General features: G+C 46.7%; 4 protein-coding genes across 5 annotated transcripts in view; 1 reads left to right on the forward strand and 3 right to left on the reverse strand.

Moving 5' to 3' along the window:
* Positions 1-21081: 21081 nt before the first annotated feature.
* Positions 21082-22431, reverse strand: LOC115407193 (glycoprotein hormone beta-5). The gene is given in 4 exon segments (XM_075410468.1): positions 21082-21179; positions 21182-21275; positions 21368-21529; positions 22405-22431. Coding segments are annotated over 4 exon segments (381 nt in total).
* Positions 22432-30764: 8333 nt separating this feature from the next.
* Positions 30765-151045, forward strand: syne2b (spectrin repeat containing, nuclear envelope 2b). The gene is given in 158 exon segments (XM_030117541.1): positions 30765-30835; positions 32882-32950; positions 34829-34917; positions 35191-35268; positions 35423-35515; positions 36229-36431; positions 37538-37737; positions 39699-39805; positions 40958-41041; positions 41377-41490; positions 42054-42191; positions 42315-42479; positions 42553-42665; positions 43073-43241; positions 44338-44434; positions 44504-44703; positions 45423-45585; positions 46568-46686; positions 46765-46866; positions 46943-47084; positions 47087-47142; positions 47208-47313; positions 47316-47350; positions 47648-47884; positions 47962-48222; positions 48224-48298; positions 48375-48559; positions 49060-49483; positions 49549-49764; positions 49811-49994; positions 50542-50654; positions 50656-50886; positions 50997-51131; positions 52247-52369; positions 52371-52429; positions 53319-53376; positions 53503-53579; positions 56793-56913; positions 56996-57271; positions 58077-58470; positions 58473-58564; positions 58703-58815; positions 59572-59727; positions 59803-59953; positions 60048-60206; positions 60872-61039; positions 61167-61268; positions 61420-61620; positions 61709-61849; positions 61851-61917; positions 62678-62790; positions 62881-63083; positions 64128-64235; positions 64423-64684; positions 64760-65089; positions 65174-65239; positions 65305-65466; positions 65539-65766; positions 66054-66170; positions 66411-66737; positions 66828-67172; positions 67432-67827; positions 68522-68620; positions 68690-68854; positions 69042-69389; positions 69562-69698; positions 69976-70105; positions 70884-71057; positions 71145-71283; positions 71344-71418; positions 71659-71865; positions 73297-73506; positions 79611-87031; positions 87867-88049; positions 89249-89404; positions 89480-89721; positions 90838-92902; positions 92982-93316; positions 93846-93990; positions 94065-94265; positions 94591-94850; positions 94990-95149; positions 95231-95383; positions 95668-95808; positions 95900-96076; positions 96711-96848; positions 96998-97183; positions 97262-97375; positions 97802-97954; positions 98077-98181; positions 98802-99281; positions 100398-100496; positions 100933-100995; positions 102710-102880; positions 105979-106028; positions 106116-106179; positions 106292-106441; positions 110038-110367; positions 110708-110830; positions 110984-111108; positions 111408-111516; positions 111711-111833; positions 112785-112928; positions 113073-113267; positions 117443-117664; positions 117735-117908; positions 118082-118198; positions 118895-119079; positions 119174-119294; positions 119387-119587; positions 120484-120636; positions 120740-120916; positions 121022-121177; positions 121261-121371; positions 121464-121634; positions 122586-122719; positions 122816-123038; positions 123593-123775; positions 123846-123947; positions 124979-125136; positions 127128-127207; positions 127210-127253; positions 127255-127272; positions 127350-127444; positions 128309-128540; positions 129850-130044; positions 131383-131508; positions 132169-132324; positions 134911-134950; positions 134953-135068; positions 135235-135300; positions 135302-135337; positions 135339-135403; positions 137981-138000; positions 140722-140876; positions 142439-142578; positions 142580-142601; positions 142603-142625; positions 142709-142725; positions 142728-142858; positions 143887-143944; positions 143947-144066; positions 144740-144879; positions 145009-145095; positions 145097-145144; positions 145146-145202; positions 145288-145505; positions 145507-145595; positions 146079-146146; positions 146251-146380; positions 146574-146785; positions 146919-146961; positions 146964-147136; positions 147218-147349; positions 147457-147678; positions 148004-148053; positions 148528-148562; positions 150163-151045. Coding segments are annotated over 158 exon segments (32577 nt in total). The 5' UTR covers positions 30765-30780; the 3' UTR covers positions 150375-151045.
* A 1555-nt stretch (positions 151046-152600) lies between these two features.
* Positions 152601-194668, reverse strand: esr2b (estrogen receptor 2b). The gene is made up of 10 exons (XM_030117542.1): positions 194619-194668; positions 175947-176463; positions 174401-174603; positions 172816-172932; positions 171285-171650; positions 169786-169924; positions 165041-165174; positions 160576-160759; positions 158247-158551; positions 152601-152719 (listed from the first exon to the last, which is right to left on the reverse strand). Exons 2-10 carry the CDS (start codon positions 176372-176374, stop codon positions 152601-152603), a joined length of 1995 nt encoding a protein of 664 aa, XP_029973402.1. The 5' UTR covers positions 176375-176463; positions 194619-194668.
* A 74128-nt stretch (positions 194669-268796) lies between these two features.
* The window catches only part of LOC115406830 (protein jagged-2-like), a 53799-nt gene continuing 35146 nt past the window's right edge, over positions 268797-287449 (reverse strand). Inside the window, exons 8-26 of one of the 2 annotated variants that reach the window (XM_030117065.1) lie at positions 287331-287444; positions 286571-286684; positions 285062-285175; positions 284203-284249; positions 283276-283449; positions 283028-283178; positions 282755-282919; positions 281451-281564; positions 281259-281372; positions 281032-281145; positions 280818-280934; positions 280709-280736; positions 279292-279377; positions 278422-278535; positions 278099-278214; positions 277766-278026; positions 275002-275133; positions 272528-272687; positions 268797-271725 (exon numbers count right to left, since the gene is read on the reverse strand). In XM_030117065.1, coding sequence (XP_029972925.1) covers positions 271262-271725; positions 272528-272687; positions 275002-275133; positions 277766-278026; positions 278099-278214; positions 278422-278535; positions 279292-279377; positions 280709-280736; positions 280818-280934; positions 281032-281145; positions 281259-281372; positions 281451-281564; positions 282755-282919; positions 283028-283178; positions 283276-283449; positions 284203-284249; positions 285062-285175; positions 286571-286684; positions 287331-287444 — 2699 coding nt within the window. In that variant the 3' untranslated portion in view covers positions 268797-271261. The remainder of the gene's footprint in view (positions 271726-272527; positions 272688-275001; positions 275134-277765; positions 278027-278098; positions 278215-278421; positions 278536-279291; positions 279378-280708; positions 280737-280817; positions 280935-281031; positions 281146-281258; positions 281373-281450; positions 281565-282754; positions 282920-283027; positions 283179-283275; positions 283450-284202; positions 284250-285061; positions 285176-286570; positions 286685-287330; positions 287445-287449) is intronic. The other variant, XM_030117066.1, reaches the window with a different exon arrangement.

Here is a 287449-nt window from a genome sequence, read left to right on the forward strand (position 1 = left end):
CACACACCACAGTTAATAAGGCTGTAATAGTAACAACAGGCACACGGATGTGTGGTGGCCGTCCTGAAAGCGTCACGTCTGAACCAGCAGGAGGCTGCGGTGAGAAGACCAGGACGTCTCCTGATGCTTTCTGACTCCAAACATCAAACGTGACGACGTCACTGAGCAGGAGGACAAACGTCCAGCACATCTAAAGGTCTGATAGGAAAGAGTTAGGTAATTCCACTTTGGTGCCCTAGCTGGCAGAACTGAGTCTCTCAGAAACATCAGCACTCCAAATGTTTTTTTTTTGTTTTTTTTTTTTTACTTTTTTATAGTATTTTTCCTTTTATAGTATTTCTCCTTCGTTCGTATTCATGGCGAGATTAGTAGTGGAGTCACTCACTGCTCCATCACACCATCAAGTGGCACATGGTGGTATTACAACAGTAACTAGTTTAAATACTTATGTAAATTTAGGTTTTTATTTCAAAGATTTGCTCAAAATAAAAGTTAAAAACGGACTGAAATAACATATTTCATTGACCTAACCAAAAATCATCAGTTAATGTCATCACATCTTCCTGTGTCCTAAAATGTCATAGTAAAATGTTGCAATTTTACCAAATTCATGCATTTTCACACTAAATGCATTGAAAACAAGAGACATTTGGAATCCAACACATATAAATGACAATTAACCACATATTCTCCAGAGACACGGGGAGATATATTTAGCGGTTTAGGAATTTGATGAAAGATGAACTTGAAATAAACGGCAATCTGGAGTTTTCAAAGCTGAACTTTTTCCTTTCAAGTTTTGTTTTCTCCTTTTCGCTACACCTTTCATGATTTGGAGAAATTGGAGCTCCACCACCCTAATTGGCAGAGAAACACTGTCAGATTTTGTCACCAGATGCTAATCGGGGGATTTTATTGTGGAGAAAACTGTTTTGTTTTGTTTCCTCCCACTCGGACTCCGCTGAGCACATCCTCTGCCACAGACAGGGGCAAGTGCCTTGCTCAGGGGACACCCGGCGGCGCTTTGAGATGCAGAATGTGATCTTTGAGGACGGCTACCAACGCCACTCCCACAGAGCAGCACATGCCTGAACGCTTCATATCACCTCTTACTGAGATTGTCGCATGTTTGGAATATCATGCAAAGCTATGCAACAAGAGGACTGCACAGCAGGAACGCAGGAATCATCGCCGATGTATCCACCGACCTACAGATAGCAGCCAGTCACGCTGTTAGCAGTCAGATGACATGAAAATATTAAATCACAATTCTAAAACATGAGGAAATGTTGTGAAACGATTAATTTGAATTGCGGTTAATCACATTTTGAATAGCATGTTTAAAATTCTGTGGTTTTGTGTTTCAATGTAGTTTTAAGCCCATAAAGAATTATCTTACTAGAAAGTCTTAATTAGGAAACAATGGACGAATTTCCTTTCTGACTTTTCTGGATTTTCTTTCAAAATAAAATGCCGTGTAGATCAACTTAAAACAATGTCTATTTCAAGTACAGTTTTCAAATAAAAAAAAAAATAAAGAAAAAGCCCTTACCCTACCTCTGTGAATAACCACAATTAAAACAATGGTTTCACGGCCCCACTTTAAATACTAGCGTTAAATGCGATAACTATGACGACTCTAGTTAATCCCAATCTTTTTTTCTTTTAAGAAAATGCTCCAAAGATTTTAATTTGTTACAAACACATTAATGAAAAATTAACCTAATGGGGATGATTCAAACCTATTTAAAATTTTATTTTAGAAACTAATTGATTCTTTGGATTTTGAGTAAACAGAAAAGAATCAGAATGTTTGGAATGAAATAGATTACAGTTATTTTGTAACAAATCTGTTGACATAGGTTGAAAAAAAGTTTTTTTTTGCAAAAGTTGGACTCAAGGCCAACAGTAATTTGAAGTATTTCTCTGAATTATTCAATTATGTTCTTGTTATCAACCTCCAGATCAGCGTCAGTTTTCAGCTTCGTAACTTCGTTTCTTCTCCTCAAAAAACTGAAAAACTTCAAGATGATGCAATAAAACAGCTTTAAATGAACCCAGACTCCATCTGAAGCCATTCTACAAGTCAGCCACAGTTTTCTAAGGGAATAAAAGTTCCATTGGAGCAGCAGGACCGTTTGAGGGCAGCGTTGAAGAGGGGTCGGGGGTCAGGATGGCGCCTCGTCCGTCTGCTCCTTTATTTTATGAGGGAAAAAAATCAGGTTGAAAATATAAAATGTGGATGAAAATATATATATTACTGCTGAATTTATTAAAAGTGATTAAAACTAAGAATGCAAAACAGGCTTGAAAGCAATAACGAAGCGGGGCGGAGCTTATTTTGGGTGGAGGGCATTCACCCATACATTAAACCTCCTGTATTAAAGATCCTTTTAACATATCTGATGATAAAAAGCTTATTTTTTACTGCTGAACCCCTCCGGGAGACGGTGGCGTAGCTCTGACGCCACGCTAGCTACGATTAGCTTAGAGAAAAAAGACTCAGATGTTTAGATTTTCAATGTTGCCACTTTATTCTAATATAAAACTAAAAAAGACAAGAAATAGAAGTGAAGACTTTATTCAAGCCTCTACTGTCGGCGAAGTAGAGCCACGGACAGCAGCTAGCTCGCCACCGTTAGCTTGACGAGAGTGAAGGGCGAGTCCTCCTGTCATCTGAGCACACACACACACACACACTCTTACTCACTAGTGTTGAAGTTAAGACCACCTAACCTGAGATCCAGTCAAGACTGAGACCGAATCAAGACCAAGATCTTGAAAAATGATGATCTCAAGAATGGCATTACCCTGCAACACAAGTCTGAAACACACACACACACACAACAACAGGATTTTTCGCCTTCGTCACTTGAATGTATAACCCCCCTCCCATTGACCGTACTTCTCCCTGCAGTTTTTTTTTTTTTTTTAACTAACAGTGTGTTCAAGTTTCTTCGGAGAATGACATCACATCTTGCGAGGTCCCAAAACAACATGGCCGCCTCCAGTTCCACTGTCCTCATGCTAGCTCTACACCTCAGTGTTAGCATCAGCGCTAGCATGCCTTGTTTTTTTTGTCACTTGTCATATAATAATGAGAAATAGGAGTACGTTCTACCTTCAGATTCTCCACAAGTTCACAAGAAGGGGTTTTCAGATTAATGTTACTGTTTCTATCAACACTGAAAATCTGATGTTAAATTTATAAACTGTCAATAAGCTAATGCGACATTTTTACGTTTTTACTTACTGAATGACTTTAGGCACGCTGTATGGGCAAAGCTATGCTAATCTGCATGTGTCTGATCACTTAATTACTGCTAGCATACTTGATCTGGATAAATTATGCTAACACTACATATTACCGGAAAAATTCTGCGAGTGTGGACTTTTCACTGGCTAAACCACAGCGAGCATGCTGTTGCTGAATTCTGCTAAATGACGCTTATCCTTCATGTTTGAAAACAGAACATTTTTGTTGTGTTTTCGAGGTCCGTTTAGACGACGACGATGCTCAGAACCATTGGAATGCAGCTTTTTGAATGCAGCTCCCTAGATGGAACTTTAAAAGAAAAAAAAAAGAAGCTCTAGTTCCATCTCCATAGAAATGGGAATAAAAGGGGGGGGGGCCTGCATCACAGAGATTTAAAATGGTCTTGTTTAGTTACTAACACACTGGGCGCAGCCATGTTGAAAACTCAGGGTCCTCGTAGTTCCCCGAACGTCACCCCAGAAGGGGGCGGGGCTTTTAATGCTTCTAGCCCGCCATGCCTTAAATAAGCTCAAATTTCTGAATTCTGAGGCAACTTGAACACAGCATGAATCCTTCACTCCCACTTTCTCAGCAGCTCCTCTGCTCTCTCCCCCCTCCTCTAACTCCACAGCGCCCCCCTCAGGCTGGCTGGTGACTGGTCTGAGCGGCGGGCAGGCCTCATTTATTAAAATCATCCTCTGGCGTGATTCGATTGTGCATATTGCACCAAGTCGAAGAGAAATGGAAGTGGTTTCCTGGATAGTGGAGTGAGCCTTTTTTTTTTTTTTTCATCATTCTCCGCTTGGATTCAATCGTGAAACTTTGGAGGGTTTTAATAAATGTGGCCCTTTCTTCTTTCTTTCTTCTGGAATGTGATGAATTTGTGCTGTAACGTCGGGGCAGCACTAAAATCCCACACTGACTCATGTATTGTTTTACAGTTGCACACCTTAAACTGTAGTGTCAGATTAATAAACATCCGTCTGGGATACTCTCGCTGAGCCTTCTCTGTCTCTTTTCTCTGTTTCCCTCTCTCAAAGACACCATGGAAGTGATGGATTAGCTTTAATGATCTGTGTCAACACCTCGCAGGAGGTCCAGCTTCTCTCATTCGTCCTATTGAACCGCTTTGCCTCGTGGCCCAAAACTAAACACTGAAAGTTCTATTTTCACACAGGAAGTTAATAATTTTCACCAAATGTCCTTTTTTTTTGTCTGGAAGAGCAAGTCAGCAACTAAACATCTGAAAATCCTTCTAATGCAGAACATGAGGTGTTCTTCTTTCCTTAACAAGAATAACTTAGCGCTCAACACTGCCCCCTGATGGACAGTAGAGGCTATACTGAGGTCATGACTGCAGACTGGATGTAGTCAGACTTTAGTCATGTTTAGCATGTAGCATCGGTGGTGTGTGAGTGCCGACGCTCTCTCGCATGTGGCATGAGTTACATACATGGTTCTAACTGATTAAGTCGCTGGTATTTTACCAACTATATTTCTCCTCCAGATGTTTTAGGAGAAACAAATTTACTTCCTGTCTTACTTTCCTCATTCTCATTCATAATGAAGAATCTCCAGATCCTGGACGTTACTTGCCCTCTCCTGCCTTCCTGCTAATGCAGGACGTCATGTTGCACTGTGGGAAATATTACCGAGTACGAGTTCTGGTATTAGTAAAGGCACTTTCCAGGTTTTAACCGTTTAAAACACAAACATATTTTCTTGTTGAACTTCTTGGTAAGATTTGGAGTGAACCTGTCACAGCTCTGCTCTTCCTTCAACATGTCGCCTCTTCACTCAAACTCTTTAAGCCGTCATTATCTTCCTCAAGCGTTCTCGGTTTCCCCTCGTCAAGCTCTTTTTTTTTTTTTTTGCTTTCTGTCCCTGTGACCAGACTCATTGGAAAGGCTCCAGCTCTGAAGAGTCTTATGAAATAATCTTTAATCCAAGTTTAAACCCGGAAATTCTCATTAAGGTGCTCCGAGACGAGGCAAGTGCAACCATTAAATGTGGTTTTTAAAAAAATATGGACTGTTATTTTCAAGCCTTTCTCTCCATTTCCCCGGATGTGTCCGAAGCAGCGGCAGGTTCTGGATCTCTGCAGCCAATTACCTGCAGACAGCAGAATTCTCACGCTCAGCTTCCCGCTGACGAGGAGGAATTAGCCTGTCAGAACTCTTGGTGGAGCTTCAGCTGGATGTTTATCCCATTATCATCCTCCTCGGCGCTCCGTCTTCTCCGGACGGACACCGTCAACATTCTGCTGGAAACACCTTAATTGTGTGAGAGATGTCTCTTCCCAGTGTTCAGTCTGCAGCTTGAGGCTGATGTGTTTGAAGCTCATTACTCCAGAAGATCTGCCTCTTTAGTGTCCGTCAACAGCAGTTACCTCAGTATTGTTACTTCTTCATTGAAACAGCCTGAGAAAGTCTCCTTCGAAGGTTTAGAGATTTGTTCAAAGATGGAAAAAAAAATAAAAAAGTAACAGGATCAGATCAGAAGTTTCACATGTTTTTAAATCAAATTTACTTTTTTTTTTAATTTATTTTCATTCCAAAAGATAATACAAAATAGTATACAAAAAAAGAGAAAATAATATGATGAATGAAAAGGAGCAGAAAGAAGAATAACTTATAGTGTCTGCCCTTCTTTCAATCATATCATGTTTTCCAGCCTTTACAACCACCATCTTTTTCACCTGATTTTACTCAGTTACACACACCTTATAATTTTTTTTTCTTTTTTTTTTCCCCCCTTTTCCCCTCTATCTACCTCTCCATTTTCCAGCCACTTATACTCCGTCTACAATTTCATTCATTATCTGTCTTTGAAATTGCCTGAGACCAACTCCATTATGTCAGAATAGAATCTTGCAGTGTTGGACCATATCTCATGTGTCCAACACTGCATAACTCCTCAGTAATGTAGTTTTGAAATTTCTTTTAAATGCTGCGATTGTTTGCAGTCCTTTTACTTCTTCTGAAGTGCATCCACAGATTGGTCCCTAAACAGTCACAGTGCGTTCCATTATTTTGTTCTGAATCTGGGTTTTTTAAAACTATCTTCCCTTTAGATTATAACAGCTTCCCCTTTTTCTGAATCTTTCTTGAATTTTTTCAGGTAACATGTTACTATTAGCTTAATATAATATCTGTAGTATTTTATTGTCAACTATATCATCACATTTTAAAGTATATACTAAAGAATAATGGGTTGATGGGTCTGTCTTCTATTATCATTTATAATTTTCAGAGCCTTTTTTGTAAAATGAACAGAGGTTGTGTATAAGTTTTACAGGTTGTCCCCAAATTTACCACACAATAAGTTAATCAACAAACATCCTGCAAGGATTCAACCTATTAAAATAATAATCATTATAACATTCCCGTTCCAATTTATGGGAACAATATATAAGGTATATGTATAATCGAAGTGAACTACTTGTTCACTCGTGATACTTTCCATCTATTGCTGGATGGTTTTACAGTCGCTGAACCCCAGAACACTGTGACGTGGTTCCTTCTATAAAACGTATCATTAACGTGACCCCACCTCAGTCTGGAGCATCGGTGAGTGGATTTACTCACTTTCATATCTTTTACTGGAACACATTTCACGTCAACAGAAGTCACTGAACAGTCTCAGCAGCTGATCTCACACACCACACACACCCCACACACACACACACACACACACAAGGAAGGTGAAGGTGAACCTGAAACTACTGAATTTTGCCCTCCTGTACTTCTGTGTTGCTTTAGTGTTTCTCTTCACTCATGCATATTTTGAGTGATCTATATGAACATTCAGCCCGAGCTCTACACCTCCTCCTCCCCCTCAGACGACTGGCTTACCGCTGGTCACGGTCAGGCGGTGGAAACCAATCATAAAGCACCAAATACGCCTTCGCAGCATCGTAGCGTACTTCAGGAGAACCTCTTACCTCCATAGACTTTCATGCACTGCTGCTTCACTGACAACGTCCACAAGATGGCAGCCAGTCCGGCACCATGGATACACACATAGACTTGGTCCTGGACCTGCATGGACCAGAGTTGGTTCTGCTGGATCTGCAGTGCTGCAATTTGTTACGTCGACCCCACTGTTCTTTGAACCGGTTGAAAGCACCTCGGTCTCTCCGGTGCTGTTCACAGGTGGATTCCGTCCTCCCTCCCAGACAGGACATTCATGGTAGGCCTGGATACTGGCTCCTCCGGGCCACAGGGTCTCATGTGGTGTTCCTCAGGGTTCCATCTTGGGTTCCGTGCTTTTTGACCTTTAAATGCTCCGTCTTGACGAACGCATCAGGAGACACAGGGTGTCGCTTCTTCACAGCAGTGCTGATGATACACAGCTGTACATCTCTGTGTCGGCGAGGCGTCTCCTCGTGGCACTTTATATGTATGGTTGCTGCTGTTGTGAGCAGTCAGCGGTTCGTTGTGTTGTTGTTCTCTTCAGTTTCAGTTTACAAGATACACACGCATACACACACACACATTTTGTTTTGTATTGTGAATTGCATTCAAGCTCTCTGTGTGTCAGCCATATGATGCTATTGTAGTTATTTATTTAACTTAAATTTCTGTGTGTAATAATATAATATAATAATATAATATCGTGACTGGATTAAATAGAATTACATTTCTAATAAGAGAGTAGAATACAGTTTTTGTATTATAGACTTAAAGAAAGACTTGAAGAAAGAAAAAAGTAATGAGTTATTTTGCTAAAATAGGACTAAAATGCTCAGACATTCAGTCGGCTTAAACTTGACAATACAGCTAAACTACTAAAACTAAAATGGCAGTTCGAAGCAATGACTAGACTAAAACTAAAATCAAATCAGGCTGCCTAAATCCTCTTCGATCACCACCACAAGATGGCGGCGCTGAGGCACGTTCCTCCGCCGTTAGTGCAGCGTCTGTTATGTCTGCAACTGTCGCGACCGCCAGATTCTCCCAGTCCGTCCCTTGAGGTGTCCAGACGGCGTGCGTGACTCTCCGTTCCACAGGCAGCAGTTTTGTTCCTGGCCTTCAGCTGTTATGAAAAATAATGAATTTTGAAGATTTATGAATTGGAATTTAATCCTTAGTGGTGGCGTCACTTCCAAACACTGCACGGCTGTACGGCCGACAGACTGGCATCGGGAGCAGTGAGAGAAGCAGCCAGCTGGCCCTTAAATACACGGGGCCTTCTGGAAGCTTCTCGGGTCGATGGCCGGACGGTAAAACCTCCACATATAAACTCCACTTTGATTCCAGACAGTTTCCCTTCAGAGCTTCGATCCGGACCGCCAGCCGCTGCCACGAGACCCGGTCTTCCCTCGGCTGCCGTCAATATGAGGGCAGTGTAGCAGAGCCCGATGTGATGTAATAACCTTTAATTATCTCCTGGAAGTTGGGCTGGATATTGAAGCTGTTGTGTGAAATTGGAAAATCAGACTGCTCTTAATAGAAAACTGTCTTCCCTGGGCTCCGCTCACATTCACAACACAATCGATTCGGGCAACTTCATAAAGGCACGGCTCTGATGAGACCAGCTGACAGCGCAGGGGTAAATAATCCAATCGGTTAGATTCAGTGAGTAATCGGCAACAGTCCTCCCACTTTGTTCTTTCATGCAACAGTTTGTTCAATCCAAGAAATGAGTTTAAATTTTCCAATATCATTAAAACATTTTTTTCAGCAAACTTGGAGAGGATTCAACAGGTACTGCAAAGAGGTAGATGCTCTATAATCTGGATGTTGGCTCTTCTCCACAGGGATGAAGCCCCGACGTGGATCCAGTACCTGCTGAGACTCCATGGGAGCGTTTGAGTCCTTCAAGAAGAGTTGGAGGAAGAGTAAAATACTTCTGAGCTTCTTTCTCTCCATCTTTACCACATGTGGAGGAATGAAGATGAGACAGAGGAGACGGAGGAAGTAGGTAAATCATGAGGCTCAGATGAGACGGGAGGCCAGAAACTCAGGAGGACCAACGGGAATCGAAACATGGAACCTGTCGGACAAGAAGCTGAAACCAGATGAGACGATACAGAATGGACAAGAAGAGGAAGCTCCATCCAAAACAGCTTCTCCTTCAAAACTATGGCGTGAAGGCTTCAGACCAGCGTGTGCGTGTGTGTGTGTGTGTGTGTGTGTGTGTGTGTGTGTGTGTTCTATTTCTGGATGTTGAGTGCGTGTGAGGACATTTGATTTCAGACGGTTACATCAGGAGCGGGAGGCAGACGCAGAGCGACAGATCTCCGCCATCAGTTTCCTCTCTGACGACTGATTTCACACATTCACACTGATCGTCTCCTCGATATTGAAGCCATCAAAGACAAATCTGCTCGTGAAAGATTCAGATACATGTGCTCAGAAGAGATTATCTGGCTTGGAAAAAGCACCAATATTACTTGTGAAATGTGTTTAAAGAAAAAAAATGAAACACTGTTTTCCTATTCAGTTTGGTTTTTTCATTTTCTATTTATTTGTATGTCTGCATGTCTCTTATCTGACTGACTGCCTCCTGTCTCCTTCTCTCACGTCAATCATAACCAGGTCGAAGATGCTTTTCCACACATCAGCCATATCATTATAGCCACCTGCCCACTGCACTCTGTAGGTGTGTCCTCCTTTTTCAGTCACTGATCCGTCTCCCAAAATGTTGCACCACAACCTCGAAGTGGTGAGATTTGTGGGGTATTTTGTCCCAAATGAAACAAATGTTTCATTGATTGATGATTTGGAGGCTTTAGAGTCCAAGACGCAGATTCTGTGTTAACACGTCAAAGGGTTTATTCATTTTTCAAACCTTCTACATTAGGGCCAGTCTCAAATGCATGTAAAACTAGAAAAAAGCATGCAAACTCCTAACTCTATTAAAAATTGTCCAAAACTAATTTGAAATGATTAAATTAACCTGAATTATGAAGTCACACCGCGATGCATCTTGGGATTTACGGGAAACGGCAGTGTGTTTAACGGCGGACTGATGTCATTCTCCCCTGGGCACTTTATCCCTCTGCTAACTACTGAAACATGTTTCTAGCGCGCTGTGTTGTAAATGCAGCGGCCGTTCTCATGACGCTCCGGAAAAAAACAAACATGGCTACGATTCATAGCATTTCCAGGTGGAATAGGGGAAAAAGGAGCTTCGGGTGTCTGAGCTAAATAAGCTCGCTGGATGTTGTGGATAGCTGCAGTCCGCCGCTCTGTCGACACAAGGCGGTGTGTTTCCGACACTTTCAAACCGGTAAGTTCAAATTTATGTTTTCCTCTAATCCAAATAAGAGTCGAAGCCTGTGTTTGCTGTCACGCAGTGGGCTGCTAGCATTAGCTAAGCTAGCTGACGGCAGTGAGCTTTTCTTGCGTTAATTTTAGAGAGACCTGCTTATGAAGTGAATGAGTCCGTCCAGACTCCCACCCTCACTGCATCTCCGACACACGGAGGTGAAAGCGGCTGTTCTGGACAGATATCCGGTGGAGGGGGGTTAACGGGAGAGTGTAGCATCAGGTTAGCGCATCCAGCCCGCTACACCTGAACCTTGCCCGCACCAGAACGTGCTTGAACATTTCCCCCCCCCCCCCCTACAGCGTCAACATCCCGTGAGCATCCTGGTTATCTGCAGGTGAGGAGCTTTCTTCTTCATTGACCAGATAGTTACTGTCTGCTGTGCTTTAAACACCAGCATGTTCTCCAAAGTACTGTCAAAGAGCAAACAGGTCCTGTCAATACCAGAGTGGATGGACACAAAGTGTTGAGCTGAACGTCGCAACACATCTGTTATCACAGTGGAGTAGGGCGGGGGCCGATTAATGGTAAAAAAAATGATGCAACACGATTTTGTTTTTTCATAATCATTCAATCTCGATTATAAGCACGATATGCGATAGTGGTATTTTAAACCAGTTTTAAAGCACTGCACTGAAAACTAGAAACTATAGAGAATAGTTTAACATTTTATTAACAAACCCAAGTAAATAGCAATGCAAATTAAATAACATAAACATAGAAAAATATAAGAACAATCGAGTAAATGGCAAAAAAAAAAATCCAGCACCAAGATAATAAAATCTTGCGATGCACCGTTTTTTTCAGTAAAGAGAAGAACTGAACAATCGTTAGTTACAGTGTGACAGTTTACAGCCCTGAGGATTTTTGTTGCTATAAAAGATTAAAAAACTGAAGAAACCGCCTGGGGATAATGAAGGTGCTTTAGAATGGAAACATTATTTTGAAGTTCTGATGCTAAATATGCTGCTGCCATCATTAATGCTGCATCAAATGGACAAAATTTAAATAATCTAGATTGGACAGATAGATTTAAAATGTAACAGTACAAAACTACAATAGTACAAAAAAACAGACAAAATTAATCATTTTTCTCATCTCAGAATGGTTGCTCGTATGGTGCAGTGGCCTAAAAGACGACACCGGCTGCGTTTACGTGCAGTCAATATCGTGTTAAGATAAACTATTCTGGTTTTTGAAACATATTGGAATAACCCCAGGGAGATCCTCATTCAGACACCACAGCCACAGGCGACGCCATGACCTGCATTTGCACTTCATGCCACTAGGTGTGCTGTTTGCATAGTTCAACCTTATTTTACACAGACACCACAGAAGAAGAACGGCGCTGCTGTGCTGCAGGCTCTCGTGACTGCATGTTGTTAGAAGAAGAGCGTTAGCGGCAAGAAAGTGGTAAATGTTCAATGATGCGATGCATCGTTTTTTTTCAGTAAAAGAGAAGAACTGAACGATCGTGAGTTAAACTTTATCACCAGTATTTCCTGTACTCAAAAGACCAGATTCTTTGCGGATCGTGCTGTGCTAGCAGCGGTGCAGGTGGAGCAGCCTGTCCTGTCAGCAGCAGCCTCATCTTCAGAGGATAACGCCGAGGACATGGCTGACTTCATCTGCTTCGCTGCCCCTCGGCCTCCACGTTCAGCTCCATCTCTGTTGACTTCTCAGACAACTTGCAGGCGGAAGTTGACCAGGAAAAAGTCTACTGTGTCACGCACATTTCTGCGTGTACTGATCGAGGTAAATGTGCTCACAGCTGATCACGTGATCGACGGGAAATTATCGCGATCACCAATCACGATCATATTACTCGCCCAGGCCTACAATGGAGTGTAATTTATCTCACATTTGCTGCTTTGTTGTCTTATTTTTTGTTATCAGTGTCAGTTTGTTTTAATAAAGAGTCATGATGTTAAATCTTCCTCTGCTGTTTTTTTTTTTTTTTTTTAATTTATTCTAACATTCAGAGATAGTTCAGTCGCTGCATATCTGTTTTCTCACACAAAGTCTGACCACTTCTTGATTTCTTCTGTTTATAAGGAAGTGTTTTGTGTTTTACTGTGGATGATACTGTACCTCTTTCAGTGACCGTGCAAAATGTGCCCAACAGATACTACTGACAATATGACTTCAGTGCAAAATATCTGCAGATGAAAACTGCAAACAAGGTATGAAAGGAGCCTTGAAAGTATTCTGCATTCATCAATTCCTTGCCAGTATAAAAAACTAACACTGTTAACTGAACAACAGGAGGAGCATCAGCTCTCGAGAGAGTGGAGGTAAGTCTTTTAAGTCTGTGGTCCAGTGAAGGTGTTCATGTGGCTCTGTCCCTGCCAAACGCACTCATTTTCTCCAGATACCAGAGCCTTGGGAAACTAGGCATTCAGATTTGTCTCACTTACAGTCTTTGACTTTGTCCTTGGTGTTATGGTCCATTTTCTTGTAAGTTGTCTCTCACGCTGAAGCTAGCGCTGTAAACACTGCAAGCCGCTGGAATGGCTGCCGCGGCCCCCGTTGCACTGCAGCGTGTGATGTCGCCCTGTCCTGCCAGCCACATCCCCACACGGATCAGACTGAAGGAAGATTGGCCGCTTCTGGACAACAGCTGGAGAAACAGTGGTGTAAGTTGTATTTCACAGTCATGTCATGTTTAGTTTTAGAATTATCTGATATGAATGAATGAGTCAAAGGAGTAATGGTTGGATGTTTTTGATGGCAGTCTAACTTTTCTTTTTGTCTTTTCCAGGTTCCAGTTTCAGCATCGTCGTCAGTGTAAGTAGTGTTCCGCTTCTTTCACCTTCAGAATACAGTTTTGTGAACACTTTGTACTTCTTTTAGCCACTTTTTTGTTTTAAAACAATCAAGTCATTATATAAATCAAACCCTCCATGAGATAAATCTTTTCAATAGTCTGGGACCATTGTTCCTTAGTTGGGGCATCTGCTTGGTACCACTTTATTGTTTTTTTTTTTTTTTTTTTTTTTCAAGCCACTATTAAGATTTTCAGCAAATATTTGTCTTTACAGTGAACTTGTTCAACAGGAAAGTTGTACAGGTGCAGTAAAGTGACATTCGACATTATATTCTACCCCCAAACTTTTATTTCTGCATTTGTTTTTCTAGTGACTTATTTTCGGGCATTTCCAGAGTAGATGACGGTGATTAACATTTACTGATCTAGAATTTCCCCAACATGGAAGAAGTGGATTTGATTATTTACTTTTAACACCAGGGGTGATTCAAAAAGCCAATCAGGTTCTTCCATGAAAGCTTCCTTCATTTTTCAGATCCAGTGGTGTTTGGTGGTTCTTCCACATATTTTGCCAAGTTAATACTTGTGATTTCAATATTAAGTCTGCGATACTCAAGTGTGTTCTGTCTTCGAAATCTGCAGTGAGGTCTGCAGTAGTTTTATTCACATACTGCATTTAAATTCAGTGTCACCGTCCCGCCCAGACATTTTATTGTTTTGCAGTTCCCGTGAGTTATATTTGTCCTGCATGTTTTTTAGTGTAAATAGTTTATTTCCAGTTTTCTGTGTATTTATTTTGTATCTGAAAATGTCCGTAGGTCTCCATGAGTTTCATCAGTGCAGGAATGAGTGTTTAGGTTGGTGGAAAAAGAAGATAAGTCGTCCACAAAAAGTCCTATTTTATGATATGTTTTCAGTTCTGTGTATGCAGGCAAAACATGCAGGAGATCAGCAGCAGCCCTTGTCTAGCTGATCTCTCTAAAGTGAATTTGAAAGATGACCGTTATTGGATTCTTGCACCGGAGTAGGTGGTACAATGTCTTTATACAGTCTACTGACTTTGCCTAAAATCTTAAAATTTAGCACTGGTGTAGAAAGTTCCAGTTTAACGCCATCGAAGGCTCTCTCTGCATCAATGTTTTTTTTTTTAATACTGTGCTTCTTTTTTGCCGTTGTGTTTCTCTACGACACGCAGAGTTCTCCTAAAGTTCTCATGTGTTTGTCGCCCCGTTATAAACCCTGTTCGGTCCTCGTCTACTGGATCAGCCGGAAAATTATTCAGCCTTTTTTTTGACATAATCGATGGTTATTTTGTAGTCTACACTCAAATAATAATAGGTAATAATAATACTGTTTTAATAATAATAATAATAAATATAAATTTGATTGTATTTGTTTACAAGTGTATTTGTATTTGTGCCACAACCTCAAACGCGCGGTCACCTTTAGTTTTCAGTCTCGAACGAGGAACTACCAGCAGGCCCTGGTCGGAGGACCTCAGGGACTGCTGGTAACATAAGGCTGTAACAGATCTCTGATGTAAGCTGGTGCCAGGCCATGCAGAGCTCTGTCAGTGACACAAGGATTTTTATGTTGCATTCAGGAAACTTAATGGTGAGCCAGTGAAGAGCAAATAAGATTGGAGTCACGACGGTTATTATTACTCCAGCTTCCCATCTTTTCATTTGTGCCAACTGAAGGTAAATTCAACTCTTTTAGGAAAACTTCTCTTTCTTCTTCTTCTTCGTTACTCGTTAATAATCAGGGACCGCTGGTATAAATGGGCTAGCAGGGCTAAGCCCTCCCAGCACAGGAAGACAGCTAACACAAAAAGATGAGAAAATGATTTTTTAATAACTTACAACAGATTGTTTTAAGTTAGGTGAAACCAAAGGCAGCAACAGCACCATCAGTCAAAAGACAAAACATAGAATATCCTAAATGGGCTGATTTTTTACAGCCCCAGCAGATACATTCATTTCATTCTTGTAGTGATTGACAGGTGTCATGTCCCGCCCCCCGTGGTTTACTGAGCTTTTGGGCTAGCTTCAGTTAGCCCACAGGCCTGACTTTAAACCAACAGCAGCGAATTAACGCAACGGGGCTGCTGTTGGTGCCAGAGTTGGGAAGGAGGGAGAAAAGTTCAGCTATGGCGGCGTCAGCATGAACCAGGTGGATGATTTGCTTCGATTGAACACACTTGCCACGCTGTCTATCGAGACGGACTTCATCCAAAAGTTACCCGACTTCAACGACATGGTGATTAATCTGTTTGCGTCCCAGAAAGGTGTCAATGTGAGCTTCTTTTCAAATAAGGTAGGCCCATGTCACCTGTTAAAGGACTGTGACGCCTTGTTTTTGCTGAGTGAAGGCGTGTTTGGCTCAGATTGTATATAAATGGACAGACCTTTCATGACGTCACCCATAGAGTTCCCAACCGCCGTTCTGAAGACTTCAGTGAGTCCAGCAGGACGTCTCCACATTGAATATTTGAAACCGGATGTAAATGTGATTGGTCCCGCCCGTCACGTGACCGCATCACGTGGACAGAGGAGGCGCTGTGATAGGGCCATTTATGCGAAACTTTAACTCGTAATATAAAATCAACACATGATTTATGTGAAAATCAGAGTCTGGTGAAGCAGCAGGTTATAGAAGCTAGTGATAGAGACCAAAATATGTCCTGAAACTGGCGCTTTATATGTTTATTTGCACTCTGAAAATCGGCATTTTTGAATGGGTTCCAATGACCGGCCTCTTTTTGAAACCAGCATCATCGCCCCCTGCTGGAATCTCTCCGGAATTACAGCTTTTTTGCACTTCCTCGTTATCTTCATGTTTTATGAGCAGCGGTTGGCGCCTGGTTTGACTGCACGTCACCAAACAGCTGTAATAAGACAGTTGCAGCAGGCTATCTGTGGGCAGTCGTTGAGGTTGGATTAGAACATGTTTGCAGTGCGTAAATGTGTATGTGTGTGCGTGAGAGAGAGAGAGAGAGCGAGAGACCGCACTAAAGTATAATGTACCTGTAATGGATGTAACTGTGTATCATAGGTGATGTTCCTTTGGCAGCTTTAACTATTTAATCCGTATTATGCAAGCATATGTTAGCCCCCACAACAAATTTCACCACCAGCCGCCACTGGTTAGAATGCTCTATTTCCTCTGTTTAAAATCTCCTTATTTGGGGTCTGTACCGGAAATATTGTTTGTTCGGTTTGCTGTTTTCGTGTTCGCCTTACGAGACGTTTCGTATCCCTCGGTCCTATTTCGCAGTATTTTTGTGTCTGAAAAAATCTTTTTCTTGTTTTCCTCTTCCAGTAATACTTCATTTCTTCTGATGTATTTATGACAGCCTCAAGCAGTTTGGAGTCATTTGTAGCCTGATGCTTCCCTCTCCAATTATTTCAATTTATCAATTTGTATTTATATTCTCTGTTTCCTCTTTTTAATCACTGAAATGTACAATATCAATTACCTCAACACTGATTACATCGCATCCCTGGGTTTACCTCTCTGTTATCATTTTCTTCTAGATATTTCTACTTCATGTTTAATCTAATCAGTTGTTTCTTCGCTGTTTAATATTCCTTTGTTTAGTCTCCGCAGCGTGACGGTCAAGTGAAGAGTTATGATCAGATCCTTCTGCCGTGCCAGTTCTGCACTCCCTTATTCTGTGTATGACTTGTATGTTCATGAAGAAATGGTCTGTCTGTGATTGCATTTTTTGTCTTGTTGAATAGAATGAATTCTTTTTCGTTGGATGTTTCGGGGATGCTCGTATATTATCCAATGTAAATATTTTGCTTCAGTTTTTTTCTTTCATATATACCTGCCTTTATTGTCCCCTGTTTCACTCGTCAGTTCAAATGTGATAGTTTTTTGCGTCGGTATGAGAGCACCGCTCATCTTTCTGTTAGCATAGGAATGATAATAAGCACTCGTACAACCAGATTTCTTTAGTTTTTCATGTTCTATTCTGTCTGATTGGGTTTCTTGTAAGAATACCACTTGAGCTTCTCTTTCTTTATTCTTCTCATGACCTTTTTCCCTTTTAACTGGTGAATTAAGACCATTCTCATTTTTGAGTGGCGTCTGGAAGCAGATGCCGTTTTCATTTGACTTCTTTTTTGTCTTGTATGATTTCCTCTTCAGGACAGTTTTGGAGGGGCAATCATGATCAAACCAGATCCGTTTTTCACTGACAAACACCTTCTTTTGCCAGGCTGTTTTAATGATCCGTTCTTTTATGTCAGACTGTGGATCTGGGAGGGGGTTTTCTCCCAGTGGCTCAGTATGCTTTTGTATCTGTAGCGGAGCGCCCTCTGGCAGATGAAGCTCACTTTTTAAGAGGTTGTCGATGTAATTAATCATTTCGGTGTCTTCGGGCAGACTGAAGATTCGTATATTGTTTCTTCGGGACTTCACTTCTAAATCAGCAACTTTCTCACCCAGTGTTTGGGAGAGTTTCCAGCAGCGCGCCTCCAGCTTCAGCTCCCCACTCCTCCAGCTCTGCGGTCCGAGCCCGGGCCTCTGCTCCGGCCTTCTCCTGTGTCTGAATCTCTGATTTAGTTGAATCGAGTTTTTTTTATCCATTTGGTGTTTACTGCTAGCTCTTATTTGACTGGCTGAAGTTCTCCTGGAAATCCTGCTGTAGGGTTTGTATGTCGCTGCGGATGTTAGCTAGCGCTGCTGGCGTCGCTTCTTCGTGCTGTGTGGTTTTCTCCGGTCCCTCTTCGTCATGCTCTTCTTCCATCGTGTTGTGTCTGACGGCTGGTTCCTTTTCCCTTCCATTGTTTCTGCACCTCTCATTTAAACGGCTTAGAGGGCTCTTTTATGCGTCTGGCTGCGTCGCCATCTTATCGGAAGTCCCCACTTTGCACACTCTTGAAAACAGTCGGCCCTCTTTCACGCCTCGTTATGATGACTCGGGTGCTGAGCTGAGCCTTTCCTGACGACGGACAGTTCGTGTTAGCCTGTCATCATGCAGAATCATTTTAATCGTTTGGCTCCAGTTCGATCGTTGGGGTTAACAGGTTGTCGAGCTTGCTGTCTCTCAGTCCACTGTTTCTGTCGTCCAATTGCTGACACCTCCTGTTGACTCGAGAAGAATCCAGTTAGTCCTGTGACGCTGCTGTCTCAAATAATCTGGTGCTGTTTAGCGCTAGCCAAATGGTCAGCAGTTTTTAAATTAATGGTAGCGGGAGGAGTGACTTCATCCATCCAAATTGTAGAGCATCTTCCCCCCCTCTAACATCCAGATCACAGACGGTCTTCGCCTCACGAGCATCTGGGGGATGTTGTTTATTTTTTTGGAAGGACCTGAGCCACTCTTGTGGATTTTACATGTTATTACCTGTATATCCTGACGGACGGTTCTCTCAGTTTCTGTGTTCCGGGCAGAGAAAGCTCCAGCACTGATAGGGTTTGACTTTCTCCTTCCTTCAAATCTAAAAACACAGCGAGTCTTTGTCTCTGTTAAGCTGCAGTTTGGGATTTCTGGCAGCTAAGTGGGTTTTTGCAGCCAAGCCTTCAGGGGCAGCCTCAGTGCTAACAGGCTGGACAGCTACCTGCCGGGCTCTGAATGAAGCAGCAGCTCCAGCGGGGATGGAGGGGGGGCTGGGTGGTGGGGGGGGTTAGCTCTCGCTCCGGCTGCTCTGCTCTTTATTGCCACTGAGGTGTTATAAGAAGTAGGCGGTGTGGATGAAGGCTGATTGATGAACTTGCTTTTTTTGCAGGCGAGAGGTACTCAGAAGATGTGAAAACCAGTCACGGCGAGCAAAAACTCCTCAGACACTGATGGCAAACAGGAGTCAACGACAGAATAGAGATTAAGATGCTCTATAATCTGGATGTTAGTGGGAGGAAGATGCTCTAACCTGGATTTCGTTGTGTCTTTGAAGAAACCGTCTACCTCCAGTTTTTCTCTTCACTAAGAGATGGAGGATGAGGAAGAAGCTCCTCTGCGCCTCCCCAGGCCCACCAGCCGGAGGAGGAAGTGGGAAGTCAGGCCTGATTAGAACAGCGGGGTCTCCTGTCAGGCCTGTGGAGGTCTCTGGAGAGCATGAAGCTCAACTAACGGCTCCGCTTTCCTCCGCACCACTCCTCCGTTCTCCTCCACCTTTCCTCCCCTCTCCTCCATTTGCTCTTTCTCGCTCTCATTAGCGACACTCCAGAGTTGATGTGTCGTCCTCCAGAGAGAAAATCCTTCCAGACTGAAGGCTGCAGTGAATCACCTGTAGCTCACCTCTCCGGCAGCTGTTAGCTCGATAATTCAATCTACAGTCTGATCCGTTTGCGATGATCAGTCGTGAGGAGGTCGTGGCACCACACACAGCATTTGAGCCTTTAAAAAAATGCTACAGCATGATGCATCTAAGTAATAACATAAAACAATCTAGTTATTGAAGATGACTAAGAGACTGTATAATAGAAAGCAAGAAAACCACCAGAAATAAATGCAGGAAAAATTTCCATGACGGGACAAATAGCTCACATTTAATGCAAATTAGATTTTTAAGATGAATCCATGTTGGTGAGAAAGAAATGATACGAATACATAAAAGCTCATGATGTTTATAAAGAATTTCAGAGTTTTATTAAGAGCAAACTGAGATTACGGAACTCAAATTGAATTTAAAAAAAAACACCATAACATGAGTAAATGACAATATGAAGACTCGACGAGTGATAAAACATTTTTAAAATAAAGTAAAATGAGATACAGTGGAACAGATGTCAAAGTGAGAGAAACATGTTACAAAAAGACAAAGAAGTAGAAATGGATGAAAATGACCACAAACATTAAGTAAAATTATTTAACTGAATGCAGATGGTCTCAAAGAAATTAACAAAGCAATGAAATTAGACCAAGTCAAAGAAAAGAAGCAGATAAACGATCAAATGAGGGCAACGTAACCACACAGTTAATGTGTGTAATCAAAGACAAACTAGCAATAAAGATGAATAAATGTGCGAACAAGGCGCAGCTGAAGACTTTTTTTTTTTTTTTTTTATCAAGTCAAGCCTGCCGTGGACTAGCTTTGATTCCTGGTGCACATTAACTATGTATAACAGCTCTAAGTCGAACGCCAAGTCGATTGATGTTAACGATTATTTCTGCACTAATTGATGAGTTGTCTGTGACTGCAAAGGTTCGCAGGTTTGATCTCTCAGCTGTTAGTCAGCATCTCATAATGAACAGAAGGTTAAAAGCATCATTTAAAGACAGAACACACTGAGAGGGACTTATTAAAGGTAAAGCAGTCATTTCAGGCTCAAAGACAGAATCCAGCGATGAGCAGCGTTTCCAAATGTGGGGCCTTTTAAAGGGAAAATGACAAAATGTTGTCATAGCAACTGTGTCTGTTTCAAAGGCAATATTAATGTTCCCTGACATTCAGAGAAGTGAAGTAGTGGTCTGAAGACAGAGCCCTGGGGAACACCATCATTCCGTTCATCCATAGAAAATGAAAATTCTGGTGCTATGAGGTAATGTGGTTGTTAATCATTTAATAAGTGGCCTGTGGTGGAATTATTTCAGACATTTTTAAATGTATCAATCAAAATCGCTGAACCAATATTGAAAATATTTCACCAATAATCGAGGCACAGTTTTAGAAAATGTATAAGATGTTTTCATTTGAAAACGTTGTCATGTAAACAGACCCTCATGGAAAAGCCTTAAAATATATTGAGAGTAATAATGCAGTATATCAGAAGGCAGGACGACATTCATTAGATTTTTTTTCAACTTTTTTTCATGCGACGGTCCCTCCGTCAGTCACACCGAGGTGATACACTCGGTGGTGCTGGTCACACACACTCCGCAGTCGCACCTCAGGGCCACGGGGTAGGTGTAGGTGGGGTCCACGTTGGCTGGCAGTTGGGCAGTTTGACGGTGACCAGGCGGCTCTTGTTGTACGTACAGGACCCGCTGGTAGGACTCGATGAAGGGGGGGCTACCAGGACCGGCTTCTGAAACACAAGCACTTTGAGTTCAGCCTGGATTTTTACTCTTTTAGATGATTTTAAAGGATTACAGATGGGTTCTTCTTGACACCCCCCACCTCCCAGGTATCGCAGCGCCCCCAGCAGGCGTCCGTGGTGATGTGCAGGCCCCCGCACCCGGGTTTCCGGGCCTGGAAGCTGAAACTCTCGGATTGTCCGCGCAGCCCACGAAGCGCAGCAAGGTTCACGGCCGTCACGCCGGGGCCGGGGCCGGAGCTGAGCTGGGGCGGTCACGGCACGGAGGAGACCACCAGGAGCAGCCGGCACAGCTGCAGTCCAGCGGCCCTGCGGGGAAATCCAGGTCACATGTTACACACACCTGAACGGACTTTGTCCCACATGGAGAAAAAATGCAGCCTCACATGTAAAATAATGTTATCAGCTTCCTGATGCCTTCATCACTCCACTCCTTAAATACATTCAGACTGATCAAGACCGAGACCTGGAGGGGCTGAGGCCAACTCAGAGCCAGTACCAGACCAGATCTGGTCTCAAGACCACGACCTCTCTCGAGTACTGCTTGATGATAAAAACAATTATTAAAATCCTTTTTTTTGATTAGAACCCTTATCCTAACTGAAAATTTTACAGGAAATAATTTAATTGAGACACATAGATCTGATTGACACAAGTTTGGAAGCAAAGTGGAAATGCCTCTGAAAAAGATGAAATAAAATACAGTGTCAGAAAGACATTTTAAACATTTTCTCAGGGTTTCTATTTGATGTAAAGTTCTAAATTGTCTTCAAGTTGCCTGAATGAATTACAAAAAACAAATTAAGAAATTGAAATAAAACCTTCATAATTTCAACCAGTTTAGGTTTACTTCCCTCAAAAAAAGAAGAAAAAAAATTGTGAAGTGTATTTTCAGGAAACACTTGATGATAACTGATGGAACAAAAGAATGAAATCAACAAATTTAAAAAAAAAAAGGTGCTTAGAAAACAACGTTCTGACCTCATTCTAACAAGTCTTAGTTCTTATCAATAAATAAAATAAATATGTTCCAGATTTTTTAAAATCTAGACTTCCACGTAGTTATAACTCATTAAAGCAGTGGAGTCATGAGTGGAGATTGGAAGTTGTCTTCACTCACCACTGTGGTCTTCCTCTGGAGATCCATCTCGGCTTCACAGCTCAAACCTCAATAAAACACTGAAGTTGACCTCTGATGTGGCGTTGAAAGGCAGCAGAGATGAACTGTCTGCTCAGAGACCTCACAGGGGTTTTTATCGTCTGTCCGCCCCCCTCCCTCCATTCCACCTCCACCCCCGGGGGGCTCGTCACACCTGTCACTGCCATCGGATCAGCCACCAGCGCCTGTTCCCACTCCATTAGCTCGATGAGGAGCAGAGCGCGTCCTTTTGTTCGGAGTCGATCACGTGGAAGAAGGGGAACGCCGCCGTGGCCGTTTTCTCCTGCCTGAGTCTCAATTAACTGAATCCACCAGCAGAGTGGAGTCCTGTTCTCACACCGTCCACGTCTTCACATCCTCCCACACTTTGTCTCCTTCACTCCTCACTCTTTCTGTTTGCTTCTGTTTGATGACTAAGACCAGGACCCGGATGAGACGGAAACAGTTCAACCACTCTCATGAACACTTCACTGAATCCAGAGGAAAAACATGAGAAACAGAAACTCCACCATACAAGGATACTGGGTGTGGTTTCATGACAGGTGGACTAAAGACAAGCAGGACTCTGGAAGACGCTTCTGAAGAACTCTGGGCTGTTCAGAAATTCCCCGTGGATTTCACCTCCAGCAGCGGGCGGCCCGATTGCCTCCACCTGTTCATCACCCTGTACAACCTGGCCGGAGACGGCAGTCGCCACTGAACCATTCTACATCACATGACCGCTCCGTTCAGCCAAACGGACCAACCAGCTGCTTCTGGAGGTTTTTCACCAGACGTCAAGATGGATCTCGGTTGATCCGAGCACACATGCATTTTTCACTCAAACCACTTTCCAATGTGTCATCAGTCGCTCAGGCGAGGTTCCCCGTTCGGACAACCACCGCAGCTCCAAACGCTTCGTGATCTTCATAAACACCTTCCCGTCCAGTACTGTACCAGCTGCCCGAGCCTCAGGTCTGCCCCGACTGCCATTCAGCAGTGATGTTGGGTCTTGTGTGGTGGTGATGGTTGACCACCCAGACCGTGAATGTGGATACAGTGCGACAGTGAGTGGTTAGCGCCGCGGTGGGCGGAAGGGTCGATGGCGCGGAATCTGCAGTCTACCCAGGGTAGCTGTGGCTACGGATATAGCTTACCACCACTGAGTATGGAGTGAATGAATGTTGTAAAGTGACAAAAGTCAGGTCAGAAGAAATGCTCTGCAGCTGGAGCAGAATCACAACGAACCGCTGTGAAGTTCAGGATGACTCAGATCAGAAAAAAGAAAACACTACGACCTCTGAACTGTCTCTAATCACAGCAACACACCAGGAGTGATTCCAGCTCTGAAAACACAGGAAGGGAAGCAAACCAACTCCCAGTGGAACATTTCTGCCGGTTCAATTAACAGGAGTGCAGTGAGTGTTTACAGAAGAGATTTAAGGTGCTTTAAGATAATTACAGGTTCGTCACGGAGCAGTTCTTAAAGAAACGAGACCAAATGGCGAGCAGCTTCAAACCAGGGATCAGAACAGGCTGCGGGACAACGGTGCAGATCACACTGCTCCACAGATCGAGTCATTTCAGTCTAAAAATAATCACATTTTCACCGACTCTTCAGACTGTCACATAGAACATGAGTCCGACAGCGTCTTATTGTCTCAATTCTCAGGAAATCAGAAGTCTGCTAAGTCTTCCTTTACGGACTTTAAGGTGGAAAACAAAGGGAAAAAAATCACAGAACAGGAGGAAATGTTTGGCTGAACTTCTTTCGATGTCGATTTTCAGGGGTTATCAAACCTACCTAGTTTTCTCAGAACAGAAGATTTTAAGAACAAAGTTCCTGATTTATAGCCTGGCACGCCAGACTGTCTCTCCATGCTCAGGGATACATGGGGAAATGTCTTTATATGTGTGACACATAAATAAAGTCAGTTCTGGGGTGCCAGGCTACCCGATTTGTTTTCAACTCAAAAATTTTCTTAAAAAAAAACATCTCATGATATGAAAATGAATGAAATCATGAAACGGTGAATATTTCTGGTTTTTGCATTTCTTTATGACGTTGTGGTTGTTTCTGCATTGTCTTCTTCTCATATTGAATTTGAATATCAAGATTATTTTATGATCTTTTCCAGAAGCCGAGTGAGACTCCCTTTCAGAAACAATTACTGGATGTAGAAGCAGAAGTTTGTCTTGTTTTGACAGTTTAGCCTCCATAATTGACTCAAAGTGCCGTTTATAGGAGTGAATCCAGAAAGTCACACACATTAAAGTATTGACTCTTCTTTTAGAGACCTGACTGAGTCGAAGTAGAGGATTCCTGTGTTGAACTGTAAAGTGATGCTGTGCTGACCTCTGCTGGTCTGCTGCGGTACTGCAGCTCCAAACTGAAACATCTTCTGTTTTATTCTTGTTTGTTTTAGGTTAATCTATTTCAGTCTTATTCCCCTATGTTCTATTTGTTCTTCTAATCTATATTTTTTTAATCTCGGCCTCTTCTAGTTTTATGTAATTTAGTTCATTTTGTGTGTAGTTCTTATCTTTTTTTCTATATATTATTTTAGATTTATTTTAGATGTTCAATGTTTTCTATTCTACTGGAATTCCTTTTGTTGTAGTCTGGTCCTTAACCTTTTTACTCCAGCTGAGTTGTTCTATTCAGATATGTCTCTGTATCTCTCCTCCATCGCATTCTCATCTGTTAACGCTGCTCTTCATTTATAAACTGTTATCAGAAAGTTTGCAATTTTTGCAAATATTTTGTTAAGTTCTGTTCTAATGTACTGCTGTTGATGAATGACATGAGTGAAGGCCGTGATGCGTTCAGGGTCTCAGGCGCCATCAGAAACATCACATTTAAGCCTGTGTGCACTTATGTTGCTGGACCTTTAACCTGTGTATGTGTGTGTGAGAGTGTGTGACTGGTCCTCTATATATAGTGAGTTTCCTGGCCCCCCCCGTCGGTGTGTGTGTTATGGCCGCTGCCTCTCCGGTGACGGAGGTGCGGTCGGTCCTGGGAGCTCTCCACGCTCCAGCTGTGTCAAGCTGCCCCTCAGGTTTCATCTGCGCCGACTGCGACACCACAGCGACTACCGCAGCTCCACCAGCAGCGCCAGCTGTCCCCCGACAGCGCCGTCCTGCCCGGATCTGCTCACACACCCCGAAACTCAGCCCTGAGCTGCACGTGAGTACCCACAACTCTCGACGTGTGTGTGTGTGTGTGTGGTGTGTGTGTGTGTGTGTGTGTGTGTGTGTGTGTGTGTGTGTGTGGATGTAGATGTGGATGTGTGTTTGAGTTGCAGCTGATCACAGGTGATCAGAGGAGTCGAAGTTTGATCCACACGGAAAGTCCTCTGGTCAAGGACTTGTAGCATGAACTGATCCCACACACACACACACACACACACACGTGTGTGTTCCCTGCTGCTATTTCTGGGCCCTGACAGCTTCATAACAGCAGAGACGATGTGAGATTCCTGCAGCTCACTGTCAGCCGGTCAGAGTCTCTTTCCCCGTATTCATGCTCTGATTTCGAAGCTCGCCTGTTTCTCCTGCTGCTTTCTGTTTTCCTCTCATGTGAAGCTCAGAGTCGTTTGCTCATGTTCAGGAGAAACTCTCCATTAATCCACTGCAGGTGACACAGATTTCACTTTACACACTGCACTGCCTGCTCGGTTTGTGATCCAGGTTTTGACCTTTTGTTCTTGAATGAAGCCCAGATTGAATGTTTTTGTAATGGACCTGAAAGCTCCAGCGACAGACTGATGAGCTGCTTCTTTCTCCTGTCGTCATCGTTCTGGACACCGGAGGGCGTGTTTGCTTTACTCTCTGAGCTGTTTTCCACCTTTAAAAGTCGCTCCGCAGCTTGACACAGTGAGAATCTGCTCCTTGACTTGAAATCAAAGCAGGTTTCTCCTCGCCGCTCCCTGAACCTGCAGCCCTGCAGGGCGTGTCTGAACAATGACTGCTGATTTATGACTCCTCGAAGCTGCTGCCAGGCGGTTCATCCCAGTAAATCAGCTGAGCGGCTTTTCTCACGTCACTCTGGTCGTTCGTTAGTGGAGAAGAATCGCCGCCGTCCTGCAGAATGTCAGCCTGCGCTGAGAGGCCGCCGCCGCTGTTTTTATCACTTTACACCAGATAAAACACGTTTGAACATCACAGGTCACACGGTGACCAGTTATTCATGTATCATGTATTCATTCAGAGCAGTTTTAACCTTTTATGTGAATTTAACTGATTCAGCTCAGTTGTTTTGACCTTTGACCCTTTTTTTTCCTTACGTTTGCCATTTTAGCCTTTTGTGCATTTTTTGCAATGCTCCTTCTAAGACTTTCTTTAGTTAGAAGCTTTTTTAACGCAGTTGTAGTCTTTTTAGCTATTTCATCCAGCATAATCTCTTAAACAATGAATCAGGTATGCAAATAAAATTAAAACAGAAGTAATCTCAAGATGAAAATGGTTTTAATACAATTTCCAGGAAGCTTCATAGAGCCAACGCAGACACTAAAGAGCCTCCTGTGGCTGTTTTGCACAATATCGACTAATTCCTCCTGTAAATGAGGAAAGTAAATTCAGAAGAATCTCTCCCACCTCTTTTTCACGTCTCGGTTCATTCATGGTAGAAAGAGCAGAAACGAGAATCCAGGGAGGTCAGAACGTCTTCAGGTCGACCGAGAGACGGCCCACCCCACCCACTGATCCACCCAGCCAGTCATCGAGCTTGATTGCTGGGCTAATCTAGGAATGAGGAACACCACCGCTGGTTACCACGATTACTGAAGTAGATCGCCATCCTGATATGATACCGATGGCCTCCGATGTGATCACTTGACTCGGGTTATCGTTTGTGAACCGCATGCGTGTGTGACCGTCTCTCCAGGCTTTTGGTGGTAAAAGTCAAGAGGAAATGTGTTCCACGCGACGGCCGTTTGAAGTGTTGTGTGTGTTGGTGTGTCCCTCCCTCCGCTGTGTTGCCTCGCTGCTACAATTAGAGCTGACCGCGTCGACTCGTGACTTTGACTCGGGGAAACGTTCGTCTCTGCTGCTCTCGGTCTTCTTCTCTCTGTTTCTCCCTGCAGACTAACTTTCAGTGTTTCTTCTTCTTCGTCTGCAAAAACAGGAGAATTTCTCACCGTTCCAGACGTGGAATTGATCCCTTTATGTGAACGAAGTGATCAGATCGATGAGCAGCAGGAATACAGTCTGTGGATCAATCCCATCATGCTTTGCTGTTGGTCAGATCTGTGTTGTTTGTTCAGATTTTGTCCAGATGTGGCATCTTGCAGGATTCATTCAGTCCTGGAGAATCTGGGAAAGTGTTGGAAACATGGAATACAACTTCAAGGCCCTGGAGAAGTTTTGTGTTGAAAGTTTTGTAAATTTAAATGTAGATGCTGTAATTGATATGTAGGTGTTAGTATTATTTATGTGATGATGTGTTCAGCTGAAAATGAACAATTATCTGGTGTTTTATTTTTGTGAAAAATTAGCAGATGAACTGCAAATATTTTAATTGTGAATACAGTGAATGTCGTCGTGTTGAGAAGCACCTCATGTTTGAATACTGGACTAAAATCATTTCAGTGAAGAGTGAAGCTGTGTTTCGGTCCTGGAAGTCATTGGTGAAAAGGTGAATGAACCCTGATCTCCAGCTGCTTCTTTCTGAGTCTGGAGGCTTCAGGATGGTGCCTTGTGCTGGAAACTGTCAGATCTGGCAACCCTGCTGAACACAGATACCTCCGATTCAACAGGACTCCTGATTCAAGTGAGACGCCTCAACTGAGACAGATTTAACTTCCTCATCCGACAGAAATGTTTACGTGACCTGGTTTTAATGGGATCGGTCCATGTAGCATGACTGCTAGCTGTTAGCAGCATTAGCAATGCGTTAGCAATGTAAAAGATCAATATCTGAAGTCTTCAGTATGAATGTCAGTCTCACGTCTCCAATCGGAGGAGGAGGAAGTCGCACCTTCTCAATCTTTTCTTTGCTCCTTCCTCATTCCCTTAAATTACAGTGTACTCCTGTTGCACAGACTCTTCAAAACGGATCGATACATGCTGATTGGTGTAGCCTCTCTCTGGCCACCGCCCCCCCATGATGATTTTCACATCCTAAATTTTTTTGCTGCTCTCGTTCCATCCGTTGGCAGCTGATCTGAAGCTTTCAGAACATTCAGATACCTCCGTGGCCCACTACCAACACCACACACACACACCACTCCTCGTTCTCACTCGTCGTCACTCTCACGGTAGCGTTTTATCGTTCTGCAGCTGCGTCGTAATTTTTAGAAAACAATGCGAAACCTTGGTTGTGTACGTGCAATGCATCATGGGAGTGACCTTGAATCAGTTCAGAATGAAGCGTGCGGACTCCTGATTGAAAAGCAAGGGGGCCAACGTACGGCGCACAGGCCCCAAAACCGGCCCGGCTCCACCAGCGAGGGTCCGAGCCGGTCAGGGGAGGGAGCCGGCCAGAGGAAGGAAATGACGGTTTTTCCATTTTGTTTATATAAAAGTATGACCCACTTTTAGCAACATGCTATTTTGTTTTACATATGGTATGGTATGGTATGCATTATTTGTCAGGACAGTGCACAACAAAACATTAACCAAAAGAGGAGAGATGCTGGTGCCAGGTCATAGCAGAATGCTCATTTCCAGCAGTAATCCCTGGGCAGGTTGGTGGTTTAACAGAGAAACATTTTGAGTTTGATACAAAGGACCAAGAAAAAAAAAAAACTGTTAAATTAAAACACATGTTTTTGAGCAATCTTCTTGCACCACCCCACGTATACTCAACCACTCTCTCATTCACTCTCTTTCAGATCACCAGTCTCTGTCATTCAAAACACTAAAGCACTCATGTCGACATATTGTTTTGCCAGCAGCCATTTCTTTGTCAGACGTGCAAAAGTGGGAAATTCTGTGCAAGTCAAGTACTCTATGGTAGTTTATTCCAATGTTTCGTCTCTGCCGCTTCCATGGAAACAGACATTGTTTTCGAAAATATGGAACTTACTGACGCAGAAAATGTGAAAAACTTTTTTTAAGTAAAACATCCCAGTGACGACAAACATGAGGAACAAGCAGGAACCTTCAACATAAAAGCATTCCCCACTCAGTTTGAGGTTCCAGAAAGTGTCTTAAATTTAGTTTTCTTAGATTTGTGTGAATGTTAGTCAGAATAGACGATGCCTCAGCCACACCTGTGATCTGTAGGAGGTCCTCTGAGTGGGTCCCAGACCTCAGGCTGGAAACCACAACTTCAGGTTTTTATTCTGCTTTTCTTTTGCTGTGGGAGGTCTGATCGAGAGTGGTGATGATAATGCTTTAAGTGAGATGACGATGATGAAGTGGGACATTGAGCCCCCCCCCCCTCCACGACACACACACACACACACACACACACACACACACACACACACTCCCCCCTTAAAATACTGGAGCTGCTGCTATATGACGACCTGACGTGACATTTGCTCCCACATACATGTGCCGCCGCCTTATTTTGGGCGTGTCACCTGTCCGTCCTCCTGACCGTCACGTCAGCCGTGCTGGTGGGCGAATCAAACACACACTCACAGGATTTTTTTTTTTTTTGTGTGTGTCACACATTTCTTTCTGTTTTGTTTCAAAGCATAACCCAGCTCCTTCTACAAACCCCCCCAGATCTTTTTTATGACACTTTTCTGCTGCTTTGTTTTTCAGACTACGTCAAAGATTCATACGCTGAATTAGTCTGGAGGTGTCAAACATTCGGCCCGGGGCCAGAACTGGCTGCTAAGGTCCACTGTTGCCTGAGGGATGACTCTGCTAAGTTAAAAAACTGCAAAGACAATCATTTTGTCTTTTGAAGTTACTTCCTCCTCATCTCCAAGTACATAAAACATTAAGAACACAGATTAGCAGAAAACGTTGGCCACAGTAGTGCTCGTGAAATAGCATTAGCATCAAAGCCGCTGTGTGATTGTTAATGAAAAAACACAGAGCAGTTGAAGGCTTTTATCAACATCAGCTAAAGATTGTATTGCTTCGTTCAACTGAGAGTAGCATTAGCCTGTATTCAAATATCTATGGTTAGCATTAACCTGTATCCCAAAAGCTGTGGCTAGCATTAGCCTGTATTTGAATTGTTGTGGCTAGCATTAGCCAGAATCCCAATAGCTGTGGTTAGCATTAGCCTGTCTAAATTTTGCTCTGCCTCCGATCCTCGGTGCTGTCTTCATGTTCTTCATGTTGTTGTTAGCTCGTACCTTGTGTAACTTGTGTGTCCTTCAGAGCGGTGCCATGCTGCCGGCAGTCTGTGGATGAGACAGAATGTGGTCCGACGCCCCCTGCAGAGATGAGCCCATGGAGCGGGGGTCCGTCCCCCTGGACATCGACAACATCCACATCCTGCTACAAGGTTGACCCCCCCCCCACACACACAAATACACACAGCACCCCCAATAGCGCTGGCCCAAAGTTAGCTGCTCTGCTGGGAAAATGCTAAAGTCCTGTAATTTTGTGTAACTCTTCACGACATGACAAGCCAGCCTCATCTGACAGTTATCGCGCAAGCTTGCTAGCTGTCAGTTACTATGCGTGTTAGCATGTTTGCTAACAATAAAATGTTAAACGGTCTGACATAAAAATTGACACCTCCTTTAGCTAATCAACACGAAGATGGTTCAGACCTGCTAACTATCAGTTATGACATGTTAGCACGTTTGCTAACAGCATGCTAACCTTTGGTTACACTGCTGTAGACTTTTGGTGGTACTTTGACAAGTTCACATTACCGAAGTACAAAACGCTGAAGGATCTGCTCTGTGATTGGATGACTCTGGTTCTGAGCCTTCTGGGAGTTTTCCATCAGTCACAGTGAGGAGAGGTGTGGTGCCCAGTCCTGTCAGAGAAATCTGAGCGTGTGTGTGTGTGTGTGTGTGTGTGTGTGTGTGTGTGTGTGTGTGTGTGTGTGTGTGTGTGTGTGTGTGTGTGTGTGTGTGTGTGTGTGTTGCACAGAGCACCTCTCTGGTTTCAGTCGCCTCTCCGAGCCGCCGTTGGCTGGATGTGTGCAGACTGCACAGAGTTAATGACTCCGTCACACTTCTGAAGCGTCGCTGACATTTACAGTGTGAACAACAAAGTGAAACGCCGTGAAATCCCAGCTCCTCTCAACCACAGCGGAGTTCCCCAGGACAGTTCTTCAGTTTCAAACTGATTACAGAAAGAAAAACTGACGCCCTTCTCTCTGTCTGTCTGGCGTTTTTACACTGAAAAGCATGGGGAGATGTCAGAAACAGGAAGTGATGAGATGTTAGAGGTTAGCATGGGCGCTGGATGCTGCGGGTGGTGTGCGGGTCGTGTCAGAGCAGGTCTGCAGCCTCAGTGAGAAGGGGGCGGAGCCTGTGAGGACTCACCTGGCTCCCTGCAGGCTGCTGTGGCTCATCCAGATCAGAGCTCGGTGCTAACGGAGGAGGCGCCGCCGTTAGCGTGGGAACAGTGTGACGATCCGCTAACGTCCAGCTGCTGAGTCAGCATGAGCTCCTCCAGCTCAGGTCAGTGCTTCTGCCTCACTCCTGTCAGGTTCAAGTTCACTACTCACAACAGGTTCAGGATGTTTGACTTCTGGGTGAACTTTATGGAAAAACTAAAAAGTTCATGTTCCAGTGATTTTATATCATGAAAGTAGAAACCTCAGTGGTGGATTCCTCATCTGAAGCAGTTTATTGAAACTGAAACCACCGACAGTGGAGGGTAGACCACAGCAAGGACTGTCAGTGTCTCAGTAGGTCCAGTTCCAGCTTGACGTGGTCTCCTGCTGTTCTCCATGGACTGATGAGCTCTGAAGGACGTTCTCCAGCTCGCTGAGGTTCTGCTGCCGAGTCACCGGCCCATCCACAGCTTTCCTGTGACATTCTGGAGAAAGTGCAGTTCTCTCCAGTAGAGGTTCTCCAGCCTGCAGCAGCCGTTCACTCATGATGATGCCTCCTCCATGCCGCTGCAGCATTGTGGTTTATGATGATGCCTCCTCCATGCTGATGGAGCACTGTGGTCCATGATGAAATGAGGCCTGTGTTGTTCATACAGACGCTCAGTGACTGAATGATGATGTTGTTCAGGCAGCACAGGCGTCTCACTGTACCTTCAAAAAGTGTACAGTAGTTCTATACGAACCAGATCACGAGATTATAACATTACCTTAAAAAATCTTATAATTTTTTTTCATATTACTAAAATAAAGTTGTGCGAATGTTCATAATTATATATACCCAAACGGCTCAGAGCTAATTAGCTAAGTGGCCAACTGTTACTAGCAGGGTGGCATGCTTAAGAAGAAGTAGCCAAAGTGCGAATTGTTCAGCTTTTGACTGTGAGGTTATATTTCTCATGACGGCTCCTGACAAACTGACGCAGTGAGTGATGGGAATCGAACCGTGTCTGATTTACTGTTTGTCTTCGTCCGCAGTGGAGCAGGAGCAGATCCAGAAGAGGACGTTCACCAACTGGGTCAACGCTCAGCTAGCAAAGGTGAGACTCACGGCGCGGCGCTGCGCTCCGGTTCGACTTCCGTCCACAGCTCTGAAAAAATTCTGCTCGGCATCAAACCATCTTCTGATCAGAGACTTCAGAAACAAACAGTCCTTTATATGACGCTCATGCTAGCTGTGTGCCGTCAATCGCATGGTTGTGGAGATAGTTCCATCATCAATCACTTGTACTGAAAGTGGGAAACAAGCAGACAAATTTGACAGGCGTCGTCTGTCTTGTGTTGTGATCCCCTGAGGCAGACATTTTGAATCTTGTCTGTTGACGTCTTCAGTTGAGTCTTTAACTCGTCGTCATCAGGGTCCCACGTTAAATCATTGAGTTCCCGCAGGACACAGATGACACAACGTGACTGTGAAGAATTTCCTCTCAGAGCTGAAGAACCGCTGCAGAGACTCACATGAACCCCCTGTCACAGACAGCAGTGGGATGCCCCGCCCCCTGCAGGCCGTCGGCCGTACGCCTGCACAGCCTGATGCTTTTATGTGACCTGTTCAGGTGGAAACACGAAGAACACGCAGCATCCTGTCAGTAAAGCTTTTCACTGAAACTCAAACACTCCGTTTGGCCTCGGCTGGATTCCAGTCACTCTGATTAGTTCCTGCTTCACGGTCAATCAGAGGAATCAGCTGCGCAGTGGGTTCTGTACAGGGCTTCTGTTTTTCTGTACAATGGACACAGGCTGTGAGGAAAACTCATAAAAGTGTGTTTCCTACACAGAAATACGAGCTAAACATGCCAACCATCAGCTTGAAAGGTCCTTAGAAATCAGCTGCTTTTATCCTGATTTGTAAAAACTCAAAAAACAGTAACAAGGGGTTTTCCCCATTTTTCTGTTTTGCTAGCTTGTAGCTTAGTTTGCTAGCCCGTTCCAAACTGAATTTTTCATTCTGATAGCTTGTTTAGTTCTTTATAAGCATGATGGTGGCTTTATTTGTCTGGCTTTAGTTTGCAAATTAGCTCCAACCATTGGTTTGTGGCTTTGATTGTTGGCTGGTTCCAAACCTTGGTTTAGATCCTCGCTTCAGCACATAGCGTCACTTTGTTCTGAATTAGCCAGAAGAGCTTCAGGAGAACCGAACACTTTCAGACCTCTGAAAGTTTAGAAGACTTTCAGGAGAACCGAAGACCTTCAAGAGCACTGAACACCTTCAGACCTGAAAGTTTAGAAGAGCTTCAGGAGAACCGAACACCTTCAGACCTCAGAGAGTTCCTGACCTTGTCCTCGATCATGAGTCAGCAGCAGACTCTCTTTCTGCTGCCTGGTGGAGGTTAGCTCTGAGCGCTAGCAGGCCGTGTGTTTAAATTTAGCGTGAAGGAGCAAAGTTCACAGCTCCCAGACAGACAGCGACAGACGGACCTCCACCTCCAGCCCCCACCCCGTACGGCCCTGCTGCTGCTGCTGCTGCTGCTGCCACTGCTGCTGCGCACAACTGTCTGGGCAGCTAGCAAACAATGCAAACAGCTACAAGCTAATCTCTGGAATTAGCTGGTAAACAGAGCTACAAGGCATTGACTTTATTAGCGAGCTAAAAATACCACTGGCCGTAAAACAGGCTATTTTTAGAGTTTGTGCTCTGAAATAACTCTTTCTTTATGTTACGATGTTTCAGTGGTCTGTGGAGTCTTTGATAAAATGGAAATGTGTTAGCATGTGAGTCAATACAGAGGAAGTATGTCTGTTTATTTCTGGAGAAAAAAACAGGAAGCATTTCCTTAACAAAAATATTTAAATGTATATTTCTATCATTTGCTGCTTTTTTTTAACTTCTGTGTGTGTGTGTGTGTGTGTGTGTGTGTGTGTGTGTGTGTGTGTGTGTGTGTGTGTGTGTGTGTGTGTGTGTGTGTGTGTGTGTTCCAGAGGAGACCCCCTCTCTGGTCACTGATCTGTTCAATGATCTCCGTGATGGCTCTAAACTGTTGGACCTTCTGGAGGTGATGAGCGGACAAATCATTGTGAGTTTCTGTTTCGACAGGCAAACAACAGGCAGCTAAAAACTCAACAAATGAACTGAATGAATGACCGACCAGACAATGACCAGCTAAATGAACGAGTGACGGACCAGATAAATGATCGACCAGATGAATAGCAGCTTAATTTCTTGAATAATCAATGAATTACTTAAAAAACTTACTGAAACAATTTTTAAAAAGTGTGTGTGTGTGTGGTGTGTGTGTGTGTGTGTGTGTGTGTGTGTGTGTGTGTGTGTGTGTGTGTGTGTGTTCCAGGTGCGGGAGCGAGGTCAGGGAATGTTCCAGCACAGGAGTAACATTGAGAAAGCTCTGGCCTTCCTCAAGAAGAAATCGGTAAATTCCAAATCCAATGCCAAATAATCATTACAATCACTCCCTGGAGCGGTAATTTAACACCAGCATCAGTCGTGGGAGGGGCTAAGACATGTGAGGTTTAATTAAAATGTGTGATTACCAAAGCTGTGAAGAGATTTGTGTTTCTCACCAGATCAAACTGGTCAACATCAACATTCCCGACATCACCAGCGGAAAGCCGTCCATCATCCTGGGCCTCGTCTGGACCATCATCCTCCAGTACCACGTACGTTACTCACCTACAAGTTGATCACATACGTTACTCCACCTGCAAGATCACCACGTACGTTACGCCACCTTAGAAGTTCACATACTACAGAGGTATTTTGATGGAAAAGGTTTGAGCACTTGTACAAGTACAATTTGTAGTTGTGTTTGTATATTTGTGAAAGCTTGAGAAATGGAATTCATACAGTATTTGCATACAGTGAGTTGTGTACGACAATACACTAAAACTTGAAGATTAACAAATCCTTAATACAGGTGCAAATTTTATTTTACAAGTCATGAATTGAAAAACTTAGTCATTTTTTCTACTATTGTGCAGTAAATTTGGTGAAAAACACATTTGTGCTGCTGTATCTACATGAAGTTTTTATCAGGGTCACAGATTGTTTTTTCTTCAACTTAATATCAGACATTGCGAAGCTGTGCTGACAGATTTGGTGAAAAACGATCTGATCGTTCAGTCGATGGAGAAAAAGGCGTTGCTGTTTTGACTTCACTTAGAGTATTACTAAATATGTGCTTATTTCACGTATAGAGCTGAAGCTACAGCACTGTGCTGATGCTGCTGAAGCCAACACAAATCTTAAAGTTAAATATAAATATACAAATTATGAAGATTAACTAAGATGTTGTTAGCGCTGCAGTTTGAGTTCATTGAAGTAGACAGAGTCAGACGTTCCTCTCACAGCTGGAGTGTTTCTGCGTCCTCAGATCGAGGAGCTGGCCAGCGGCCTGTCCTTCGACTCCCGTCAGTCGTCCATGGAGTCTCTGTCCAGCCTGGACACGCGCTCGTCGTTGTCCAGCCGCTCAGCCGGCAGCAGCCCGCTGCCCCCCCGGGGCTCGCCGCTACACACCCGCTTCCGGGTGTCCGCCAAGAAGGCCCTGCTGCTGTGGGTTCGGGAGCAGTGCCACAAGTACGCTAACGGCACCGACATGACCCACTGTGGTCGCAGCTACCTGTGCTGTGTTTCTGTTAACTATACCTTGCTAACTGTTCTGTTGGCTGCTGACTGTACACTGCTAACTGTACGCTGCTAGCCATACTGTTAGCTACTGACTCTACAATTAGCTGCTAACTGTGCACTGCTAATGTCTCAACTCTCGAATTTTCACCTTTTACAATTCCGACTATAATCTGAAAAGTGTAGAATTCTCCAAATCAAAATTCTACAACTCTATTGAAAAAGAGACCGAATATCAATGAAGTCCAAATTCTAAAATCCTGACATTAACCTCAGAAAATAAAGCTTAAACAAGTCATAATGGTAAATTTTGAAGTGAAATTTAGAATTTGATCAATTCTAATCCTCAAAATTCAAATTCTGAGAACTTAAGAATTTGAAACTGATGGAGTCAAAATTTGAGAATTCCATTTCTTTTTCGTTCTGATTTTAGATTTTGAATTTGAAAAGTCAGAATTTTTTTGTAGAATTAAAAAAAAAAAAAATCTGACTTTAAAAGTCGAGAGTTATAAATTTTAGAAAAATATGCATTTGTGATTAAATGTTCAAATTCTCTGAAGTCAGATTTCATGACGTTTTATTGTAATCTATGAATTTTGACCTTTGAAATTTAAACATTCTGACTTTGGAATTTTAGAATTCTGACTTTAGATTTTAGAATCTTAAAACCAAAACTTATATTTTCTAAGAAATTAAACATTGTAGAACTTAATTTTTAGACTTTTTTTTTTTAACATTTTGATTTTCTGTTAAAAAAAAAAAAAAAATCATAATTTTTGTAGAGGACTCAAAGGTTTAATTTAAAAAAAGCTCAGATAATGTGGTTAAAGTTCAACTTCAGGAAGTTGAACTTTAAAAAGATTCAAGATTTTCTTTAGAATTCTGAGGTTTGAGTCACAAAATTCAGATTTCTAAATGTTGGAAGTCTGAATTCAAAGAATTCTATTTTTTATATAATTGTAGTGATTTTTTCAGAACTGTGACTTTGAGATTGTAATGAAAGCATTAGGTGTCATGCTAACGTCTTTATGCCCCCCGCCCCCCACTGCCCCGTCCAGAGCCGGATGCACGGTGAACGTGAGGGACTTTAAGTCCAGCTGGCGAAGCGGCGTGGTCTTCCTGGCCGTCCTGTACGCTCTGCGGCCCGACCTGGTGGATCTGTCCAAGGCCAGGACCAGGAGCAACCGGCAGAACCTGGAGGAGGCGTTCCGCATCGCCGAGAGGGAGCTGAGGATCCCCCGGCTGCTGGAGCCCGACGGTCAGCGGAAACTTAAATCTCAGATCAAATCTCAGACTGATAGTTCAGCCTCCGCTCCTCTGGGGGGCGCTGCAGGGAGGAGCTGGGGGGCCACAGCGTTTCAAAAAATACACAAAACGGAGGTTAAAATGATGTTTCACATCAACTCTCATGGCAATTATACTGTATTTTAATGTAAAAATGGCAGGAAGTCTGTCGTTTCAGCAATGAATTAGCTGCTTACAGTTAGCTGTTAAATGTTAATAACACGCTTCGCTGCTACCGGTTAACTGAGAAACTCCTGAAATGTCTATTTAAAACCATCCAGGCTGCGTTTAGCGAGTGAAAAGGAGCTGCAGCATCAGCACGTCACTCTGAAACGATTCATCCTGAGAAAAATAGGAGAACAAAGAGACTTGTGATCTGATTTCAACAACAGAAAAACAGTAATTCCTCATCATCACCCTTTGTTTTATGAAGTCTTTATGCTCCAATACTTTTCCACATGTTTTCTGTTTCTTCTCAGGACAAAGTTTAAACAGTAAATAGTTGAGAATTATAGAGAAAGAAAAGTATTTCCTGACGTATACTGGAGTTTATTTTCCTCTCTGAGGTGTTTGTGAAGAGTTAAGAGCTTTGTAGGAACCTGTTTGGGTTGGGCGCATCTCGCTGACACACTTTTAAAATCAGTTTGCAGCACTCAAAACCGACCCGGGGCAGATCCAGGCGGACCGGGGCAGTTCCTCCAGCCTGCCTCCTCACTCCTCCTGCTCTCATTTATTACCAAACCAAACTGAGAGTTTCTTTTTAAATGTCATCAACTCCTCAAAGCAGCTTATAAAAGGTTTTCCTGGTGATTCCTGTGTTTCCATCAGTCCTAAGTCTCTTCACTGACCACGTCATCCGATTTATTGTCAAATCTTTCAAGTAAATAAAAACTTTATTTTACCATTTTTGATATTATTTTTAAAGTTGAAGACTTTAGTAGTTACTGCTTTTTCAGGCCTTTTGGTTTAAACCCAGAGAATGAAGCAAAGTGTCTTCAGAACGGGGCGTGACTCCTGGTTTACCTCTTATCCCACATTTTTGGATTATTCTTGACCTGGTTGAAACATTTGGGGTTTTGCAGCTGAAGTTTGCACAGGCACTTTTTGATGGATGAGTATGAAGAGTGAGTGTGAGTGTGTGTGTGTCTGTGTGTGTGTGGTTCTCAGCCACTCACTAGTTATGGCCGATCACCGTCTCCCCAGAGGTTTCTTGTGGGAACTTCTTCAGGATTCCAGATTAATGGACCCGTGTTGTGCAACAGTGTGTTTTGTCTGTTCATGTGGGTTTTTTGTCGCGTTTGTATTTGTGTGTTTGTGTTTGTTTTTGAGTGTGTGTGTGTGTGTGTGCACATTCATTTTTTGTGTTTGATCATCCTCATGGGTTTTTTTTTGTGTGTTTGTATTTGTGAGTGGTTTTTTGTGTGTCTGTGTGTTTTTGAGTGTGTGGGTGTGTCTGTGTGTGCAGTGTCTTCATATCGGGTGTTGATACAATGTTTTGTTGGTGCGTTGGATCAGTGGTGTGAACGCTGAGCCTCGGGCTCTGTGCATGTTTGTGGGTGTGTCTGTGTGTGTGTGTATGCAGTGTGTGCCGTTTGTGTGTTGATGCAGCAGAGTGTGTTGGAGTGTTGATTCAGCAGTGTGTGTTGGCGTGTGTGGGTGTGCGGTTCGAGCCCCGGGGCAGTGTGCATGACGCTGTGACCGACCAGCTGACTCTCCGGCTGCTTGTTTACTCCTCCTGATATCAAACGCTGCTCTGTCCTCCCGGCTCTGCCTCTTCTCTTTCTCCACCTCCATTCTTCACATTCCTGATAGGAACTCCACCTGCTGCTCCGCTCGCTCATATATATCTGCGTGCGCGTGTGTGTGTGTGTGTGTGTGTGTGTCAGAGAGAGTGTGTGTGAGACGCTTTAATCATGGCTGCTGATGTTGATTCAGATGTGGATGTTCGAGACCCGGATGAGAAATCCATCATGACCTACGTGGCCCAGTTCCTGCAGTACTCCAGAGACCTGCCGATGAGCGAGGACGAGCCGCAGGTCAGTGTAGCCTCGAACTCTGAAGATCAGTGCAGCCTCAAACACTCTGAAGATCAGTGTAGCCTCCAACACTCTGAAGATCAGCACAGCCTCAAATGCTCTGAAGATCAGTGTAGCCTCAAACACTGAAGAGTTCAGAGTAGCCCCAAACACTCTGAGATGAACAGTGTAGCCTCAAACGCTCTGAAGATCAGTGTCGCCTCAAACCACGCTGAGGATGAGTGAGAGCCTCAAACACTCGGAGAAGATTAATGTAGCCTCAGATACTCTGAGAAGGTTATTCAGGTCAACATGACTCTGGAAAAAATCATTGTTTATAGATTATATATGTATGTGTAAGATTTTTTTTAATTGGTACAATGATGATAATTTTAATTGACATCTTCATGTCGTGTCCTCGTTTGATCCTTCGTCTTTTTTCATAATAATTTTTAAATGAACATGTAAGACACATTTTTCTTCAGCTCCTTTCTTCTCTCGTTGTAAAGTTTCCCTGAAAGCTGCTCCCCATCTGATTTTCCTCCCTGAATCACTCTGTGGTGTTTTGGACTGATGATTCGGTTCAGCTGCCAAAATGCTGGAAAATCAAACATTCCTCGCACGAGTTGAAACAGGAGCGTGTTAATGAAGGAGCGCTTCATTTGTTTACTTGCAAACCTCAAAGCTCAACAACTTTTTCACCACAGTTATTATTATTCTGCACAATATTAAACAAACCTTCGAACTGAACCACAAACCAACAGAAAGCTGCTGGATTTAGTTTGAAATCTTACATTCAGAATGAACTAGTGTGGAAACAAACTCACAAAATACAGATTTATTCACTTTTTGTGTGTTTTACTTGATTGTTCATTTTTTTTTAATATTTCAGTCCCATAAATACAAATGGAAGTAACATTTTTTGCTATAATTAATTTAATTTGTAAGATTTCAACTTAAATTAAATTGGATTATTTATTTTGTTCTTGTAAATGCAGGTCAACCTTAATAATATGATTAAATGCATTAAATTTACATTTTGAATAATTACATTGAATTATTCTATGAAGTTAAAACTACAGCTCTGAAACAAGCCTTTCTCTATGTGTGTGTGTGTGTGTGTGTGTGTGTGTGTGTGTGTGTGTGTCTTTTTTCCTCCTTGCTGTTTCTTCCTCTCAGACTCTGAGTCCTTCTATAACTCCTTCTCCTGTCAACCTGCCCGTCCACTACACACCTGCTATCTCTGCTTCGCCTCTCCGACAGGTACACGTGCACAAGCGCACACACACACACCACACACACACCACACCCCTGTCCACTCCTCTTCTCTGCTCCATTTTTTTCTGCTGTCCTACTTTGAGTTAAATCAATTTAACCCTCCGACATCCTCGGGACATTTTTCACTCATTAAACCAGCAAATCTCTGCTGGTGAAGAAATAAAGATATAAGGTCATCATCGGCGTAGAGACGATTCTGTCATGTGAGTTATAACTGTATCACACGACAGAAGAAGAGTGACAACGTGAGTTCAGAATTCTCTTGTGTTGAAGAAGAAAGGAGGATTAAAAGTGTGTGTGTGTGTGTGTGTGTGTTGCAGGTGACTCCGGACCGTAAAGCCCAGGAAGTGACCTGCTGGCTGCTTCATGCCTACCAGGAGCTGCTGGAGGGCTGGGACTCCACGCAGGGAGAGAGTTACTCTGAGAGATACCACGTACGCCACATCACCAATACCTCCCTTAATATTGTCATTATTGACTGATGCACACGTTACAGTTAGCGCTTCAGAGATGTTCACTAACTTGTGCACTATGACTGAATTTTGCAGATTTTTATATTGCATGATAACATTTGTTTAGGAAGCAGATTTTTAAATCGGTCTTAATGAAACTCTTTAAAGGATTGACCCAGTAAATTCACACAACAGTTTAATATGCTTAAAGTAAGAAAGTGTGCAAATAAACTCAGAATTTGTTTCAGTGTCATGTTATAAAACTTTTACATTAAAATGTACCTGTTCTACACAGATGAAGGATTATCAACCTCGAAATGTCATTTTTCTTTCATGCAACTTCATAATTTTAAGAACTTAATGGATTTAATTACTTTTTCTACATTTTTATTAAATATTTTCTTTCAACTAAAAAAAATCTTGACATGTTTTCCAATGAAATTATATTCCACAAAATTGTCTAGAAAGAACAGATGCTTTGAAAAAGTTTTTGATATTTACAATTAGAAAAAAAAAAGTTATTTTTGTTGTTCTTTCCTTTAAAGGTGTTTCAGACCTTCCTGGTGTCCTTTAACGAGCAGCGCCGTCCCATCATGCCTCTGCTCACCGCCATGAGACGAACGGCCAAGCTGAGCGAGGAGCAGCGAGCGCTGCGGGAGGCCTGGGACAACCTCACCGAGAAGGTACGGCGCTTCACGCCGCTTAGCGTAGCGTAGCATCACATGGCATGCAGGATGACAAATGTTAGCATATCATAACATCACGGTGTGTGTGTGTGTGTGTCGTTGTGTGTGGTGTGTGTGCAGCTGCGTGAGTACAGAGTAGAGCTGGATGTGAGTCTGCCGCCCCCCCTGAACACGGTGGCCCGCTGGCTGATGAAGACCGAGGGGGCTCTGTCAGAGGAGGAGGGGGATCCTGAAGACCACGGAAGAGCCGCAGACCAGGCCAGAGAGAAGCAGGAGCTGCTCCGAGTAAGAGAGTGTGTGTGTGTGTGTGTGCATGCGTGTGTATGTGTGTGTCCCTGACACCGTACTGTGCTTGCAGGTCTGTCTGGAACAGATGCCGCAGCATCTGAAGACGTTCCAGAGCTTCCAGAACCAGGACGAGTACGGGAACATGCTGGTTCCCTCCGAGAAGATGGACGAGCTGAAGAGGAGGTGACACACACACTTAGGAGCCGAGGGGACTGAAGGGGGACCAGAACTTCAGCAGAACCAAACCAGAGTCCGATAAAACCCAACCACAGCCAAGCCTGAATCCAACAGAACACAAAATGAACCACCCCAATCTCAAATCAACCAGAACCTACACAATGTCACACTGTCTTCCACTGATATAGAAGTTGCAGTTGCTTCTTCCAGATACTAGTTCCAGTACCAGTTCTAGCTCTAGTTGTAGTTCCAGACTAGTTTTAGTACAAGATACTAGTTCCAGTTCTAGTTCCAGTGCTAGTTCCAGGTGCACAGTATGCAGGGTTGCTCTGATTCTCGCTGAGTCATGGTTCATGTTCTGATTTGCGGCGGACCCCAGGCCCAGTAGTGAAGCTTTTCCCCTTCTTGAGCAGATTCACAAGTGTGAGAGTGACGGCCAAGTACCACGGCATCAAACTGGAGTACCGGGAGCACCGCCACAGCGTGCTGGATGTGTTGGGGCAGATCCGGACCAAGCTCCGTGTTTGGAAGCGGCCTTACCTCTCTCCAGAGGCTGTCAGGGTGTTGCTGCATGAGTGGCAGGTGAGTAATCCTGCCCTGATTTGGCATTTTGAAAGAGCTCCCGGTCCTGGGAGCGGCTCGGAGGCGTGTTGGCTGGACGCCAGGCGCATTAACAGGGTTTGACCTGACAGTAACAGTCTGCCGTTGTTTGGCTTGTGATCACTGTGTGCCAGTGAAAACACTCATTATCTGAGAGAGTCAATCAAAGTGTTTTGTTATTGTCCTGTGGTGCTAACGTGCTAACTTTCTCTTTTTAAAGCATAGCTCACGTTAGGAAAGAGGTTAGCTTCTTCCTTCTGTTTATTCAAGTTCACAGGCTGTCGGCGAGCTCCAATATGCTCTGCTCGCATGCAGGTTTGCATGCTGATTTGCAGTAATGCTAAAAGTTATTTCAGTGCTAAATGAAATGTTAGCATTGTCATTAAATCATATGAAAGTGGTGAGTATCAGTGTGCTTGCTAATATCAAATGCTAGCATATTTCATGCTAACACTCTACATGAGTATGGTCTATTTAAATTTGTGGTAACCTTTCTAACGATCCTAATTCAATGTGCTAAATTATTTGTCGCCATGCGTGCATAATTGCATGTTTGCAGAATTATTAGCTCAAGTATAAAGCTAATACTAGCATGCTCAGTGGCTACTGTTGTAATTGTGCATGTTTGCTTCCGAGCGGCACACACTACAGTTTTGGTACACTACTAGATGATGCTCACATGTTATATTAGATTTATTTTTGCATGGCTGTACGTCACAGGCTAACAGATTAGCTGCACCACTAAAATCAGTGCTGGCATACTCAGTTCTGTTTCAAAAACTTCAGATTTGAAAGCAGTATACACCGAGGCTGAATGCCCAGATTTGTTTTGGTGATAAAACTACTGCTAACACGCATCTTGCATATTTTGAATCTGAATGTTAGAATGTGGCTTGATGAATATCTTCATTTCAAAAGCAGCCGACAGTAATTAAGCCTGAGGAAATAATACTTCAGCAGAGGAGATGTTTGGAATCAAGCAGCCACTCCTTCTCAACACAAACACCCTTGTTTTTCTCAGCCTTCGGTCCACGTGTCGATTCTCCAGAGATTTGAACTGTTCTTCCTGTGAACACAGGAGCTGGTGAACCGACAGGAGCTGCCCACTCTGCTGGAAGCCGCGCTCCGCAAGTTGAAGCAGATCTCTGAGAAGTACTCCAGTAAATCGGCGCTGGGTGAGTGTGACGGCCTGAAGGAAGCCGAGTGCCTCTGCAGCGGCGGCTAACTCCCGTCTGGACTTTCAGCTGGAGATTACCACCAGGTGAGCGAGCAGGTGAAGCAGCTGGAGGAGGACAGCGCCGCCGCTCTGGAGGAGGTGACGGAGGTGAAGGGCACCATGGGAAGGGTCCTGTCCGCCTGGGACTCGTACACAGACTGCCTGAGCTCCCTGCAGGCCTGGCTCGCTCAGGGTGCTGCAGCGCTGAGCCACGAGCGACGGGCAGAGGTACGATAGCACGGATTCAAGAAGCTCTGGGTCGCAGCCTCAGTCCAACACTGCTGTCATTTTGCATCCACTGCAGAGTAAAAAAAAATAATAAAGGAATGAAAGAGGTGGCTTTGCTTTAGTTTTCAAGATGGTGGCATGTGATTCCAAAAGGTCTCTTTCACCCCGCCCCAGCCCATGAGCTCCTGGTGCTTCGATGTGGCTCAGCAAAGAGTTGGTCCTCGCTAAGCAGCAGATTTGAAAGTAGGAAACACAAACAGCTGCTGGTTCTGAATCTAGAACTGGACCAGGAACCAGCTTTGTGGAAACGGAGCCTGATCCTGGTTCACGAAACATGATGGAGCACAGCTCTGATCACCCAGAACAGGTCCGATGGAACAGGGGAAATGTCCGTCTCCATGGAAACAAGGGAAAATGCAGCTTTTTGAAAATTCTCAACTCTGGAAGCACAGAAAATATTACGTTATAAAAATGATCTGGCTTGTCTCGTGGAAACGGGGAAAGAGAACTTTTCTTCATGGTGGCTACACGTGCGCACGGCGGTCGTGTCACGTTCTGCTCGTGCACAACAAGCGCTGATTCATTTATAACAGTGAGCACAGTGTCTGATGTTCACTCTGGAATTTATCAGCACTTCTTTAATAAAGATTCCATTAATACCGCTCAGTCAAACCTCCAGGAGACCGTTTCATGGAGCGTTCTCCTCTGTCTGGGTTCAGGTTTCGTCAGAGTCCATGTCCGAGTGGGGCTCCCGCCGGGACCACCTCAACGAGACGGGCCGCTTCCTGATGGAGGTCACCGACCCTCAGACCGCCCACGGCCTGGCCGAGGAGCTGCGCAGAGTCAACCTGCAGTGGGCGGAGTTCGTCCAGAGGAACGTAAGTGGGAGAACCGGGAGAACTGGAGGGTGAGAAAGAGGACTCTGGTGTATGGGGTTGTGTGTGTGTGTGTGTGAGGCCGGATCCCGGGCAGAGAGTGAATCACACACAGGCCAGGGAGTGTCTGGAGCTGTGAAAAGAACTGAGCTGCTTTATTCTCAGATTATTAAAAAGCTTTGTGCTCGGAAAAAAACAGCTGATCCGGTTCTGTGAACAGACGACACAAACGTGAGAAGCTCGGAGTCAACGGAAAGCACCGGGTTAAAGCCGGGGCTTTCAACCAGTCATCCAACCATTCATCCACCGATTTAACTATTCATCTTCCATTCATCCATCCATTCAACTAGCCATCCAAATAGTCATCCAGACACTCAACTCATCATCCAGCTTTTCAACTATTCATCCATCCATTCATCATCCATTCCACTAGCCATCCAACTCTTCATCCAACTATTTAACTAGTCATCCAAAATGTATCCATCCGTTCAACTAGTCATCTGTCCATTCAATTATTCATCCATCCATCCATCCATTCAATGATTAATCCATCTATTCAAATATTCATCCATCCATACAACCTTCCATTCAACGATTCATCCATCCATCTAACCCTACATCAATCCATTAATCCATTCATCTAATTATCTGTGGATCTTTGCATCTGTCCCCTATTAATTCTTCTGTTCATTTTTTTATCCATCCATTTTCATCCATGCATTCATCTTCTATCCATCCATCTGTCAACACATTAATGCATCCATCCATCTATCCCTCCATCTGTTCAGCTCTTATCTGGTCACAAATCCCTTTGTTCATCCATCCATCCATCCATCATCATTTTAAACAACTCATTTTTAAACCCTTGGATTCTGACTTTCCCTTGAATGATGTCTGAAGTTTGTCTCCTGCTGTCTTCTTCTCTGTCCTGTTCTCTCCGTTCTGTCTCTGTTCAGGAGAAACTTCCTGATCCCGGCTCGGACCTGCAGCCCCAGCTCAGGACCTGCAGGCTCTGATCCGAGAGGCCACTCTGCTCCTCAAAGAGCCGGTGGAGACCGTGGCAGCTCCTCTGCGCGCCTACAGGAAGAGATTACAGGGGGGTGGAATCGTCCGGGCTTCGCTCTCTCTCTTGTTTCGCTCTGAGTTTCTCTCCGTGAGACGTGACGGCTTGTTCTCGCCCTTTCAGTTCATCATGATGAGGATCAGAGAGGTGGATCTGGAGGCTCTGGCTCCTTCTCCAGACTGCACTGCAGACCAGCTGCAGAAACTGAAGCTGGCAATACCTGAAGTAAGGAGCGTTTCTTCTCTTTCTGAAACCTTGGCAGAGGACTCGATGCTCATATCTCCATCGTGTGTCGCTCCAGGTGATGCAGACCCTGTTCGAGTCGGAGCAGGTGTGTGCAGAGCTGCAGCACAGCGTGTCGGGCCTGGACAGCCGGCTGGCTGAGCTGCTGCACTGGGAGTCCGAGGCCCGGGAGCTGTACCAGCTGCTGAGGGCCTCAGACCGCCAAAACACAAGGGCCAGGACCCCCGAGCCCGGGTAAGACCGTCCTCCGAGCACCGGGTCCGTCGGCTAAACCCTTGAACACTCCTGACCGTCAGACTGTTCCTGCAGGCCATCATCTCCAGGGTCTCCAGCTGGAGGGCCAGGTGGTCACAGAGGAGCAGGACCTCCAGGTGACGGTCATGACCAGTCAGAAGAATTCCCCGCTCCAGTACCTCCAGGCCTCCGCCATGCAGACCGGGTCCGAGCTGCCGTGGCCCAGTCACAGGCCAGTTTAATCCCTTTTATTATAGAGCTAAATTAACTAAAGTACAGTAAGTCTGAGCTTCTGATCTGTTTTTTCCAAGATAACTTTAGGGTCTGTCAGCTCTTCTGTACACTTGTGAATCTTCTCTGTAACTTAGCGATCATCCTACAGCAGTATCTGTTATGACGAATATATCAACAGAAAGTTCTGGTTCTCCGGTTCTCAGAACTGTCAGCAGTGACAGGATATGGACACCAGGACCTGATCTCAACTCATTATGAAATAAAAATGTCTCTTTTTATGTGATTGAAATTACAGGAAGTAGTGGGTTTGCTGAGCCTGGGAGCCAGAAGAGATCGAAGCAGAAGTCCCCCAGAGGCAAGTCCTCCGTCAAAGGTCTTCATCCAGGAGAAAGAAAATCCTGGACAGAAGAAACCAGAGATGTTTGTGCCAAGAATAGTAGTGCAGGACGAGAGAGGAGAGAAGACGAGCTCCCCGGTGTCTCCTCAGATGCCGTACAGCTACGGCAGAAGCAGTGACTCACATGAGGACGAAGTCCCCTCCTGAAGTCCCACTCAGATTTTGGTCTTCATCTTCAGAACAGACACAGGAACAGGAGCCTCTGAAACCAGGACCGATACTGGAGCAGCAGGTACTGCAACAAGGGCCAAGCATGGAGGTGGAAACAGAGCCAAGACAACAACAACAGCAAGAAGGTCAAACAGGAACGGCAACTACAAGAATCACAGCAACCAGAGTCCACGCCAACACAGCAACAATCGACCCGGCTGGAGCAGGAACAACACAAGGTGGAGCAGCAGCCCGCAGAGAAGAAAACACCTCTGAGTTCACAGGAGCTGCAAAGCAGGAAGACTCAGGCCATGAAGAATCGTCCCCTGGCTTCAGAAAGCAGGACAACAACAAACACAACCCTGCAGGTCCAGCTCAGACTGCACAGACACAAGGGCCGTCAAGAGAAACAGAATCAGCTCCTCTCGTCTCACAGGAGACACCAAAGGAGGAACCTGCAAAGGTTTCCAAGCAGCAGCAGCAAAGAGACACAAGAAAACCTCAGAAGTCAACAAAGCAGCAGCAAGAACAACAACAAGAACGTCCACAGCAACAACAGAAGCAACAAGAACAACAACAAGAACGTCCACTGCAACAGCAGAAGCAACAAGAACAAGAAACACGTACACAGAAACAACAGAAGCAACAACAACGTCCCCAGCAACAACAGAAGCAACAAGAACAACAACAACGTCCACAGCAACAACAGAAGCAACAACAACAACAACAACGTCCACAGCAACAGCAGAAGCGACAAGAACAGAAACCACAACAAGCAGTAATGGATTCAGACTCAGACAAGAATAAAGCTCAGCCTCACCCTTCAACAAAGACTCAGACCCAGCCTCAAAGTGTGGTACCGTCTAAGCTTCAGTCAAAGGGTCCAGTGAAGACCACCAGTGGACCCCCCCATGACTGCAGAGACCCAGAAACCTCTAAAGACAAAGCAACAAGTCAAAGTACAAGAAGGTCCAACACAAGTTCCTCTCAGCCTCCTGGACCGATGAACCAACCACAGACCCAGACTCAGCCCCCAACACGTCTCCCCACAGGGCCACAGTCCACTGTGGAGCCGCAGGGTCTTCCTGGAGCGCTGCTCATGGCCCAGCTTTAGTTCAGGTACAGACATGGGCTCAGTCAGGCCCGCATCTCCAATGCAGCCTCCACTTCCGGGTCAAATGCAGCCTCTCGGTACCGTCCCATGTTCAGCTGCGCACTCATCCACAGTCTTGGTCTCCGGTTAGACCTCCATCCCCGAAGCCACCAACACAAACCCAGACCCAAACCCATGCACCGGCAGGAGTTTATCCTCAAACCCCCAACCAATCAGGGGCCCAGGGTCAACCTCAGCCGAAGACCTACCCTCAAAACTCCAGCTCAGCCAATGACCAGGCCAGCTCAGACCCAACCTCTGATCCGCATCAAGCACCACCCACAGTCCAACATCAGGGGCAGCCCATGGCTCAGTATCCTCCCCATGCTCAGGCTCCCGTCCAGCAGCAAGGCCTCGGCCCCCCGGGACAAATGCAGGCTTGGACTAAAGTGAGAGGCTCATCCCCGCTGCCTCCAGTCCAGAATCCACAGGCGACAGCACCTCCTCAGCCCTACCCCCAGGGTTCCCCCAAACTCACCCCAAAACTCACCCCCAGGCTCACCCCCAGGCTTACCCCCAGGGGTTCCCCCAAACCACCCCCAAACCCACCCCCAGGCTCACCCCCAGACTCACCCCCAAACCCACCCCCAGGCTCACCCCCAAACTCACCCCCAAGCTTACCCCCAAACCCACCCCCAGGCTCACCCGCAAACTCGCCCCCAAGCTCACCCCCAAACTCACCCCCAGGCTCACCCGCAAACTCACCCCCAGGGTTACTCCCGACTCACCCCCAGGCCTACCCCCAAACTCACCCCCAGACTACCCTCAAGCTCTGTCCCCGTCACAACAGTGGACAGAAAACCAACCTCTTCCTCAGCAGAGACGTCCTGGCCCCCAACCATATCCTCAACAAATGGCTCCAGCTCCACAAGGCCCACCTTATCCAACAGTCCAGGCTGCACCACAGTGGACCCAGCCGGGTTCCCAGATGGGTCCCCATGGGTACCCACACATGGGGCCATCATATACTCAGCCTCAAACACAAACTCAACCCTGGGCTCAAACCCAAATGAGGCCCCAGAGTCCCATGCAACAACCCCAGATGAGACCATACAACATGGCTTCACCACAACAGGCCAGGTTCCTCCTCAGACCTGGGTTCAGCCTCCACGGCAGCCACAGCCGTATCAGCCTCAGGCGGCGCAGTATTTACCATCTCAGCTGCATCCTCAGCCTGCGATGCAGAGTCAGATCCCACATCAGTCACAGCTGCCACGTCTTCCTGCACAGGCTCAACCTCAGCCGCAACAGGGTCAACCTCCCGTCCACATGCAGGCCCAGCTCCACGCTAAACCTCAGCCTCCTCCGTCAACCCGTCATCCCCAGTCTGCAGTCCAAACAGTACCACAGGCTCTGGTTCAACCAGCATCCCAACACATGCCACAACCTGGACCCCAGCCATCACCACAAACGAGGCCTCAGGCTCAAACCCCAGCAAAAGTCCAGTCGCCAACCCCACCTAAGGTCCCGTCAGCACCCCAACCCAAAGCACAGTCACCACCTCCTCTCAAGTCTGAGCCCACGCCCCTGTCCAAGGCCGGGAATCAAGCCCAACCAAACCTCCCAGGCCAGACTCGTCAGCCCCAGGACCGTCCAGATGCCTCAGATCAGCGTGTTGTCTGAGGTCCAGGATGAGTCCCCCGAGCTCTGCATCAAGCCTCTGACTCTGGCTCAGGCCCCTCCCCAGACGTACACCGAGGCCTACGCCAAGGCTCAGGCTCTGGCCAGGAACGGCTTCGAGGAGGCCAAACACTGCCTTCAGGCGCACATCCTGGAAGCCATCAGCGTCCTCAAAGACAAGTCTGTGTTCTCCGACCAAGCCTCGCTGAAAGAGGTAAACGTTAATGTGCCACGTTAGCGGTTCATCCACATGCTTTGACGATTAAATTTAGTTTGTAAACACAAGAAGCAGTTCTTCAGGTGTGTCTGTGCTTCCCGTCTCAGGAGACTTTGAGGACTCTGGATCCAGAGCTGCTGGAGGAGTTCTTGCGAGCAGCCAAAGGCATGGAGGCCTTCTGTACCCCCTCCCAGCTCAGAGACATGGAGTTCTTCACCCAGTCTGTCAGGGCGCAGTGGGAGGTAAGAGCTTCAGGGCTTTCAAATTGTAATGTAAACATTAAATACCAACACACAGATTTGCCCAGCAGCACCTCCTGTACCCAAGTAGAGTCCGATTTTTGATATGCTTCATGGAATGAGCTGAACTGCATGGTCATTGAAACAGATTGTGCTTTCAGTTGATCTTCTGATGTCCTGATAGTCGATCAACTTCGTGCATGTTTGTCTCAGTGTGAAGTTTGGCCTTTTTCAGAGCTGATGAATCTTCAGCCTTCATGTTCAAGACAGATTTTTTTCTTCCCTCAAAGCAAGAAAAAGTTATCCACAGCTGCATGGTTGATGAAGAACATGAGAGCTGCTACTCAAACACATTACCGATGATATTGTGTCTGTGTGTGTTGGGTGTTTCCAGGCAGTGAATGCGAGATTTCAGGCTTTTTGAAACAGAAAAGTTTGACAGAACGAGGACATGTTTTAACGCTGCGGCTCAACAGTGTGAGACTCATTTAAGCCCGTGGCTTAGCAAACCAGGCTCAGGTACATAAACCATCAAGTCCCACTGTGGGCGGCTGGGAGCGGGGCTCCTCCCACTTTACCTGCTCTGATGGTGCAGCTTTTTCCACCTCACCTGCTCTGATGGTTTGCTCCTCCTTTTTACTTCTTGTGTAGCTCCTCCTGCTTTACCTTATGCAGCTCTTTTCACATTTTTTCCTGCTCTGACAGTGAAGTTCACCTACTTTACCTTTTCACGTAGCCCCTCCTACTTTACCTGCCCTGACCATTTAGCTCGTCCTACTTCATTTTTCACGAAGTTCCCTCCACTTTACATGGCCTCACTGTTTAGGGCCTCCCACGTAGTCTGCTCTAAAGGTGTAGTTCCTCCCACTTTACCATTTCTTGCAGCTCCTCCCCCTTTACCTGCTCTGAATGTGTAGCTCCTCCCACTTTCCCTGCTGGGTTTCAGGTTGCAGCATTGACTTGGTGTTGATTGCAGCCCTTCTGTTGGTTGCCGCCAGCTGGTTGCTGCTTTGCGTGCCGCTCTGAGATGTTTGGTGATGGAAAATCATCTCAATTTGCGGGGATAGTAAACGCCTCGTGCAACACTCACCTGCTCCCCCCCCCCCCCCCCGCTCCAGGCCTGCTTCTCCAGGGACTTCTCGGAGGCCGAGCAGCACCTGGAGGCCTTGAAGGAGCTGTGCGACACCCTGAGCCCCGAAGACGCTCACCGCCTGGCCCAGACGCAGCTGCGCGAGTGCGAAGAAGAGGCTGGCTGCCATCCAGAGGCAGTTCAGCGGAGACCAGGAGGCCGCCGAGTCCAGGTGAGACCCCCAGAGAGCACGGAGGAAAACCACTTCAAACCAGCCGGGGGAAGACCTATGAGCCTATTCGTATGTCACAAAAAAAACGGCAAAATAAATTCAGAAATGTTAGCCAACTGCAACATGCTACTGGGCGAGAACTTCTTCCCGGTTGTACAATTTTATTGGACAAAGGAGAAGTTTTGGTTAGCCTTGAGTAAAGCTAATGCTAACATTAGGCTTTTTAAGACAGAGCCAGAGGCACTTTTTCTTAGGCAAATAGAACAAATCCAATAAGAACAATTCAGTAACTGCGCCTGAAGAAGTGGTATGACAGGAAGACTTCACTCGATTTTTGTAAAGATTTAGACTTTTTATCTCAGGCTGCTAATGCTAATCATGGACTAATGCTATTTACAGTGTTAGCTAATGAGGACTGAGTGAGTTCAGTATCAACAACTAATCGTGGAAAACGGGTTTCAACCAATGCTGAAGTAAATGTAATTAGAACTTTAGTAATTAATCAGTTACTAAGTGTTTTTTAACCCAGTACTTGATGTTTTAATTTAATGTAAATATGTTAATAATTTCTCAATGTTAACAGTGAAAGTAGTTTCCAAAGTGTTGCTTGTGTGACAGGCTAATGCTAATGCTACATACAGTGTTTGATGTGCTGTCAGGAGTTGCTCCGGGTGTAACGTGAAAGTGATCATAAACTTTTGGGAGGAACCCATTGCTTGTTTTCTTTTACACCTATCTGCTGTTCTTGTATTTAAATGACAAATTAGACCCTTTTCTGCTCATTTGAAGAAGTTTCTTTTAACCCTTTCTGTCTTTTCTGCTCGTTTTGGAGCACATTTCTTCAGAAATTCCACCTGATTGTGAAAGTATTGCTGTGATTTGTTTGTAGGATTTCTCTGGCCTTTGGTGAAGACGCTTCCAAACCGAAGGAGCCAATAAAAGCCGAGGTGTGTTAAATAATTACAGCTTTTTCAAGCTTTTCTCAGCTGTGAGGAGGTTGTCAGACCGACCTTTCCTGCTCGTGAGCATTTGCTTTCTACGGATTGAGCTGACCTGCTGCCTGCCGTCTCCAGGTTTCTGTGAGGACGTCGACTGTGGAACAACAACCTCCTGCAGACGAAGAAACCTCCAAGAAAGACTCTTTAGAAAAGTAAGAACACTTGAATTTCTTGGTTTAACAGTCCAGATGCTCAGAATCACTTCTGTGTACTGGATTTAAATGTTGGGACAGAGTGAAATATGCCAGATGAAACCAGATAAACCAACGTTTAAAACAGTCAGAGCAGCTGAGTGAATGTTAGCGAGTTAGCTTGTTAGTATTCCAAGCTGGACAAAAGGTCGAGTTAGTTTATGTACCCGATTAGTTTGTTTGCTATCAGCTTTATTCCTAGTTAGCTGTCCAGCAGTCCGTGAAGCTGGGGCGTTAATCTTCACTCACAGCGGTTGGGCAAAATCCAAAAAAAAGGTTAAATTAAATTATAATGTGCTATGAACTCTTGATTTCACTATCTCGCTGTCGATGCAGCAGGACATCAAGCTAGTTACCTGGCTTTGTTTTTGTTTTCAACCTGTGACACTTGGATACACAATTTTATTTGTTTATTTTTCTCCCTTTTATCCTGTATTTTTCTTTTCCATTCACATTTTTTCCTATTTTTTCTCTCTTAGTAAGGATCAGTCTTGGTCTCCTGTTAGCTACATAGCTGTCTAAATTGCTAACAATCTAGCTTTGTGTAGTTACCTAGTTACTAGCTTAACCCCGGCCGGTAATGATATTAAAAAAGTGTATTTATCATTTAGTCTGCATTCTATTTGCAATCGAACTGTTGGTGTTGCTAATTCATTAATTAGCTTTTACTTTTATTAGCCTTTTCTTATGTTTTTAGTTCGCAAACTAAATATTATTAGTTGGGTAATTCTACAATTCTCCAATTCTCCAATTTCATTTAGCAGACGCTTTTGTCCAAAGCGACGTACAACACAAGCAAGAATATAGACATAAGAAAGAAAGAAACCATTAGTAAATGCATCAATTGCTTCAAGTGCGATTGGTCAAGGGAGTTGCCATCAAGTTGCAGAAGAGGAGCCACTACTCCCCCCCCCCCCCCCCCCCCCCTTTTTTTTTTTTTTTTTTTTTTTTTTTTTTTTTGTGTGTGTGTGTCAACTTAGTCAGTGGTACATAAGTGCTGGGTTTTAGAACACCTGATCTATTATTCCCCGAACATGGGGTCGGATTAAGTCCCTAGGTGTTCTCTGAACAATTGAGTCTTCAATTGTCTCTTGAAAGTAAAAAGAGACTCGGCGGAACGCACCGAGTTAGGTAGTTCGTTCCACCATTTGGGAACAGCAGAGGAGAAGAGTCTGGCAAGAGATTTAGAGCCGTGCTGGGCTGGAAGCACCAGACGTCTCTCACATGCAGAGCGAAGAGGGCATGAAGGAGCGTAGACCTGGATCAGGGAGTCCAGGTAGGCCGGAGCCGTTCTTGTAAGCGTTTTGTAAGCCAGGAGGAGAGATTTGAATTTGATCCTGGCTGCAACTGGAAGCCAATGAAGGGAGATGAACAGAGGAGTGACATGAGCTCTTTTGGGCTGGTTGAAGACCAGTCGTGCTGCTGCATTCTGGATCATCTGTAAAGCTTTGACTGTGCACGCAGGGAGACCCGCCAGAAGAGAGTTGCAGTAGTCAATGCGTGATATCACGAGAGCCTGAACCAGAAGCTGTGCGGCCTGTTGGGTCAGGAAGGGTCTGATCTTCCTGATGTTGTAGAGGGCATAACGACAAGACCGAGAAACTGAGGCCACATGAACCTTAAAGGTCAGCTGGTCATCAATCATGACACCCAGGTTTCTGACTGAGTTTGTGGGCACAAGTAGGCTCGAGTGAAGTTGGACACTGATCTGAGGCTGGACAGATGGACAAGCTGGAAAGACCATGAGTTCAGTCTTAGACAGATTTAGCTGAAGGTGGCGTTCCTTCATCCAGGTGGAGGATCAGCCAGACATGCTGATATTCGAGCTGAGACTGTCGTGTCGTCAGGTGGAAAAGGGAGGAAGAACTGAGTGTCGTCAGCATAACAGTGGTTAGGAGAAGCCATGGGAGCGAATCACTGCACCAAGTGAAGTGGTGTACAGAGAGAAGAGTAAGGGGCCAAGCACCGACCCCTGAGGGACCCCTGTCGATAGGCCATGTGACCTTGACACCTCCCCTCGCCATGAAACTCTGAAAGATCTGCCTGTGAGGTAGGACTTGAACCACGACAGGACGGATCCTGAGATGCCAAGGTCAGAGAGTGAGGAGAGGAGGATTTGATGGTTCACGGTGTCAAAGGCAGCAGACAAGTCCAGCAGCAGGAGGACAGAGGACTGACCAGCAGCAGGAGGACAGAGGACTGACCAGCAGCTCTTGCCAGCCGCAGAGATTCTGTGACTGAAAGGAGTGCAGTCTCGGTGGAGTGGTCGCATCTGAAGCCTGACTGAAATGGGTCAAGTAGGTTGTTGTTCCGCAGGTGTTCAGAGACTTGGTTACATACTGAGCGCTCCAGTATTTTCGACAGGAATGGTAGAAGTGAGACTGGCCTGTAGTTTTCAACTGGGCTGGGTTGAGATGAGGCTTTTTTAGTAGTGGGGTGACGCGGGCTTGTTTAAAAGTAACAGGAAAATGCCGGTTTCCAGGGAGGAATTGACAATGTGCGTGACTGCAGGTTTGATTATGGGCAAGATGGTCTGCAGAATGCTGGTGGGTATTGGATCGAGAGGACATGTTGTCGGTTTTGAGCTCAGAAGAAGTCTGGAGACCTCATCCTCACTCAGAGGAGCAAACGAGCAGAGAGAAGGCGCAGTAGTGGGTTTGAGCTGACTGGGCTGGTCAGGCTCAGAGAACTGGTTGCTGATTGCAGCCACCTTTTCAGTGAAAAGGAGGCAAACATATCAGGAGTCAGCTCAGTGGACGGCTGAGCAGCTGGAGGAGAAAGCAGGGAGTTGAACGCCATAAACAGTTTTCTGGAATCAGAAGCTGCACAGATCTTGTTCTGATAAAAAGCTTTCTTTGCGGACTGCAAGCGGGAGGTAAGGAAGCAAGTTTCTGTTTGTATGAGGACAAGTCAGCGGGCTCGTGGATTACGCCACTTTCTTTCTTGCTGCTGCCCTGGGTAATCAATCAGTCAATAATTTGAAATTGGACATTTTATTTCATTGCTGTTAGTTTAATCAGGGTAAATGTATTGTCTTTAGAACGTTATGATTTGCATTGAGACATTAAAAGAGATGCTGATCAGATGCTCTCCTGACTGTATTGATTACCTCAATGGTTTGAATCAGTCCGCTCTTCTGATCCGAGCTGTTTGTTCTTCATATAAAATTTTCAGATATGAGACCTGGAAGCGGAACCTGCAGGCTCAGCTGCTGAAGAACGAGCAGAGCATCTCCGAGGTGCCGTCTGACTCGGTGTCTCTGAAGGGCCTGCACAGCCGGCTGCAGGAGATCCAGGTACGGGTGTGACCTGGAACCCGGGTCCTGGTCCAGGACTACATCCCTCAGCGGTGACCTCCGTCGGTGTCTGTGTTTCCAGAGTCTAAGGCAGGAGACCGAGTCCCTGTGGTCGGACTTCGCCCTGCTCGGCGCCCCGCCCGCGGACCCGGAGAGGGCGGAGCTTCGGGAGCGGTGGCGGCAGCAGCAGTCCAGCCTGCAGAGGCGGGGCGGCTCGCTGGGCGCCGCCCTGCGCCAGATCGACTCCACCGAGAACCACATGGTGGACTTCAGCGAGCGGCTGGACCGCTACCTGAGACAGCCCAAGGACGTGACGGCCTTCGCCCTGGCCAACAGCAACATCCTCCGAGACATCAAGGTCTGCAGCCGCCGACTGTATCTACTGTGATCTACTGTAGTCCACTGTAATCTACTGCAATCTACCATAAACCACTGCAATCCAGTGTGATCCACTGCAATTTCCTGCAATCTACTGTGATCCACTGTAATCTACTATAACCCACAGCAGTCTACAGCAATCCACTGTGATCACCTGTAATCAACTATTAACTACTGCAATCCACTGTGATCTACTATGAAACCACTGCAATCCACTGTGATATATTGTGATCTACTGCAATCCACTGTGAAGCACTGTGATCTACTGTGAACCACTGCAATCCACTTTAATCTACTATGAACCACCACAATCCAGTGTGATCCACTGCAATTTCCTGCAATCTACTGTGATCCACTGTAATCTACTATGACCCACAGCAGTCTACAGCAATTCACTGTGATCACCTGTAATCAACTATTAACTACTGTCTGCAATCCACTGTTACCTACTCCGAACCACTGCAATCTACTATGAACCCCTGCAATCCACTGTGATCTGTTGTGATCCACTGTGATCTATTGTGATCCACTGTGATCTACTGCAATCCACTATAGTCTATATTAATCTACTGTAATCCTACAACAATTCACATTGCGTTATCTTGGGCTGAAGGCCACACTCAGCTGACACCCTGTTTTGCTGTTTCATTGTTTTTATTTTTGTGTTATGTTGTGCTGTTGTTGTTGTTTTCTGTTGTGTTTTTGTGATGTTGTTAATTTTGTTTTTTGTTGTTGTGTTGTAAATTTTGCCCTGTGTTGTTGTTGTTGTTGTGTTGTTCGTACAGGAGCTGGATGATGACATCCAGAGCGAGCTGGACCAGCTGTCCCGGTTGGACCCGGAGTCCAGCGATCTGGACCCCCGGGAGTGTCTCCCCCTGCGGAGGGAGGTCCAGAGCCACCGGGCCAGCCTGGACCAGCTGGGCCAGCAGGTCCGGAAGAGCGAGGCGGCGGCCCGGGCCCTGGACCGCTTCTCATGTCGCTGCGCACCCTGGACGAGAATCTCGGCCACGCAGGGCGACGAGCCCGCCGCGCCCCTGGACCGCCGCTCCAAGATGGCCGCCATCAGGCAGAGCGTGGACAGCCTGAAGGAGAAGGCCCCCCAGCTGGACCTGCTTCTGCAGGGGGCCCGGCTCACCGTCACCCGGGACGGGGCTCCGGCGTCCTGCCTGGACATGGTGACGCCCTGCTGAGGAGGCTGGACGAGGCCGACGGGGGTCCGGCCGGGGACAGGAGCAGACCTCCTGGTTCGAAGAAGCTGGAGGAGGCAGAGACAGTCCTGACCGGGGGTCCGTCTGGGGGCCCAGCTGCTGGTCTGACCGGGGATCCGCCCACAGACAGGAGCAGACCTCCTGGTCCCAAGAAGCTGGAGGAGACAGAGACGGTCCTGACCGGGGGTCCGCCCGGGGACAAGAGCAGAACTCCTGGTCTGAGGAGCAGAGCCACCCTGATGGAGCTCCGGAAGCTGCAGAGCAGCATCGAGGGGCGGAGCCTCCAGGAGCCGTCCATCCCCGCCGTGCAGCACAGGTGATCACAGGTTGAAGCGAAGGACTGATCTCACTGCTGGAGACGAAGCGGAGACCGAATCAGGAGCCTCAGGAGACCAAGAGCTGTCTCCTGCTCTCACGAGGCATGAGGAGAGTCCAGCAGCGTCTCAGACCTGCTGACTGAGAGAGTCTCCCAAAAAAATCAGACATGTTTGAGTCTCCAGGGCAGAGAGATCGGTCCTGCTGTCAGCAGAGCTTCAGATCATTTGACTTTCTTTCTTAGTTTTTTTCTTTTCTTGACTTTTCTTCCAGTTCTTTCTTAGTTTCTTTTTTTTTCTGCTGTTTCTCTTGTTTATTTCTTCATTCTCTCTCACTCTTTATTTTCCATTACTTTTAATCTCAACTTTTTCCTTTTTGCTTAATTTTTCATTATTTTTTTTTCTGTTTTTGTTTTTTCAGTTTTCTTTGTCTGATTTTTTCTTTTCTTTTTCTTTCTTACCTGATTTTATCCATCTTTCTCTTCCTGTGCTTCTGCTTGTTTCTTTTTTCATTTGTCTTTCTTTCATATTTCCTTGTTCTTGCCTTTATTTTTATATCTTTCTTTTGTGTTTCTGTCATTTCTCTTTGTTTCTTTCATTTCATTCTTCTATTTTTTCTTTTAATAGAGTCACAGTGAAGTGTTCAGTGAAGTTCAACGGTTTGACTGATGACAGATTTTTGAAGTGTCTCCTTCCTCCTCCTCCTCCTCCTCCTCCTCCTCCTCCTCCTCCTCCTCCTCCTCCTCTTCTGCTTCCAGACTGCGAGATCTGGCCGATCTGGAGCTGCAGCTGCAGGCGCAGCACTCGGAGATCCAGAAGCTGCGAGAGCTCCGGGAGGGAGACGGCTCGGAGGACGGCGTCTGGGAGGAGGTGGAGAGCGAGTGGAAGAAGACCCAGAAGATGTTCTTCCACAGGTCGGTAACCACGGAACGAGCCAACCTCCAGTAAATAAGACACGGCGTGAAGACGCGTCTGCTCCTCCTCTGCAGGAAGAATCAGTGCAACACTCTGCTGGAGCTGCTCAAGAAGTTCCAGACGTGCCGCTCGCAGCTCAGCAACTCCATCCAGAAGGCGGAGAGCACCGTCAGCCAGCAGGCGTCCTACATGGGGAGGGACAACCTGCAGCGCACCATCAGCAAGGTAGAGACCCGCTGCCTGCAGCCGGAACAAGACACACGGCAGGACGGACAGAACACACACCCCGGGCTCTGTGTGTGTGTGTGTGTGTGTCCAGGCTGCAGACATCAGGCAGGAGCTGTCGGGCCTCGGGCCTCAGATGGAGGAGTTGAGGAGCGTCAGCCGGCAGCTGCAGTCGGAACTGAAGGATCTGAGCGACTGCAGCAGCTCGTCCTTCGAGGGAGAAACGGACAGTCTGATGGACGGATGGCTGGACGTGAGGACAACTACTCTCTCTCTCTCCTTTCTCTGCTTTTTTGTTTGTTTTTCCAGCACTTCTTTCTCACTTTGTTTCTTTTTTCCTCTTTTCTCTTTTTCTTTTGTTCTTTCTTTCTCTACATTTGTTTCTCTAAATCTTTTTCCTCTTTTCCTTTATCTTAGTTTTCCTTCACTATTCTCTCCTTTCTTATTTCCTTTCCTTTTTTCTAGACTATATCTCTTTTTTCCTTATGTTCTTTCTTTCTTTCTTTCTCTTTCTTTCTTTCCTTTTCTTTTCTTTCCCATTCTTTCTTTTTGTATGATCTAGACTTTCTATCCCTTTCTTCCTTTTTCTATTTTTGTTCTTTCTTTCTGTGCTTTTCTTTTTTCTTTCTTTCTCTCTATTCTTTCCTTTCTTTGTTTTTTTAATTTCCTCTTTTCTTTTATTTTTGGTGGATCATACGCCGCTGCTTCTTTCCCATTCTTTGATCTCGGATGCACGAGTCCATTCGTGTGAAATGTACAGTTGAATAATGTTTTTGTTGTGCGTACGTGTTGGATCTTTAAGCCCACTACCAGGAACTAAAAAAAACTTAGCTGAAAAAAATCCCACTGAACCCCCCCAACCACTGAGGTGAAACCTGAAAGCCTTGTGAATTAAAGTGACTTGTTCTTTTTATTCAGGTGACTGAGAAGACGGACACGTACATGGACAACCTGCGGGTGGCGCTGGAGCTGTGGGACAAGCAGCTGATGCTGGGCGCAGAGGTGGAGGCCTGGGCCGCGCTCAAACTCACTCAGTTCGCCGAAGGGAATCCTTTCCACGACCAGCAGCAGGTTCTGGACATGAGGGTGAGCGGGCGCGGCCGGCTGGAGCGTTAGCATCTGCTAGCTGTAGCGTTAGCATCTCTGTTAGCTGTGAGCTCACGCTAACCTGCTGACTGAGCAGCCTGTGACCAGTGGATGTGTTGTCGTTCAGGATGAGATCAACGCGAACCAGGAGAACGTGGCTCATTTCCACAGGAAGTCTGAGGAGATCCAGAAGATGCTGCAGAGTCAGGAGGCTCCCCTGGAGCTGCAGGTGAGCAGGGGGAGGAAGAGGGGGAGCGGCACCACCTCCTCTCTCTGTCCTCCATCAGGCTCTGTTTCCTCACTCTCTTCTGACAGTTTGATATCGTTCAGATTGTTTTAGTTCCACATCCTTCCTTCCTAACCCCCCCACCCCCCACCAGGTGATGGAGAGCCAGCTGCGGAAGCGTCTGGACCAGGTGGAGGAGCTTTTCTCCGACTGCACCGACGTGTTCGAGGAGCTCCTGGCCGTGAAGAAACACATTTCCGAGCAGATGGAGGAGTGTCGCACGGCCACGGAGAGCCTGCAGAGCGGCATCGCCGCCGTGGACGCCGCCGGGCCCGGGTTCGAATCCCTCATCCAGGTACGTCAGAGCGCGGCCGGACCCTCCACTGCTCCACGGTGCCCCTCCCTCACCCGGCCCCTCCCCCCCTCCCCCCTCCCCCCTCCAGGAGCTGAGCGAGGACCTGCAGGCCCAGGAGCAGCAGGCGCAGGCCGTGCTGAAGGAGGTGTCCCTGGTGTCCCGGGTGGCCAGCCCGCCGCTGCAGCAGGCGCTGGAGGCCGACTGCAGCCGGCTGAAGGACGCCCTCCCACCGCACCCGAGACCTGCTCCACCTGAAGAGGGAGGAGAGGGACAAGGGCCTGCTCAAGGTCGTCCAAGGTCAGCACACACACACACACACACACACACACACACAAACACACGCAGTCATTTTACACTCAGACTCCACTGAGCCCATCTTCCTGACTTCTCTCTAAATAAAAGCCAAAAAACAGGTTAATTATTTGAAATGAGGAAAAATACAAATTGAAAACCGCAGAGGTTGCTTTCATGAAGATACAATTTTGATGTATTTTATTATATTTTAAATGTTGTGATTTTATAGTTTTCCTGTTTTTTTATTGGATTTTTGGCTTTTTGAGCTGCTTCACAGATTTATAGCTGCTTTATGTTTCTTGGTTTTTCGAGCACTTTTAGAGATATTAGCAACTTTTTTTTTTGTTTTTCAACTAATTTTCTTCATTTTTCCCATTTTTTGAATTTTTTCTCTTCTTTCCTTTCTTTAGTTTTTCCTTTCGTGTCTTTTTCCCTTTTTTCCTCTTCCCTTTTTCTTTGTTCCTATTTTCGCCTCTTTATTTTATCCTTTTTCTGAAAAAAATCAGAGCCAGCAGTTCAAATTATTTTGTCTTGTGTTGTATGATTGCTTCAGTTCAGTCATTTTAGTGTTTTATCCATTTTTAGCTGTTTTATCTTTGAGATTTGACCGTTGTTGAAGCCATGTGTGAATGTTCTTAGTTTAGGTTATGTCAGTGGTGCGATGTGCTCCCTCTAACTGATCCATTTAGAGACTGAAGCTAAGGAATCATCTGCACTTCCTCTCAGGTGATTCACTCCCCGGGTTCTCTCTCCTCTTCCTCAGACGAGAAGCAGTCCTTTGAAAAATGGTTCCAGGACCTGCAGCTCTCCGTCAACGAGTGCTTCGAGAACCCCGAGAGCAGGAGCGACGTGGAAGCGTCGGTACAGCGGCTGACTGTGAGTGGAGACACAGCAGAGCCAGGAAACCTTTTGAGCTGAACCATCTCCGCGGTCCAGAAGTGACAACGTTCTCCCCTCTGCCTGCAGAGCTTCCTGAAGTCGGAGGAGGCGGAGCGCCGCCTGCAGCAGCTCAGAGACCAGCTGCAGAGAGGCGGGGGGCAGCTTCCCCCCCAGCAGGCCTCCGAGCTGAGAGACTGGCTGCAGGAGCAGCAGCGGGAGGTGGAGACCTTCAGAACGCACTGCAGGAGCAGGCAGCAGCAGGCGGAGGAGCTGCTCCGAGACCTGGACAGGTGAGGAACTGGTCCACAGCTGCACAGGAGAGGACAGGGATGAACGTTCTCCCTCATTTGGGAGATCTTTTGGCCGATGTGTCGTAAATCGAAGATGGGAACCACTGGACAATTGTAACTTCAGAAAAAACGCCAGACATTCTGTATATGAAGCTTTTGTTTTCAGTACGAAAAAGAAAAAGGAGTAAAAATATCATAGACACATTTCCTTAACAAATGCAGTTTGTTTCCACAGTTACTGAGCCGTTGGTGTTCCTTCATGTTCAACAGCTTTATGGAACTGCTAAATAAAAGAAATCAATTTTTTACTTCAGATTTTCTTTAAATGCTTTGTACCAACAAGGTTCTAGTATCAGTGTTTTTGCCTGTTCTAGAGCATTGTTCCCCTTTATATTCACCAGAAAGTGCAAAATTTGACTTAAAAATGTATTTTACTTTGAGTGTCTCTGGAGAAACAGCTGATTTTATTCATTGTCTCCACACTTTACTGCCTCCCACACTGGATAAATGTAACCATGAATGTAAAAGAATAACTTCACTATCTTCACTTGGTGCTGTATTATATCTGAACAGCAGACACAAAAATATATTCAATACACAATAGGAACAATAATCTAAACATTTTTAGGCGCAAGTGACTCATTTTTGACAACAAAAAAGGCATCAGTCAAAAACATTTTTTTATCATTTAAAATCCACCAGAATGCAGGAAATCACATCTAAATTCATGACATTTTTCTTTTTTCCTCGAAACAGGATTTTTTCCTGTTTTCACTGTTTTTCAAAGCTAAAATGTTAATGAAACGTGCAAAAGAAGCCTGAACATATACTGTACGTGTAATCCATGACTCCAGTGCATCGAAATGGATATCGCTGGTGAATTCAACAGGAAAACAATTTCAGTCAAATGAAAATTTCTTGCTATAACCCCTGAGTAAGGAACTGGTCCAGACCAGGACAGGAGAGGAACTGACAGTCACAGCATCAGAGCTGAAGCAGCGAGACGAAGCGCTGAGTTGAGCTCACTGTGTGTTTTGTTTCCAGCCTGCAGAAGCATCACGACCGCTTCAGCGAATGGCTTCAGAAGAAAGAGAAACAGTCTGCAGGAGGCCGGGACGTGACCGGACTTCTGAAGGAGCTTCAGGAGGAGAGGTGAGATCTAATGAGGGGAGGAAGGAAGCATGAGCACAAGAAGGAAGTACAGGAGAGTGACAGTCGTCTGGTGGTTCTAATGTCATCCAAAAACTTCCTTCTTTCTGTTACTGTTTTAAATTGAAATGTTCTGTTTTAAAGAAACAGTTTCTCGGTATTGAACCCGTTTCCCTCTCCGGTGCGTCAGCGGCACAGCGGACGAGCTCGGCCAGCTGCTGGCGTCGGTGCGCCGGCGAGGCGTCCGAGGAGAAAGCCTCCTGAAGGACGGAGACAACCTGATCCAGCGCTACAGGAACCTGCAGAGCCAGGCCCGGGCCCAGAGCGCCCTGCAGGGGCAGTGCAGCGACTTCCAGAGCCAGGCCCAGACCACCAGGACCTGGATCAGCCAGCGGGGGGGCGCCCTGCTGGACCCCCAGACCAGCACCCGGGACAGGAAGGAGCCAGCCCAGGTCAGAGCAGGGGAGACGCTGGACTTCCTCCCCCCTCCTCCCCTTCAGAGTTCCTCAGCGTCTCCTTGTCTCCAGGCGGTTCTGGACTCCAGACCGGAGGCGGAGCTTCAGCTGCAGGATCTCCGGCAGCGAGCCGAGCGTCTGTGCGAGCAGGAGGATCTGAACCGGGACCAGAGAGAGGAGGTGGAGGAGACGCTCCGGGAGCTGGACGCTCAGTGGAAGCAGGTTCTGCGGGCCGCGGAGGAGGCTCGGGTTCAGGCCGAGGCTGAGGCCGACGGCCAGGAGAAGCTGGAGCAGCTCCGGAGGCGGAGCGAAGACCTGCAGCAGTGGATCAGGCAGCAGAGGCAACAGCTGCTGGATCCTCACAGTCAGAGCTCTCTGGAGGAGCAGCTGCAGGGGGTCCAGGTGGGTCCAGGTCCAGGTCTAGAACCCGTCCATCACAGGACGACTTGACTCCACGGCTCATCCCTGTCTCTCTCTCCCTCGCAGGCCGTCCTGTCCTGTAAACCCGAGGCGGACTCGAAGCTGCAGCGCCTGCAGGACCAGGGTCAGGACGTGTCGTCGGGCCTGGAGCCTGGCGGCCGGCGGAGGCGGAGCGGCTGGTGGAGGCTCCTCGGCAGCAGTGGAGAGCGGCGCTCCAGGCGGCCGGCCAGGCCGAGCTCCGGGCCCTGTGGGACGACTTCCAGGCCCAGAGCCAGGACAGCGAGGCCTGGATCGGCGAGCGGCGGCGGCGGCTGCAGGGCGCCGGAGACGCCCCGGAGCAGCGCAGCGGCGCAGCTCAGGTCAGTCAGGCTCCGCCCACCACCGGAGGAATGCCGGGAATCCCGCCTCACGCCTCCCGCTTCCTCCCGCAGGCCGTCCTCGGCTCCAGGCCCGACGGAGACCGAAGGGTCAACAACCTGAGGAGGCGGGGCCAGACCGTCTGCGACCTCCCGGACCTGGACGCCGACCGGAGGGCCCGGATCCAGCAGACGGTGCGGGACACGGAGGACAGGTGGAAGACGCTGCTGCAGGACGCCAAACTCTGCGAGGACGAGGCCCGGGCGCAGCTGGACCAGCAGGCCAGCAGCAGGGCGGCTCAGGTCAGATCCGGTCCTCTGCAGCAGCACAGGGGTCAACAAGGTCATAAGGAAGGCAGTGTTAGGAGGAGAGCAGTTAAAGAACCCAAAGTGAGAACTTCCTGATCTCAACCACATGAACTGACAACGTTTCAGTCCCGTTTGTCCAGAAATGTGTTTTCAGAATCCGCAGTTGATGCCTTTTCAATTTAAAAGTCCTTCTTTAGAGTCTGGATGCTGGATAAAGCTGAGCTGAGTGACTCGGGGTGATATTCAGTTTCTCTGAACTCCGTCCTGACGCTTTCTTCCAGCTGAGAGAGTTTGACGCCCATCATCAGGACACCGACCGCTGGCTGAGCGACCTCCGACAGCAGCTGGACTCGCTGAGCGACCGAACCGGAGCCGAGGAGCGGCTGAGAGCGGCTCAGGTGAGTCCGGACGGATCAGAACGAGGAGTCACAGCCTGTACCCAGAAGCTCTGGACTGAGATCAGCCGTTTCCTTTTTCCTTTTTCCACTGAGCGTCAAAACGATCCGCTGTCTTCAGCGGTTTATGGGTAAACACTGACCGTTTCTCGAGATTTGTTAGAAACATGATCCGTGACGCGGTGAGTCTGGCATCGGGTGGCTTCAGGTGAACCGGATTCTCTGTGTTTCCTTCACCATCAGAACGTTCTGAGCTCCAAACCTGAAGGAGACTCCAGAGTCCAGAGGCTGAAGAGCCAGAGCCAGAGCCTGAGCTCTGAGGACCTGGAGGAGAGCAAGAGGAAGGAGCTGGAGCGGAAGGTGGCGGAGGCCGAGGAGCGCTGGAGCAAAGCGCTGCAGGACGGCAGGGCAGCGCTGGAACGTGCACAGCGACAGAGGGCCGTGCACGAGCAGCAGGAGGAGTTCCAGGCCCAGAGGGAGAGCAGCAGAGCCTGGCTGCAGGAGAAGCTGCAGAGTCTGCAGGAGGTGGAGAGCAGCTCGGACCCTCAGAGGAGCATCAGGACCGCCCAGGTCTCACACACACACACACACACATGCATACGCACATGCACACACACACACACACTCCAAGCGGCAGACAGTGACAGTGTGTGTCCTCAGGCCGTCCTCAGCTGCAGACCGGACGCAGACTGCAGGCTGAGCGAGCTGCGCAGACTCGGGAACAGTCTGTGTGAGCAGCCGGAGGTGCAGGAGGAGGTCCGGCAGGAGGTCCAGCAGCAGGTCCAGGACTGGGAGGAGCAGTGGGAGTCCGTCCGGAAGGCCGCCGAGGACGCCATGAAGAAGGCCGAGCTGCAGTATTCTCTCCAGAGGGAGCTGGAGGCCTTCGACACGCACAACGAGAACACCAGAACCTGGATCCAGGACCTGCAGAACCAGGCCCAGACCCTGGAGGGGGGCAGCAGGGGCAGCAAGGCTCAGATCGAGGCCAGACTGAATACTGCTCAGGTAGCGCTCAGCTCAAGCTCTGCAGAAAGTCCCAAAAGACTCCAGTATTCCAACAAATCAAACCTCAAATAACTGTGAAAAACATAATTTTTGTGTTTTGACTTAAAATGTTTTTTTTAAAGAATATTGCTAATGTAAAGACAAAGTTAAATAAGAGTAAACTTTGAAAGTGAAGCCTTTGTTTTTCCAGTGATAAAGTAGCTTATCGTCTGCGTACGCTCGGATTCCTTCACTTCAGTGACGAGAACTCTTTGCTCAGGACATTCTGGACTCGACGTCGCTCACCGAGTCTCGTCTGGCGGAGCTTGCGAGTCGAGCTCAGAGTCTGTGTGAGAACGAGGAGCTGCAGGCGGAGCGGCGGGAGGAGGTGCGGAGCGCTGCGAGCCGCTCGGAGTGGCGCTGGAAGGAGATCCGGCGGGCCGCCGAGGAGGCGCACGGCGCGCTGCGGCCCGTCCTGGACCGCCTGGAGTCCTGCCGGCGGGACCGGGATCGAACCGGGGAGCGTCTCTCGGAGCTGCAGAAGGAGGCGTCGGAGCTGCCGCTCCTCTTCCCCTGGCCCGGCCTCGGGGAGCGCCGGCAGGCCGTGGAGCGGGCCCGGACCCTGCAGGACCAGATCACCGCCATGGCCCCCGTCCTCAAAGGCCTGAACGCTCAGGTGAGGCGTCAGCCACAACATTAAGACCGGCTGGCAGAGACCAGGGACAGGTTCAGACGGACTTGGTTCATATTTATGACTCGTCTCAGACTGTTCTCGATAGATTTGAGTCTATCTTTTCACATTTCTTTTCGATCCATTTGCAACAGGTTTTGGAGGAGTTTTAAGAACATTTGATGTTCCCTTTTTATTTGATGTGTCACTGTTTATTGGGGGGTTTCTTTTGGAAAAGTCCCAGACTAATTTTTACTGAGCTTTGGGCTGATGTGCCTTCAGTTTTCAACAGTTTTTGGATGTTTTGAACAAGTTCTGGTTTTATTTTTATTTGGCACCATTTATTGAAATGTGGTGACGCAATTTCTTCTACTTTTGAGAAAAGGTTCAGACTGGTTTGGACTGGTTTTTGGAGAGTTTTGAACAGGTTTCGAACTGGCTTGGACCGGTTCTTGGAGGGTTTTGGATCGTATTGGACTCTTGTTTGGAGACTCATCATAGAACCAAAATGCTTAAAGAAACACAACAACCAGCTGAGTTTTTAAATGATCCTCCAGAACTCAACATGTCAGCCTGCCGGGGTTCTGTTCCATGTGCTGGATGAATCCCCTCAGCGCTCGGTTCAGACGCCTGAAGGTGTAGAGGAGTCTTTCGAAGGTCTGATCAGTGTTTCTCAGACTTGGCTCTTCTGCTCCGTCAGGCTGCCGAGCTTTTCGAGCTGACCCAGGACCAGAGCTGGTTGGATCCGTCCTGGTCCCAGAAGGAGGAGGAGATCCCGGCTCTGCTCGGCCAGCTGACGGTGAGTCCTCGCCGTGAGGTCTGAGCCACCGGGCGGCGGCGTGGCTGAACCGCGGTGTTCTGCTCCCAGGGTGTGGTGGGCGAGCTGGAGCGGGGCATCCAGGCGGAACGGCAGTGCACTCAGCTGGTGGAGCAGCACGAGGCGGCTCAGGACTGGCTGAGGGACCAGGTCAAAGGGCTCGGACCGCCTCCGGAAGACCAGCAGGGTCTGCACAACGCTGCCAACACCCTGAAGGTCAGCCGGGGCCCTTTGGTCTTCACCGATGAAACTCTATTATTAGCATTAGCATTTTGTTCATTGCCTTTGCTTTTATTGAGTCAGTAACCAATTTCTATCATAAAACCACCCTGCTCCTCCTCGTCGTCGTCCTCCTCCTCCTCCTCCTCCTCCTGCTCTTCCTCCTCCTGCTCTTCCTCCTCAGGCCCTGCTGCAGACGGTGGACCGGGAGCAGAGGGAGATGAAGGATCTGGACGCCTCCAGAGACCTCCTGCTGAGCCTCTGCACTCCGGGCGGCCGTGACGCTCTGACGCTGGAGGTGGGCCAGCTGCACCACCTGTGCGCCTCCTCTGAGCAGGAGGTGAAGGAGCGCCTGGCGGCCTGCGAGGCCCGGCTGGCCGAGCTGGACGAGCGCGCCGGGCGGCGTGCCGAGGCGGCCAGGGAGCGCGGGGCAGCGCTGCAGTGGGAGCTGCGCTCTCTGGACCAGGCACTCAGCTACAGCGAGCCTCGAGACAACGTGGACCAGCTGCAGCAGCACTGGAACAGCCTGCAGGTCCAGATCGCATCTAAACACCAAAACCAGCCCATCAGATCCACCTCACACTGTCAACACATCAGTTCAGCTGTTTAGACAAATTCCAAGCTTTAATTTGTTGGAAAAACCACTTAATTAGGTTGTAGTTGATGAGTGATCTGTCCTGTGCTGTCGTCCCGTCTCCCTGCAGAAGTGTGAGAAGTCTCTGGAAGATTTGGGCAGGAAGGTTTCCGACCTGCAGCAGGACGTCACGTCCAGGCCGGCGGCCGAGGAGCTCCCCGCAGACGTGCTGAACACGGTGGAGTCTCTGAGCCAGCAGCACGCCAGGTAAACCAGATCCAGCCTAAAGAAACGCGTTCAGGCCTCGAGAAACACGCACCACGCCCGCAGTGGAAAGTAGTTCTGCACATACTCAGTAGACATACTCAGTTTTCCTCCAGTGTCAGGACTCCCAGTCCAGATTCAGTCAGCTTGACAGAGTTCCATTTCTCACAAGCAGCTCTGTTCTGATATTCTGTGATGCGGAAAAAACATAAAAATCCGGTTTTCCTGGCTCTCTGTGTGTTGATGTTGTGAGTTGTTGACAGCAGGTGTGTTTTTGCAGCCTGACGTCCAGACTGAGAGACCACCAGAGCACCTGCTCCAGAAACACAGCCAGCTGCCTGAACGACAGTCTGGAGGCCCTGCAGAGGTGGAACCGCGGAGAACCGGCCCAGTCCACTGCTTCTGCTCAGGTCCGCCTTTAACCACCTTTCATACATGTGCAGCTTAATATTCATGAGTGATCCCGACTTATCTGTTGATCACAGCTCTTAATCTGCTTTCACTGCTTTGGTCATATATGTATATATATATATATATATATATATATATATATATATATATATATATATATATATATATATATATATGAACAACTTTGGATTGTATGGAAACCACTCTATAAATAACATTTATCATCGGTATTTAAACTGCCCAATTTAATTTTATTGTACTTACCTTTCTGAAAAAACTAAATACTATTTTTGGGTTAAAAATGTTCCTTTTGTGTTTTTTTTTTTAATGGAGAAAAAAAACCAAATAATTTTCAAGGTCTTAATGGTCCAAGACTTGGAAAAAAGCATATCTGAATATTTCATTCATATTTTTTTATATAGAAAGTGAAATACATTGATAAGAGTTAACAAAAAAAATGTTGATGTATAAATATAGAATTTTTTTTTTTTTATCAGTATTCACATTTAGCCGATTTTGCTCACCTTATGTTACATTTCAAACTGAAATTTAAAGACTGAAACTTTGACATTTATTAGCTTTTTTTGTCCTTTTAGTATATGTCATGAACTCTGACACCATCATAATGTTTTGTAAAATCAAATGTTTCACTCCAAGCCATAATTTAGCATTTGAAGTTTACCTTTGGTCTTAACTTCTCCAATGACATATATTCTTTTTCCGATGTTTCTGTGTTGTGTGCTTGCAGTTGTGTTTTACAGTTTTTTTTATTGGTAGGTGAAATTGGAGGAAGGTGAGAAATTGCGGTCCAGCCTGCAGGAGGCGCTGTCCCACCAGCAGTTCCTTAAAGACTGTCTGTCTCCGGAGCTGTTGGAGAAGCTGCTGAAGGACGGTTCAGAGACACTCAAAGAAACGGAGACGCAGAAAGCTTCTATAAATCAGAGCCTGAAGGTATTTGTGGCTCACAGCTACTTTAAAAACCTGTGGCCATTTTCTTGTGGGATCATAATTAATGCCTTTATCATTTTTCCATTCGAGGATCTCGACCAGAGGAGTAAACGGAAGCTGCCGGACACTGAGTCCGCTGATGTTATTCCCGGAAAACTGGAGGTGACAAAGAGCTCCATGGTGGCTCCACCGAGAAAAAGCAGGCGCTCACCTGAGAAGAAGCCTCAAGGTAAAGAAGAACAGCAAAACATTTCGTCAACACAGAAGTCCGGTGACCCCTCATCTTCAGTCCAGACAGAAACCGAGACCAAAGCTCAGAAAGCTGCTGTGAAGGACACAAAGAGTGCTGTGGAGAAACCCGGAGGTGAACCAACAAGAACAATATCTCAGACTGCAGGAGGTGGTGGAAAACCACAGCCTGTGAGTGTAGGAACCACACCTGTGCCATCCCGGAGAAAGTCCAAATCTCCACCAACTGGAGCAGAGACTAAGGTGGTGTCTGAACCTGAAACAAGTCTAACAACAGACATTAGACCAGATGTTCCAGAATCATCGAGTACAGCTGCAGACTCCACTGGCTCAGTCACCGTGCAACCATCTAAAGCCAGACCGAGCAAACCAGGAGAGGTTCAACCACCTAAACGGAAGGCACCGAGTCCGAACCTTCCTCTCAAGCTTGCTGATGGCCAAAAAGAACAAACGAAGAAAGAACCTGAAAGTTCAGCTGTGGTAGAAACAACCGTTGTTCCAGCAAGAAGAAAGTCGAGAACTGCAGAGCCTACCACACCTTCACAAGAAACTATTGGTAGACGTACCAATGTGAAACCTAAAGACAGTAAGGTAGAACCTTCTCCTGCTCCACAGACGGAAACAACCTCAGCTGAGGCTGCTCCCGTGAAGGGAAACACACCTTCCCCAACCAAAAGAAGACCAAAAGATAAGAATCTGTTGCCCGAAAGTTCCACCAAGGAAGTAACAGGAAGCAAACAAAGGCCTTCAATGAGTGCTGAGGAGCCAGCAAAAATCAACAAATCTAAAGTTACACCACCCATGAGGAAGTCAAGAAGTCTGGATGTGTCTGTAGAGTCAGTGTCTCTTTCTGACAGAGTTTCTGCTGTTTGGCCAATGGAGACCAAGCAGGAACCTGAGAAATACTCCTCAACTCTGGAGGTGGTTCAAGAACCACCAGAAGCTGCGGGATTAGACAAAGGAACAATGGTAGCACCCAAAAGAAAGTCAAAGCAGACAGATCTTGACCACAAAGATACTGAGGCACCTCAAGCAAGGGATGATCCTGGAAGCCAAATAACTTCCTCAGATTTGAGTCAGCAGAAAAAGAGTCCAGAAGAAACAAAAGTCGCACCAACCAGAAGAAAATCAAAAGGAGATGAGAAAGAACCTGCTGGGGACAAGCCTGCACCACCAAGTGAGGCCACAGGATCAACTCAATGTGCTACTGTGGATAAAGACAAGCTTTCACCAACCAAAAGACAACCAAAGACCACGAAAACCACCTCAGAACCTTCCCAAGAGGCCGTGACTGTAAAAGAACCTGGCAAACAGAAGTCTTTAGAAGGACCTGAAGTTATCGACAAACCAAAGATCACACCTACCATGACAAAGTCACAAGGTTTGGATGTTCCTTCAGTTGTAGAGCCAAAGTCTGTTACCACTTTGGAGTCCAAGAAAGCTGAGAAAGAAGTTGAAAGAGGTTCCTCAGCTGCAGCTCCTGTGGAAGGAGGCAAGACCTTGCCAATGACAAAGCTAGAGAGAAGTCTGAAAGTTCCTGTAGAAGTCCAGGACACACAGAACCAGAAAACACCTCAGACTACGGAAACTGCTGTTGCAGAGGATCCACTGAGTAAAGCTAGCAGGAGAAAGTCAAACGAAGGCCCTGAAAGTCAGAAAGTGCCATCAGCCTATCAGGCGGGAACAGGATCAGCTGTGGAAAAAGGAAAAAGTTTACCAACAAAAGGAAAGCCAAAGGATTCTAAATCTGCCCCAGAAAGTCCTGTCATGCAGATCACAAAGACTGTGAAGGACAATCAGGAGTCACGTTCAACCACTGACGTGGTCAAAGAACCAAATAAAGGTGCCGCTGTTGAAAAAGGAAAGATTACCCCACCAGAAAGAAGGACTAAAGATCTTAAACCATCCAGAGAGCCTTCTAAAATGGAACCAACAAAAGCCAAAAAGGTTCCTGACAACCAGAAACCACCTCCTCCTGCTGAGGTGTCCACAGGAGCCACCGAACCCAATGTTGTGGTCAAAGGGAACCTTTCACCTACTAAAAGAAAGTCAAAAGTGGTTAAATGTGTCCCAGAATCTTCTGCAGTAGAAGTCACAAAGTCCAAGGGAGAGCCTAAAGATCTAAAACCATCTCCAACTACCGAAATATCTCCAGAAGCAACTGAAAAAGGAAGCCTTTCACCAACCAAGAGAAAGCCAAAGGGTCCTACACCTTCACTAGACTGTTCTACAGTAGGAATAGCAAAGCCCAAGGAAGACTCTGACAGTCAAAAGCCATCTGCAACTCCTGATGTGGTCACAGGAGCCACTGAGACTACTGCTGTAGGACAGACGCAGCCGTCACCAACTGAGAAACCGTCAAAGGCATTGGAACCTTCAGCAGAGCTCCCCACAGTGGAGACCAAGAAACAAGAGACGAAGAAGGACGTAGAAGGATCTTCAGCTCTTAAGGGTGCCATGGAGAAAGTTGGAACTACTGTTGTCAAAAAACAAAAGACTCCACCAACCAAAGCAAAGTCGGAGATTCCTAAACCTTCTCAGGTTTTGCCTGCAGAACTGAAAAGTTCAGTGAAAGAACCTGAGAGCAAAAAGTCATCTGCAACTTCAGAGGTAGTCACAGACAAACCTGAGAGCACTGGTGTAGAGAAAGGAAAAACTTCACCCACTAAGCGAAAGATGAAGGGTCCCCGAGACATCTCTACAACTGAGACGACAAAGACCAGAGAAGACGACGCATCAAGAAAAGCTCCAGCACTGGCAGTTGGACAAATAATGGAAAAAACCAGTGAAACACCAGAAGTGTGCGTTATACAACTGGATATGCCTACCGGTTCGGAAGAGACTCAGAGAGACTTGACCAGAACAGTTGACAGGCCCAAGAGCCAGGAGGCAAGAGTAGAGGCAAAAGTCAGCACGGAAAGGAAAGATGAAGTAGATCAGAGTGTCTCCACTCAACCTGCATCAGCTGCTTTTACAGCCGAGCCACCAAGTACAGCAGAGGTATCAGTGTCAGAGATAAACATGCCTGAGAAGGATGTGATCAAACCAGTGGCAATGATCACCTTAGAAAACATAGGACGTGCTGAGGGTTCCCCTAAAGAGGCAAAAGATTCCTCCAGAGACGTGCTGGACGGTGCACCTCAAAGTCTGGATAAGGAATGTGTCACAATTGAGGAAATCCATAAAGAAGCTGAAGAATGTGTTCCAGTTGCAGAAATAATCGTCCCTGAGAAAGATGGTGCAAACCCACAAGCAATAATTACTCTGGAACGGCTCACACCTCAAGAGACTAGAGACAAAACAAGCCTGAAAGATGAAGTATCCTCAACTTCAGCAGAGACAGGCATTGTAGAAATAACCTTATCAGAAAAAGACATTTCAAAACCAACAGCAGTGATCACAGTAGAACACTCAAAGCCCACTGAGGGTAGATCCAAAGAAGCCAAAGACTCTGGCCTGAGGACAAACATTAAAATCCCAGCAACAGATGTGCTCGATAGTGAAACCCGACGCCGGAATGAGGGATCTGTCACAGTGGAGGAAGGTCCTAAGCCATCAGAAGTTCGCATTATTCAACTGGATATGCCGACCAGTCCAGAAGAGACTCGAAAAGATGATGTGTCCAAGAGCCAACAGCCAAAAGTGGAAGTAGAAATTTCACTTGAAATCAGAGATAAGCTACATCGCAGTGACACTCAGCCTGTCTCCAGTGTATCTGAAGCAGGACAGCCAAGTGAAAGAAGACCAGTGATTCCAGGAATAAGCGTATCCGAGGAAGACCCGATGAAAACTGTAGCAGTCATAGCCACTGAAGATATGAAAAGTGCTGAAGCTTTACCAAAAGAAACCAAATATTCCAGCCTGTCAGAAGATGCCAATGCCCCCACAATGGATGTGCACGATGGTGCACCTCAACCACGTGCACTAATCACTGTAGAAGACATGAAAACAAATGAGGTGGCAGGAAAAGAGGTGAATGACCTGCATTTAAGTATGGAGGAAATACCCAAGGTAGCTGAAGAACACGGTCAGGTGGATCCAGCAATTGGAGGAATTAATCTTTCAGAAAGAGACACTGGAAAACCAGAAACTGCGATTACAGTAGAACACAAGATTTATACAGAGGCTCGACCTAAAGTTGAAAAAGATGCCAAAAAGTCAGTAGATGTGCAGGGTGGTGCACCTGAGCGCCTGGCTGGAAGATCTGCAGAGACAATCCCAAAAGCACCAGGGGTACGTGTGATCCAGCTGGATATGCCCATGACTCCTGGAGATGCTCAAAGAGACTCTTTAGATGAGAGCGATGCATTCAAGAGCCGAGAACCAAGAGTGGAGGCACACATTAGCATTGAAAGGAAAGATGAAGTTCCTCAGAGCGACTTCTCTCAAATTGGAGGTGTAATAGTGACACCACATGAAGCAGAGGCAGTCACCAGCTCGAACTTATCTGGGGAACCAATGGCAGTCATCACCCTGGAGCCCACAAAAAGTGTGAAAGAAGATGGATCCAGAAGAGATGTGCCTGATGGTGTGTCTGAAAGTCTGAGTGAAAAGCTTGTCGCAATGGACAAAATGCCCAGAACAGCACAAAGGCATGTTCTAGATGACACAACGATTGCGGAAATACATGTGTCTGAGAAAGATGATGCAGAACCAGAAGCAGTGATAAGCATAGAGCAGATAGAAGCTAAAGGACTGAGAGAACCCAGCCGGCAAGGCGATGCTGAAGTTTCTGGACGGGATGTGCTTGAAGGACACTCTGCAGCAGAGCCAGCAACTGCAGGAAGCAGCTCGCATGAGAAAGACACCACGAAGTCGGTAGCAGTCATTACAGTAGAAAGCATCAAACTCACTGAGGTTCAACCTGAGGAGATGAAAGACTTCATTCTCATTGAGGCAGCAAAGGTGTTAACTACAGAAATCATTGATGGTGCAGTCAAGCAACTGGAGGACAACTCTAATGCAACTGAAAAGATCCCCAAAAAAAGTGAAGGAGTTACAGACGCTGTGGTTAGAGTGGAGCGTCCTCGGGTTCAGCCTAAAGAGGAAAAAGATTTATCTGTCAAAGAAACAGCAAAGGCATTAACTACAGAAATCATTGATGGTGCAATCAAGCAGCCGGAAAAAAACTCTGATGCAACTGAGAAGATCCCCAAAACACCTGAAGGAGATGCAGAAGCTGTGGTTAAAGGTGAGCGTGTGGAACATCCTCTGGTTCAGCCTGAAGAGGCAAAAGTTTCCAATGTCTCCACAAAAGGTGAGCCTGAAATTGCACCACTCCTCAAAAAGTCTGTCACAGGAGAGAAAACCTCCAAGACGCCTGAAGCAGAAATCAGCTCATCTGAGAAAGACTCTTCAAGACGAGAGACGGTAATTACAAAAGAGGACATGAAACCTCCAGAGGCCAAAGCTGTTGTCAAGAAAGAAAAGGTTTCATCAAGTAAGAGAAAGCCAAAAGGTCCCAAAGGTTCTCCAAAACCTTCTACAAGTGATCTGACAAAGACCAGTGAGGAAGATGTATCTGACAAGATCTCAGAACCAATCAGTGCTGAAACTTTGGGTGAAAAGGTTGCGACAACTGAGAGAGTTCCCAAGACTCCAAAGGCAAAAGGAAAAACAGTCATTGCTGTTGAACACATTAAACATCCTGCAGCTCCTCCTGAAGAGCTCAAAGAGTCCACCTTGAAAGAAGGTACAGAAGTCCCAACAGCAGATGTGCTTGATAGTTCAGCCAACGAAAAGTTTGTCACCGAGAAGAAAATCCCCAAAGCACCAGAAGTACGTATCATCCAGCTGGACATGCCAAGCACTGCAGAAGAGACTGGTGGAGACTTGATGAGAGTGATCAATGTGCCTCAGACGAGTGATACTGGAGTGGAAGCGCACATCAGCATTGAAAGCAAAGACGAAGCATGTTTGAGTGAATCCGCTCAACCGGTGTCAACTGTCTTTGCAGAAGGGCAGCCAGGTAATGCAGAGACAGGGACTGCAGAGGATTGGATGTGGAAACCAGCAGCAGTTATTAGCCTGGAAACCATGAACAGTACTAATGCTACACCTGGAGAGGTGCAAAACCTTGACATGGATGTGTTAGATGGGGCACCTCGGAGACTGGATGAAAGGCATGTCAGAGCTGAATCCTACATTCCAGCAGAGACGACAGTGACAGAGATAAGTGTGTTTGAGAATGACAGTGATCAACCAGAGGCAATCGTTATTCTGGAAGATGTGGGAACCAGAGAGGATGGAGAGAAAATCAGCCTGAAAGAAGATTCCAATGTCTCCTCCGAAGTTAAGCTTGATGCTTCACCTGAACGTCAGACTGAGAAGTTTGTCACGAAGGAGAAAATCTCCAAGAAAGCTGAAGTACAAATTCCAGAAAAGGGTACAGCTGCCAAAAAGAGTTTGTCTGAGAAAGAGGCTATAAAACCAGAAGCAGTAATTATGGTGGAATCTGTGGAACCTGAAGAAAAGATACCAGCAGAGTCCAAAATTTCAGATTTAAGTCTTTCAAAAAAAGAGTCTGATAAACCAGAAGCAGTAATTAGTGTTGAGTCTGCAAGACAGTATGAAGCCAAGCCAAAGGAAGGTGTCAGAGTCTCCAGTGAAGATGTTCTACAAGGTGCCCGTCAAAGTTCAGACACAACAGTTGCAGAAATTAGTGTTTCTGTAAAAACTACAGTGAACCCAGTCATCATATTAGAATCAACTGGAGGCACCGAGGCCAGACCGAAAAAGGCCACAGACATCAGGATAAAAGAAGACCCCAAAGTTTCTTCAAAGGATGAGGCTGATACTTCCCCTCAAAGCCGAGACAAAAAGTATGTCACAAAGGAGAAAATGTCCAGGAAGGCTGAAGGACAACTTCCAGAAAAGATGACAGCTGCAGAAAAGAAAGAGGCTGTCAAGCCAGAAGCAGCAATTATGATGGAATCTATGGGAACCAGAGAGACCAGACCTGAAGGGTCCAAAGATTCCCGCCGAAAAGAACTTGCTAAAGCCTCCACCATAGATATGATTGATGGTGCAAAGTTGTCTGAAGAAAAGATACCAGCATTGTCAGGAAGTGCAGGTGTAAGTCCATCAAAGAAAGGTTCACACAAACCACAAGCAGTAGTTAGTGTTGAGTCTGCAAAAGAAGCCAAACCAAAAGAAGGTGTCAGAGTCTCCAATGAAGCTGTTCTTAAAGGCACCCCTCAAAGTTCAGAGACAACAACTGCAGAAATAAGTGTGTCTGGAAAACCTCAAGTAAAGCCAGTCACAGTCATCGCATCAGAATCAACTGGAAGGACCAAGGCTAGACCTAAAGTGGCCAAAGAGAGCAGGATAACAGAAAAACCTAAAGTTTCTTCAAAGGAAGAGTCCGGTACATCATCTCAATACCAAGATCCCAAAGAGAAAAAAGATTTAACTGTCACAGAAACAGCAAAGGTGTTAACTACAGAAATCATTGATGGTGCAATCAAGCAACTGGAGGAAAACTCTGATACAACTGAGAAGATCCCCAAAACACCTGAAGGAGATGCAGAAGCTGTGGTTAAAGGTGAGCGTGTGGAACGTCCTCTGGTTCAGCCTGAAGAGGCAAAAGTTTCCAAAGTCTCCACAAAAGGTGAGCCTGAAATCACACCACTCCTCGAAAAGTCTGTTGCAGTTGAGAAAAGCTCCAAGACGCCTGAAGCAGAAATCAGCTCATCTGAGAAAGACTCTTCAAGACCAGAGACGGTAATTAAACAAGAGGACATGAAACCTCCAGAGGCCGAAGCTGTTGTCAAGAAAGAAAAGATTTCATCAAGTAAGAGAAAGCCACAAGGTCCCAAAGGTTCTCCAAAACCCTCGACAAGTGATCTGACAACGACCAGTGAGGAAGATGTATCTGACAAGGTCTCAGAACCAATCAATGCTGAAACTTTGGGTGAAAAGGTTGTGACAACTGAGAGAGTTCCCAAGACTCCTAAAGCAAAAGGAAAAACAGTCATTGCTGTTGAACACATTAAACATCCTGCAGCTCCTCCTGAAGAGCTCAAGAGTCCACCTTGAAAGAAGGTACAGAAGTCCCAACAGCAGATGTGCTTGATAGTTCAGCCAACGAAAAGTTTGTCACCGAGAAGAAAATCCCCAAAGCACCAGAAGTACGTATCATCCAGCTGGACATGCCGAGCACTGCAGAAGAGACTGGTGGAGACTTGATGAGAGTGATCAATGTGCCTCAGACGAGTGATACTGGAGTGGAAGCGCACATCAGCATTGAAAGCAAAGACGAAGCCTGTTTGAGTGAATCCGCTCAACCGTTGTCAACTGTCTTTGCAGAAGGGCAGCCAGGTAATGCAGAGACAGGGACTGCAGAGGATTGGATGTGGAAACCAGCAGCAGTGATTAGCCTGGAAACCATGAACAGTACTAATGCTACACCTGGAGAGGTGCAAAACCTTGACATGGATGTGTTAGATGGGGCACCTCGGAGACTGGATGAAAGGCATGTCAGACCTGAATCCTACATTCCAGCAGAGACGACAGTGACAGAGATAAGTGTGTTTGAGAATGACAGTGATCAACCAGAGGCAATCATTATTCTGGAAGATGTGGGAACCAGAGAGGATGGAGAGAAAATCAGCCTGAAAGAAGAGTCCAATGTCTCCTCTGAAGTCAAGCTTGATGCTTCACCTGAAAGTCAGACTGAAAAGTTTGTCACGAAGGAGAAAATCTCCAAGAAAGCTGAAGTACAAATTCCAGAAAAGGGTACAGCTGCCAAAAAGAGTTTGTCTGAGAAAGAGACTATAAAACCAGAAGCAGTAATTATGGTAGAATCTGTGGAACCTGAAGAAAAGATACCAGCAGAGTCCAAAATTTCAGATGTAAGTCTGTCAAAAAAAGAGTCTGATAAACCTGAAGCGGTAATTAGTGTTGAGTCTGCAAGACAGTGTGAAGCCAAGCCAAAAGAAGGTGTCAAAGTCTCCAGTGAAGATGTTCTACAAGGTGCCCCTCAAAGTTCAGACACAACAGTTGCAGAAATTAGTGTTTCTGGAAAAACCACAGTGAATCCAGTCATCATATTAGAATCAACTGGAGGCACCGAGGCCAGACCGAAAAAGGCCACAGACATCAGGATAAAAGAAGACCCCAAAATTTCTTCAAAGGATGAGGCTGATACTTCCCCTCAAAGCCGAGACAAAAAGTATGTCACAAAGGAGAAAATGTCCAGGAAGGCTGAAGGACAACTTCCAGAAAAGATGACAGCTGCAGAAAAGAAAGAGGCTGTCAAGCCAGAAGCAGCAATTATGATGGAATCTATGGGAACCAGAGAGACCAGACCTGAAGGATCCAAAGATTCCAGCCCAAAAGAACTTGCTAAAGCCTCCATCAAAGATGTAATTGATGGTGCAAAGGCACCTGAAGTAAAGATATCAGCATTGTCAGGAAGTGCAGGTGTAAGTCCATCAAAGAAAGGTTCTGATAAACCAGGAGCAGTAGTTAGTGTTGAGTCTGCAACAGAAGCCAAACCAAAAGAAGGTGTCAAAGTCTCCAATGAAGCTGTTCTTAAAGGCACCCCTCAAAGTTCAGAGACAACAACTGCAGAAATAAGTGTGTCTGGAAAACCTCAAGTAAAGCCAGTCACAGTCATCGCATCAGAATCAACTGGGCGGACCGAAGCTAGACCTAAAGTGGCCAAAGAGAGCAGGATAACAAAAAAACCTAAAGTTTCTTCAACGGAAGAGTCCGGTACATCATCTCAATACCAAGATCCCAAAGAGAAAAAAGATTTAACTGTCACAGAAACAGCAAAGGTGTTAACTACAGAAATCATTGATGGTGCAATCAAGCAACTGGAGGAAAACTCTGATACAACTGAGAAGATCCCCAAATCACCTGAAGGAGATGCCGAAGCTGTGGTTAAAGGTGAGCGTGTGAAACGTCCTCTGGTTCAGCCTGAAGAGGCAAAAGTTTCCAAAGTCTCCACAAAAGGTGAGCCTGAAATCGCACCACTCCTTGAAAAGTCTGTTGCAGTTGAGAAAAGCTCCAAGAAGCCTGAAGCAGAAATCAGCTCATCTGAGAAAGACTCTTCAAGACCAGAGACGGTAATTACACAAGAGGACTTGAAACCTCCAGAGGCCGAAGCTGTTGTCAAGAAAGAAAAGGTTTCATCAAGTAAGAGAAAGCCACAAGGTCCCAAAGGTTCTCCAAAACCTTCTACAAGTGATCTGGCAAAGACCAGTGAGGAAGATGTATCTGACAAGATCTCAGAACCAATCAGTGCTGAAAGTTTGGGTGAAAAGATTGTGACAACTGAGAGAGTTCCCAAGACTTCAAAGGCAAAAGAAAAAACTGTTGAATACATTAAACATCCTGCAGCTCCTCCCGAAGAGCTCAAAGAGTTCACCTTGAAAGAAGGTACAGAAGTCCCAACAGCAGATGTGCTTGATAGTTCAGCCAACGAAAAGTTTGTCACTGAGAAGAAAATCCCCAAAGCACCAGAAGTACGTATCATCCAGCTGGACATGCCGAGCACTGCAGAAGAGACTGGTGGAGACTTGATGAGAGTGATCAATGTGCCTCAGACGAGTGATACTGGAGTGGAAGCGCACATCAGCATTGAAAGCAAAGACGAAGCATGTTTGAGTGAATCCGCTCAACCGGTGTCAACTTTCTTTGCAGAAGGGCAGCCAGGTAATACAGAGACAGGGACTGCAGAGGATTGGATGTGGAAACCAGCAGCAGTGATTAGCCTGGAAATCATGAACAGTACTAATGCTACACCTGGAGAGGTGCAAAACCTTGACATGGATGTGTTAGATGGGGCACCTCGGAGACTGGATGAAAGGCATGTCAGAGCTGAATCCTACATTCCAGCAGAGACGACAGTGACAGAGATAAGTGTGTTTGAGAATGACAGTGATCAACCAGAGGCAATCATTATTCTGGAAGATGTGGGAACCAGAGAGGATGGAGAGAAAATCAGCCTGAAAGAAGATTCCAATGTCTCCTCTGAAGTCAAGCTTGATGCTTCATCTGAAAGTCAGACTGAAAAGTTTGTCACGAAGGAGAAAATCTCCAAGAAAGCTGAAGTACAAATTCCAGAAAAGGGTACAGCTGCCAAAAAGAGTTTGTCTGAGAAAGAGACTATAAAACCAGAAGCAGTAATTATGGTAGAATCTGTGGAACCTGAAGAAAAGATACCAGCAGAGTCCAAAATTTCAGATGTAAGTCTGTCAAAAAAAGAGTCTGATAAACCTGAAGCGGTAATTAGTGTTGAGTCTGCAAGACAGTGTGAAGCCAAGCCAAAAGAAGGTGTCAAAGTCTCCAGTGAAGATGTTCTACAAGGTGCCCCTCAAAGTTCAGACACAACAGTTGCAGAAATTAGTGTTTCTGGAAAAACCACAGTGAATCCAGTCATCATATTAGAATCAACTGGAGGCACCGAGGCCAGACCGAAAAAGGCCACAGACATCAGGATAAAAGGAGACCCCAAAATTTCTTCAAAGGATGAGGCTGATACTTCCCCTCAAAGCCGAGACAAAAAGTATGTCACAAAGGAGAAAATGTCCAGGAAGGCTGAAGGACAAATTCCAGAAAAGATGACAGCTGCAGAAAAGAAAGAGGCTGTCAAGCCAGAAGCAGCAATTATGATGGAATCTATGGGAACCAGAGAGACCAGACCTGAAGAATCCAAAGATTCCAGCCCAAAAGAACTTGCTAAAGCCTCCATCAAAGATGTAATTGATGGTGCAAAGGCACCTGAAGTAAAGATATCAGCATTGTCAGGAAGTGCAGGTGTAAGTCCATCAAAGAAAGGTTCTGATAAACCAGGAGCAGTAGTTAGTGTTGAGTCTGCAACAGAAGCCAAACCAAAAGAAGGTGTCAAAGTCTCCAATGAAGCTGTTCTTAAAGGCACCCCTCAAAGTTCAGAGACAACAACTGCAGAAATAAGTGTGTCTGGAAAACCTCAAGTAAAGCCAGTCACAGTCATCGCATCAGAATCAACTGGGCGGACCGAAGCTAGACCTAAAGTGGCCAAAGAGAGCAGGATAACAAAAAAACCTAAAGTTTCTTCAACGGAAGAGTCCGGTACATCATCTCAATACCAAGATCCCAAAGAGAAAAAAGATTTAACTGTCACAGAAACAGCAAAGGTGTTAACTACAGAAATCATTGATGGTGCAATCAAGCAACTGGAGGAAAACTCTGATACAACTGAGAAGATCCCCAAATCACCTGAAGGAGATGCCGAAGCTGTGGTTAAAGGTGAGCGTGTGAAACGTCCTCTGGTTCAGCCTGAAGAGGCAAAAGTTTCCAAAGTCTCCACAAAAGGTGAGCCTGAAATCGCACCACTCCTTGAAAAGTCTGTTGCAGTTGAGAAAAGCTCCAAGAAGCCTGAAGCAGAAATCAGCTCATCTGAGAAAGACTCTTCAAGACCAGAGACGGTAATTACACAAGAGGACTTGAAACCTCCAGAGGCCGAAGCTGTTGTCAAGAAAGAAAAGGTTTCATCAAGTAAGAGAAAGCCACAAGGTCCCAAAGGTTCTCCAAAACCTTCTACAAGTGATCTGGCAAAGACCAGTGAGGAAGATGTATATGACAAGATCTCAGAACCAATCAGTGCTGAAAGTTTGGGTGAAAAGATTGTGACAACTGAGAGAGTTCCCAAGACTTCAAAGGCAAAAGAAAAAACTGTTGAATACATTAAACATCCTGCAGCTCCTCCCGAAGAGCTCAAAGAGTTCACCTTGAAAGAAGGTACAGAAGTCCCAACAGCAGATGTGCTTGATAGTTCAGCCAACGAAAAGTTTGTCACTGAGAAGAAAATCCCCAAAGCACCAGAAGTACGTATCATCCAGCTGGACATGCCGAGCACTGCAGAAGAGACTGGTGGAGACTTGATGAGAGTGATCAATGTGCCTCAGACGAGTGATACTGGAGTGGAAGCGCACATCAGCATTGAAAGCAAAGACGAAGCATGTTTGAGTGAATCCGCTCAACCGGTGTCAACTTTCTTTGCAGAAGGGCAGCCAGGTAATACAGAGACAGGGACTGCAGAGGATTGGATGTGGAAACCAGCAGCAGTGATTAGCCTGGAAATCATGAACAGTACTAATGCTACACCTGGAGAGGTGCAAAACCTTGACATGGATGTGTTAGATGGGGCACCTCGGAGACTGGATGAAAGGCATGTCAGAGCTGAATCCTACATTCCAGCAGAGACGACAGTGACAGAGATAAGTGTGTTTGAGAATGACAGTGATCAACCAGAGGCAATCATTATTCTGGAAGATGTGGGAACCAGAGAGGATGGAGAGAAAATCAGCCTGAAACAAGATTCCAAAGTCTCCTCTGAAGTCAAGCTTGATGCTTCACCTGAAAGTCAGACTGAAAAGTTTGCCATTAAAGAGAAAATCCCCCGAATGGCTGGACCTCTTCCGGAAAGGACAACAACTGTAGAAAAGAAAGAGGCTGTGAAACCACAAGCAACAATTATGGTGGAATCTATTGAAACCAGAGAGACTAAACCTGATGGATCCAAAGATTCCAGCTCACAAGAGCATGCCAAAGCCTCCCCCAAAGATGTAGTTTTTGGTGCAACGACATCTGAAGAAAAAATAACAGCATTGTCAGGAAGTGCAGGTGTAAGTCCATCAAAGAAAGCTTATGATCAACCAGAAGCCGTAATTACTGTTGATTCTGCAAAACAACCTGAAGCCAAACCAAAAGATGCCAAAGTCTTCAGCGAAGACCCCAAGGTTTCTTCAAGAGATGAGTCTGATACTTCACCTCAAAGCCGAGACGAAACATTTGTCTCAAAGGATAAGATCTCCAAGAGGCCTGAAGGACAACTTCCAGAAAAGGCGACAGCCGCAGAAAAGAAAGTGGCTGTCAAACCAGAGTCAACAATTATGGCAGAATCTTTGGGAACCAGAGAGACCAGACCTGAAGGATCCAAAGATTCCAGCCCAGAAGTAGGTGCCAAAGCCTTCACTAAAGATGTAATTGATGGCGCAAAGGCTCCCGAAGAAAAGATACCAGCATTGTCAGGAGGTGCAGGTTTAAGTCCATCAAAGAAAGGTTCTGCTAAACCAGAAGGGGTAGTTAGTGTTGAGTCTGCAAAAGAAGCCAAACCAAAAGAAGGTGTCAACGTCTCCAGTGAAACTGTTCTTAAAGGTGCCCCTCAAAGTTCAGAGACAAAAACTGCAGAACTGAGTGTGTCTGGAAAACCTTCAGTAAACCCAGTCACAGTCATCACATTAGAATCAACTGAAAGCCTCGATGCTAGACCTAAAAAGACTGAAGTAATCAGGCCTAAAGAAGACCCCAAAGTATCTTCAAAAGATGAGTCTGATACTTCACTTGAAAGCCGAGGCGAAATGTTGGTCACAAAGGAGAAAATGTCCAAGAAGACTGAAGGTCGACTTCCAGAAAAGGTGACAGCTGCTGAAAAGAAACAGACTGTCAAACCAGTTGCAACAATTATGGCGGAGTCTGTGGGAACCAAACCTGAAGGGTCCAAAGATTCCAGCCCAAAAGAGGTTGCCAGAGTCTCCACCAAAGATGTAACTGATGGTGCAAAAGTAAAGATACCCGCAGGGTCAGGAACTGCAGGTGTAAGTCCTTCAAAGAAAGGTTCTGATAAGCCAGAAGCAGCAATTAGTGTTGAGTCTGCAAAAGAGTATGATGACAAAGTCCCCATTGAAGGGATTCTTGGCCAGGTAGAGAGTTCAGAGACAAAAACTGCAGAACTGAGTGTGTCTGGAAAACCTTCAGTAAACCCAGTCACAGTCATCACATTAGAATCAACTGAAAGCCTCGATGCCAGACCTAAAAAGACTGAAGTAATCAGGCCTAAAGAAGACCCCAAAGTATCTTCAAAAGATGAGTCTGATACTTTACTTGAAAGCCGAGGTGAAATGTTTGTCACAAAGGAGAAAATGTCCAAGAAGACTGAAGGTCGACTTCCAGAAAAGGTGACAGCTGCTGAAAAGAAACAGACTGTCAAACCAGATGCAACAATTATGGCGGAGTCTGTGGGAACCAAACCTGAAGGGTCCAAAGATTCCAGCCCAAAAGAGGTTGCCAGAGTCTCCACCAAAGATGTAACTGATGGTGCAAAAGTAAAGATACCCGCAGGGTCAGGAACTGCAGGTGTAAGTCCTTCAAAGAAAGGTTCTGATAAGCCAGAAGCAGCAATTAGTGTTGAGTCTGCAAAAGAGTATGATGACAAAGTCCCCATTGAAGGGATTCTTGGCCAGGTAGAGAGTTCAGAGACAAAAACTGCAGAACTGAGTGTGTCTGGAAAACCTTCAATTCCCAAGGTGCGTCAGGGAAACATTCTCGAAAAGACGGTAATTACAGAAATTAAGTTATCTGAAAAAGATCCAGTTAAACCAGAATCTGGAGTTCCAGTAGACCAGTTGAGCACCACAGAGGAAAGACCGAAGGAGGCCAAAGAGTCCATCTCAACGGCTGAAAGCAAGTCCATCGTGACGAAGAAAGTCCACAAGACACCTGAAGTGTCTGTCCCTGAACCAAGCGAGAAACAAGCTGGAAAACCAGGAACTGTCATTTCACCACAACAGGTGGAAACTTCTGGGGTGAAAGACTCCAGTCGGGCAGGAGGTGCAACAGTCCCAAAGGTGAAGGATGGAGCAGAAACTTCAAGAAAGAAAGGAGCTGAAGGAGACGCCAGAGCTGGTCAACCGTCCCAGCCGACGATGTCAGCCTCCACCGGTCAGCCAAAGCCACAGGTATGACTAAAGACCCAGCGATCTGTCTTCACATTAAGTGATTCATGTGTTTATTTTTTTTTCTTGGATAAATAGATCAATCAGGTGCTCTAACAAGGAAAGGGAGACATTTTGTTAAAACAAAGTGACCAAACACAACAGTTTTGTAACTTTTCTTAGTTTCCTTGAGGTTACACATAGGGATGCACCCATAACACTTTTTTCAAGGAAGAGTATGTCACTCATTGCTCCTACTCCATGTAAGAAAAAAGACACAGTACAAGCATGAAACCTGTTTTAAAAAGTAAATCATGCACACTTTTTCATGTTGTTGTATATGTATATATATATGTAATTTTAGTACCTTGCAACACTGAATATGTGTCAGACTTTTTTCTTTATTGCCAAGACGAATGCTTTTCCCACAACATGCTGTCTCTTCAGTGAAATACATATTTCCATAATTAGAGAGGATGCCAGTTCCCCTGCCTCAGGGAAGTCATGTGATCACCTGTGATCATGTTTAATCTGCTTGTACCTGCAGGTACATGCACTGACACATTTTTTAGAGGTAAACACACCAACGACGGATTTTCTGTTCTCATTTGTGAGAAATCCAACAGATTTCATTCCGTACTGACTCGGTACTGCCTGTGTCATATGCCTGGTGCTCATACGGGACTGGAGACAGGAGACGCTCATGTATTTTCTCACCAAAGTAACATAAGCTGCCTGGAGGTAGAAATATGAGCCAGAACAGGCATCAAACCAGGGACTTTCACAGGGAGTCACGATATCAGAGAGATTAACTGTCACTTCTGTTCATGTTTACTGTTTCAAACTCCCGTCACCACAGGGGATTCACGGTTCATCAGCTGAAGTGATCTCAAGCAGAGTACCAATATACCGGGAGGGTCCGTCCTCTCAGGGAGCAGGAGGAGGCGCGAGCAGCGAGGAACCAGACGGAGCCGCCATGAGGAGTGTCTTCACCGAGATCCAGCAGCTGACGGGTTCAGGACCCGACAGTCAACTGTTGGAGGTATTTGGGACTGCCGTCTGAACTACTTTCAGTGACGCTGTCGTGTTTTGGTGTTGATCTCGTACAGTGAATACAGCCTAAAGCAGTTCACACACAGGTCAGGTTTGACTCCACCAGTTCAAATGAGCTGAATAACGTCATTATAACCTACAAATACCTGAAAAAACGGAACATCTTCACATTCAATGCTCTTCTTCCAAATTCTCCGATCTGAAATCCTGCCTGCGATATCGGCAGCGTTTCCTGCTTCTTTTCTGCATCTTTCAGCCTCGATTCTTCTTCAAAAATGCAACATGTTGTCACTTTAATGCTAATTTACTAGCACTAGCATAGGCCTTCTGCAGGTCAGTTCTCTGTGTTTTCCTCCACTGTTTGGAAACTTTACGACACATTTGTCAGTGGACACATTTGGAATTGCAGTGATTTTGGCCCGTGTCCAAGATGGAGCCTGTGACCGGTTCTCTGGTTCAGGTCCCTTTTTGGACAGTTTTGATCAATCAGACTTTCTGGACGTGAGTCCAATCTAAAACTTATCTAATACGCAGATGACACGATGCTCTGTGACCGTCTTGAAAGGAGCAGCTTTAATGAAATCTACTCAGAGAACCTTCCCTTCTGCACATCTTAAAGTAGCGTCATTATCCGTTTCTTTATATTGAGGTCAGTTCCCGAAGCCTCCTGGAGCCCTAAACTCTAAAGTCCCAACTCTGCCTGAAGTATGGAACTGATATGAATTTAGTTTCAATGAAATATTTGTTCTAGAAACACAATAAATCAGTGTGAAACGAATGAAAATGAACTCATGAACATCTCATTAAACAATCTGCATTTTGTTTATTTCATCGCCACTGATTTTTATTGATAAGAGAAACAATACATCTATTGTGTAAAGCACTTTTCAGGATACTTAATAAGGTGAAAGATAAAGACAGACACAAACAGATTGATTAGGAAGGAGGTATAAAAGCAACTAAACATTCAAGCAGATCTTGAACAGAGAAATTTTGAAAAAAATCTAACAAGAAAATTCAGAAAGGATTTATCCATGAAAGTTCACAGCTTGTCCTCCACATTTATGAAACACTTATTGAAGCCACACAAGGCAGAAATGAGGTTCACTTTCACTGTGATGCTGTTAAAACTTGTTCTGGCTCATTAAAAGGCTGTGTGTGGCATGTGGTGTGTGTGTGTGTTTTCAGGGTGAAGCAGAGCAGGACGATCCGGCGGCTCTCATTGCTGCCAGCAGTGATTCCGATGCTCCCCTGAGTCGACTCGTATCTAAACTCCTGAGCTGCAGGAGCCGCCCGGCGGAGCGGAGCCCAGCGGCCATGGCCCGGCAGGTGGAGGAGGTTAAGGTGAGACGACGGGCCGATTCCTGACAGGCGGCAGCTTCAGAATTGCGCCTGATACGAGTGTGAACGCTCCCGCAGGAGTGCCGAGAGGCCGCCCTGGCCCAGGTGTCCCTGCTGTCCCAGGTGAGCGGCGCCGACGCCGACCAGCGAGCCGCTCTGGACCACGCCGAGGATCGGTGGAGCGTCGCTGCTCACGATGCCGCCGCCGTGCTCCAGAGCAAAGAGGCCGAGCTGCGCCTGGTCAGAGATTACTGCAAACAGGTGGAGGCAGTCAGGACGGCTCTGCAGACGCACAGCGCAGGACTGGAGCCAAGCCCGACGTCAGTTCACCTCTTCTTACTCTTAGAGTTGTTTTTTTTAGATATTTAGCAAACCATAAATCCGTTTCTTTCTAATGTGTTACCACTGACAGGATTTGACATGCATCCATTCTCCTCATAATAATATGGAGATAATTTTGTTTCTTTATTATTCAATCAATCGAAAGGTTTTGCAACCAAAAAAGAGAGTTGAGACCAAAAAACATAAAGTTGCAGTCAAAATATAAAAGTTCAATCAAATAGAATAGATCTGAGAACAAAATAATTTAAGTGACAGCCCCACCAAAATTTTTTTGAGATCAACACACCGCACACCACAGGAAGATCGGACCTGAACTCATTTGCATACTCCCGACAATCAGACCTTTGCCGGTTTCAGTCGGAAGGAGAAAGCCAGGGCAAAATTTGGCCCCATTAATAACGGGCAATTATCCTGTAATGTGTACTGGCCTTTACCGAGTGTGGAAGCAGCCAGCAACAGCACAGAGACGGGCGACCAATAGGAGTTCTTCTCTCTTCCACCAGTGTTGACCCCGCCCATTGGGTTCAGTCAGATTCGCAAGCAAAACTTTAGAATTCAAAACCAAAGCTTTTTTCTGTTTCGATCTCAAAAAATTTTTGGTGGGGTTGCCTCTTAAATTATTTTGTTCTCAGATCGATTCTATTTGATGAACTTTTATTTTTTAATTGCAACTTTATGTTTTTTGGTTTCAACTCTCTTTTATGGTTGCAAAACCTTTTTGATTTATTGAATCGTCTGACCTTCCACCCCAATGAGAAGAAACTCAGTGTTTGACAAAGCAGCATTCATGCTGTAATTTTGCATCACAAAAAACCTCCATCAGGAGACAGAGGTGGAGCGTGTGTCTGGACTGGTTGGGGAGAGGTGATAATTCAGATTTTAAAACTAAAATTAGCCAAAAACTAAAAAATAATGGTTATTATCAACAAATGGAAGAACAAATACAAAGGTGTCAGATGACAGACCATAGAAGAAGAGACACAGAGTAGCTCCACGCTTTGAGTCTAAACATATAACATTCAGATAGAAGTAAAGATGCTTTGATCCTTCTAATTTATCGGAATTGAACCCACTTCCTGGTTTTTCTTCTGCAGGTCTCCGCCGGAGAGCAGCTCCGAGCAGGCGGAGCGTCTCAGCTCCTTACAGAAAGACATGGACCAGAGCAAAGCAGCCCTGAGCGAGCTGCTGGCGACTCACACCCGGCTGTGTCCGCTGCTCAGCCAGTCTGACCGGGCCAACGCTCACACCGAGCACGGCGACCTGCAGGAACAGTGGAGAGCCCTGGAAAGAGCCGTGGAGAGCGCCCTACATCACGCCAACGCCCGCTCTCGGGCGACGAGCGACCTCCTCACGGAGCTGTCGGCTCTGCAGAAACGATTGGAAACCGTCGGCGAAGGCCTGGGAGACGAGGCTCCTTTAGGAACTCAGTGGGATTGCAAGAAGGCGCAGCAGCTGATGGAGGCCAACGCCGAGGTCAAAGCGGCGCAGCAGCAGTTCGCTCACCTCCAGCAGCAGGCCGACTCACTGCTCCTCGGCTCGCAGTCAGAGACGGAAACAAAGCAGATCCAGGAGGAGCTCCAGAGGGTCAAGGACAAACTCAGCCGCACGGAGGAGCTTGTTTCCTCCCAGACGGTGAACAGCAGCAACCCCATCATGGAGAAGATGATGGCGGTGATGAGGGACGGCCTCGCCTGGGCCAAGCAGACAGAGAGCGACATCGAGGGCCGGAGGAAGAAGGTGGCTCTCCTCCCCGAGGAGGTCCATCGGCAGCTCAGAGATCTGAAGAAGCTGCAGTCGGAGGTGATGGCCAAACAGGGCCAGCTGGAGTCCCTGGTGGAGGAGGCGGCGGAGCTGCTGCCACAGCTGGACCAGGCGGAGGAAGTGCCCATGGTGCAGGCTTCTCTCCGAAGTCTGGAAGAACTCTCAAAGTCCACCGCCGAGAAGCTCTCCAAGGCTGTGAAAGAGACGGAGTCGGGACTGCAGACCAGAGAAATGCTGTCCCAGCAGATGGCCGACATGGACTGCTGGGTGGGGGCTTATCTGAACCGGGAAGCCTCCAGAATTCCCGACAGCGAGTTCCGAAGTCCCACCGAGCTGGAACGCAGAACTAGCCAGATTCAGGAAACGCTGTCCGAGGCCGAGAAGCAGGCGGCGGCATGCAGTGCTCTTCTGTCAACGAGTAAAGACATCGCCTCTGAACTCAGCGACAGAGAGACCCGGCAGCTCTTTGACAAGCTGTCCAACCTGCAGGAGGACATCCAGGACATCACCGAGTGCGAGAAGGCCAACCAGAAGGAGCTGGAGGAGCTCATCCAGACGGTCGAAACTAGCAAGCAAAGCCTGGACAGTCTGGAGGCCGGCCTGAGGCAGATGCTAGTAGATCTGAGCAAACACAGGTTCCCCGTCACAACAGAGTCCGTTCAGGCCTTGGAGCCTCTCAAAGACACGATCATGGAGAGCAAGAACCAGGTTGACCTGCTGCCACCCTGGACTCCCCAGGAGAAGAAAAGAGAACTGTACTCAATCATTTCCGAAATTCACAGCAAAATTTCCACCCTGGAAATGACAGCAAAAGACCAGGAGAGATACCTGAACATGAGGCAGAGGGTGGAGGACCTCAGAGACAGCATCCAGGAACAGGTTCTCCAGACCAAAGACGAGAGCCGGGGCGTGGAGGAGAGGTTCAAGATGTGCCAGTCTCTGTTTGTCCAGGTTCCTCTGGTGAAGGAGCTGTGTGAGGAGGCTGGTTCCAACCTGCAGGTGATCTCTGCAGACCTCTACCCTTCACAGCTCAACATGGAGCAGCAGAGGCTGAAACAGAACAAGGAGAGCCTCGACGCCCTGGAGCTGACGCTCACCGACAACTTCAAGACCATGGAGCCGAAGCTCCTGCAGGAAGTGGACCTGGAGTCGGAGAAGAAGGCCACTCGGGCCTTCCTCCACCGGGCCCAGCAGGAGCTTCAGACGCTCCCCGTGCTGGATCCAAGTGAGGCGGCCATCTGCAAAGAACACCGCAGAAGGATGTCTCTGAAGAAGATGGTTGAGACACGAATCAAGGCTCTGGAGGTTCTGCAGCAGAAGGGAGACCAAGAAGAACCAGAACACGAGCCTCTAACAGATCTGAAGGATGAGATTCTCAAAGAATGTGACACTCAAATGGCAAGTTGAATCATTTCTCATGGTTTCTAAAAGGGTGTGGACTGTTGGCTTATTCCCTTCTGCATGGTTGGTATTCCAGGAGAACATCTCCCAGGCCAGGGAGTCCCTGAGGAGCTACACCGCTGTGGTTAAAGACGCGGCCCAGTTCCTGAAAGGGGTGGAAGCCTCTCTGCTGCCCCCTCATGGCTCCTCTGGACCCTGCAGTGAGAGCGTGGAGAGGACCCAGCAGGCTCTGTCTGCCCTGCAGCAGCAGTTCCAGACCCACGTGGAGAAGCTCCAGAACCAGGGCGCCCTGCATCCGTACCTATCCCCACAGAAGGTGGAGCAGCTGCAGGAGAACATCCTGAGCCAGCTCCTGGTCCGGATGTCCACTCTTCAGGCGAAGGGACACGTCCAGCTGGAGGCTCTCAACAGGTACAGGTCACTCGGTAGTGGGTTTCCACTGGCTGTGGCTCCGGATGTCTAGCTGCTCCGGTTCGAGTTTCTGGCTCTCAATCTAAACATATGCTGTTAGCTTGATTACACAAATGGAGTGAAAGTCTGTCTTTGTGTTGGCCTTTTGATGGGCTGGTGAACGTTCCGTTGACTCAGATATAGCGGGTTTATTTGGGTCTAATAGGCACGTTTGCCTCACAGTGTTGAATTCCCATGTGGAGTTTTTAAAGTTCTCTGAGGCCTGGTGTTGGTTTTCTCTGAATACGTCTTCCTAAGGCAGCCGAGTTCATGGAGGCGGTGACTCTAATCAGCCTGTTGGAGTGTCTGTCTGACCTGTGATGGTCTGGTGAACTGTCCACTGCACACCCTGCACCTACTGTTAGCTAGAAAAGGTTTCAGCATCGAGAAAACTGGATCTAGAAGCTGCTCACTCAGTCAGTCCTGCCGGGCCCACCGGTCATAATCGTTTTGTTTTACGAGACATTAAACTGTCGACGTTTCTCTGTAGATATGCAGAACTGCAGAAGAAATACACCAAGAGCCAGGATGAACTCATCCACGGAGTGAAGGTCGCCGAGAAGAAGCTCGTCCAGCTCATCTCTCAGAAAGTCAGCAGTCTGGGTGACTGTGTTGACCAGGAGGCCAAGCTGAAGGTACGTACGTCTCAAATCTCTCCTCACTCTGAAACCGAACAAACGGGACTGACAGGGATCCGACTGTGGTTCAGGCTCTGTGTGAGGAGGTGGACTCCCTGCTGGGCCGTCTGGAGGAGCTGAAGGAGTGGCGCCCGGAGCCCAGCTGTCGAGGGGAGAGGGAGGCCGCCGTGACGGCCATCCACAGGCGGATATCCAGATTACCCCAACTGACGCAAAAGCTGATGGCACGCAGCAAACAGAGGGTCGCGGAATGGAAAGACATCTCCACCAGTGTAAGGGAGTCACCCAGACAGGAGCTGTACTCCGAGCTTATTTAGTGTTTTCCTCGCATCAAACACTCCCAGTCCTCATGTTTCAGCTTCATGTGTCAGAAATTCTGTTCCTCAAGGATCTGGACTTGGACCACTGTTTAGAACCAGAATTTAGAATCATGCTTAGCTGATGATGTGATTTTGTGATGGCTGACTTTTAACAATCTGTGAAATTTTAAAAACTTCCTCATTTTGTGAGCCGAGATCAGGAGACAGCAGTTCATGGAACATCGCTCCTGTAGATCTCAGACCAGCTGTTCACATGTCGGCGTGTGGTTTCTGTCAGGTGGAGCAGGCCTCCGCCCTCCTGGACCAGGTGGAGGCGGAGCTCCCGGACAGCTCCAAGGTGAAGGGCCCCACCGACGAGCTGCAGGACCTGCTGCAGTCCTGGGAACAGTACCAGGACCGGCTGGACTGCGAGCACCGAGCCCTGTCTGCTCTGGAGCTGCGAGCCGCCCGGGTGCTGGGAGTCCCCGCCCACCTGGAGAAGGCTCCGCCCACTCCGCTGTGCCAGCAGCTGCAGGTGATGCAGGACCGCTACGGCAGGTGAGGCCAAGTCAACAAATCCAAACCTACAGAAACATACCAGCTCCTACCACTAGAGGTCACTGTGTGGCCACAGGAACCATCGTCTGGAAAGTCTGCTTTAAAGAGTTTTTAAATCGTGTGTGTCTGTGTGTGTCAGTGTGACTCAGAGGAGCAGGGAGGGTCTGCAGGAGGCCCGGGTGGAGGTGGAGGACCGGGAGCGTGTCCGCGAGGAGCTGCAGGGGGTCCAGACGTGGCTGCAGGATGCAGGAGTCCGTCTGTCCAGGATGAAGGAGAGCAGCAGCTCCCAGGATCTGCAGGTGGAACATCCTCCACAGTCCTCACACTCCAACCCGCCTCACAGCTCCGAGTCACCGTGTGCTCGCTGTGTTCCTCAGGAGCTCTACAGCCAGCTGTGTACCCACAAGGCCTTGCTGCAGCGCATCGCCGAGCGCCTCAGCAAGAAGTACTCGGACATGAAGACCAAGCTGCCGCCGGAGGTCCAGGCTCAGGTGCAGGAAGCCACCAAGATGCTGATGGACGTGGAAGCAAAGGTGCAGAAAACCTGAACTGCCCTCTAACGGAAAAGTCTGGAAATGCAATAAATTCACACAAATTCTGCCAGTAACTAATTTAACAGATGTCATTTTCCAATTATTTTGCAATATATTACTATATATTTACCAACATATTTCAAGTACTATAGTTGTAAATATAAACAAGCACTCTCCTGGATTAATGTGTAAATGTGAGACTTTTCTGAAATGAAACTGAATCGTGGTGGTGTGCGCGTGGCTGTAGTCTGACTGTGAAGCCTGTCTTCCTGACGGGGGTTTAGGTGGGGGTGGTGGTGGAGGACAGCGGCCCGGTCCACAAACTGGGGGCGAAGCTGTCCGAGATCCAGGCTGGTCTGGGATCGGTTCAGAAGAGGCTGGAACAGAGGAGCCCCAACATGATCGAAGCCAAGGTCACTCAGAAGGTCAGTCAGGCCGCCGCCCGGGTCCTCATGGCTTCTCTCCCGGACCTGGACCGTGTGGTCGCAGTCTCATGTGGGCCTGGTGGTCTTTCAGCGGGTCTGGGACGAGCTGGATCAGTGGCACTCCCAGCTGGCGGCCCTGGAGGTGAAGCTGCAGGACCTGGACCGGCCCGAGGAGGCGCTGTCGCTCACGGAGAGGCTGGTGGAGGTGCAGGCGCTGCACTCGGTGCTGTCCAAGCAGGCGGAGCAGAGGACCACCCTCATCAGCAAGGTGACTGTTTCAGCAGACTCCTGTTTACTGTGTGAGGCACCGAGCACCCCGGCTCCTTCAGCAACATGAAATACGCCCCACTGTGAGGAGCATTAGCATGCCCACATCACAGCTAGCTTAACTCAACTTCCAGCAATATTAGCAATTAGCTACAGGAAGTATTTCCCATTGTATTTGTGTAGAGTTTCTCCACAGCTAATGTTGTTGTCAAGACCAAGACCAGAGCATCTGGAGACCAAGACCAAAGCACACCAAGACAAGAACATCCTGAAGCAAGTCCAGAACCAGAGTATTCCCAGACCAAGACCAGGACCAGGACCTTGACAAAAGTGCTCTGGAGACTATTCTGAAGTAGTGCAGTACTACAACAGTAGTTCCAGCATCAGCCTGTATCCACAGCAGCAGTGATTAGAATTGTCGCCCTTAAATCATTGTTAGCTTAAATTTCGCTGCAGCATTAGCAATTAGCAACATCAAAGAAGTAGTATTAGCATGTTGGCCTAGCTTAAGCAGCAGTGTTGAAGTTTTGTTGAATGTGTGTGTGTGTGTGTGTGTGTGTGTGTGTGTGTGTGTGTGTGTGTGTGTGTGTGTGTGTGTGTGTGTGTGTGTGTGTGTGTGTGTGTGTCCCCCTCAGGTCCACTCGTGGCTGCAGCAGCACCAGGAGATGATCAGCAGCTCTCAGAGTTGGATGAAGGAGGCTCAGTCGTGGCTGGCCTCGCCCTGCGTCTACACCACGGCCAAGTGTCTGAGCAGCCACGTGCAGGCGCTGCAGGTCAGTCCACTGCTCCACCGTGCAAATCCCATCTTTTTTTATAGACTTAATCCACCGTATTCTGATTTAGCTGCGTTGTAGATAGTGAAACATAGAAAACAGCATCATGCTGTGATGAGGGAGTGAATGTTCTCCCGGCTCCGCCGCAGACGGTGCTGGACGACTCGGCTCAGATCCGCGGCACGCTGCAGGGCTTCGGCTCCGTCCTGACGGAGATGTCCCAGCTGTGCGACGTGACGGCGCTGCAGGAGGCGCTGCTGGAGGCCGACGGCGAGGTTTCCAGGGTGCAGCAGAGCTTCACGGCTCCTCTGTCGCAGCTGGAGCACGCCGCCGCCGTGAGTCTCGGCGCCGCCGCCGCCGCCACCGTCCAGGGCGGAGAGCAGGGTCTTCTCACGGTGTGTTTGGACCTTCAGGAGGTGGAGGCCATCGAGACCGAGGTGAGGCGGATGGAGAGCGACGTGGACGACATCAGGACGCTACTGTCGTCTCCCGAGACGCTGCCCAGTCCGAAGGAGGAGCGGCTGAAGGTGACGAGACGGAGACGTGAAAACATCTCAGTCGCTGACAAGATCATTCATTCATTCATTCATTCATTCATCTATTTATTTTGTTTGTTAATCACATTCATTTTGTTATTCATTGTTTTTATTATATATGATATAGTGATTCAAATTATATCTATGTCATATAGAACTTTATTTGATGAAGTTATTTTTTCTTCTTCATTTATTTGTTTATTGAGGAACATAAGAAGATAATTGTTTTGGATTAGTTTAGTATTTCACGTTAACCTTTTTGTGTTGTGTAACAAAAAGTTTTAACATTTTTAATTTATGTGATCGTGACTTTTGTCCCATTTCATTTCTTAATATTTTAATTTATTTTTTATTTTTTTAACAATACGTCTGTTTGTGCGTGCGTGTGTGTGCGTGTGTGTGTGTGTGCTCGTGCAGGAGATCGAGCAGAGGATCCAGTCCATGAGGAGGACGGTGGCTGAGATCCAGAAGTGTAAACCTGGCCTGGACCTCCCGGAGCGAGCCGAGGAGACGCTGAGTGTTTTCTGTGTGGTGGATCAGCTGCAGACTCTGCTGCTGGAGCTGGAGAAGGTGGGGGCAGCAGCAGCGTTTATTCTGCGTGAAGTCAGGAGAGCTCTCCTGTTTCTGAACTCACCTTGACTCTCCTCTGATTTGACCTCCTCCATGACCTTGACTCTCTCTGCTCTTCACAGAAGATTCCAGCTTTCTTCATCCAGCAGCCTCCGACTCCGGTTCAGGAGAAAGCGGTTTCCCTCAAACAGGCTGTGGCGAGTCCTGACACACACACCCAGGAGGAGGTGAGGGGGGAGGAGGTGAAGGGGGAGGAGGGGGGGGGAGGAGGAGGAGGTGAGGTAGTAGAACACCAGATGAGTTCTAGATAACATGGAACCTCTGTATCCATCAGTAACATTCTAATGAGTCTGAAACATGAGCACACTGAATGGAAAGCTGAGTGATGAATGAGTGTGTGTGTGTGTGTGTGTGTGTGTGTGTGTGTGTGTGTGTGTGTGTGTGTGTGTTCTCGTATTTCTATCCTTGTTGGGGCCAAATGTCCCCACAAGGATAGCAAAACGTGGAACGACGTGCCTTGTGGGGACCTTTTTCCGGTCCTAAGTAGGAGAAACAGTGTTTTCTTGACCATGTTGTTGTTACTGAAAAAAGTAAAAGTGCAAAAACATTTCTTTAGGGTTAGGCTTTATTGTGGTGTGGGTTAGGGTAAGGGTCAGGGTTAGGGGCTAGACATGAATGGGAGTCAATGGAAGGTCCCCACAAGGATAGAAATACAAGACTGTGCATGTGTGTGTGTGTGTGTGTGTGTGTGTGTGTGTGTGTGTGTGTGTGTGTGTGTGTGTGTGTGTGTGTGTGTGTGTGAGAGAGATGAACAGTTCAGTAAGATGTGACTGTGTGTGTGTGTCAGACGGAGGATCCGGGTCATATCAGGATCGTCCACGTGGAACAAGACGTCCTGAAGAGGTCTGGAGCCGCCCTGCGCACCGTGGAGCACTCGTCCCCCGAGCAGAGACGGACCGGGACCCAGAGTGGCTCCCAGACCGGCTCCCAGAGCGGGGCCCGAACCGATTCCCAGACCGGCTCCCAGAGCGGGGCCCGAACCGATTCCCAGACCGGCCCCCAGACCGGCTCCCGAACGGGCTCCCAGACCAGCTCCCGAACGGGCCCCCAGACCGGCTCCCGAACGGGCTCCCAGACCGGCTCCCGAACCGGCTCCCAGACCGGCTCCCGAACCGGCTCCCAGAGCGGGGCCCGAACCGATTCCCAGACCGGCCCCCAGACCGGCCCCCAGACCGGCCCCCAGACCGGCCCCCAGATCGGCCCGCAGACCGGCCCCCAGGGCAGTTCCCAGACCAGGACCCAGACCAGGACCCCTGCAGACCCTCAGGTGAGCTGCAGCCGACCGGACCACGCTGTGTGTCCGTCGTTCCTCCGGCAGAGATGAGAAGAACACATCGGTCCTCGAGACCCAAGCAGCTGGTTCAACTTCAGATTCAACAACGTCAGATTTTAGTCACTTTATGGTTTTTATACGTTACTTTTATTTTGAATACAAACTGATTGAATCATGAACAAAAATCAGAGGAGCACAAAGAGTCGGGTCATTTTAGTGAACCGATCCGGAAGAACCGACTCTGCAGCTTGTTCCTGATTGGAGGAGGTGGTTCTAAAGCTTGTTCCTGATTGGAGGAGGTGGTTCTAAAGCTTGTTCCTGATTGGAGGAGTTGGTTCTAAAGCTTGTTCCTGATTGGAGGAGTTGGTTCTAAAGATTGTTCCTGATTGGAGGAGTTGGTTCTAAAGCTTGTTCCTGATTGGAGGAGTTGGTTCTAAAGCTTGTTCCTGATTGGAGGAGTTGGTTCTAAAGCTTGTTCCTGATTGGAGGAGGTGGTTCTAAAGCTTGTTCCTGATTGGAGGAGTTGGTTCTAAAGCTTGTTCCTGATTGGAGGAGTTGGTTCTAAAGATTGTTCCTGATTGGAGGAGTTGGTTCTAAAGCTTGTTCCTGATTGGAGGAGTTGGTTCTAAAGCTTGTTCCTGATTGGAGGAGTTGGTTCTAAAGCTTGTTCCTGATTGGAGGAGGTAGTTCTCCAGCTTGTTCCTGATTGGAGGAGTTGGTTCTAAAGCTTGTTCCTGATTGGAGGAGGTGGTTCTTAGGCTTGTTCCTGATTGGAGGAGGTAGTTCTCCAGCTTGTTCCTCATTGGAGGAGTCAGTTCCTGCGTTCTGTTCTCCTTCACCTCTAAAGAACCTGTCCTTGCTTACCAGAACGTCACGATGTGTTTTTCCTTCTCCGAGCTTCGGCGCTGCTAAACGAACCGTCTGGAACCGTCTGCTCGGCCGGTTCTCTCAGAAGTTCAGTTTGCGGGACGCTGAGCTGCAATCAGACTTATTTGATTGACCAGAGGATGAAAATTGATCAGCTGGGCGTCCCGGCTGTTCTCCTGATGGACCCTCCCCCCCTTCCCCCTCTCCCTCCCCCCTCTGTGTGACTGTGTGCCTCCATGTCAGCAGAGGGAGCGTCAGGGCGGGCTGCAGGCCGAGGAGGCCGCGGGAGGAGGAGGTGTGTTGTGGTGGCTCTGGGATGCTTTCCTTGGCGCCTCGCCAGAGGTAAACAGACCGAAAGCTGCAGTGGACCCCCCCCCCCCCACCCCACCGCCCCACCATCCCGTCTGTCCCCCTCCGTCTCTGTCCTGTCGCTTCCTTTCCATCCAGTGCTGCGGCTTCTGGAAGCTTCTCTGATTTCCAGGTTTTTGGAAGCAGATCTAAACTCCGCCTGCCTCCTGGCCGTGGCGCTCTGTGCATGGGGGGCTTCAGGGGTCTAACAGGTCATGGCAAGAACACTTCGGACTTAAACCCTCCTCGACCCCCCCCCCCCCCCCCCCCCCCAGCTGAACCCCTCTTGCCCCGCTACCCCCGCCCCCCTCCCGCTGCAGTGCCTGTGTTTCTCCACCAGAGGGCGGCATGCTGCAGTGTTTGCCCAATCGAAGTGAACTCATGAAGAGTTCTGGAGGTTCTGAAGGTTCTCTGTCCTTCCTCATATCAGGTGCAGCTGGATCCTTCATCTGAGAACGAACCGAGACCCCAACAACCTGCGGAAGGAACCAAGGTAACTAACTGTGGGGGTGGGGGAGATGATGGGGGGGGGGGGGGGGGGGGGGCACATTGTCAAGAGAACCCCTTGTTTTGACAGTCATGATTAGTCCTTTATCAAGTTTCTTATTTAAAAAATAAAAACCCTGAAGTGCTGCTGAATAGTTTAGTTCTCACTTCTGGGATGAAACAAGGAAACATTCGAACATGAAGTTCAGATATTAATCATGTAGGATGTTACAACTAGACAGGAAATAAATACAGATAAATAAATTAATCATCTGCATAAAGGTTTATTAAATAATCGTAAAATGTTCAAACTGACTAAAAACACATTTTATGCTCTGAAATTTGAAACATTCTCTCATTTCAATAATGTCTACATTCCTGTTGGTACATTCCAGAAACATTTGCTTTTTCTGTCCTGCATCGTCTTGTGCTGTTGTGTTCTAGAATGTCCACAAAGTTCTAGAATATCTTGAAAAGGTCTGGAGTGTCTGTAGCTTTCAAGGACGTGTCAGAGTGATAGAATGTCCTCAGAGTTCTGGAATGTCCTTGAATGTAGAGAATGTGACAGTTGTAGACTGTTTGAGGTTGTGAGATCTGGAGGAGTCCAGAACGTCCTGAAAGTTCCAGGATGAACATTTTGAATTTTGAGGCGTTTCAGTGACTTCCTGGCGGAGTTTGAATCTTTCTTGACCTTTGTTATTTTGGATAACATCCCAATCAAATAAAAACCTTACGAAACGGTCCCTCGCCCAGTAACAGATCAAAGTCCTTCAGTTTTATTGGTTCCTCTTTGGCCTTTGTGCTCTGGACGATCATAAAGAGACAGAGTGAAAGTTAGAGTGAATTGATCCAAGGAAACGAAACTGAAAGAAATGTTCGAAACTTTGGTGACGAACTCAAAGCACTCCATCAAATCCCTGCTTGAAGTCCGAGGCCTCGATCACACCTCAGCGTTTTCAGGTGAAAATCGGAGGCGTTCTCTCTGTTCTGGGAGTTTTTTGTTTCCATGACAACGGCACTCCGAGCCAATGAAAACACTCCGATTCCGTGGAAATCACAACTTTTCTGAAACGTTGCTGCCAAACATGCTCAGTAGACGGACAGGAAGAGCCATGTTTTCCTCCAGAGGGTCAGGAATCCCAGTCCAGATCCTCCTGGTCCTGGTCCTGGTCCAGATCCTCCTAGTCCAGATCCTCCTGGTCCTGGTCTAGATCCTCCTGGAGTTGGTGGTTTTACATTTGACAGTCACTGTAACAACAGTCTAACTGTGTTCTGGATGTGCGTGTTCTCTCAGTGTTAATGTTCTAGTGTATTGTTCTGTGTGGTTTCATTATAAAACAAACAGCACCAACTAGTGGAGCTACATGCTAACTACCTTGTTTTCAGTTTTTCTGCCATTTCCATGAAAACAGACATCATTTTCAAAACGTTGCCATGCTAAATGTAAAACTTTCTGAACAGAAAAGGCAAAAATGATTTTCACTTGAAACGTGTGAACATGATGTAGGTTAGTGGTTCCCAGCCTGTGGCACCGGATCCTTTTCATGACCCAAAAATGAATTTAAATCACACTCGGCAAAGAAAACCAGAATAAACGCCTGTTGTGAAGGTTTTGGGTGGAGTGGGCGTGGCCTCCAGCGCAGGCGGTTTTGAATAATCCGTTAACAGACTGTGTGACTGTTTGACTGACTGATCTTCTAACCCTGCTCATGTTTCTTCAGGATGTTGAGGGCTCCAGCACAGACCCCCAACCAGCTGCAGAGTCGGCCGGAGCGTTTTCTAGACCTCCAGACTCGGCCTCGGGCACCGCTCAGTCCCAGCTCGGGAGCGTGGCAAACACGGCCTCCGTCAAAGGCTCCAAACCCGACTCGGCCTCCCAGCAGAAATGTGTAGTGTGCTAGACCTTCTAGAACCTTCTCCTCCGGCTCTGTGCAGAATCTGAGCCGCCGCTTCCTGTAGAATAATCCTCTGATCTCTGTCTTCTCTGGAGAGTCTTGAGTCCACATTCAACTTCCAGCAGATCCTCTAGAACTGGACTTAAAGTTCTGTTAACGCCACCAAACCTACGTCACATCTAGAAAAGCAAGCAGATTTTTCCTAGAGCTTCTAGGAAATCCTTCCGAGTTCTGTTTTCCAGGTTCCTGCTTGGTTGTTTTCAGGTTCCTAGACATTATCCTGAATGTTGCAATTAAAAAAATGACATCTAGATTCCCTTCCTGCTTCCAGACACCATACCGAGTACAGCTGCTTAGTCCTGAATCGTCCTGAGGCTGATCCAGAACCCGATCGCCACCTTTTTAAGATCCGAACATAAAAGTTCCACCTAAACAAATGTCGCCCCTGAAAGTGCTTTGCTTTCCAAACTGACTCTAGAATCCATCCTCAGATATGTTTGTTCAGGGTCTCATTTTGGATTGGGGGATCAGGGGAGTCCCTGTTCTTACAAAGTCTATAGGAAACGTTCAAGAACTTCCAGAATGCGTCTAGATCCAGGAGGAGTTCATCGTAAAGTTTCTACTTTCTTCAAATGTTGTGGCAAAAACAAATCTTACTCTAAATTCTTGAAAATGCAAAAATATATATTTAGATTCAAGAATTGACCTCTGACCTCTCGGTACATGTCAGATCTTCTGATCGAGGGATCTTGATAAACTCAGATGTTCTCCAGGACGTACTGCTTTGAGTTGAACATCCTGTTCTTCATCTGTTCTGATCTGGACTCATCCGGGTCGATCAGACTGATAGAGAAGATGATTCTAGAGACAGAACTGGAACACCGACACGTCTCTGAGATTAAATTCCAAAGTTTTGTTGTTGCTTTTTTCACGTACAGTCTTCATTAATCTTGAGTGCTTTTTTTTTTTTCTTTTTCTCGGAGTTCTGGAGGTTCTTGTAAAGAGAACCGAGTTCTTCTGGAAAAGGCTTCATTTACATGGTTGAGGTGGAGGTTCTGTTCGGGTTTGGATCTTCCAGAGCGAGCTGCGGATGTTTTGTTTACATTTTAAAAAGTTCTGAAATCAAATATGTTCCAAAGATTTTTGTTTTTCTTATTTGCTTCCGAGTTCTGCGTTTACACAAGAGAGGGAGGTCTTCCTGTCCTGCGACTGTTCCACGCCACCGAGTCAGCGTTATCGTGGTTAACGTGTCAGGATGTACTCAGCATGTGGACGTCTGTTTTTTAGCGTCTTGTATTAAAGTTGTGCATGGAAATTATATTGTGGGGAACCTTTTCTAAACATGTATCAAATCCAGATTTGTTCTATTTTTCCTTGGACTATCCGGGCCGATTCGGCGGTTTCTGTTCCAGCCTGCTCTCAACATACTTGTGTTGTGTGAACGTTGTTTAACCGATCCACCTGCTGGAGAACGTTCTCCGGTCTGATCTGATTAACGAGCTGCTGCTGGCAGGTGAAAGCTGCTCCGCGGAATCCAGGATTTCACCTGAAAGCGACAGATTGATCCGGCATGTTCTGTAACTCCACTGTCTCTTCCTGTCTGCTGGTCTCAAGCTGAAATAAACCCCCAAGATACAGCCAAACACTGACGTCTCTGTTTTCTGTTTCCAGAGGCCCGGGGGGAGGAGGAGGATGGCAGAGGGGGAAGGAGGAGGGTGCAGGAGGGATGAGTGTAGAGGAGATTGGAGCATCGTCAGTCAATGGGTTGGAGGGAAGAGGGTGGAGGGAGTGGAGGAGGTTAGAGAGTGACCGAGGAGGAATGAGGGTGGAGGGGGAAAAGGGGCTGCACCGAATATACAACTTATTTACGTTCATGTAAATTTGCTCTTTTATCCCAGAGATGGATGATTGTTGGGAAGGATAAATTAAAGTGTTAAGAATCATTTCCAGATTTCAGTCTGATCACAGCAGCTTCGATTCACTCACAGATGTGTAATAATGTCTTTTAATCCTCTATGCAGAACTCTGCATGTTAAAATAATGTGATTTTATCTTCTAACTTACTGACTCCAGTCTTCTACATAAACCACACTGAGATTTGTTGTGATCTGATGTGTAACGTTTAACAAGTGAGAATTTAATGTTCAAACTAATAAATATTCTAATAGAGTCAAATGCAATAAAGATAAGAGCAATCTATGGATTTTTGGACTGTTGGCATGAGAACGATCTGCTGGAGGAGGAGTTTCCCATCAGTGATCGGCCAGAGCTCCAGTCTCCACAGTGAGGAACAACACAAGAAATCTCTCCTCAGAATCCAGATTAATCACTTTGTGCTTAGGTTAGCGAAGGATCTAGGATTCTCATAAATTCTGGAATTCTCTGAAATACCAGATTGACCATTAGCACTTTGAGCTACTTGTTAACCTCACCTGGAGCCCAGGTTGTATCCAAAGAAGAGAAGTCTGTTTCTGTTCTACTGAACTTAAGACATGGACGATTCACCGCTGTAAGTAATGTCAGCGTTAGCCTTAATCCCAGGTAGCTGTGATTAGCATTAGCATGCTGAACGAGCTGCAGCATTGAAGGATTACAGCATTAAGTACCATGAAACATGTTGCACTGCAGATAGCATTAGCATTAGCCTATAGCTGTGATTAGCATGATCAGCATGCTTAAATAGCAGTTAGCTTCTCTCAGAGCTTTCTGTATGTTGGTAGTTTGCTTTGTTATTGCCCCTGTTATTGGTCTACACCTTAGTCCACTGACATCCAGGTTACAGAGCATCTTCCTCCCATTAGTGTAAATAATGCTAATGCTACAGCAACATCTTTTTGTGCACCATTTGCAGTGAGTTCTAAAATATTTGTGCAAACACACTTTTTAAACATCAACTTACTTAAATTAAAAAAGTAACTTGAATCTATGAACACTGCATCAATCGAATACATCAATCAATACTGTTGGCATTAAACAGGACCTGCAGAGGATCAACATGGGTCACTTCATCCTCTTCCTCAGTGAAGTGATGGAGTTAACTTTTTAAAGAAGTAACCGATGGAGTGTGACTGTCGGTGTGTGAGCGGACGGTGCAGCGGGTGCAGCGGGAGGTGGAGCTGCCAGCTGCTCTTCACACGGGAAACTGGTTTGTTGAGTTTGGAGTTTTTGTGCTGAGTCGTGAAGAGATCACAACAGTCCGGTCATGTTGAGCAGGCTCAGATTAAACCCTCAGGCTGTGTGAACCAGGTCACACACACCTGCCCAGGTGGACTCTGCCTCCCCCCATTACATCAGAGGTGGGCGGAGCTTAGAGGGGCAGACAGTTATACCAGGTCGGATTACAGGTGACCCGCTCAATGAACTCCCTCCCCCCTCAGACGCCTGCGGTGTGTTGTGTTTGTGTTCCAGGACTCGCCGGCCCTCTGGTCGGACCCCCGGCCCATGGACATGGTCCACAGACTGGAGCAGGAGCTGCAGGCCGCCCGGCGGAGCCTGGAGACTGCTCGAGGAATGGCAGACATGCAGCGCCAGGTGGAGCAGCAGCTGCTCTCCTGTCAGGTAAGCCCCGCCCACCAGGAAGCTCACAAACTACTGATGCTAATTCCACTGCTGGAACCCTGAAGGTTAGCTTTAGCATGCTGGTCTCTCTCTGCCCTGCTCATAAAGCTAACCGCCAGCATTAGCATTATCTAGAACTGTCTCCAGGGATGAGCGGCTTTGTTACGATTTCACTAAACTCCTGACATGATGCGTGTAGCATCATTATTAAAGAAATCTGTCTTCTTTTTTGAAATGTCTTTATTAACTTGCTCATGCAAGCGCGCACACACACACACACACAGACACACACACACACACACACACACACACACACAAGTTGTCACACTCCAGCTGAAACACTGGTTTCCAGACTGGGGTGTGGGACCCCTGACAGGGTCACCAGAGGTCGCAGTGAGGCCGTCAAAGTGAGATTTATTCACATCATCTGTCATGTTTTCACTGTTAAGCTTAAGTAATTTAATGAAATTATGTTCTTTCTTTGTTTTATCACTTTACTGATAAGATTAACTGACAGAACAATCAGCGACTAAACAAATCAAGAGCTGCAGCCCGAGGCTGAACTCGAGCAATAAATGAACCTTCCAGGATGGACCTGAAACATAAAATGTTCAACTATCTCCTTATTGTTTATGCAAAATTAACTAAATTGTATGTTTGATTGGAGTGAATGTATTCAATGTATGTTTGACTGGCTGTGGGAGGTGGGAGGAGGGGGTGGGCAGGGCTGGGGGGGCTGGTAGGGGGTCAGGAAGGTGGTGGGGGGCTTTAGGGAGGAGGGGGGTGAGGGCCGGTTCGGGGGTAGTGATACCCTGGGTCTAGGGGTTTGTGGCTGGAGCGCTGGGGGGGGCACTGGCCTGGGGCTGGCAGCCGCCCATGTGGGCCGGCTCTCCTGGGTATGGTCATGGCCCTCTGCCTGAGTGGGGGGTGGGTGGAGTTGGCTTTTGGGCTCTGCCTCCTCTGGGCGTCTGGTGGGGCGCCTGTTGGTCTTGGATCCCTGGGGCCCCGTGGCTGCAGGGGTCATATATGCATGATCACTCTCACATTTGCATGATCACGCTGATCCTTAATCGCTCTTTGTGTTCTACATGGGAACTCGGTTGCCTTCTTTTCTTATGGTGGTAAAAAATAAAAAAAAGATGTTAAGAGGAGCTCTATACTTATAAGCTCCTCTTGGAAGAGCAAATCTGTCGGGCACATAGCAGCCAGACTTCCATTCTGCTGCTTCCATGATGGACAGGACAGGTTAAAAGAAAAAGAAGTAAAGTTTACTTGTTAGCATTTGAATTTAGGAGACTAGAGTTCACTGTGGAGCAGGAACATTTCCTCGTCACTGGAGCAAAGATTCTGATTCAGGCAGGTTGGCTTTTTTTTTTTTTTTTTAAACCGCTGAAATAGGCAGATACAGTAGTATGAAAAAGGTTGGGTTTCAAGATTTTCCTTTATCAATCATTGGTTGTTCGGATCAGCAATGTCAGTTAAATACATCATACAGCAGACAAACAGTGATGTTTGAGACATGAAATGAAGTTTATAGGATTAACAGAAAGTGTGCAATCATTACTTCAACAACAGCAGGCAGGTGCATACATTTGGGCACCACAACAGAAAAATGTCATCAATATTTAGTAGATCCTCCTTTTGCAGAAATAGCAGCCTCTAAAAGCTTCCTATAGCTTCCAGTGAGGGTCTGGATTCTGATTGAAGGCATTTTTGACCGTTCTTTACAGAACATCTCCAGTTCAGTCAGGTTTGATGGTTTCCGAGCAGGACAGCCCGCTTCAAATCACACCACAGATTTTCAGTAATGTTCAGGTCTGGGGACGGAGACGGCCGTTCCAGGACGTTGCAGTTGTTCCTCTGCTTGAACGCCTCAGTAGCAGTGTTTCAGGTCGTTGTCGTGTTGAAGTATCCAGCCCCGGCGCAACTTCAACTTTGTCACTGAATCTTGATCATTGTTTGCAAGAATTTGCCGATACTGACTGGAATCCACGCGACCTTCAACTTTAACCAGATGGCCAGTCGCTGCACTGGCCACACAGCCCCACAGCATGATGGGACCGCCGCCTCATGTTACTGTGGGGAGCAATTGTTTGTCTTGGAATGCTGAGTTCTTCTTCCGCCATGCATATCGCCCCTTGTTATGTCCAAATAACTCAATTTTACATTCATCGGTCCACAGCACCTTGTTCCAAAGTGAAGCTAGCTTGTCCAAATGTGCTTCAGCAGCAAGCGACTCGGTTTGTGGCACGTGTTTAGAAAAGGCTTCCGCCGCTTTAATCTCCCAGACAGCATCTCCTTGTGCAAAATGTGTTGAATAGCTGAACGATGCACAGTGGCTCAAATCTGCAGGAAGACCATGGTGTCGGTCTCTGGAGCCGGTCTGTGGGTCGAGTTTGACCGTTCTCACCATCCTTCGCCTCTGCTTATCAGAGATTTTTCTTGGCCTGCCACTCCGGGCCTTAACTACAGCTGTGCCTGTGCTCTTCCATTTCCTCACTATGTTCCTCACAGTGGAAACTGACAGCTTAAATCTCCGAGCTAGCTTCCTGTATCCTTCCCCTAAACCATGATGTTGAACAGTCTTTGGTTTCAGCTCATTGAGAGTTGTTTTGAGGCTGCCATGTTGTTACTCTTCAGAGGAGATGCAAAAAGGAGAACAACTTCCAACTGGCCACCTGAAATACCCTTTCTCATGATTGCCTTCACCTGTGTATGTAGGTCAAGGGTCAGTGAGCTTACCAAACAAACTTTGTGTTCCAATAATTAGTGCTAAAGGTTCTCAAATCAATAAAACAACAAGGGTGCCCAAATTTATGCCCCTGTCTGCTTTTGTTGAAGTAATGATTGCACACTTTCTGTTAATTCTATAAACTTCATTTCACGTCTCAAACATCACTGTTTGTCTGCTGTATGATGTGTTTAACTGACATTGCTGATCCGAACAACCAGTGATTTATAAAGGAAAATCTTGAAAATGATCAGAGGTGCCCAAACATTTTCATACCACTGTAGATAGATAGATAGATAGATAGATAGATAGATAGATAGATAGATAGCTCTCTCAGGCTCTCCTCTTTTGTCTCTTCTTCTGTCGCTAAACTCAGTCAGAAACTGGAGCCTCCATGAACGTTCCGGCGCTTCGGCGTTCACTCGCTGCTCTTCAGTGGAGCTTTGTGAGCAAACGGCCGCTGATCACCTCCTGATCGCCGCCTCCTCCTCTCAGACGGGTTGAACGGCCTCGTTCACACAGGCGATTCTCCCTCTGAGTGTTCCACCAGGGTCAGGTTATCATCAGCGACCTCTGACCTCGGTCCGCTAGAGCAGAGACAGGAAGTGAGAACAGACCGAGTCCACTGGTGAAAGACTGAGAAGAGAAGGAATCAGAGCATCAGATACACAGATGAAGGGAACAGTTCCGACGCGGAACTGAAGTCTAAACTGGGGAGTTTCCAGTTAGACCGCGTTCCGATGAGTTTTTTCTGGGTTGGGATCGTTCCACTTCTCCGTTTTACAGGAATGAACCATCGTTCAGTGGTTTGAACTCCCAAACATTCATTTCATACAACACGACTGTTTCTGTGTCGGACTTTCAGGAGATGTTTGTGGAGCTCGACAAGAAGGTGACCGGCCTGACGGCACCTCGGGCCACGGAGCAGCAGCAGGAGGGAGTCGAACCGGGCGCCGAGGCACACCAGCAGCAGGACGGGGTCGAACCGGGCGCCGTGGCACACCAGCAGCAGGACGGGGTCGAACCGGGCGCCATGGCACAGCGGCAGCAGCAGGACGGGGTCGAACCGGGCGCCGTGGCACAGCGGCAGCGGCAGGAGGAGGCTGAACATCTGGCCTCCAGACTGAAGCTCCTGAGGGCGGAGCTGGTGTCGCTCCAGCAGCTGCTGCAGGACGGACAGGAGGAGCAGCAGCAGGTCGGAGCTCCTCTCAGCACACCTCACGGTTTGATTCTCACCAAATCGTCACCTTCAGGTGTTCGAACGATGAATATCCATGAAGCTCTGCATATGATTTGAATTGTTCGATCCTCACCTCCACTTAATCATTAACAGTTCTGTTAATAACTCATTCCAGTTCCTCCAGCAGCTCCTTCAGGGCCTCACAGCTTTTTAGAATCATCATGTCGCTTTTAGACTCATTCTGAAGACTTTACTTTCGAACTAAGTCAATGTTGATGCCTTCAGTTGCATGACTTCGGTTATAATTCTGATTGTAAACGTCATGAAGCTCATTGTTTTCGTTGTTCTCCCCCAGACGTCAGTGCCACAGGCAGAGCGCCCCCTGGAGTCCAGTCTGCGGCGCAGCAGCAGCGTCCAGGAGCTCTTCTCCTCTCCCAGAAACAAACTGCTCAGACAGAGCAGCCTGAAGCAGCAGAAGGTACGACGACTGTTTAGAGTGGGGGGAAGATGCTCTATAATCTGGATGGACGACTGGACGGTGTTTGGGTGCAGCAGTTGGCCGGTGGGCGGAGTCAGCTGTGGGCGGAGTCAGCTGTGGGCGGAGTCAGCTGTGGTTTCTCTGGTCTCTCAGGAGTTGGAGCTGCAGCTGACGGAGCAGAGGGTTTTGACTCAGGCCATCGCCCGACACGGCGGCCGAGCTCGACACGTCAGCCGCGAGGAGCCGGACGACCCTGGCCCGCCGCCGCCGTCACCAAGGCAACGAAACCGCCTCATTACTAACACACCGTCACGCGTAAACCGGGGAGGGGTCAAAGGTCACAGAGCCGTTTACACCGTCAGCATTACTGACAACATGTGAGCGTTTTACAGACCGGAGATGTAAAGCGACTCTCGCTCCTCCGGGTCTGTTGAAAATGCCGATTTGAAAAATGGCGCCGGAGACGCTGGCTTCTCAGAAAGTGTAACTCGGCGGCTGCAGATCTTTCTGGGGTCTCGCTGTTGAGCTGTGAGGATGAGGAGCTGAAGTGGTAATTTCCCGCCTCTCCTCGCCGCAGGCTTCCCGCTGAGGCTGATGCGCGGGACGGCGCCGCTCCGGAGAAGTGGGCCGGCCTCCACAGCCGGCTGCTGGATCTGGAGGAGCGCTGGCTGCTTCCCGCCTCCCAGGTGAGGCCTGATTATCACGTCTCAGATGGGGAAGAAGAAAAGGAGAAAGGCTCTTCTGGCAGAGCCTGATTATCACCTAGTGGGAGCCGGAGCCACTCTGTCGTCCGGGTGGCGTTATGGGAACTCCCGCCGGGCCTGATTACCGCCGAGCGACGCTCCCTCTCATGTTTTCCTCCCTCGCTCTCCTTGTGAAGGTGACAGACTCATCTGCGAGGCGCAGTGATGGAACAGCGGGACGCCCCATTGTGGCAGAAATCCTGAGCGAGCTGCAGAGCTGCACGAGCCGTCTGAGGGAGCTGGGAGAGCGCCGGGTGATGGTGAGGGTCCAGGGCCGGGGCCAGAACCGGAACCGGGACCCGGTCCGCTCTGCGCTCCTCGGGCTGAAGCTTGGCGTCGTTCTTCCTTTCTCACATCACACCTGAGTCGATCTCCAGACGGGAGGAGGGAGGCGGCGTCTGCCTCCTGCCGCTTCACCGACTCCACCAAAACAAACCCGCACTCAGCCAAACTCCAGCTGCAGCTTCCACAACAACTCCAGTCTGTCACATTCAGCGCCGCTCGCTCAACAGTCGCAGTGGATTTCCAAAAGTTCCACTCTGTTTTCAAAAAGTTGTGTTTTCAGCCACTCTGTGCTCCGTTGTTGTGTGAACGGACTCTCAAAACACAACGAAATGTTCCAGTTTTCATCTGAAAACGTTCAGTAGGCAGAAGCAGTGGGTTTACTGCTGCAGTTCAGATTTTCACCACTAGATGGTGTTTTGAGTCTCAGGAACATGAAGGAATCCATAAGATCAGCTGTTTCTTCGGGGTTTCAGCCAGTCACCGCTTCTCCACAGTAAAATGTTTCCAGAGCGAACAGCTTCAGCTCTGAATGAGGCCCAGCAGGCTCAGCGCTGCCCCCAGTGGACGGCAGCGGCTTCACTGAACTGAGTCAGAAAAGTTCAGTCCAAACTTCCGACAGTGTTTCTAATCATTTCTTTTTTTTAATAGAAAGATTGAAGCTTGTAACACTTTGAACAAATATCCACTGAAGCATTTTGAAGAATTTAAGAATAAAAATGTGTAATTTTCAACAGATTGAATCATATAGAAATTTCACACCAGGGTGTTTTCATGAACAGTTTCTATCTATGATTTAACGTCTTTATTTACTTCTCTGTCTCTGTGAATCGTTTAGTTTTGAATCGTGTTGGTTTGTGCCTGTTTGTTGGATCATCTGAATGAATCCTCATCCCTCTGTCCTGCTGGTTCTTTCTCTGTAATTCCAGCCGTGTCCAGCAGAGGGCGACCTCCAGCCTTCAGAGGAGACTCTGTTTCACGTCCTGTCTGGAGCGTCTCTGTCTCTGTCCTCCATGTCTGACCTGCTGCTCTCACCGCTGAGTGAAGAAGACCTGCAGCTGGGACTGATGCAGGTTGGACCAGCAGACCGCTGTAGACCACAACCAGAACCACGCAGAACCGCACAGACCGTCACAGACCACAGTAGACCACCAGACCACAGACCTTTCTCAGCCTCCATCAGCTGGACCGGGTGTCTCCTCCCGGATGTCTTTCAGAGTCTGTCAGCGGAGCTGGACTTTCTGGGCTCGGAGCTGTCCTCTCAGGGGTCAAAGGTCGGCGGCGAACTGAGCAGTGTGTGTGTGCAGCAGTGTGTTGAGCACCTGAGCAGGGTGGTGACTGCGGTGAAGACCACCCTGACCAGCAGAGGGAGCAAGACCCAGAACCTGCAGGAGGCTTCTTCACACGCACAGGTCTGACACACACACACACACACACACACACACACACACACACACACACACACACACACACACACACACACACACACACACACACACACACACACACACAAACCCTCTAACTGCTGTCATTACAGTCACTGCACATTTTAAGTTGTCACACTCCAGCTGAAACACTGGTTTCCAGACTGGGGTGTGGGACCCCTGACAGGGTCACCAGAGGTCGCAGTGAGGCCGTCAAAGTGAGATTTACTCACATCATCTGTCATGTTTTCACTGTTAAGCTTAAGTAGTTTAATGAAATTATGTTCTTTCTTTTTTTTATCACTTTACTGATAAGATTAACTGACAGAACAATCAACGACTAAATAAATCGAGACACACACACACACACACACACACACACACACACACACACAAGCACTCTTTCACTCTCTGCTCCACTTTTTGATGAACAAACTCCAGAAACTACTTTTTTATTAACAACTCAAACTTTTTCAAGACGTTTTCAGTTTTATCACAATTTGGGTTTTTTTCAGTTTCATTTTAAAACTCGGATCATTTTTACTTTAATCCTCCATAGAAAAATAGGGAAAAATAGCAAAATTGCCAAGAAGTTTTGATTTCATTGTGGCTTTTCTTTTAAGATTTTTTTTTTTTTTCAGCGCTTCCGTGCTGTTAGTCACAGTGACATTTTAGTAGACATTTTACTTGATTTAATTGAAACTGAAGAAAGAATCTCCAGAACAGATTTGATCATTCTTGTAGGGACGTAATAGGATTATTCTTAGATTTTATAAACCACAGCAGATTGATGGCATCGTGTTTCTTAAACCTGATTCATCCTGACTTCGTGTTGGTCTTGATAAATGTGTCGAACTGGCTGCTTTTATTCTATTTCCCGGTTCCCGGTTTTCCTGGACGACGAGTCTCGCTTGTCTGCTGTTGTTTGGCTGCTCGTGAAGTTTTTTTTAATACAGACAAAACTGAAAATAATTTATTTCATCAAGTTTTACCCCGATTACATGAGTTTCCAGCTGGAACGGAGTGCTATTTATTGTCATTGCAACAAGTTACACCAAAATCACTGGGGTTTAAAGATGCCCAGGTAGCCATGATATAAATTTAGAGACTTTTATTATTTATTGATATCTTATTACCTTTTGAGATTTTAAATTTAAAGTTATTAACTATGAAGAACATTTAGAAATAAAAAAAAACCCTTTATATTCACTGTCCACAAAAACTGGCAGAATTTGACCCATGAAAAAGTAAACATTTTTCCAGTTTTTCTACCAGAACGCGAATAATGTAAAAAGACAAATTGAGATGCTGCCAAGAATGATAATAATAAACTGCAAAATTGCAGAGGACATCTTAGTTTGCGCTTGCCAGCCGCAACGGACACACAGTTACATAAGTAATGGATAAATGTGTGCGTGTGTGCGTGTGTGTGTGTGTGTGTGTGTGTGTGTGTGTGTGTGTGTGTGTGTGTGTGTGCATGTGTGTGTGTGTCACTGTGAGCTCTGAGATAAGATCAGCCATGACAGTGAGTCGGCAGATTTTCATCCAGTTTGTTTGGGTGAATAAATGCTGCTTCTTGAGAACTGAGAGGCGAAATTGAATTTTTTCTTTTCACCGTGAGCGTCAAAAGCCTTTCATGGATTTATCCTGAAATGTTCACGTCTGTAGGATCATCCATGTAGCCACAGCGAGTTTGTGAAAGTGTGTGAACTTTTGGGTTTGAGGGAGAAAATGCATTGGAGCGGATGAGAGAAAACTCTGCACTCTGCTCAAACAAATGCATCTGGAGAGAGAACCGTTTGAGACGGAGATGAAATGAAAGCATTGTGAGAATCAGAAGGAAAATATCTACGTTTTGATATATAATTTATGAAGATTGAGGCAGAAATGTGGCCTTGGTGATGAGAGAAATCCTTGTTTTTTGGTTTAAATGGACCCTCTCCCTTCCGCTCCCATTATAAACTCAAACAGCTGAAATCCTTCAGACTTGTTTCAATGCTTTTTGTGGTTCTGATCCAAACGGAGCGGGACGAGTTTTACTGCAAAGTTCTCACCTCAGAAGAGTTTGTTTAAAATGCCGACCTGGACGAGGCGCGGCTGGGATAGTGATGTTTGGCCTTGCCAGCGGCAGGAACAAAGAACGATATAGAACTATTATGAATGTGTCGTGTGTTAAATGTTCAGTTTATTTATACAACTGATGAAAAACCTCTTTCAGCAAGGCTTCAGAAGCCAATCCTCTCTACTGACAGATATCGATAATGACTGATAAAATGAATCGTGAAGTTCTGTGGACAGTGCCGATGTTGAAGCAAAGTTTTAAACTATTATTTTATATTTTGAAGACAAATGCATCCATTTGGTATTTTACCTGGGAACAGGAGAATCTTTACTGAAGCAGAAAGAATAAAGATTGATATTTATGCTGATTTAGGAAATGTGTGCACAAAAAAATCACGATCATGAAGAATTTCTTTGTAACGTAGATGAGCAAGAAAGTTTTATGTGATAATGAAACGTGATCACAGTTTATGGATGAAATGAAATAAATGACATTCTGCAGTCTTTGATTTCCTTCACACTGCAGCAGCATTGTTGAATAATGCAATTCTATAAGTACTTAATAGCACAATTGCCTTTAGTTAATCACGATTAATCACACTTTTCTGTATTTTTATGTCCAACATGCTGTCCTGTTGAATGTTGACAATGACGTCCGTCCGATGTCGACTCTAGAATTAGGATTCCAGCTCTTAATTCCAGCCGAGGTGCAAACGCAGCAGCTTCCTCCTGCTTCTATGGAGTCAGTGTTTAAAAAGCTGATTTTCAGAAACGTCGTGTAAACAGGTTCTAAATGTCGCTTTTCAACACGTCTCAAACTTCCCAAAAATCCTCAGTCAGGTTCTTATTTTGTGGCAGTTCCACAGTCAGATGGATCCAGTCTGACGAGTGTTCATGCTAAAATTGGTGAAGTATGTCCAGTTTAAAGGTGTAATACAAGATGTTCCACCGGTGTGTGAATGTGTGTGTGAATGGGTGAATGTGATATTGCAGTGTAAAGCTCTTTGGTCTCTGCTAATGCAGATGAAAAAGTGCTATGTAAGTGTAGTCCATTTATTTGCTTTGAGTGGATCATCAAAGTGGTGGGTCTGTTTGTCAGTCATTCTGACGAGCTGCTTGCTCCCAATCACGTTCTACGTATTGCGCATTCAGAGTGTTTATGTAGCCGGTGAGCTTCGGTTTCAGCCGGTACTTACCGATGGCGAGTCTGACATAATGAAACTCTAACTGTTTTGGAAAACAAGCTTTATGAGCGAGGCCGATCGCGGAAACTGTAAACAGAGCCGTGCACGCCCTGAGAAGACGAGGACGCGCTCGCACGCTTCCGTCATTGATAGGCGTTTCCTGGGAGAAGCAGGAGAGCCGGGCGGATGGTCTGGCGCATGCGCGTTTTTCAAAAAGCGAGTAACAGACGTTTGGCTCCGTCTTTTTGAGAAAAGCCTGTATTACACCTTTAATGAATTTAAACAGCCTTTTTTTTTTTTAGATAAATGCCAAATACAGGCAGCGATTTTATTTATTTTGTTTGGTGATTGTTTTGTGTTCTGTCATTTTCCCTTTTTCTGTCCTAAAACCCCAGAAAAACAGCAGAAAGTCTCCCCTCGGTCTGGTTCTCAGTGGTATTTCACTGATGCCTTTATGCTTTTCACAACTTTTCAGGTTTTTCTCGACTTCAGCTTTTTACAGTTTTTTCAACTATTTTAACTTTTAAAGATTTTTCGAGCTTTTATTTCAACTTTTAGAATGTTTTTCAACTTTTTAGGGTTTTTTCAGGGTTTTTTTCAACTGTGTAATCTTTTGTTCAACTTCCAGAATAGAACAGAACAGACTTTAATATCTCTCCACGGAGAAATTCACAGCTACAGAGGCTCGTAGGACACAGGGATGTGCAAAAGGTAGTGAACGGTGCAAAGAACAGGTAACAACACAGAATTAAAAAACAGTAAATGAGCTGTAATTTCACTGATCGTCATATTAACAGTAAAACACCGTTTATGAGAAAACATCATAATCCTGCTGAAATTCTGCCGTAAATTTACAGAAGTTATTTACAGTGTGTGACTCAGAGGAGGACTTGAGCCATGTTTCCTCTCGGTGTGCAGGACGAGCTGGACTCTCAGCCAGCGGGGCTCCCGTCTCACATTGAGGGCCCGAGGCCCAGTTTGAACCTGGAGCAGCTCCACCAGCGTCTGCTGGGCAGCCTGGCGGATCTGATCCGTCTGGGCTGGGAGCGCCTCCAGCGGGAGGAGCCGGTCCGGGAGGAGCCGGTCCGGGAGGAGCCGGTCCAGAAGGCCGGGCTCCAGAAGAGCCTGCAGAGCCACACGGTCAGAGTCCGGCCGGTCCTTCCATCAGAGAGCTCCTCCTGTTCGCTGACTCCTGCTGGTTCCTCTGCAGAGCTTCTTCCAGCGGCTGGACCGTCACTTCAGCGGCCTGCAGTACCTGGCCCTCAGAGCCCCGGGCGGCGCCTCCCGCTGGGTGGAGGCTGCACTGACGGAGCAGCAGGAGGAGCTGGAGCGTCTGCAGGAGGGAGCGCTGGACCGAGGAGCCCACATGCTGGAAACGCTGCAGGTAGAAGCAGCAGCTTTAGTTCTTCAAAATGTCTTTTTTCCCCTAAAATGTTAAATTTGTACCTCAAAATCAGTTTTCCTCTCTTAAATAACGACTGACTGCGTCAGTTTTATTTGACCTTGTTTGAACTGGAGAGGCTCTGTAAACACTGTGAGGTTTGATGTCTGTCTCAGTCGTGGACTCGGTGGGAGGAGGACAGCGCTCGCTCCGACGCCCTGCTGAGACAGGCGGAGGCGTCGTTCCCTGCGGCGCCGCCAGAGGGCGACTCCGAGCGGCTCTCCGTCTGCCAGGTGACACGCTCCGTCTCGCCGCCCGGCCCCCCGGCGGCCGCTCACGGCGCTTTTATCAGCGTTCCCTCCTCCTCGTTTGGACCGCATGCTGCACTCAAACCTAATGGCTCCAATTAAATCCGTCCCGGCGGGTTTTCAGTCGGGGAACGTCGTGTTCTCCGCTCAGAGCGGCTCGTTCACCCAGAGGGACCCTCAGCTCCACTTCATGTTTACTGTTCTGCTGGAAACGTCTGACTGGTTTCAATGGGGGGACATGGGGGACTGGGAAGGACATGGAGGGTCCGGAGAGACCTGGGGGACTGGAGGGATATTGTGAGACTGGATAGACATGGAGACACGGGTAATCAGATGGACATGGAGGGTCTGGATGGACATGGTGGGATGGGGAACTGGAGGGACATGGAGGATCTGGAGGGACTGGAGGGACATAGGGGAATCAGAGTGACATGGAGGGACATGGGGAGACTGGACAGACATGGAGAGACATGGAGGGACTGGGGGGGTTGGAAGGACATGGGGAGACTGGGTAGACATGGGAGATCAGAGGGACATGGAGAGACTGGAGAGACTCGAAGGACATGGGGGGATTGGGGGGACATGGAGGGACAGGACAGACATGGGGGGACTGGAGGGACATGTAGGGACATGGACATGTCTGGAAGTTGGTCTTGAACTCTTCCTCCCTCCTTGTTCCAGGGTCTGCTGGAGGACAACCGGGCTGCTTTCAGTCTCCTGCTGGAGGCGGGACGCCGGCTGGAGGAGGCGGGCTGTGGAGCGGTGGGCGTGGCCACCGCCAAGCTGGACGCTCGCTGGACGGCTGTGACCAAGAGGCTGGAGCTGGAACGCACCACCACGGAGAGGACGAGGACACTGAGGGACAGGTCAGACTGGCAGGTTGATTCCTGGGGTTGAGTCCTGTTGCGTTACTGGTCGGCTGTGATGCTTCGTGGTTCTGACCGAGTTCTACTCGTCCAGGTTTGTTCGGGACTCTGCTGCTCTGACTGACTGGATGCTGAGAGCCAGAGAGTCCATCAACACCTGGAGAGAGTTCAAAGGTCAGACGGACGGGCAGAGGGAGGCCTACCTGCAGGCTGTGGTCAGTCCGAACACACGGCTTCACTCAGAGAACCCAGGACCGAAGGGAACGGGGCTCCACATGGTTCTACGGTTCTAACGGTTCTGTTTCAGGCCTTGTCCGCCGAGCTGGAGGAGAAATCTGAGCTGAAGGTTTCAGTGATGAGTTCTGCCGCTCAGCTGGAGCAGCTGAGGACGGCGGGACGAGACGCAGGAGGACAGACAGAGGACGAGTCCAGCCGCCTCCGGCAGCTGGAGCTGGATTTCTCCGGGCTGCAGGCCGAGCTGCCCGCCGTCCGGCAGACGCTGCAGGAGGTGAGCTCCGGAAAGCCCACCGTCACATTCACCCATTCACACACACACGTTCACACACCGGGGGGGGCGGCTGCCGTGCAAGGCGCTCAGTCCGTCCACCGGGAGAAGTTCTGCCCAAGGAAACCTCAGCATGTGGAAGGGGGGAATCAAACTCACAACCTCCCGATTGTCAGACAACTTCTTCATAAAGCGAATCACAGCCGCCCAGCGGATGAATGAATGACTGCTGAGCGCTGCTACGGCACAGAAACACCTCCGCCAGCGCCGGGTGTTCATCCATCTGTCCATCATCCGTCTGTCCATCATCAGTTCCATAATACATCATCCATCCATCTGTCCATAAACCCATCCTGCCATCCACCCACACATTCATTCATCTTTATATCCATCATCCATTCATCCGTCCGTCCATCCGTCCATCCATCCAACAGTCTGTCCGTCCTTCATCCATTCATCAATTCATCCCTCATCAATTCATCTATGTCATCCATCCATTTTTCTATCCACCCACACATTCATCTATCTATCTATCTATCTATCTATCTATCGTCTGTCCATCCAGAGCTCTTTTCACATCTTACAGTCGAGGATTTTGTTTCTCTCTCTCTCTTTCTTTGATTCTCTTGTTTTTCTTCGTCATGTCATCATCCAGACCTCCTCCACCTCTCCTCTTCTCTCTCCCTCGTTCTTCTTCAGCCTCTCATCGTCCTCCGCAGACTCCTCTCATCTTTTTTCCGGAGTTATCGTCTCTCTTCTCTGCTTTGTCTGATGTTTCCTGGCTCGTTGACTCTTCCCCCTGTAGAGCTGAGCCGCTTCTCCTTCGGTCTGACAGTAACGCCGTTTTCCTCGGGACGGCGGCTTTAACGGTGACTCTGGGTCCTGTTTGTCCTCCTCAGCTGTGGATGGACAGCCAGAGCCAGCAGGGGGCGCTGCGGGAGCTGCAGGCCTGGATCGGAGCGGCTGAATCCGGGCTGGAGGAGCGTCGCAGCGGGATCGAGCAGAACCGCTTCTCCAGCAGCGATCTGAGCCGGATCCTCGGATACTGCAAGGTCCGAGACCGAAACGTCCTGTGGATTTGATCCATCCTTCTTTAACTGCTCCTCTCAGATAGATGGATAGATGTTCCGCTCATCGTGACCCTGGTCTCCTCAGGAGCGTCAGGTGGAGATGTCTTCCCATCAGGCCATCCTGGACTTTGTGAACCAGCCGCTGCAGGCCTGCAGTACCGGGAGCGACCAGCAGAGGCGCTGCGAGCTGAACGGCTGGGCGGAGGAGCAGGGCGGGCTGAACCGGGCCTGGCTGGGCCTGCAGGCCGCCCTCAGCTGTCAGGTGAGGCCGCACGCCGGCGTCCCGCCGTCCGGGCGCCGCGGCACCGCGCCCGCTGAGGCTCCGCCGCGCCACCGCGCCCGCTGAGGCTCCGCCCCTCTGCCTCAGGTCCGGGACCTGGAGCAGGAGCTCAGGGCGCGGCTGGAGCGGGACGCCCGTCTGCAGCGGGTCAACAGCTGGATCGCCGAGCAGAACGTCTGGATGGGAGCGGCGGAGAGCGCCGGCAGCCGGGCGGAGCTGCAGAGGAGCGTCGACCGCTGTCAGGTCTGAAACACCACCCGACACACACCCCGGTCGGGGTTCGAGTCCCGCAGGGTGACGGACCCGCTCTCTCCACTGCACCTCAGGACCTGCAGGAGAAGATCCAGCTGGAGGCTGCGGCTCTGCAGAGCCTGAGAGAGACGGACGGCTCAGACGTCCTCCAGCAGACCGACCCGGTCCCTGCAGGCTCTCACACGGCGATGTGAGTGACACACACACACACGCACGCGCACACACACACACACACACACACACACACACACACCGCTGAGTCTGCGCTCCCCTCCAGGCCGAGTCGCTGAAGCAGAAGCTGAGCGGCGAGCAGCAGCGGTGGAGCGGCGTGGAGAGCAGCCTGCAGGAGTGGAGCCTGAGAGCGGCGAGGACCTCCGTCACTCTGGACCTCTACGGCTGCCCGCAGATCTGCCTGCAGGCGCACCGCCGCCTCCACGACAGGCTGCAGGTGACGCGCACACACACACACACACACACACACACCGGGACGCTGCCTGGTGCTGCGGTGGATGTAGTGAAACACGCCAGGGACCAGCATCACACACAAGTTTGACATGTGAGAGGAAGTGGCTCCAAAAAGAGCGAAATGTGGCAAAAAGCTGATCAAACTGCTGAAATGACTGAAACAGCTTCACCTTATAAATAAGTCTCAAAACTGTGAAAACAACAAAAACAATTCAAAATAAGATAAAACTAGTAAAGAGCTTCTTAAACAACGAGAACAAGAAGTGGAAAAAAAAAGGTGAAAATCTTTTGGTAACACTTTATTTGAAGCCCCCCTGTATAACACATTATAAGTACATTTATAAAGCATTATAATGCCATTATAACACGTGTAGCTATAGTTATAAACATTCATAGATGATCACAATGCCAGGACCTAACCCTAACCCTAACCCAATGCTGTATAGTGAGTTATAAAGCATTGTGATCATTTATGAGCGTTCATAACTACTTATAAACACTTATAATGTGTTATACCGGGTGCTTCAAGTAAAGTGTTACTAATCTTTTAAAACAGTGGTGATGGTTACATCAGTAAATTCTATTAGAACGGAAAACATCAAAAATGGCTGAAAAGGCTGAAGAACAGTAAAATGAGCTAAAATGATCAAAACTACTGGAACAGTCAAAAACTGTCCAAAACAGAGAAACGGTGAGAAAGAGACCGAAAAGAGTTGGAAACATTAAACCGTCTGCTGAAACGACTGAAACTGCAGGTGAGTTGAGTTCCATCAATCAAACCGGCAGAAAATCAGAAGAAAGAAAAGTTTTTGAAAGAAAGTGAAAAAGTATAAAGATGGCTTCAACTTCTGAATTAAATCTCACTTTTAACAGTTTTTCTCCTCCTTTGTGTGTGTGTGTGTGTGTGTGTGTGTGTGTGTGTGTGTGTGCGCAGCTCCTCCAGCAGCAGCTCTCGGCTTCGGACTCGGATCTGGACGGACTGTCTTCACTCGTCTCGTCTCTCAGAGGAAACGTCCGTCCTGCTGCGGCCGCCGTGCTGGACCGGAGGCTGCAGGGCGTCCGGAGCAGGTGGGACACACACACACACACACACACACACACACACACACACACACGCAGCATGTGCCTCAGCTGTGTGTGTGTGTGTGTGTGTGTGTGTTGCAGGTGGGCGGAGGTGTGTGTGTGTGTGTGTGAGCGCCTGCAGAGCTCCGCCTCGCTGCTCCAGACGTGGCAGCGTTTCGCCGACCGGGCCGCCGCGCTGTCTGAGCGGCTGCTGCGGCTGCGGGGCGAGGCGGCGGCCGTCCGCGGGGAGACGGGCGGCCTGGAGGACGCCGCGCGGCCCGGAGACGAGCACGAGCACGAGCACGAGCACGAGCACGCCGTGGCGGTGGGTCACACTCCTCCACCTTCACACACCTTGAACCTGAGGTTACAGTTATCCTTCAGAAACATTTCTATTCCAGGAGTTTTGATGAAACAACATTCAAACCGATGCTAAAAACAGATAAAAACATTTATAAATTAAATATTAAAATACTAAAATTTAAAATATGAAAAATAACTATGAAATACTATATGATGAAAATAAGGAAAACTTAAAAACAGATCATTAAAAGTTTTTTTTTTTTTTAAATATTAAACTCATTTTCTTTTATACATTCAGGAAGGAGAAAAAATTTAGAAAATAAAAAGATTAAATTACAGAAAAGTCCATAAAATATCTCATTAGAAAAAATAAATAAAACATGTTTTACAATTTATTAACTTAATTTTGTAAATCTATATCCTGAAACAAACCTGTTAAACTGGAATCACTTTATTTAAAACCATATCAAATGTTCTAAACAAAATTAGCTTAATAACCTTTTATGAACAACACTGTCAGTAAAAATCAGACAGTTTATCTGTCTTGTTATGAGGAATCTGTTCCTGCTGCTCCAGATCCTGCTGCAGGACTCCCAGGACCTGCAGCCCCACCTGGAGGAGGTGCTGCAGGCCTCCAAGCAGCTGATTGGCCGCCTGGAGCCGCCGGCCGCCGCTCTGGTCCAATGGGAGCGCCGGCTGCTGTCCCGGGGCGTCCTGCGGCTCCGGGAGCAGCTGGGCCAGAAGCTGGGTCGGCTGCAGGTACGACGGCGCGCCGCCGCTCCGGTCTTCCCCTGGGAGCCGAGCAGGACCTCACCCTCCATCTGTGCAGGAGGACCTGCGCCACCTGCGGGGCTTCGGCGCCGAGCTGGACTCGCTGGAGGAGAAGCTGGAGGCGTGGAGGCAGCGGCTGGAGGCCGGCGCCGCTCAGCAGGTCAGCCTCATGAATGGAGTGTGTGTGTGAGCGTGTGTGTGAGTGTGTGTGTGGACGAGCAGACGGCAGCTCAGACCCTGATCCACTTATTCAGGTCAGTCAACACTTCAGTCAGCGGCGGAGTTTCATTAAAATGCTCGACGGCAGATTTAAGTGTTTTAAATATGAGAGCAAAGAAAATAGTTTCTAAATCGTTTTATTCATTTTGTTTCATTCAGATTTTATCAGCTTTCTTATTAGAATTAGGATCATATTGATTATTTTTATTATGATGGTGATCATTATTATTGTTATTATTATTATTATTATTGCTACAGTTTATTTTCATTTTTTTCCCAATTTTTAACATTTCAGGCTTTTTCGGTATTTTGCTCTTTTTTTAATTTAGTTGAATTTTAGAAGGTATTGTATATTCTTTCACACAGCTGTCTTGTTAATTGGGCCTCTGCCCTTTATTACATTTACCTCGTCAGCATCAGTGAAGTTTTCCTCCGCCTCCCATGATCGTTTCTTCCAGATACAGTCATAAACCCACTTTTCCAAGTTTTAAAATTTAGTGAATTGATTTCAGCGGTAACACTTTACTGGAAGCCCCCCCTGTGTAACACATGATAAGTACATTTATAAAGCATTATAATGCCATTATATCACATGTAGCTATAGTTATAAATGATCACAGTGCCAGGACCTAACCCTAACCCTAACCCTATGCTGTATAGTGAGTTATAAAGCATCGTGATCATTTATGAGTGTTTATAACTACTTGTGTGTTACACCGGGTGCTTCAAGTAAAGTGTTACCATTTCAGCTTCTTCCTGTTTCCGGGGTTTAACAGGAAGGTTTGAGACCTTCTGGTCTGCTCTGCTTTCTGGTGGTGCTCAGTGTTTGTGTGAGGACAGAAGTGTGAATGAGTGTGAGGAGCGTGTGTGTGCGTGTGTGTGTGTGCGTGTGAGGAGTGTGTTTGAGGAGTGGGCGGAGCCTGTGGGCGCGCCGTGACGTCTGAGCCTGTGATCTGCTCCGTCTGTCCTCAGTCTGGCCTCCTGGAGCTCGGCGGTCTGTCTGCTGACCTGGATGTTCTGAACGAGCTGAGCTGCGGCGGCCCGCCGCCGGGCGACGCCGCCGCCCGCCGCCTGCAGCGCCTCGGCCGCCGCTGCACCGAGACCGCCGCCCGGGCCCAGGAAGCCTGCAGGTCAGAGAATCACCGGCGGGAACGTTTTCTCTGCCTCTCTGAGTGCTTTTCATTCATTCTCCATTAATTCACTGGCCCCGCCCACTTCCAGGTGTGATTGACAGTTACAGTCAGATTGAATGTGACTGTAGAAGCTGCTGTTGGTTAAAGGGGCGGGGCTTAGGATTCATCAGGATGCACATAAATTAACATATTAATTAAAAAAAGAGCCACAGGTTGCTGTAGAGCAGGAGTCTGGAACCTCTGGAGCCACATGTGGCTCTTCAGTCCCTGCAGCGGCTCCTCGAAGCCTTCACAACGTGAAACATCAATGAACATTAAACTCATTTTTATTATAGTTGGACACCACAGCACTGTTCGGAATGATTCGTCACTCTCAGTTCAAAAGGGATTCCGAAAAAACGGTACAAGTCAAATTGGGAAAAATAGCAATAACCACAGGAAGTGGGGAAAAGTGATCGAAGAGCTTAAAGGGGCTGCAGCATGCTTTTTTAGCTCGTCCAAACCCCTATTATAGGTATTAACGTGGTAATAGTTATTTTTGGCGCGAAGGAAAAGTCATTTTGTGTGAAATAAAAAATTTTCTGGGGCTAATTCTGAAACTCGGAAGAGAAAACGCTCTGGTTCACTGAAAATCCCGCCTCTCCCCCTGTGGACTTTGACTGACAGCGAACTTCAACCAATCGGAGCTTCAATACGTCATGCGTTAGCTTCTCTAAGGGTTAGCTTTAGCTCTTTAGCTCTAGCTTCTCTACACGCAAAGACACGCGGGAAAACGTCTTTTCCTGTTAGAACTCACCAAGCGCAGACCCTTCAGACCCTTCAGGACCCTTCAGACCCTTCAGACCCTTCAGACCCTTCAGACTCTTCAGACTCTTGCTCTTGCTTGATTGTTGCTTTCAGACGATGGTTAAAGTTTATCTCCGTAGTCGGAGTTACAAAAAGCGGGGAACACTGATTGCCGAGGGCCTGCGTTGGGGGGGGGGGGTTTGTACCAGGGGAAAAACCCGCTTTGGGGGTGTTTTGATGAGTTAATAACTATATAACTAGGTTTTGAAACATATAAAAGTGAATTTTGCCCGATACAGCCCCTTAAAAAAACTGAAATGTCTGAGAATTTCTAAAAGAGGAACATAATATGGTTGAAAAAAAAATCATGCAAATTGCTTCAAAGGAAATGGCTGAACCAGCTAAAGCAGGGGTCCTCAAATACAAATCTTGAAGGTCCACATTAGTTTTTTTTCCATACAAACATGGGTCCATTTATTAATGTCATGTACAAGGCAGGTCGTGCATGCACGTACACACGCACACACACACACGCCACACACACGCACACACACAGCACGCAGCGCGCAGAGCGCATGCAGTGATTGAACACAACAGAAGTGGGAACGTGAGAGATATTTGACTAAAATGAAACAAAAATTAGCGATAGAATAGTAGCGCATAGCGATAGATTGGTGATTAATAAAAATAATATATGTTTAAAAAAAGATTTTTTTTTTCTTTTTCTTTTATTTGTTTTTTTTTTTGTGGAAAACTGCCGTTTGCCCTGAGTCCGAAGCGAGGTGTGCTGCGGTCCGGTCGTGGACCGCGGTCCACTAATTGAGGAACCCCCGAGCTAAAATGTCAAAATGGTCAAGAAAAAAATACTTGAAAATATGAGCAGAACTGTTCAAATCAGGCACAAAAAATAGGTTAATTTAATAAAATGTTCACTACTCTGAACCCATTAAATGCATCATAAGATGTAGTATTTTTTTACATGTGCATCAAACTTTCTATGAAACGTTATGAGCTGCATTCACCTCTTTTAAAGGTTAAATGTTCTTTGTGGCTCCAGAACAGCTTGACGTAGCAGAAAGTCAGAGTTTGGTTATAAAGGTGCAGAACACCCTGCTGTAGAGCCGCAGCTTGCAGATCCCTGCCTAGGTTTCCACGGAGACGCCCTCTGAAAGTGTCTCTCCGCGGCCGCTCTGCGCAGCCAGTTGCAGGACGGAGGCGTCGCGGCTGCAGACCTTCGAGCAGAAGTGTGAGAGCTGGATGGAGTTCCTGCAGAGGATGGAGGACGCCTGGCCGTGGACGTGTCCGGCTCCTACGTGGGCCTCCGGCAAGCAGCTGTGCACGCACAAGGTATCGAACGCTGGAGCCCGGTGAGAGTGACGGGCGGACGGCGGGAGCGCGTCGAACCTGACGTCCGTGTGTTCCAGAGGTTCCAGGCCGAGCTCTCCATCGGACACCAGATCCTCCACTCCGTCATCGCAGAGGCTCTGAAGCTGCTGCAGAAAGGAGAGGTGGAGGACAGGTGAGGGGGAGTGAGACGGGGTGGGTGGGGTGGAGTGAGAGGAGTGAGACGTGCGAGGTGGGGTAAAGGCTTCTACACGCTCCACATAAAGCCGAACAGAGTTGTGCTGGATGACGTCATGTGACCTCTGATGTGACCTCTGAGGCCACGCCCCCTCATAGGCCACGCCCCCTCACTGCAGTCTCCGCTTGTCCAGATGTTTCCAGCAACACAACAGTGCTGGACGGTGACACAACGGCGTTTTCAGTGGAAGATTTGACGAAGGATTAGATATTGAAGCCTGCCTCAGACGAGCAGATGAGGAGCAGGCGGGTCCAGCCTCCTGGCTCAGCAGGATTCACAGCTTCACCCGTCCTCCTTCAGGGATCGGGGATCAATCTCTCGTCTCTACATAAAATTAATAAAATTAAGCCCTTTTTTGTTGTGGAAAGGCTGTAAAAGTTTTTGTTTTGCTGGCAGAAGCAGGGCTGCTCGACAGTGAACAGATCAGAGAGGAGCAGAGGGGGGGGGTGAGGAACTTCAACACTCTGAACCCGCTAAATCACTTCTCTCTGCTGGTTTAATCCTAAAAATAAAAGTGGTTTCTCCATTCAGAAACGAGATCTGGAAAGACTTTTTTTCTCAGCAGAGAAATAACGACCACTGATAAAGTCCCAGACCAGGTCCTGAACCTGGTTTCATAAGCAGAATGTGAAAACACTGAAACACACTCTGGTCTGTACTTGTTTTGAGTGGTGGCGCAGTGCAGCAGTGGTTTGCACTGCGTCTTCACACTGATGGCAGCTGGGTGACGTGTTGTGGTTCTCTGTGGTCTGATGATGATGATGATGATGATGAAGATGCGATGCCCCCCCCCCCCCGCAGGAGCGACTTCCTCCTGAAGCTGGCCCAGCTGCGGGAGCACTGGCAGGGGGCGGTGCAGCGCGCCGACCAGCGGCGCTCCCTGGTGGAGGGTCTGCTGCGGCACTGGCACCTGTACCGCCGCAGCCTCAGGAAGCTGCAGAGGTTCCTGGCCGACACCAAGACCCTGCTGCCCCCCGCCGGACCCCCCCACTGCAGCCTGACGCAGCTGCACCGCTCGCTGCAGGACCTCCAGGTCAGAGCTCACTCTCTCACTCTCTCACTCGTTCACCCCTCTTCCCCCCTCCCCCACTCAGAGCTCTTCCTCTGTCTCCGGGCTTCAGTCCGCGTTGTGATTAAATTATCCTCCTCCTTTCTTCTCACTGTTCTTTCATCATGTCTCCGGTTTTCGTCTCTTTTCCGTCGTCGTCCTGATGAACCGGTTAGAGCTCAGGAGAACCGCTCTCAGGACCCGGGACGATCGGGCCGCAGCAAGTTCTGGAACTTTATGAAAGTTCTTGTGATGGTTCTTATAGCTTAAAGCGATACTTCAACATTTTGGCAAATTGGCCCGTTTAGCGCTATTCATTAGTCATTTCGAACAGCATACTTACTTTTGTGAGGGCGAGCTGTTGTTTATCCAGAGGTGAGTCGGGGAAGGTTTTCAGGACGGACACAATGGAAGTGGATGGTATTTTGGTTCCCTCGTCAAACTCATCAAATACACAATCCAACAACCCAAAACACTTTGGTGGGCAAATTATAATCCGCACATTCACTACGCTGTGGAATATTAATGCAAAATTACGAGATTGAGTTGTTTATGCGAAGATTGCTAAGACGGAACTACTTGTCTGGGCGTAGTGATTTCAAAAGAAAAAGTAGTTCCCAGTATTTGCTTCAGTGTCGTAACGCTACAATTATTTGTTGGTGTTCCACAGCGTAGTGAATGTGCGGATTATAACGTGTCCACCAAAGTGTTTTGGGGTTGTTGGATTGTGTATTTGATGAGTTTGACGAGGGGGAACAAAAATACCATCCACTTCCATTGTGTGTCCCGAAAACCTTCCCCGACTCACCTCTGGATAAACAACAGCTCGCCCTCACAAAAAAAGTAAGTATTCTGTTCGAAATGACTAAATAATTGCGCTAAATGGGCCAATTTGCCAGAATGTTGAAGTATCGCTTTAATGAAAGTTCTTCTGATGGTTCCTAGAACTTGATGAAGGTTCCTGTGGTCCAAATGAAGCCAATACATGTTCAGTGAAGGACGAGTTGAATCATTCTCATCAACATAGAATCCACAATCAAACCTGAGAGTTTTGGATCAGTCAGCCGATTCTGTGATTTAACTCCAAAACCGTACTCATAGAAGTGGGGTCAGAGGTCATGCTGATGAGCCGTGATGTCACGGGCAGTGGAAGCAGGAGAAAGGCTGCTGCTGAGCGTGCAGATAAAGGGAGGCGGTTGATTGTATCAGAGGAAGCGGCAGATAAGGCGGAGAGGAGGAGCATCGATCGCCGATCGCCCCGATTCACCTCCTCCGCCTGGCTCTCCGTCCGCAGCACACAGAGCTGCTGTTCCAGCGGAACCACAGCGGCTTCCTGCACACGCTGGAGGTGGGCCGCCAGCTGTTCTCCATGGGCGACGAGGAGACGCAGAGCCGGCTGCAGGACGACCTGGCGGCGCTGGAGGACGAGTGGCGGCAGCTGCACGGCCTGCTGGGACGCCGGGTGGAGCTGACCCGGGGAGTCATCCAGGTAACGACCCCCATAAACGACGAATCCGTGATGCCTTCAGGGACTCAGAGTCAGGCCGGATATCTCAAATCGCTCTGTATTGATTTTCATCTCATTTGCAGCCGATTTGAGATGTTTTTGGTTTTAAGCTCCAGATTCGCTCGATGGAAGAATGTTTGTGCGAATCTGTTTTTCAGCCTCGTGATTAGATAAACCTGCGGCGTCACTTCCTCTGAATACTGAGCAGTTTGAGACACAGTGGTTCTTTGTGTACCTGCAGAACTTGTTTGGTGTTAAAAGTTTTCTCTATTTGCCTTTATTCATATTTAACTTCAGTTTTTGTTTTCTTTTGATTTGGCAGAGAAGAATGTATTTTTTATATTTTTACAAGCTTTAAACTGTTATTATTTAAATAATTCTCAGTGATTTAAACACTTTTGTCCAGTTTAAAGATTCCTGATGTGATTTAAACACGGTGATACGTCTATCCTCATTTAATTATTAAACTGTGAAGATTGTTTATAAAAAAGGATTACAAAAAGATATTTTGAAAGAATAGAAATTATTTTGGAGTTTTGCCAAAATGATCCAGTTAAACAAAACGGAGTAAATCTGAACTTCAACATATGTTTGAAAAAAAATCACGGTAACGCTTTACTTGCAGCACCCAGTTTAACACATTATAAGTAGTTATAAACACTCATAAATGATCACAATGCTTTAACTCACTATACAGCATGGGGTTAGGGTTAGGGTTAGGGTTAGGTCCTGGCATTGTGATCGTCTATGAATGTTTATAACTATAGCTCATGTGTTATAATGGCATTATAATGCTTATAAATGCTTATAATGTGTTATACAGGGGGGCTTCAAATAAAGTGTTACTAAAATCACAAATTGAATATAAATGCTAAGATGTTAAAACACTTAACGGTGTGAGGTCTCTGACACGTTTCCAGGTTTTAGAGCATCTTCCTCTTTGGTAACTGCTGTTATAATCGTTTTAAATTTCGCTCCTGATGAAACAATCCTCAGGCTGATCGGTGATTATTTCACTCTTCCTTTGTTATATGAGTTTTGTTTGAAGTATTGAAGCTTTAAACGCGGCGAAGCTGGAAATGAGCGCCGCGCTCCAGGTGCTTCCTGCGGGTGCAGCAGTGTGATCTGCTGCTCTCCTCTCTGACTGTAAGACGTCCTGATCCTCCGTCCTCCATCTGCTGCCCGTTAATCCAATCTGCTCCGATTAATGACAGCGGCTGAGAGGACGGCTGCGTGCGAGAGGCGTTTTCCACTCACACCTTTAACCGAGGTTTGATTGTGGTGTGTGTGTGTGTGTGTGTGTGTGTGTGTGCGTGCCAGACGTGGGAGCGCTGCGAGGCCGGCCTCGCCCACGGCGCGCAGACGCTGCAGGAGGTGAAGACCAGGCTGAAGCAGCCGCTGCCAGAGAGCGACGAGGAGCTGCCGAGCGCCGAGCGCCTCAACCAGGTACGGCCGGAAACCCAGAATAAAGCGGCGGCGCAGCTGTAATCCCGTCGGCCCGGTAAAGCTCTCCCACTCCGGCCAACACTCCGTCTGACCAATCACAGCCGCCGTCACCACACGACAGATGACGTTAAACAGATCCATTCAGCAGTAGCGGGCAGGAAGTGAGACGTTTCAGTTATTTTTAAAAAAAAAAAGATGTTTTCTCATCAGTTTCATGAAACAATCTGAAACTGAGAAACAGAAACCTGCAATAAGGAATAAAAATAAGGGAATGAGTGAGTTTTAACTGGAGCTTTAGTGTCTTAGACGTTCTCAAACCTTTTGAATCACAGTTGGAACATTAAACCCCGTTAGAGGGACAAGAAGCTGCTTTTGTATTTTTCACGCCAAGCGAAAATGTTAAATTTGTCGATTAATCTCACTAAAAAGAATTAAAGTAACTGAGATTAAGAGGAGTATAAAAAGACGGCAGCGGGTTGACTCCCGGCCGCCCCTCCCCCTCCCCCTCCCCTCCCGTCCCGGGCTCTAATCCCCCCGGAGTGGGCGGGGCTTGGGGAGGCGGGCTCTGGGCGGCCGGGGGCAGGCGAGGGGCAAGACGGGAGCCGGCGCTCGGAGGGAGAGCAGGCCGGGGTCTGACGCTCCGGCTGGTATGGTATGCAGGAGAACGAGGACTCCCTGGAGGACTGGGCCCGGAGCCTGACGGAGCTGAGCGCCATGAAGGCCGACCTGTCGCAGTACATCATGGCCGACGACGTGCTGCTGCTGCAGGAGCAGGTGGAGCAGCTGCACTGCCAGTGGGAGGAGCTCTGTCTCAAGGTGGTGGAGCAGCGAGCGTTCACACCTGTTGACAGTCACCTGCTGCATGCTGACGTGCTAACGACTTGCTAACCAGGCTGCTTCTATATTCATGTATTAAACGGTCTGTGGATGTGCTACGGACTGTTGACAGATCTCTGAATGCTCTCGTCTCCATTCGGAAATGATTTGAACAGTCGTATTCAAAAGCAGGATTAAGTAGATGTTTCTCTTTAAAATGAAAATAGTTGTTTTAAATATCGATTCATTGTTAGTTCTGTTTCTCACACATATCAGAACATTTATGAACTGTTCACATGAATGTTGTTTCTGAACACATGAAGCGAGCAGAGGAACATTCGTCTGCTTAGATTAAAAAAACTGTCTTGAAAATGTAAAACAAAACAAACTGGTTAATTCCACTGTAGCACCTTTAAAATGACACGTGTCCTGCAAGTTCTTAACTTTTTTATACAGTTGAAAATTTCATTTTTCTGTAAAAAGCTTAAATTTGCTTCGGTTTTCTCACGGCACCATCTTGTGGTCGAAGGTGGTACTTACACCGAACTCGCTCCTTTCTTTTTTCCTTCATGTTTTTAGTCAGAAACTCGCCGGCGTTGTGACATTTCCAGTGATTGGAAGATGTTGAGAAAGTCAGACTTGCCTGAATCTCTGGGTCTGCTGGACTTATTAGAAGTTTTTGTCATGTCAGCAGAAAGTCTTCCAGGCTCCACTGAAATGTTGATGAAAAAATTAGGATATGTGTTGATTGGTGTTTTAAATGTCGCTTCCGACCAAAACCCCTCAATTCAGCACATTTTATGTATAAAAGTGTAAAATCTACTTGAGTTTATGTATGGTGAATCATCCTGTTCTCCAGATCTTCAGGGAGTTCCTGACAGAACAGAAACCCGCCTTCGGTTTTTTTAAAAAATGCGGAGTAACGTTATGGCGAAGTTCTGCTCTGAGGAGCCGGAGGTTCAAACTGAGCCGGGACTGCTCCTGTCCTCCGCTCATTGTCCCGCCGTCTGATTTAGAGACGTGGAGGAGCGCAGTCAGTAAATTTTGGTGGGGGGAGGAAGAGGCGGAGAACAGATGGTGACAGGCCGGGCTCTGGGTCTGCAGGAACCTCTCAGACGGAGACTTTCACTTTTCACTGCCTGTTTCTGTCTCCAGTTTGTCTTCAAGCTCCAGATTAGTTCAAAATATTTCACTTTGAAGAAACGCTCAGTCCAACCTGTTAGAACTTCATTCATGAAGTTTCTAACAGCAGAGTTTTCTCACTCTGAACGGTTTCTTCTCTCTTTCTGTTTTGACTTCCACCTCCTGCTGTGTAGATTTTTAAGTGTACGGAGTTTTTCTCCCTTGTTCGCTAAATTCCCGGTGTTAAAGGTTTTTGTCTCTGCTGTAGCAGCTGTCTGTCGTCACACAGTGACACCTAGTGGTCACAGACAGCAGGTACTGTGACATTTCGAGCTATCAGTCCACACCAGCAGTCAAATACTAGAAAAAGAAAAAACAAGGTGTAGCCATAGTCCAGAGAATATGGTAACTGAAAACTTTCAGATCTCCTCACAGATATTTCACGTCATTATCGGGCAAATCCGTTTGAGAAAATCTAGACTTTAATTGGTTTAAACTTTTCTGGCAGTAAAAACCTGAAATACTTTTCAGATCTGAGTAGGATTTTGTGAACCATTTTTTTTTCTTTGTTCGTCTGAATTCCCAGTGTGTCTGATCTTGTTGGCTCGTTTTTAAAGATTTACTTCCATTGTTTGGACTCTTTTCTTCTGCTTGATCACCAAACCTGGCAGACATTAGGAACGTAAATCTATTTTCTCCTCCTTGACGGCAGGAAACAGAGCAGCTGCAGAGCATGATGCTTCCTCGCCGTGCTTCACTGTTTAGATTCAGGACTTTCATGACAGGAAACGATATCGAGTGAAGAAATGAAACATTTGAATCTGATCAGAATCAATAGAATAGTTTTTATGATGTGTGTGTGTCGTTCTGTAGGTTCTTCACAAACAATTCTATCTGCTTTCATCCACTGAACATTTTCAAACTCCTTTTACTCTAAACTTGAGTCACTGTGTTTTTTTTTTTTTTGATACATCAGTGAAGATAATACAGAATGATATAAAGTGATCAAATACATATAATGATTAGCAATTTTATTTAATGCACAATAAATAGTCGTATACCAATTTAACATGCCATAAAATACATGAAAATGGGGTGTAATAAATATACAAACCATTTATAAACTTAAACACTTGGAATAATGATTAATAACACGTAATTTTATTGTTTTTAATTATCTAATGTTTTCATGTGTTGTTATTCTGTTAATTTGTTGATTTAGATCAAGGGTTAGATAAATGGAAAACATCAGCCAAAAGCCTCAAAGTTTTAATGTAAAATAACAGATAATTTCACTTTAGTGATTAAAAGAAATAAATCTTAGTATAGTGTAAGTATAAAGTAATATAACACGGTTAAAGAACATATCCGAAGTGTTTGAAATGAAGTTTCCTCCCTCACATCAGCAGCGCTCATCGAGCGGAGATCTAACTGTGGCGTTTCGATCTGCTCCGCTGCCGCCAGGTTTCTCTGCGTAAACAGGAGATCGCCGACCGGCTGAACGCCTGATCATCTTCAACGAGAAGAACAAGGAGCTGTGCGAGTGGCTGACGCAGATGGAGAACAATGGTGGCGCACAACTCCGACCTCACATCGAGGAGATGGTGGAGAAACTCAAGAAGGTGAGACGCCAGAACCTGAGCGGTGTCGTCGGCGTAGAGCATCACATGGTGCCGTTTGACTGTGGGGAACAGGGGAGGTGAACGTCTCTGCTCATCGGCAGGAGTTACTCTGATTCGCACATCTTTAGCGTGGAAAGCTAACATGTGAGCTGCTGTGTGTGACCAGGACTGCATGGAGGAGATCAACCTGTTCAGTGAGAATAAAACCCACCTGAAGCAGCTCGGGGAGCAAGCTCATCACCGCCAGCAACAAGACCAAGGAGACGGAGAATCAACGACAAGCTGAAGGACGTCAACGACCGCTGGCGCCACCTGTTCGACCACATCGAGGCCAGGTAGGAGCGAGGAGGGGGGGGAAGGTTTGCCACGACGCGCTGCGCTCTCAAATAGAAACAGACATTAGAAACACTGAGTGAGTCCATCAGCTTTTATTTCTCAGAGGCAAGTGACAAACGCTCTGCGAGTATTTAAGTTTCTTATACTTATAATGTTGTATATTGTGGCTCATGTAGCATAAAAACACAAACATTTAACTAAAGCAGAGATAATCCCACAGGATCGGTTGATAACCAGAAGAAAAGTCTTGTTGTGTTTGCTGCTTTAATGGGTTTTCCTGGTGACGGAGCGTATTCCTGCTTCCTCCTGTTAAAAGCGGTGTTGGACCAGATAGTTTGTCAAAGCCGTCGATCTTCGACCTGAGAAAAGTTCAGTGATTGGTTGACATTTAAGAACACTTTTAAGAATCATTTAAAAACAAAGAAAACGTGTCTTGGGAAGACGACGGCTGCTGCTGCTGCTGTTTGTTTGTTTGCCTCGCTGCACGTGCAGCTCGCACAGCTGTCGTCCTGCAGATTAAAGAGCAGAGGCTCAGAGCGGGAGGACGACGCAGCGTTATTAATCCATAAATGCAGAAAGGTTTGTGCAGCGGCTTAGAGCCTGCGGGACCAGGCAGAGGTCACAGCACCCGGTGAACAAACAGGGAAGTTGGGCTTAAACAAACCCGGCGCTCGGCACGCCGCTCAGCACTTCCTGTTGGCTCCGTGTTGTTTCAGCCTCTCAGAGCTGACTGAAGCCTCCCTCTCCGTCGCTCCCTGACCTTCTCCCTTTAAAAACCACTCCGCAAGCTGCTCGCCGCCAGTTAAAGCACTCCTCCTGGCAGAATTAGCATTGCGGACTGGAACCGTCAGCTTTTATCCAACCTGAATGACAGTAAAGAGCTGTGATGGAAGGAAACGAGAGAAATCAGATCCTGAAACAGACTGCAGTACAGCAGAGGCCGAAACACTTCTCACATTCACCCATTCACACACACCAGTGGCGGTTTCTGTCTTGCTCATGGACAGGGGAGACGGAGAATCAAACCAACAGCCTCCTGATTGTGAAGCACACGCTCTACCAACTGAGCCACACCAGCTAGGAAGGTCCTCTTGAAAAAAGGAGCTAAAAAGAAGAAGCTGAAGTTCATTAAAAATGGTTATAATTGCTGTGACAGTGAAATGTCAAAACGGCTAAGAGCTTTAAAAAACGAGCTCGTTAGAGATAAATAAATAAAAAGGGTTTAAAACGATTAGAATGACGGACTGGGTCAAACGAGCTTCCTGACAAGCTGAACAGGATTCAGAGCGCAGCGCTCCAGTTCAGTCTGCCCGAGGCTTTTATCACAGTTCAGCTGTTCCAATGGAATTCTGTTTGAACCACCTGAAGGAGCAGTGGGCGGGGCTTCCCGGTGACTGACAGCTGGTTAGCACTGAGCCCTGCTGTCTCCGACAATAGAAGGCAGCGTGACACACAATAGTGGATTTGCCTCTTTAGCTGACCCCCCCCCCCCCCCCCCCCCCCCCCCCCCCCGACTGGACAGCATGAGCACGCTGAGCCTGTTACTGATGGAATCTGTTATTGCCCCCCCAACACCTCTACATGAAGCTGGATGGTTTTCACTCACTTGCTGAGAATATTGTTTTGTCGCCCCTTCACCCCGAAAAAAAACAAAGAAAACAAAAATAACAGATCATCGTTGCGAGGCATTTCATTGTTTGACCGATCACATGATTGGAAAGAAATGGGGGGATTTTGGGGGGGGTTAAAGACTCTGTAAGCAGATAAATGTCGGGGCCGTCCCTCTGCGAGTCTCCTCAAGCTCCTTATCAGGATCATGGCAGCTTCCTCCGGCAGGATCCACGTCCACGACGGGAAACGTGAACGTTGTGAGCGACTGCAGGTCATCAGTGGAGATAAAGATGAGCAGTCCGCCCACATGGCCCCCCTCCCCTCCCCTCCACCCCCCACCCTGGACACACTGCCACAGGATCCACCGACATGCCTCCACTCAGCAGACCGCAGGACGTTCTGTCCAACACTCCCAGTTCTGGACGCTTGAAGTTTTAGGACACACTCAGCTTGATGATTTTGGTGGTGGTGATGACGATGATGATGATGATGATCTGATGATGATGATGATGACGATGAAGGTGGTGATGACGATGGACGTCATCCCCTGCTCTTCATCCTCGCCAGGCAGCACATGACTCATGCTGAGTTTTGACTCACTCGGGGATTTAGAAGTGTTGACTCAGGTCCGCTGCTGCTCTTTGTCCCCAGAACAAACCTGCCCCCCCCCCCCCCCATCTGCCCCCTCGTCTCACCCGCCCCCTCCCCGGGCAGCCCCCCAGCTGCTGCCTGCTGACACGGCCTTTGTGCCCGGCGGCCCTCCGGCACACACTCCACTTGACTCTTTGTGTGAAGACGATGTCAGGCGAGGCAGATGTTCTGGAAGAACAGTCCTCACACCTGGCACACACACACACACACACACCACACACACACACACACACAACACACCACACACACAGTGTGTTGTCATACTGGTGGAGGTTTAGTGTTTTACGACCTCTCGGACGCTTTTCTCCACGTAGTTACAGAGCTGGTCGTCATGGTAACCGTCAGCCGCCTCACCAAGTTGTGAACTTCGAACGTTGGATAGAGATGAGTGTGTGTGTGTGTGTGTGTGTGTGTGTGTGTGTGTGTGTGTGTGTGTTGTGTTTTGTTTGTGTGTGCCTGTGTGTGTTTATGAGTGAGTTGTGTGTGGCTGTATCTTTGAGTTTGCATATGTGATTGTGTGTTTTTTGTGTGTGGTGCTTGTGAGTGTGTGTGTGTGTGTGTGTGGTGTGTGTGTGTGTGTGTGTGTGTGTGTGTGTGTGTGTGTGTTTGTTTTTTTGTTTGTGTGCGTGTGTGTGTGGTTTTTATGTCTGTTTTTATGTTTGTTTTGCTGTGTGTGTTTTCTGTACTTCTGTTTTCGTTGCTTTGTGTGTGTGTGTTTTTATGTGTGTGTGCGTGTTTTGCTAGTTTGTGTCTGTGTGTGTGTGCGTGCATGTTTGTTTTTTTCATTTGCATCTATTTGTCCCCCCCCCCATAATGGTCCGTGGTCCTCCTGTGGCTCAGTGGAAGAGTCGACCTGTCAGGGAATCAGACTCTTTATGATCAGCTGATTTGTAGCTGAGCAGGTGGAGGACGTGAGCAGAGCCAGACTCCGTCCGTCCTTTCAGTCTCTTGTGTCTTCACTGTAAAGTCACCGGGGGAGGGGGGGTCATTCAGAGGAGTCCTGGGGGCGCTCTCTTGTTCCTCCTGCTCCAGATGCATCGTCTCCAAACACAAACAGCAGACATGAGAGACCTGAGGGTCTTCCCCCCCCCCCCCGCGTCTCCCTCCACCTGTCCTCAGTGCTGCCGGCAGGCGGAGCGTTCTCCACCCGAGGTGTTCTGCTGGTGGAACCGAGCGGATTTGCTGCAGAACGAAACCCTCCGTCTGTCAGACGTGCTGCTGCAGCTCAATAACAGCGTTGAGTAAATAAGACCTGAACTCGGTGAAAGAGTCCGAGGATGAAACGTTCGATAAGAAGAATCTAGAAACGATGGAGGTCGGTCAGGCTGAATGAAACGATGTAATCATGTTTTCCGTCCTTCTTTATATTTCTGTTTTAAAGTAGAGAGTGGGACTTTATCCCAGAAACAGCTGAGTTTCGGTACGTTCTGTTGATATAATCAGCCGTTTTGTTCTGATCTGAAGGGCGTCGACTCAGGAAGGAGCCAAGTTTGCTTTAAAGAAGCTCCTGATCATAAAAAAAAACAGCTGGATGAGAGAAGAAGGGCTGGAGCTGCTGCATCCAGCTGTTATTGAGGGGGGGAGGAGGAGGAGGAGGAGGAGGAGGAGGAGCAGCTAGCGCTCGCTAGCGGATGAGCCACCGTGATGGAGTAGCTCCTCAGCAGCCTGTAAGTACCCTCCTCTTCCTCCTCTTCCTCCTCTTCCTCTATCCTCTCATCGCCGGCGGAGGCTCGGACAGCGGGAGGCGAGAGCTGCTGTTTTGTCATGATAACGAGAGGGGGGAGGAGGAGGAGAGACGGGGGTGGAGGAGGAGGAGGAGGAGGAGGAGGAGGAGGCGCTCGGCTTCAGTAGGAGGCAGGCAGGCAGACGGACACACTCCGACACACACACACACACACACACACACACACACACACACTCACACTCCCATTCACACCCTGCAGACGGTCGCGTGTCGGTTTGAGAAGCTGCAGCTGCAGGACGAGGAGGAGACGTCCTCCGCCCCCCTCGTCCTCCGCCCCCCCCCGTCCACCACGTCCTCCCTGTCCTCCGTCCACCACGGGGGAGAAGCAGACATGCGGCGGCGGGCTGCAGCGCCCCCCCCAGGATGTCAACATTGCTGGGATGCTTCCTTCTTATGGAGGAACCTGCTGCCTCTGGTCTCACATTTCATCACCATACGTTTCCATCACTTCTTCTTTTTCGTTGGGTTGACCGGCTCTCAGAACGTTCTCCGGTTAAACTCGGTTCCTCGTCGTCGTGAGGACCAGGAGAACCGCGCTCGCTTCAGGGGAACGTTTTCCGTTTCCTCTCAGATCAGAAAATCTCTGCAGCTTCGATCAAACTCTCACTCAGGCAGCGATGAAGACGCTGCTGGAAGGATTGAATCAGAGAGGAAGGTCAGCGTGAAGCGTGAGGATGATGATGTGATGAAGGTCTGAACCTTCAGCAGCCCCTCTAGAAAACGGTCCCTGTGTGTGTGTTTGCGTGTGTTGTGTGTGTGTGTGTGTGTGTGTGTGTGTGTGTGTTTGTCAGCTTCAACACACACCAGGACGGTCTCACCACCTCCAGTCCTGATGTAGGTCACTGACCTGGAATGCAACCCCCCCCCCCCCCCCGGTCAGATGTAGGTCAGCTCGCCGCTCCCGTTGTGTCGCACGTGAGAACGGCGGCGGCGGCGCCTCGCTAACCTGCCACGGCGCTAATCCCAGAGCGCGGCGCTGAATAAAAGGCGTGCCGGGGTGTGAGTCTCACCCCGGACCTCCAGGACCCGGGTCCTGGTCTGGGTTCACACCGCGTCAGAAACCTCAACACTTCGACTGAAAACTTTCTGCAAACTGTCGGCATGACTATTAATCCAGGACAAAAAACAAAAAACACACAAACACTGAATTTGGATTGTTTCACAGCTTCAGCGAGGCGGAGAAATAAGTTTTATTCTTTAGTTCAGATGTTAGTGACACCGATTTCAACCTGTGGAACCAAACCTGCAGAGCATCTTCCCCCTCTGTCGCCCGGGTAACGCAGATGTGGCTCCTGTGGTCTGCAGGGTGAGGAAGTGAAGGAGACGCTGCTCACGTGCAGCAGCTGGACAAGAACATGAGCAACCTGCGGACATGGCTGTCCCGCATCGAGGCCGAGCTCGCCAAGCCCGTCGTCTACGACGTGTGTCACAGCGAGGAGATCCAGAGGAAGCTGGCCGAGCAGCAGGTGGACACGCACACACACACACACACACACACACTTATCCATTACTTATGTAATTGTGTTCATGATTCATGATGTCTGGGAAATTAAATAAACAAATAATTAAATATGATAAATAAATTATAGAGCCAAGCTATTTCTTTTTCTCTTGTATTTATTTAAAGCATTATTTGTATTGTTACTGTGTAAATATTAGAAAAGCTTTGATTATTAAATGTGGGGACTTTATTGAAATAACTAATATAGAAATGTGTGTTTGGGAATAATAAGTAAATAATATAAACAACATTAATTTGTGGTTAATAATACTGAATTTTGATTCCTTATTGTAATCATATATATAATTTTTCTGTGTCCTTTAATTCTATATGTAGCGACATGTGTAACAATAACATAAATAAGTAAATATTAAATTATATATTTAATACTTTTGAAAAGTAGAGAAAAAAGAATCTAAAAATACAGAAAAAAACTTTTTTATTTGTTTTTAGTTTATATTTTAATATGTGTAGCAAAACATGAATAAAGAAAAAAATTATAAAAAGTATTTCAACAAATTAGATAATTATGGATTTCTCACTAAAAGCTGAAAGCTGTTCAGCATAAAGCTGCGGCCCGCGGCCCCCTGGTGGTGCCCCGCGGTATTACAGCTGTACTGTGACAGATCATTCTGATTGATAATGATCAAACTGATAATCCAGGACAGTTAAAGTCTGTCAATCTTCATTCATCGGACTCATATTCAGCAGGTGGGTGTTGAAGTTGGATTCCCTTTGGAAACTGTAGATGAGTGTGAAACTGACTTGAGTGTATCCTCTGCTGTTCGCATCTTTAAAAGAATCTGTGACGAACCGAACTGAGTTCAGCTGCTCTTAAACAGTTAAAACACTTTAAAATCTGCAAAACAAAACAAATACAGCAGAACAGACGAGAAGAAAGGAAAGATTCCAGGTGAGAGGGGGAGGTGGGGGAGTTGGGGGGGTGTTGACGGGGGGGTCGGGGGGTTCTGCTGCAGGTTTCTCTCTGTCGGTGATGAACAGGGACGTTTGAAATGCTTCTTGTGTTGAGGGCTCTTTAAGCTTTCACCTGTCGCCACGGCAACGCTGAGAGCTCCGAGCAAACAAGTCGTGACACACACACACACACACACACACACACACACACACACACACAGAGTTGTCTTTGTCATGATGCGTAACTTAACACTGATTCTCTGTGACCAAGTTCTACAACATGGTTCAATACACAAATTCTATATGTTGTACGAGTATATACATGTTTTACATAGTTCTATAGATATAAGTTGTACATGGTTCTATATGCAAGTTCTACATAGCATAAAAGTTTTGGTTTTGAGGGTAAGTTCTAGATCTGATGCAGCGTGGTGGAAATGTTTCTTTCAGTGACAAATGAAGATGAAAACTTGTCAAAATGTTGAAGATGTTTACAAATATGGTTAAAAAACCATGGAATTCGAGGATCGGATTCTAAACCTGAAATCCTGAGTTCCTCAGAGTAGAACCAGAAGCTGACCTCTGACCCGCCGTGTTCTCCTGGATCCTCAGGATCTGCAGCGGGACATCGAGCAGCACACGGACAGCGTGGCGTCCGTCCTGATGCTCTGCGACGTCCTGCTGCACGACGCCGAAGCCTGCGGCAGCGACTCGGAGAACGACTCCATCCAGCAGACCCGCGCAGCCTGGACGCCGCTGGAGGAACATCTGCGCCCATGTCCATGGAGCGCCGCATGAGGTGAGCGGGCGCGGCGCCGCCCGGCGGGAACGCCCGGCCCGCCTCGCCCGCCGCTCCGCTCACCCGCTTCCCTCCGGTTCCAGGATCGAGGAGACGTGGCGCTGTGGTGTAAGTTCCTGGACGACTACTCTCGCTTCGAGGACTGGCTGAAGACGGCCGAGCTCACCGCCGCCAGCCCCGAGTCGGCCGACGTTCTCTACACCTGCGCCAAGGAGGAGCTCAAGAAGTTCGAGGTCAGTCCAGATTCTGTTTTTGAACAGTTTGAGGCGCCGTCGCCGCCTTCAACCAACTATGTGAAACTGACAAACACAAAAAGGAGGCAAAAAGGCTCAAACAGAACACATGGTAACAAAATACAGACCAACACTGGACGGAAGAAAGTAGCATCTTTAGCAAAGTGACAGAAATTGATGCAAATGTTCATGTAATTTAAAACAGGGATGCAAACTGATGTAGAATGAGTGAAGAGGGCACAGACTGTTCAGATTGTTAAAATGAACGAGAAAATCTCCCACAAATGGATGGAAAATGTCAAATAATAATGCAAATTCTGATCAAACAAGTCAAAATGCAATGAAAAACATCTGCCCGAAAGTATAAAATGACAAAAATGAGATGCACCGCGGTCGAAAACGTGAAATAATGAAACTAGTTCTGCAAAATGACAAGAAGGGATGCAAAATAGCAAGAATGATGCCAAAACACTTCACCAAATTCAAATAAATGACTCAATAAGGGATGCAAAGTTGCAACAATGTGACAAAAGTAATGAATATCTTTGCAAATAGATTAAAATAGATGCAAAATGGTGGAAATGTTTTGCAAAGTGGAAAGAAAGGGATGCAAAATAAAAAAAGTCAAAACAAACAGAAATGAAACTGAATGAAGAGCTGAATGAAAACAGCGGTTTAAACTGACGGCTGAGACCAGAGCTCCAGTTCCGCTCTGCAGCCCCGGGATTACAAACACAGATTAACGTCCGTAATCTGGACTCCGTCTGAGTTGCCTCCGTCTCCATGGTAACAGTAAATAACGGTGCTGACCTACATGGGGGACCCTGAGATCCAGAACCGGACTGGAAGAGGCTGTTGGTCCTGATGCAGGAAACTGATTCTCCTCAGAGCGTCTGTCTGGTTCTGAAGGTTCCTCTGAGACATTAGCGGTTCTGTCTGGTTCTGCGACGTGAGCGGTTCTGTCTGGTTCTGAGACGTTGGCGGTTCTGTCGGTTCTGAGACGTGAGCGGTTCTGTCTGGTCCTGCAGGGTTTCCAGCGCCAGGTTCTGGAGCGCCTCACTCAGCTGGAGCTCCTGAACAAACAGTACCGCGTCTGGCCCGCGAGAACCGGACCGACGCCTCCAGCCGGCTGCGGGTTCTGGTCCAGGAGGGGAACTGGAGGTGGGACGTCCTGCAGAGGAGGGTGGGCTGCGTCCTGCGAGACTGAAGGTAAGGCCCGCCCCCTGATAGCCCCGCCCAACCACAGAGGGGATGGACATGTGGCTTGTGGCCACGCCCCCTCAGCGCTGCCTCCCTCACAGCCCCGCCCCCCTTGAAGCTCAGCCTCCTGCAGATTGAGTTCAGACGTCATGACATTTGCCACAGCAGATGGTTGAGGTCACTCAGCTGACCTTTGACCTCTGCTGGCTCTGTCACCGTAATCCAGCAACATGAGCCTCATGAGAGGAAACGGATCAGGAAAACATCAGTCAAACGTCAGAAATGGATAAAAAACAACTTTTTATTATCCCGAGATTCCGGCGATCTTCTGGAATGTTGATACAGTGAATAAAGTTCGTGTTTTTAGGGGTTTTTAACTTTAAAAAGACTCGGATCTCCTCTGAAAAATGTTCAGAATGCTATGATCAAACAGATCATCATCCACCATGAAGATAATTCTGGCTCTTAATTTAATGATTCATCGATTCTGATTTTTAATATCCGATGTGAACCAGTGAGAACCCAGAGATCAACGTTAGCTTAGCAATGACCTGCTAACACATCCAGTCTTCAAGCTAAGCTAAGCTAAGCTAGGCTAGGCTAGTTCTGCCTTTGCCGTCATGTGAGACGTTCTGCTGACGTTCCGGCGTCTCGCCGTGTCTCCGTGTCTCCGTCCTCGGCAGCACTTCACGTCTCAGCGCGAAGACTTCGAGGGAACCCGGGAGGCGATCCTGGTCTGGCTGACGGAGATGGACCTGCAGCTCACCGACGTGGAGCATTTCTCCGAGAGCGACATCGAGGACAAGATGAGGCAGCTCAACGTGAGTCCAGCCTTCGTCACCGGCGTCTTCATCGTTACTGCAGCCGGTTCGGAAGGGCCTGGAGGTTTGATCGGTTCTGAGGAGTCTGAAGGTTCTGACGGTCCGGTGCCGGTTCTCCTGGCTCCGCAGGGCTTCCAGCAGGAGATCACCTCCAACACCAACAAGATCGACGCCCTGATCGTGTTCGGGGAGAACCTGATCCAGAAGAGCGCCCCGGCTGGACGCCGTGCTGATCGAGGACGAGCTGGAGGAGCTGCACTCGTACCTGCCAGGAGGTGTTCGGCCGCGTGGCGCGCTTCCACCAGCGGCTGGTCAGCCGGCGGGCCGGTCAGTGGACCCTCCTGCAGGGGGCGCTTCAGGGACCGTGGGGTCTGTCCATTCACGCTCCCGGTTCTGTTGGTTCTGCAGGTTCTGGAGGAGGAGCCGGACGGCTCGGACCCGGAGCCCCCCCACCTCCCCGGCGGGGTGTCGTGGACGGAGACCACGGCGAGGAGGAGGACGAGGCGGAGGCGGAGGAAGGCGGAGGAGGAGGAGGACGCCCCGGCGGCGGGCCGGCCCGCCATGTGCCACCTCCTGCCCCCGCCCCTGGAGCAGTCGGGCCGGGAGACCCCGTCAGCGTGGACTCCATCCCCTGGAGTGGGACCACACCGTGGACGTGGGGGGGTCGTCCTCGCACGAGGACGACGAGGACGCCCCCTTCTTCAGCGCGCTGTCAGGTAACGGGCCATCCTGAAAGGGGCGTGTCCTCCAGATACGTCGAGGGGGGGGGTGTCAGAGGCCCCGCCCCCTCTCAGGTGCTGCTGTCATGTGGTTAACCTGCAGACAACAGCTCACCGCCGTTTGTAGCAACAGTCGGAGCCTCTGGAACCACCCTGACCCCCCCCCAAACAAAATTGATGAAAACAAAATGAAAACAAAATTTTGACACGTTTTGACACAAACCATTTTTAAAAATGGTGGAGCGAGACTCTTTACACCCTCTGGTGGTGTAGATTGTTGTTACAGGACTTCTTTTGTTGTTGCTTGTATTTTTCTGGATGTTTTCACCGAACCTTGTGGAGTTTTTGATGAGTTTGCACGAACGATTTTCGAGTGGCTGTTGTTGTTTTGTGCATGTGTGAGACGATGGAAGACCTTCTGGGATGTGAGCAGATGTTCTTCTGGACTTTACTAAAGTATTTCCCTCTTTTTGTCCTCAGTGAAGTCGGTGAACAGCTGGGAACAACTGCAGCAAGCTTCACTGGAGAGGAAGCCACTGCAGGGCTACGTCAGTACACACACACACACACACCACCACACACACGATCTGAAGCCCCGCCAGGTTCTGCGTCATTCTGACTCGTGTGTGTGTGTGTGTGTGTGTGTGTGCAGGTGAAGCTCATGTCGGAGTGCAGCGGCAGCATCGACAGTGTGAAGCGAGTGAAGCTGATCCTGAACGACGACGAGGAGCTGGAGGAGGCCGGCCTGACCGGCGGCGCAGAGGCCAAGCAGACCGGCTCAGGTACGCAGGGGGCGGGGCTAACGCTAGGGGCGGGGGCCACGACTTATCAGCCCTGGATCAGTGCGACCTGGGACCAATCGCGATTTGGACGTGTCTTTTCTCCCTGCGGCGGAAAGTGTTTAGGTGTGAATGATGCTCTGACTGTTGCTATGACGACGGTAGGCGATCACTGGGTCGTGTTGCTGCCCTTCAGGAGTGATCGAGCGCTGGGAGCTGCTGCTCGCCCAGGAGTTCAGCGGCGACTCGGACGTCCGGCAGGACGTGGACCAGTGGGACAAGCTGAACTCTGACCTCTGCGCCGTGACCTCGTGGCTGGGCGGGGTGCTGCCGGAGCTGGAGGCGCTGCAGCGGATCGCTCCGGCCAGCAGCGTCCGCCACATCGAGGCCAACGTCCGGAAGCTCAAGGTGACGCTCTCTTTAGTTACTGCTAAAGCTAACGCTAACTGTAAGCAGTGCAGGGAGACAGCGGCTGTGCAACACGCTCCCTGGAGCTTCAGAAGTTAATCTCTTCTGCTTCTACTTCCTGCTTCCTGTTCAGGAGATGCAGAGAAGCTTCAGCAGCTACAAGTGTCTGATGATCTCGGGAACCTGAGCAGCTGTCACTTCCTGCACGGCCCGCCGCCCGGAGCGCGGGAGCCGCGGGAGCTGCAGGAGCTGCAGGAGGCGCTGAGCTCGGCCAATCAGAGCTGGACGCAGGCCTGCGGCGGCGTGGAGAGCTGGGAGCGGAAGCTGCAGGCGGCGCTGCTGCAGTGTCAGGTCAGGATGGAGGACCAGAGGTCCGGCCGCTCTGGAGGACCACGCCTCCTTCAGCTTCTTCTTCTTCTTCTTCCTCTGCAGGAGTTCCACCAGACGCTGCACGACCTGCTGCTGTGGCTCGCCCAGGTGGAGAACGGGCTGCAGGACATGAACGGCGGCGAGGCGGCGGCGACGCCGCGGTCCGTCCTGCTGCAGCGCCGACACACACTGACGGTGAGGAACTCACGAGTTCAGCTGACTGAAGGGGTGTTGATGTGGGAGGTGCTGCTGAGTGAACCCTGCTCCTCTGTGACCCCCCGTGACCCCTCCGTGACCCCCAGACCCTCCAGGAGGAGCTCCAGGCCCGCCAGCAGCAGGTCTCGTCCCTGCAGGACATTTCCTCCCAGCTGCTGCTGCTGGACGCCGGGGGAGACGACGGCCTGGAGGCCCGGGAGAAAGTCCACGTCATCGGGAACAAACTGCAGCTGCTGCTGAGGAGGACGGCCGCCGAGCTGCAGGAGGTGACGGAGCTGCTGGCGCTGCTGGAGGCTCAGGCCGGGACGGTACGTCAGCTCCGTCAGACCTCTGCTCCCAAATCGACCACGTTTAAATTAGTGGGACTCCACCAAAGGAAAATCACACCTGCCCGAAAAGCAGCACTTTTACATTTAAATGGATTTTAATCAAGAACTGATGAACACATGAACATTGTACAGCTCATGCTGCCCTGCCTCCGTCCCGGCCCACTGGCAGAGAGGGAGGAGAGAAGCTTTGGTGTTTCACATCGTCTGCCTCCAGTTAACATGAGAACCACCTCCTGCTCTGCAGCTTCACATCCAGATGATTCTTTATTTCCTTCTTTAACTTTTCTTTGCTTTTCTTCTGCAGGAAACGGCTGACAGCTCCAGCAGCTCGCCTCTGCTCCACCTCCAGAGAAGGTACGTCCTCCCAGCCTGAACAGGCCACAGATGTGGATTTGAGGCCTGCAGCGTCTGATAATGTAGTGATATCCTGAATATGTAGAGTGGAGCATTACTTTATTGATCCCAAACTGGGAAATTCTGTAAATTCTGTATATTTGTTTGAGAAGCTGAAAATGTATGATACACCGCATTCGAAAGAGGATGACTGCAGGGTTGCAGACCTTGAGCCTCACCTCAGGTATACAGTTTGGGCTTGAGGGTTCTGCAGGATCGCAGCTGCTCCTCGCACTGAGATCTCAGCTGTGTTTCCTGCAGCCGTGCATCCAGCTTCAGCTTGCCCCTGTTCTCCGTGTTCTCCGTGTTCTGCCATCAGGGTCTACATTCTAACCACGTTTTCAAAACGTTGCCAACATAACTGAAAAGACAGAATCGTGGTAAAAATGGAGTCTTATGGTCCGTCTGGCTGAAAGTGTTGGTTTTGTGTTTCAGGAGGAATCTGCAGCAGACCAAGCAGCAGCTGAAAGGTTTGACTTTTTACTCTCTTAAATTTTAAGGTCAATTGATCTGAAAGATTCCTCTGAGAGCAAATTGATCTGATTTGATTCTTCAAGAAGCAGAAAATAAAAATAAATGATGATTTAGGACTGAAGAGAGGCTTAAATTAAATCCAGTTCAGGTTTTTAAGAGTAGTTTTTCCTAAACCTGTCAGGTTGCATTAGATGACACACGCACACACACTAACGCACACACACTAACCACACACACACACACACACACACACACACACACACACACACACACACACACACACACACACACACACACACACACACACACACACACACACACACACCACACACACCACACACACACACACACACACACACGTACGTAAGACCATTGATACGTGAAAAAAACACTGAACAAAAGGAGGTAAGGCTACAGTGAGACATTTCATGAGTGAAAATAGCCCAAAAAGTTTTTTCTTCTAAACAATTTGATGAAAAGGAAGGTAAGACTGTAGCAAGACCTTTGACAAAAGTTTTCAATAATTTGAATTAAAAAAAAAAAAAAAAAGAGGAGGTTAGACTGTCCAAGAGTGAAAATGGCAAAAAAAAGCATATGAACAAAGAGGTAAGGCCTTTGATAAGTCAATACAAAAGGTTAAATTTATGGATAAAGTCAGACTTGATTACTGTGAAAATTGCCACGACGACAAAACAATTAAATGGCTTCACGTAAAAGAGCCAAACAAAGACGTTTTTAATTCAATTGAAAATCGGGGTAAGGACATAGATTACTTGCTTACTGAGAATTGCAAAAAAAAAAAAGATAAAATGAACAAATACATGGACAAGTATGTGTATATATACATATATACATATATACATATATATATATACTATATATACATATATACACATATATACATATATATCCACATATATACATATACATATATACACATATATATATATACACACATATACATATAATATATATATACATACATATACATATACATATATATATATACATATTATATATATACATATATATACATATACACATATATATACATATACACATATATATATACACATATACACATATATATACATATACACATATATATATATATATATACATACACATACATATATACATATAACATACATATATACATATATACATATACATATATATATATATATATAATATATACATATATACATATACATATATATACATATTACATATACATACATATACATATATACATATACATAACATATAATATATTATATACATAATAATACATATACATACATATATATATATATACATATACGTACATATATATACGTATAGAGATTATATATATATATATATAATATATATACATATACATATATATACATACATATACAGTGTATATATATATACACTATATACATGTGTAACATATATATAGATATATATATATATATATATATATATATACGTATATATATGATCTATTAGAGCTCTGAGCAGATCTGTCAGTCTGAGTGTCAACATGTCTGAAGTCGAACAGGACCAGCGGTCACAGGGTGGTGTTGATGTTCCATTCTGTGGTTTCAGGGTGGAGGCCGTGGCTCCGCCCCCCCGCCAGGCCCTTCCTGTCGCGGGTTCTGCGCGCCGCCTTCCCGCTGCACCTGCTGCTGCTGGTGCTGCTGCTGCTGGTGTGTCTGGTCCCGCTGTCGGACGACGCCTACAGCTGCACGCTGTCCAACAACTTCGCCCGCTCCTTCTACCCCATGCTGCGCTACACCAACGGGCCTCCGCCCACGTGACGCCGCCGCCGCCCACAGACGGTGTGAAGAGAAGAAGCCATATCTCCGGGTTGTTCCGGAGGTTTTTCTACTGAAATCTGCCAGCTGAAGTTCCTGCCCGAGAAACAAACTCTCCCTTTATTTTCATAAGTTTTGTAAAAAGCAGCACGTCGATTATTTTAACCTCCAGGTTTGACACTTATTTAATTTAACGTGATGAATTCTCCCTGACTTATGCACGATTTGTTTTACTTTTCCTGGTTTGGAGACTTTTGAAGTCTGTTAATTATTGAACACTTTTGTGTTTTACTGTTTTTCTGTTTCCTGAAAATGAGATTTAAAGGTGCAGTACGTCATTTCAATCCAATCAAAGCTCTGAAGCTAGCATCAAGCTAACCACTGCAGTTAGCTTTCTCCTACAGATTGTAACTTTGAGCATTTTTTCTGCAGCTGTTGCACAAACATTGAAGAAACCAGTGAAGTGTGAATGTACGAAGTCGTCTGATCACTGAATGTAGCCAGCCAATCACAGAGCAGGAAACTCCTCCCATGAAGTGTACATAATCCGAACCGGCCGACAGAACACAGAACAAACCAGCGTGTCAACTTTGTTTTATTTTCTCTTATTTATGGGATGTAAAGATTGTCTTTTTTCCGATTGGTTGATAATAAACCGTGTTTGCCATGATTCACTGCTGTGTGTGAGAGTGTGTGTGAGTTTGTGTGTTCATGCATGTACAAGCCACAGACATCAGCAGAGGAGAGTAAACATTTCTCTGGATTATCTGGAACCAAGACTGAATCTGCACGACAGCCCAACCAGCTGGGTCTGGTTCTGCTGCAGTTCCACAGTGGAACAGCAGGTGGTGTCATGAGTCCGAAAAACATTACAACCAGTTCAAACAGGAAAAAGGACTTTTTGTTTTTGTCACTTTATTAGTTCAAACTAAGAACATCTTCAGTACAACACTGAAGTTCTGCTTAAAGTTTTACATTAATAGCTTGAAAAAAGAAATTAAAGTGCACATGAAAATTATTGTTTGTAGCATTTTAATGTCTTATTTTAAAAGGGCATTTAAATGTGCACTTTGTTACTTCATGTTCAGAAAACTAATTCAGGTGAGATATTTTCAATTAAAACAGTTTTAACACATCAAACCTTCAAAGACCAGATAACATCAAGCTTTGAGTTATTCAATTATGTTACGTTGCATTGCTGAGTCGAAGATAAGCTATTTTAGCTTTTTCTCTTGCTCCATTTATAGATTTTAACCATATTAATGCCTGTTTTCCTTTTTAAGATCAACTGCAATCTTCACAGTTTTAGCTGTTGTATTTTTAACCTTTTGATCGACTCATTTGTTAAATGGTTAGATTTAGAATGTTCAAGCTTAAGTTTCAACTTTGTTTTAGAATTTTTTTAGTTCTTCATTTAAGAATTTCCATTTTCTAGTTTCCAAACTTTCAGTTGGAGTTTTTTTGTTTATTTGTTTTAGAGCTTTCACTGTTATTACTTCTTAAATGTTAGAGCTTTCATTTTCTGGTTTTCCAAGTTTTCAGCTTGAACTTTAAGTATTTTAGCTTTGCGTTTTTAGTTTTTAGTTCTAACTCAAAGCTAAAATACTAAAAGCTCAAACTAAAAAAATTGGAAAACTAGAAAATGAATCTAACATTTAAAAACTGAAAATTAAACCTGAAAGCTCAAAAGCTAAAACCTGAAACCTCTCATGCTAAAATTCTCGAGCTCTGGTCTTGGCTGATGTTGGGTTGAAAGTCAAATTTGTGGGACTTTCATGTGTAAATTCAGTCTGAGTTGAACCAGAAGAGCAGAGATGAGCTTTAACAGTCGTTCTGGTGAAAAGGCCACAAACTGCTGCAGGAGAAAGACAAACCCTGCAAGAACCAGAAAAACACCGAAGGACAGAGCGGTGGGGAAGGAGGAAACGCCGCAGAGTGACGAGAACCTCCAGGCTGATGGCTTGTTCAGGAAGTTACACCAAAGTGAAAAAAGATACAAATACTGTCGAGATATCAAAAAGAGCTCAAAGCGGCCGTCGGCGGTCCAGAAACGCTCCGGCCAACGCCCGCCGTAGTGCACATTCACAGGAAATATTTACGCACACAAAATATACATTCAGATGAAGAAAACCCCTTTTCTTAATCCCCAGAGACTGAAAACCACATGAAAAACAACTTTACCTCACAACAGCAACGTTTGTTTCTTTCTGGAGGAACAGGAGCTAAAGTTCAGTCTGTTAGTCCATGATGGTGATCAGAGAGGATGTAGGAGGGGGGCTCCACTGACGGGGCCTCGGGCCCACCCACGGCCCCCCCCGGACAGAGGCCACGGCTCTGCAGGCAGGAACCTGAGAGGGAACAACCGGAAAACTCGGGTCAGAACAGTTTCATCTTTTGGTTTTAGCAGTCAGAGGGCGAGAGAGGGATCGTTTGTCCCTTTCCACGTATCAGACGAAAGAGGAGTCATCTGACCCAGACGGGCGGGGCGGGGCGTGACGGCGATAAGCCCAGCTTCAGTTATGTGAAGAGGCATGTGAATGGAGCGACCAGGGCTCAGGCAGTGCAGGAAGTCCACCCGTCTCTCCTGTCATGTAATCGAGGCAATCACAGCTGTAGGCAGGGAGAAGACGTGAACCTTCTTCTGGTTACATTTCTTTCCAATTTATTTCCTATTTCATTTCAAACAAGAAAGATTATGTTATCTTTTTATTTTGTAAGATATTTGAGGCAACATTTGGATAGAGATATTTGCGATGTGCTGGAAATGTCATGAGTATCCATGCAGGCATTTGTGTGTCATTTGACTTTCCAACTGCTCATAATTTGAAGTTCTTGGGAAGAATACACAAAAAACACAAAATCAAAACTCAAGAGACCATTAATTAGTGGAAAAACTGACAAAATAAAAACTTTCCGAATTTTGATTGTAAAAAAGCGATAAGGCTACAGGAAGACCATTTCTTCGTGAAATCAGAAGAGAATTTTTTTCTCCAAATGTTGACTTTTAAAAACTGGTAATGCTATATATAGTAAGACCATTTATTAGTGAAAAAACAATTTTTATCTCCAAATGTTGACTTTAAAAAGGTGGTAAGTCTATAGTAAAACGATTCATTAGTAAAAAAAAAAAAAACAAAAAAAATTTTTTTCCCAAATTTTGACTTTAAAAAAGGTGGTAAGGCTAAAGTAACACCATTATCTGTGAAAGAAAACAAACATTCTTCTGTTCCTAATTTTGACTTGAAAAAGCAGTAAGGCTATAATACGACCATTTATTAGTGAAAAAACAAAGTAAAAAAATGTCCTAATTTTGATTTTAAAAAAGTTTTAAAAAGCGGTAAGTCTACAGCAAGACAATTTATTCGTGAAAAAAATAAAATTAATAATTTTTCCGAAATTTGACTTAAAGGATAAGTTTGGTTTAAACAGTTTTCACGTTGTTTATTTGTTTTGAGAAAGTTAGAGGCTTTTATGTGCGCCTTATAGAGCGGAAAATACGGTAGTTTAAATGCCACAGACAGGAACTTTTCCTGTCCTGTCCTAAATGGATGCAGTGATTAATCCGATGAACCTGATCATCCCTGAAGAACATCCCTGAGGAATATAGGCTAATAATTATTCCTTTCTATCGGTCTTTCGGCTTTAGTTCCTCATTTTTCCGTTTCGGTTTTGGCCGAGAATTTTCATTTCAGTGCATCCCTAATAGTAAGACCATTTTTTAATGTAACTTGGCAAAAAAAAAAAAAAATAAAAAAATCTGAATTTTGACTGAAAAAGTGGTGAGACTATAGTAAGACAATTTTTTACTAGAATTGGCACAAAAAAATAAATAAATAAAAATGGAATTTTGACTTTAAAAAAGTGGTAAGGCTTTAGTAAGGCTATTTTTTTTAGTGATTTTTTTTCTTAATTTTGACTTTAATTAAGTGGTAAGGCTATAGTAAGACAGTATTTCATGTAAATTGGCAAAAAAAAAAAAATTCTCTTGATTTTGACTTTAGAAAACTGGTAAGACAATTTTTACTGAAAATTGGCGGGTTTTTTTTATTTTGACTTTAAAAAGTGGTAAGGCCATTTTTTTGTGAGAAAAAAATCATAATTTTGACTTTAAAAGTGGTGAGGCTATAGTAAGACCATTTCTCATGAAAATTGACGAAATATTATTTTGCTTAATTTTGATTTTAAAAGCGTGCTTGGGAACTGTCCATGAGTGTAGACTGAAGGAAGGAGATGGGAATCGAACCACTGATCTCACACAGCAGAGACCACTGCTCTACCAAGGAAGCCACAGACGCGACGCCACTCCACAGCAAAAGTGCTTTAAGACCATCAATCAGTAAAACTGGAAAACAAAAAGAAAGTTTCTGCTGAATTTCGATTTAAAATAAATAGGGCTGTCAAATTATTGAAATTTTTAATCAGATTAATCACAGCTTACAAATTAATTAATCATGATTAATCACAAATAATCGCAATTTCCAACTATGTCTGAAATATACCCTTTTTTTCCTGTATTGTATTAACAAAAAACGACAGGACATTATTGTATATATTTAACACGTGATGTGTTTATTTAAGGCTCCAAATAAGATATTCAAAAACTAAAACATGCACACCATAACAATGTCTGTGTGTGTGTAGTGTATTTGTACGTGCTCCACGCGCTGCACGCCGCGCCGCTTGTCATGATGCACATGCGTTAAACTGGGTTAAAAATTTAATGAGATTGATTACATAAATTAACGCCATTAACGCATTATTTTGACAGCCCTAAAAATAAATGGTCAAACTGTAGCAAGAGCAAATTGTAGGACGTGAAAATTGGAAAACAAAATTTTTTTTCATAATTTTGAAGTTAAAAAGTGGTAAGGCCATAGTAAGATTATTTTTCATGAAAATTTGTGAAATTTTATTTCTTAACTTTGACTATAAAAAGTGGTAAGGCTATAGCTATAGTAAGTCAATTTTTTGGTTTAAAAAAAACCAAAAATATTTTTCATAATTTTGACTTTATAGAGTGGTAAAACCATATTTTTTTATGAAAATTGTGAAATAATTGTTTTTTTCTTAATTTACAAGTTAAAGCTAGGGTTGGTGATCTTGGAAAACTAGCATGTAGCACAAATGTAGCATCTCCCCGAGGCTCCGCCTAGCTCCGCCCAGCTCCCACCCCCATTGGAGGAGCTCCCGTTGGGAGCGGAGACGTTCGCGGTGCGCGCGGCGCTTCCGTGTCCAGTGCGTTCCTGGCGTAACCTGTCCTCAGCGCTTCGTTTCTTCGTTTTTCTTTATTTGCACTACGCCAAGTTATGGCGCACTCACCGGTAAGTAAACCCCCAAACATTCTTCTCCGCCATTCTGCAACGACGCTCCGTCCTTCTACGGGCGCACTGAACCAGGGTCAGTGCACGCCATTGACATGTATGCGCAGGGGGCAGGTCGAACGGCGAAGGGATTTGATTGGTTTAAAAAAAAGGTGTCCCGGCAAGACTATTGGCTGCTGTTTTTCCCGCTTCACTCCTGCTGCAGATAGCGGATATTTTCCAAACTACTTTAAAAACACGCTATGAATTGCTTCCCATCGGGTCATAAAGAACATTTTAACTAGTATTTAAAAAAATGCATCTCATTCAGATCGCCAACCCGAGCTTTAAGAAAGTGGTAAGGCTACAGTAAGACCATTTATTAGTGAAAAAAAAAAGTTTTTTAAACTTTGACTTGAAAAAAGCAGTTAGGCTATGATAAGACCATTTATTAGTCCAAAAACAAACAAAACAAAAAATTTCTAATTTTGATTTTAAAAAGCGGCTAGGTCATAATAAGACAATTTATTAGTGAAGTAAGTAAAAAAAAATTTCAAATTTTGACTTTAAAAAAGCGGGGTAAGGCTAAAGTAAGACTATTTATTAGTGAAAAAAACCCATTTTTTTCCCAAATGTCTTTAAAAAAAAGTGGTAAGGTTATAGTAACACCATCCACGAGTGACAATTGGAAGGAAAAGGGAGTTGACCCATGACTTCCTCAGTCAAAGCCCAGTGCTCTACCTAGAGAGCCACAGCCACCAAATGACTTCCACCACAAAACTATTATGAGACTACTTACTACTGATTAGTTTGAAAAAAATTAAAAATTATGTTTCTTGATTTCAACATTAAAACAGTGGTAAAGCTATAGAAAGACCATATCTTAGTGAAAACCCCCCCCAAAAAATTTCCCTAATTTTGACTTTGGAAAAGTGGTAAGGCCACTTAATAGTGGAAAAAAAATAAATTTTTTTCCCCAAATTTTGACTTGAAAAAAGCAGTAAGACCATTTATTAGTGAAAAAAGTTTAAAAAATATATATATTTTTTTCAAATTTTGACTTTAAAAAAGTGGTGAGGCTATAGTAAGACCATTTATTAGTGGAAAAAAATGTTCCCTAATTTTGACTTTAAAAAGTGGTAGGCCTTTTATTAATTAAAAAAAAATAAATAAATAAATTCCAAATGTCTTTAAAAAAAGTGGTAAGTTTATAGTAACACCATTCACCAGTGACAATTAGAAGGAGAAGGGAATTGAGCCAATGCCCTCTTCAATCACAGACCACTGCTCTACCTAGAGAGCCAAAGCCACCAAGGTGGGTGGGGGGGGGGGGGGGGGGGGGGGGGTGGTGATGATCCCTTGAACTAGCCACTAGCTGCTAGCAGCTCCTCCAGGACAAAACAGTGCTGCTGGACTGGCGGGGAGCTCATTTCAACCTACAGATTTTAGTTCTTGGGTGGTGTTCGTTTTCATGGCACCTGGTTTGTGTGTTCATTAGGTCATTAGGCAATAGTATGAAACACCAGCTGCCTTAAAATATACACTCACCGGCCACTTTATTAGTCACACCTGTCCAACTGCTCGTTAATGCAAATTTCAAATCAGCCAATCACATGGCAGAAACTCACTGCATTTAGGCTTTTAGATATGGTGAAGACGATCTGCTGCAGTTCAAACCGAGCATCAGAACGGGGAAGAAAGGTGACTGAAGTGACTTTGAACGTATCGTGGCTGTCGGTGTCAGACGGGCTGGTCTGAGTATTTCAGAAACTGCTGATCTACTGGATTTTCACGCAGAACCATCTCTAGGGTTTACAGAGAGTGGTCCAAAAAAGAGGAAATATCCAGTGAGCGGCAGTTCTGTGGGTGAAAATGTCTTGTTGACATTTTGTCTTCTCTGAACGCACAACACGTGGAACCTTGAGGCAGATGGGCTCCAGCAGCAGAAGACCACACCGGGTGCCACTCCTGTCAGCTAAGAACAGGAAACTGAGGCTACGATTCGCACAGGCTCACCGAAATTGGACAATAGAAGATTGGAAAAACGTTGCCTGGTCTGAGGAGTCTCGATTTCTTCCACAACATTCGGATGGTAGGGTCAGAATTTGGCGTCAACAACATGAAAGCATGGATCCATCCTGCCTTATATCAACGGTTCAGGCTGGTGGTGGTGGTCTAACGGTGCGGGAGATATTTTTCTGCCACTCTTTGGGCCCTTTAGTACCAACTGAGCATTGTTGCAACGCACAGCTTACCTGAGTATTGTTGCTGACCATGTCCGTCCCTTTATGACCACAGTGTAACCTCTCTTCTGATGGCTACTTCCGGCAGGGTAACGCGCCATGTCATAAAGCTCGAATCATCTCAGACTGGTTTCTTGAACATGACCATGAGTTCACTGGACTCAAAAGGCCTCCACAGCCACCAGATCTCCATCCAATAGAGCCCCTTTGGGATGTGGTCCAACCCGGTACCAGCAAGGTGCATTAAACAATACATTCAAACATGATTCTTTTTTAGCTTGGAACTACTTGCTCAATGGTTTTCCTTCTGCTGAGAGAAACTTACTGGTTGCTGTTCACTAAACTGTGTGACGGGGGCGGCAGCGCCTGCAGGTGTCTGTCCAGGATGGCGGCCTCGTTCGGAGGCGTGGCGGTGCAGGTGACGGCGGTCGTATGGTCACTTCCGTGCTGCAGGTGGGTGGAGGGCGGCGGGTACTGCTGCGGGTCAGAGTAGCTGTCGGAGGTGGGTGAGGACGAGGCGGTCTGGCTGCTGCTGCTGCTGCTGGGCGTGTTGGCGTCCAACATCTCCAGCAGGAGGTCGTACACCAGCACCACGTTCTTCCTCTTCATGGTGGACAGGTGGTCCATGCCTTTGTTGCTGCACACAGAGAGCAGGTTTACTTTAAACCTACAATCTGGAACAAGCTCGGACAAAAATACCAGAAAAATGATCGAAAATAGACTTTTGTGAATGTAAGCTAGTAAGTTATCCACCTCCTAGCCACTCATCATCCAGTCTTGATGAAAAAAGTGCTGAGGCTATAGTAAGACCATTTCTCATGAAAATTGACAAAATATTATTTTTCTTAATTTTGACTTTAAAAGCGTGCTTGGGAACTGTCCATGAGTGTAGACTGAAGGAAGGAGATGGGAATCGAACCACTGATCTCACACAGCAGAGACCACTGCTCTACCAAGTAAGCCACAGACGCAACGCCACTCCACAGCAAAAGTGCTTTAAGACCATCAATCAGTAAAAACTGGAAAACAAAAAAAAAGCTTTAAAGCTACAATCTGGAACAAGCTCGGATAAAAATACCAGAAAAATGATCGAAAATAGACTTTTGTGAATGTAAGCTAGTAAGTTATCCACCTCCTAGCCACTCATCATCCAGTCTTGCATTAACAATTTCTACCAATGCGCTGTTCTAGTCCGTTTTCGGGACAATGAGGTGGTGACATTCATAGATGCAACAGATTAACCCATTTATCTGTAATTTTCACCAAAATACACCCAAATTAATCGAATAACTTCACATCGACCCGGTTTGCATCCTCAATCTTGGTCTTCATTTTGAGGTATGGCATTTCCAGTGTTACTAACTTTAACCTGAATTGTGATAAACCAACAGAAAACCGTAAATAACACCATTACACGAACGTTCCCATGAAATGAAATACGACTGAAGTCATTCAGCATCTTCTCGAGTCCAACATTCAGAAATTTCTCAAGCGTATAGATCTGACAAAAGGAGCAGAGGGTCCTCAGCCTTTGGATTATTTCACCACAGTTTATTCAGAAAACTTCCAATGACTGGAATAAAATGCTTCTTTGCAATAAGTTCAGCTTTTCCACCTCAGAAAGTTTTTAAAGGTGAAACCCATTCTGACATGTGAGCACGCTGAAACAGTAATCTATGCTTTTATTACACCTTGGCTGGATTACCGTGAAGCCCTGCTGGAGTCAGCCCGTCGTCCCTCACACGGCTGCAGTTTGACAAGGGAAACTGTAACTTCCACCCTGGCTTCCTTCCAGTCCGTGTTTCAGAGTTGATTTTAAATATTCTCCCATTTGTTTTTAAATCTCTGAACGGTCTCGCCCTGCCTTACCCTCTCTGAGCTGCTCCGCCTCTACACTCCTGGCCAGCTGTTCCTGGAGGTACCGAGGCCCAATCGGAGGCTCGGAGGGAACAGAGCCGAAGCGATGGAATGACCGACCACTGCGCATCAGAGAGGGTCTCCCTCGCTGTCCATTTTTCAAAGTAATCTTAAAACCCAACAAATACTTTATTCCTTGACTTTGAACCCAGCCTGAGACTCTGCTCCTGATTTTATTGTTTGTATCACTGCCTTTATCATTTTTATTGTATTTTATCTTGAACTTTATGCTTTTAGGGTTTCATGTCTATTTATGTGCAGCACTTTGCAGTTGTTTTTAAAGTCTGGATAAATCCAGCTAAGTTATTCTGTTCAATATGTAGTTTCTCCTGACACCCGGTGAGTGGAGATGACAGATCAAGTGTTGACATAAAGCGCACGCCATTGGAACCCATCCATCCATCTTCAGCTGTTTGTCTGGGACCGGAGGATCCCGAGGCATTCCCAGGCCAGCCGAGAGACATCGTCTCTCCAGCGAGTCCTGGGTCTTCCCCGGGTCCTTCCCCCCTGGTGGGACAAACCTGGAACACCTCCCCAGGGAGGCGTCCAGGAGACATCCTAAACAGATGCCGTCGTCTTGAGATTTTATCACAAACATGACACCAGCACTTCTACAGAGCACAACCCAGTGAATAAGACTCAATGCTGCCTCCCAAGTCACACTGTAAACTCTGTGATTCAAACTAGCCTGGGTCTGTCCATGACTAGTCTCGATCATCCATAACTGGCCTGGATCGCCCATACCTGACATGGCGGATGTGTGAGAGCAGCATGGTGAGGTGTCCGAGCCGCAGAGTCTGCTGCTGGGTGGACAGGCCCAGTTTGGAGATGGCCCAGACCAGGGCGTCGATCACCGAGTCCAGCAGACGCAGCAGTTTGTTCCGGCTCTCCAGCTCCTCGGTCGTCTGAGGAGAGTTCGTGCACAGATCTACACAAAACAAAGACAACACACACTCAGTACTAGAGACAGACCAAAATGGTTCTTTCAGGGCCGATACCACTGGTAGTCAAGGAGGCCGCTAACCAATATTTACAGACAATATTCATTTGCAGTAAAATTGAAAATATTGGTGTCAAAATCAGGAATAGTACAAAGCCTCTCAGGCCTCCGCAGCTACATCCTGTTTGCGTTTCTTTGGTTAACGGCAGAGTTCTTCAACGTTTTCATTACTGCTCATCTTTCTCTGAGAGAGGAAAATATCTGCCCGTTAGTATTGAAATAATTAGCATTTGTGTTTTGTATTTAGTCAGTGGAATCTTGCTCAGGTTAATTTCTACCACTAAGTTCCTCGACGGTTGTGTTGTTAGCATGTCAATGGGTTTTCCCATACAAGTTAAGCAAGTGGGACCGTTTTTTTTTTTTTTTTATAATGCATGTCGTGATTTATTATGTTTCACGGCGTCACGTCTGTGTGGAAACTAGAATTCAGTCTTTACGTGATTAATCTGCCAGTCAGGAGACAGATCTCTTCTCTCCAGAGCTTGTTTCACTGTTGTACCAAAATAAGTGATTTTCAAAATAAAATCTATGTCGTTTTTTTGCCTTAATTTTCTATTTTTTAAATTGTTCTGGTGGAATACAGAACAGCGTGATGTAGTCATTATACGCATTAGAAGAATGAACGGTTTGGTACTTCGTCACTGCAGGAAAGTCAAACGACTCCAAACAGCTCTATGACCGGAGCGGCTCTGTGTTGCCAGATTGGGCGGGTTTCTGCCAAATCAAGCTTCTTTTTTGAAAGAAGCACCCGTCGGACGGGTTGATGAAATGATTGTGTTTATGACGTGTTTTTTTTATCATACAAATACGGTTTTAACGTGCATTTTTTTTTAACCGAGATGGCGGTTTGGGCTGCTTTCTAATTAGTTAAACGGCTTTCATATTGTTTACGGGGGAGAGCGACAGATCTGGCAACAGCCTCCAGCGGACTGCAGAGACACTGCAGGCGGTGATGCGGTGATTCCGTTCCGTAGACGGAACGCAGCCGTTTCGCAGTCGGACCGCATCCAGTGTGCATCACAGGCGTGATGATTGTCATGTATGGAGCATACTGCGTGCGCACACACACAGTGGCTCGCTCGTGCACACACTTATTGCTTTCTTCTTTCTTTTTTTCAATTGCACAAACTTTTTTTTTCCCCCCCTGCACCTCGCGGTCTACCTGGGGACACTCCCGACTGGTTGGGCACCCCTGCTTTAAGTCATCTGCAGAATGTTGCATAAAGTCTCACACCTACAAATTCTCCAAAATATCTTAAAACACAAGTAATACTTGACTTCCTCCCTCCCTTCAGTCCCTCGATGATGGGGCCTTTCTCGATGGTGTTCCACGCTGCCATGAAGACCGGGCAGAACATACAATTCAAACTTTCACCCCAAAAGGAGAATGTCTCTGATCCCCGAGTGAAACCGAGACGTTCTCACTAACCTGACCTGATTCCCTCCACGACTGACTCCATGGAGTTTGTAACGTCGATCAGCTGACAGACCCGTTTAATCTCCCTTATCTCAGAAGTGTGTTTGACTCCCGGCTGTGCAGCGTGAAGCACCGCAGCCTCACATCGGCGTCTGATGTTCCAACTCAAAGCAACCCAGACGTTTACGAGGTTACACAACTTCTCCACTGCGGCCATCTGGCTCGTCACACACCGCCTGATGACCCCGACGGATTCTCCAGATGAAACGCTAGAGGACGGCAGAGGGAAGGCGCTCGGCACCACACACACAAAATACACACACACACACCGCACAAAGTACACAAACGCAGCACACACACCACACGCAGCCTCTTTCAGTTTTATCAACTCAGCTTCCTTCTTACACAATCTGTTCCCCAAATATTCGAACCTTTGACCTCTGACCCCCAGCTGCAGAGAAGTACAGGATGTGTATGTGCGTGTGTATGTAAACGTGCATGTTTGTGTATGCATGCGCTTATTTGCACATCTGTATTTATGTGTTTTGTCTGTGCGTGTGTCTTTATGCACATGTTTAAAGTGTGTGTACCTGAGTTTGTGATGAAATTGTTAAACTGCGTGCGTGTGTGTGTGTGTGACAAAACTACTAAATTTGAGTGTTTACCTGCATGTGTTTGCATGCGTGTGTGTGTGTGTGTTAAAAGTGTGTAATGTGGACAGAGCGGCAGGTCGATCACCTCGCTCTAACCTGCTGGGGGGGTTCGGGGGGGTTCAGAGCGAGGACACGGTGACCGCTGGACACACATGAAAGACGTTCAGACTGAGTCGGCGCACAATAAAAGTCCATCTTTACAGTCGTTTCATCTCCGATCAGCAAATGAGACGTGATGCTGGAGATCCAAGCCGAGTCCTCGCCGTAACCCCGCGCCGACACGCAAACACACACACACACACACACACACACACAAAAAAAAACACGCTTTCATCAACGACGACAGCGAAACTTTGAAAGAGTTCAAACGAAGCTGCGGCTCCTCATCCGGATCAGATGGCTTGAATTTCCCGGCCGCAGCCGATCACGCTAGTCTGAGCTACGATAAGCTAACGGCACACGCAGAGGGTTTGATATCACTAGGGGTGTAACGAAATTTCGTGCCACGAAATTCTGCAAAATAAAAAAAATGATGAAATAAAATTCAAAGATGCACGAAATAAAAAACGCAAACGCGCACCACTGAACTGATGATTTTTGACCCTCCTCGCCTACCGTAGCAAAATGGAGGGAGACGGAGTTGAATTAGCTGGTGCTCCTTCGTCAAATAAATCGGTGGTGTGGACCATAGAGTTCTATAGAAATCTATGCTGTGGACCTATTTTGGCTTCTCAAGTAAACGACGAGAGGACAGTGAGAAGACTGCCGATAAAACAAGAACCGTGTGCAAAATATGCCGCTAGAGTTCGCCGACTATTGTGAGGAGGAATGAGGACTGTTCCGTCCTAATTGTTTACAACAACAAAGCACTTTTGCGAACTTGTTTGCATTTGCATCGTAGTCCAAGGATAAACACTACAACTTTTGCTTTTTCAAAAAGCATTTTGTTTTGAACTGAAGAGAGGCAGCAACAATGTAGTTATGCTGTACTTATCCTGTTTGTTCCAGAAACAAAGAACTTTTCAACTGAGATTTTGTGTTTCTATTTGGGCTGATTTTAGATTTTTTTCAAAGAGAATTTATTTTGTATTGATGCAGCATTATTTTTTGTATGTCTGCATAAAGAATAAAATACAGAAAATGAGATTTTTGCTTAACTTCCTACTGTTGGGGATTTTCTTTAATCTTTATTTCGTATCGCGAGTCCTGTTTCATATTTCGTAATGTTTCGTGGGTTGACCATCTCGTGATGTCACTGAGATCAGTGTCACAACAGCAAACTCCAGTCCTACGAAAAGTGCGTATGTGCGTGTGCGATCAAGCTCGGTAGTCATGAAAATGCGATTCTCCAGCTTGTCGTCATGGAAACACAACACTCTCCTGTTGTCAGGCACCGCGGTCGGCATGTTGCTATAGAGACAAATCAACCTGCTCAGTCGTCACGGAAACAGGAGGAGAGGCGACGATAAAGTATGACGACGAACTGCAGACGTCTCAAATCGAAATAAAGCAAACTAAACGCACGCACGCACGCACGCACGCACGCACGCACGCACGCACGCACGCACGCACTTCTGTCTGTCATGGTGTGGTCTGTCCGTCAGCTCGTGTCTGTGGGGCTCTTTAAAGCTTTTGGATCAGTGAAAAGTCACTTTATTGCCATAAAACTATTTTGTGAAGAAAACGTAAAGATATAAATAAATGAATAGTCAGCCGATTCTGAAAAGTGGCTTTGGGTTAAAACCTGAACACTCCTATGAAGGCAGCTCCCTCCTGACACCAAACCAAACCACGTCACAGGTCTTCATTTTCCAATGATTTGCTGTAAAGTTCAAAGGTGAAAACTGAAAAAATTCAAAAGAGCACAATTTATTTAGTGATTATGATTCTCTGCGAACGAGACAGAAAACGAGATTTCCATTATCAGAGAGGAGCGAGAGAAACCGGCTTGAACGATACTGAACGATCTGATGTCGGGTTTTTATCGTGTTCGATAAGTGACGAGTGTCACTGACCCGCTTTGTTCCAGATTATTGTTTCAGCAAACATCAACAAAATTATCTGGGTTATGTAACCGTCACCACACACACCACACACACGCACGCACACACACACACAGAAGCCGGCCGGTGGACTCACTGGAGTTGAGCAGGATCATGGCCTTCAGACAGACGTACTCTTCCCGCTGCAGCTTCAGCTCTCGGAAGCGAGCGGTGGCGGCCAGCAGCATGTCGAAGATCTCCATGATGCCCTCCACACACTGCCCCTCCTCCCTGAGGAGACACGATGAATGAAACACACACCTTCATGGAGAACAGAAGCGGCTGATGTTCAGATCGATTTGAAAACGTTCGTTTCATGCAGACATGATGGACATTTACACCTCATTTACATGACGTTTCCACTGGAAGCTCACGGTTTTGCCTTTTCATTTCAGAAAAGATTCACATCTGTATGTTTTAAAAACAGTGTGTCTCCATGGAAACAGCAGAAACACCATAAACAACGCAGTTAGTGTGGCGGGCGGCGAGTTGGTGCTGTTGGTAGTTTTAGTGATGAAAACACACGCTGGACCCTGAACGTTCAACCGCTGCCGTGCTACAGATTCCAGTAAAAGCAGAGGTCTGAGTAGAAAACCCTGAGGAACACCGCAGACAAGAGATATTCAGAAAAAGGTCAAGACCAGACGTTCAGAGAGTCGTTCACATTCAAACAGCCTCTGAGAGTCTCCAGTCAAACCTCTGCTGTGCAACGTGTGATTAAAAACTGAATGTTCGAGGCCCCGTTCAAACGGCAACGTTTTAAAAAGGTTGTTCATTCACACAGAAACATCAGAAACGATGCCGTTAGCATGTAAAGGTACTAGTGGGTTCTGACAAACAAGAAATACAGAGAGAACCAAAACGACCAAGAAAGACAGAAAACGTTCAACACGTGATGCAGATGCAGTGATCAATTCAGGAGTCAACAGCTCACACTGGATTCACCTCATCCACATCTGGGCAGCAACAGAGTTTCAGAAAAGTTGTGTTTTTCAGTGTTTCTGACGTGATGTGAATGAGCCAATTATCCCAGGTAAGAGAAGTAATGCACCTTAACGCGAGGCGTCGCCACAGCAATGCTAATGTATGCAGCTGGCAGCAGACTGGGGACGAAGCCTCGGGCCTCACCCTCCCTGATAAGTGTTGATTAGCTTCAGAACTCCTGGTCCCGTCACCTGCTGCAGCTTTGCACCTTTTTAAAAACACTCCAGGTCCAACAGCTTCCACTAAAACACTGCCACCAAAACAGCTCTCCAGAATTTAGCATTTCTAATGGGGCTGATTTGGGGGAAAAGGTGAGAATGAGACTAAAGGTGGAAACGGAGTGTGACGGAGGGAGAAGGAAGGATGAAACAGGGAGAAAACAGGGCGGATTAACCAGGAAATTAGAGCGGCGGTGGATGGGATGTTTTCCTGCTGCCAGAGGAAACCAGGCCGTGTTGTGAGAACACGCCAAGGCTAAGCTAAGCCTATAGCGATAGTTTCCCTGGTAGTGTGGAAGAGAAAGGTCAGCCCCGCCGCTGTCCTCAGGAACAGAACAGAGTTCGGTTACCTCCGCGCTCTCATTTCTCTTCAGGACTCAGTCAACACACACCAGGAAAAACCAAAAACCTGCTCAAAAACAGCCCAAAAAAGATGAAGGAGAATGAAATCACATCAGAACAATATTAGCTTCTCTTCACCGGCTTCCTGTTGAATCTAGAATACAATTTAAAATCCTCTTAACCTATAAAGCTGTGGGAAGGAAAATGCTGAAACTGGTCGTTTTGCAGATAACTTTGGTTGGAATGCACAAGTGAAATGTTGAAAATTGGATCAAACTCCAAATACTTGTAAACCGCCAGATACACATTAGGATGAAGAAAACCTTATTCGGTCACGTTAAGTTGGAACAAACTCCAGCTGATAAGAACAGCACCAGAACCTGGACCACCAGCTCCAATAGAGCCGACGGAAAAACTCTGAAAATTATACTTGGCGCCAATTTAAAGTCACCGACTGATCTGACTGTTCCAAAAGCAGAGCCTGGCAGGGAATCAGACTGCGTGTCTGCCTCACTCAGCAAAAACGACCAACAGCAAGTCTGTGCTCAAGAGGCTCTTTGTTGAAGTTCAACCTCATAAAGAGGTTTCAGACGCCACGGAGGATCCACTGCTCCACTTCCGCTCTATCTGCTTCCACGGCTTCATCCAGATGAAGGTCTCATGGCAGCTGGAGCAGATCCAGCCTGATCGCCAACCGGTTCAGAACATCCACAAACCACCAACAAGCATCTCTGGACTGTGGCAGCAGTGAGAGGACACAGGGAGAACATGCAACACGCCAGTTTATGAATGAGAGCAGTACATCTGAGAAAAGCTCGTACTGACTGAAGGTTTCCACCAATCCGACGCATCGCATTCATTTCCCACTGCTGACCTTCAACAAGCTGCGCTGACGACGTCGACCTTTCAGTAAACAGACAGGAGGGAGTCCGGCGAGGGGAGGAGGAGGCAGAGTGAATGAAAAGCTTCAGTCCAGTCGCTGATTGAGTCTCTGGGATTTGGACCAAAATAACTTCCTTTTATTTTTTTAATTTTCATGGTTAAGGAAGTCTTTAAGCCGTCTTGAACAAGTCTCAAATCTGGAGAAAGTTATTATTTCATCTGATCAGGATGCCCCGTCCAGCAGCTTCTGGACACTCGAAAACAGGGGTGTCAAACATCAGGCCCGTGGGCCAAAACCGGCCCATAAGAGTCTCAAACCCGGTTCGTCAAACCAACAAGCTAACTGTAAAAATCTCAAAGAAAACAGATTTTTTTTTTTTAAACAAATCTCAGACACAACTACACTGAGACTCGGGCTGCCATGAAGGCTAGCTAACTAGCATTAGCCTGAAATCCATATTGTCAGGGGGGTTGTTAAAAAAAAACCCCATAATGCAATAGTGACAGAATTTCTTTTTGACATTCCACCAGATGGTTTCTTTTAAACTGGCTTTATGTTTCCATTTCTGGTCGTAATCGCTCGGTTTTTTGTTTTCTGCACCACAACAAATCTTGACTTTAAAGGTCATCCTGGCTCTACCGGTTCACGATTAAGAATTCTAAAATTGTCATGCAACGACCAATCCGCCGTGAGACGAGCTTTACAGATGTCTTGTTTACCTGGTGATTGATATCTGACATTTATGCAAACTCCAGACAAACTGATCCAGATTTGCTGGAAACTCGTCCAGCAGTCTGCAGCGTAAACAACGGTTGGGAATGGAGACGAACAGGCGGCACGATGGTGTAGTGGACGGCCCTGCCAGCTCGCAGTCTGATTCCGCAGGAGGATCGTTCTCTGTGGAGTTTGCATATTCTCCCTGTAGGTTTCCGGACTCTGGGGAATCGTTTACACAGCAACCTTCTCAAAACGACGAGCGTTTAGAATGACCGAATCTGGACTGGGACCAGGACCAGGAGAATATGGACCAATCGCAAATAACTGCAACTGACAAATATATGGTCTCTTTTCTTCCTCTTTACATAATTAGCTTTAACAGACTGACGCCGTTACCTTTCAACAGTCACAAAAGACGAGCACAGTAGCTGATTACATTTAGGGATACAACGCTGATTATTGGCTTATATTGTAATAATTGTGACTGCGCTATCGGGACCAGGAGAACGCGGAACAGGACCAGGAGAGCTGCAGACCACTGTCCGCTGACTTTACTGTCCTCCTGGCAGTTTCAGATCAGATAAATCAGATATAAACGATCAAAACTCTCCACACACCAACAGAATCTACGGCCATAAAGCCTGCTGCTGAAGCTTCGCACCACGACCCGGTCACGATGAAAGACAAGCTGCAGGTTTCCGCTGGTAACTAATTACCACATGTTTACCATGAAGGCAGAGCGTGGAGAGAGAGAGAGAGAGCGAGAGAGAGAGAGAGAGAGAGAGAGAGAGAGCGAGAGAGCGCCAGCCGGCGGCTGTCTGGCCAAAGTTGAAGGTCAGTGTGGATGGGAACAGAGCGAGATAAAAAGGTTCTGGCAGGAAAACATATGCTGCTGATATCTGGAGGGTGAGTGAACTCCCTCTTTTATTGTGCGATGTGAACGTTAAGAACGTGAGATTAACGGGACGCGTTCACATGTTCACACACGTCGGGGCATCTCCGGAACCCTCTGCAGGAAACCAACGTCTAGAACACGTTTCCAGAAAGACGCAGACACGAGCTGGATCGTCCAGCCACACGGGAACCGGATGGAAGTCCTTCACTCTTTACGGGACAAACTCTGAAAGACCAGCAGATTCCCACTGAAGAGCATTTCTCAAAAAAGACCAGCAAAAACTAGATCTTATGATGCATTCATGAAGTGTTAACTACGGTTCAGAATAGTGTTGAACCTCATGAAGAGAACATATTTCTGTACCTCATTTTTACAGTTTTGTTCCTATGTTCAGGCCTTTTTTTGGTGACAGTTTTTAAAAATTTAGCTAGTTCAGCCATTTAAACTGTTTTTTAAACTGTTTTGTATGCTTTTTCCTGCCACATTTCATTTTCTTATGCTAGAAATTTCAGGTTTTTAAGCTGTTATATCATTTTTCCCGCCATTTCTAGTGGTTTTTACTATTTTTCCCAATTTTACTTGTGTCTTTTTTGAGTCCCTTTTGAACCAGGAGTGACGGATCATATAATAATTTAAAAATAGGTGAAACGTTTATTCACGTATCAGGTGGTGAAAGCTTCATGGAGCCGCTACAGAGGGACTGAAGAGCCACGTGTGGCTCCAGAGCCGCAGGTTGAACACCCCTGGTCTAGAACTTCCACACCTTCCTCAACCTTGAAACATTCCAGAACGGCTGGTCTGACCTGTTGAGCTTGAAGTCCGGGGAGAAGATGAGCTTCCCGGGGTGATCCACGGACCGCCACATGAGGCCCAGCATCAGGATCTCCAGCCAGCAGCACTTCAGCAGGTGGATCTGGTCCGCCAGACTCAACTCCACGAAGCCTGGAGACACATTTCGGATTCCGTCATTTGATGTTTTTGATTTAGACCGAAGAAAAACGCTGAAACATGTCAAAGGTACGTCATCTCAGATGACGTACCTTTGACATGTTTCACCGTTTTTCTTCTGTCGTGAAATGACTGCAAATTTAAATAAATCCCATCTACACTCCCTGCTTCTGCCACTCTGTATTTACCCTGATGGTGCCTTGCTCACCTGCCTCGCCTCCTTTAGAAAGCAGACAATGAGCGCTCATTTTCACTACTGAGTGAAGGAAGAAGAAGAAAAAAAAAAGAGAAAAAGTCGCCAGAGAATCAGGAAAAATACAGTTTCAAAAGGAAATTCTGGGAAGATGGTTTTTATTTAAAAAAAAAAATAAGTAGTGGGAGTCTTTGTGATCCGTGCGCATTAACACCTCTGCCGAGAAGCTACCTGCTGGGCCGAACACAGGAGGAAGAGGAGGAGGAGGAAGGAGGAGGAGGAGTGAGCGGGAAAGGAAGAAAAGTCACCCAAAGAGAGCCAATCAAGACGGCCGCTCACACCCAGGCTCTCATTATCTGCCTTTATTCCGTCCACACAACAGAATGTTCATCTGACGCCGCAGAAACGTGATTTAAGCACAAAAACCAGACGACGACGGATTATATTCGGACTTAATGGCTGAAAATTTCCATAAAAAAATACCGATTTTTGAACGGTTCTACCTTCTTTTTTTTTTTTAGAAAAAGATAATTAAAAGTTGTAGATGATTCGGTGTTACTGGATTAGCTGTAAATGTGATTCGCCGCTGATGGAGACGGAATCAGACCCACGAGGTTAAATCTGACGACGGCTGCATTCTTCACACAGATTAGACCTTCTTTCCTTCCCTCCCTCTTCAGAAGAACACGTTAATCATCTATTTACTTTAAAACTTATCAGAAAAGTTCAGCTCGCACTTCTGTCTTCGCTTGATTTAATTTGTACGGAGTCGATCGGCTTTTTTCCTGCGCTGCAAGAAAGTGCCTGAAAGCTAAAGATGGAAAGGAAAACAAAGATGCTGAAGTCGATCCGCTGGTGGGAGGAAGAGGAGGACGCTCCGGAACAATCAGGAAGGAGAGGAGGAAAAAGAAAGGCGAAAGAAAGGAGAAGAATAACAAAGACAACAGAGGATGAATGAATGAAAAAGGAAGAAGAGAATTAATGAACATGAACGAGAAGAAAGTAGATGTGAGGAAATCTGGAAGAATGAACGAGCAGAAAAATATAAAAATGAAACAAAAGAATGAGGAAAAGAGAACAAATGAAACATTTGAGAAAAGCAGAAAAAAACGACCTAAGAGAAAAAGAATCGGTAGATTATGAAAAGAAGGAAAACCTTACCCGGGATCTTCTTGGCCCAGCTGATCATGAGCACCAGCTCCTTGTCGGCCAGGTTGGTGAGCGACATCATCATGCTGGCCTCGGTGAAGGGCTTCTTCAGGTCCTCCATCAGGTAGATCTCCGGCGGCTCCGCCTCCATGATGCGGGAGATGAACTCCTCGGGGCTCATGGCCGAGTGGTGCGGCTGGGGCAGGGGGGGCAGGCGGCTCAGCGGGGACAGCGGCGCCCCCAGGTGGAGCTGCCTCTGGGCCCGGGGGCCCGGGCCCGGCCCCGCCCGGACCAGGCTCCGGCCCGGGACGTCCCGGGTCTGCGGCCCGCCGCGGCGGTGCCGGGCTCCCCGGTAGCTGCAGCGCTCGCGTCGCACGCCTGGAGGGGGGAGGGGTCGGAGGTCAATCACCTCACGCCTCGCCTGGAGACGTTTATACTGCTTCACGAGGTTCAAGGTACATCAAGATTAGGAATCGAACCACTGACTCAGGCTTGGACGACGACTCGCTCTGCCCACTGATCCACAGCCGCTCTTATCACACGAAGCACGTCAGCAGAATATAATCTATGAAAACAACACCTAACAAGACCGTCCACTGACAGTCAACACGCTAGGCGGCACGGTGGCGCAGTGGTAAGCTCTCCATCCTCATTAATATCAAGGCTGAAAGTAGTTTCTCAGCCCAGACCTGTTACCTCGCATAGAAGAGTGAAACTGAACCTAAACGGTCTGAAAACAAGGAACCCGAGTTCGATTCCCATTTGGAAAATGACTCTCTTTTTGTACTTAAACTGAGAATAGGAAATTCAACACCAGGGCCTCGAACCTGAACACACGTGCTGTGAGGTGACGGCATCCCACTGCTGCACAGCGCCACCCAACAATGAACTGTGGATGAGAAACAGAGATTCTAACGTGACAGCTAAAAACACTGGTCCGCCTGAGCCTCACAAGAAGACGTTCCCATGTCTGAGTCCTGGCCTGGCCTTTCAGAGTTACCGAGCTAAAATCCAAGTTTGAAGGCTCTGCGGTGAAATCTTTCTGCAGAGTAACAGTTTGATCACAGAGTAACGGACTGAAAGTCGGCAGCTTAAGTCTGAAATTCTGTTTTTAAAAACGAACAAAGAGCAGAAAGAAAGACGAAGAACAGAGAGTGGCAATGAAACAGGTTGGAACCTGTAAAGTTAAGAGCGTTTAACGGTTTTAGATCACAGACCACAAAAATGACAAAGACCTAGAAATACTGACAACTCACTGAAAAACGCTGAGTAAAGAGTCTTGCTGCAGAAAGCTACATCAACTTTATGAAAAACAATCAACCTGAACAGCTTCGACTTTTTCAGTAAAAACAGCTGGAATTGAGATTTTGCCATTTTTAATGTCTTCTGGACCAAAATGCCACAAATGTTTGCTGAAGGTTCCTGAGAGGAGGAGTTTTATAGAAGTATGAGAACCCTTATTAATGAGTTCCACTTCATGTTAAAAACATTCATGCTGGAGGTTTCCATGAACCTAAAGAGGAAACGCGTTTGGAAAACCTACCGCACTTCATCATCCCCACTTCGTAGCATTTGCGCAGGCGGCAGGCCTGGCAGCTCTTCCGCCGGTTCTTGTCGATGGTGCACTGGTTGGTGGCGGGGCAGATGTAGTCGTTGTGTCCTGAGAAGAGAAGAAACCCATTCGAAGAGTGATTATCAAACTTACCCCCAGCGGAATAAAACCTCCCTCTGGAGGGGGCAAGTCAGAAATTTACATTTTTTAAAATAAATTTAGTTGAAAATACGTAAAAATTATTTTCTCTGGGTCCACTGTGTTTTTGCGTTTTCAGGGATGCTTCAGCCGTCAAAAATCAGTTTAAACACCACTCAGTCTTTCAAATGGTTCTGAGCAGCTCAAAAAATATCAAACAAATGAAATTCATACTTAAAATGAACGTATGAGTGTTAGATGGTGACACTTCTGCCTCACTGCGAATTAATATTTAAGCGGTGTTTGTTTTCCTCTACAGGCTGGCAGGTGTGGGCGGGGCGGAGGCACTTCGAGACACATTCACATCCAGACACGCGTCTCGTTTAATAAATGGACATAATATGAATCCTCCTGGTGAAAAATCCTGTTTGGACGCGTCTGTGGACGCAGGAAGTCCGTGTCCACAGGAAGTCCGTGTCCACAGTGGGTTTGACGTCCGGTCTCCCCCAGCGGGGCGGGTGGAGTTAGCGCACGTGTTTTGAGTTTATAGCGGTCACAAAATCATCCTTCACTGCTTCGGGATGCATTTAATGCCATCCTTTACATATAGTGTGCGAAACATTACTCCCCGTTTCAAATCTGACAGTAGTTGGCAGATTACTGACTTTTCTAAAGTCCCACTTCATATGTAGCATGAATTATTTCTTATTCAATCATTATGCCAAAAGATGGACTTTTTTAGATCCTCCAAATTATGCATATACGGTAATTCTTTACTCACTGAACCATAAGTCCTAGTTCATCTAAATGATTTCCTTCTTTCTATTCAACATCCTTTATTTCTTTATTGTCCCACAGGTTGAACCTTATATATGTGCTATATTCATTTATTATCCTTTAATGATTTGACTTTTATAATTCAGCCACGCCTATACGACGGTCGATATCTGCTGCATCGAACAGGCGTCTCCACATACAGACGATGGTCAGTGAACAGTAGTAAATGTATAATGTTATAGAGGTAGAGAGGCGTCGCTGAGCTCCAGTGATAATAACTACGGCCGTGCAGAACAGGACTCAACGCTTCAGGAGGGTCCGTTTGTTTAAAAAAAAAAAAAACCTGTTCCCAGTGACGCTGAACGTCCCGAACAGCCAAAATGACATTTTCATTTGAAAATGTCAGAAAAACCTCGATCTTGAACTTTTCTAAGAGGAGTTGTACCGTGATGGCCACTGCCGTAAATCCACAAAATAAAGATTAAAATATCCTCCGAGTTCATGAAAAGCAAAATTAACGGTGATATTTCATAACAAATTAGCTGAAATAACACAAACTATCATGTTCTGCTGATTTGTTAGCCGCTATTTGCTGCTCGATATCAATTCTTCAGGATTTAGACTCCGTCCGACGGCGCCATCGTGCCGGAGGCGGCGCTACCTTGGATGCTCCTCTTGAAGAAGGCCTTGCAGCCCTCGCAGGACCACACGCCGTAGTGGTAGCCGGAGGCGTAGTCGTGGCACACGGCGCAGTAGTGCATGTCGGCCTTCCCACCGGCGGAGGAGCAGGACGAGGAGGACTTCACTCCGTCCACTCCGTCCTCCAGCTTCCTGCCCAGCAGCTTGTTACAGCCCATGACGGCGCTGAGGGAGGAAACAGGATCCGTGAGAGGGACGGCTTGACACCGGCGCTTTCAGCCCGCCGTTCACCGGCCATTAGTCATCCGGCGAGGAGAGAGAGAGAGAGGGCGGCGGCGTCTGTCAGGAGCGCCGCCGGATAAATACCAAGTTTAGCTAAAAGCTTTGAGGTGGGAATCACTTCTATTTTCATGAACACAAGTTTTTACAGCACCTGAAAATGAATTTGTAAAATCCGTTCTTACTCAGATGCTTGAAATAAGAGTCTCATTCAGCTGTTCTTCGATTTTAAAGAAACAAAATGCAACTAAAACTTAACCAAGATGATGGGGAAATAAATAATGCACATTCCGTCACAGACTATAATCAAATCATTTTGCTTTTTTTGTTTCAGGAAAGATCCGTGTTTACACGGCAACGCTTTGACAACAACGTCTGTTTCCATGGAGATGGCAGAAACACCAAAACGGACCTGGAGTTGGTGAACTTCCGATCCCAGCTCCCAATCTGTTAGTTTAAATTAGTCAAAGCTGTGGATTATCCCACAGACGCTCGACTCTCCCCAAAACGAGAACAAGTCCAAACACAGAGCGAGCGCCGAGTTCAGCTTTCTCCGGTGAGCCGACAAACGAGGAGTCGCACCACAGGCCAACTGAACCAATGTCAGTCTGCACCAGACGCTAGAAAGCGCTAAAAACCTAACTCCACTGGAGATCCAACCCACTGGCTCAGCTGAAAATCTAATGGGACGGGACAGCGAACCACGACACACGGCTACAGAACAACTCTGTGACCGATTCAAGATTCTACAAGAACCTGCTGATTCACCATTACTTTACAACATTAAGACCACATACTGGTTCCCTTTCAAAAGTCAGGGCCTCCCCCCCAACATGCTCCTGAACATTTGGACTCTTCCTGCCAATAAAGGAGATGTCTTCAACAAATCAGTCCAGCCGTCCAGTCTCTACCTGCTTTCTTCAAGTAAGATTCCACAGCAGCTCAAACCCTATCCTGATCCGTGAGGACGTTCCCTCTTCGTTTCCTCGGAGACGGTCCCTAAAGACAAGCCGTCAATCGGCTCTGCAAGCTCTGACCTTCAAAAACATTACAGTAACTCCAAACACACAGAGTCTCTCCCACTATCGCGCAGAAACAAGAGTCAGAACTGAGAAAGTGAAGTATCAGACGGTTTCCCGGGTTTCCTTTAGAGTCCCAGAACGTGCAGAATTCTAAGTCTGTCAATGCCTCGGTGCTCCGTGTCGTCCTGGACCCAAAGTTGGGAAACGTTCCTCTAAACGTTGAATTTCTGAAAGCACAATATCGCCGATGTCTGTGTGGAGTCGTACCTGTTGGGGTTCAAGCCGTGGGCTTTGTGCTCCAGCCAGGGGGCGTGAGCGCCGGGCTCGTTGTAGACGAGCGGCTGGGTGCAGTGCAGGGTCAGCGCAGGGACGTTGGGGTGGCTGTGGGAGGGCCAGAAGGGGGGGCTGAGGGGGGGGCACAGGGACGACGGACTGTCGGTGATGGGCGGCCTGCTGTAGCCTAGCATCGAGGGACTGTAGAAGGTCAAAGGTCCGTGTCCGTGGTTGTACTCGTGGCTACTGTCCGTGTACGGAGAGGGGATGCAGACGGCGTGGCCGTCCATGCCCAGCGGCGGGCTGTACATGGCGGGCAGGAGTCCCGGGGAGCCCGGCCTCTCAGGGGCCTTGCTGGACTCCACCTCGTGGAGCTGAAGCAGAGGGATGGGATCAACATCCAGCCCGGGCGAGGCGGCCATCGCTCAGGAAACGGGCTGTACGAGTCGAGACGGCAGAATAATGTGACCAAGCAGCTGGTTCCTCTACTGCATGATCCTCCGCAGGCGTCCTGGAGAGGAAGAAACGCAGAGTTACTCTCAGAAATCCTGTTCCATTCTCGAGCTTAAAAAATAAAAAATCTCAATTAAAAAAATCAAAATCAAAATCAGACCATCTCTCCAGTGATTTCATTCAAACGGAGCTAAATTTACTTCATCATTTCAGCTCTGATGAAGTAAACTCATGTCAAAGAGCTACTTGGCCTCTCAGTGTAATACCACTTTGCGCCACAAGGCGGTGTCACAAATATAACTGGTGACAAAAGTGGTAGTTAAAATAAATATTACTGACAGGAAATTCCTGACACAGCAAAAGAAGGCGTCACCGTGGTTCAATACACACGTACCTGTATTCAACTCAACTTTACTAATAAAGCACTCCAAAAAAAAAAAAAAAATGCTGCTGTGACAGTGCTGCACAGAAATATACGTAAAGTAACACTACAGAAATGTTGACACTAAAAAGAAGAGCAGAGTCTCAAGCACAATTAAAATGGGGTTAATACTGCAGCAACAAATCATCAGTAGAAGAAAAATCTCCCATTCCTTTAGGTTTCCCCTGAATCACTGGGCTGTTAGTCGGGGTGGGAAAAAACGAGTCACATTAGAAACAGGATTTTTTTTGTTTCAGGATTTTTTTTTTCCCCAACCCAAAAACTACAAACACTTCATTCTAGTTTTATGTTTAGAAGCTGAGTTGAAAAACCATTTCCAGTTTTGTCCAGCAGAGGGTGAAAACTTTTCTCTTTGCTATATAATAATGACTTCGTATCCATTTGCAAAAAAACTCATATTCTATCCAATATTCATTTTATAAAGAATGCTTTTATGAACAAGTATACCATCAGTCCTAATGGTATACTTTCTTATTAGCATAGTTCTAGTTTACTAGTTATGTACACGTAGTCCACTTTTTAGTTTAGGAAAGTAACTTCAACTCACATTTCAGATATATTATTTTTAGAGTAAAACACTTAAAAGCCACCATTGTTTATGACAGTGCTTTTGGATTGGATTATGTTTTGCAGTTTTAAATATACCAGTATCTTAAGTACTGTATGTTAAAGAAGACAAGAATGAAATATCAGAGGTTTAAGAAAACATTTTTTATACTTTTGCTCGTTTTACTCACACTGAAAGCTTTTGAAAAGAACGTTGAAAAAGTGTGACTCAGATGTGACATACAGCTTTGGGGGAAATATGGCTCCTGATATAATCTTGAGACTTCTAAACTTTTTCACACAGTCTGATGTTAAAAATAATCAGAATCAAAGATTCGCAATTTAAATGGAATCGGCAGCCCACAAAATCCTAAGAAATTGAATCGGGGAAGAAGCATAACATCCCATCCTGAACCGTTCCTGTCATGTTAGCGTGCTAATCTTAGAATTACAGCCGCAAAAAGCGTTGATAACAAGTTTTTAATACCGAAAGGTGTCACGTTTTTTTTTTTGGTTTCTACAAACTCCACTGGTGATAAGATTCAAGAAAACAAGGTGATGTGAAGAATTCAGAACATGCTGCAACCCGGTTAATGTGAAAAACACCAGGTGGGAACAACAAGAAAGAAAATGTGACCAATCAAAACAGGTGAAGTGGCCCGTAATGACCAGCTTACAGCATGTATTCAAATCAAATAGTTTTTAAGAGAGGAAGAGGTAAAAACCAATATGCTAAGAGCTTCTTGGAAAAATGTTCCTACATGTAAAATAAGACGGTGATGAGTTCAACAGTCCATATTTAACAGTTTGGGCTTTTTGGGCAGCACCAACAGATATGATTCAGCACTGAAAACTAATGTTTGATCCCAGAAACACACACAAAAGCACCATAAACTACCCTCTCCCAAAGTAATTACACCGATTCAACTCTACTGGGACTTTTCACAAAGACAAGAAGGAAATGATTGATTTCCTCTTTGAAGTACGTAATTCTTTATTTTCTTCCTGCTCGAACCAGACGAAACAAATCTTTCTTCTGTCATCCCGGCAGCGAGACGGGATGGGGCGGCCCGACCATGAGCGCCGTTACTGTTCAAGGACGCTCAAAAAAAAAAAGAAAAAACCACATGAAGAAGAGAAGATAAAGTTTTCTTTAGCGAGCCGATCTGAGGCAAAGGCCAAAGTGAAATCCAACCGCTGAAGCTAGGGATGCACATTTTATATATATTTTATGACCGTTAACCGACGCCCTTTAACCGGTTAATAACCGTTAACCGATAAGATTTAAAGCCCGTCCATGCTTCACATGTCTGCGTGGGTGTGCGTTGCGCATTGGTCTGCGCGGACCGATCTGCGGACGTCCGCGCAGCAGCCAGAATCGGTGACCGCGTTGCGCGCAGGTGGCGCCGGTATACGCATCGCCAGAGCGCCACAGAAAACAAAATATGACAGTAAAAGTGACAGCATCTCGTGGATGGAGACAGCAGATTGTCTGGAGGGAGGAGAAGGTCTGCCGAGGGAATCGCTCCGGCGGCGCCCCCGCGATTCAGAAAAAAGAAAAAAAAAAAGGCTAAATAAACTTTAATATTAAATGATAACGCATTGACAATACATGTGCTTAACAGCGGATTTACAATGACAGCAAATTCTCATCTAAAATGTAAAAAAAGCTACAAGATTTAGATATAATTAACAGCACTGTAGGCTTCAATCATCTCCTATTGTTTTTTAAATTATGTTGAGAGCGAGCGCGCTGGTGATTTTTTTTTTTTTTTTTGTGTTCTGATTAATTTCCTAAATAAAGTTTGAGCTTCTGAAATCCGATTTTTAAACAGTTCTGATGGAGCTTAATGTTTATCTGGATGATGCGGCTTCACACCGAACCATTTCACTGTAAATCTGGACGACCCGCGGCGTCTGGAGGTAAAAGATAATATTCAATGTAACGCCGGTTTTGTGCCACATGCGTCAATGCGCACAAAGATACACACCCTCCCCGACTGTACAACATGAAGGCACCTGGAATAAATAGGTGAATTAAGGAGTCATCTGCAGCGCCACCATTGATATCTGTAATATAATGCCAGCTGCATGAAGACGCACGGGCTCTGTGGAGAGCTCCGCTCCAGCTGGAGCTTAAAAAAAAAGTTAACCGATAGTATTAACCGGTCAAAGTTCCTGTTATCGGTTAACGGTTAAACGGTTAACCATGTGCATCCCTAGCTGAAGCACAAGCGAGGGAATAAAGCTGTGAGGAATCATCCCTGCAACCTCTACCCACAGACTCGCACGTGCCAACCGCAAGGAAGACGACCTCATGAGAACACGTTTATCTTGACCTTCTTCCGGGATCGAGACAATCTGCTGCATGTTGCATTGAAGGCGCAACACCAGCCGTCAGACAGCGGCCCAGTCCAGGGTAGGAGTTGTAAACATCGTAAACCCACTTATTTTGCATCTACGAGCTGAATTGACCATCTTTTTTTTTTCCTTTCCTCGGATGATCTCCTGGAAGAAGCTTTCCGTCGGCTCTGTAGCTCCGACTAGTGGTGGGGTGGAAGCATCGCCATTCATCGGCTCTGAACATTCATAAAACAGTGATATTTCTGGTCTCACCTCACGAGTGCGTGAACGTTTCAACATGTGGCCCACTAATTCAGTGTTCAGTCGTTGCCAGTGTCTGTCACGTATATTTCCCGTGAGTTAATAGGGTCATTACAGTATCCTCCGGTATCTGTTACACATAACAGCAACAACGGTTCATTTGACATATTTTACAATCCAAATGAGAGATCTGGCAGCCCCCTTTGAACTTCATGCTATTTGTATGACATTATTTAAGGTCTCAACGTTTATTTCCAGGCACCGAACATAAAAGTTCTAAATATTCCTCCTGAGTGACCTCGCATGGCTTCCAGAGCGCCGCATCCAGGCCGGAGCAGCAAAGCCCTCCTCTGGTTAATCAGTGCCAGAATCGGCGGCGCAGCAGCTGCTAATGCAGCGCCGCACAGTAAATCTCAGACACCGTGGAGAAACCCAGATCTCTTCCAACATCCTGGCAGGCCCAGAATGCAATGCAAAGAGTATGGGAAGTTTTTACATGAGCGAGAAACACCATATTATCCAGAACACCATGTCTAAAAAAAAAGTTACCTTTCAGTTCGTCATTCAAATTCCAGTGATGTGTTTCCCGAGAAGAGGGAGGTATGGGCTCAAAGTTTAATAGAAAATCTGTCAAAACAAGCAGAAATGGCTCGCTCAGTGACTGGACTGGACTTGCGACGACTGTAAAACAAAACTGGGCACAGCTGCAGCCCAAACAGCTGGAAGTACGCTAAACTGCGCCCACAAATCAACTCTTCACTTGCGTCCACAGTGCAGTTTATGAAAGCAGTCCGAAAAGCTGCTGCAGCATGAGCAGCAGAGCTCTGCCAATCAATCAATACCCAAGCCACCCGGGTCAGGTCACAGTGCCTCTGAGCAAAAACAATGAACTCTTACCAGGTTCACTCCGTGTACCAGCACAGACCTCTGTCCTCATTCACAGGCAGAGTCCTTCAGCGGCAGCACATCTGGAATCACTTCATTTATGAAAGCCCAGGATCCACAGAGTAGGATTGTGGCACTTGTGCAACAACGTCACATTATTTTTCTAAGAATGTTGCAGGTGAAATTTCGCCCTACGTTTCGTATAAATTTTGCACATTTCTTACAAGGACACTCAAGATTTGACAGATAAAGAGTTGGCTTTCATGTCTGTTGCAATATACAGTCACAAATTACCAGAAAGCAGAGTTTTTAACCACAGAAGTGTGGAGTCTGGTCCCCATCAGGGGAGAGTACCGTTCAAAAAGACTCTCGTGTCTTCATGAACTTCAGGATTAAACCCGACGTCCAGCCTGCTACATAATCTAAGAAACAATCTCAATTTAAATATATTTTAAAATCCAGGTCCAGAATTCTGTGGTTATCCTTTTTGGATCCACAGGATAGAAAAACATTCATTGGATTCTGGGTGAAATTCCAGGATGAACCTAAAACACACTCCGACCTTTCCAGATAAACTGAATTCAGCCTTCTCTAAACTTTTCAAAGTTTTTTTGTTCGACGTTTCAGTGCTTTTTTTCCAACCTGCTCTTCTCTAACAACGAACAATATGCACAACATGACTGGATCAATCAGTGTCCTGCTGCAAATGTAGCTGGTGTGTAAACAGCACTCATCCTGAGACCAAGACCACATCAAACAACCGGTCACCAGGACCTCCGAGTTCTGAGACCAAGAGTCCTCAGAGTGTCCAAGTGCCATCAGCAGGTTGGTCAGGGACCCAGAGGGACTGGGGGAGTCCATTAAGACGGAGGTCCACAGAGACTGGAAGAGTCCAGAAAGACAGTAGGCTTTGTCCTTAGTCCACATCCCATGCTGATGAACAGAGCCTTGGGTGGAATGTGCTGCAGTGTGGGTGGAGGTGTTGCTGTGGGGGTGAAGGTGTTGCATCGTGGGTGGAGGTGTCTGATCGACATAGAACTGAACGGCAGAGGGACAAGTCCAGACTACCTGAAGAACATCGTTCATCGAGCCCTGAGTGAACAACCAGGCCTCAGTTCACCTTCATGGACCAAAACACGCCACAGCAACCTCCCAAAAACCTTCCAACAAAATTAACAATTAATCAGCAAACAACAAGGTAAATCCCTTTAATCTGGCATGGAATCATTGGCAAGTTTTTCATGTTTTCACATTCAAAGATTCTTTTGAATTAGACGACTTCAGAATCTGTACTTTGTTGTCGTATCGTAAGAAAACACGTCTGATTTGGTAAATATCTTCACTTTCAGGAAATGTCAGAGTGAAGCCATTTAACCCCTTCAACGAGCTGCGAACCAGAGAAATACAGCTTTTCAACAAATACTTTCACTAGAAATACCCTTTTACTGTTTTAAAACTACATATGTTGCCGTGACAACTGAACTCTGATTGGCTGAGGGGAAAAACTTTGATACCTGATGATCCAATAAGAGGCATGAAACAGACCGGAAAACTTCAATCAACTTAAAAATACTAGTTTTTACCAGTACAGCTACTTCAACCAAAAAAAGCAATAATTAAAAAATATTAAAGTTAAAAAAAAAAAAAAAAGATTTGTCTGGCCTTTGCTGTGCATTTACAACAGAATTCTAACTAACAAAACTGATTGTAAAAAGAAAAAACCCACACCTAACTATAATCAATACATATGACTCGACACAGTCTGAACAAAAGATCTCATAAGATAGAATAAATGCCTGTTTTAATGAATAACTCAGATAAAACCTTATAAAATGATTCTATCTCTACATTATGAATTATATAGTAAAAACCACTATAAGATATATAGAAGGCCTGATATATAAATAAATTATGGAATAATTAAAGTCACATTATCATCACATAAATAAAAATAAATGAAAAACAAAATATTTATAGTAAGAGCAAAATAAGAAAACTGTAATAAATAGAATATGGAGTAAAATTAAAAGGAAAAATAAACCTAGAAGTTAAATGCATTAAAAAAAAGATAAACATACAAATATTTAATTTTAATTGCGGAACAAATTTAAATAAGCCATAAAATTTCAATTGATGATTAATAACAGCTTAAAAAAGAACTCCTAAAAAAATCTTCCAAAATGAGTTAAAGTAATTGTGTAAGAAATAGAGAGAAGAATGCAACAAAAAAAATTATACTAAAGAAAGAGAATAAAAAAGTGGGATTTCAAATACAACAAAAGGAAAGTTCAAACTGTTTTTAAAAACCGTTAAACTGAATTTAAATATAAAATAAACCTAAAATTAATTGTCTAAATCAAATACACCTAATTACATAAATTCCAATGAAATATGTAATTAATCCACAAAAAAATAATGCAATATATATATATATACAAATGCATTTTAAAGCGTCTTAGATTTAATAGAAATAAAGACTGACTCTGCAGTAATGAAGGTGGTCAGTCTGCTCACAGCGTTCAGATCAACCAGCGGTGTTTCTGAGCATCGAGCAGCTCGAGCGGCTGCGGTCGGCCGCAGGGGGAAGACTCGGGGAAATCAAACTGTTAAACTGAACCAACTCAAGATGAACCACAACAGAACGGAGACACTGACGTTTCCCTGATCTCAGACTCCAGGATTAAACACTCACCGTTCAGATCGATCAGCTCAGCAGAGCTTTGAGCGACTCTCCCTCTTCTTCCTGTGTGGCTTCAGGATCGCTGCGCTCTCAGACGCTGCGCGCTGAAGTTTGAGCTTTGGACAGACTGCCGGCTCATGGCACTCGTCCATGGTAAACCACCAGGCAGGCACACAGGGGTCAAAGGGCAGTATCTTTTATTCCCGTGCTTCATTTACATGTCACAAGCGATCCGGCCTTAAACAAACAGCAGTGAAGAGCGGCGTTTCTCACAACGCTGCACCTTTGATTACAGAAGGATTATCTGCCCCGTTCACCCAGATTAACCCTCCAGACCCCATCCTGTCAACACTGGCAACACCAGCTACAAATGCCAAACCAATGATGTCAAACATAAGGCTCGTGGGCCAAAAGCGGCCTGTGAGACGGCCCGATAAACTAACAAATCGTAAAAGTTTCACAGTGTTTTTTTTTTGTTTTGTTTTTTTTTTGAAATCTTAAGAGTAGGGAACACAACACAGAGCAAAGCTGAGATGAGATGCTGCCAGGAAAGCTAGCTCGCTAGCATTAGCCTCAAAGCCATGCTGTCAGGGGGAGTCTGGGAAAACACGCAGAGGGAAACAACTGGAGGAGAAGATTCAGGACATTTCACTGGAGCTAGCAAAAGGTGGTTTCTTCAAAATCGACTATGTTGAGTTTTGAATGATTTTCTGGACTAATTGTTTAGTTTTTCTGTGAAAATATGGACATTTTCCTCACTCTGCGTCATGACAAAGACAAATGTTCAGTTTAAACGTAAAGGCTATTAAAGCACTACTTTACCGGTCCGGCCCACTGGACGGTTTGTGGTCCCTTCGTCACGGTTTTTCATACCTTTCCTTCTTTCTGCTGCTGATTTTCTGTTTCCAGATTCACTTTTGATCGTTTTTCACTTTGAATTCTGCAAAACAAAGAAGTGAAAGTCAGCAGCAATGGCGGTTTTTCTGTGGTCGAACAGTGACGCCTGGTGGTCAAAGGTTGTATTAACGCTGTACTTTGATAGAAGTGCTCATGCGGCTTGTCTAACTAAAGGGAAACTAAAGTCTAGAAAATAGTCAAGTTTGCAACGTTACTGTAGTTTTAACAGCAGAGAAAGAAAAAAACTCCACTACTGTTCAGATTCTGCTGTTTCTCGACGTTACAAACATTTAACAGCCGTCTAAATTAAGCTGAAGAAAAAAAGCTGAAACTGTGGAGAATTTGAATTTTTGTTTTGTAAATTAATCACTAAAATTTACAGTTTTGTTTTCTTCTAAATACATTTTTTCTGAAATAAAGATTGGATCACATTGATTCTGTGCAGGTCGCCATTTAAATTTCAACTGAAAAAAATTAATCTTACAAGGGCGCTGGGCTCTTATAGCCGTAAAAAACTCATTTGTGCATCTTTTTTGAGATTTTAATGCAAGTAATGAGATTCATTAGATCTGAACCATATTAGTGTGCAATAACATGTTTGAGTAATAAAACATGACTTTCAATAGTTTATTAAATCCTCTTGTTCACAAGTTTTGCTCGTTTTCTTAGACTTCTATGCTTCTGATTTGTGTCATCCGCCCATCACTTCCTATAGAAAAGGTGGCTTTAGTTCAAAATTCAGCCGGTGCTTATAGTAAAGGCTTTTTTTTTTTTATTGTGGCGTCTGGTGAACTTTGAGGTCCAGTACTGCACATTTAATTATTTATACTGTTGGAAATTAATCCAGGAATTTCAGTTTCTACTCCCAAAAAACCTTGAAACGAATTGTGATTTAATTTCCACACTGAATAAAACAACGTGGTCAGCAGCTGGAGCGGCCGGCGGAAAAACAACCAAATCACTCAGAAAGTGAAGCCGGCTGCTATCATCCGATATCTCCGAATAAGACACTTTAAGAGCTTTAACAAAGCGACCGTGAGCAAAAAAAAAACAAAAAAAACACCCAGCGTGAAGGAGAGTGCAGCAGACATTAAAGACCGCTTTATTTCTGGTGTAAAAAAAATAAAACAAAAAGAGGAGCAGGTCCCTCTTCGCCTGGAGGAAAAGGCTCCGCGCCAGAAGCACATACCAGAAGACAAAGACCCCCGGATCCAAGACCACAACGCCTCTGTTCCCCCCTGAGAGACTCACAAAGACCACAAGGAGCAAAATCCAGGGAGGAGGAGGCGCTAACGTGGGAGCTGGAGGAGGAAGAGGAGGAGGAGGAAGAGGAGGAGGAGGAGGACTGCGGGGACAAACATCCAGAGCCTTGAGCGGGACGACAGGCTGATTACAGACATGTGGGGTAATTTTACCTGTCGCCTGCCTGGAGCTGCTCCATCTACCTGCCAGACTTCTGCTGTCAAACTGCCCCCCCCCCCCCCCCCAAAAAAAAAGAAACCTCCAAAACCCGCCACGGTCTCCCAGAGCCATTTCATCTTCTAACTTCTCCTCACATTCAAACAAAAAAAACTCTGCTAATTTCTGATAAATGGAAACAGTTTGAGACCACGCTGACCGAAACTGAAGGATTTATCCGCTTCTCCTCAGCGTCTCGGTGAGAATATCAGGCTTTTATTGCCATTGTTAGCCGAGTCTCTTTGTAGTTTTACGCTCTGGGTTGAGTCGACCACTAAAAACCAGGCCCTTCCATACATCATCTTTAAGTGTGTATGAGAGCATCGGCGCGGCGTCGCCCTCCGGCCCCAGGATCGCTGGTTTGATGCCCGTCCTGCTCCGGTCACGAACCAGATCGTCTAAAGTTTGGTCATTATCTCCTTCAAAGTGCTCTTCCTGTGCAGTGATACACTCCTCCCAGACCTCCAGCCATGAGACAACCCTTTCCTAGAACGCCGTGTTGCTTCTCGGTATGGTAAGGCGACACCTTGAGTGGTTCACATGACGTGGAACTTCTTCGGTGTCCGTTCAGATCGAACTTGACGAGAGAAAAAAGCCCGGAGGAGCCAAATCCAGTAAAAACCCAGGTTATCACGGCTCCGTGAAAATGCAACGCATGCTCAAATCAGAGACGGGGACGGTCATTAGTGAGCGCTCTGACAGCGTTATGTTCCATTTGGAAGCGGTTAGGCGGTCCTGATGGGCGCCTTGGACCGCGCGGCCTTCGCCACAGCTGCGCTCAATCACCGCATTCGACCGCTCTGTTTACATGACAACATCTGAGTGAAAACAGCAAAACTCTCATTGCATTTTAACAGGGCGTTTGCACGAAAACTGCAACTCTGAGCAGCGTACATGCGCAGTCCGATAGAACTCTCACGAGTGAGCAGAGCAACAATCGAGTGCAACTCACTCTTTAAGAAAGTGAACATTTACTACAGAATCATCGGCATACATGGAGACACTGAGAAGGCCTGTACAACGAAGACAGATCCAGCAGAGGAGTTCATACTGGACTGTTCTCTGGTTGGATTACTGAAACACAGCACCAACTAGAGGCCGGACATGAGAACTGCAGCCTTGAACATGACTGGACGACAATGTTTTCAAGTTGAAATGGGAAACCTCTCAGACTCACAACGGTGCTGAGAGTCACTGAAAGCAGCTTCCATGGTGGAACTTTAGAGAAAGGCTGCTGTGCATGAGAACCACCATCGCAGTAAACCGTTCCTCTGCACATGTTCAGCAGATGGACAATAAGAACAATGTTTTCCTCCGGAGGGTCATGACCCCCAGTCCAGACTCTCCTGGAGTTGACGGTCATCGTAATAACAATCCGACTTGGTAGTTTGTCCTCTAGAGCACCTGTTCTCCATTGTTGATGTTTAGTGTATTCTTCTCTGCAGCAGGTGTGGTTTCATTACAAAAACAATCAACAGTACCAACTCGTGATCCGGCATACTCACTCGTTTGTAGCATTTCTGGCATTTCCATGGAAACAGGGATTGTTTTCCCACGTTTTCACTTGAAACATCGTGGTAGAAAACAAACTGAACATGAAACTCTGCTGAAATGAAAAGCGATGCAGTCGTAGAACACTGAGTCACAGTGAAATGAAAACCTGACAGTCCTTCTACCCAAACAGAGGAATCCACCCAACACGATTCTGACAAGATCCCTGACCGTCGCTGAGGCTCCATGAGCTTCTGCACAGTGTGAGGCGTTCAGGGACAGCTGTTCACACCGCCGTGCGGTCACAGTCAGCCTGGAATCAAAGTCCACATGCTCCATCTACTCCTACACCAAGTTTTTTTTCCCTCCACACAAACGCAACTAAACTAAGTCTTATGTCAATTTCTGCATTTCTTGACGACACAGAAATCAGATGTAGATGACCTCCGGACCTCCAGGAGGGTAATGTGATTGTTGTCATGGACTGGAGTTCAGCATTGTGCAGCCAAACCTCCTGCTGTTCATAAACTCCACATCGCACAGAGTAGGAGCGAATAAACTGGTGCCACAGCCTGGCGGAGTCTTCACCTGCCAGATGTGGCCTCGAGTGACTTCCTTCATTTTCCCAGAAGAACGTTCTGGCTGGAGGAACACGGCTTCGACACCGTGGACGTCGTCCAGAGCAAACTGAAGGCTGCGATTTGACATGCTTGGAGAAAAAAGGACTTCCGGGGTTGGTTCCAAGCATGGCAGGAGTTCTGGAAGCAGTGCATCGCTGCACAGGGCGGCGACTTTGAAGAGGATGACAGCGAAACCTAAATCAGGTCCAGTCTTAGTCCTTTCCAAAGGTCTAGTACCGACGTGTCCTTGGGCAGAACCTCGAACCCCCGATGTTGTGTGAATGGCTGTGCAGATTATCACATCGTAAAACTTTAAAGTCGACCAGACGATTCCAAACGGGAGCTATGTGACCCGTTGTGCGGGTCAGTACCAGAGGAACACGGACAGACGAGAATCTGGACTGGATCCAGGACCAGGACCAGGAGAATGTGCCTTATTGTCCATCTAGTGAGCATGTGCAGAAGGAGTGGTTAGGTGTGTGTGTGTGTGTGTGTGTGTAAAAACTGAATTTTTCTAAAAAAAAATGCATGTTTTCTCTAGAAGCGTCATGGAAACGGAGTGAAAGAGTCAATCTGAGGACAAACAAAGGCCAGAATCACAGGCGGTGGACGGTCCAGGTGTACCTAATGAAGTGAATAATTGTGTCAACATGCGGCGCTGCACCGGACAGACGTGATGTCCGTCAAAACGTGGGCGACTGGCGCTCACGAGGTTCTGTGAAGAGCTACAGCTCGCCGGGTCTCCGTCACGCAGCTGCTGTTTACGCCGGAGCAGCACGTTAAACTGTCCGCGTGGTGAAAAACACATTAACTCCAGCAGAGCTCAGCTCTCCAGAGCTGCTGGATTAACTCTGCCCCTCGGTTTGCTCAGAGGGTCAGGACGCCGCCGCCGCCCTGCAGGTGCCACCGAAGCCCACTGACTCCGGCCTCGGCTACGTCGCGCTGTCAGAAACCAGGTTACTGATTATCTGGCTAAGTGATGCGCCGTCACGGCGGACACAATCAGGGAGCGCAGCGCTCGCTTTTCCAGGAATGTGGCCGTCCAAGAAAGACCAACATGGATGCAGAGTCACACGGCGGCTCCTACTGTACCGTCATCATTCTGCTCAGAGACGAGAGGCGGCATCGTTAACAGACGCCGCCGGCTGGTCCCGCCTCCAGCTCTCAGTGTTTCCACTCATCTTAAGCCCGTTTACTGACTCGCATTTCTCCCGAGTCTCCGTGGCTTCGATTCTCGTCACACTGACGTTTCAACTATAAGATGAATTTTATTCATCCCGGAGGAAATCACTTTTCCAGAGTAAAAAACAATTAACATAAGTGTTCAGTGTGTGTGTGTGAGTCCAAGTGTGTAAACTGTCGCAAGAGAAATTACAGTGAGAGTTCAGATCAGAGAAATACAGTCAAGTGGCGGCCTGTGGGCCACATGTGGCCCCTGGATGGCTTCACTTTGGCCCATCAGTTCCTAACAGGATGATTTTGAAGCAAAACATTAAAATCAATCACTCTCTGAATATGGTGGAAGTTAATGTATCAATAGGCTGAATTTACTGAATTTGTATACATTTGGTATAATCTGTTAAAATCTGGTCTTCTAGCAAAGAGAAAGACAAAGTTAAAAATGAAGTAAAAACTGACAGTTTGTAATTAAAACCAGAGTATTACATAACGTAAGTGTTGAGCTGTGAACACTTTCAAAGAAACAAGAAAAGCAAATGCCAGCCTGTAAAGGTCGATTCTCTGGTGTGTGTGTTCCTTACAGGGAGACAACAGGGTCGATACACTGACCGGCACTCAAACTCCAGCTAATTGACTGAGATTTTAAGCTTCATACAGACCTGAGACGCTTAAACAGCAGAAACAGTGACAACAGTCTGCTAGTCTACAGCGTTCGGACGAGTTTCTGACTGAAAAAGAGGGAATTCTTCAAATGAGGTAAAGGATGACAGCTGGAGTAGCTGTGAGCCTCGTGTTGCTCAAACAGTCAAACTGAAGCGTGAAGAGAGGAAATCCTGCAGGTTCTCACAATATTAACCCTAACCTGACCTGACCCGAGCCGAGCCGAGTCTAACCCCAACTCAACCGAACGCTGTCCCAACCCCAGCTGGTTTTCAGGTCCACGAGCACGGAGCATTAATCTGTACCTGTCCTCCACATGAAGCGCAACCCAAACAACTGGAAACATCCCGAACAGCCATAATCACCCTCATTATTCAATTAGTGAAAACCCAGAAGCCCGTTGTCCTGCGATGAACCAGCGCCGCACGTTTTACACTCAATGATCACTTTATATATTTTGTTTTCCACATCTGACGGCTTCCACACAGGGCTCAAAGGAAAAAAAAAAAACCATCATGGCTCCGTTTGAACGCAAAGTTTCAGGAAAGTGTCATATTTACACGCCAACGCTTAGAAAGGCAAGAAAACAACGTCTGTTTCCATAGAAACGAAGCAGCGAGGGGCCGGAACACAAGGTGCTGCTGCCGCTTCCTTCATCCACACGGAGTCGGAGCATTTAAGAAATCTTACGCTCTGGGAGCAGTTTTCAAAAACTTGCGTATTTAGCAGCTTTGTGACGATGTTGCTGTGTAAACAAACTCAAGACACCCGGAGGGCATCCATTTCCTGACGGGGGGCGGTCACCCTGGACCAGTCACAATTATTTTTACACCGAGAGGCAGTTTAGAGACACCAATTAAGCGGACATGCTTGTTTTTGTACCGTGGAAGGAAGCTGGAACACCCAGAGGGAACCCAGGCACACACGGGGAAGAACATGCAAACTCCTCACAGAAAGGCCCCGAGCCCAGGCCGGCATTCAAACCCAGGACCTTCTTGCTGTGAGGCAAGAGCGCTAATCACTGCGCCGCCCTGCAGCCCCACCCAGATCCACTCAGTGGGCGGGGCTTAGTGCAGCAGGTTGAAGAATGGAACATTAAATTAACAGGATGTTGTGAAGCGGTTAAAAGTATTAGTATTTGTAAACAAGCAACATTTTGTTATAATCGAGTAAAATAATCAAGACTCTTCAGTTTCCAACTGTCAGGTTGAATGTGTCTTTTTCTGCGAAGAGGCCAGAGGAGGGAAGTCCATTTTGCTGTGAAGTTCCACTTGATCAGAGTAACCAAAGAGTTTCTCCACTGGGAAAAGAACCAAAACCACCCAAGCAGAATTCCTCCAGAACCAGTGACAAACCTTCAACAACCAACGACCGCTTGGAGGCGCTGGAGCTCGTCAGAACATGAAGCAGCTTCCAAACTCCACTTACTCTGTTTCATTCAAAATTTTAAACGTATCTGGAAATGAGGAGCCATCGTTGATCTGAAGGTGCCGCCGCCGCCGCCGATCCAATATGAAACTCGGCAACCATCTATAGCCAGAGAAACAACCACTGAGCCAGTTTCATGATGTGGATTCTCCTGACAGGGGATTGCTGGAACCCTTGTTCAGTTTAGCTGAGAACTGCTCAATATGGCAATAACCTACCGCATTATCAACACTTTCAATGTGCATAAAGATTAAACTTCAGGTTGATTGATGGAAGCTTAAAAAAGCTGCTCTGAAATAAAAGGGCTCTAATCTACTTCAGCTGTGCCTGGATTGTTCTGGAGCGTTTCTTCTTCATTTCTTATTTTGGTACATGTAAACTGTTCATATTAATACTGCAATAAAGAATTGTTTATTGTGCAAAAGTGCAATAAATCAATAAGTTTTCCTGCTTTGATCTTTATTTCTACATATTTGTCAAATCAGATAAGTCATGTTGAGAACAGAGTATTTCGCTTCATTATTTCAACGCTGAGGATCCTGTTTACAAGACAACGCTGTTTGGAGGCACTCAGAACTTTTTGAAAGCGGTCAGACTCCATCTCCATGGAAACGAATCTCTGTGCTCCCATTGTTAATGTTCATAACGCAGTGCTGTGTGTGTGTGTGTGTGTGTGTGTGTGTGTGTGTGTTTTCATTACAAAAACAACCCACAGTGCCGACTCGAGGCCCATCGTGTTTACTAAGTTGTTTTCGGTGTTTCTATGGAAACAGACATTTTGAAAACGCTGTCATGTAAACGTGAAACTTTCCTGAAACAGAAATGAAACTTTTCATTGAAACGTTGTCGTGTAAACGGGGCCTAAACCGAACCGGGTGACAACAGAAGTCAGAAGCTCTAAAATCAACTAAATTCTCCACTTAATTATTAATGAACCAAATTTTATTTGTAGGGCACCAAATAAATCAGCTTCATCCGGTCAGAACGGGGTCCCAGAAGAGAAAAGACACGGTTAGAGCTCCAGATGTGCCCAAACTGTATTCCTCAGCGCTCATCCCGATACGGCAGCTTCAGGGGTAACCGCGGTAACCAGGAGTCCGTCATGTGACCCGACCTGCACGCCGTTTCTGACCGACCCGGATCCGACGTGGCGGCTGTGACCCGAGGAGGCTGCTCTACCTGTGTGGCTCCTCCAGGATCCGGGTGGGAGTCCAGGAACCTCCGAGCACCGCGACCTTGACGGGGGCTTCGGCGCCAAACGCACGGAATGTGAAAAAATAAAGAGTCTCGAGGAAGGGGATGTGCTCAGGACTTATTTCTGGTCACGGCAGGACTTCCCTCCATCCTCCCCGAACACACACACACACACACTTACACTTGACTCCCCCCCACACACACACACACACACACACACACACACACACTTGACTCCCCCACAGTTAAGTTATTTGTGAGTGGAAAAGAGGAATCTGGTATTTACAGTACGAGCCAGATTATAATTACACTGAGAGCAGACTCAAGGCTGCAGGAGGAGGAGGAGGAGGAGGAGGAGGTCGCCAGCGCCACATCCTCGCCGTGGGAGCACGCCGGGTCACTTTACTGGCTGCGATACGCTAATCGAAGAGATTAGAGAGCAAACCCTCACACATCACAAACATGAGTCGGAGGCCGGTTTTAAAGGCTCGGCAGGAATCTGAGCTGATGAGCCAAGAGACGAGCTGCAGGGATTTATTTACACCTGATGTCGAACCGCAGAGAGACCGTCTTTAACTCCTCGTAAACCAGAATCCCGGCGAGAAGAGGCTGAAACCAGGATGTCCACAGCTGATTAATTCACTTTAAAATGACTTCGGCAAAACTAATACATTAAATATTCACTGTTTGGACATTTTCCCAGTGAAACCATAGATAATGTGAAGCTCCGTTTTCACTCAGAATACTGGAAATAAAATATCGATTAAGAAGAATGAACAGTTCTTTTATCAGAATAGGTCACAGCGACAGAGAATCAAACTTCATCCTGCTTTCTTCAAGGCTTTCATTCATTTAATTTCTCAATTTTTCCTCAAGTGAGTAAAAAAAAGATAAAAATCAACTTCCAGTCATGTGAGAGGCTGTAAAAGCCCTTTTCTCGTACAAAAGGTGATTTTCAACCTCTGACTGACACACAGTGAATGTCAGGCCAAACGCACAAAAGAACTAAAAATAGGAAAAAGAACTGAAGCTTAAAAGGAAAAAAAACAGAGGCTCAAAGATTTTCATGAAAGAAACTATATGGATATTTTAGTGGAATTCTTAAAAACTCTGAAATAGGAAAAACAAAAAAATGTAAAAAAAAAAAAAAACCAAAAAACAAAACAAAAAAGACTTGAAATTCATCTTTGTTTGATAAAAAGAATTCATGAATGCATTTAAGTTAAATAGAGAAATGAAACAATGGAGGAATTAAAAACAGAAAAAAGTTGGAGTTTTTTTAAAGCATCAATCATTCAATTTGAAATAAAGGAATGAAAATTTTTAAGGGGCTTCGACAAAAATGTTGAAAAAAATGGAATTTATAGAAATTCAAAAGATGTGAGAAAAATGGCCCTGAAGTGTAAAACTGAAATGCAAATTAAAAATGGTTAAAAAATGAAATATAAGAAGAAACGGGCAGAGTCTAAAGTGATAAAATGAAGAAAATGGGAATGAAAAAGAGAAAAGGAGCTGGAGGAGCTTCACCGAAGCCTTTTTCCCTCCAGCAGCAGTTTTACAGACCAATATTTCATTTAAAATGGACAAACTGGTAAATGTGTGTGTCTGTGTCTGAAGCCAACACACAACCCTGGAAAATGTTTCCTCTCAGCAAATCCTTCACAGGAGCAGAGAGAAGAGCCAGACTGAGGCTGGAGCTGCTGCCGCTTATTGATCCGGATCAGACTGAAATCTGCTCTGATCAGACACTTTAGCACATTTTTATTCAGACTCACAACTGGGTTAAATGGAAAATACTGATGCTTAAATGTTTGGATTCAGACTTTTTTGGGTCAGCTGCATTAAAAAAAAAGCCCGTTTAATTTGATTTGTGCGTAAATTTAAACACTTTAAACTTTTTGCGGGTGAAACTTGGTCAAATTATAAAAACAAGTCACTTCAGAAAACAGTCCAGGGGTCGTGACAGTGAGAGGATCGGATCCTGATCAGATCCTGATCGGATCGATGAGTTTCGGCTGCGGAGCTGCACCTGTCACCTGCGCGCCCCCGGGGACAGAAACGTGCACCTTTCACACGCGTTTCTCCGCAGACACGAGAAGAAGCGCGTGCAGGCTGAGACGGAGACTGACCTGCGGCTCTGCTCGGGAGCTGGAGCGGGATCAAGCCTCCTCACTGCAGCTGGCGGCCGGACGCACGGTGGAGAAAGAACCAGGAGGAGGAGAGGAGCGCGCGTGGAAACCAAGTGGAAGTGGCGCGCGCGCTTATTCCTCCGCGTTATTCCTCCCAGAAGTTCTGCTTTCCTGGCGAGTTGTGATTATTTCCGCTCATCGCTGCTGCAGGCAGTCTGGAGCCCGCACACACCGCGCACACAGACCGCCCGGAGGGTCGACAGAGGCGGACACGTCAGGGAGGAGGACCCGCCCTCCTGGAGGGGGGCCCGGGATGAGGAGGGGGGGTTATTAAAACAGATTTCCTCCTTCATTTAAAAACCTGGCTCAGAGCTGCTGAGTGTCCGACCAGTAGGGGGCAGTCAGTGTAAACAGAAACCAGCCAATCAGAATCCTGGAAAAAGGCCAACGGCACCAATCACTTCCTGTTTCCTTACCAGGAAAATGTAAACAATTCGAAGGAGCCAAAGGTGTTTCGTCATCATAGAAACGAGCAGCGTCTCAACGCCGGCTCCAAGCTTCGTTTACGTGGAAACAGACGGTCGGAAGTCAGAACGTCGTTCATCTTCATGATTCAGGCCTGAAGAGACGTTTCCATGGAAACTCACATTGTTTGGTTCCCGTTTCCACGGCGATCGTTGAGAGCGGCTGTACAGGATGCCAGAAACCTGCAGCTGCTCCAAACACCTGGAAGTGAACAGCTGGGGAACAGGAGACTCAGTCTCACTGTTCACCAACACCGAGCTGCTCCTACAATCACAGCGTTTCCACCGTCGTCACGGTAACCAAGCAAGTTTAAGTTTACAACTTAGCTTGGGGTAAAATCATTTTAAAGCTTTGTTTTTCAAGCCTATTCAGCAAAAAAGATTCCCTAAAGAACAGATGAATCAGAAAACCCCATGAACTGAAGGAAAACAAACAAAACGTTTAGAGTGAAGTAAAACCAAACAAATCACCGAATGCATGTGAGGCTTCGGCTCCGTTCGGGTGAAAAAGAAAAAAAACTTTGTTGTGTCATACGTTTCCATGACGAGGCAACTTTTCTCAAACTCTGCTTCTTCCACCACATCTGGACTCATCGTTCTGTAGAGTAACAACACGGCTACTTCTGGGAACTTCGCATCTCCAGAGTGGGAAACTCCCAGTTGGCCCACATTCATGACACTAGCTTTTCCCACTGGGAAGTGAAACACGTAATTCCTCGTTACTGCTGCTTCATCTGTTTAGATACATCTGACACCAGGTCATCCAGTTTTACAGTCATAAATCACTAGTGATGAGCTGATGAGCTGAATCTTTCAGTTTAGTGTTTGAAACAATATTACCGTTAAAGCTCTAGATAACTGCTTCAGATCCATATCAGGTCCTGCAAAGCATAGAAATAAAAAAAAAAAATTACTCAGAAAATGTTTAAGTTAAAAATGACACACCTGAGTGATGACATTTTAATGTTTTCTTCATTATTAATCTCTATTAAAATAAAAAAAAATGTTCCCAGTCCTACCTTGTCCTTTGAAGTGGGAAGTTTCCCAATTCCAACTTCATTCCAGAAGGCCAAGTTATGATCAAACATTACATGAATTCATAAGGTAATGTAATCTACTGCATATTTAAACACCGAGTTCATAAACTGTATAATTACCTCCTCATAAACCTCCGCCAAGGAGCAGATCGCACCAGACAGGAAGTCGGGAATGGAAAATACGAGAGAATCCGGTCAATTTTCAAATTAGAATGAAGTAAAATAAATATTGCTTTTCGGTTTTCCTTTTCAGATGAAGGAACACACACACACACACACACACACACACACACACGGAGAGAGGGCGAGAGAAAGAGGCGCTGCACGCTCCACTCCGATCACAATGTTGTTTTATTATGGTGTTCTTGTTGTTGTTGGTGACTGATTTGAGCTGTGGCGGAGGTCTGCGCTCTCTGAGTGCCAAATTCTAGTTGGACATGTTTTTGATATTTAAATCTAAAAATAAACTGAAAATTAAAATCACTCATTAAAAACACATTAACTTTCTAAAAGATCCAACATGTTGTGAGAAGAATCATTTTAAGTTTCCAGTTTCTCATTGGATTTATTTAAAGGGGGGTATTATGCAAAATCCACTTTTTTGAGCTTTGTCTAATGCTATAGTGTCATTTATCCATTAAAAAGACGCATGGAGTTGTTTCCTGAACGATTCACACATATTTGAGCAATCCCTGAATCTCCCCCTGGCAGCCATGTTGAGGCTGAAACGCTCGGTTCTGCACAGCTCCGCCCGTAATGCACAGCTCCGCCCCAGCTCCGACGCAGTCTGCACAGCTCCTCCTGAACAGCACACGCTCCCCCGCCCCTGTGAGGGGTGGGGGAAATACACCGCAAATTTCCGAGATGGACACTCTGAGGGCGGCGTGTCGCTAAGCTGAGGAGATTCTTAAAGAGACAGGAACCCATTTCCAGTCGTTTGAGGCAGCCTGACGCAGAGGCACATTTGATTTACCTTGTTTTTGACACATGCAGCTTTCATCATCCAACTTTTTGCAAAGCTGTTGCTTGAGTGTGCTGCAGATTGATACTCAAAAACACGTAATACCCCCGCTTTAAATTCAGCTTTGATCCAAATGAACCTTCAACAGAAAGAGTTAAGAACGTCCATCAAGGTGAAACACAGATCCGCCCTGAAGAGTTCAGCCTGTAGGAAAAGTCACTCCCGTGACCCCACATGAGGCTCCGTGGCGCCCCCCGGTGGAGGAATCCATCCAGCTGCTCTTCTGAACCGGGAAGAAACATCTGCTTTGTGGGGGCGGAGTCACTGGTTTAGAGACGGACACTGAAAACAGTCGCACTGCTGAGGATGACCTTCGACCTCCAGAAACCTTTCGTTCAGATCAGAGATGAAAACACCTGCTACACATTTACCATCCACAGAAGAGCAGAAGAACACCACAGAAGAAGAACACTTCACACTCCAAAGATTATTCTCAAGTTCGTGAACCAGAATAAAGAGCTAACAAAGCTCTAACTTCTTCAGTCTCAGCCTCACGTGGGCCGCCGGCCGCCTCTTGACCCTCACATGACCAAGTTCAAACTGCGAAGAACCTAAATGAGTCAACGGACGCTTCACACCAAGGAAGTTACAAATTCAGGCAGGAAAAGAGTTTGAACCAAACATCCCAGACTTCAACCATTTTATTAACTCACTGAAAGCTCAGACGGTTTGCTGAAGGATAACAGAGGATTTCTCTTTACAGGGCTCTCAATTGAATACTAGTTCAATATTAAAACTATCATGAAGTGTAAAACAAAGAAGTTAATCAAGAAAAATGATTAGATTCATAACAAATTAATGAACCATGATGCACTTATTTATTCCATAGAACATTTTATAAATTAAACAATTAAATACACTTTTATAATAAAAATGAATGAATAAAGGCTATGTAACCATCTTTCCATTGTTCTTAAGAGAAAATATGTATTCATTTAACATAATTCAACATTTCGATTCTTTAATTTTTTTTGTGGATTTTAAAGAAATTGGGATTCAGACAATCTTTTTCCAATGACGACATGAATTTCTCTGATGCAAGTTAAAAACCGATTCTGAGAGATTCTCCTGTTTTAATCGTGTCTGCTGTTTGTCAATGTATCTACATATGAATAGGGTTTAATTGAAGAACAATCTCAACAAATAAAACAACAAAAATGATGGAAGTCTGGCTGCACTTCCTTTTTCGGCCACTTGGAGCCGCCAAAATAAATCAGCTCGCTCTCCTATTTTAATGTAATTAAAAAGTTTATTTAGGGGTTTTTGAATATTGGTTTTGATCAAGAAATCAAGAACTCTCCAGTTAATCTATTATCGATCAAGAACAATCTATTACATTCGCTAAGCGTAAAGTAAGTGTGTGTGTGTGTGTGTATGCGAGTGTGTGTGTGCAAGTGTGTGTTCATTCAGACCTGATTCGGTGAGTGATTTCTCAGGTCGTCCTGCTTCCGTCCAGTTTGACCTCCGTCCCGATCCGTCGTGTCTCCGACGGTATCGACTCCAATCATCCCTCCGACAGCTGAAACAAGGTCCGGCTGAGCGGAGCCGAAACTGCAAGGCCGTGTCTGGAGGTCAAAAGGTTAAATCCTCTGATTGGGCCCTAATGTGAAGAAATGTGAGCAGCCCAGTCACACAGTGGCGAGAAAACTTCTAGAGCAGGAAGACACATTCGGAGAAATTACAGAAATCATTTCTGCTGAAATGATGGAAAACATTTTACACATCAGCAGATCATCTGTAATCAATCAAGTGAGACAATCAAGACATTTTTACTTTTATTTTAGTGACGTTTATTTTGTTAAGGCCTTTGACGAGCAAAAAATTCAACAAAAATAGGTGAAAATAGAAAAACCTGAAACAATGGACAAAATGGGAATGTGAAGTATCGTAAAAAAAAAAAAAAGGAAACCAAATTGGGGAAAAAAAGGAAATAATTGAAAACAAAGAAAAACGAGATGAAGGAAGAGGAGATCGAACGAGAGGAAATTGAAAACAAAAAATGTGAAACAATGAAAAAAGCAAGAAACAGAAAATACTGGGGAAAAATAAAAATGAAAAAAATGTAAGAGCAAAAAACAAAAATAAAAAGTTTAAGTATGAAAAAATAAGAAAACAGAATTACTGGGGGAAGCAAAAGCAGCTAGAAAAAAAAGGAAAGGGATCAAATTAAAAAAAGAAAAAGAAAAACATGAAAAGTAGATGTAATTGAAAAAGAAAAAGAACAAATGGAACACAAGCTGAAAAAGGAAATAAAGTCAAAATGTTGGAAAGAAAAAAGGAAAAACCAGAAAGCAAAACTGAGAAACAAGATAAAAGAGTACATTTCTTGAACTTTTGTATTTTACTAATAGAAGAAACTAAGGTGAAGGAGAAGAAGAAAAACTTAGAAGAAAAGGCAGGAAATATTTTTAAAAACTCTATAGTCAGTTGCCTAAAACTAAAAGTGAAACCAGTTAAAATATCACCAGCATCAACTGAGTGTTGTTTTGTGTTGTTTTGTGAATCTGAAAGGCGGAAACATTTCGAAATATCTGCACTGAAAAAACCTCAAGACACCAATTTTTTGTTTAAGGGTGAAATATTTCAAAACTGGTAACCAGGAGGTGTATTTTTATATAATCCGCTCCCGTTTTCCTTTACGTCAGACGGAGCGTCACTGAATGCGCGCCAAACATTTCTCACTACTTCCGGGTTCTCTACACCGCTCACAAACTTCTCCAGAACGCCTCGAAACATTTTTTTAGTTCAGTCGAGGGCTCACAGTCGACAGTTCTACACATTGAACCCGACATATTTTCATTACAGAACACACACACTCGTTACAGACCAGAGGAAACACTCACCACAGAACACACACACACACTCACCGCAGACGCCATGTTGCTCCTCCTCCTCCCAGTCTGACACTGAGCGGCCAAACAGAGGCGCTGTTCCAGTCTCGCTCTTATGGCGTGCTTGGCGGGAAAATGGCTGCTCCACAGCTGCTTTGCTTATTTGGATCAATTAAGTGTATTTTCTGTCATTTGAGTTTATAATATGAGCTGAGAGATGGACCGAACTCATGGGAGGTTTACCATTTTCACTTTGGGGGTGTGTTATATGATTTTATTTTTCTCTAGTGGCCACAATAAGACCTCTTTGTGTATATTATTTTAGTGCCCCACTCAGTGGGCGGGGCTTACAAGTGGGAGGCGGAGTCAGAGAGAGTTGGCGGCTCAGCTGCAGGTACTGAAGGAGCACTTCACTGACTGCTGATGGGTTTGTTTGGCTGTGTGGAGAGTGATGGAAGAGCTCAGAGCAGATGTGTAAATACTTCACCAGCTGTTTCTGAGCAGTGAAATAAAGATCTACCATTAAGACTTTTCCAGAAGGAACCCCTTCACAACATGTAACACAATCAAGTATTTTTTGAACAACGGTGCTTGTTCCTACTTGTGTTTGCACAGATCCATCTGTTCAAGAGTGTAAAAATAACTAAATCTAAATCCTATTGTCTGATCCTGATTTTTTTATTGGAAAAAAAGGGACCCCGGAACATTTTTAATTTATTCTAAAAACAACAAATAGCTGCAGGTTAATGTTTGGTTATTTGCTCCTTTAAAGCATTGCAGTCCAATATGTGAATAATTTGTAAAATACAATGTGTTCCAAAGTGGAAATAAATGAGCATAGTTTCAATAACATGAATTTGTAATTAATCAGTTTGCTCTTTTTGTGAAATTACTTGTTATAATTCATATTTATTGTGAGGCTCCACCATCTCAAATCAACAGGCGCTTTATAAGTCCTGAAATTCTCATTTATCTGCTTGAGTTTGACTATCTTGTGATTAAAATCCAGATTTTGAAAATGCTGAGTTTTAGTTAAAACCCCAGTGGATGTCTGAAACAAGACACAAGAAAAAAAAATATGTGAATGAAGCTTGAACCACAGCGGTTTTCCTTCACTAAAAGAAACCAGGAGCAGTTTTAAGAGCTGATCAGAGCCAGTCTGCAGTGACTTGATCCTCCAAACTCTTTAAAAGTCAAAAGTTAATATAATCAAAGTCCTGATGTGATGCAGATGTTGGGCATTCATGTTTTTTAAAGCTTGTTGAGTCTGTAGCAGCTTAAAATCCAATCCTAGTCATTTCTTCTTTAAATGTAACACTCTGAGTCGGAAACGCCCAAACTGGAAGGACACCAAATGTTGTAGCTGCTGCCAGTTTGTTTCCAGGAGTGTTTGAATGCTTGAAACATGACGTACTGTACAGAAAACACAACAAAACCCAGAAAAAAAGAGCAAACTGGAGGAGAAAGCAGAAAAAAATGGAGTTTGGATGGGATCCAGCTTGGATTGGGCCCCTCTGACTGTTTCTCTCAGATGATTCATTCATTGGATTCTTTCTTTCCCTTTTTTTCAGTCAGAAATTCTTGTTCTGATTTCTGAATTCTTCCTCTGCCCACTTCAATTATCTTCTGATAATTCTATTTGCCGTATTAGTGGCCGACACACACTCTGAAGAAGTGGGGGAGCAGAACTGTGTGTTCCCTCTCGTCTCCTTTAGCCTTTGCTCCAGTCGAAGAAACCAGCGAAACAGAGAAAGATAAATGTGTCCTCCTCCCTCCAAATGTGCGTGTGTGTGTGTGGGAAGAAGGGCCCTGAACTCCAATGTGTGTGTGTGTGTGTGTGTGTGTGTGTGTGTGTGTGTGTGTGTGTGACGTGTCTGGATAACGTATCTGCTCTGCTTCTCGCATGTTCGAATTCTTTGCGAATGCGAGCTGATTCATCCTCCGCCCGGCTCTTTTTTCTCCTCCTAATCGTGTTTGAATTAGTTTCGGCGGCCCCGGCGCTCCGGCTGTAATGACGGCCGGCGGAGAGGAGGCCCCATTCCCGCTGCTCTCATCTGACCGCCGCCTATTACTCCTTTAATAGAGCCAATGTTCAGCTGCTGCGGCCCGACGCTCGGGTTAGGTCAGGGTGGATGATTGGATCCGTGCAGATGAGCCGGGCTCTCGGCCACGCCGTCTCCCAGCAGGTCAAGATGGAAACACACAGGGGTCAAAACCGGGGGGGCGGCGGCACGCTGACCAAACACACCCTAACTGCAGGTGGAGGTAAAGAACGTCTCCATAAACTCGGGAGCTGCGTCCATGACGACGACAGTGCAATCAGTAAGCCACCAACGGTTACCATGGAAACCAGTAGATACACAACCCCGGCTCCCAAGGAGAAGCTCTGTGTTTGATGCTTAAATTGATTTATCAGCAAAAATACATTCAGAATTAACGTGACTTACAGTGTTTTCTGGACTATTAGTTATCTGTGGAAAAATGAATCACAAAGATGAAGAAACATGTAAATTACAGTCGGAGTATTTTCCATTCTGGTCGAGCAAAATGACTTCCTGATAAAATCTGCATCCACAAGGACGCCTATGGAATGGTCAACGGTTACCAAGGAAACCAGTAGAAACAACAGTTTCTCTCGTGGTTCTTCAGTTCTGTTTGTTGCTTGAATGAATTCATGGACAGAAAATATGAGATTATGGATGTAGTTAATGACGGAACTGTCAAAAATAAATCACACTGTGTCGGAGTCGTATTAATCCATTTCCAGACGTAACTGTAAAAACCGTCTCGCTGAAAACTGAATAATTCCTTCCTGGTCCCATCATCTGTTCGACTGACTTTTTAATTTATTTTTTCTTTTTTAATTAGAATTTGTCCATAAATGTTTCAGTTGCTCTCTTCAGTGGATCAGTCCACTAAAAAGGGTCGGGTCTTCAAGATCGAGTCACTAAAAAGACTCAGATCTTTTGGCAACTCAGATTTTTCTGTTTCTGGTATTGATTGATAACCAAAACTTTTGTCAAATTATGTGTAAAAATGATGATCACTCGATAGGAGTGTCAATGATTCGTTGCGGCCCCCTGGTGGTCCACAGAGGTATTACAGAGGAGAGGTCATTTACCATAAATTTAAATATATTCCTGCTAAAGATATAAAAATTGATGATCCAAGTGATTATATTCTGTAATTCTTCATTAATCTCACTTATATCCCCCAGTTTGGTGTTGAAGTTGGCTTTCCATTGGAAGATGTGTCAATGTCTGACCTTAAACTGCAGCTCGCTGTGAGTGTGAAACAGACTTCCAGAACTGCTGGTAGAGAAGCTAAATTGAATTTGTGTGTGTTTGCTTTAATTCATCTGCTCAAGAGCTTTTTAATTTGGTAACACACCATGAAACTGAACATTTAATCCCCAGAGTGTAAAGCTAATGTTTTTCACACCCTCGCATGCCACTTCGAAATAATACATCCTGATGGAAAGCATTAAACTGACCAAAACTACACCGATTGTATCTGTTTAAACTAAAACACACAAAGTGCCACTTTCTTGCCTTATAATTAATTATTTACAAAAAAAAAAAAAAAGGCTGACTCTAAGGTGTGAGCCAGAGTTTCACTTACAGCCGTTTTATGTTCCAGAGCTCATTTTCAAGCCTGCTTTTCATCATTTATTCAGACAATTTTCAATTTAAAACAGGGATCGGTATCCGGTCCGATGCTGCTGGAGTCCAGAGATCTGGAAAGAGGAAGAGAAGTGTCAGACGAAGTCTGAGTGTCTGTGGAAACGCTGCGCCTGGTGGGAGAGTGCTGGACTGCAGCTCCTTCCTCCGGTCGGTGAGCAGCGTGGGAGTGAGGACGAGCAGCAGGAGAGGTTACCTTGAACTCTCGTCCCTCCAGTCCCGTGGAAATCCTTCTCCCGTCAGACACATTTAGGGCTTCTTGCACCCCCCCCCCCACCACCCCCACCCCCACCCCGCTCTCTGGCAGGACACGGGCTACTTTCAGGCCTTGACTGTTGGACATGGACCGCATGACGGCAGTTTTTAAAAAGGAGAGTCCACTGCTTCAGGCACTTAATGTAACAACCACAGGATGCACTCACTGCAGAGATTTGCTTTTAAATCACACTGGAAAGCACCATTTTTATTTTTATCTCCATAACAAAAGGCTGTTCTCCTTTTTCCTCCCAGTGGATCGCAACTTACTCTTTACAATTACTGGGAAATGATTAGTGAAACGGGATTACAAAAAATAAACTGATGCTATAGATGCTACCTGGTTACATCAGTTAGTGGAGGAAGATGCTCTATAATCTGGATGTTAGAGGAAGGAAGATGCTCTATGATCTGTATGAAAAATGTTCTTGAAAACAAACAGATTTAACTAATGTAAATAATAAAAATTGAGATTTTGTTCCGTTTTTAGACATTTTCAGGCGTATATCCTGATGCAGAATCTTTTTTTCCCGGTGGTTTTAAATATTGACCCATGAAACGGTTTTTAAAACGTGCCTCGGCTTCGTCTTTCAGGTGTCCTGTAAAGAGTTAGTGAATCGTCCTCAGATCGGTTCAGACAAGGAGGACGCCACTATGAAGAAATGCTGGAAGCAAAAGTAAAAATACTCAAGTAGAGCGTGTGAGAATGTCCGGAAGTACAGTGAGGAAGTAGAAATCTGTCCCACCTGTGGAAATGAAGTGGTTTTCACACGGTGTGCAGAATCCAGGCGTCACGGCCGGCTAATGGACGCTCCCGTGAGTTCTCCTGCTGTCGGCGGTTATCAGGAGCGAGAGCGGCAGCGGCGGCGGCTCGTCACTCCAGGAGGCCGCTGACCCACCCCATCCAACAAACACCAAATATTTCATTTTCACTCATTTTCAGCTCTGTTTTTTTCTTTTTTTTCCGTCTTGGGCTGATTAGCGCTCTGATCAGAGGGGGAACGGTTTCATCACGCTCGGGCGCAGAAGTTCCTCTCCGAGTGTCAGCGGAACAAAAAGACCAGGAGGTCGACGAGCAGCAGACTCGACCCGGTTGCCGTGCAACGCAATTTTTAAAAACAACATGGGAGGCACAAATTAGCATTTGTGGCAGCTGACGTGCTCCTGTCGGGAGGATAATGACATCCAGAGGAAGAGACAAGAGGAAGTTGGGGGAGATTTCTCCACCTGCTTCTCAGGAAAGTAATTGGACGCTCGTTCTGAAACAAAGGCAGGAGGGAACATGGCGCCCCTTCGCAGAGGAGAGACAGAATTACCTGTTCGGTTCCTCTTCCACAGGACAGACTCGCGCTCCTCAAGGGGAACTCTGTGTAACCCGGCGGGATGAAGACCTGAGGGTGGATCCCCAGGGGCGGCTGGAGAGCTGGGCTGCCGGTAGGGCTGCTCAGGCTGGACAGGTCGAAGAGGAAGATCAGACCAAGACTCCGTCACAGGACAGCGGAGATCAGAGAAACCGGAAACACAGCTGGAGAACGGTTCCCCAGGAGAACCGCTCGGGCTCCAAACAGGAGAGCATGATGCTTGGGAAGGATCAGATTCAGTTCTGAGTAGAAGCGGAAGCTCTGATACTGGTCAGGAGCACATGGAGGGTTCTGATTGGACGAGGGGTGGAACGTATTAACGTCTACCAGAAGAAACTCCACTTCCTGCGTCTTTTCTTTATGGATTAACTTTGATGTTCCAGTTTTGAAAAGGTATGTATTTCTATCTTCCATCATCTCTCTTCATTGTATGTATTTCTTCTAAACTTCCTATTTTTTAAATCGTGTCCATTACAGTCCAACGCTTGGTTCCGGCGGCCATCTTGGAATATGTGTGTCAATGCAACAGAACAAGAGAACGAGCAGAACGACTGGAATTAACTTAAATCACATTGAAGTTTCAGATGATGGAGGGATTGTGAAATTCAGCTTTAAAATCACAATAAAGGAGAAACTTCATGAGGAATGAAGTTAGAGTTTGGGCAGTAGGACACAAGGACAAAAGGAGGAACCACCTGTTGCCCTAACAAGAGTTTCCTCACATCAGCAGAAAGAGTCCTGGGCAACTGGACTGTACTCTTGGTGCAGTGTGATCTCCTGAAGGTCCAGAAACAAGTGAAAAGAAGAGATTTGAAGCTCCAGATGCGATGTTACCTGCCAGAACAGCCTCCCTCCCAGAACAGCGTCTTGAGCAGTCTTTTTCCCGTAACAGCCTCTGGAACAGTCTCCTTCCTGGAACAGCCTCTTTCCTGGAACTCTGTCTTGAACAGCCTCCTTCCTGGAACAGCTTCTGGAACAGCCTCTTGAACGGCCTCTGGAACAGTCTCCTTTCTGGAACAGCGTCTTTCCTGGAACAGCCTCTGGAACAGTCTCCTTCCTGGAACAGCGTCTGGAACACCCTCTGGAACAGTCGTCTTCCTGGAACAGCGTCTTTCCTGGAACAGCCTCTGGAACAGTCTCCTTACTGGAACAGCTTCTGGAACAGTCTCTTTCCTGGAACAGCATCTGGAACAGCTTCCTTCCAGGAACAGCCTCTGGAACAACCTCGGGAACAGTTTCCTTCCTGGAACAGCCTCCTTCCTGGAACAGCTTCAGGAACAGCCTCCTTCCTGGAACAGCCTCCTTCCTGGAACAGCTTCAGGAACAGCCTCCTTCCTGGAACAGCCTCCTTCCTGGAACAGCTTCAGGAACAGCCTCCTTGTGGAACAGCCTCTGGAACAGCCTCCGTCCTGGAACAGCCTCCTTCCTGGAACAGCCTTCTTCCTGGAACAGCTTCTGGAATAGCTTCCTTCCAGGAACAGCCTCTGGAACACCCTCGGGAACAGTTTCCTTCCTGGAACAGCCTCTTTCCTGGAACAGCCTCCTTCCTGGAACAGCTTCAGGAACAGCCTCCTTTAGGAACAGCCTCTGGAACAGCCTCCTGCCTCTCAGCACCCGCCCTCACTGAAGGTTCTGCGAATGAAACCCAAGTATGTTTTCTGTTCACCGGACATGAAACCAGAAGAACACAGCGGCTCCTGAAAACAGACTGACAGCTCAGGTTCTCTTCCACCGGCTGAACCACGGGAGCCTGCTGTGTTCCAGTGTTCATGGCGTCTGAAACATCACCGCTGGAGCCCTGGGAGCCTCCCACGTCACGCCCACCTCATGAGAGGATTCTCATCTGTGACACTGAATTCTGTCAGAAGAGCGAGACCAGAGGCGTCAAACATAAGGCCCAAGGGCCAAAACCGACCCGCAAGAGGCTCCAGTCGGGCCAAAGCATCAAGCAAACGTCAAAGATTCAAAGAAAACAGAAGGAGGCAGTGAGAGCAGATCTGAGGCGTCTGCTCAGGACTGAGCCTCAAAGACACGACGTCAGGGCGAGTTGGCAAAAAAACACCCACAATGCAACAGGTACCAGGAGAGGCTTTCTGGACATGTCTCTTAATTTGGCATCATTCAGAGATTTTAGTCTGTTTCCATGTTTAAGGTTTGTTATTTGTCAAACATTTTCATGACATTTATTCTGCGACAACAAAGAAAAACTTAGATTTAAAGGCTATGATGGCAGAATTTTACCTCTCAGGATGATTCTGGGCTGTTTGTGGTGCCATTGGAAGGTTGTTGGTTTGAATCCCTGAACCAGGCAGATATTTCACTGCATTATTCTCTACTCATTTTGAATTTTCTTTGTTTCCTTTTATCTCCTTCACAGAAAAAAAAGTGACTTTTGTCCATAAAATCCAGACTTTGAAGTGGTTCGCTGCCTGTGAATCACCAAACTTTCTAGATTTCCTGAACATCTTATCTGCCTCATCTCCACGTTTAAACCCTCCGCCAGCCATTTAGCCTCATTAATTCCAGGACTGATACAGTAAACACACTTTTATTACAGCGCCGAGCCGTAACCGGAGAGGAGTGTTTGCCGACTTTTAATAAATCCTGTCTTTAAAAACTCAGCGGGGCTTTACGGAGGAGCCGGCTGAATATCCGTGCCAGAAAATCACATCCACCACTTTTCATTTGACCGCGGCTTAATCTGTGAACCCAGCATCAAAAAAAGGTGATTTTTCTTTCCCTTTATCTCAGCTTTTTTTATTTGACATCTCTGATTTCTGTGTTCTGTGTCTTACAGACAGTTTAATGCTGCGATCCGGCTCCGACCCGCCTTCCCTCCTGCTCCGTCTCCAACAACAGAACAGGAGGAGGCTAATGCAAGTTTGGCAGAAGGAAAAGTACATTCGGAAAGGTTGGAACTTGTTTTTTTTTTTTCTTTCTTCTTCCCGCCGCTCTCTTATTCCTCTTCACCGTCATTGTTCTCAAGCGACACAAAGAGGGTCTTTCAGCCGTCCAGATGTGATGGAAATTGAAATCCGCAGTGAAATCAGGGAATAGTGTGTGTTACAAAGGAGGAGCCATTCAGCCTCTTTCTGCCTGCAACAGGACGGAAACAACAACCAGGTCCATGTGGATTTCAGAGTCTGCATTTGAACATAAAAAGACGGTTTTTAGAGAACTTCTCCAGTAAATCCACCACCGGCTGTGTTTCTAATATTCTTTAGTTTAGAACATTTAAAGAGGCTGATAAAGACAGAAACAACCAACATGTAAGGTGAAGGGATTGGAGTTAGCATGCTAACCAGCTAGCCTGAGCTTCTCCAGCTCTGAAAAATTGAATCTTTAAACGTGGAATAGCTGCAGCGACTGATCGCTGCCACCTACAGGACACACGGGACGTTACTTCAGGTTCCACCGCCGCGCTTTATTGTGGAGACAGACGACTGAAGTTGACTCTTTAACGGCCTCATTCAAACATGTCAGATCATGAAATATTCAGCATTTCTATCCCGGAATACGAAAACAGGGATTCTTACAAACATTAGAAAACCGACACATTCTTCAGTCCTCAAACTCTCTGGGATTCTGGAACATTCAAGAACTTGACAACATTCTAGCAGATTGACACATTCTGGAACTGAGAGTTCCACAAATCTGACATATTCTAGAACTTTCTCACATTCCAGAACTTAGATGCCTTCAAGAACGCATTCTAGAACTCTGTCTCACTTTAGAACTGTGACACGTTCCATTTATTGTGATCAACAATGTCATTTAACTTTAAAAAATGTTCAATCCACCATCAGTGATTAATTTTGAGAACTTCAGCCTCATGCTCTCACCTCACAGCGAGAAGGTTGAGGGTTTGATTCCAGGCTAAGCCTTTCTGTGTGGAGTTTGCACCTTCTTCCGCTGGTTTTTTTCCGGGTAATACAGCTTAATCCCACAGTCCTGAAACATCTCCTGTCAACTCTGAGGTGTGTGACGGACGGACGCAGGGGACATTGGGAAATTTTACAAAAATAATAATAAAGATGAATCAACAAAACTATCTTTTCTACCTGCTGGTTTTACTTTGTTTCTCTCTCTCTCTCTCTCTCTCTCTACAGTTAAACTTGGTTGAGTTCTCTGTTCCTGAACTCTTGCTGGCTTCAGGAAGCAGAGGAGGCTCAATGGCGCCATCTGTTGACTGGTTATAGTCTTTTAACCTGACTGGACTTTAATCAGTGAAGATTTCAATGTTCGTTTGAAATGAGTTAGGTCGAATTCCTGTGGCTTCTTTATAATTATATATATATATACATATACATATATAAGATTTTCTTAATAAATTCAACAACACATGGTCAGATTTACATCAAAATCTTCAAACTATAATGAATGTAAACTGGATTTTTTTAATGTTTTCTATAATTTTAGCAATATCTCATTACTCTGTTCAGTCAATTATTTGCTAATTCTTTCATTTTCAAACCAAAACTGTTGTGAGAACAGTCATAAATGAAAAATTGATGGTTCTCAGCTCAATAACGAACCTTTGAAGTGAGTTCGATGATCCGTTCAGACCTAATTTCATAGTGTTCATTCTCTGAAATTCACAGACAAAAAGTTTTTTTTTTTTTTTCTTTTAAGAAAGCAGCGACAGAATCAAAATGACTGAATGTGACAAATTTAAGAAATTGTGGTGGAAGTGAAGGAGAGGAGAGTGAGTTAACTGAAAGCTTGACGTCCTGATAACAGCAGAGCGATGGATCCAGCAGGATCGTTTTTCTGCTAAAATGACAAGGAGCGTTTTGGAGGCAGTTTGGTGAAAAACAGGACTAACAACACACACCAGCAGCCTCCAGCAGCCTCCTGCAGCCTCCTGCAGCCTCCAGCAGCCTCCAGCAGCCTCCTGCAGCCTCCAGCAGCCTCCACCCACCCCCATCAGCCTCCAGCAGCCTCCACCCACCCCCATCAGCCTCCAGCAGCCTCCAGCAGCCTCCAGCAGCCTCCAGCAGCCTCCTGCAGCCTCCAGCAGCCTCCAGCAGCCTCCTGCAGCCTCCAGCAGCCTCCACCCACCCCCATCAGCCTCCAGCAGCCTCCACCCACCCCCATCAGCCTCCAGCAGCCTCCAGCAGCCTCCAGCAGCCTCCAGCAGCCTCCTGCAGCCTCCAGCAGCCTCCAGCAGCCTCCTGCAGCCTCCAGCAGCCTCCACCCACCCCCATCAGCCTCCATCAGCCTCCACCCACCCCCATCAGCCTCCAGCAGCCTCCACCCACCCCCATCAGCCTCCAGCAGCCTCCACCCACCCCCATCAGCCTCCAGCAGCCTCCAGCAGCCTCCAGCAGCCTCCTGCAGCCTCCAGCAGCCTCCAGCAGCCTCCTGCAGCCTCCAGCAGCCTCCACCCACCCCCATCAGCCTCCAGCAGCCTCCAGCAGCCTCCAGCAGCCTCCTGCAGCCTCCAGCAGCCTCCAGCAGCCTCCTGCAGCCTCCAGCAGCCTCCACCCACCCCCATCAGCCTCCAGCAGCCTCCACCCACCCCCATCAGCCTCCAGCAGCCTCCACCCACCCCCATCAGCCTCCAGCAGCCTCCACCCTCACGCTCTGATCACAGATCCTGCAGGTTATTAGTCACGCCGACTGAAATCCTCCTCCAGACAGACCAAACATCGCTCACATTCAAACTTTTTTTTTTTTTAATAACTGCAGATAAATTAAGTGAGAAAATCTCATTAGACTCATCCGGCTTCTGTTTCTCTGACTCTGAGTGTCAAATCAAAAATAGAAAATTAATGTGTGCGTTGAAGGAGTGCACGGAGGGGAAAAAGGGGAACCTCATCTGCTCTTTAAGAGCCTGATTTAATAAGATCCTGCAGGAGACATGACAGATGATCATGAAAATAGTGTGTGCTTTAGACATGCGTGCGTTTTAAAGGTGGATTCTTCAAAATAAGAGCATGAATGAGTGAACAGGAGCCTGTAAAGGAAAATTTTAGGTTCTGTGAGCGATCTGCAGTTTTCCTCTGTGCTGCTGCACCATGAATCTCCAGTCTGAGTTCTCATCAAACTGACCATCTTAAAACCCAGGTTTGAAACCGGCGACCTCTCATATGGAGCCAGAGGGCCCAGGTCAACAAAGGGAGATCCACAGGAGCCACTGGGGCCAAACACTGAAACTCAAAAAGTTCAGCTTCATCCAGGCCTTAATGTCATCCAGAAATCGAAGCAGGTGTCAGAGAGAAGGCTTCGTTCTTCCTGAATGGAGCATACAGCTGGGTATCGTCAGCGTAGCAGTGGAAGGAGACACCGGGTCCCAGTGGTACCAGGTACAGAGAGAAACGCAGTGGGCCTAAAATAGAGCCCTGTGGAACCCCGTAACAGAGTGTAGCCGACGAGGATTCTGTGCCAGCAAGGCTGACGCACATGGTTCTGTCTGCCAGGTAGGACCTGAACCACCGCTGGTCCACTGTGTCGAAAGCTGCTGTTAGGTCCAGCAGAGCCAGAACCAGAACCAGAACCAGAACCATAAGGTCACCAGAATCATCGGCTTGGAATAAGTCATTAAAAACCCAGAGCAATCTTGACTGGGTCCTGTGCAAAGTTTTAAAACTGAGGCGGGGCGGCATCCCGGGGGAAACCTGGTGAACTACATCCTCTAAAACCGCTGAAGTTACAGGCTGGAAGCCACAGAGGACAGCTGGACAGGAAGGACAGAAGGGATGAGAGGCCGGAGCAGGAATCAGAGCTCTGGTGGAAACAACCTTATCAATAAAGAAACGCAAGAAATGTTGGCGTGCTTCGGTTGATGGCTCTAAGCACACAGGTTGCGAGACATTAAGAATATGGTCAATGGTTCTGTGGAGCACAGGTGGGTCATGGCGGTCTAACACGGGGTTCTCTTTCAGCATCTTTAACGGTGCTCTGATATTTATGACAGCCAGCTTGTCCTTCCTCCACCGGCGCTCAGCTTGGCGACTCCCCCTCCCAGCTGCCCCAGTTCTGTCTCTGAACCAGGACTCAGGTTTGGCTTTAGGCTGCCTGGTTTTTAATGGAGCTACAGGGTCCAGGACTAAAGAGGATTCAGAGAAGGAAAAGTCCCGTTCTTACTGAATGAACAGCATTTGAATTAAAAAACAAACTTCTTTACTTCAGACTCAAACATGTTTGACCCAAACAAACACTGTGGGTCTCAAGGAATTTGGTTTCCTAAACCAGTTTAAACACAATTTAATGAGAATCCATCCCCGTCTGGATAGTAGATGCAGTAAACCAATCTGAACACTAGAGGGCAGCAAATCATCATTTAAACCACCTGGATCGACCTCAACTGATGAGACACTGTTCTCAGTTTATTTCACATTTCTTTTAGTTTTTATACAAAAAAATTAAAGGAAATGTTGAATTAAAAGAGACACGACTTCTTTTCAGTTACTGCACTCAATTGATGCTTTACAATTAAAATTTTGGTATACATTCTTGTACATAAAACTAATCAAGAGTGGCCTTTAAAACAATCACATGAAAGCTTTTTTTTCCTCCAAGTAAAAAATCAGTTTTATGTAATTTTAGAGAGAAATTATCCAATTTCCAAGGTTCCAATGCTGGACCTGACCACTTCTGTGTCATATTTGCCATTTCTAGGCTTTAATCGAACACATTTTAAAGGTGCATTAAAGAGTTTTTCAACTTTAAAAATACTTATTTTCCACCATAAATATGTTACAAATATTCAATGATGTGTAGAATGTGCCCTGACATATTCATTGTAAGTACCACTAACAGCGCTAAATTGTCACTTGACAGTTGCAGTGCCGGTCCGGCACCAGTATGTCTTGGGGAGAATTTGAGAGGATGTGACGTAACGCGCGCTCCCGCTGACCTGATTTCCTTAGGTTTCATTTTGTCCGCCATTACTCCACCTGATGCTTAGCAGCAACAACTGAGCAGTATTGAGGATGGATCTTCCAGAAAGTAAAAAAGGACCAGCTTCTAGCACTGCCACAGCTCCAGCACAGACCCCACCAGGTAAAAGAAACTTACATTTTACTGGAGCGCTACTAAAAGAGCGAGGAAGGAGTTCCCCTCTTCCATGCCCGTACATGGACGCAAGCTACAGGCACGAGCATTACACTAAGCTGCAGTTACACGTAAGGCCTGCAGGGGCCGTTGTTTCGCATGAAACGTGCAAACTCCTTAATGCACCTTTAAGCCCTGAAAGCATTGTCACATAAACATTTAGCACTTGAAATTTCTTGAATTACAGTCAGAAAAATCCAGAATATTAACTCAATATATAGTAATAGAGACATTTAAAAGGCTGAATGGGTGAAATAACCGGAAGATGTCAAAAAGTAGTGTACACAAACTTTCTCTCTCTTTTTTTTTTTTAAAGAATTCCCTTCATTTTTTCACATCTGCATTAGAAACAAGAATTACAGTATTTTCAATGAAAGGATATAATGTATATTGAGGACTGGCTCTCAAGCTTTTCAGTTTCTCAATCAGTTTTCACTCCTAATGTAACTGAGACAAATAACCTCAGCTTCAACCCCGTCAGCTGGAGCTTTAGAAGCTGGAGGAGAGATGAGGATGATATCAGGATGTTAAACTCCAGCAGGACCTGGAACGTGACGTAGAAAAAAAAAAAGATCTGTTCTAATCTTGATCAATAAACAAAAATCGAATTAGCAATAAAACAGATTCCAGGATACATTCACAAAAGAATAACTCTGTAGAGATCAACTGTTTCAGTTCTGTTTCAGAACTAACATTAATGATTTAATATCACATTTTTTAGGCATATTTAGGACCAACTGACCGATTACAACCAATCAACTGACCAAGCAACTCACTCATTACGAATTGAAATACTTGTGATAATAGAAGAGTCAGTCATCGGCGTACACTCAGAGTTACTGCATGAGGAAAAACAACTGATTTATTTACTTAAAAGTCAGATCATACACACAGTAAAGACAATGTGTGTGTGTCTCGCAGTGAGCTGCAGTGTGTGTTGCAGTGTGTGTTGTAGTGTGTGTTGCAGTGTGTGTTGCAGGCTTTAACCAGGTGTTTCCACTGTGTGTTACTGCCGTTTCTCGGTCTGTTCAGAACACAGGTTGCTGCAGGTCCATTTACAGTTGATACTACTATTAAAAGAGAAGAGCAGAGAGCGTAAAGATAACTCACTAAACCAAATCAACAGCAGGGAAACGTCCAGTGTGCAGAAAGTTAAGACAAACACTGTTTTCACTGTGGAGGCCGCATGTGTGACGAGCTGCAGTTACACCATTGGCCACAGGGGGCTGATAGGGGTGAAGCAAAGGGGGGTTTTAGGGTTTGCTTGACTGATTTGCCCATGTTGTGGTCCTGGTGCTGCTGCAGCCTCGCTCCTACGCACACTCATGAGGGTGAGCCGCGGCTGTCGTTATGGCCGCCGTGTGATGTGATGACAGCCAGGCTGGGTGGGGCGTCGGCTCCCAGAGAGTTCTGGGAGTTATCAGCAGGGAGGCCACATGGGGTTCAAACAGCGAGTGGGTCACAGTTACTACTCAGGATGTAAGACAAACTACACTACCGGTTATAGATCTAGAGCTGTCAGCACTGTGTGGGTCAAGCTATTGACTGATTCACTCATTAGGGTCAACTGCGCATCAGCCACGGGAGGAAGATGCTCTACAGTCTGGATGGTAGAGGAGGAGGATGCTCTGTAAGTGTACTTGAAGTTACAGCAGCTCGTGGGAGTAGCTCTCAAATCCTGGTTTGGACATAAAAACATTGGTATGACTTCATGTTTCACTTCAACCAAAAACAGCAGCGAGAGAGAGAAAGAGAGAGAGAGAGAGAGAGAGAGTGTGTGTGTGTGTGTGTGTGTGTGTGTGTGTGTGTGTGTGTGTGTGTGTGTGTGTGTGTGTGTGTGTGTGTGTGTGTGTGTGTGTGTGTGTGTGTGTGTGCTGGCAGCTTCCCTGGACATTGTGAAAGGGAGAGCTGCGTGAGGCCAGCGGTCAGACTGGCCTGGTGTCGTCAGCCTCTGGATTTCCTGAAACAAACTCAGAAACAGCGACGAGGCTTCGGTCCGACTGCAGGAGCAGCAGCCTGAACCGGGCCTGAAGGCTCCACTGCTACCATCTGGAGACAACAACAATCAGTGAAGTAAAGATATCCCCGCTGGCTATCTTTCTGATGAAGTTTTGTAAGAGTAAATTCTATGGTTGAACCTTTCCATAAAAACAGCTTTTTAATGACAGGAGCAGGAGGCCAGCTGTTCTGTCCTCTCAAAGAAACACCATCAACCTTTGGGTTTCCAGCAGCTCAGAAGGAGGGAAAGCGTCTGGCAGGAGCTTGATTGTGACCGAAGGTAAAAGACAAAATCAAAAATTCAAAACACATTTGAAGGTCCTCCTCCGTTCTTTTTCAACAAATCGTTTCACAGACACAATTTTGTGCCTCATGAATGAACCTGCTGCAGATCAGAAACCCCAAACCCGAGTCCGTGCTTCTCTCGCGCCGTCCCCGGGTGGACGAGCTGACGGATCTCAGGTTCAGCATTTTTGAAAAAGTTGCATTATCAGTGTTTCCGGCCACTGCTGCGTAAATGAACTCCACAAACACAACAGGAGTTTTGTGTTTTCACTGGAAAATGTAGTGTCAACAGCTCCAAACCAGCTGAGCGGAGTCGCACCGCGGACGCCGGTCAGGAGAGGCGGATCCAGTCGGGGTTCCAGAGGGGAGCCGGGCAAGGAGGGCAAAAAAGTGTGTGTGTCTTCGCCAGACTCATCATCATTCGAAGCCTCGCTGCGACTCGCTGTCCTCAAACGGTCCCAGCGTGGACGTCAGGAACCGAACGGCTGGTTCAGATTTAACGGGTTGTCTGCTGATGCGAAGCAGGACCGAACGCCACGTCTGCACCTTTAATGGACTAAACCGGCTTCTGTGATTAATCAACAAAAAAAAAAAAAAAAAAACCCGCAAGGATCTAGTTTCCTGTATTCAAAGTCACTTCATCAAAATGTTTGCCTTTATCTTCAAGTGAAGCACTGGCGGCACGTTGGCACAGTGGAGAGCTCTGTCGCTTCACAGAAAGGAACAGTCAAGGAAAACTGTTCCTTTAGCGGAGCTCTGTAATCTGGATGTCAGAGGGAGGAAGATGCTCTATAATCTGGACGGTGTCTTTCAGGTTGCCGTTCGCTGCTGTGTTAGTTTCGGGTGGCAGAGCTCGAGTAAACAGGGGTTCAGTGAAATAGTAACAGTTTAAGAAAAGCTCGAGCTGGCACGGCTGTAAAAATGGTGCAGAGAGACAGCAGCTCAGAAGCTCTTCAACTGTTCCCATGAAGGACAGCATCAGTGTGGGAAGAAGAAACGTGAAACCCTGGGATTAAAGCAGCATGTTGATCGAAACGTGAAGCTGCTGCTGATCAGCTGTATTCGGTCTGCCCGTCGAAATCGTCTCTCTGAAGGTTTACGAGCCTGCTGTGACTATCGAGTGTTTCTATTTTGAGGAAACGGGTAGTACTGATACCCCCCCCCGCCGTCCCCGCCTGACGACACGGCGTCTTGGCAGCATTAAAAAGCCCTCTGGAGGCTTTCTGGACACTGAATTCTAACCACATGAGGGTTTTTACAGCAAACTGCAGCTGCTCCTCAAAGAGCGCCGGCCCTTTAAGAAGCGGCATGCGGCGCAGTTATTTGAGTAATTTTATTTAAAAGGCGATTTGTGGTGCGCTGCATTTCAAACACATCCAGTCACGTCGTCGGCGTGACACCCGTCTGCAGCGCCGCCGTATCGCCGTCTGGGGGTTTGATCGGCTCCGACATGCAGCACGTTCCCACCGACTCTGTGATTCCAATTAATCACATTACTCTTCTGTTTCCTCGAATCCAAAGTATCCATGAAGAAGTAAAGTAGCAGTTTTTCTGGATTAAACGCAAAGAGGAGAATCTGCAGCCTTCTGGACATCGTGACCTTTGACCCCAGGAGGAGAGGTAAGAGGAGGGCAGCAGGCAGGAGCCGGTGGAGGCAGAACAACTGTGAAAACAGTCCGACTGGACTGGGGCCCTCGAACCCGAGCAGGAGCTATGAGATCAACTGTCAGAGGCTTTCTGCTCCCTGCAGGCGTCTTCACACACACACACACACACACGCACGCACACGCACACACGCACGCACGCACGCACGCACGCGCGCACTGGACAGCTTACAAGTGAACTGTTAGCATTAGCGTTGACTAAAGCTGTCGGCCTCATGGTTACTATTCCACTGAACTCCTGTTTGCCTCACTCGTCCTGACTGGCTGGATTTCTCAGAGCGCTGAGGCTTCGCTGTGATGTTTCGTTGGAGTGTCGGAGGTCAGAGAGGTCACAGAGGTCACAGAGGTCATCCTCAGGCTGTCTGAGGTCCCGATCACACAACAACATTTGAAGTGAAAACACATCATTTGTGAAACGTGAAAAATAACGTAGTCAGCACGCCGGGCCACTAGTTGGCGCTGTTGATTGTTTTGAAAATGAAGCCAGCCACACATGCAGCAGTGAACTTCCCTACCGCTACTCACAAACAGCGAGTGAAGAACGCGTTACAATGAATGACTGAGGGAATCAGTGTTTAACTGCGTTTGAACGACGAGACACAAAAGTAAAATTTTTGTGAAGTTTCAGCAGGAAGAAGGAAGATATTTAACATTTAAACCTTTAAAGAAAACTCAACAAAATACTTTGAGTCAAAAACTGAATTTATTTCAATTCAGTTTTATTCATATAAACAAAACAGACTCAGAGGAGACTTTCTGACTTTCTGCTGTTTTGTTTTTTTTCTGGGGTTTTCGATAGAAAAGGGAAAATACTTTTTTCTTGCTCATCTATGTTACATTCAAAGAAATTCTTCATAATCGTGATTTTTTTGTGTGAATATTTCCTAAATCAGCATAAATATCAGTCTTTGTTGTTTCTGCTTCAGTAAAGATTCTCCTGTTCCCAGGTAAAATACCAAATGGATGCATCTGTCTTCAAAATATAAAATAATAATTTAAAACTTTGCTTCAACATCAGCACTGTCCACAGAACTCCACGATTCATTTTATCAGTCATTATCGATATCAGTCAGTAGAGAGGATTGGTTTCTGAAGCCTTGCTGAAAGAGGTTTTTCATCAGTTGTGTAATAAACTGAACATTTAACACACGGCACATTCATAATAGTTCTGTATCGTTCTTTGTTCCTGCCGCTGGCAAGGCCAAACATCACTATCCCAGCCGCGCCTCGTCCAGGTCGGCATTTTAAACACTGAGGTAAGAACTTTGCAGTAAAACTCGTCTCGCTCCGCTTGGATCAGAACCACAAAAAGCATCGAAACGAGTCTGAAGGATTTCAGCTGTTTGGGTTTATAATGGGAGTGGATGGGAGAGGGTCCATTTAAACCAAAAAACAAGGATTTCTCTCATCTCCAAGGCCACATTTCTGCCTCAATCTTCACAAATTATACATCAAAACGTAGATATTTTCCTTGTGATTCTCACAATGCTTTCATTTTGTCTCTGTCTCCAACGGTTCTCTCTCCAGATGCATTTGTTTGAGCAGAGTGCAGAGTTTTCTCTCATCCGCTCCAATGCATTTTCTCCCTCAAACCCAAAAGTTCACACACTTTCACAAACTCGCTGTGGCTACATGGATGATCCTACAGACGTGAACATTTCAGGATAAATCCATGAAAGGCTTCTGACGCTCATGGTGAAAAGAAAAAAAATTCAATTTCACCTCTGAGTTCTCGAGAAGCAGCTTTAATTCACCCAAACAAACTGGATGAAAACCTGCTGATCTCAGCTCAGAACACACACACACACACTTTTTTTTTAACCTTTTCAAGAGTCAAATTTTGTCGAGAACCATGAAATATGAAGAGCAGCTGTTTGATTCCAGATATTTTTAGTCGTCTTCGTTCAGGGAATCAGATTCTAACGTGGCTCAACTATTCACAGCAATAAGAGACGAACAGAATAAAAGCAGCCAGTTCGGCACATTTATCAAGACCAACGTGAAGTCAGGATGAATCAGGTTTAAGAAACACGACGCCATCAATCTGCTGTGGTTTATAAAATCTAAGAATAATCCTATTACGTCCCTACAAATATGATCAAATCTGTTCTGGAGATTTTTTTGTTCAGTTTCAATTAAATAAAACAATAACATATCACTGTCACTGTGACGAACATCATGGAGGAGCTAAAAAATAAAACAGATTATAAAAGAAATAAAAACCACAATTAAATCAGAACTTCTTTGCAATTTTTCTACTTTTCCCTATTTTTATAAGAAAGATTAAAGTAAAAATGATCCGAGTCTTAAAATGAAACTGAAAAAAACCAAACTGTGATAAAACCGAAAATGTCTTGAAAAAGTTTGAATTGTTTTAATAAAAAAGTAGTTTCTAGAGTTTCTTCATCAAACAGTCGAGCAAAGAGTGAAAGGACTGAAAAGCCATTTTACTGTGTGTGTGTGTGTGTGTGTGTGTGTGTGTGTGTGTGTGTGTGTGTGTGTGTGTGTGTGTGTGTGTGTGTGTGTGTGTGTGTGTCAGACCTGTGCGTGTGAAGAAGCCTCCTGCAGGTTCTGGGTCTGGCTCCCTCTGCTGGTCAGGGTGGTCTTCTTCGGGTCCAGCTGATGGAGGCTGAGAAAGGTCTGTGGCCTGGTGGTCTACTGTGGTCTGTGACGGTCTGTGCGGTTCTGTGTGGTTCTGGTTGTGGTCTACAGCGGTCTGCTGGTCCAACCTGCATCAGTCCCAGCTGCAGGTCTTCTTCACTCAGCGGTGAGAGCAGCAGGTCAGACATGGAGGACAGAGACAGAGACGCTCCAGACAGGACGTGAAACAGAGTCTCCTCTGAAGGCTGGAGGTCGCCCTCTGCTGGACACGGCTGGAATTACAGAGAAAGAACCAGCAGGACGGAGGGATGAGGATTCATTCAGATGATCCAACAAACAGGCACAAACCAACACGGTTCAGAACTAAACGATTCCAAGAGACAGAGAAGTAAATAGAGACGTTAAATCATAGATAGTAACTGTTCATGAAAACACCCTGGTGTGAAATTTCTATGATTCAATCTGTTGAAAATTACACATTTTTATTCTTAAATTCTTCAAAATGCTTCAGTGGATATTTGTTCAAAGTGTTACCAGCTTCAGTCTTCGTATTAAAAAAAAGAAATGATGAGATATGCTGTCATAGAACTTTTCTGACTCAGTTCAGTGAAGCCGCTGCCGTCCACTGGGGGCAGCGCTGAGCCTGCTGGGCCTCATTCAGAGCTGAAGCTGTTCGCTCTGGAAACATTTTACTGTGGAGAAACGGTGACTGGCTGAAACCCGAAGAAACAGCTGATCTTATCATTCCTTCATGTTCCTGAGACTCAAAACACCATCTAGTGGTGAAAACCTGAACTGCAGCAGTAAACCCACTGCTTCTGCCTACTGAACGTTTCCAGAAGAAAACTGGAACATTTCGTGGCGTTTTGAGAGTCCGTTCACGCAACAACGGAGCACAGAGTGGCTGAAAACACAACTTTTTGAAAACAGAGTGGAACTTTTGGAAATCCACTGCGACTGTTGAGCGAGCGGTGCTGAATGTGACAGACTGGAGTCGTTGTGGAAGCTGCAGCTGGAGTTTGGCTGAGTGCAGGTTTGTTTTGGTGGAGTCAGTGAAGCAGCAGGAGGGAGACGCCGCCTCCCTCCTCCCGTCTGGAGATCGACTCAGGTGTGATGTGAGAAAGGAAGAACGACGCCAGTGTGGGCCGTAGGGCAGACCCGGTCCTGGTCCCCGGGTCCGGATCCCACGCAGACAGGAGCAGGTTAAAGGATGGAGTCAATACGTAAGTTCGAGAGGACATTTAGTTAAGTAGAGGAGGGTCTGGACCAGGTGACATCTGGAGCATCTTCCTCCTCTGACTTCCAGATTATAGAGCATCTTCCTCCCACCAACTGGACCAGACGCCTCTTCCAGAGGTCATAGTATGTTGAGACGCCCATGACAATGACACACAGCATTAGCGCTTTTCTAAGACGTGCTAATCCAACGTTTCCGTGCAGTTTGAACGGTCTGAATCCAGCTGAGTCCTGTTTTTCACACTACTTTCATAAAGCTGTGCTGCTTCTCTTTATTTCCCTGAACAAAATGTCCCTTCTGCCGTCTGCACGCACAAAACCTGGCTCCAGTGTTTCCAGGGTTCAAAACATGCTGAAAGCATTTCGTCCCCATGAAATGCTCACAATGTGGAATCATACAAAACAAACGTGTCTTGTTTGCATTAACTGCTTTGTGTCGTGCGTGTTTATGTAATCGCTTAAGATGTTAAAAACTGCAAAGTCACTGAGGGGGAAAAGGGAACATGAGCGGCTGCTGCACACGGCCCCAAACGGTCCAACATGCAGATCAGGGTTCATTTATCCTGCTTTTGCTTTTACATAAGCAGGAGGAGAAGTGAGAGGAAGTTTGTGTTGATGAGAAAAGAACCGATAGAAACACTGAAAGAGGTGATGAGAGATAACAGGGAGAAGTGAGAGGTGGAAGAAAAAAGTGATGCACGAAGAAGAGCCTGGGAGAAAGGGTGGGGTGAGAGGTGGAGGCGGTGGGGGGGGGGGGCAGTGATGGGAGGATTTCCGGCTCTGCTGGTATTGTCTTCCCTCCTCTTTATGTGGTTAGCAGCCCTCAGGATATGTGGAAACACTAAGATATCTTTACACGCTTCCTGTACGGCACAAAGCCGCCTGGTGTCGCACCGCAGATCAGCCGATAATCCCAGCGCAGACCCAGAAACAGGAGACGGCCGCGATGCCTCACGGCACACCCGATAGCGGCTTTTAGCGCGTCGCACACAAGATTCCCCCTTAAATCAAAGCCGAGCGCCGGACCGCGGCTGTTTACAGGCTGCAGGACGCCGCGCACCTCCAGCCTCGCTTCCCGGGATTTGTGTCTAAGTGGCTGCACACGGCCGCGAGACAACAGTCACACAGCAAGTCGGGTAAGACGGGAGAAACCAGAGGGCAGAAACACCCAACACGCCCGTGCACCTGCGAGGAAACGCAACAAACTCTGAGCATGAAACTGCTCAATATTCAAGTCATGATTTTTTTTTTTCTGAAAAAAATAGCCCAGTTTAGGTGACGGTATTTTTAAATTAATAATACTCAGCTCGACATGCTGCTGCTTCGACGCGTTGCTGTGTAAATGCAGAACTTTTGTGAAACGAAAATGCCTAAAAAAACGACGTGTTTTCACCTAGAATGTAGTGGTATAATTCAGGCTTAAGACCTTCCATGATACGCCTGGCAACCTCTGAAAATGGTTGTGACTCCTGTCAGGGGTCAGAATCCGATGGCTGTGAATGTTGACAGATGAGGATTTTAGCCAAAAGAAAAAAGAAAAAAAAAAGCTAAAATTATGCCCCAGCATGCCTGTAATACCACTCGACACCACTAGATGGCTCAGTGAGTCACTGTTTTCTTCATACATTCAGTCAAAATACATTCACTGTATCCAGAAATTCCTCACTTGATGAAACGATGAGCTCATGAGCTCCACCCAGTGGGTGAATCTGATACTGCGCCTTCCCAGCCTACAGATCCTGGTGGCAATTTCCATTGACTGTCATTAAAAAATAAACTTTTGAGGCAAAAAAGAAAAAAAAAACACCTTGCATGGCAACACAGTCCCAACAGAAACATGGAGTCTCGGCCCATGTGTCCCTGAAGACTGTCTGTCCGCTAGAAGGAAGACGCTCGACAGAAAAAGAAAGAAGTAAAAGTACATAATAAAATAAATAGTGATGAAAGCAAGAGGACTGTAAAAGATAACTGTAAAACTTGATTAAAAAGGTGTGTTTTAAACCTTCCTTTAAAAATCTGGACGGTCTCTGCGGTCCTGAGGTTCTCCGGAGGTTCTCCAGGTGGGGGCCGTAGTGGCTAAAGGTCTGGGTCTTGGTTCTTGCTTTTGGGACTCAGAGCAGGCCACTGCCAGAGGACCTCCGGGACCGAGGGACCATATGGAGAAAACAGATCAGCTCAATAAGGAGTGAGAACATTAAAGGTGCATTAAGGAGTTTGCAAGTTTTATGCGAAACAGCGCCCCCTGCAGGCCTTGGGCGTAACGCTCCCGTGCACGGAAGACAGGGACTCCGTCTTCGCTCGTTTAGTAGCGCTCAAGTAAGATTTAAGTTTCTTCTCCCTGGTGGAGTCTGTGTGGAGCTGTGGCAGTGCCAGAAGCCAGTCTGTTCTTACTTTCTGGAAGCTCCTGCTCAGCTGTTGTTCACCAAGCATCTGGTGGAGTAATGGCGGACATAATGAAACCTAACCAGCCGGAGCGCGCATTACGTCATTCCTTTCAAATTCTCCCCAAAAAAATGTGGTGCCGGACCGGCACTGCAACTTTCAAGTGACAATTTAGCGCTGTTAGAGGTACTGGTAATGAATATGTCAGGGCACATTGTACACATCATTAAAAATGTGTAACATATTTATGGTGGAAAATAAGTATTTTTAAGGTTGTAAAACTCCTTAATGCACCTTTAAGACATTTAAAAACTAATAAGAGAACTTTAAAATCGATCCTGAAGCGGACAGGGAGCCCATGCAGCGACTGTAGAACTGGTGTAATGTAATCGAACCGACAGGAGATAAAAGCTGCATTAGCACCACCTGCTGGCCTGAGAGAGAAACGGGTAACTCTGGATATATTGTTAAGATGATAAAAAAACAATCTTAGTTATATTTTTAATATGTGGGATAAAATTCAGCTCGGGGTCAAAAGTCACCCTCGGGCTTTTTAACCGATTGTGATGATTTAAAATCTTGTAGTTTTGTCAAAAGTTTCTCTCTCTGGCCTTCGGGACCGATCACTTAAAGCTCAGCTTTGTCCTGGTTGAGCTGCAGGAAATTCTCTGCCATCCATGACTTGATGTCTGAGATACAGTTAAAAATGGTTTCCTCGTGGTCGAGTTTGCCCCCTGAGATTCAGCCGGCTCCACGAACATCAAATATGAGCCCCCCCCCCCGGCTGACCTGCCTCCTGGGCATCTCCGAGCTCAAAACCAGAACATGGTTCCACTCAGCCGACAGAGGCCGCCCGGCCCGCCGCCGTCCCGGCTGAACGATGCGTTTGTGGGGCTGAATAACGACACTTGTTGGCGGCACAAAGGCAGCTGCTGGCTTTTGTTCCCGGAGATGACAGGCAGAATCGCCTTACTTGGGCCGGGACAATGGAGGGCCGCGTTGATACGGTGTAACGTGTCGGCATTATCTGCGGCTCTTCCCGTGTTTTTTAGGCCTCCGCCGCACAACAAAGACACTGAGAAGAGTGTCTGAAAGGCTTTCCCATTTTCTGCTGGAAGTCAGCGGGATGAATGTGAACAAAGCGCCGGGGATCATAGAGTTACAGCGGTTTGTGAAGTGAAGGCCTTACCCGGCTTAAAGGGGAAAATCCAACTTAAAACAGCAGTCAGTCACGAACGGCCTGTGATCTGTGGCGAGGATCTTCCTGTCTGTGACTTCACGTAGATAAACCGGCTCCTCAGAGAGCTGCAGGACGGTCGACCGAGACGCCGAGCACACTGACGTCTGAAAACCTAAAACTTTACTCTTCAGGGAGCAATGAAAGTTCAACAGATAAAAACTGAACCGCTCAGAGGAATCAGGCATGAAAACCGTTCAGAAGCTGCTGCCTGTTTTATCTTCAGTCAATACTGACTCGAAGCAGCGCTGTTACTACTTCACTGAACTCCTGTTTACTGGAGGAGAACCTCATTAATCCTCATCTAACGCTGTACTACGAAGCTGCATTAGCAATAGCAGCTTTGATTAGCATTAGCCTGTTTCAGTAGCAGTTAGGTTCCCATTTCTGAGAGCTGTCCAAATGCTGTAATTAGCTACTAAATCTGTTTATTTCAAGAAGAGCCAACATCCTGACTATAGAGCATCTTCCTAACCCGACAGCTGAGCGCAGGTGGAAGAAGGAGAAGCTCCATGTTTTATTTCAGATTTTAAAAGTACTGCTGGCATCGATATCAGAACACCATTAAAAGCACTAAGAGAGAATACCTGTCAAACATTATGATGGAGAACCGCCATGACCCACGTGTGCTTTACAGAACCATGGAATCTGTTCTTAACGCCCCATAGCCTGTCTGCTTAGAACCATCCTCTGAAACCTGCGAGAACTTCCTTCAGTTTTTCATTATAAGGTCGTTTCCACCATGACCCCTCTGGCTCTGGTCATTGCTCTGCTGTATTCCAGCAGTGACCTTATCATCTTTAGAGGATGTGGTTGCCCATATTAAGCCCTCAGGTTCCCTCTGAGATGCCGTTGGCCCTCATCTTTTTAAAGACATTTTTTCCAGCATTGGTCGACTTGTCCTTGCTGTCATTAACAGCAGTCTGTCCTCTGGTGACGTCCCTGTACATTTAAAACATCAATCAATCAATCAATCAAGCTTTATTTATATAGCACTTTTCATACAAACAAAAATTGCAACACAAAGTGCTTCACAGATTAAAAGCAAACCCGCTCCACCCACTCCACCCACCAACCCGTCTTCCCCAAAACGACAGATACAGCACAAGAACACAGACCATCCCTCCACCCCCCCTTCCTCCACCATAAACTAATGAAGTGAGTATTAAAATAGAATATGCAGTGGTCAACCCCTTCTGAAGAAACCTGACCTGGATCAGGCTGTCCCATCTGCAAGCTGCCCTTTATTTCTAGAATCCTGTAGAAGGTTCTCTACCTGCAGCTGAAGAATCACCGGGACAGTCATAACATCCTGGAGGTCTTCCAGTCCAGTTTGAAACCCCTGCACAGCACCAAGTCCACACCCTCCTAGTAAATGACTCAGATGACTATGAGGTTCTGGTTCTGCTGGACCTGACTGCTGCATTTGACACTGTGGACCAAAACATCTTAATATCCTGACTGCAGCACCTGGTCGGCATCAGCGGTCCTGTACTGCAGTGGTTCAGGTCCTACCTGACAGACAGAGCTGTGTGTGTTTGAATCCTCCTCTACTCCACTGTCTTATGGGGCTCCACAGGGCTCAATCTTGGGGCCACTGCTTTTCTCACTCCGTTACCACCGGGGTCCATCCTGAGAAGGCACGGCATCTCCTCTCACTGTTATGCAGACGACAGCCGGATCTATGTCCCATTAAAGAAGAAAGAAGCCTTTTCATTAGCGCCTCTACTACGGTGCCTGGAGGACTTTAAAGCCTGCGCGGCCCGAAACTTTCTAAAGTTTATTGAGAGAAAAACAGAGGCGATGGTGTTTGGTCCCAGTGTCTCCTGTGAACCTCCACATGCTGACTTGGGCCCTTTGACTCCACACGTGAAACTAAGACTGTTTTAAATCTGGGTTTTAAAATGGACAGTGATTTTAAACCCGACCCACAGATAAGCGCAGTGGTTCAGTCCAGATTCTTCCACCTCAGGAAGCTGGCCAAAGTCAAGTTTACTCTTGCATGTGAGCACTATGAGACAGTAATCCAGACCCTTATTCCATCTGGGCTGGATTACTGTCATGCACTTTCTGTTGGAGTCAACCAATCGTCCCTCACACGTCTCCAGCTGGTCCAAAATCCTGCAGCTCGGCTACTAACTGGACTACGAAAGAGGGACACGTTGCTCCCATCCTGGACTCCCTCCACTGGCTTGTTTCTAAATCTCTGAATGGTCTCGCCCCGCCTTACCTCTCTGAGCTGCTTCACCCCTACACTCCTGCTCGGTGCCTCAGGTCAGCTGATCAGCTGCTCCTGGAGGTGCCCAGGTCCAGACAGAGGCTCAGAGGGGACGGAGCTTTTTCTGTTTTGGCCCTGAGCTGTGGAACGAGCTGCCACTGCACATCAGACAGGCCCCATCCCTCAAACCTTAAAACACATTTTTATTCACTGGCTTTTAACTCAGCCGGAGACTCTGCCCCTGGTTTTCATTGTGATATCAGGTGGAATTTAGATAATAAAAAGCTCACAGCGATGGTTCTACTGGACCTGAGTGCCGCCTTCGACACAGTAGACCACCACATTTTAATAAACAGACTGAGTCACCTGGTGGGCCTCTCTGGTACTGTTCTTAACTGGTTCAGTTCTTATCTCACAGATCGATGTTTTTATGTAAGTTTGGATACTTGTTCCTCAGGAACCCATGGAATTAGGTGTGGAGTTCCCCAAGGTTCAATTTTAGGTACCATACTTTTTAATCTCTACATGCTTCCACTTGGGGACGTCATCAGGAGACACGGCATCAGTTTCCATAGTTACGCTGATGATACTCAGCTGTACATCTCCGTGTCTCCTGATGACTCGGGGCCAATAGAAACCCTTTTCAACTGTATTTCAGACATCAAGTCATGGATGCAGTGAATTTCCTGCAGCTCAACCAGGACAAGACTGAGGTTTTAGTTATCGGTCCTGAAGGCCAGAGAGAGAAAATTTTACTAAAATTACGGGATTTTAAACCAGCACAATCAGTTAAAAACCTGGGCATGATTTTTGACTCTGAGCTAAGTTTTATTCCACACATAAAAAATATAACTAAGATTGGATTTTGTCATCTTAAGAACATAGCCAGAGTCGCCCGTTTCTCTCTCAGGCCAGAACAGAGGTGCTAATGCAGCTTTTATCTCCTGTAGATTAGACTACTGTAATGCCTTGCTCTCTGGTCTTCCCAAAAAGAATATTTCAAACCTACAGCTATTACAAAACGCAGCCGCTCGCGTGCTGACGAGGACCAGGGGGCGGAGCCACATTACACCGGTTTTACAGTCACTGCATTGGCTCCCTGTCCGCTTCAGGATCGATTTTAAAGTTCTCTTACTAGTTTTTAAATGTCTTAATGGCCTTGCACCTTCTTATTTAGCTGATCTGTTTTACCCTATCGACCCTCGCGACCCTGAGGTCCTCTGGCAGTGCCTTATTGTGTGTTCCTAAAGCCAGAACCAAGACTCATGGTGAGGCGGCTTTTGGCCACTACGGCCCCCGCCTGTGGAACAGCCTGCCGGAGAACCTCAGGACCGCAGAGACCGTTGATATTTTTAAAGGGAGGTTGAAAACACACCTTTTTAATCAGGCTTTTAACTGACCTTTTATAGTCCTCTTATTCCATTCTTGTTTATGTAATTTTATTCTATTTTATTATGCACTTTCAACTTGTTTTACTGTTTTACTTCTAATCCTATCTTATTATCTTATTTTAATTTTGTGTCATATTTTATTATGTTTTAGCTGTTTAATTCCAGTGTTTCCTCAGGGGGGTCCTTCACACCGGGAGTCGGTCCTGGTCCAACACTGGGGTTACTGTGCCCGGGTCCTCTGGTCCTGGCTGGCCTGGGGGGCTCCACACTTTGGTGTGCGAGTTCTCTTGGTCTGTCGGGGTCGGGGTCGGGCGCTGGAGCCCCAGTTTTAATTGACCCTCGATTTCCCTTGGTGTGGGGGGCCCCACTGGTGGTGTTTTCCCAAAGATGATCGGTGCCATGTCTCCTCTGTTCTGTGCATTAATGGGAGAGTGTGTGTGTGTGTGTGTGTGTGTGTGTGTGTGTGTGCGCGTGCGCACGTGTGTGGTGCATACTGTTTGATGGCGCGTTTTTTATTCTTTTTGTTTTTAAGACTGTTTTTAATGTTCAGCACTTTGCGTTGTTTTTATTAACATGAAAAGTGCTATATAAATAAAATCTGATTTGATTTGATTGTTTTATCAAATATGGTTTTGTTGTTTCTGTTTTCCTTGTTCTTACTGCATTTTATCCCACACTTGCACTTGTATTTATGACTTTGTACAACACTTTGTGCCAGCAGCTGTTTTTAAAGTGCTGTATAAATAAAGCTGAATTGATATAGAGCAGTGTTTAACTGGTCTCTGGAACCTCCATCACCCCTGAATGAAAAAGCCCTGAACCAAACCTGAAGTTCTTAAATTTACCAACAGAGCAGATTGAAGCTGAGATAGTAGAAAATCACAGCATGTCAGCGCAATAAATAAGTTCCAAGACAAACTAAAACAAATAACCCAACACCGGAGAGGGAAATGTTCTCTTTTATAGTGAGTTAGCTGGACTTTCAAACACACCAAAACTCTTACCGTCAGTAACTTCTGTCTTTAACAGACTCAACGGTGGTTTGATTCACAAACATGAAATCAAAAAGTCAAACTGCAGAGAAGTAATTTCAAAAAGGCTCACACCATGAAGCTTTCGCTGAGCATCAACAAGAGTGCTGTTCAAACTATTCAGTCACTGATTCCAGAATTCATCATCATTCTGAAACAACAGCCAGAACCTTTGACACACATTTTAGCAGGCAGTGTTTTCAGCAGAAGACATGAAATCAAAAATAAAACTAATGACTACTAGAAGTAATTAAAAAAACAAACTCCCTTTCAGACGACGATAGATCAGTTTTCATCAGAGCTCCAGAGACTTTTTCAGCCTGAACTCAAAAACTCCTGAGTTTCTCTACATTAAGTGAACTTATGCTGTGGTTCTTCTTCTATGGTGTCAAATGATGAGTCTCAACCCACAGTCCCACACAGTCAATTAGCGCCATCTGCTGTTAGGGAGTGTGAATTTTCTGAACTTAATTTTTTCCCCTGCTGAAGACCTGCAACACACTTTTGGGTCATGACCCAATAGTTGAGAAACACCGATTTCAGGTTCAAAAGCTTCAGAAAGTTAACAGAAGACGTTGAGTCTGAGCACACAGAACAGAAATACTGAAACATTTGAGCTGCATTCCACAAATCTCATCCTGCATAAAACGTCTAGACGTATAAACACTTGTAGATTCTCTGTGCTCCCCTGAATGACGTCTCCCCCAAACTACTGCAGACATATAGTTCCGCCACAAACAGCACTGTCCAGTGGAGGAATACTGCACTGCGCTGCAGCAACAAGCTCCCCCTGGTGGCGCCGCAGGAAAACTACATCGTCTGGGATCTCAAATGAGTTTTAATTAAAATCTTTTAAAACGTTTGTTTCCACAGGACTGAATCGCAAACACACACACGAACTGTTACCATCTGCAGCCGACACCTCAGAAGAAAATCAATAACATCCCCACACACACACACACACACAAACACACACACACACAGCCAGTCCCCCCCTCCCTGTGACCAAACAACAGGTGATCAGCTGCAGATGGGTGAAGTGGGGTTGGGGGGGTGAGAGTAGACAAAACCATTCATCACCCCCCCTCTCCACCACCACCCGCCATGGTGAAGCAGACATCTCCGTCTACGAGCCCCCCTCCCTCGGTGGGCAGCTAAACAAACCTCCAGGCCGACTGCTCGGGGCCACACAACTGGCTCTGGAGCTGCCGGCCGAAGTGCAGCCAGGTCCCCTATTAGGACGCAGTTCAAAGGACACACACATACACACACACTGTGAACCACGGGCGACACGGCGGGGCCGCGGAGGGGGGGCCGAGGCGGGGTCGATAGATCAAACAGCGCCCATGTGCTGCTGAGCAAACAGAGTCACCAGGTGACAACGCAGCAATTTGTGGTGTTCCTGATTTATTGTCCTCTACAGACACTTCTGTCTCTGCCAGGACACTTTCCACTTTATCTGGCAAATATTGAGGTTGAAAACTTCACAGAGGATCCCTGAGATCCAGTCTTAAACAACTTATGAGGAGAGAGATGAGACATGAGACTACATATTCCACATGACAAGGTGACAAATGAGACGAGAGGCAACATGAGACCAAATACGAGATGATATGTGAAGGGATGACGTGAGGAGATCTAGGTAGATCTTTAAAAAGAGGATATGAGAGACAATGTATGAGATGAAGCATGAGACAATACATTATGTATGAGAAGATGACATATGAGAGGAGAGGTCACATGAGCCCAAATGTGGGATGATGTATGAGGAGAGAGATGGAGATGAAATATGAGAGGAGATGGTGCGAGGTATTTCATGAGAGATATGAGAGGAGAAAAGAGACCTAAAAGACGATACGAGAGACGACACAGAACATGATAAACTGCCTGATTTATGAGAGTGGAGATAGGATGAGACTGTGCATAAATTCTATATAAACCATAAAAAAGGAGATATATGTGGAGTTTCATGAGGCAATATATTGTGTTGTATATGAGAAGACCACTTATGAGATGAGGGATGAAACTAATATGAGAAAAATGATGATGAATTATTGGATGTATGGGACAATTCATGAGATGATGAATGAGATAATATGCTGATGATATTACATTCATGAGATGAGAATTAAAGTAAGAAATGATAGATGTGGATTGAGAAAAGGTGGGCAAATATTTCCAGAAAACAATTTTATGTAACTTCATAAAAATCGCTTCAAATTAAAGTCCACATGTATTTATTTCAGAGTTTCAGACGATTGGCTCTGAACACACAGGACGAGACAATGGAGGAAAAATAAAAACACAAACGTGTTAATGACGCCTCTCCGGCTTGTTTTCCCACTTCGCACCCAGTAAATCACCGGGAGGCGAACGGAGAGGTGAGACCGGCTGTCTGCGGCTCCACACGGCAGTCAAGGACTGCCGACCCCGTGACCTCTGACCTCCATGTGAGGACACACTCGCAGCCGAGTGGCGCTCACTTAACCTCCGCAGCTTCTCCCGAGAAACAAACACGAGCAGAACGAAGCAGCTGAGGCGTCCGATATGAGAACCGCCGACAGAGCCGATCGGCTCCTGATCAGTTCACACCTCGGTAAGAGCAGACAGCTGGATTCAACGCCGACCACAGCTGCTTTCTTTCTTGGAAATTCTTCGGGACCGACAGAGTATCAAAATGTGTCAGGATTCTAGAAGATGCCCGTATTTTGAAAGAGTCAGATATCAGGAATTTGTCAGACGTCCACAGTTTGTGATCATTAAAGAAGTATTCCGTCTCCTAAACTTTCTGAGCGTTCCAGAAGTTGACGGAGTCCGCTTAGGGCAAGTTACTTTTAAAAAGGAATTAGTTATAGTTACCTCTTCAAAAAAGTAACTGAGTTACAAAACTTCAAAAGTAACTAAGTGCGAGGTAAAGTAACTTTGCTTCAAAGTAACTTTATTTCGAAAACATGTTTAAATATGTCAAAGAATTTGGATTCCCTCTTAATGGAACTTTAAGATTCATGTTTAATTATTAAAAAAACTGATTCACGAAAGAAATGGATACTTGACAGAATAAATTATGAACCAGAAACACGACAGTAATCTAACTGATTCAAACGTTGCTGTGTGATAATAGGAGAAAAGACACCTATCAAATTTAATTTTTAACAGTAGATAGCATTTTTAAATCTATCCACATAACTATTGACATAGATATAAGTGAGTAGACGCCTGTACTGTTGAATGACCAGTCCTCCCTATGGCTGTATCTCCGTCACATCTCGACTCACTTTGCACCAATAAGGTTCCTTCTTTCTGTAAACAGATGCCACGGTCCGCCCTCAGCCGGGCTCCGGTGGAGGAAAAAAAATAACACAGCACAGTATTTTATTGTCAGTAACAGTAATAGCATTGTAACGCTGGAAAAAGTCATTAGATTACTTGTTACTAAAAGCAGTAACTCCATTAGTAACGCTGTTTATTTTAACGCCGTTACTCCCATCACTGTCAGAGCTGGAACATCCATTAGACGTTCATGTAGTTTTCAGGACTTGTTCGTCTTTCAGATCGTTCCAGAACGTGTCTCAGTTCCAGAACATATCAGAGTTTGAGAACGCATCAGAACTCGTCAGACTTCCAAAGTTTGTGATCGTTCCAGAACAATCTCCCAGGACTTCTAAAATGTGTCCGTTTTCTAGAATTCCAGAGAATTCTTGAACATGCCAGTTCCAGAATTTGTCAGAATAAAACATGTCAAAGTCCTCAAAAGTTCCTCAGCATTCTGAAACTCAGTCTTCAAGAATTTCAGAGCAATTCTCAGATTTCCCAGTCTCCAGGTGTTTCTTAGCCCTTTAGAACTTGGAGTTCCAGAATCCATCAGGATTCTCACACTCATCTGAGAAAAGTTTGTGAAAATCTTGAACGAACCAGGAGGGAACTGTTAGAGTTCCCAGTATTTGAATGAGCGGCGTGTCCAGGTCCAGGTTTCATGAGCCGTATGCTCCACCGGGGGGCGCTGCAGACCCCCGTCCTGCTGCCTGGCACTCGGTTCTCCCACTGCACTCTCTGAGGGGGGAAAACCGACACGGGGGCCAAATCTGCGTCCAGGCTCAATCTCATAAGTGCAGGCTGGAGCGGCAGCGGGCTTAATGTGTGTTTATGACTGTTCACAGGAGGTTGTGATTACCGGCGACGGTGGCGTCACACACCGAACGCAGTCAGCAGGTGCAGACGGAGCGAGGGTGACCCAACACACCAGTCTGAGAGGCTTAACAAGCATCTGAGTGTCCAGCGCCGTCGTAAAAGCTAAGCCCCCCAGCTGCTGAGGGCGGTAATCGCTGATGTTGGTTCGGTCGCATTGTTGAAACAAATTGTAGAGCAAGACTGCAGGACAGACCTTGTTTACAAACTCAGCGCTGGAAGCACTTTATTGGAGCGTTTAATCACAGCAGAGACACTCCGAAATTGGCGGATGCACCTTTTAATGGTTGTTTCTGGTATTAGCTCTGTTCGCCCCACCTAGGAATCAGTCTCGCTGCAATTGCAACCTTCAGGCTGTGTCGGTTTGTTGTGTGCATGCGGTGCTTTTCTTGTGAGGATTACCAGAATACTTGATTTTGGTAATCCTCAGTTAATCGGGCATTTTGTTTTCAACACTTGTAAGCGGGGAGTGAAAGCAGAGTGACGGGAGCTGGAGGTGGTCTGAGCCGACAGGCAGAGGCAGGCAAACCCGAACGGCCGCTTCGCCGTCCAGAGACCAGAAAGCCCGGATCCGGTCACGGCGGCGCGCTGCCCAGGGATTAATGCAACGCCGCTCAGTTCCTGACAGATTGATCCACCGTGTTTCATGTCCCCTGAAGCCCAGCTGGGAGGAAACAGTCACATGTGGAAGATAATAAGCTTCTGTCAGGCCCAGTCCTGAAAACACATGGCATCAGTGGAACAACGTCGACCTGCTGTGAAGCAAAGCTGAGTGTCAGGAGGTGTCAGCGATGAGATGATGAATGAGGAAGAGTAGATGAAGAGTGAAATACTAAACTGTACCATGAACTCGCAATATGAAATGACATGACAAATTACAATATGACGTGTTTTAAATTAACCGTGCAGATTCAGACGGTAGAGCCGTATCAAGCTGGACTAGGGATGCAAACAATTCATCGATTATCGACAAGTGTTGATTATCGATTATCGATTAATTGTCGATAAGAAATTACTCGATTACAATAAATTAATTGCAATTAATTGCATTTTGAACCTGGAATTCCGCGCAAGCCCGCATGAGGGCGCACTTGACGCCAGACGTCCTTGACACACATGCAGGAACACAAAAGAAGCCGGCGTCTGACGACGACAACAAGACAGACGAGAAGCGGTGAGCCGGCAGGATGAAGGGGACAAGACGGAGTTCGGTATGGAACCACTTTAGGTTGATTAATGACGACAAAGACGCCAAATGCACAATCTGTGCAAGTTATTTTAAAGTGCAACTCCTCCACAACTTCGTAAAGTCACCACCTCAATACACAACACACACACACAATTCACAGCGATTTCAATGCAGAAATATTCAGAAATGCAATTTTGAGCATAGTTTTCTCAACACGTCCTGCAGCAGAAGAAAAATGCCACATTGATATTTAACAACACAAACAACATGATTTTCATTGGAGTGGGTCTTTAAGGTCTCCAGCCTGAGTCGAGACTTGGCCCAGAGCGTTCCAAGCCAGGACTTTAAGTGAGTGAAAAGCAAGACGCCAGTAATGTGGTATTCTGCTCCACAACACTGTAAACCCGACTGTGCTTCACTGCTGCACAACAATGATACCGGATAACAAGCCCACTGAAGCCTCGGTGTCTGGAGGTCAGCGACTCGTGTCAATGTAGTCGAGTATGAGGTTCGTTACTGAGAGAAGCAGCAACGTCTCCACAAGACGGGCAGTCAGAGTAAATACTGTCCAGTAACTCAGTAACTTTCTCACAATGTTTTTTTTTTATAGGCATCTGAAATGATTGACGGTGTTCCTCCACCTCTGCTCTCTGCTTTACAGATGTCACCGTCCGACCTCGGCGGAGGTGAAGGTCTGGGCGTCTACGGTTACTGCCGGTGTGTTTTGTCGCGCTGTAACACCCGAGTGTTCGTGACGAAAAATGAAGACCTGATGTCACACAAGCATCCGCGCAAACACCAAACATGCTAACATGATTTAAAGTGCTGTAAACCAACGCCGCCTCTGCATCCCCCTCCCCTCGCCAGGCGTCCCTCTGTAATCCCACATGACGGCCAGGAGCCGCTGCACCGTGCACCGCCGCCGCCGCCGCCCACGTGCATGTGGCTCGCATTCCTCTGGCCTGTCGGTCGGAACTCGGCTCTGCATGTTCTGTGAACCGCTGAGACGACGCCACGGCGGCGCTTCCACATGTAAAGCTGGAAGAAACAAACGCAGTGGACTTATGTCCACCATTTCATGTCTGCACTGCTTTATTCAATGGACGCTTGGCATTGGAGCCAGCTGAAGAACATGCAAACTCCACACAGGAAAGCCTCCAAACTCAGAATCAAACTGTGCTAACCAAGACAACAGCGTTAGCCAGTGCTAAAGCTAACAGTTTATTGACAAAACCCGCAGAAACTGGTAAATATCATGTAGTCAAGTGAAAACAACAGACTTGAGTTGCATTTTGAGGGTCTGTTTTTATGACAGTGGTGCTCAGAGCCACTGGACACGCCAATTTTTAAAAACAATTTCCAAGGTGGAACTTTTTGAAAACACGCAGATTCATCTCCGTGGAAACAGAAAACTGCAGCTTCTCTGAAATGCTTCGACTGCACATGGATGTAGTTTTCACAGCGCTGCCGTGTAAAGGCAAAACCTTTCTGAAACGGCCACATAAGAGCAGCGTTTCCACCTGAACAGGGTCTCATTCAGTCCGGGGTTCACCCAGCCTTAAACGTCCTGACTGAACCAATCACTCCTTATGAAACGTGGTTCTTTCACTAATCTCAGGAACTCCGATGATCCCACAAACCTTTTCCACCTCCTCTTCCAGTGGAAACGCTTCGGTGACACTTCTTCAAGACACCTAGCAGATTCATCAACATGGAGTGTATTGACACCCCCCCCTCCCCCCTCCTCCAGGAAGGACCCTCGGTGTGAGTGCACGTCTGCTCGAGGACGTTCACTTCTCTGGAACTCTCTTTCAGAGACGTGAGTCATAAATGAGCCGATCAGGAAGCAGAGAGACTGACAGGCTGGTGTCAGACGCTGCAGCTGCAGGTCTCTCCGAGGTCTCTCCCACTCAGCCGTGATTCATGGAGTTATGCATTTTATCTCAGGAAAGGCAGAAATGATGAGCCTCCTGCACAACAAACTGTTTTCTGATCATTTTCTATCAGAACCAAGCAGAACTCCTGCAACAGCTCGAGCTCCAGGTCTCCAGGTTCTCCAGGTTCTCCATCTGTCTCCACCCACGACCCTCATCCAGACCAGGAGCGACTCGCAAAAAGCTGCAGGTCACGGCGAGTCCGTGCAGTTCCTCCAAATATCTCGTTATTCCTCCTTTTCATCAAGTGTGAAACTCGAACCTCTCTCACAATCTGTCTGACCTTTTCTCTTCCTATCAGCAATCCCCAACTGGAGCAGCAGCAAGTCTCCTCCTCCGAGTCTGGTTCTGCAGGAAGTCTCTTCTCAGTCTGGTTCTGCAGGAAGTCTCTTCTCAGTCTGGTTCTGCTGTTTCTCCTCTGTTTACTCCTGGATTGTCGGTCGTTCTAAAGTGCCTTGAATGACTGTGTTATGTTTGATACTTCATAAATAAAGCTAAATTAAACTGACGGTGCTGATTTTAGAGGAAAATCTTGATCCCAGTACATGTTATGTATGTTCTCTGCTCTGGTTTCCATTTCTTCACACCACTTCATTCTAAACATGGAAAAAAAAAAACCTCTTCCTGGCAGTACTTAGCTGTTCTTCATGAGAAAGAGATATCAACCCCAATGAAGCGAAGAAGTGCAGAAGAAAGAGGAGAAATGAGGAATCAGCCAGGTTCTGAACAGCTGAAGATCAGCTCAGGCCTTTATCGTTTTCACATCGAGCTGGATTTTCTCTCCTGCAGGTCAACAACACACACACAGAAACACACACACACACACACACGGCGCGCACGGCCGTCCGCCGCCACTCACCACCGCCAGTCACACACACCTCCATGTGGGCGGGATGGAAATAGGCTTTTCTCCTCCAATAATTAGCTTATCAGACCATTTACACGGCTAGGAATCATTAGCAGCGGCTTAATGAGGTGGCTAAAAATAGAGCGAGCACATAAAGCATCCGAGGAAGCCGCTGGAAGCAGAACTTCACACTCCGGGAGTGTGTGTGAGCATAAATTCACAGCACGGCTCTCTTCGTGCGTCGCCCTGCCTCCGGTTGGTTTGTGGGCTCCAGGTTTGGCGTGCAGGTACGGGGCGTCGCCGTTAACAGAGGGAAACACACACCTGTGTCACTTTATCCTGTTGATTCTGCACAAGGCGGACATAACCTTTGTTTTCGTTGTGATTTTTATTTTTAAAACCAGCTCTCAGTTTGTTATGAGGCTGAATTCTCGTTACCTCCCCAAGTCTCTCCTGCTCTCTCTGCTCCTTCACCGCTTGGTTTAAGAAAAGACGTTTTCAGATCAAAATCACGACTTTCATCCTGCACTAATTCCTTTTTTAAACTTATTTCCTTAAAAAGAAGAGGGAAAAATTACAGGGAGAAAGAGGGAGGATGCTTTGAAACTGACGGCTGAACGCCCGTCTGTTTAGCTTTAAACAGGATTTCTCACTGAAGACGAATTCAAAATACAACTGTGCACTTTGAAGGTCTCAGAAAACACGCATGCACACACACACACACACACACACACACACATATACACACAGGCAGGCACAGTTGCTCACGTCACTTCACCACTGAGGGCGACAGCAGCTCAACTGTAAAGACTCTGCTGCTTGATCAAATAATGATGTGTTTAAAAGCCTGGTATTAAATGTCTGGACACTGTTTGTGAGGTCCTGCCCCCCTCCTCCTGAGTGTGTGTGTGTGTGTGTGTGTGTAGGGTAGACTAAGTTACAGTCTGAGGCAGCTGGAGCAACACACACACACACACACGCACACAAAATACTGAGTCCAACCCCCACAGGCTTACAGCACACAAACACACACAGACACACAGAAACCTGTGAAGGTCTAATAGTGTCAGCCTGTGGTGGATTTGGTGGTATTCCCGGTAGTCTGACTCGAGAAGCCAGTCCTCCTGGCCGTTCTGTGCTGGCAGTGGTTTGGTTCCTGAGCCAGCTGTTGGAGATCTGCAGCTGTTCTGAGTTTCTCCTGCTCTCTGAGGAAGGTCTGGCTCTGCCACACTGAAGCTTTCTGTCTGGAAAAACCCGTGAAAATGTGATTTTGCGCTCAGACAAAGTGGCGATCTAACGACTGGATGCACTGACTGACATGCAAAAAAGAAAAAAATCTAATACTGTTTGGATCCGGCGTACGGATGAGTCCTCCTTGGTGTTACTATTCTGATAAACTCCTGTTTAATGGAGAATAAGAGCCTCATTCATCCTGAAGCCAATCAGACGTCAACATAAAGGAACAGCTAGCATCCAGATCATAGAGCATCTTCCTCCCCCAACTAATGCAACACGTTGACAGCTAATGCTAAAGGCAACACTGCAATAATACTCAGGCAATAACAATTATTAGCTTATGGAGCTAATAACTACTTTTAAGCCACAATAAAGTAACTAAAGTACTTTTTTTAACAACTAGAAACTGATCAATAATTCCACCACATTGTCTATAAACAGTGTTTCATTGAAATCGTTCTACATTAGAACCTGAAGAGCAGCTGAAGTCAGAACAGAACTTGTCGAGTCAGAGCGTCAGATGAAAAGAGAAAATGTTGAGCTTCAGATTCCTGCAGCTCCAGGTGGAGACGAGCGACTCGCGTGCTTCATGACGTGTTTGATTGTTGTCGATGGGAGTCTTCAGTTTCTGCACTTCACTCTTCCTGGTTGTGTCATTAATGACCTTCCATAAACACACTGCAGGCCTGCGCAGCCACACACACACACATACACATACACACACACACGCAGAGTGTGTGGGCGATGGAGGGGGGGTCAGATTATTCCTGCCAGCCTCTTGGCTGCAGTCCCGTCCAGTTTGTAGCTGTTACTAAACCTCTCGCTGAATGTGGCAACTGCAGCCATACGTCAGGCTGACAGCGACCCCCCCCCCCCCCCCCCCCCCCCCCCAACACACACACACACACCCCCTGAGTGGCAGCCTCAGCCTCCGCTACACCTCAATGAAAACAGCCAGAAAAAGAAGACTTGCACGCCTCTAATCAGCACGACTCAATCAGAAAACGTCCATCCTGACAGCAGACCGGCTCCAGTTCCTTCAGATCACATTCTGACTGACGTTCAGTCACAACCGACTCTGAACTGGCTGGAAAAGTGTTCTTTTTAATGGATTCCCTGTTTCTGAGGCCTTCACACACTTGGCCAAACCCGACCGCAGTCACCATGATTGTGGAACTTCTGACCACACCGAGTTCGAGAAAAACATCTGACAGTTTCCTGAATTTCATTGTAGAGGAAAGGTTCTCAAACACTGCGCAACAACCGCCGAAGGAGGCGATCCGTTTTACTGGAACGGTCCAGGAGGCCGACATGCTGAATATCCAGGCTTCTGCTGCCGGATGTGAGTCACCGAAAACTACCAGTCTCCCTCACTGCAGCAGCAAACAGCAGCCTCTGCTGCGCACACTAAAACTATCATTGAGAATCACACCTTCACTTATCCAGGTGAGACGAGTGGCAGCACCCGGAGACTTCACTCCTCCCGTGTGTGTGTGTGTGTGTGTGTGTGTGTGTGTGTTTCAGTATCACGTCTCAAACGGCGTTCCTCTCTGCTGACTGGAGGTCTGTATGGAACAGTTTTCGGGTCCGGATCGGACTGCAGTCCCTTCTCTGGGCTCCACTTTGAGTCTCTCCATGATGGTTGAACTTTGCTGATATCCGCCATTTTTAATCTTGAGTTACCGTGCTGACCTGATGTATTTTAATAAAAATCAGCACTCGTTTGTTTTCATGTTTCCAGAGACTGAATATCTGTACCAGGGTGTTGGTAGAAAGACGCCGTGTCCCCTCCCAGAAGTCAAAGCCGTCCATGTTTACACTGATCCTGCTGAGTTTGAGTCCGTCCAGCTTCCTGCTCGGTAGCAGGAGAACCGTCGGCGGCTTCCTGGAGGAAGACAAGGTGCCGATGGTGTGTGTGTGTGTGTGTGTGTGTGTGAGCGGTGTTGATGACTTAGCAGGGCTGAGCGCTGGATGTGGTGAGCTGTTAGCTGGGAGAGGCCGGGATGGGAAGTCTGGGAAAGTCTTAATGACAGACCAGCGGCGAGACGAGACACGGAGCCATAACCATGAATCACGTGGTAATTAATGACCAGGTTCCCATGGTCCAGGCCTGTTTGATGGTAAAACAAAAGCTATCTGGACCACGCAAGCATTATTTACACACACATTAGACAGATTAGGAGGGGAGGGGGCGGGGGAGGAGAGGTTAAAGGGAGCTGCTCATGTGGCGTTTGCGATAAGAGGACGTGAGCGGCAGGTAGAGAGCAGCTAATGAGGGAGCGCCGGACCAGCTGGCCGCACGGCTGCAGAGTGCAGGGGAGGGCCAAAGGTCCCGCTAATCATAGCCTGGACCTCTCCGGACCACTCCGGGGTCACACAGGGGGGGCCATAAAGCAGAGCCGCCTGCATGAAGACATCAGCGTCGCCGCGGCCGGACGGCGATCGCTGGCTGCAGGCCGCCGACGGCTCCGACTCGCCTTCTGGACGGGAGTCAAGGAGGCAGGTTCTCACAGGAAAGAAGACGGGGAGGTCGTAAAAACCGACTCCTGCAAACTGCTGACGCAGCACATTCAAAACATGTTCAACTCACCTCACTCGATCAGTGAGCAGGAATGAGTCATGTAGCAGCCAGCTAGAGTCACTCTAACATCGCAGGTTGATCGTGATCGGAATGTCAACAAGCACAATATACAAGCCAGGAAGCACGGGACTGCGCTTCATCACGTTTCCATGCGCTTTGTCAGCATTATGATTAAAGATGAGAGAAACGTACACTGTGACCATACAAACGCCTGATTGAGCCCTCAGTGTGTCATATCAGACGGAAACTGGAAGACGTCAGGCTCAAAGGAATCAAGGAAAATGGCTAAGAAGTCTAATCCAGTGTTCAGAGTCATTGCAAAACATATCCTAATACTGAACAATCAATATACTGCTATGTATGAAAACGCCTGATCCACCTCTGTCAGGCGGTGTCGGTGCTATTCTCAAACTCAGGACCTCTACCAGGGGAGCCCGAAGAGCCTGAGGTCCTCTACCAGGGGAACTATAGATCCTGGACCAGGGACGTCCGAGGTCCTCTACTTCAGGAACCACGTCAGCTTTAACCCTCCAGATCTGTTCCAGACTCTCAGGAAGGTCCGTCTCTAAAGTCCAGCAGAAATCCTGATAGAAATCCTCTCACTGCACTCTAAGCTTTGAAGCAGGACGATGGAAAACAAGCAGAGCTGCGGGGGTCCAGAACCTGAGGTTGAGACCCCTGCCCTACCCTCTATGGCCCTTTGGGTTCTACTGCCATGATTACTGCCTCCATGCTGTCTGTCAGTCCAGCAGGTTTCAGGCTCTGGTAAGTCTTCTTGATGTCAGCCACTTCCTGTATCTGGTGGTGGAACAGGCCATGCAGGGGCCTGTCTCTCCATGTTACCTGCTCCTCCCCATCCTCATCAGGTTTCAGTAGTCTGAGGTATTCGTTTAGAAGCTCATCCTGGGACCGTCTTCCTCATGTACTCTTGGATTGTGGATTCTGGATTTGGCCTGAAACCCTACATGGCTGCTATGAGGCCTGATCAGAGCTTCCACATCGTCCTGATGCAGGCTGTACGGATGTGACGGTTCCCTTCTGGGGGTCTGGTTTGGTGACTGGGACACTTCTTCCCAGGTTGACCATCGTGGATTTATCCAAGGTGGTTCAGCTCCACACACACTCGGTGCATGAACACACCGTGTTCACTGTGAAAGAGGCTGAGTGACGCCGTCCGATTAAAGGGAAGAGCGCCATCAAAGGGAAGGAAGCGGAGAGTCCGCTGGAGTGACAGCGAGCGGGCGGGCTGACAGACACCGAGGGGGCGGAGCCAGCGGGGCGCGAGCAGGAAGTTCTGACAGGCGTGAGAACAGGAAGATGAAAGGCTGACTGTCACACACACACACACACACACACACACACACACACACACAGCTGATCCAAACACTCATTAAGAGGTTCCCACTCTGATGTGCGCTGTGCTCAGGTGTGATCACTTCAAGGGGAAATTCCACCACAACTTATTTCCCGGTTCAGAAATGAAGCTTGTTGTTAAACTGGAGAACGGCAGCTGATTTAATGCGTCACTTTTTGTTCCTGCAGGTGTTTACAGTGTTGTGAGAGTGACTGTCACTGATTATATCCAGGGTTGGGGGGGGGTACTTTAAAAATGTAATTAGTAACTTACCCCAATTACTTCAATAATAAAGCAATGTACCATACTGCTTTTAAGATTACTTCACCAGCAAACATAAAAATAAAGACCTAGATAAATACAATGTGTCATCCTCTCAGTGTAGTGACAATTCTGCACACAACAAACACAAAACGCTCTTATTGTTTTGAATACATGCTGAAATCTGTGTGTTCAGCTCCAATTAATACCAACAACATGACCTCCTCTAAAGCTGCTGAGAATCTTTCTGACTCAGGATCAGCTCCATCACTTCAGACTGTGTTCCTCCAGTAGTTCTACAGTCCAGCAGCAGCAGGAGCTGCATTGACAGTGTTAAGAGACATTTCTATTATATACTCAGTCTGCTGTGTGACTGTGCTGCTGTAGTGAGGAGCAGGGTTTTGTGTTATCCACAATGTTTTTTCAAGAGTTCAGAGGTCATTCTTTCCTCAGTGACAGAAGGAAACATGCAGTCTCCAGTAAATCCTCCTTACAGATATTATTGCCTCCATCAGATTCTTCTGAGTTCAGCCTGTTGAGGCTGAGGTTCTCAGCAGCAGGTTACTGACAGGTCAGCAGGCTAATGGCACTTTAGCTTCACTGTGAGTTCAGGTGTGTATCATATCTGTAAATGTTTCTTCAGGTTTGACGTTGAGACCCTGGATGTTGAGAGCATTTTCACAGCTGGGAGACATGATTTGTTTGTTGCATTGGATGGGCCTCATCTGACTTAAATACAAAATAAGTTTCCAGCCAGAGAACGAGTTTCTCCCTCTGGGAGCAGCCATGACTCCAGCTGTAGACGGTAAAATCCACAGCAACACAGGTTGTTTCATTCACTGTTGAATATATAACAGTAGCGCGGGCGACTGCTTCGAGATAGCGGTCGATGAGGGGTCTATTCTTTATGTATCTACAGCGTCTACTGTTTGAATATCTATGGTTAGAAAGTGTCGTAAAGTGTCACATCGTCTGCATACAGCACGTATGTCTGTTGTTATTCTGAAATATTCCATTTGATATTAAAAAGTAATCCCAATCAGTGTTTTCATCAGACATACCTGTAATGAGATTACATACTTTTTATGTACTGTAACGGATTACAGTCAAATTTTTTTGTATCCTAAGTACATACATGTAATATGTTACTCCCAACCCTCATTATATACTTACATGTTACTTATTCAAATGTTTTGATGTTAGTTTTTAATAAATAGTTACAGAGAGTTATGACAGTAGCTTATTACTTTTGTTTATTCCTAATAATGTGTAAAAACTCTGTAAATACAAATAACAAGTACATTTGTTGGAGAAGAGTTTTTATTTGCTTCGCAAAATGACTTCAACTAAAGCTTTTACATATAATCTATAATCTGAATGTCAGTGGGAGGAAGATGCTCTATAATCTGAATGTTAGTTGAATCAGGTACTTGAGATAACCGTTTTACTACAATCGTAATCAGCTACTAGTACTGCAAAGTACACAAACCATTATATGCATCAGTGCGTATGTATGCTCGAACAGGGTTTATCTAAGGCTGCTAAAGCTAATTCCATCTGCGGCACACACACGTCTGTTGGGATGGGAGAGTTATCGGGATTACTGGGTCAGTTCAGGATCGCTCAGGTTCCCTCCGCACTGTAAACAGGAGCTTAGTGGAACAGAAACTTCGCTGATCCCAGCAGACACTGCTAATGCTAACTGTTAGCTCAGTAAGACAGCCAGAAGGAGACAGCAGCTCTGCAACAATCAGGCGACAGCGTGATTGACAGGGTTGCTCTTTAGCAATCAAGCAGCACTTCTTTTTCCAGCTACTTTCAGTGAAGGAGCAGCGAAACATGTAGCAGCAGCTAGCAGTTAACAGCTAGCAGCTTCCGTTTACCCACGCAGAGCCTCAGCCGAGAGCAGCTTCAGCACCCGGCGCTGATCTCTGGGAGGATCAGTGGGAGGAATTTTCCTTTCAAGAGAAGTTTCCACCCACGGCGGCGTTCTCGTCACGTCCCACGGCCTCACGCTGCGGCCGCCGCACAATCAGCTGCGAGAGCCGGACACTTCACACACCGGCGAGAGGCTGCTATTTTCAGCCGGCGTCAGAGGGGAGCTCTGTGGAAAATCTCTGCCTCCGTGTGTGTGTGTGTGTGTATGTGTGTGATACACGTATGCATGAATCCACATGTGTGCTTCACTTGTTGTGAATCAATCAGTCAATTAATAAATAAATCACTAAACAAGCAGAATGACCAAGCTGGTTTTGGGGTCCTGAAACATATCTGTATCTGTCAATCCGTGCATGAATTCATCAATTTATGCACAAACTCTACTTTTATAATCATCCATCCATCCACTCATCCTCTTCTAATGTAGGAATATTGAAGAGTTGGACTGGCGCTGTGTAAAGTGGGAAGTGGCTGAAACCTCGGAAGCAGGATTAGTTGAACAAGAAGCTCCACTGATATTACAGAACTCACACAAACTAACTGCAGAACCGGATGAAGGAAACTGAAAATGTTCATACAAACTTTTGCCTTTAGAAAGTTAAGCTCAACGTCTGTCAAACCACATCAAGACACAAAACTTCCAAGTTAAATATCAGCTTCAGAAAATCCACTCTACTGTTGTGTCCAATATTCTGAAGAAACATGTAGAAAAATCAATGTTTTCTTCGAAACTGTGACCATCCACTTGGAGGTTTCAGTGAATTGGGAGACTTTTGTAGCCCGGTTTGGGCCCACGGGCCTTATGTTTGACACCACTTCTTTAATCAAATCTTGAATCTGCAGGTTTGGTTTGTCTTAAACTGTTATAACAAACTTTCTGCTCTCGTGTCTTGATCGTTTAAAAACGGTTTAAACGTGTTGGATTGGAAAAAAAGCCCTGTTGTGTTTCTGTTTCTTGGCTTGTTGCTGCTCTATTGTGTTCATATCTGCGCTGCGAGAACCGAACGTCGTAGTTTGTGTTTGTGTGAACCGACAAGTTATTTATATCTTCAGCCTCTGATTTGTGTCTGAACGGAGGGAACATTTTTAATGAAAGGATCTTTTCCAGGAAGGAAACTTGTCGGAGGCCGTGCCGTTTCAGCGTGAGCGGTCGGGTTGAAACGCCGACGTGTGCAGGCAGGTCGGCGCGTGCGAACACGCTCGGCGTGGCAGCGGCGAGCACGCTCGGCGTGGCAGCTAACCAGCCGCTGAGCACACACACCGAGCCGATCGGTGGCAACGAGATGCGACCCGACGCCAACACAGGCGGTCACCATGACTCTGCCCAGTCTACCGCCGCCGCTGCGCCTGCAGTCGTCCTCCTGCCTGGACGCCCACCTGTGTGCTGGTGGTGTGCAGTGGATTGCTGTGCGTGCACGCCTGAGCTTTGCGGTGCCTGCCTCTGCACTCGGCGTCTCTGTGGGAGCAAACACACACAAACAGCCGGTCCCTCACGTCCTCATCAGAGCGGCTGACTGGCACGGCGTCGGATTAGATTACGCTCGCCGGGCTTCGCTCTCGGCGTTACCTGGCACGGCCTCGGACCGCCGCACCGCCTACATACAGCTGCTTCACGTTCTTTAGACCCTGTTCACACGGTTTTTTGCATTTTGAGTTTAGAGAAGTTTCGTGTTTACAAAGTAACACTTTGAAAATGATGCAGTGAGCATGTTGGGCCACTAGTGGGCGCTGTTGTTGTTCTTTTTCTCCAAACTGAACAACTGTTTACTGCGGCCCTGGTTAAATGCTTTCCTTATTTGCTTTTTTTTTGTTTTTTTGTTTTTAAATTTCTACCAGGAACATCTGCAGAGGAAACTTCTGTAAAATGGGAGCCGCTGAACTCTGGTTACCCTCTGACAGACTGCGCCTGTTAAACTGACTCCTAACAGCTGACCTGAATGTCTCATCGTGACGACGCTTGTTCAACAGTCACCGTTTGGATTTGATCGCAGTGACCGAACCAGATCTCACGGTTTGAATTAAATTACAGGTCGATGCCTCTTCATGTGCAGTTTTCACCGTTCTCATGCTACGTTCTAAAAATCCGTGTTCCTGATGTTCATGGGATCCAGAGCGGCTCCTGTAACCTCCCACCATGACGTAATGCATAAACCTTTAAGCAGCAGGTCTTCAGGCAATGACTACCTGCAGCCCTGAAAGCAAGCGTTCATTACAGCATCCTCCCTGCAGCCGGAGGAAAACAAGCTCCGCGCCGAGTCTTCGGCGGCTGCCGGGTGGGAGTGGGCGTAATTCCATGTTCATACCAAACATGTTTTTGTTGCGGTTGATTCCAAAATGCCCAGAGGCGGCGAACTCCTCGTCGGGCGGATAATTGGATCGAAACTGGTTTGATAATAGTTAACAGGAATGTTCGATTGTTCCTGCAGGTGAATTCGGTGTGGTCCTCCGGCTCTCAGAACAGGAGGAGGAGTTCATCCTGACAACAGGTGATTTCTGAACGCCTGACAACATTCTGCGGACCCAGGCAGGCTGAGGTAGAGCTGGCCTTCGTTCACCTCATGAAACACAAACTGCAAAAAAAAATCTAAAAACCTACAAAACAGCTCTCCCCAATCTGCAGAGTATCTCAGCCCACCTGAAAACGACGAATCTTCTGCAGCCAAACCAACCCTGACTTAAAACGTCTTTGGGCTCCAGATGCTTTGCAGAGCTTCAGACATGAATCCTCAACATTCAGTCACACTGACTGGACCTGATTAGCTTAGCTTAGCTAGCTTTATCATCCCTGCAGCGCAACAGCGTTTGACACCAGAACTGATTTGGATTTTGTTCACTTCGAGGGTCTGTTGATGTGACAACGGCACTCAGAACCACTGAAAAGGTAACTTTGTGCGTACGGCTCCCAAGGTGGAACTTTTAGAAACTATTTATTAGCAAGAATAATACTAAATTAGTGAAAGGTTCCATCCAGGATTCAAACCATGATCCTCTTACAATGAGTTTCCGGAGCAAACCGTGATCAGATTAGAATATTTAATCAGATTACAATATTTATATGAGATTAGATTATTTCTGAATCCCAGCAGCTTAACTATGATTAAAAGGACACAAACAAGTATTCACATGTTAAAGATGTTAATTAGGCTGCGGAACAGTGATGGATTTCCTGAGCCAGAGTTTAAAAACGGCGTTATGATCAGGAGCACATCCAGATTACAGTGTTGAGGGACAAACACTCGCTCTGCAGAGCCCCAAGAAGAGAAAGTGTTTAATGTGGGGAAACCTGGTCTCCCATCATTCAGTCGTCCGAGCTTCAAAACCTGCCAACCTTATTGTCTGTTCCAGCGACATGTGGAACCGCGCAGCACAACAACGTGGTGGGTAAAAATAGAGAGACGCGCCGGGAGCGACAGATTTACAGTACGTGACAGGAATAACAGTAGATCCACGCAGGCCGCCGCACGGCTTATGGACCAACAGGTGTCCCCCGATAATCCACTTCACTTCACCCAGTCCTGAAGACCGGGTCCAGAACTCCCAGTCCTGGATCCAGACTTCAGTCTGAAGTCATGTGACATGATGACTTCTGCCAGTAAACCACAGCTTGGTGACAGTTACAGTATTTTCCGGGAGACCGATGACTTTTGGGGCTGTTTGGGTCACTATCAGACTAAACTCCTGTTTACTGACGGAAAACCACCCGAATAATCCTGGACTTACAGAGTATCATCAACATGAGCAGCTGTAAGCAGCATGAGCTTAAATTTACATTCACTTCCCCTCCTAATGCTGTGTGCAGTTGGGTAATTGTCAGATTATAGAGCATCTTCCTCCTCCGACATCCAGATTATAGAGCATAAATTGATGCCGAGTCGAAGTTTTTCGCTCCAAGAGATACATTTCTAAACTCCCAGTTTCTTGAACACATCGTAGCAACTCGTTGTTAAAAACCTGATCATTTAGTAAACTGCTGTTTTCAGAAGAAACACTTCTGTGCTCTTTATTAAGACTCAGGAATCACTTCAAGAGGTTTTTACACTTTTTGCAAATTCCTGTTTTTGCAGCATGAACTTGAGATTAGAATGAAACTGAACTGCTTGGAGCGAGCAGCAGGGAAACGGAGTGGAAACCAGATCACGGCCATGTGCTGAAGCGGTTTGCTGGTTCTGCCCACGTGAGGAAGCGATTGAACAGAGACGGGACGAAGTGGCACTGGGAGGAACCGCGCTTCCGGGTTTATATAAGGCTCCTCCACGTCTCGTAAATCTATTAATACTCGGGCGTGAAAACGCGGCCGGGCCTTCGCCGCGGTGCACGTACACACCGCGGGCGTCTGTTATCAGCAGGAACCTGCGTCTCCACGCGGGAGGAAGCCTCGCCGGTTCCCACCATAACTCAGCTCGGGCCTAATCAGTGGTGGTCGCGTGATGAATGGAGCGCTGTGGTACACGGCGGCCGCAAACAATGAGTCGCACTGGTAAATCCGACAACTCCAACCAGCCTTCAAGGACTTCTCTACATATCCCCCCCCCCGCCAGCCATGTGGCCTCAGTGTTCTCACACACAGTAAATCTGACACGGGACACTATATCACCGCTGACGTTTACACCGCCTGACCCCCGGCGGCTTGTTCGCAGGTGTCAGAACATGGGAGGCGGTCGGCGTGGAGATAACCTCCACCGTCTCGTGGCTTCGGAACATAAAACCTGCGACAGGCAGCGTCTGGCCGAGATCCTGCCGAGACACGGCGAGGAGTCAGAGCAGGTCAGGAGGCAGCGATGAGCTCAGCGGGGCGACGGCGTCTGGCTCGTCAGGTCGCGGTGGAACGACCCGACAGCAAAGTCTGATCGATTTCAGAGCACACACACACTCATCCAACAGCTTCAGCACCTACAGCTCATGCTAACGTCATGCTAACCGGCTACATGCAGGTACGCAGGTCGTCAGGTCACGCTGCGCTGCAGCCGGGTGAAGGCCCAACACGTCAGGAAAGCGTCTGAAGTTACAGGCGGTTCGCGGAGAAGCAGGAAGCTGCAGACGTTCGGGGGAAAACCCAAACAGACAGAAGCGTTTCCAGACTACGCTGCTCCACTGCTGGCAGACACTCACTCTGCAGCAAGCAAGGGAAAAAAAATCACCCAAAAAACACGTCTCAGGAATGTCAGTTACATCTGTCATGATTCAAAACAACACTGGAAGCACTTGGAATGGCAGCTCATTTACAAGTCAGAGAAGAACCTGTTGATGTCCTCTAAAAGGACCTATAAATGGACCTTTAAATGACCTATAAATGGGCCTGTAAATAACCTGTAAATAACCTACAAATAGACCTTTCAATAACCTAAAAATAGACCTTTAAATAACCTATAAATGACCTATAAATAGACCTTTCAATAACCTATAAATAGACCTGTAAATAACCTATAAATGACCCCTAAAATGGCCTGTAAATGACTTCTAAACGGACCTGTAAATAACCTATAAATAGACCTATTTAATAACGTATAAACGGGCCAGTAAGTGTCTCTGCCCTCCACCTTCAGCGGCCTTCCCAGGATTTCCACTGCTGGATTTTTCCTTCCTCCCCCACAAAGATGTATCTCTGCTGGTGGGTTCACTTGGCCCTGCGTGAGGACTGGCAGGCCGTTTGCTCAGTGCCTCTTTCTCCCTAAAGTTTCACGACGTTAAGTAGCCCTGTGATTTATACACACTGATTTACAACATTACAGGAAGCGGATGGGAAAATGAACCTGCAAGTCGGAATTGAGGGCAATAAACACACAAATCAAGCGAACAAGCGGCTCATCTGCAGCGGCCTGAAGATGCTGCTTGTTGCTTTTTGGTACATCTGTGTTTATGTGTGCTTTATTTCTCCACCTCAGCTCCAGTGTGTCTCCTCTCGATTGCACATGTTGAACAACCAAGAATTCTGCAAGAGAGCGAGCCCTTGGGTGATTTCAGAGAAAAAAAGCATGGCTTCATTCCCTGCCTTTCCCCCCACACACACACACACAATTAAAATGTTTTACGGAGCGAATCTCTGGAGCAATAAAGACATTTGATAATTGGTTGTGAAGACGCACCTCAGAGGCCACTGTGTAAACACCAGATTCAGCCGGAGACTCCGGCAGTAAATCAGCCAGCGGCGTCTTGACAGAAAGCATTAGTCTGAGTCTCGCCGCAGTGATGCACAAACCGTATCATTTGTCTCGTTCGGGCTGATAAATGCATTAGTTTTATGAGGAACGGCGGGAAAGCGTTGAACAAACAGAAACCACGGATTCAACCCCACGACGGCTCTGATCCCGACTCCTCAGCGGGAGTCGTGCTAGAAAGGATTTATGGCTTCAGGACCTTGTTCACACTTGTACTGTTCATTAATCCGGAACAAAGCAGAACAAAAGTCTTTTTGTTTCACATTCAGACTTTTTTAATGACTAACGGAGAGCGCCGTTCTCCAGTCCCTCCTTCAGTGTTTAGAGGAGTTTTTACAAAGAAAAAGGGAATCAGGTCAATTTTGAACTAGAGATGGAAACTTCCAATGTTTTTATTCTCAGGGCTTCAGCTTCAGTAGATCAGAGCAGGCGTGTTGCATCGTTTTTACTTTGTTGTTTCCTAAAAGTTTTTACAGTAACTTTTTAAAAACGATGTCCGTTTCCACGGAAATGGCAGAAACGCTGAAAATGTAGTGACCCCGCAGGGCCACTAGTGGGAGCTGTTTGTGTGATGAAATCACACACACCTGCTGCAGAGAACAACAGGGTTCGGGTTAGGGTCACCCTAACTTCCTGGTTCCCAGACTTGCTCCAGAACCAGACCCAGAGAGTCTTTCCCTCCTGCTCGGTGCTTCTCACCATCTTTGCTCAAACAGAAACAGAAGACTCCGAGTCCTCCTCCGTCAGCAGTGACGACGGAAACGCAACCAGAATACTGAACTGCAAAATGTGAGTCTGGATGTTATTCTCTTGTTTCGAAAGGAAATGGGAAGGTCTTTTTTTTTTTTCCAGATTGAAAGTGAAGCTCTAAACATTACTTCCAGTAAGAAGGTGAGTCGAATGAGAATAACGCGCCGGGTGGAGACAATAATACGCTGCCACTGTTCTGTGGATTTGGAAATTGTACCTTCGTCTGAATAATTCGATTGGATGATTTAGGGACACAGAGGCGATATATAACAGAACTTCCTGTAAAAACCGAGCCGTTCATGAGGAGGAAGCTGTAAAACACCAGAGTTCTGGAGGAGCGCGGTTGACCTCTGACCTCTGCTGAGGTCAAAGACGGAAGAGACGAAGGTGGAGAACGAGCAGCTGCTGCTTTACCTGCTGGATGGACACACACACACACACACACACACACACACACACACACACAGCCCTTGTGTAAAGTGCCAGAGTTTACAGAAGCATGCTGAAAGTGGTTTTCTAAGGAGCTGCTGACGAAACGACGCTGAACTCCGAGGCAACGACTGATCAGCGAACAAACCGCAGGAGGGAGAACTCACACTCCGCTTCACCCTGGAGGGAGCAGACGATGTGTGAGGACAGGGCGCGCACGCACACACACACACGCCTGATCCTCTTTCTCTGGGAACTGCAGCCACACACTGCTGCCACACACACTTTAAGCTTTTGAGATGAAGACAGCTTCACTCCGTCTCTGATGGGAAAGCTGCATCGCTCCTGAACAGCGTGAGAAGCAAGACAGGGGGCGCTGTGTTACAGGGGGAGAACATCTGGATCTGCTGGTCTCAGTTTCCTCAACATCAACCGTTATTTTGATCTTTTTTATTTACAAAAAGAAAAATCCACCTTTCCTTAGCCAGGTACAAATCAGGACTTCCAGTTAGACCCCGTCCCTTTCACAGTGCGGGGCCGGGGCTACAATCCGTTTACTGAGACCTCTGAACACCTCTCCACCGCCTCTCTGTGACGCATTAGGTCATTTTATCTGTGGATGTTATCAAATTCCAGTCAGAAAAACTGCATTAAGCTGCAATTAATTACCTTTCACTTTACAATAACTTCAAGAATTGAAGAAATAGTCAGAGTTATTGTTTGAAGCATAAAGTATCCAGAAGACAAACTGTGTTTCTGACTGAGGCGTGCTGAAGGACCGGCTCCCGGGGCGGGGAGCGGTTCCTGTCCTGGGGTTCCAGGGACAGTTCAGGGGTTCTGAGAACAGTTCAGGGGTCCTGAGGCCAAAATGTCAAACAATAATCATACACTTTCCAGGATCCCTGGGAGACTTGGGAAACTGCTGTTTGGAAAGTTGGTGAAAGTGAGTGTATCCAGCAATGACTTGGCTTTGCTGTCCGTCTTTGACCAATCAGATACGAGGGATTGTGGTCAGGCTCCAGAAGGAAAAAAAATCCCATAACACCCCCGACTGTAGGATCGAAGTCAGTAGATGTAATACAGAATGCAGACATGAAGTTCTAGAATACTGTCTGAATGATATCAAACTCTTATTCATCCACAGAAACAGGTCGATGGTAAAACTGAACCCAGACTGAGGGTCCATGGTGCCCTCTGCTGGTCAAACTGATCATGGCAGCAGCAACGCTGAAAAACAAAGAGGTCTGAACGTCATGTTGGAGGATTTTTCAGAGGGAAGATGGAAGATAGAATTCTAAATGAAATGGCAGTGAGCCACTGGGATGTTGTGCTTTTTCCTTCACCTGTGGTCCACATACCTGTGAGGGCTCATGTCTGTTCGTTATGCGTTGGCTTCTTGCACCTCTCAAATGTCTTTCAAAGCTACAGATCAAGACATTTGTCAGGTTTTAGCTGGATTTCTTTGTGAATCCTATAAACATTTGGCAGGTTGCATTATGTAAGTCGCCGTGTGGAAAAATAACTTCAGAGATGAAACTGAGGAGCCTTTTGTGCTCCCTAAACACATGCTGGAGCTAATGAAAGGTCAAGATGTCTAAAGGCACCGCTCCTTTCTTCTTCTTGGAGCAAATTGCAGGTGAAACCCTCAGAAAGGGGCGTGTCTGTCCTGCATCAAAGAGCCGGATCGCCCACTCAGGCAGGATCTGCGGCTGAGTCACCGTCGAGCGCTCGCGCCCCGCGGCTACGTGGAAAAGAGGTTTACTCTGTGCCAGAGCGCTGGAACCGCCGGCCTCGGCGCGGCTCGTCCGCTCTTCGCCCCGACAAGCTCAGGAAGGCTCGGCGAGGGCGGCGTGTTTAGGCAGAGGCGAGGCCCGGGCTCGCCGACAAAGAGGAAGACCTCGGAGCATTAATCAGCTCTAAAGCTCCGTCACACTGAGCCATCCCCTCTTTCAGCGGGGCTCACCAGCCAGGAGGAACGGGAAGCAGCTTCATTAACCCCTCGTGAGGAAAGTGACCATATCTGGCAACTCCCAGAATTCCATCTGATTCTTCCAAACTAGGCGAGGAGCGAATCCTCCTTGAGCTTTGAGGTCAAAGCTGGAATCTGCGGCTGATCTTTGCATTACAGGGTTTCATTAACCGTCAATAAGAAAGGAAGCGTTTGATCTGGACTCAGATAGACGTAGAGTATCTAGAGCGGCGAGAGCTGCAGCCGCACGCATTCAGTCGCATGTGTCCAAGGCTTCCTCCTCGTGATGATTTTCTTTGACAGGCTGCTGAGACGAACCGTCCTCAGGTGGAGGAGTTGAAGTATCTCATCGAGTGACGGGGAGGAGGAGGAGGAGGGGCGGTGGGACGGGTAACGCCGTCACCGTACCGCACGAAGAGCAGCTGAGCTGGTTTACGGCTCGGTTTCCACCCTGACCCTCACTCAACGACCTTTAACCTCCAGTGACTCCAACAGTCTCCTCAGTTCAGAGCGCCCACCTGATCATAAGCATGCGCCATCGTACAATCACGGACAAAGAACCAAGGTACGCATGTGATCGGAGCGCTCACTCCTCGGGCACGGTGTGAGGAAACTGGGTTCAAATCCCAGACATGGGAGGAAAGAGCATGGAAACGACTGACTTCTACAAGCATGGAGCAGGTATATGAAAAAAAAAGCTAACAAACACAAGAGGTTTGTACAGACATCATCATTAGATCTAAACGCAATGAAAGCATCTCCCTGATCACGTCTGAGACCGGAAAGAGGACGAACAACACCCAGCAGTCAGGAACAATCCGAGGAGAAGGAAGGCGATTATGTGGTTCTGGTGAGCTGCTTGGGAACGTCTGCCACCAGATTCACCACCACAAACATCAAATTACTGTTTCCCGATGCCGAGTAAAGACCAAAAGCCAGTTCCCACATTACAAATCTCCAAACTGTGCCCACGTCGGCGGGCCGGGGGGTTAAGACGGCACTCTGGGAGAAATTAGCCGCTGAATAAATGAGAACATGCCGGAGCAGCAGCGGGATCAGCGACAAAGGAAACAACGTTAATCTCAAGATAAATTATAATTTCATAATACAAATAATATCCGGCGCTTCCCAAACTTCTGACTCATTGTTTTGACTCTGAGCCTGAAGATTATCGGGAGAGAAAAAGACCAACTTGAGTGACATAATAATCAGCTTATCTCGGGTCGTGTTGGCACGATTTAGCTCGAGCCAACCAAACGGGTGCAACTCCAACAGTGGGTTTGGTTTTTTTATTTAGCCGTAAAGACACCCGAAGAGGTTTTCTCAATGCCGACCTGCAGCTGGAGCCAGTTCTGATAAAACAGCTTTTAGCATGTCGTTGAGAACTGGAGGGTTTTCACAGGAAATTAATTTAAAGCCGGAACAGACGGATATTTTGAAGGAAAGACGTAAAAACGAACATTATAACCTTCAAGAAACTGCACAAACAGACATCATGTGATGATTGTTGGTGATTATTGGTGAATGATCGCCGCCGCCGCCGCCGCCCACGCCACATGTGGCGGTAAAGCTAACAGAGCGTGGAGGAACTGTTCTCCGTCACGTCTCCAGGTGACGGAGCCAAACAGAACCCGCTAATCCGCCATGTGAGAAGGGATTAGCGGCGAAGCGGCGTCTTGCTCGGCATCTCGCTTTACTGTTTGCTGCACAAAAGGTCACGACGCCAAGGCAACGACCAAGCCCTCTCTGCGCCGGAGATCAGGTCTTCAGGCTTCGGGAGCGATTTGTTCCCATTATGATGTTTCCAGAACGAGCGGCTCGCCCTGAAACAACCAGGATCCGGTTTCCTGGCTTCCATTCTGCTTCTCACAAGAACAAGAAGACGCAGAACCAAGGTCTTGGTTTCAGTGTTGGTAGGCTTTCATGATGAAACCTGTCCGACCTCACCGACCGCCTGAGCGGAAAATCAGAGGTCAAGGCAGCGTTCAGGTCATGGCAGTGATCGAAGAGCATCTTCCTCCTTTAACTGATGTATTATTAGGCTGACCCACACAGTGCAGATGTCTCAGCTCAGGCTAATGCTAATGCTAACGCTCTGACACTTCAGGAACATCTTTTCGACCATGACTAACAGGGAGATTATTCCAATAATCATCTTTGTAATGACACCTTGTCAAGATGATCAAACCCGTTGAAGACACAACCCTGAAGCTTCTCGGGGCTCTGGAGGTGAACCGGGTGATTTACATCTGCGAACATAAATATTTATCAATCTAATAAACCTGTCTGTGCGCTGGAGCTTCACTCTTTCCCCGCTTTTATTTGTGGTTTCCACCCTGACAGAGAAATGGCAGCTTCTCACTGCTGGGCTTCAAAATGAGCTTCAACAGAATCACTCAGAGACGTAACTGGAGGGAAGCTCTGAGGGCCTCGGGAACATATGTCACTTCTACCGAGGAATTAGAACCGTGACGAGCGGAGAAGTGGAGGCATCGTGCCGTCGTCCAGCTACATCCTCGAACAGAGCCAGACTCAGCGGTGGGAGGAGGTTCTGGTTCTTTGGTTCTAAACCATCGTTCTCGTCCAGTTGGCCTGAAGGTCGTTGGTCCCACGAGGCTGTTAACGGGCTGGACGTCGGCCTCCAGCGGGGTTCTGGGTTCCTGATTGGTTCTGCTGGGCATTGAAAGCCGTCACGATCAGCATGCCGGCTGAAATGATGGAATCCGAGACTTCCACACGGCGGGTCCACCTGGAGCACATCTGGATCCCGCTGCTGGATCAGAACCATCTGTCCATTTAGTAATAAAGTGAGATCCTGCTCTTCAATAGAAACATCAGCTTCATTTTCGGTGATTACAGTCACCACTTGCTATTCTTGGTCAGAGATGTCTCACGTACGTCTTTGAAGTATGGACGGATTCCTGAGAACCGGTCGGCCTTTGAAAGTGAAGGAATGATTCTTCCTGGTGAGTGGATCCAGCGCCGAGGCGGCGTGTGTGTGCGAATAAGAAGCAGGTGTGTGTGTGTGCGTGTGTGTGTGTGTGTGTGTGTGGAAGGTAACGGTCTGGAAACCTGAGCTGCAGCGGAACAATGTGCTCCGATCGGACGGTGCTCGGGTGGAGAAGCGGAGTGGAGGCGCTAACCAGCCACATCACTGACGACAAGCTCAGGATCAAGAAACGGGCGCCAGCAGGAGCCGATTCTGTCTTCTGCTGGTTTGAAATCCACCACAAGGACACACTTCAGGCGAGGCCCGCCTACGTCAGCTACACCTCCTCAATCAGGCCTCGCCGCTCTCAGCGCTGAAGGGTTCTGGGTGAAGGAGAATGTCGGGCTTATCGCCTCATTACGACTTTCAGGGACGCGGTTTTAAAAAAAGACTTCGAGGTGTGACGGCGTCCATTTTTACTTCCGTTCATCTCGACAGGGTCTCTGAGGTTGGAGACGAGCTCAGCTTACAGCGGAGAACCATGAGGAACCTTCACATCCACAGCTGTTCGACTGACAGTCAGTGAAATGATGAGAATTCACCGTTTCATCCAGAACAGCTCGGCTGAGGGTGAAGGGGCGATCGGGGCACCTGGTGCAAGGCTCCCGGTCTCGTTCCAGCCCGATTCCTCTGGATGCATGCAGCCGGAGGATCCACTTCCATCAGCAGTCCCACTCTGGAAACTTCGATTTGACTCAAGCCTTCGCGGCAAGGCGGGGCAGGTTTATTTTTATAGCGCCATTCACACACAAGTGCTTCACAAAGGCAAAGAAACACAAAAAAATTCAATAAAATCATTGAAATAGAAGATATTAAGAAAATAAAAGAGCGCGCTCATGTCTACATGTGTGTGAGTCAGGTGTGTAAACGGCCTGGACGGACCGGCCTGCCTCTGCGTTTCCCTGCAGGTCGGATCTTTTCATCGTCTCCTGGCGCTCAGCTGGACTCCACCAGAAGCATCTGGGCCGCTCTTTGTTTCGGGGACCGGTTAAAAGAAACACGGCGGCTTTGAAGCACGAGCCAGCGCACCGATCGTCCTGCACCGGCCGGGCCGAGGCTCAGGGCGGCAGCAGCGGCGGGAGGGGGAGGGGGGGTCTCAGAGGAAGTACAGAAATATGCCTCCGTTTACATCCAACGCTGTAGATTCTTTTTTCATCCTTCCTGTAACCTAAAGTCAAACCTCTGCACTGTAAAAGCAGGGATGTTCAGACACCACATGTTTCCATGTTAAAGCAGTAGGTACCATGATTTATGTCACATGGATCCATTTTCTGCAGGCATTAAAATTCCTTTGCAGTTAGAAGATGCTCCAGAGTGATTTATGTGGCGAAGCAGCAGTGAAGCGTTCTGAAACGCAGACGCAGCGAGCGACTGTAGGAGAGAGGAAAGGCTTCTGCAGCGGGAGGAGTGTTTGCTTGGCGCTCTGCAGTGGGGAGGCCACGCCTCTGTTTGGACAGATCAACTTTACATTTACTGTATCTTGTGAAGGATTACAGCTCTGTCACAACATGACCCACAAACAATGAAGTCTTACAATTATTCCCGCAATATTTAAAGTGATGAATTAAGACCACAAATTTTCCTATTCTCATTTTGCGTAAGTGGAATTTTTTTTTTTTTCTATTTAAAATTTCTAACAATTTGAAAAAGAGCATCAGAACTGAATTGACATATACTCCACAGTCAATATGAGCTACATATTGTCGGTCATGTAGCTAGTCGGATGCAAAAGGCACAAAAACAATAAAAAATTTCAACAATGTAAAAGTTACTAAACAAAAACTAAAACTCCACAAATATAAACACTACAACATGAATGCAAACATGGCATCCAGAGGAGATGTCAGGAGTGTAAAAGCTGATACATTTAAAAGAAGTTCACAACACAAACGTGAGATCAACAATAAAAGCCAAAAGGACGAGGGCAAAGGTCAACAGCTCAAAGGTCAAAGTGACTGAACAACAGCAAAAGTTAAAATGTAAACGTAAAAGCTGCAACACTAAATTCAAAAGTCCCAGAAAAAAAGCATAATAACCAACAATACAAATGTAAACGTTCTGAATACAACACAAACACAAAAGTCACAACCCAAAAACAAAACCTGCGAAGCCAAAAGTCCCAGAAGTAATGCAAAAGCCAAAAACACAAAAGTAAAAGTTACTCAGCATAAGACGCACCACAAATGCTAAAGACATGACACAAATGCAAAAAAGGTCAAAACAAAATGCAAAAGTCCCAGAAAAAGTACACAAGTCAACGACACAAATGTTAAATTTAGTAAATAAAAACCCAACACAAACGTAATATGAATGGCAGTGGAAACGACAGGAACATAAAAGTCACAAAAAGCCTGCAGATGCTGCAGCACAAGCATAAAAGCTGAGACAAAAAGACAGTAAAGTTAGATGAAATCAGCGTAGAAGCTGTTCTGGAAAAAACTTTTCCAACTCTAGTGTCGACAAATGTTTTGACATCAAAAACAAAAAAAACAAACAAAAAAAAACCACAAAAAGCACAGAACAGCGTGGCTCTTCTACTGAAATGACTCCTTTAGTTCATTTATCACTTTTGTTTCAGGAGATTCAGACATTAGATACAACTGCATCATCTGCGTATTGGCTGATTTCACCACTGTTTTATTTCAGTACTTGGTTTCCGTCACTGAGATCGTTAGATGTTCCACTCAGATTCTCTCCATTACGTCCACAGGAGCCGCGAGTCGTTCTCTCTCTCATCTTTTGAACGTCTATCTCCAGATCAGAGCCGGACGCTCAGAGGTGAAGTGGCCATTAACCCTCATTTAGACTCCCGTTGGCTTCTTCACAGCAGCCGTCTCAGCTCAGCGGCTGCTGAAGAGCAGCGAACCCCTCTTTTCAAGAGAACTCATCCATCTCAGCTGCCCGTCTGTCCGTCCATCCGTCCACCCGGGACCGGTGGTCAAACAGAGGACGAGCAGCCAAGTGAGGAGGTGTTGGGTTCAAAGCTTTGTTCTAAGTGGAGACGTCAGCAGCTCCTCACAAGCTGGAAGCCTCTTTGGTTTCAGTCCGACGGAGGAAACAGGTCAGTTCATGTTGGCGGACATGAAAGAAGGAACCTGGAGTGGAGATTTACTCGCTGCTCCAGCTCGTCTGCCGGTCTGATCCTCGTTTCTGTCCTCTGACAGCTGCAGTGGTCAAACTCCAGCGCCAGTGGAGGAGTGACTGAGTTCATGAGCAAAACGCAACAAGCAGTCCATCAAATATGAGTCCTAATGGATCCATCTTCATGCTTGAACCAATCTTTAATATGAAAAACAGATGTTAGGAACGGTTCTTAAAAAAAGAAACGTCGCCTGTTATCAATCGACTGTATGATCAGAGTTACAGGAACACAGGAGAACAGTGAAGAGTCAAAGTGACTGATTGATGACCCGTTTATGCAAAACGATTTCAAGTGAAAAACTGCTTTTTGTTGGATTTAAACTGACTTTCAGACCAATTTCAGTCCGACTTCAAACTGGATCTTTAGTTCACATCTGTGACAGTTCATGGCTGCATGTTGGATGGTTTGGATGGATGCTGGGTTGGTTGTTGGCTTTTTTAATAAAGGGTTTTTTGGATAGTTTTAGAATAAGTTAAATAGTCATCACATCTTAAAAAGGAATTAATAAATAAACTTAAGGAATTTCATATAATTTTCACACAATAAAAGAGGAACTGCAGTTATTTTATGACTGTTCAGAGTTTCTCACACCTCATGACTTCCCATTGAACCACGTCTTTTCTGAATGAACATCGATCTGACTCTTCTCAGGATGCTCTGAAGAGGAATTCCAACAGGATCAGGCAGCGACGGAAATAAAGATAAAGAAGTTAATCCAGGAAAACTCTCCATGCTATAGATGAATCTGCAGGAGCCACAGTTTCCTCCACTGAAGGCAAGTGTTGACCTGCTCCATCAAAGTTCTGTCTCTCTCTGTTTGAGGACGAGATTTGGATTGACATCTATAAATCTGTGAAATTAAACGCCGTCTTCAAAGGACTCCGTCAGCCCAGAGGCTCGGAAAGACTTCAGCCGGAAGCCGCAGGAGGAATCCAGCAGAAGCGCGCTGGAAATAACCCAAATGGAAGAACTGGATTCTGGAAGCAGCTTGAAGGTCGACGTGTTTCTCAAGGTCACAGGTCTAAAAACAAAACAAACTAAAAAGAAAAAAGGCAGATCCCAACATGTTTCATTAAAATGTCAAGTCAGCACCTCCGAGACCTGGAGACAGACGTGAAGATGAAGGATTCTGATGATTCACTCAGAAAACCAGACGACTGTAGCCGTCAGTCTTTCATGCTGTACGATGGCATGAAGAGGACGCATTAAAGAGACAGGACCGGGACTGAACCAGCGAGGAGCCGGCAGGGGGCCGAGTCTCTCCATCATGGTGGGAGGAGGCTGCCTGGGGGGGTTCAATTCCTGTTTTATTGTCTCTTCTGTCTTCAAGTTAAAAATTCAACACTCCTGCAGCAGACATGTTCAGATGGACCAACTTCTGAATAAAGCTAAAGTCTCATCCACGGTTCTGCATCATGGGTTCAGGTTTTACAGGCATTTTGACAATAAAAATCCAGGTTCTATAAAAACAGAAAAAAAACTGCCATTTTAACTGATCAAGACCTTCGAATCCATAAAAACTTTCCACATATTTCCACATAGAATCATATCTACAGATGAATCCAGGTAAAACAAGGCGTCATCGTTCTACTGCAAATTCAAGTTTTTCAACTGTGATTTCTAAATGAAAACTAGTAAAAAAAACAACCTGCTTGTTGTGTTTTCATAAAGCTCTACTTTAGGATAAAGTTTCCGGAAGTGTCACTTTAAGCAGCGTCGCCGTGGAAACGGACGCCCGAAATGCAACAGAGGTTTTCAGATTTCACACGACAGTGTGCAAAAAATCAGGCCTGAAGCTGGAGATGAAGCACCAGAGGAGCGAAACAGCAGCATGGCGGAGGGCCGGGCTGGTGGAGGGGGGGGGCGGGGGTGGACCCAGGGGGGGGCAGATTTGGACGGCGGGTTGAGTTTCTCTGAAAGGCAGCGCTCGCAGTTGACGTGCTCACTGGTAATGAGAGCTGATTCAGGGACTTAATCACGCATTAAACCTTTTTGTTGCACCTCCGGTCGACTGATGACACAGTGGACGGCCAGCAGCCGGGGGGGGGGGGGGGGCAGCGTGCAAATGGCATGACGTAAGGTCCGGCCGTGTGTGTGTGTGTGTGTGTGTGTGTGTGTGTGTGTGTGTGTGTGTGTGTGTGGAGGGGTCAGAAAGTCAGCGCCTGGCGCAGCCAGACCTTTCAGGAGCTTCATCTCGCCGCGAAGCAGACGAATCGTTTTTCACACCCGCAGCCCTCTTCACCGAGTTTCTAATGTTTGAAATGTTTCTAATTCACGGGCGTCTCGAGCCCCGTTTTCACCACATCTTTCAGTAAAAACACTAAACTTTTGTTTCGGCGTCCGTTTCCATGATGACAGTGCTCAAGGCCTCTGAAAACAACAGTCTGACTCTGTCTCCATGGAAACTGGAGAAAACGCAACTTTTATGCACCATCATATGAAACAATTAATAAATAAAATATAAAAAAGAGCATTATTTTCATTTTTTTTATAATATCGGTTCACATCTATGTTCAACATGCTCCCTGTGAGTTTGATACAGAAACACAACAATCACAGAATAATAATAAAGAATACAACTGAATAAATAGCAATAAATGTTTTCAATAATGCTCTTATGTATTAGTCTTCAAAGAAACAGTTTAATGTGTACATTTTAAACTTAATCACTAGTTTTGAGTGGAGCTTTGATTTTAACTGAACAGTTTCACAGGGAAATAAAAATGAATGTGGGATTATTGATCATCCAACGTTTAAAAGTTGAGATGCTCAAGGGAAGGCCGATCTGTCGGTCTATTATGGCAAAAAGCAATACCGGTAATTACATTTACTAAATAAACAGAAATAACTTGAAAGTAACAAAAGTGCAACAACATCACCGCCGTCTGACTTCTAAGATTTCTGTATTTCTTTTCCTGGAGCCAATTCCTAAAAGTAAAGCTAATTAACAAATCTGAAACAGCAGATCTTCTCAATTCAGTCAGAAGCTCAACCTCCAGCCAGGCCATGACCGGCTCCGAGTTCGACTTCAAAATAAAAGCACACGTCGAAGGAACAGCTGCGGTTAAATCTCCTGTTCAGGATGTTCCCAAGACGTTTGAGCTCAACGCTCCTCCATGTTTTATCACTACAAATAAGTTACGCTCACAGGAAGTGGCAAGTTCAAAGGTTAACGCAGGAGCTGCTCCTATTGGCTGATTCAGACGACCACGTTTTTTAAATGAATGAATATTTTACTGATTGATTAACCAGACAACAAACTGCAACATTTAGACATAAAATTAAAAAACGGTATTTCTTGGGGGCGCTACAGCCGTCCCAGCAAACTCCATCTCCGCCAAGCAAGGCTTCAAGGCCGGACCAATACCCATAATGCAACAGCTGCTGCACACGGTTTCAATTGAAAGAGCATCTTCAGTAGAGCTCATTCGAGCCCGTCTGCGCTCTGCTCTGGTTTTCTGGTATCTGAACGGCGAGCTCCAGAATGCGGAGGAGACTCTCCCTCTGGCCCCGGGGCCGTTTCCGCTGCCTTATGAAACGAGCCGACCCACGTCACGTGACGCGGCGCGGCGCACGTGGACGGCAGCGTGGGGCCGATGAGCTTCACTCTGGCTTCCTGCGAGAGCGACGCCGCGGCGTTCATGAAACAGATCCAGGCCGCCCGCCGCCGCGAACAGACGGATGACGGCGGGATTTACGGCGCGGCGCTCTGCGTCGGGGCTTGTCTGTAAAAATGTGTAGCCTTGGGTGGTGAGCAGGTACGCCAGGCGTGCCGCGGCGCTCCACAGCCCGGCCTTTCACAGGAAGAGCTCGGAGACTCCTGGGGTCAGGGTTTGACCCCACAGCACCGAGTTCCTGAGGGAACCTGCTGCGAGTCAGCGGGTCGGATCCTCAGAACCAGACACTCAGACTGGAGCATCTTCTGGACTCTCGTTGGCGGTTTCACGATGACACATTACAAGTTTGACGTTTACTTTTCATTTTCAGCTGCTAGTTTCATCTCGACTTTGTTCTCCTTTCCTCACTCTACCGTATCGGCTTCGTGTCGCACCGTATTGATGCCAGTTCTGTATCTGGAGAGTCCCGCTGTGTCTGGACGGCAGTGATATCATAACGGTATCAATATTGTGGAACGGCGTCTGCATTTTGTCAGCACTGTTGTTGTGAGAAGGTGAAACATCCTGCTGCACTCAGACCGACTCCCATGATGCTTGTGGACACTGGGAGTTTGCGTGAGGAGTGAAGTGGAGCATGGGGTCGCTCACCTTGGCCTGGCTGGAGCAGGAGGTGGCGCTGCAGGTGCTGGAGGTGGAGGGGTAGCGAGCATCTCCAGGCGTGGTTGGTCACGAACAGGCCCCTCGCCGCCTCACAGCAGCCAGTAAGAGTCTGAGCCTCCTGCTTCACCTGCAGCCTGGAGGTCAGCCGAGGTCAGCAGAGGTCAGCCGAGGTCAGCGGAGGGATTCATTCAGAGGGATTTCAGGAGATCACAGTTCAGGGGATCTCTCTCCACACACACTTCACACACACACCTCCTGCTCCTGACTGCTGCTGCTTTTCACCTGTGAAGGCAGGTGGATCAGTCCACTGTGTGTGTGTGTGTGTGTGTGTGTGTGTGTGTGTGTGTGTGGGGGGGGGGGGGGGGGGGGGGGGGGCTGTACAGTCGTTTCTATGAACAGATTTTGGAGGACTGTTCAGGGTGAAAATAATGTGTTGATTATATTTGACATGATGTGATCGTTGCCTTTTTACTTGTATCCAGTGATTCTGTTCAGATTTTCTAACGGTTTGATTTTGGATGTTTCACACACCCCTGGAGGTTTTGGTTCAGTCCGGCCTGTCCTGATTGGACTGATTGAGACCTGGGCTCATTTCAGGAGAACCTCAGTGAGGGGGACAGTCAGCCTCCAGGGTGAGGACAGGCTGAACTTCCACCTGGTTTTCTGTCCAATGCTCCCAGCAGAGGCTCAGATAACCAGGTCCTGCCGGGGTGGGGGGAGGGGGGAGGGGGGAGGGGCGGAGGTTGGGGGGGAGGAACTCGGTCCCTCACTGTCCAACTGGATCAGTATCGAATCAGTAACAGCAGCTCTGTTGTCCTGAGAGCAGATCAGCTGTTCCAGACGCCTCAGTCTCTGTTGAAGCTCCTGACATGAGCGCTGGATCCATGAGGGACGGGTCTGTGTGTGTGTGTGTGTGTGTGTGTGTGTGTGTGTGTGTGTGTGTGTGTGTGTGTGGGCTCAGAGCGGGCCTCCTCCTCACTCTCTGGACTCAGACCAGCTATTCTGACAGAGGGCCCAACCCGCTTTTTACTCTCCTAAATCACTGTTTCCCTCCTCTGTGCTCACACACACACACACACACACACACACACACGCACACACACACAGATATACACCAAACTGGTTCCTTTCATTGTTTTGAGTCCTCCTCCACACTTTGAAGTGCAGGGGTCAGGCGGAGGAGCAGAGTCTTCGGCGGGGAACATCTGGAGCGCCGCGTTCAGCAGGCCTCGCTTGGCAGGCGGTTGGTATTGGCACCGGCAGACCTTCCTACCGGGGGCCTTTCATCTCGGTCGGAACATGTGGACCGGGCCCCCGCCCCGGGGGCAGCGGGGCGGCCGAGGCGCGGCCCCTCCGAGGAGGAATCCGGCTCTCCCGCTGTCCTCAGGAGCTCCGTGGAGCATTCCTGCTCCGCCCGGCTCGCCTTCCCTCCGTCTGCAGGACCAGCTCACGGCAGCCGGAGGAAGAACAGCGGGCGGCGGGCGGGAAGTGTTTTCTCTGAGAGGAAACGCTTCCTAACGCGACTCCTCACATTCACCGACACTCGTCACGCCACACTTTTCAGAAGTCAGTCAAAACAAAGACGGTTAAATACTGTGGAAGCTTCGCTTCCGCGTTCAGCTGCGCTGAGTCTGATGGCTGATCGTTGCTGTTGAAACCGCTGAACCCGTCGCCGCTGGGGGGTCGGCGACGGGTCGTCTGGAGACGGAGGCAGCAGGCCGTCGGTGTTTGGTCCAGATTATCTGCTACAGTGATCCGTCAGTCCGAAGCAGAGGAGGAGGCGATCCGGGTTAAACATGAAGCGAAGCCGTTGCAGCGAAGCCGTTGCAGCGTCGCCGCGGAGACGGCGTCTGTTTGAGGTTCGAATGATCCGAGAGGACGAACACCCACTGGAGCACGAAATGGGGTGGAGGGGGGCGGAGGAGTAGGGGGTCCACCAACATGCTTCACAATAAAACTGAACAAGTCTCCTCATGTTCATGTTGTTTTAGCAGCTTCACCAAGAAGAAACGTGCATTTCCGCCATATGGGGCAGGTTCGCCCCCTCTGGCCAGCTGGGGAATTGCACCCTTCACACCAGAACAGCCAAAATCTAAATCTAAAGGGAGAAAAGTCTGGAGCGCAAAGAAATCAGAAATCCTAAAAGCACCGTCAATGCTGAAGCACAGACAAGCCGACAAACAGGAAGCGGAAGAAAAGCCCCGAAATATAAAGTGAAGGTGAAGACGATCAAACTCAGACAGGAGAAACACATCAGGAGCAGGAGCAGCAATCAGACACCAGGAGGGTCAGCAGGAAGCCGGAAACTAGAGACGGAATGTCAAAATAAAACAGCATGGACCAAAACCTGGAGACGGAATGTCAAAATAAAACAGCGTGGGCCATGGTAAATACACGACACTCTCTTTCACACTGCTACAGCCCAAAGCGCTTTACACTGCATCATCACATTCACCCATTCACACACACATTCACACACCAGTGGAGGCGGCTGCCATGCAAGGCGCCTCCAAGGGAGATTTTTGCTGCCGTGACCTCCGAGAACTCAGGGGAGCGATGATGAGAAGAGGACTGATCTGTGGAGGACTTCAGCCAGCGGAGCATCAGGAGCTGCAGAACCGTGGTTCCGTCAGCCGGTTCCTCCGAGGTCGAGAACACAGCTGATCGGTGTTGTTGTGATGCTCCACTCAGAGTGGAAAGTGGGCGGAGCCTGGACGGCGAGCGGTCGCTACGGCCGCCTCCTGCTGGAATCTGGATCGGTTTACACGTCGTATTGTGGGACGACACGCGATCCTCATGCCGCCGCCGCCGATTCCCCCCCGCTCCTCCTCCTGCTCCTCGCTCTCCTCCATTGTACTCCTCTCCAACTGGGTCGGCGGTCGTTCTCTGTATGTGTGTGTGACCCCGTCCGGGATTCCTCACACACTTCCCATTCTTCCCGCAACAACTGCCGGGTTAATGAACACGGCGAGCGCTGGGGTCTCCGGCACAGCTGCCGGGCGGCGGAGCGGCCTCCTGTTAATCATTTCCCACGGCGTCATTAAAGGAGCAGATGGAGTCACGCCAAGGACGCAGCTCACCGGACCGGCACTGAGGGAGGCGGGAGCAGGACGGCCGCTCAGGCTCGGCGTTTGGTATCGGCTCATAAACTCTGATTCAGCGCGCGGCGTGGTTGTGTTTGTGTTTTTATCAACGGTAGAAAGTGTCTCCGAGCAGACATTGCTAAGTCCCCTCTCATCTAGAAATCAGCTTTGTTCATTTATTAAGCTTCAAACTTGGTTAAAAGATTCCAAACGTCTGTGTCTTCGAATACACACTGTCCTGAGGTTTTGTTGGGTTTTCGTTTATTTCAACATTAGCATGTCGAGCTCGTTGCACACCTTGCTACCAGCTGCAGCGGCTCGCTGGAGGAGTTTTTATTGATTGTCTTTTTCAGGTTTACATGACATTTCAAGAGAAAATGCATTATTTTTCTGTTTCACTTTAAAACAGCAAAGATTTGAAAGGATTTTCAACGACACAGAAAAGGTAGAAACATTAACTGTTCAAAAGGTGTCGGTTTCGCTGTTGTCGGACACCCAAAGTGAAAGTTTTCCTTCTTTACTACAAAACATCATTGCATAAATGATTCCTAGGACGACTTTTTAAAACACGAGCTCCCAGATTGTAGCTTAGCTAGCATTAGCGTTCACGTTTCTGCATTTGGACCTTGCTTGACGTGTTTCTTGGCAGAAGGAAAACCTTTTAGTGAAAAAGTAAAGCCTGTTATAATATCAAACATTTAACACTGAAACAAAAACAACTTGTTTTTTTTAATTTCAGACAGAAGTCCTGAGTCGTTGTTGATTTAAGCTAGTTTCTGCTGTTTGGTCAATGCTAGCCTGAGCTGGTGGAGGAGCAGTTCTGCTCCAGAGCAGCTGCAGTTTCCAGATGTGGACTCGGTCTCAGCAGCCAGTCTGGGTCTGACGCGGTCTTGGATTATCTGATCTTGGATTATCTGATCTTGGATTATCTGGTCTTGGATTATCTGGTCTTTGCAACAGTGCTAGCTGTTAGCATACTAGCTGACCCAGCAAAGAAACTCAGCTACGGTGAACCATCAAGAAAGTATGAAAAAGGCAGAAACTTAGGTATAAAATACTTTAATAAATAATAGGATTGTTCTAAGAACAAAAACAAAAAAATTCCACTAACAAACCAATACTTTTACCAAATTTTGTACAAAATAATTACAATGTTCTGCACATTCAGCCCCTCATGTGGGGCCAACACAAATTTACTGACAGGAAATGAATTTGGGTTCTCCGTGTTGCACCAGCGACTTGAATGAAAAAAAAAATTAAAAAAGAGAAAATGTTTGTCCACAAATCAGCAAAAAAAAAACAACCTTTGACTTGTTCTCCTGCGCTAGCGCCGTGGAGCTAATGCTAACCTTTCCTCTCGTCTTGTGAGATCTTAGTGCAGAAATAAACGGGACAAAATCCACAAGAACACGAACAACAAAACAACTTGTTCCCTTCATTAGACCAGAACAGAGACACAGGGAGAGGCGGGCCAAAAGAAAACAACTGATCGATGCACACTGTGAGCGGATTCCCGCTTCAGCGTCTTGCTAAAGGGCACTTCAGCTGGGTGGCTGAACACCCTGTGGGTGGACCCTGTGACCTGTAACAGTGACGTATCAGTGCTGGTCGGACTTCCCTCCGGACCACAAGGCCAAACTGCGTCACACGGAGAGTGAAGCTAAAATATCTGATTTTAAAGATGTCAGTGAAACGTGTCGGTAAAAGTGGACGTCTTGATTGAAAAACGCTGCTCTATGGGCCGAGAAAGTCGTGAAATAACTTGTTTGTTCATGTACCATGATTTGTATGATCTGTAAGTGTGAAGGAGTTTTGAGACCTGTACATGTCCCGTCTTCACCCCCCCTCAGGCCAACTGTTGGGGAAACTACACCTAAAGCCCTCATTCCAGACTCGCAGGATCACTTTTTCAAGCTCGGAACTAATCAGTTCAACCACATCCTCCAGCAACTGAAAATGTCAGGTTTGGTTTTGGTTCGAGTTTGACTGCAGTGCTCTCCAGAGTTAACAGTACATAACAAGTTTTTTTTTTATTATTCATGTTGCTCAATTTGTCTGTAAGTCAGATATCTTTATTTTGCCCTCAGTCAGGACTGGCAGGATCACTTGTGACAATTTACCGTAAATGTCAAATGTCTCTACTATCTCGCTCCTCAGCATTATGAAAGCTTGTTAGATAAAGAGGAGAGCAGGAGCCTGTCAGTCGAGGTTGAGGGTAAAGAGAACCTGACGAATGGAAGCATCTCTGGACGTTTCTCTGAGGTCCAGGATAAAACTGGGACATTTACAGGCTCCTGCAGGCAAAGTCTCCAGATGTGAACCAAACATAGTTTAGACTCATGAATCTGATTAAACACATACAAAAAAAAAAAAAGCGATTCCACACAGACACAAACAAACAACTCTGCACATGTGCACCAGTCACTTCTCACATCCAGACGATGGGAACCCAGGATGTGCTCCACATTTCTGTCAATTAGCTTCCGTCTGCCCCAAACTACTCTAAACTTCCTGAAATGAAATGAAAAATGACCAAAACGGCAGAAATTTGAACCACTGTCTCAGAATTTGAGTCAATAAAAATGAAACCGTTGAATATAAATGAACGAACGAATCCACAATCTGTGAAACGGACGACGACAACACACCAAACTGCTTTCTGTTCAAATCATGGTTTCAGTCCAAACGTGTATAAAACCTGTCAGAGCGTCAACAGACACCAATAAACGGAATGACATCTTTAAAAAACCCACAAAACGTATTCTTTAGAATAACTATGATACAAAGCATCACTTAAGTTACTAAAACTCAAATATACACAGTCATTTTCTCATATTTACAAATGTACATTGCAAAGAAAAACAGCCTTTGCTGCCATTTAAAGTTTGTTATTAGGACTTCTTTCCCTTTTTTGGGTGTTCAGAAACAACATAAAGTCTGCAGGAGGCCGGAAGAGGCGAGACGACGTCGGGCTGAAGGCACTTTTCTACCAGAGACGGAGAGAAGGTCTGAGAGCGGAGCGGAGGAGGCCTGGAGTCCAGCTGACGGCCGCGACCGAGCCCCAGGCGCTCCGGGAGGCGGAGCCAGCTTCAAACTCCTCTTTTAAACCAGATCATTTAGAAACCGCAGGAAACAGGTTCAGCGTGAAGGAAGAGACGACGGGCAGCAGCTGGCAGCCGGCGAGACGGAGGACAAGACGCCGGCCGGAACCGGAACCGGAACCGAGGAGAGAGACGCCGGTGGGAACCGGAACCGGGGAGAACAGTGAGCGTCCAGCTGGAATCCACCAGCCGTGACAACCTGATGCCTTGTTTTGGTCTTTCTCTGTGATTTTTTTGTTTTTCTTTTCTTTTCATGGGTTTTGAGTCGTCGGCGGCTGAACGCCGCCTTCCTCCTCGCCGCAGCCGACGCAGTGGGACAGCGGACGGACTGCGGCCGTCCCTCCGGAGGGTGTGGAGTCCGTGGCGCTGAAGACGTTGCAGTGCTGCTGCTCCTCCTCCTCCTCCTCCTCCTCTCACACGTAGTGTTCCTTGATGTCGTCGCTGAGCTTGGCGGCGTTGAGGTTCTTACAGCGGTTGTCTTTGGGGCTGTAGGCTGTCCGGTGCGGCGCCTTGACCGGCGCCGTGCGCGTGGTGCACACCACGCCCCCCTTCCCCAGGCCGCCCCTGTCCGGCGCCCCCGCCGCCTCGTCCTCCTCCGGCGCGCCCTCCGCCTCCGCCTCCTCGTCGCCCTCGGCGCCGTCGCAGGCGCGGTCCGACGGGCCGATCAGCTTCTTGCATTCGTACTGAATGTCTTTGCCGCGGTTGTCCTTGAGCGCGTTGCTGCGCAGCGGCTCCAGCTGGTTGTTGACCGTGGTCTCCTCCGAGCGCGCCGCCCTCTCGCGCTCTTTCTTCCTCTTGCGGGTCCACCAGACGCAGACCACGATGCAGAAGATCCACAGGACGCTGAAGACCACGCAGAGGACCGGGACCAGGTAGCCTGAGGGGACCAGCAGAACCAGGACAGTCCACATCCGTCATTTGGTTTTTAATCTATTTATGAAGATTTATTAATAAATACATTATTCTAAGATTTATTTTTAGGTTTTTTTTGTTTAAAATTTGTTATTTCTCATGTTATTGTTCATTTTGTCTCATGATGCCTGAAAACATTTTTCTTGGAATTAGTTACTTTTATCTTTCGTTATTTTCTATATAAATATATTTGTAATATTATTATATTTTTAATTTTTCACAATTTATTTATTTGTCTTAAGTATTCAATTAAATACTTTTTCATGCTACACATGCGTTTCTTATTTTTTCAATTTTTTATTTCTTACAATTTCTTCCCTTTCACTTTTATTTTGTCAGTTATATATAAATATTGAATTGGACTGAATTGAATTGAATGCCTTACTGTCATCATACTGAGCATGGCGAAATTAAGAGCAGCTGCCATGTCAGGGTGCATACAAGGCATTAATAAATAATCAGCACAATATAAAAATAATATAAAAACAGTAACACACAGCATTCAACACACAGTGAATAAATTTTTTGCTAATTTAATATTATACTTACTTAAGATCTTCTCTCCCAATCTAATCATTAAAACAGGACATTTAATCCTCCCTTCTTTCTATTTGTTAGTCTATTTATTTTTTTCACACCTTTTGGTGAGTTCAGTTTGTTTTCTTCATCTCTGAATCGAGCTTCACAACTTTGGAAAGTTGAAGTTTCCAGAAGCAGAAGTTGAGCGAAGCGATAGTGTGAGGATGTGGATGCAGCGGCGGACTCACCGACAGGCGGACACTCCACCAGCATCTCCACCTTCACCTCCACCACGGCCAGCATGACGGTGCTGTTGTGGCGTTTGGACAGAGCGCTGGTGATGGCGCCGGCCGCCTTCTGCATCTGGCCGCAGTCCGGGTCCTTGGAGCGTCCGTCCTGCTCGAACGACTGCGGGACGGAGACAGAGGCGGATCAGACTCACCGCTGCTCATCTGGCTCACATCTGGACTGCAGCTGCACGACCAGCTTTACGGTCTCATGCTCATCAGAACAGATCGGATCCCAAACAGAAGAACAGCGACGTTAACGGAACTGAAAACGGTACTGTAGTAAAAATAGTGGCAGTAAAATCCTAAATGTATCGACTGATTTAAACTTTGGAAGGAGCTCCGCTTCAACGCAGAATCTATGTGAGGTTTTTCAAGCTATTTTTACACAAAACGTCCAATAAAATCCCTTTTTGGAGAAAACGGTTCCTCTCTGAGCAGCGATCTGCTCCTCAGTCCTCAAACATGTTAATACTCCACACAGCACCACGCTCACGCCTGTCACTGTGCATGTGGCTCCTCTTTCACTAGAAAACTTAGGTCTTTGCAGAGATTAATTGCGTCCATTTCAAGTCAAATCGTCGTCGCCTCAATAAGAAACTGTGGAGAACATGTCAGAGGGACGTGTGAGGCAGATCGACCGTCTGCAAACTGGATTAAACATGGAACGGTTTTAAAATCTGTCACAGTTTTCTTGCTGATATTCTCTGTTTTCCTATTTTGAGTGAATCATTTGGTCTGAATTCTCTAGTTTTCATTGCAGGTGTCACATGTCTGCGCCGTCAGAGACCATTCGACCAGTGGTGAAATAAAAGACGTTCTGCTGGAGTTTAGTTTGACACGAAACAAAGGAAAAAAAAGAGACAAAAAGCCAAATTCATCCGTCAATAGAAAACATCTGGCGTGCTGCGGACCTCCACCCGCTGAGCCCACAGAGGGCGGAGCTAAGTGTCTAACAAGGTGCTGAGAGGTGGTGGTGGGGGGGGGGGGGTTAGCTGGATGTTCAATTAGAACAAACAATAGAGGAGCGGCCAGCTGTGCTCGCCGCTCGCCCCGGAGACCAGCACTCCTCTTTCCTCCTCCACAGGAAGTCTCTCCAGTCACACTCCTCGAAGCCCCGCCCCCTCCGCCTGACCGACGGCTCTCCTCTCACCGGGCGGACGGCTCGGATCGACGCCGTCCAAACGACTCAACAACGAGAAGCACAGCTGCTGATCTGATGAAAACATCTGGAATGTGGAGCATCTTCCTCCGGTAAGCTGTAGTCCGGATTACAGATTAACCCGGAGTTTTCTCTGGTTTGGATCCGTCTGAGTGTTTCTTCTCATTGAGTCTCGATGAGCCGAGTCGTCACTCACTGCTCAGCCAACTCAACCCGTTCGCAGCGTTTCCTGCCGTCTCAGCATCATCGGCTGCAGCAGGTGGAGTCAGACACTCGATCCCGGAGGTTCTCCCGGCGGGGCGGGGGCTGGGCTCCACCCTGCAGCAGCAGTGGGAGTGAACCTCTTTGTGTTTTCTTTGCTCTCTCTCTCTTTTATGAAAGCCTCATTGTGAGGACGGGTGGATGTCGGACTCGCCACTCCTTTTCCTGTATCTGTCGCTCAAAACAGGCCCACAAACATCAGAGGAGCGAGAGCTAATCCCCCCCATTAAGAGATTACAGCCCCGAGTGGCTGATTCCCTCAAGTCTGGGTGGCCGAGAGAGGAAGGCGAGAAGAGGAGGGAGAGAGCGAGAGAGAGCTCATCCAGATGTGTCCAGATGTTCCCTCATTTTCATCTCTACTGAGGAACAGAATCCAGGTCCGACTGCAGCTCACAGAGAAAGCGATGCCTGAGGTGTGAGTTCGTTAAAGAAATGAGGATCTGAGGAGCGTTGAGCGCGAGACGTGAAGAGAATCTGCAGGGAGGATCACAGTTTCCTTTTTATGGAAATGTGTCGAATATACAGCTGGAAAGTCCTCACAAAAGGTTTTTTACACTAAAAAGACAAAAAACAAAAAAATGTTTTATGAAACATTCTCCTATATTTCAGTGATCTATGGAGGTTTTATGCTTTTTTCAGTTGTTTTGCCAGAACAAAAAGAAAAAATGATTTAAACATTTGGTGTTTTTCACTGTTTTTCAAACATGTTTTGAGTGAAATTAATGTAAATTATCATTTATACCCTTTTTCAAACATCATTTTTTTTCCGTTTCAATTCAGAAAGATTTCACATTTATTTGGCATTGTGTTGAAAGCAAAATGCGTTTCCATGGAAACGGCAGAAACAATGAAAACGCCACAACTTGGGATGTTGGTTGTTTTTGTAATAAAAGTTTTGCTTTGAATCAGATACTCTGCTCTGTGTGTGTGTGTGTGTGTGTGTGTGTGTGTGTGTGTGTGTGTGTGTGTGTGTGTGTGTGTGTGTGTGTGTGTGTGTGTGTGTGTTAATCACCATGGCGACCTCCACGGCGTCGCTGGTGGAGTAGGACAGGTCGCAGAGGATGAGCAGCGCTCGCTCTTCGGCCAGCGTCCGAGTCACGGGAAGGTATCTCAGCTCGGAGCAGATGTTCTCCACAGTGGTGCCCTGCACACACACACACACACACACACACACACACACACACACACAAAAGACGGATTAGCATCTGCACTGCTGGCGACCAACAATCACATCGTCAATTCCTCCTCACTCTCTTTCAGAAGCAGCCAATCAGAAAGCCTCCCACTGCAGGGGGAGGGGCACACACACACACACACACACACACACACACACACACCTGTCACTCAAGTCTCACATCTGTATTTTACCCAGATGGGTAAAAAAAAAAAAACATTAGCCTCTTCGTAACTTTCTCAAACTTCACCAGAGAACCTGAAGAACAGCCATCAGCACAGGGGAAGAACATGCAAACTCAGTGCAGCGGTAACCATAGCAACACTACAACCCATGATAAACGAATACGTGAAATCCAGCAGTTAAAGTGAATGAGTCACGTGAAAACGTTAAAATAAAAAATACACAGTGAACCGTCGTCACGGTAACCACTGCAGTAGACCGTGTTGTGATGCAGACGATGGATCCGTCCGTCCACCTTTGTTTGGTTGCCACGGTGACGAGGTCAACAACACGGTGACATCACAATTTAGACGGCAAAACTGAAGTTCGAACCCGGAGCGGAGCGAAGTGAGAAATCTGTCAGATCCGGATACGTCCTCCTCAGGGTTTGGTCCTGGTTCTGCAGGTTCCTCCTCCTCTGGTCCTGGTCCTGGTTCTGCAGGTTCCTCCTCCTCTGGTCCTGGTCCTGGTTCTGCAGGTTCCTCCTCCTCTGGTCCTGGTCCTGGTTCTGCAGGTTCCTCCTCTGGTCCTGGTTCTGCAGGTTCCTCCTCCTCTGGTCCTGGTTCTGCAGGTTTCTCCTCCTCTGGTCCTGGTTCTGCAGGTTTCTCCTCCTCTGGTCCTGGTTCTGCAGGTTCCTCCTCAGGGTCTGGTCCTGGTTCTGCAGGTTCCTCCTCCTCTGGTCCTGGTTCTGCAGGTTTCTCCTCCTCTGGTCCTGGTTCTGCAGGTTTCTCCTCTGGTCCTGGTTCTGCAGGTTTCTCCTCCTCTGGTCCTGGTTCTGCAGGTTCCTCCTCAGGGTCTGGTCCTGGTTCTGCAGGTTCCTCCTCCTCTGGTCCTGGTTCTGCAGGTTCCTCCTCCTCTGGTCCTGGTTCTGCAGGTTCCTCCTCCTCTGGTCCTGGTTCTGCAGGTTTCTCCTCTGGTCCTGGTTCTGCTGGTTCCTCCTCCTCTGGTCCTGGTTCTGCAGGTTTCTCCTCCTCTGGTCCTGGTTCTGCAGGTTTCTCCTCCTCTGGTCCTGGTTCTGCAGGTTTCTCCTCTGGTCCTGGTTCTGCTGGTTTCTCCTCTGGTCCTGGTTCTGCAGGTTTCTCCTCCTCTGGTCCTGGTTCTGCAGGTTTCTCCTCTGGTCCTGGTTCTGCAGGTTTCTCCTCCTCTGGTCCTGGTTCTGCAGGTTTCTCCTCTGGTCCTGGTTCTGCAGGTTTCTTCCTGTCCACAGGGAGTCCTTCCCTCCAGTCTGCCCTGACGGTGGGTTGTGTTTCTCCATCAGACCGGGGTCTCGATGCAGACTCAGAGTCAGGAGGTGATCAGTGGAGGAACTTTCCTGCGACTCCAGCTGACGGCTGAGACTCGGCGCTGCGGATTTCAGAGCTGAAGAAAAGATTTGCGGCGCTCCACGTCAGGACGGCCGGCCTCCTGTCTGGAGCTGCTGGAGCCACAGCGGCGCACATGTCACTGCTTCTCCCGCTTAAAAACTCCAGTCGCTGCACAAACACCCCACGTGGCGGTCTGGAGCTCTGAGACAGCTGTAACAGGACAGCCTGCAGGGGAAGTGGTTCGCACTGTCACGGCACATCATGAGTACCGAGGTTTGATTCCCAGCATGTTTCTCTGTGTTTGAGGGCCTGTTTCTTCCAGGATGTCAATGTGATGAAAATTAAACATTTTCAATCTCAGCTGACTGTGTATGTGTAGTGGTCAGCACTGTCTACTCACATCAAAGAGACATGGGTTCGATCCCTGTTTTGGGTCTTTCAATGTGGACGTTTAGACTTTTTCTGCAAAACCTTAACAGGATTCCAAACCAGAATCTAAACCATCAGCTGATTGGTTGTGTGCATAAAGTGAGTCTGAGATAGTGGTTAGCACCGTTGACTCACATTAAGAAGACCCTGGTTCGATTCCCGTCCCAGGCAGTTGAACCAGGAACATTTGTCAGGTATCTGCAGCAGTCTGTGATCGATACAAACCGTTCAGACTGTCTGGGCGACCCTAACAGGACCGAGGTTTGAGTCCCGGGTCAGGACCTTTGTGTCTCTGTGGAGTCTGCATGTTCTTCATTTGCATCTGTTGTTTTTATTGGACATTAAATTTATATGAAAGCTTTTAAAGCGAAGTTTAACCATTTTTATCACACTTGAAAGACATTGCGAGTCTGTTTTTTGTGCTTAGTTGTAGTTTGGTGTAGTGATCAGCACTGCCACTGCCCCAAAAACAAAGCCTGGGTTTGATTCTGGGTGAGTGTTGAGTGGCTTTCCGTTGGGGACTCCAGATGTTTCATACTTTGATTCGCGAGCCTGAAAGCCTGTAATCATGTAGGAGACAGAACATCTGGGTGTGACGTGGTGCAGTGGAGCAGTGGTTCGCACTGTTCCTGCAGGTTTCTGCTCACCTGTGGGACTTTGTCCTTCTTGAAGATGAGCGTGATGTGAGCGCAGCTGTTGTCAAGGTAACCGCTGTTGGGCTCACACTGGGTGTGCAGGGGGGTCGGGGGGTCGGGGGTCGAGCACACGCCCCACTGGTGACACGGCGGCGAGAAGCAGGTGAGGAACTGGTGCTCCACGCACTCGTGACCGCCGGGGCAGGACGCGGCGCCGGCGTCCGCCGGGGGGAGCGCCTTCGGGAGGATGCAGGGCCGACGCCCACATCTCACCTGAGGGGAGGCGAGAGCGAGGTGAGTTGGAGGAAGACGGTCCCTGGGCCTGAGAGGAAGCGGCGTCCCGACCTTGGAGCAGCGGACGTTCCCGTTGGCGCACTGGCAGGTGTTACACTCCTCCTCCCACCGGCTCCCGTGAGGAAACTGGAGGCCGGCGTGCCGACACGACTTCCCCACGCCGAAGTCTGAGGAGCAGAGGGGGAAGCGTCAGAGTTACATCCTGCAAAACCCGGAGCCGAATGAACTGAACGTCGCGTGAAGGAAGATTCCTTCTGAAGGAGAACCAGAGGAAGACGCTCCATACGCTGGACGTTAGATTGTTTCCGGAGTCATAAGAACGAATTCACAGTGGAGGGAATGTGTGTGTGAAATGGACGAGTGTGTGAACTCACAGTCGAGGCAGCGCGGCCCGGCGTGTCCCGGAGGACACACACACCGGAAACCGTTAATCTCATCGATGCAGGTCGAACCTTCAGCGCACGGAGACGACTGACACTCATCGATGTCTGCAGAGGAGAAACACCCACATCAGATAGAAATACAGCAGGTAGAGACACATCAGATAGAGACACAGCAGATAGATATACAGCGGACAGACTTACAGCAGATTAGCAGATAGACGGCCAGCAGATAGACGTACAACAGAAAGATGGATAGCAGATAGACTGACGGCACATAAACACACAGCAGATAAACTGACAGCAGACAGCTATACAGCCGACAGACCAACAGCACATAGAAAGATAACAGATAGACTGACGGCAGACAGACCGATAGCGGACAGACGTACAGCAGTATAGACCGACAACATAAAGACAGACAGAGGACGGATGGACAGCAGAGAGACGTAGGGCAGACAGCAGGTACTGAGTTTTGAACTGAACATGAACGTCTGCCTGACAGCCCGATAAAGTCAAAGCGTCTTCATCCGTCCTGAACTCGTCCACCCAGAGGGAATCAGACCGGGGCTCCGGTTTCAAACGGGACTTCTCTGCATTGCTATGTGCGATTCTTCAAATCTCCCTTCAAAGCCGCAGATCGATCCCCGGAGAGGGAATCAGCTCTGCACATGTGAAAAGGATTCTCCTTCTTTCTGGAGGGTTTCACTCCCAGAAGGCCGCGGGAGAGCTCACTGACCCGTCCAAGACCGGCTTCCTAAAGGGCTTCCTAATCTGTCGCCCCCAGACAATGGGCTCACGCGACCTCTGACCCCTGACCCCCGCCCACCTGACCCCCGACGGCGGAGGTTCCCAGGGACTCACTGATGCGGCAGTCCGGCCCGGCGAACCCCGGAGCGCACTCGCAGCGGAACCAGTTGACGCCGTCGACGCAGCGGCCGCCGTTGTAGCTGCAGAGAGACGGAGACGGAGGGATGAGAACGCCGGGGGTCGGCTCAGCTCAGCTCAGCTCAGTGTGGAGGCTTGGGTTTTTCAAAATAAAAGCCGTGGCTTGGGATCAGTTTCAGTGGTTTTCACTGTAATCCTCAGGATCAGATCCACTCTGTTTACGTGAGGCTGAAAACACGACTTTTTAAAACAGTTCAGTTTATTTTCACTTAATTCCAAAGAGGGAATGCTGGGAAATGTAACATCCAGACTGACCAGGATGTAAGTTTACGCTGTTGAGGAGAAAAAGAGGATTTATGGTCGGAATCAGCTTCACTGAAATCTGGACTAAAAGCTTGAATAAAGTCAGAAAATCCAAACTTCTGTTCGGGTCGTGTGTGTGTGTGTGTGTGTGTGTGTGTGTGTGTGTGTGTGTGTGTGTGTGTTTGTCTCTGTGTGAGTCTGCAGACGCTGATCCCGGATCAATGTCCAGACTTCATATGTAAATCCCGGCAGACCACATGCTGAGCCCCCCCCCCCAACCTCCACCCCCCCTCCAGCACTTTACACCTCCGCTCCTCACGAGTCGCCTCTTAACACTCCTCCGCCCGTCTCCTCCAAACCACAGCCTCCGCTCATCCAGCTGTCGGTCGGCGGGAGGCGGAGCCGGAGCGGGGGGGGGAGGGGAGGGGGGAGGGGTTCGTCCAGGAGGAAAGTTTTGAACGTTTGTTTATTTCTTTTGTAATTTAAAAATATATTTTTTTAAATATTAAAAACGGTGCAGTACTCCCCCAAAATAACAAAAACAAAAAAATATATTTTTCAAATGAAGTTTAAGAAAACATAAATTAATAATACAATAATAAATAAAATATTAAAAGTTAGTAATTTTTTTAAGAATATTGAATAATGTTAAGAATGTTTTCTTGTTTCAGTTTAACTTCACAGTATTGGCTCAATGAACATTACGATAAGAGTTTTAAGGATTTTTTCCTTTCTTAATATTATATCAAAAATGCAAACTAACAAACAAAAAACAACATTTTGTAAAAAATACTGTAAAATATTTAAAAATGTATCACCAATTATACATAATAATTGTACCTATTATTATTAATCTTAATTTATCTCTAATTAATCTTGATAATATTGATGTATTAATATTATATCACTTATTTATTTATTATTTTTCAATATATTTTCCTTGTTTCTGCTCTACTTCACATCTTTCATACAATGAATGCTGTATTAATAATTGAAAAAAATGTATTTGCCTTTTATGATCAGTTTGGATCAATACTTTTAAAAAATGATCAAAAGTTAAAAACAAGTGTCTCATAAAAAAGTGTCTCACCAGGGGAGAGGATTACAGTCGTCAACATCTGGAAGGGAGAGAGACAATGAAGAGGAGGTCAGTGGCTGTACGCTCTGACGGGCCTCATGAGTGTGTGTGGGGGACGCACTCCGTGCACAGGTGGCTCCTTCCCAGCCGTCCTTGCAGATGCAGGTGAAGGCGTCTCCTCCTCCGACGCACGTCCCGCCGTTCTCGCACGGCCCCGAGTCGCAGCTGCTGTTCTTGGCTGGAAGAAGGAAGCGGAACCGAGAGGTTGAGAGAGGAACCGGAACCGGAACCGGAACCGGACCTGAGGCGGGACCCCGACCAGGACCCAGACTGACCCGTGTTGCAGGTGCTGCCCCCCCAGCCCGACGGGCAGCTGCACAGGAAGGCGTCGCCGTGGTCGTAGCAGGTTCCGCCGTTACTGCAGGTGCTGGAGTCGCACTGACTCTCGCCTGGAAACAGAACATCTGCTTCACTCCCAACGCCTCGTATACACTCTCACACACCTGTCAGTCCTGTGAGTGTGTGTGTGTGTGTGTGTGTGTGTGTGTGTGTGTGAACTCACGTGAGTGGCAGGTCTTTCCCTTCCAGTTGTCGACGCAGTTGCAGTAGAAGTCGTTGAGCAGGTCGACGCACTGGCCTCCGTTCTGACAGGGATTCCTGCTGCACTCATTCACGTCTGCAACGCAGCCAGCGCCGAGTTACCTCACAGCACACACACCACGACACACACAGCCCGACACACACACCGACTCACCCATGTCACACAGGCTGCCCTCCCAGCCATCCGGACAGAAGCACTGGAAGGAGTTGATCCCGTCGATACACGTTCCTCCGTTCTTACAGGGAGACGACGCACAGTCGTTGATGTCTGCAAGGAAATATCAACACACCTTCAAGTTTAAAAAAACCTCCTTTTTTCAGGACCATAGATCACACCCCCATCAGCTGCTGTTCCAGAACCATCAGTGAATTTGTCCTGCAGCTTTCAGCCTTCCAATTTTCCCTGGAAACGGATTCTCCCTCTGAACTCTTCTGCTGCTCTCCTTGTTTTCTGATGTACTTTCAGTTGAAAACAGCAATAATAGGAACTTTCTCTACTGATGTCAGTAGACTTGGCTACTAGCGGTGGCCTCACAGTAACAAACGGCTGTATTTCCACCAGATGCATGTTACTTGTGGCTCGATGCCTGCAGCTGCAACAGAGGCGCAATGACCCTACAGTGGCTCTATTTTCACCACATACAGCCGCCAACAGGCCGGGCATCGGACGAAAGACGATGGGAAAGCCTTTCACTCCACAGCGCATCTTGTAGGGATGGTAAACCTCTGCTGCGGAGCTCCGAATCCACTGGGATCCAGTGGAAATACCGCCGTTTATTTCAATGGAGATAATGCTAGTAGTCATTTCTATGTCCAAATATCTATGCTTGTAGCTCCTGCTGCGTGACGTCATTTTCCGCTGCAGATCTGATCCAGAACCATAATGCAACCAGTGTAAAATGGCCCTCATGAGCAATTAAGAAAAAAACTACAGAAAGTGTGACTTATAGTCCAGACAATACGGTAATAAATGCAGCATCACAGTTTTTTCTACTTCCTTCTGTTTCACTGTCAATCCAATCAATACACTGAGCTGCACATTGATTATTTATCAAAGATGAGAATTCCTTTTGTATTTTACAACTAAATCAGTTCAAGATGCTTTGAGCTGTAACTGATTGCAACATTTAAGAGTAGGAAGCAGTGATTCAGTTTAGATTTGGAGAAGAAACACTTTAAAAGCAGCCTGTAAAAGCACAGAATGGTAATCTGTTCACTGGGATGATGTCGGGATTGAATTTCTCCCTTCAGCTGTGAACCAAACAGAGATCGTGATGATTATTCAAACAGAATTACAGTAAGAATCATGTGGTTCCCACTGATGGTAAGTGCTGATAAATATAGTCAGTGCGTGTGTGTGTGTGTGTGTGTGTGTGTGTGTGTGTGTGTGTGTGTGTGTGTGTGTGTGTGTGTGTGTGTGTGTGTGTGTGTGTGTGTGTGTGTGTGATCATGACTCACTCTCGTGGCAGTAGGTGCCTGTGAATCCCGGCTCGCAGGAGCAGCTGAAGTTGCCGGCAGGCAGACTGATGCAGCGCCCGTGGGGGCCGCACACGTTGGACGAGATGTGCCACACCCGCCTCTGGGTGTCGTTGGTCGCCACGGCAACGGTGCAACTATCGATCACTTTGTGGGGCGCAGGTAGAAAAACACTCGTGAGGCAACGTGAGATGGTCTTTGAAGTGGTGAAAGAGGGGAAATGATGTATTGAGCGTGGAGGACTGCATGGTGTACCTTGGCAGTGGTTGGTCTTGCAGTGGTCTTTGAGCTCTGAGCAGGTTTTGCCCTCGTAGTCGTCGGGGCAGCTGCAGTAGAAGTCGCCCTTCAGGCTGTGGCACGGCGCCTTGTTGTGGCAGGGGCTGGGGCTGCACGGGTCGTTCTGCACCTGGACGGCGAGCAGACAGACGCTGACACCTCCTTCCTGTTCCTCCGCCCGGGCGGCGTGCACCTGCAGCGCCCCCGTTAGCCGTTAGCGCCCTCACCTCGCACGTGGTGCCGGTGAAGCCTTGCAAACACTCGCACATGAAGCCGTCCAGCAGGGCGTGGCAGCGGCCGCCGTTCCTGCAGGGGCTGCTGGAGCAGCGGTTCCTCTGGACCTCGCAGTGCCGACCCACGAAGCCCGGCTGGCAGACGCACTGGTAGCCTCTGGCCGCCTCCTGGAGCAAAGACACGGCCCTGGAGTCAGCTCACACCAGACACAGTGATATAATTCAAAACTGAGAACTCAACGGATGAAGAGCATCTCAGCGTTTGGTACCGCACACATCTGTTATAACAGCTCACGTAAAAACAATCAACTGATCGGATGGTTCGGCAGTCTGTCCATTGATTATTGTATCCAGGTGGATATAATAAGTTGGTAAGGAGGCGGGGCCTATCACGCTAAGACTGGTTTGGTCACATTATGCATCAGGCCAGAAGTCTGTCAAAGAGGAAACACAGTCACAATCCATCCATCCATCCATCCTTCCATCCATCCGTCTATCCATCCATCCTTCCAACAATTTACAATCAGCACTTCACCGAAAACCCTTTCTGTGGTTTGTTGGAGGAAACAATACAAAGCAAATTCAACCAGGTCACAGGGGAAACATGCAAACACCACACAGAACAACATCCAATTCCAGGTTCAAACCAGAGAAACTCCCAGTGTGAGGTGTGAGTGCTAACCACTGCACCACCGTGCTGATATCAGGAAAAAGATCTGGGCATTAAAGTCGGTAACCAGTGTTTGAGAGGCGTAACACCCTTAAGCACATCTTTTGATGTTTTGACAGACGCTGATGATCAGCTTTAATCATGTATCCGATCCGTCATTATGTCATGTCAGTTAAGAAAAACGACAAAGAGCTCTTTGTATCCGACCTCTGGAAATAATCCGCAGAGTTTGAGGCGTTTCACTCTCTCACCTTGCAGGTCCCTCCGTTCTGACACTGTCCGTGGCAGCTGTTCATATCTGTGCAGAGATCAAGCACAGAGAAAACGTCAGGTTTGAAATCCTCTCCGACGCGCAGCGGAGGTGCAGCATGCATATCGGAGCCGTGAGCATGCAGCGGCGAAACGCTAGAAGACGTAGATGCAATCAGAGTAGAGAGATCCAGGATCATTCAACGTGCAATGAGGAGGAACTGCAAAGGGGGGAAAATACACTACCTCTAAACACGTTGAAATTCAGTTTAAACATCTGGGAAGAAAAAGGTGTAGCTGAAGTCTGAGAGCACAGGATAGTCAGCTAGCATGTAGCATGTGTACGTAGCCACCTGGGAGGTGAAGAGAGGCTGAACGGAGAGCTAAAGCCACAAAACGTATCCCTGACTGATTAGCTTCTTCTTATTTGATCCATAAATGAGTCATGATGCTAATTTTAGCATTAAAGTATTTATTTTTCTAAAATCCAGATAAAACTTTGAGCGATGGGACTTTAGCATTAGCATGCTAACAAACTCCTGTTGTGCTAAGTTGTATCAAAATATTATGAGATAGCGTCTAATAAGTGTGTATTGTGGTAAAAACAACAGTTCGAATTCACTGACACTGGCACATCAATGTTTCGCAAAAGCTAAGGTTGCTAATTGCTAACAAGGTCATTATCTTTTCAAGAGTGGATATGTAGTTAGCTAAAATATGGAAAAGACCAATGAGACGTGGTATCAAATCATTTTAGGAAAGAGGCTAGCTAGCGAAGGCGTTGAGGTTGTAGCTCTCCGTGCAGCAGCAGGAAGTGGACAGATTGCGGAGACTACATGATTTAGCTGGGTTGATACTGACTGACGTCACAGTTCTGGCCCACCCATCCACGAAAGCAGGCACAGTGATATCCACCAATCAAGTTTTTGCAAGAGTAAGCATTGAGGCAAGGCTTCCCCGCACACTCATTAACGTCTGCAAAAATGGAGACCAGAGACACAGAGTGAGAGCTCAGACCCGCCTCAGAAGCCCCGTCACCAAGCGCAGCATCCTGTCACCGGCCCACACCGACGGAGGGCAAAGGTCACATCCGTCTTTCAAAGATTTCAACACTGTTTTCAGTGCAGGGCGACAATCAGGCAAGAGAAGTGTTGGGAGTTTCTCTGCAGTGTTGAATTCTCCTTAAAGAGTTCCCGGATCCAACCCTGGAAACAGGATTGCACCATCCAACCCAAAGGAACTTCAGAATAAATGCTCCCATTTCCTCATTATTCTTTCTCGTGAATAAACAACCACTGGTAGAACATGATAATTGAAGAAATGCATTGAAGTGTGTAATATTGATACGCCTTAATCCGCAGGAATCACTGTGTAAGCAGTTTCCTGTTGGAGTGAGTGGATTCAGTTACATTACCGTGCGCCGTTTAGCCAGGCGGCGTTAACGATCCCGGGCGCTCGGCTTCGTTTTCAAACACGTAAAACTGCCAGAACGTTTACAGTGTGAAGTTCATGCCTGAAGGCGTTTGATTCCTTCCACTGCCCCACCCCCAGCCTTACCGCTCTGTCCTCACCCCCCCTCTTCAGGGTTAATGTCTCTCTATTGCATTCCCTGAAGGCCGACCTGGAGCATTCCAAGTGGTCAGTTTCAGAGGCGGCGCTCGCCGCACCCGCCACGCCGCCTCGCCCACTATAAACCAACACAGTGCATTAATACTACTCCCAGGAGGTGAGCGGCACCTGTTGGCCTCCTGAAACCCAACACCCGGAGCCCTTTCCCAAAAGCCAGCCCTCCCCCCGCCGCCGCCGCCGCCGGGCCCCCTCCCGGACTCTCCCACAGGTACCACCCCGCTCCCTGAAAGGGGGACGCTCTCCGAGAAGAATGGGGTCCGTAACACAAGCCTTCGCGGTTTTGGTGGCTTCCCGGCACATGTTTACAGGTTACAGCGTGTTTCCTGGCCGGAGCTGAAGGGCCGAGGCGTCGCCTCGCCGTAGCGTACATACTCGCCCGTTACGCCCAGTCTGGAGCCAAAGATAACCCCTCAGCGGGGTATATTTGGTCCCAGGGCTGCCAGTTGCCAGGCCGAAGGCTATTTTTAGCTTTACTCAAGTCACCTGGCTCGAGTTGCAGAGGATACCGACGTGCACGCACACAAACACACAGGTTTGAGTCTGCTGCTGGTCGAACGATACGGCTGAGTAAAAGGACAATCAGAAATGCTGTAACTCTGCAGGCAAACGGGATTCTTGGAATAAATTCGGACACACGGTGTTCACAAACCGGCAAAGAACCACCCAACATGCTTTTAGCACCAAACACAACGGCTCCGTCCGACAGGAGCATTCGACGGATCAGAACTCGGGGTCTTGTACCTATCTGGCAGGTCTTTCCGGTCCACTGGGGCGGGCAGAGGCATTCGAAGCCGTTCTCCATGTCGATGCAGGTCCCGCCCTGAGCGCACGGACTGGAGGCACATTCGTCTGTGTCTGAAACACAAGCCAGACTCATGTTAAACACAGCATAACAGACATACAAACACATAACAGATAAATTCATGACATTTTACTCTGGTGTCGAACGTCTCCAGCTGAGAAACTCCCATCAATCAGCTTCTCAGAGGTCTTTTTTTTTTTTCTGAACATGAAGAAGAGCTAGCAAAAGCTAGATTTCCTTATGAAATATTACAAAACCGATTTATTTTGAATTTCTACCTTTAAAATGTTTTACAGGTAGAAATGACAGGTGGGTCAAGAAAACGGCATTGAACAGCTGCCTTGTGGAGCTAACGAGCACTGTGGTGAAATCACTCAAAGTTAGACATTTATTAGTTAGCTAACTTCCTAAAAATATGGTGTCGGTCAGCCGAAAGTAACTGAAACAATAATCTACAATCCAGGTGTTGGCTGACGTTAAATCAGTTTAATCTGGATGTTAGTTTTTCTGAACAAAATCTAGAAAACATATCATGCTGTTGAGTTAGTTTTGAGATTAAACAGGAGTTTAGTGTAATGGTAACAGAGTTGGTTGTCATGGAGACGACGGTTTCTGTCAATGCTAACACTATCAGTGGGCCCACTTCAGCAGAACTGAACACAGCTGAAGCTAACGCAGCTGTGGGTTTCCGGTTCTCACCTTGAGCGCATGTGGGCCCGGACCAGCCGGCCGGACAGTGGCACTCGAACCCGGCCGGCACCTCGTGGCACGTTCCTCCGTTCGCACAGGGGTTGGACACACAGGCGTGTTCGGCTGTG

The sequence above is a fragment of the Salarias fasciatus genome, chromosome 19 (assembly GCF_902148845.1).
Source record: "Salarias fasciatus chromosome 19, fSalaFa1.1, whole genome shotgun sequence".
NCBI classification, from domain to species: Eukaryota; Metazoa; Chordata; class Actinopteri; order Blenniiformes; family Blenniidae; genus Salarias; species Salarias fasciatus.

Excerpts from the sequence above, each read along its gene's own strand:
- esr2b (XM_030117542.1), bottom strand. The coding sequence starts at position 176,374 with ATGGCCGCCTCGCCCGGGCTGGATGTTGATCCCATCCCTCTGCTTCAG. Across the intron at positions 174,604-175,946 it reads CACGGCTTGAACCCCAACAG|CGCCGTCATGGGCTGTAACA; the intron begins GTACGACTCCAC and ends TTCCTCCCTCAG. Across the intron at positions 165,175-169,785 it reads CCGGACTTCAAGCTCAACAG|GGAGGAGGGGCAGTGTGTGG; the intron begins GTCAGACCAGCC and ends GTGTCTCCTCAG.